The sequence below is a fragment of the Eulemur rufifrons genome, chromosome 9, assembly GCF_041146395.1.
Source record: "Eulemur rufifrons isolate Redbay chromosome 9, OSU_ERuf_1, whole genome shotgun sequence".
NCBI classification, from domain to species: domain Eukaryota; kingdom Metazoa; phylum Chordata; class Mammalia; order Primates; family Lemuridae; genus Eulemur; species Eulemur rufifrons.
The window spans coordinates 18,465,403-18,748,534 of record NC_090991.1 but is presented as its reverse complement, the minus strand read 5'-3'; the positions used below and the strand labels follow the sequence as shown (position 1 = coordinate 18,748,534).

General features: G+C 51.7%; 3 protein-coding genes across 4 annotated transcripts; 2 read left to right on the top strand and 1 right to left on the bottom strand.

The window, feature by feature from the left end:
- Nucleotides 1-42,441: 42,441 nt before the first annotated feature.
- On the top strand, nucleotides 42,442-195,124 carry KSR1 (kinase suppressor of ras 1). Of its 2 annotated transcripts, XM_069482252.1 has the most exons (21): nucleotides 42,442-42,719; nucleotides 122,199-122,339; nucleotides 150,232-150,379; nucleotides 155,145-155,604; nucleotides 157,638-157,642; nucleotides 160,489-160,549; nucleotides 163,931-164,014; nucleotides 165,477-165,538; nucleotides 165,638-165,744; nucleotides 169,252-169,420; nucleotides 172,656-172,697; nucleotides 175,035-175,089; nucleotides 175,926-175,974; nucleotides 176,832-177,211; nucleotides 179,712-179,808; nucleotides 182,628-182,761; nucleotides 183,429-183,560; nucleotides 184,772-184,907; nucleotides 189,725-189,858; nucleotides 192,377-192,457; nucleotides 194,405-195,124. In XM_069482252.1, exons 1-21 carry the CDS (start codon nucleotides 42,495-42,497, stop codon nucleotides 194,478-194,480), a joined length of 2,778 nt encoding a protein of 925 aa, XP_069338353.1. In that variant the 5' UTR covers nucleotides 42,442-42,494; the 3' UTR covers nucleotides 194,481-195,124. The 2 variants fall into 2 exon arrangements, with proteins under 2 accessions (XP_069338353.1, XP_069338355.1); XM_069482254.1 differs by lacking the exon at nucleotides 192,377-192,457.
- Nucleotides 195,125-203,221: 8,097 nt separating this feature from the next.
- On the top strand, nucleotides 203,222-219,728 carry LGALS9 (galectin 9). Its single transcript, XM_069483113.1, has 12 exons — nucleotides 203,222-203,260; nucleotides 209,075-209,166; nucleotides 211,592-211,793; nucleotides 212,626-212,736; nucleotides 213,699-213,794; nucleotides 215,117-215,215; nucleotides 215,736-215,816; nucleotides 216,567-216,608; nucleotides 217,058-217,146; nucleotides 217,300-217,462; nucleotides 218,962-219,108; nucleotides 219,622-219,728. Exons 1-11 carry the CDS (start codon nucleotides 203,222-203,224, stop codon nucleotides 219,106-219,108), a joined length of 1,161 nt encoding a protein of 386 aa, XP_069339214.1. The 3' UTR covers nucleotides 219,622-219,728.
- A 6,395-nt stretch (nucleotides 219,729-226,123) lies between these two features.
- On the bottom strand, nucleotides 226,124-261,289 carry NOS2 (nitric oxide synthase 2). The gene is made up of 26 exons (XM_069480993.1): nucleotides 261,180-261,289; nucleotides 253,349-253,433; nucleotides 252,503-252,625; nucleotides 251,357-251,505; nucleotides 247,907-248,069; nucleotides 246,999-247,090; nucleotides 245,962-246,103; nucleotides 245,698-245,837; nucleotides 244,225-244,399; nucleotides 244,031-244,132; nucleotides 240,933-241,127; nucleotides 239,936-240,018; nucleotides 239,424-239,568; nucleotides 238,142-238,246; nucleotides 237,094-237,143; nucleotides 236,538-236,712; nucleotides 235,598-235,730; nucleotides 234,672-234,750; nucleotides 233,809-233,990; nucleotides 232,572-232,735; nucleotides 231,340-231,547; nucleotides 229,659-229,746; nucleotides 229,117-229,238; nucleotides 228,520-228,668; nucleotides 227,374-227,568; nucleotides 226,124-226,231 (listed from the first exon to the last, which is right to left on the bottom strand). The coding sequence occupies exons 1-26, from the start codon at nucleotides 261,287-261,289 to the stop codon at nucleotides 226,124-226,126; spliced, it is 3,462 nt and encodes a 1,153-aa protein (XP_069337094.1).
- Between the last annotated feature and the right edge of the window lie 21,843 nt (nucleotides 261,290-283,132).

Below are 283,132 nucleotides of genomic sequence, written 5' to 3'. Positions count from 1 at the left end.
TTGGCAGTCAATCAAATGCTTGGTGTTGTATATCTAATGTGCTGTTTTTCTCTGTCTACTTTCAAGATTTTCTCTTTGGTTTTCAGATATCAGTTTGACTTGCCATTCCTTGACATGGTACTTTGGGAAAAACACTCCCCAGATTGTCTTTTCCTCTAATGCCACAACAATCAACAAAAAAGAGGACTTCTGTGACCAAACGTGGGGTTTCCCCACACACACCAAGCAGCAGACACCAGCTGGGTGTCCTTTAATTCAATTCTGACACTATCTCCCCAGAGATAGCATTAGGTCCCACAGGGTGAGGGCTCAGTCCCTAAGACTGATCCCTTCGTCCCACCAGTCACAAGTCCAGGCCTCCAGCACTTCTGACCGACTGGCTTCAAATTGATGTTCCATGACCCCCTCTTTGGGTTTGATTAATTTCTAGAGTGGCTCACAGAATTCAGGGAAACATTTACTTATGCTTACCAATTTATTACAAGGGATATGTATAAGGATACAAGTAAATGGCCAGATGCAGAGATACACAGGGTGAGGTCTGGAAGGGTCCCAACATGGGAGCTTCTGTCTGTGTGTAGCTGGGGCATGCCACCCTCGCAGCACGTGTGTGAGTTCTCGTTCCTGTTCCTGTCCACCTCTGCACGTGCAGCCCTCCACACCCTATCCTTTGGTCCTTTTATGGAGACTTCACCGGTTGGCCATGACTGAAGCATGGACAACCATGTCAAAATGTGATTGGACAAAAGGCGCATGATCTAAACCCAACAAGGCCTGTCTGTTCAGATTCTTTCTGGCCTCTCCCTGCAGCATTCCTTCCTCCAGGGTATGGGGCAGGACCTTCTCTGGAATGAGTCTTTTGACCCACAGTCAGATTAGAGTCTTGCCTTGGGCAGGTGAAAGGAGGACAGGAGAAGGTCAGAGAGAGATTCTGTGTCCTGGGGTCTAAAGCGCCCCAACATTATAACAAGGACTATGGGAGTTATGAGCCAGGAACTGTGGGTGAAACCAATATATATATATATATATATATATATCACATAACACTGTCTGTGGCTTTCTTTAAATTTATCCTGCTTGGGGTTTGGTGAGCTTCCTGAAATTTTAAATTTATATCTATCAAATTTGGGAAATATTTGGCCATTTTTCTTCAAATATTTTATTCCTCTTTCCTCTCCTTCTAGGACTCCAATTACATGTATGAAGTCCTTACAATTACATGTAATTGGCCTACAGGTCTCTAAGGCCCTGTTTTGTTTACTTATTTGGTTTTAATCTTTTTTCTTTGTGTTCCTCAGGTTGGATAATTTCTATTTGTCTATCTTCAAATTCACTGACAGGTTTCTATTCCTCTCCATTCTGTCATTCAACCTGTCCTGTGAATTTTTTCTTCCTGAGATGAATAGACAGTGTATGTTTCTGGTCTTGAATTTCCATTTGTTCCTCCCTACACCTCCCCATTCCTGCAATTTGGTTCCTTAAAAAAATAATTTCCATTTCTTTGCTGAGATTTCCTATCTTTTCATTTATTCACAGATGAGAAGTTTTTAAATTTAATGAAGTTCAATTTGTGGATATTTTTTCATAGATCATACATTTGGTGCTATACATAAAAACTCATCACCAAACCCAAAATTCCTGATATTTTCTCCTGTGTCATTTTCTAGAAGTTTTATAATTTTTGCATTGTGTATTTAGATGTATGATCCATTTTGAGTTAGTTCTTGTAAAAGGAGTAAAATCTTTGTCTAGATTTTTTTTTGCATATGCACACCCAATTTTCCCAGCATCATTTGTTGAACAGACTATTTTCTCCATTGAATTGCTTTTGCTCTTTAAGTGTGGGTCTATTTCTGGGCAAAAACATAGAATATATAGGGTTTGGTACTATCTGCAGTTTTAGGCACCCACTGGGGGTCTTGGAATGTATCCCCTGTGGATAAGGGGGATGACTGTATTAGTAACTTGTGTCTTCCTTAATTTTTTTTTGTGGTTACCCTGGCTGTTGGTTCATCATTTTCATTGATCTTTTCAAGGAACAAGATTTGGGTTCTATTTATTTTCTCTATTTATTTCCCATTTTCAATTTCACTGGTCTCTGCTCTAATTTTTATTATTTCTTTTCTTCTGCTTGCTCTAGGCTTAAGTTGCTCTTCTTTCTCTATCCTAAGGTGGAAACTTAAAATTATTGATTTTAGATCTTTCTTTTTTTTAATAATATACACATTCAATGGTATAAATGTCCCTTTAAGCACTGCTTTCATGGCATTCAACAAATTTTGAATTTAAATTTTCATAGTTCAAAAAATTTTTTAATTTCTCCTGAGACTTATTTGACCTGTGTGTTATTTAGAAGTGCGTTGTTCTAAATAACAACATGGGCGGAGGCTCATGCTTTATAATCCCAGAACGCTGGGCAGCCGAGGAGACAGGAGGATTGCTTGAGGCCAGGAATTCAAGATCAGCCTGGGTAACATAGAGAGACTCCATTTGTAAAAAAAAAAAATTTGAAAAGTTAGCCAGACATGGTGGCACATGCCTGTAGTCCCAGCTACGTGGGAGGCTGAGGTGGGAGGGTTGCTTGAGCCCAGGAGTTCAAGGCTGCAGTGAGCTTGCCACTGTACTCCAGCCTGGGTAACAGAGAGAGAACTTGTCTCAAAAAAACAAAACAAAAACAACAAAAAGTGTGTTGTTTAATCTCTAACTATTTTGGGATTTTCTAGCTATCTTTCTGTTACTGATTTCTAGTTTAATTCCATGTGTTCTGAGAACACACTTGCAGAGCAACAGGACATCGTGCATGTTATGTTGTGGGAGGTCTGGTTTCTGTTACATTCCTCCAATATGTGTTTTTTTTAATTGTTTTATTAGGCAACTAACTTCAAACTCTGCTCTTGGATGGCAGCTCAAATCTCAGTTCAGTTCTTTTTTCTCTGCCGAAGTGTTTTCCACGCATGTGTGGTTGAGGGATCAGCCAGAGGTTTGGACGGAGTTTATACACAGCATCTAGAGCTCCGCGTCTCTGGGTCTCTCCTTTAGGGGACTCCCTCCTTCACTCTCCAGTGGCTGCAGTTGCTCTAAATTTTGTCCTCTGGTTCTTCAGGCCAGAAAGACCACAGGTTTCCTATGAGTGCTGCGCCGACTGGGCTCCCCCCGCCAACCACCTGCCAGTCCCTTCCTCCGAGTGTTGACTCCCAGCCAGAGGTTGCTTTTACTCACTCTCCAGGGCCTTGAGGTGTTTTGTTTTGTTTTGATTTTGTTTTTATATTTTGCCAGGACTTGTTATCTGTGGGAAGGTTAGTTCAATAGGATCTTAGTTACACTGCAAGAGAAACTCCCAAAACCAAGGCATAAAAAGGTAACATCACTGGCTTGTGACCACCCAGCTAGCAAACTGCAGAACTGGAATTCAAACCCAGGCGTAACCAACTTCCAGCCCTTGTAAGTATCTTTTAGTTTGCTGATCTGTCTTCCACCTCTTGTTTGTCAACTGAGAGGCCTAGAACTTCTTATTGCTCAAGGGACAATGGTGGGGTCTTCCAGCACCTCTGACTTTCCCTTTGCATAAAATCCATCCAGATTAAGAAAGGGACTTTATTTATTCCCTTTTGTCATCCTCTGTCCTGTGAAAGGATGGCGATCTCATCGTATCAGCTTTGAAGTTAGAGATATCTGTGTTCAAATTCTGCCTCTGGATATACATGCAACCTTGGGCAAGGCACTTCAGTTTCCTCACCTGTAAAATGGGACAACCAATAGTACTGACCTCAAAGGGTTGTGGTGAAGATGAAATGAGATACTTCATGCGCAGTTCAAAGGACTGATGTATGGTAAGCACTCATTACGTGCCACCTGTAGGGTTTTTTTCCTACTCTGAGGTAGCAGGGTGGTCCCAGTGGGATGCTACATTGGGCATTTTTCCAAGAGGGGGATACACAGGGGCCTGAGCCCAGGACACCTCTTTAGAGGCTGATCCTCCTGGGAGGTCAGCCCTGTTAAGCCGGGCTTCCTCTATTAGTTCAACCGGAGTGGCACGAAGCCTAGAGCAGTGTGAGCAGGTGCTCCTTGGAGGGAGGAAACCCAGGTCCAGAAAGTGTGAGCTCCTGTCTGAGGTCTGTAGCAGAGCGGGGAGGGCAGGCCAGCTTCTCTGAGCTCTGCCTGCTCCATCGATGGTGTTTCCTTTATTTGAAATGCCCATGCCCATCACAGGGGGGGCCCCGGGCCCAGGGGCTGGGCGCAGGGGTGGGGTGGGGGTTCTCAGAGCCCAGGGAGCCCAAAGAGAGGGCTGTGAGCTCTGCCATAACAGAAGCTGGATAAGCATGAAGTTTCTGATTTATTTTTCTCCAGCGGGCTGGAACGCTTTCTAGAAGGAACACAGAGCGGCAGAGAAGCTGCCGAAGAAACACTGAAAGGCAGGGAGGGCCGGAGCAGGGGCAGCGACGCTGCTGGGTCGGGTCTGGGTGCTGCAGGCAGCCCCTCCTGGGGAGCGGGTGTACACGAACGACAGGATGAGAACGCAGGGCGGGCGCTGGGGGGACCCTCTTCCTGCCCATCCCCGCTTTGCCAAGGCAATGCCCCTGCAGTGAGCACTGACCATGTGCTGCCCTTTGCCCACCTCACGTGTTATTTAAGAAAACAAAACAAAACAAAACACCCCAAAACCCTCTGCCTAGACAGCCTTATGGTTGCTTTTTTTTTTTTTTTTTTTTATAAAGATGGAAGTCATGAGGCTCAGAGAGGGTAAATAGAAGCCAGAGGTCACCAGCTTGCAGAAAGCAGAGCTGGGTTGCTCCGCGCCCCATACCAAGCTGCCTCTAGCATCCCAAGCCGTGGTGTGACCTAGTGTAGGAGCCAAGGGGACAGCACACCAAGGTCTTCTCAGCCTTGCTGCTGTCCCTGAAAGCAGTCCTCTTTCATCATTTATTCATCCATTCGTTCATTCCTGAGCATGCCAGGCTGCATGCTGACCCCTGGGGAGACCGTGCCAAACAAGCTAGGTCCCATCCTTCCCTCGCAGAGCTCAAGGCTAGTGGGGCTCATGAGTATCAAGCCTGTGGATTGGGAGCAAATTTTAAATCCAGCCCTCCCCCCCTTACACACACACACACACACACACACACACACACACACACACACTGCCCCAACCACAAGGGGGCGCCGTGGGGACGGGGAGCAGCATCTCTCTGGCTGTGCCCACCACGCCCCTCGGTGATTTCTGGGCTCCCCAGCTGAGCCTCATGCTGGCCTCTTGGGTCACCATTTCTCTCCCCTCGTGCCCCGGCCCTGTGGGGACGGCCGATCTGCCTTTTCACCTTTTCACCTTTGCTGCCACAAAGCCACTGGGACGCCATGTCTCACCACAGCGAGAGGTCCTTGGATCAGGCCTGGGCCTCAGCTCTCGGATCAGGACGGTTCTCTCCTGGGAGCCTAGACAGCCTCTCCCCAATCCCTTCTTCTGACAGGCCAGAGTTTCCGTGGCCTTTGATGCTGGGACCGCAGCTGCCCTTGACTGAGAGACCAGCTCTAAATAAGACAGGTTAGGTGGGAGTCGCCAGTCAGTGGTACTTGAAGCCAAGGGTCTCGTCCTCGAGTTGATCCCCTTTCTAAATGGCAAACGCTGAGGAAAGCATGGGGGCAGTGGATGTAGATCTTTTGACCTTCTGCAGCCGGGGATCAGAGTTTCGGGGGAGGCGAAAGGAAGGCAGACCCAGCAACAGCATGCCAGATGCTGTGCTGCGAGAACTCCTCAAACATTTTCTCAGTCCTGACAATGACCCTGCGCTGGGACTTATTTTCTATTTTTACAGAGGAATAAACAGAGACTCAGAGAGGTTAAGTAACTTGCCCAAGGACACACAGCTAGGAAGTAGCAGATCTGGGACTCCAGCACCAGTGCCTCTGCCCCTTGAGCACACTGCAGTGGCTTCTGGTCTTCCCACTGCCCTCTCCGAACCCTGCAGACAGCACAGTGCCCTCCTCCTCCCCCTCACTCCTTCCGCCTCTCACCTCCCCAAGCTTGGCCATCGCTCCTCATCTTCTCCACCCCCTGCAGACAGTCAGGGCCACATTCCCGGTTAGTACCAGGGAGGGTTTGAAAGAGAAGCACAGCACCTCAAGGCCACAAACAGGCGGGGGCTCTGTGGGACTCCAAAGCAGAGTTACCTGGATAGATGAAATGACGTCTCACCGAACCATATAGCCTGAGCCACAGAGACGCTGGACAGTGACCAGAGACAGCCAGGCACAGAGACAGAGACCCAGAGAGACGGATGGAAGGGGAAATGCGCCGATGGGGGTCAGGGGCCGCTGGGGCTGCCCGTGTGATTGGGAGGCCAGATTTCCCACCGCCCGTTCAGCCCCTGCCTTAAGCCAGGGTTATAAATAGCTGGGAACATAAATGTTGGGCAGGGAGAGCAGAGTCCAGCCTGCTCCTGGGCTGGGAAACATGAAGTGGGGGTGTGGGGATAGTGGCTGGTCTAGAACCAGGCTCAGGGTTTGCCGGAAGATCTGTGACCTCCAGCAGCAGCTGTGAGAGAGATCTGGGTTGTGAGCTATCCCAGGGGTGGGGAGGCCTCAGTGGGACCCTGGGATTCACACCCCCCCTGCTCTGGGTACCCAAGGGTACCTAACTGCATTCTAGATGACACTGGACCCTTTGCCAGGGTCAGGAGGCCCTGAGGTCTCTGCCAAAGGGGAGGAAACTCACCTGGATTGAGCACTTACCAGGTGTTGGGCACTGGGTATATCACAATGCCATCACTGAAATAAAGGCGTTAATAGCAACCACTTCTCCATAGCTGCTACATCAGGAAGCACGTTGAACACTTTACATGTCATGATATCGTTGCGTAAGGATTGTTAATATCAGCAGTAACACAGTGACGGTAGCTAAAATTTCCTGAGCACCTTGAATGCTTCAGGCACTGGCTTGGGCCTTACAGACCATCACCATCACCGTCAGGCTGTCATCTGTGGGCTACTGACAGCTGCTGTGTTTGGCACTTATCAGAGCCTCTTATGCTGTCTAATTAAACTTAATTCTTATATCCACCATGTGAGGGAAAGTGTTCTTACCCCCATTTTGTAGACAAGGAGACTGAGGCGCACAAAGATTAAATGATTTGCCCACAGTCACATGCTAGTAAGTAGCAGATGAGGGTTGGAATCCAGGTCTCTGACTCCCAGGCCTTTCTCCTCCCACCACACATCCCTTCCCAAGGGAGCGGATGCCCAAGGAACGCTTGTTGGACGAATGAATGAACAAGCACAGAAACATGTGTCTGTCCAAGGTGATGGGTGGAATTTCCAAGCGCCAGGAGGTTAAGCGGGTTGTTCAAGGTCACGGGGCCAGACAGCAGTGAGGTGGGGAAGGGGTCCCGGCTCTGGTGTCTCAGTGCAAGCTTCTCTCACGATCCTTCTTGCTCCTTTGAGCAGAAGCAGCCTCTTTTTTGGCAACCGTTTGGCCCTTACTCATGCCTGGGAGAACGGTGGACTCCGTGTGCAGGCAGACTCATTCCCCTCCTTCAGGGAGCCTGGCAGGAGGCCCAGCAGCTGGGCCCTCCCCCCCACTCCAGGCAAGCCATCAAAAGGCAACCGGCGGCCAGGCACGGGAGAGTCGTTTTTGTTTTATTCCTCTCCCTTTTCCTGAGGTCCTTCCAGCTGGAGGGCTCTCAGAGCTCCTGCTGGGCAGGTGGGGGGCCCTTGGACCTCCCTGCCCAAGCCTCTAGGGGCCGACTGCAACAGAGGGTCAGTACCATGGTGTGGGGACAGTTTTGTGGCCTTGGGCAACCAAAGCCCCTTTTCCAGGTCTCAGTTTTTGCTTAGCTCCCAAACTGCGGGGATTGGGGATTGGGTGAGTTGCCCTCCAGGCCTGCACTCAGTGTCCTGGGCTCTTTCCTGATGAGTCTGTCGGCACCACGTGCAACTGCTCCAGCCTCACTCTTGCTTGGATGTGTGGGGGGGCAGGGCCCAGTCAGGGGCTCCTACCAGGCTCCCTGAAGGGCGGGAAATGAGTAGGCATGGAAATTAGAGTTTGCTGTTAATCCAAGTGTGAGTAAGGGTAAAATTGGTGCCAAAAGTTTCTGCTCGAAGCAGCAGGAGGATTTGTGACAGAAACCGTGTGCTCAAAGCCAGGGGAGGCAGAGAATCCAAAACCTTTTCTTAGTCATAATAGCCAAAAGATGGAAATAACTCAAATGCTTCTCAACTGATGAACAGATAATCAAAATGTGGTATACCCATACAACGGAATATTATTTGGTCATCAAAAGGAATGAAGTATGGACACACGCTGCAACATGAACGAACCCTGCAAACATTACCCTAAGGGGAAGAAGTCAGACAAATATCTCATGTGATATGATTCTATTCATATAAAATGAGCAGAATAAGAAACTTACAGAGACAGGAAGTAGAACTGTGGTTGCTTGGGGCTGGTCAGGGGAAGGGGGAAAGAGAAGGTTTGGAGGGTGACAACTATAGGATAATGGGTTCCTTTTGTTTGTAATAAAAGTTTCCAAACTTGATTGTGGCGATGGTTGCATAATTCTGTGGATATACTAAAGACCATCGAAGTGCACACTTTAAATGTGTGAATTGTATGGTACGTGAATTATATCTTAATAAAGCTGTTACCAAAAAACCCCAAAAGCCTTTCCTCAAGGAGTTTTTGGAAGGACTGGTGTTTTAAGGAATTTACTTTGGGAAACAAAGATCTAAGCCACGCCAGCAAGGTCCTCTCTGTGGACCCTGAACACTCCCCCACCCCACTTCTCAGTGAGGTCAAGATGGTTTTCTTTGCCAAGAGAGCCAGAGTTAGGGTAAGTGCCCTGCACAATGACATTCTCTCCTAATGGGTGCAGGGACAGAGCCAGGGCTGGGTGAGTGAGTGTCTAGCTCATTTTTATCCCTATTTATCTGTGCATGTGACGATTAGCTGACAGGCGTGCTGAACTCCTCAAACCTGGGCATCGAGGACAGGGCCTTTGGCGCTTGGGTACCAGCCTCACCTGGGCACCAGCAGATGATGCTGCTGTGCCCGTCTTGTAAGCGCCCTCTGTCCTGGCCAAGGGAGCCAGTCAAAATTAGTGCAGGCTGGGACACCAGTTGGCAAACCAGATGGGAAAGTCTGGAGCTTGGAGAGGAGCAGACGGGTTTGTTCCCAGTTCTGCTGCATTTCTGTGTGACCTTGGGTGCTGTGTTCAGTCGCTCTGGGCCTCGGCTTTCCCACTTTTGAACGAAGCTTCCAGAGGAATCCAGGCTAGAGACTGTCAGGGTTGGAATGGACTTTGATGCTTGAGTCTGTTCTCCTCTCTCCCTCCCAGGTGCTCTGCCCTCCCAGTGCCAGGGGGCTCACTGCCTCCCATCTCATTGGGGGACAGTTGTGGCTGTCAGGACGCCCCTCCTCACACTACACTGATTTCTGAGAGCTCCTCCCATTAGCCTTAGCTCTCCTGTTGGTCCCATGAAATGTGACGAGCCACTCTGCTATGACGCCCAGCAGGGCCCACTTCCTTCGGCCCTCTGACTTCCCTGGGTGCCAACCAGGAAGCCACTGCCCACCCAGAGCAAGCTTGCACATTCCCGCCTTGCTCTGAGCCAGCGTCCTGCCCCATTCCAGCCCCCAGTCTCCCAGCCTGTCCCTCACCTCCCTGGCCTGGGACATCTGCCCAGCCTCCTATCAATTCTCAGACCTGCCGTTGTACGATGCCCTGGGCTGCTCCACTTCCCAGCTATGACCTCTACCTGCTGCCCAGATGAACACTCTTCCTGCGTTCTGTAAGGGACCCTCAGCACCCCTCCAGGACACCCTCCCTATCCCACCGTGGCTGGTGTTCCCGTGGGGTTGTCCCAGCCTCTGCAGAGGGAGTTCAACACACTGGACAGCCCACCGGCTCCTTAGAGATACCGACCACGCCCATTCATCTGTGTCCCCATCTAATGGTGAACCCCATGTCCATTCACACCCTACAGGAGCACACTGCCTCCAGTTGATCACAGGCGCCTGGCACAGCCTGACCAGGACATCCTGACCATAGCAGAGCCAGGCAGGACAGAGGAGCATTACCTGTCTCTCCTTCTATTTGTTTATTTTTTTATTCATTTTTATTTTACTTTTTCTTTTCTTTTTTTTTTTTTTTTTTTTGAGACAGGGTCTTGCCGTGTTGCCCGGGCTAGAGTGCAGTGGTGTCATCATGGCTCACTGCGACCTCAAATTCCTGGGCTCAAGGGATCCACCTGCCTCAGTCTCCGGAGTAGCTGGGACTACAGACATGTGCGACCAGGTGTGGCTAATTTTGTTTTCTTTGTAGTGATAGAGTCTCACTCTGTTGCTCAGGCTGGTCTTGAACTCCTAGGCTCAAGCAGTCCTCCTGCCTCAGCCTCCCGAAGTGCTAGGATTACAGGTACGAGCTACTGCACCCGGCCTGTCTCTCCTACTAAAAGCCACTTTCTATTAACACCCACCCGTCTGAGGTCATGGAAAGAGAAATCACTTGCCATCTAGCAAGGCCATCCTTATTAGGTGGTTGCTGTACCCACATGGCACTGTTGTCTCTCTTGTTCCATGTTCTGAGGGGCATGACCCCATCAGATGAAGTCCCCACGATGGCTCCCTCATTGTGTGAACTCCCCTTGTTCTTCAGCCCCCGATGAGAAGTTGGTTTCTGCCGTGGGTGAACCCGCCTGGCTCTTTGGACTGGCACCCGGGCTGTCCTTCCCCGGCCCTGCATTGGCCGTCCCTGCCGTGTCAAGAGATTCAGCCAACCATGGTCCCCGTCTGGCTTGCTTGAAGCAGCCACATCCCGCACGTGGCTGCTGTCTCCGTGAGTCACTGCACGGCGGCATGTTTATTAGGAGTGCGGGAGCTCATTTTGCCAACTTTGGAACCACGGGAGCTGGCTAAGTTTAGAACAAGCCTTGAGCGTGAGGACGCCGTGTTCCTTCTCCTTCTGGCAAACACGAGACTTGAGCTATTCTTTTTGTCTTCATTCTCCCAGACAAGTCCTAAGCGTCATTTACCACTAGAGCTGCCTCCTCCCAACACAAACTCCTCTATAATTAAGAGGAGAAGCTCCCCCAACCATCCTAAGGTTGAAAAGCATTGGATCATTGGGATGTTTTAAGGAATATAACAAAGGCTCTGAAAAAATGAGTGCTTTGAAGACTTAAAGCAGATGTACTTAACTCTGTTTCTGTGGCTGGGTTTCAGGGGGTGCAGGAATTCTTGAATTCTTGTGTGAATGTGCTCTTCCCTGGGGAAAGGGCTCCATAGCTTTTATCAGATTCCCAAAGGGGTTCTTGACTCCCCCTAAAAATAAATGTCAGATTTAGAAAAAGATGCCCGCCTGTACCTGCATTGCAAAGTCCTCCCGAGCTTTGGGGTTTCCACTGTTAAATATTAAATCCCTCTCAGGGCCTGCACTGGGAGCAAAGCCCCCAGAACCTGGTTCAGGCTGGGAGGAGAGTCCCAGGCACAGTTGGTGGAGGTGGGGAGAGAGGTCTGGAACCTTCGATCTGCCTGGAGGGAAGTGATGTCATCAGTGGAACTTGGAGGGTAGGTCAGATGGGCCAGGGCAAGAGATGCGAGAGGAAGAGGGTAGTAAGAGAAAGTGAGAGGCCGGCTGGGATGTGCCAACAGCTGAATCAGATGCTGGACAGGTCCAATTGCAGCGCTATGTAGTCCACGCAGGGATCTGCTATTTTCCACCCTGGAGAACGTGCTCTTGGACTTTACAGCACGTACTTATTCTCCTGTTGGCTGCCTTCAACCATCTGAGCTCCTCCCTGCTCGCTCATCCCACCACCGTAATCTGTGTCCTGCAAACTGTGGAGCACATGGTCTTGATGTGCAAATTCATGTGAACGTAGCTGAGGTCACATGTAACTTGGGAGGTATGTCTGCTGTCAAAAGAAAACAAGTAAAGTGTTCAGGTGTCAAATGCCTTTAGTTTATCTACAACACCAGCAGGCCTCCTTCCTAACCCACAAGGTTAATAGAGAGTTATATGCATCCTGCCATAAGTCTCCAGGGTATCAAATTGAAGCGGGGAGGGGGAGCTAGTGCCCAACAGTGCTCAACAAATTAGTCCTTGTGCTAACATCTCTGCCCCGCCTTGTGTGGTCTGGTCATTTAACTGATGGCTGCTGTCTGCCTTAAGGGCCATTTGGGATCGAAAGGCCCTGACTCAAATTTGAGACCTGCCATTGGTTGTGTGCCCTTAAGAAGGTCATCAATTAATACCATTCACAACTTTATTTTCCCAAATTAGAAAATGGGGGAGATAATAAATCCTGGCCTACACACCCAGAGAAGAGTTTGGGAGAGAAAAGAACTAACGTTCATTGACTATCTACTGTATGTCAGGCCTTCTGTTTGTCATCATTATCCTTTTTAAACTTTACAATCTCCAAAAATATCCCAGGGTTGCTGCAAAAGCCCACTGAGAACAAATATTTAACAACTGTCTAGGTACTGGGGTCATAGCTGTGAACAAAACAAAGTCCCTGTCTTTGTGGAGTTGACATTCTAGAAGGCGAGACAGACAGTAAGCAAATAAATATGAACATTGTCAGGGTGGGGGGTGGATAACGGGTAATGGAGAAAAGGAGAGGGAAAGAGAGAGACAAGGCAGGATGTGTGTGCTGTTCTGTGACCGGGTGACATCTGAGCAGCACAGCGGGAAGAGGAGGAGGAAGCCAGCCACCGAGAGAAGAGGATTCCAGACAGAGAGACCTGCAAGTACAAGGGCCCTGAGATGGGAACGTGTCCGCCTTATTTGAGGAATGGTGAGCGGTCAGAGGGGCTGGAGCAGAGGGACCCGGGGGTGGAAGGGAACAGTAGGAATTCAGGATAAAGTAAGACCCCAGTAAGGACTTTGGATATGAGGACCGTGGATATAAAATTGTACTGCAAATAGTTGAGCACTATGTATAATAAATGCATCTCTCCATTTGTCTGTCTTTCAGGATTTGGGAGTCTTAATTTTTTAAAAAAGTCTATTCTATTTTTTATAGAGGTATATTTTACGTACAATAAAACACTACAGATTTTTTTTTTGAGACAGAGTCTCGCTCTGTCGCCCAGGCTAGAGTGCCGTGGCATCAGCCTAGCTCACAGCAACCTCAAATCCCTGGGCTCGAGCAGTCCTCCTGCCTCAGCCTCCCGAGTAGCTGGGACTACAGACAGACACACACCACCACGCCAGGCTAATTTTTTCTATTTTTAGTAGAGATGGGGTCTTCACTCTTGCTCAGGCTGGTCTAGAACTCCTGACCTCAAGCGATCCTCCTGCCTTGGCCTCCTAGAGTGCTAGAGTTACAGGCATGAGCCACTGTGCCTGGGCAACACTACAGATTTTTAAAGTGCCATCCAATATAACCGCCACACAAATCAAGATATAGAACATTTCTGTCACCCCAGGAAGTCCCCTGGTGCCATTTTCCAGTCGATAGTTCACTCCCCAGAGGCAACTGTCATTCAGATTTTTATCACTAGAGATAATTTTCCCCATTCTTGAACTTTGTATAAATGGAATCATATAGTGTGTATTCTTGTGTAAGGAAGATTTCTTTCACTCGGCATAAAATGTTTTGGAGATTCATTCATGTTGTCACAGATAGCTGTAATTAATTCCTTTTTATTGCTGCATAGTATCCATCTACCTAACATCTGAAATTGTCAGTGTTTTTACTTGTATTCATGCACAAAGCTTTGAAGTGGCAACTCATTATGGTTTCATTCCTCTGATGACTAAAGATGTTAAGCACTTTTTCATTTGATTATTGGCCATTCATATATCTTTTGAGGAATGTCTGGTTAAGTCCTTTGTCCATTTTTAATGTGGATTGTTTGTCTTTTTTATTGATTTATAGAAGCTCTTTATATGTTACAGATACAAGTCCTTTGTTAGATGTATCTCTTGTGAATATTTTCTCCCAGTCTCCCAGTGAAGAGTGATGTGCCTTTTTACTTCCTAATTGTGTCTTTTAAAGCTTTTATTTTTGATGATGACAAATTTATCCTTTTTAAAAAATGGTTAACACTTTAGCATCCTGCCTACGGAAATCTTTGGCTACTCCAAGGTCAAGAAGATATTCTCCTATGTTTTCTTCTAGAAACCTTATAGTTTTATCTTTTTCACATAGGTCTGTGATTTATCTTGTGTTAGTTTTTGTGTATGGTGTGAGCTCAGGATAATGGTTCATTTTTTTCGCCATATAGACATCTATTAGTAGAACACGGAAATCATTTTGATTGAATCTCACACATAAATTCTTCTTGGTAAGTTATGCTTGTCTTAGCACTCTGTCCCCCAGAACTGATTATCTAGCTGCCACTGATGACCCCTGGTAGGCTCAGAAGATGAAATGGTGATGGTGAAGAAATGAACCCCTCCGTTGAGAAAAGAAACACCAGCAAAAACACCAGCAAAAACCTTTTATTATTGTTCTGTCTTTAGCCTCTCTCACTGTCCAAGCTGCATTTCACTTTCCTGGTCAGAGCAGAGGAGGGCAGAGGTGAGGGAGAAGCAAAGCATGGAGCAGGAGGAGTTAAAAAATAGGAGCAAGAGTTGGAAAAGTCCCCACAGGGCTGAGCCAGGCTGGGTTGGAAACTGGCTGGTTCTTTGGGGCCCTGCTATGGTTTGAGTGTTTGTGTTCCCTCCAAAATTCATTTTAAAAGTTAAATCCCCAATGCAACAGTATTAAGAGGTGGAGCCTTTACGAGGTGATTAGGCCATGCGGGCTCCACCCTCATGGATGGCATTAGTGTCCTGTTGAAGGCTGGAGGGAACTAGCAAGGCCTCATTGTGCCTTCTATCTTCCACCAGGTGAGGACGAAGCAAGAAGGCCCTCACCAGTCACCAGATGCTAGCGCCTTGATCTTGGACTTCCCAGCCTCCAGAACAGTGAGAAAATTCTTCCTTCCTCCCTTCTTCCTTCCTTCCTTCCCTCCCTCCCTCCCTTCCTTCCTTTCTTTTCCTTCCTTTCTTCCTTCCTTCCTTTCTCTCTCTCCCTCTCTCTCTCTTTCTTTCTTTCTCTCTTTTTCTGTCTTCAAAAAATTCCTGTTCTTTATACATGACCCAGTCTCAGGTGTTTTGTCTTAGCAGCACAAACAGACTAAGACAGGCTGTCAGCAGGAATCCTAACTGCTCACTTTCTCTATGTCTCTCCTGTGACTGTGCAGGCTGAGACTATTAAGTCTCAGGGGTGTAAGGCAGATCGGGGGCTTGTGAGCCAACCCCTCCTCCAACAAGGCCAGAATGCCCTCCGCAGCATGGAACCTGCAATCCAGAAGCTTGCTGTGTTATCTTATTTATTCAATTGGCCCTACCACCTTAGGAGAAAGGCATATTTTTACAGATGAGGAAACTGAGGATCCAAGAGGTTGAGCTGCTTCCCAAGAGCAGCGTCGGGGAGCTAGGGTTCTCTTTTCCACGTTCCTCTCCACTGCCACTCCACTGTGATCCAGCCCTTCCAAACCACGTGCTGCGCAAGCCATCAGACCACTGCATGGCCACAAGTTCTACAGAACTTGCACGCAAGCAAAAAATGAGATGCATATGGGACATTACCCATGGCACATTTTTCAAAAATAGCCCCAAATTCCCATGAAACAAAGAGCTTTTCAGGCTCAAGGCAAGAATTTGCTTGTATAAAATAAATTCTAGTACAAACCATTTCAGCAAAGTGAAACCATTTGGACATTCCTTTGGACTTCATTGACCCAACCGTCTAAAGAATGGTGCCGAGTGGTATTAAAGAATCGCCAAGCTTTCTGCACAGTGCCACGCCTCCGCCCACGTGTGCCTCCTCCCGCAAAGCCCTGCTACTCCCAGTACCCGGCAAAGCCAGCTCAACCTCGCTTATGCCTTTCTGGGTCCCAGGGTAGGCTGAGCACCTTCATCTGTTTTCCACAGACCTTTGTCCAAACCTCAACTTCCAGCATCTCCTGGACTGGACTGTTTGTCTTCACGTCCTTATACCCTGCTAGACTGTGAAACCTCGATGTCAGGACCTGTTTTCACTTCTGTACCCCAAGTACCTATTACAATGTCTCTCCAACTTGCCCTCCATAAATGTTTAGTATTGAAAAGATGGGTCAAAGAAGGTGCCGGAAGATTGGAGAGAATAGCTGAGTCAATTCAGAACTTCCCAGGGCAGGAGCTCACAGAGTGGTCTGTATGTGTTTGCAAGATGGTACGTTAGGCTTCTTTTTTTCCAGCTGTGTGATGCCTCAGTTTCCTCATCTGAAAAAGGGAGAGAAAAATAGCAGCTACTTTGTGGAGATAGTGTCAAGATTGAATGAATTAGCACAGGAAAGCCCTTAGAGCTGCACCTGGCATGTTTCACACTCGATGAAGTTTATAATCATCGTCATCGTCATGATTATAATGATAATGTCTTGCTTTCATGTTGTGACCACAGGCACTGGGCTCCAGCCCAAGTGGCTGACTATGGAGGGGCCACACCCCTGGCACCTTGCCCTCTCTCTAGCTTAGAGAGGCAGCCAGCCCTGGACAAGGCAGAAAAGAAGGTGACAGTGGTGTGAGGGGATGGTAGCTAATGCCAGGGGGTGCGGAGTGGCTTGGACAAGTTGGGTGCACTGAAATGATCTCAGCTGAGTGGGGAAAGGCAGAGCCCTGCACTTAGGACACCCAGAGGCCCACGGGCCGTGTGCCAATGGCTGCAGAGCTGGGCAGCCCTCCGGCCACGGGCCAGCGTTCCTCAGCCTGTCTCCCATCCTGGGACTAACAGGTGGCCTTTAGTTTCTCAGTACCCTAGATAACACTGCAACCAACATCTTTGAATGCAGAGCTTCCCTCACTCCATATTGGGATTATTTTTTAAAAATATATTAATAGGGCCGGGCGCGGTGGCTCACGCCTGTAATCCTAGCACTCCGGGAGGCCAAGGCGGGAGGATTGTTTGAGCTCAGGAGTTTGAGACCAGCCTGAGCAAGAGCAAGACCCTGTCTCTACTAAAAATAGAAAGAACTTAGCTGGACAACTAAAAATATATAGAAAAAATTAGCCGGGCATGGTGGCGTATGCCTATAGTCCCAGCTTCCTGGGAGGCTGAGGCAGGAGGATCGCTTGAGCCCAGGAGTTTGAGGTTGCTGTGAGGTAGGCTGACACCACAGCACTCTAGCCCGGGCAACAGAGCGAGACTCTTTCTCAAAAAAAAAAAAAAAAAATGTATATATATATATATCTATATATATCTATAAATAATAGATTACCAAGGCATGGAATTACTGAGTCAAAAGGTTTATGTGCTTTTAAATGACTCTTTTCCCAGTGTTAATGATAACAGTGTACCCTAAGTGGAGTAGACAGATGTTGCTTTTTTGTCTGTCCTGAATCCACTCCGCCAGGAAACTGCTGTTTTTCAATCCATCTCATCCTGATGGGCTGTTGCTCCAGCTGCCTGTCCCCTAACCCAGGTTCCCGTCTCTCTCGGGCGTGGGCACACCATCCAAAGTGGCCACTCAGAAAACCTCAGCCCTTGGGCACAGCAGTTGGTCTAGAGTAGATGTGTGACCTAAGCAGGATCAATCAGAATCCTTTTAGAGGTATATAAAAACAATTTTTTTAAACAACTTTAGATTTATAAAAAATTCCAAGTACTGTACAAAAACCTTTCTTCCCCTGAACCACTTGAGAATACATTTGCTTGCACAATGCCAGTCACTTCCAAATACAAACTTCAGCGTGTATTTCCTACAAAGTCATTCCACTGCACCAGCTGTGAAAACCAGGAGACTCATGCTGGTACGGTATTATTGTCCAATCCTCAGATTTCATCCCGGCTTCACAACTGTCCCGGATGTATTCCCTCCAGCAAAAGGGTCTGTTCGGAATCACACATTCAATCTGGAGCTGTTCCTTGATCTTTTCTTGCCTCTCCTGACCTCAGCCCCGTAAGAATGAGCCACCAGCTATTTTGTAGAATGGCTTTGTCTGGTGTTTCCTTTTGATTCGATTCAGATTCTGGGTCGTTGGCAGGGATATCCCAGAAGCGCAGCTGTGTCCTTTTTGTTGCATCCTGGCAGGGTGTCGTTTTGATTTGCCCCATTCCTGATGCGCTCACTTGGTCGCTGGATGAAGGTGAGGTTGGCCAGGCTTCCCCACGGGGAAGTTACTCTTTCCCCTTTGTGATTAATAAGTATTTTGAGGGGAGTGACTTTGAGACCAGGTGAATATCCTATTTCCCATGAAGATTCAATGTACGTGTTTACTTATTTATATCAGGAAGGACTCACTGATTCCTGTTTTATCCAGCAGGTTATAATCTATTATTTCTATTATTTATTTTGATGCTAAAATTGTCCCAGATTTGGCTAGTGGAGGCTCCTCCAAGCCAGCTTCCATGTCCTTTCAATGTGTCTCTGTCCTTCTTTAAGTGCTTCTGTGTTTTCTAGTTGAATAAGATATTTTGGGTGCATGTTGTACTTTCCCAGGCTCAGCCTTGAAATCAGCCGTTTCTCTACGGACTTCTAGTTCCTTTTGGCAGAGGGTTGCATTTAGAAGCCAAGATCTATGCCCTAGTTCTGTTTATTGTGATTGGGGGACATGCTTTATCCATCTCTCTGTATTAAACACCATGGGTTTACATCCTTTTGAAAGTTTTATCATGGACTCTGGAACAGAGAGTCTCTCTCTTTGTAATTACAACTTCTAGGACCCTGTAAACCTGGAGCTATTAGGAAACCTGTCACTCCGACGGAGTAAGAGCCTGTGGGGGAATGAAGTCAAGCAGAAGCAAGTGGATCTGAGAGGTAGAGAGACACAGAGTCCCACGACACTCCTAGAGCTAGCCATGCCTGAATCCCTCAAATTTCTTGGCTACATGAGCCAATACATTTCTTTTTCATCCAAAGCTAATATAAATTGAGTCCTTTGCAAATGAAGGAGTCCTGATGGATATATGAAACAGCTTGTGAGTGACTAGTCTGTACCGTTGTGTTTGGGATGTAGGCTCCAGCTTTCAGCTTTGTCCCCGCCAGGACTGAGGGCAGAGGGAGTTCATCTCTGTCTAGTTTCCGTCTATCAAGGCTGGGGGCTGTGACCACACTGGGACCTGGCTCCCTAGTGACTCTCTTCCACATGGACCTCTGTCACTTTGCTGCCAGTCTCTCCTGAAATGATGCTGCACCACCGTAGAGGCCTCAGAGAAGGAGGCCTGTGGGGACGGCAGCTAGCGCCTCCGTGGGTCTGCCCCGAGTGTGGACACTGGCTGTCCTTTAACACCCCGCAGCAAAGACTGGGCTGCAATGGTCAACCCAGCGTTGTTCCCGAGGGCCTGGCAGCAGCAGGAGGAACTGCGAGGCTGGAGAAGCAGGCAGCAACGACTGCTCCAGGGCGGCCTTGCCAAGAGTCCCACCCCATCCCCCACTGGCCTCCTTCACCCTCTCCAGTGGCTGCCCTTTTTCCTCCTCCCCAGATGGGGAGGTTGACCTCTAACTCCTCTGCTTTGGAGCTGCATTCTCTACCCTTAGATTTGCCCTTTTCTAGAACGACTGGTCAAAGGACTGGTGGCTGCTCACGTCAAGAAACAAAATTCTACCCCTCCCAGGACAACCTAGAAGAATGCAGGTGTCTGCAACCACACATGAACCAAAAGCTGAGAGCTTTTTTCTGGGGTGACCCCAGGGGGCTCAGTGGGCCCTGCCCAGTCCCGAAGACGTCCATCACCAACAGGAGATGAAGACAGCGCCTGCTCTCCTGGACAGAAAACACCCTCCCACCCCCAGCACACGTCTCGTACATGCCACTGGCGCCACCCACACGCCATATCCACATACTCACGTGCTCACACACATACGCTCTTCTGCCAGGAACAATTTTCAAAGTAGTGCAGTCCATACCTCTATACCAAGGGGGAGAAAAATCTTGTTCCTAAATATAATACCATGTAGCAAAATTCCCATCTGTGCCCATTCAAGGCAGTCTTTACAGCTGGTCCTGGTCCATTCCAGAAAAAGATCTGGCCCAACCCCTGGCCAGCCAAGGTCCCCAGGGGTGTTTCTTCTAAAACAAGAGGGACCTGTGGCACAAAGCCTCATTTAAGACTTTTCCTCTCTCAACATAAAAAACAAGGAAGCTTTGAAGTTAGTATTTTTTTTTTTTTGGTCCTAAGAAAAGTTTTCCAAAGTCTCAGATAAATGTTTTAGACAAGGCTCAGGGCTAAAGTGCCTGGGCTTCCCCTCCCCCTCCCGCTTTCCACTCTAGGGACCTCTGCACGTGGAGAGTTGTCCCCCACCTGTCCCAGCCCTGCTTGAGAGGAAGGTGAGGGAGTGGCAGAGGCCTCGTCCCTCTCCAGGACAAGCCCCAGGCACAAGGTTGGAGCATCTCTGCTGTCATTACACCTGCTGGAGACTGTGCCGGGCTCTGATGGAGAACTGTGCTCGTTCTCAGATGACAGTGGAGGCTCTGAACAAAGTAACCCCGGGTCATACAGTTGGTGACGGGCTGAGCTGGGATTCCAACCCAGGGCTGGGCGACCCCAGAGCCTAGAGCTCCCCGGTTGGGCCCGCAGCCTCTGCAAACTGCTCTCCACACAGAGTCTGCAAGTCTCCCCGTCTCCTGGCCCCCGGCTTCCTTACTCCTGCCCTCGAGGAAGCTTCCCCTTCCTAACTTTCTCCTGCTGTCCATCTCTGTCCTCACACCAGCAAAAATCCCATCCTCAAGGTCAGGAATTTTAGAGAAAAGCCTCCTTCCAACCCTTTCCTGGGTGTCACTTCTGTTTCAACAGTTACGCGTCCTTTGTCATCTAGCTCTTTCCATCTTATTTTTGTAAGTCATGTAACTCAACCTGTTCTTTCCACCTCCCCTGCTGCAGGTTCCCGGAGGCTCCCACTGTGGGCATTTCCCGCGGAGCTGATGGCTTCAGTCAGTCCCGGACTACGGCAAAAATGCACAAGTTCTCGGGCCTGAAAGATGTGCACTGGATTTGCCTTGATTACTTACCAACTATGTGGCTTTGCAGAGTCTCTGGTCCTCCCTGAGCATCAGTTTCCTTGTCTCTGACTCTCTTCTCACCGGACTCTTGTGAGAGTCGATTGGCATAAGTGTTTCTTTCGTTCCAAAAATATTTCCTTTTCGAATGAGTGACATGTGTTGAGCGTCAAGCCTTGGACCCTTACCTTCAGTTTAGTAGCTTGCAGCTAAGCAGGTAACGGGCCTCATGTGCATGCCTGCCACACACACTAGGTGCTCAGTAATGGCGGCCCCTCCTTCCTCTCCAGATTGGGAAAGATCTCTTTATATTTATTTCACTGGAAATTTTCCTATTTCTCTGCAGTTTCCCAGGAACAAGCAGTCTCTGCCTTAGTTTGCAAATTAGTACAACCCTCTGCAGATGGCAGGCCTGAGATCAGAGTACACCATGGGTACAAAGTCACACGGCAGGCTGGTGGGTGGTTGACAAGATGGTCCCAAATCAAGTCGGTAGATTCTGCTTCCCCTCCCCGTCCCCTTCAATGTCACTTGGACGGTTCTAGGTCTTGCTGAGCTCCCACTCGACCCTCTCATCTTCTCCATCCAGGTGTGCTTACTTTTCTCCAGCATACACCTGCTCCAGTATTAATAAAAAAGAGAACTTATTAACTTGTGCACCTGGGAAGTCCAAGGGTAGTTCAGACATGACTGGATCCAGAGCTCAAACAAGGCCTTCAAGGTGGTCTCTGTCCATGTCTCCTTTCTGCTTCCTTTTCTCTCTTGGTTTGTGTCCACAGCTGGTCTTCTTCACGTGGCAAGAAAGATGTCCCATGGCAGTCGCAATTCTGTTTCCAAATCACTTAGCACCTCAGTGGAAAAGACCACCTCTCCCAATAGATTCAGCACAAAAATCCAGGGAAGGGCTCTTATTGGCCCTGCCTGGTCACATGCCTGCTCCCGAACCAATAGCTGTGGATGTGGAGATGGGTGTTCTAACCAGGCCATGTATCTATGTTTGGGAGTTGGGGTGAGAAAAGGGCAGGGTCAGCTCACCGGCACCACACAGAAAGAGGGTCATGCTGCCGGAACAGGGAGGGCTGTGACACAGACAGAAACAGCAGGTGTTGCCTGTCATCACTCTGACTTCCAAAGCCACAGTATGTACCCACAGCTGCCAGCAGGACCTCTGCCTCTTGTTCACAGAAGCTACAGGGAGAAAAGAGCATGGTTGGTGGGGTCAGGTAGGGCTGGGTACAAATGGCAGTTCTGCCCCTTATTGAGCTGTGTGACACTAATCAAATTCCTTAACCTGCTGAAGCTCAGTTTCTTCATCTTTGAAATGGGGACAATAGTAATAATTCCTACTTTACAGACTTACTGTGAGGATTAAATAAGCCAAACACCAAACCCAGTACTTGCACAGAAGGGATAGTTCATCTACATCTGAGCTCCTTGCCTGTGCTTCCTGCCCTCCAGCTTGGCTCCTGGGTCCCAGCTCCGAAAGCCGGACCAGGTGTGTCTCCATGGAGGCCACCCTGCTCCTCCTCACCGCACAGAACTCTCAGGGGGCCTCACCCTGGTGAAGTGGCAGAAGGTGTCACTAGGAGACGGTGCTCGCACAGAAGGGATAGTTCATCTACATCTGAGCTCCTTGCCTGTGCTTCCTGCCCTCCAGCTTGGCTCCTGGGTCCCAGCTCCGAAAGCCGGACCAGGTGTGTCTCCATGGAGGCCACCCTGCTCCTCCTCACCGCACAGAACTCTCAGGGGGCCTCACCCTGGTGAAGTGGCAGAAGGTGTCACTAGGAGACGGTGCACATGTTTTTTTGTTTGTTTGTTTTTTTCCATCTTGATAAAAAATGTGCAGTTTTTACACTGTCACAGAACAAATAGAACCTTGACATATGGGCCACTATTTATGTTCCTGATTTAATTAATCATGTTTCATCATTTTAAGAATGCTGTTTTTCTCAGGGATCTCCTGCCTCCCTCCCTCCCTCCCTTCCTTCCTTCTTTCCTTCCTTCCTCTTTCCTTCCATCCCTCCCTTCCCTCCTTCTTCCTCTCTCTCTCCAAATACTCCCTTAGTGCTCACTCTGTGCCGGGCTCTAGAGGGTTCTGGGGGTCTGGTGGTGAACAAGATGGCCACAGCTCTGCCCCCAACGAGCTTCCAGTCTAGCAGGGGATTCCGATGTTAAATGACAGTCATTAAAGTACAATCGTTGTGGGTGCTATGAAAGAGAAACACACAGGGCTGTGAGAAAGGAGTTCAGCCTGGTCTGGAGTATCCAGAAGGGCTTCCTGGAGGAGGTAGCATTTGAACTGAGCCCCTTAGAGTAGGTGACTCTAAGGTAGCCCCTTAGAGTCCAGTGAAGGGACTGGTTGTGGACTTAAATGAGGTGGGAGTTCCCGCAGCAAAAACAGTGTGATGGAGAAGAGAAGGGACACCGTGTCTTCTAGAAAAAGACAGAAGGCCAGCATGTCTGGAGGAGACAGGGCACTCAGGAGAGCAGCTCCAGACCAGGCTGGGGGGTGGGCAGGGGCCTGGTCACGCAGGGCCTAAAGGCCACACTAAGGCGCTCGGTCTTCATTCTACAGCAGCGAGACTGAAATAGTTCAAGGACGGCACTCTGACTCGGAAGTGGGAGCTCCCACCAGGAGGTGGCACTTAGAAGTTTTTCTTGTAATTTCTGACTAGAGGAAAAACTGTCCATTGCATGAAGTCACAGAGCAGGGAGTGTGGCAGGCTCATGGCCTGGGTGCTGGTGTGCACTCTGCTTTTGTCTACTTTCCCTGGAAGCCACTTCTGGCCAGCTGACTTAAAGTCCCTGCTGGTCCCTTGTTCTACGCAGCTGAACTCCCTGCCAGGCCCCACCTGCCCAGCTCCAGCCACTGCTCTCTGTCCCTGCACCCCACCCCCCAGATCCTCGGACCTCTATAAGGGGTTTCGGGGAACATCCATCTTTGAGTTAGAAGACCCTCAAACTCAAAGTAGTCTAGCTCTTTTCTGGGACCCCTTCAAAGGCATTCCTGACAGGGGGCCATCGCACCTCTGTCTGAATGTCACCACTCCAGGGGGCTTGCTCCCTACTCTGCTGGTGGCTTGGGCTTGGATCCAAAGCTTTTTAAGAAGAGAGGGGACAGTGCCTCTCGCCTGTTTGTCTTGAAGTTCCTTTGGCTGGCTCACCTAAATACCGTCATTGCCATCTAAGCTCACTTTTTGATGTCCTTCCAAGACACGGCAGGGCGAGAGGCAGCTGCTTAGCTTCCCAAAGTCAAACCACTTTCTTCACCTCTGAAAGAGGCCTTGACTTTCACTGTGCAAACATAGGCCGTTCCTCCACCCGGAGAAGGCTGATCCCTTCTCTGCTTTCACGAAGCTCTGTTCCCCGAAAATTGGAAACAGAGGCAGGTGAGTTGGGGGAAGGAGCACCCCAGATGTTGTTGGGGACCCTCCAGTGGCTGCATCAGTAGGAGGAAAAAGACACAGGCAGGGAATCAGCATGGGCCAGAGAGAGCCTGGTGCACTTGGGGAAGTGCAAGGAGTTATGGGAGGCTCCAGGTAACAAAGGCAGCTCTGGAGCCTGGCACCTTTCTCGGCTAGAGGATGCTCCACAGGCCAGAGATGGCAAAGCCTTCCCTATGGAGGTACCAGACCTCGTTTCTGGGCCTTCTCTTTTCCCTGTGACCTCTTCCTGCAGCCCTGGGGTCTACTTGGCCACCCATTCTTCCTGATCATAATATGTCCAGGCTGGAAGTGCTCGGCCATTACTCGCAATTCAGTGCTCAGGCTGGAAGAGAGGGGAAGAGCTATTGATGTTCCACCTGACTCCCAACCCAGGGCTTCCCAAGGAAACTTATAAGTGATGCTTAAAGACTCATTCTACAAAAAGCAAGATACAGGGATGCATAAGAAAGAATCTGAATAATGTTGCACCAAGATATGTCAACAACGGACTTAGCCAGGGAGGAGGGATTGTGGGCCTTCTTCCTTTTCAAATTCGTCTGTACTTTCTAAGTTTGTGTAATTGGCAGGCACTGCTTTTGTAATTAGAAACAGTAAAGGTATAGGAAAATTTGTAGAAAAAAGCAGACAAACAAATCACATTTACAATAAAGTCCTGGCTTTTAAGTGAAATATGCAGAGAAGAAAGATGGAAAAGAAATGCACTAAAATATTAATAGCAGTTGTCTCTGAGGGCTGAGGTTATTAGGATACTTACCTTTTCTGCCTTTCTAGTTTTTTGTATGTTTATATTCAGATTTATTTGTTTATTTATTTATTTATTTTTTGAGACAGAGTCTCATTCTGTTGCCCAGGCTAGAGTGCCATGGTGTCAGCCTAGCTCACAGCAACCTCAAACTCCTGGGCTGAAGTGATCCTCTTGCCTCAGCCTCCCGAGTAGCTGGGACTACAGGCAAGAACTACCACACCTGGCTAATTTTCTCTATTTTTAGTAGACATAGGGTCTCACTTTTGCTCAGGCTAGTCTGGAACTTCTGAGTTCAAGAGATCCTCCCTCCCAGAGGGCCTCCCAGAGTGCTAGGATTATAGGCATGAGCCACCTCCCTGCCCCCCCCCCCCTTTTTTTTTTTGAAGACAGGGTCTCACTCTGTTGCCCTGGCTAGAGTGCAGTGGTGCCCTCATAGCTCACTGCAACCTCAAACTCCTAGACTCAAGCGATCTTCCTGCCTCAGCCTCCTAAGTAGCTGGGACCACAGGCAAGTGCCACCACGCCCAGTTAATTTTTCTATTTTTTGTAGAGACAGCAGTCTCCCCCTTGCTCAGGCTGGTCTCCAACCCCAGACCTCAAGCAATCCTCCCTCCTCAGCCTCCCAAAGTGCAAAGTGCTAGGATTTGAGGCTTGAGTCACTGTGCCCAGCTTATATCCAGATTTCAATGTATTGAACGAATCCATTCCTTTAATAGCCTCCTAATTTGTCTCCCTGCTTCCGTTCCTGCCTGTGCCATACAAAGGGTTCCCATGTCTAGAGAAAGTACGTTGCCCCTAGAAAAAGTTCCTGTTCTCTGTGCCTAGTTAACGCCTGCTCACCCATTGGTACTCAAGATCTCCCCAACTTCTTTTTTTTTTTTTTTTTTTTGAGACAGAGTCTCACTTTGTTGCCCAGGCTAGAGTGAGTGCCGTGGCGTCAGCCTAGCTCACAGCAACCTCAAACTCTTGGGCTCAAGGGATCCTCCTGCCTCAGCCTCCCGAGTAGCTGGGACTACAGGCATGCACCACCATGCCCGGCTAAGGATCTCCCCAACTTCTTTAGAGAAGACTTCTGCAGAGGTGGACGCTCTGTGGTGCCACCCAGACATCCATGTCAGGACCATTCCTCCTTCCCCAGCTGCCAGGATGCCTGGCAGTTGGCGCTCACAGATGAGTCTCACCGTAGGAGCACTCTGGCTGAGCTGCCTGGGACCATCAGCCTAGGCCACTGGGGGAGGGCGCCATGGTGGGTAGTGAAGGCCCAGACCCCTGGCTTCGATTCAGAGCAACTTCCAAGGGTCCTTTCCCTGTCGGGCTGGGCAAGGCTTTTGCTGCAACTGCAAAGCAGTTTTCTCCATCTGCCAGTCCTGCTGCATCACCCTCCCACAGGGGCTGTCCTGAGAGCACTTCCCAAGGAAACTCCCTGACCGGTGATGACCTTCCTTGACATCCCAGGCCAGCGTAGATTCCTTTATTATATGCTCTTCCAGAGCACATGTCTCCTTTGTAATGTTGACATCCATTCATGTTATCTGGGCAACGTCTGCCTCTTCCATCAACTGCCATAGCCACAAGGGTGGGAGCCATATCTGACTGTAGTCACCACTGCATTCTGCCGCTCTGGCCTTTGGGATAGGGATATTTGCTGAGTGAATAATCAACCTTATTAACCATCTGACTTAATGCCTTAGGAGGCCATCAACTTTACTTAGAGCTGCCGAATGTCTCGTTCATTCATTCAATAAATATTTACAAAGAGGAACTGGATTCCTACCTCTCAACACCAAAAGAATTCCAGATGGTTCAAATATGTTTATATGTAAGAAAATAAAAGCAATGAAGTTCTAGAAATAAGAAGAGTAAGTTTTAGAAAACGGTTTTGAAATATTAAAGACCTTCATAAGCAAGACACACAAAATTTGGAGGGGAAAAAAGTTACTATGCATGACCATTTACAATTCTAAACCTTTTGGAAAAATAAAGATAAGTTTAAAAAAAGTCAAACTAAGCCGGGCGCGGTGGCTCATGCCTGTAATCCTAGCACTCTGGGAGGCCGAGGTGGGTGGATCACTCGAGGTCAGAAGTTTGAGACCAGCCTGAGCAAGAGCGAGACCCCGTCTCTACTAAAAATAGACAGAAATTATCTGGCCAACTAAAATACATATAGAAAAAATTAGCTGGGCATGGTGGTGCATGCCTGTAGTCCCAGCTACTCGGGAGGCTGAGGCAGTAGGATCGCTTGAGCCCAGGAGTTTGAGGTTGCTGTGAGCTAGGCTGACGCCATGGCACTCACTCTAGCCCGGGCAACAGAGTGAGACGCTGTCTCAAAAAAAAAAAGTCAAACTAATCAAGAATATTTGCAACACCTATATAAGACATCTAATATACCAAGAACTCTTACAAATCAAAGAGTAAAAATTCCTACAGAAAAATGGGCAAAGAATGTGCAAAACCATTAGAAGCATTATTTATATTCTATGAACTGCAAATTAAATCAATAATACAATATCATTTTTTGCCATCAGAATTCAATGAGTTAAAATGATCGATAATACCCAGTCTTGGCAAGAGTGTGGGTAAACAAGGAATTTCATTCACACTTGGCAAAAAAAAATTTTGTTGGCAAAAATTGTCTTGAGCTCTTTGGAGAGCATTTTGGCAATATCTATTGAATGAAAAGCATTCACCTCTTTTGACTTCACAACCCTACTTCTAGGAATGTGTTTGTCTACAGGCATGAATTTGTATAGAATATACAAAGTAGAGCATTGCTGCATTATAATTGCAAAAAATGAAAAAGGGGGGAATGCTACATCCATGGAGATTGGTTAAATAAGTTGTGATTAATCTGTGCAATGAAACTCTAAACATCTATTTTAAAGAATTAGGCTCCTTGCTATGTACTGAAATGTACCGTTGTACATTTGTACTGAGATGTGGGTATATACTCTCTAGGCATGTGGAAAGAGTCCGTAATGTATTAAGAGGAGAAAGTGTGTGGTAAAGTTGGTATTCCGTTTGTGGGGGTGGGCGGATGGCATGCACGTGTCAGAGAGTGCATTAGTACATGCACAACAAACACACCTGGGAACACACAGCACAAATGCTTATTAACTCGAAGTCAGGGTGATCGGCGGCTTTTGCTTTCTATGTCGTGCATTTCCGTTGGTTTGACCAATTATAATGAGTTTCCATGACTTTTGTACTCCTGGAGAGGGGACGGCGTGTGCAAAGGTCTGCAGCAATAGGATGCACTTGGGGAAACACTGAAACTGGCCGAAGGAGGGTACAGGAGAGACGAGCCTAAAGAGGAAGGTGGCAGGCAGACGGCCCAGGGTGGTCCTTGCCGTGCCTAGGGGTGTGGGGTTCATCCTAGCGCGGCAGGGCATCCTGATCCTCATGACAGCTGCTCTTCATCTCTGATGCTGTCTCCTCGTCCTCTGCACACGTCTGACTGTGGGAGTCTCCGGGGCTCAGTACTGCTCCTGTCTACACTCTCCCCTCTGGGACGCCACCCATGCTCCTGGCTGTGAAAACCATCTTTGTGCGCCCACTCCGTGTCTTCTGCTCCGCTTGCTCTCCTGCCTCCTTGGCGCCTGCATCTGACAGGCGTCTCAAACCAACACGTCAGAAACTCAGCCACCCCGCCAACCTTCCCCTCCTCCAATCTTGATCTCAGTAAGTGGTGCCACCGTCCACCCGGCTGCCCAGGGCCAGACACCTGGACTCTCTTTGGTGCCCTCTTTCCTTCCCTGCAACCCCTCCCCCTTCCAATCCTTTAGCCAGGTGGGCTTGGTTTATCTCCAAAGTAGATCTCAGTGTGTCCCCTTGTCTCCATCACGCTTGCCACCCCTAGTACAAGGTGCAGAAGTAAACAAAGACTACTTAAATGAGAACAAGCAAAGTTATTTATTCACAGCTTGCTATATAGAGAGGCAGCCAGAGCCTCAAAGGCAGGCGGGGGTGGGGAAGCTTTCCAGCGGACAAAAGCGAAGTCTTCTGGGGTGCTCCGACTGCAGGTTCTTGGGGTGGGGAGTGGAGGTGGGCTGAGTAGAAGTGGGGCCTCCCATGTGGTTGGTCTGGGGAGCATATCTGGCTTTCCCTGGGTTGGTCCTAAGTTGGAAGAAAGAATAAGAAGGCAAAAGCGCGGGAAGCCGGCAGTTACTGTCCAAGGCCTGGCAGGTTTGGACTGATTGCCGCAAGTGCTGTGCTTTGGCTTGTTGGCTGGCTGCTGCAGGCTGTGGGGGCAGAGGCTTATTTTTCTACAGGGTCTGGCCATTGTCTGTGAGTATGTTTAGTCTCTAGAAGTGACCGTGTCTCGCACAGTTGATTCCACAGCCTTCTAACCTTCTGCTTCTCTTCTTCCTCGTAGGGCTCTGATTTATCTTTTAAACAACTCTGGCCTGTGTGACAACCCAGCTGTAGGAGAGCTCCTCTTCCCTGCCCCCCTCCCATGGCTGCACACTGTACTCAGAGCAAACTCCAGCCTTCGAGTATGTTCTACCTTCTGACCTCCAAAGACCCCACCCCCGACGCCACCCCTGCCCGGCTTGTTCCTGCCTCAGGGACTGTGCCTGTGGGTTCCCGCTGTCTGCCACTCACTCATCTCCGTGGCTCCATGGGTGGCCCGTCATCAGACACCACCTGCTCAGGCCACCCTACCTGAATTTACTTCCACTAAATCTCTTCAAAGCGCTTCTCACCATCCAAAGTTCTCCTGCTCCTTTATTGTTTCCTTGTTTATTGACTGTCTTCTTCCATCGGAATGTCATCTCCAGGAGGGCAGGGTCCACGAGTGTCATTTTCAACAAAGTGGCCCTGGTCCTTGTGCTGAGCTTGGAATCTACTAAGTACTTACTATATGTAGAATGAATGAGTGAATGAATGGAGAAAATGCAGGCATCCCTGGAGATGCAGTCAATGTTCTTTTGCCCTAATCCTAGGGACAAAGTACATCAAGCTACGGAGTTGGCCACAATTATGCCTAAAGAACTCAGACACCTTCTGGGGAAGTCACTTGCAGAGACAGGAGAGGTCCCTGTTTTGCCAGAGAAGGAGACCTAAAGTCACTTGAGTGGCCTACATTTTTGTTCTTAGGTAATCTCCCCAAGAACCCTTTGGCCCAGCTGTCCTTAACCTTTTTGGCACCAGGGACCAGTTTCATGGAAGACCAGTCAGTCTAATTTTTCCATGGATGTGGGGGTGGAAGGGGACAGGGGTGAAGTGGGAGGCAGGGGTGGAGCTCAGGTGGTGATACATGGCCCGGTCCCTAACAGGCCACAGCCGGGTACTGGCCTGCAGCCCAGGGTTGGAGACTGCAGCTTTAGCCATGAAAAGCTGAAGCAGAGACACTCACACTTGTGTTTTAGCATCTTAAACAGCCCTGACAACAGGCAGATATGTCTTTAGGATTTTTTTTCTGAAGCCCTTTAATATGCAAATTCCAAGGTGCCATCCTCAGAGTTCCAATTGCCCAGTTTAGGTGAAGCCTGAGAATCTGCATTATTAATTTTTAAACCTGTGTTTGCTCACAAAATCAAATTAATAAAAAAGGGTCAACGTCAATGTTAACTGATTATTTGGATTTTTTTCCTCCACATCTTTAAATAACAAACTTGCATGATTATGGTTTCTCAGTTTTAGGATTATTCATTGGCTTTACACTGTGCAAAATGAGGGCTTAGCTTTCTTTCCTCCACGTGTCCCCCACTGTAAAGCCCTCTCTTTCCATCCTCCTAATGCCATTATATTCTAATTTTGCTTAGAGCAACATTCAGTATTCACCCTGTTATGACTACGGAAATGCTAATAATAGCTGAAGGTGGCAAACTATGGTTACTTTTCCTGCATGGTTTTGTTTTCTCTAGAGTTCATTATTGCCTTGGTTTTTGTTTGATTGCTTCTCAGTTTTGCTAAATCCTTTACCACTGGTCCATCAGCTTTCCAGCTTCCAAGGTTATGTAGCTGCTGTCCCATCTCCTGTTGTCTCTATTCCCATGGGGAGAGAAAACATCCTTTTACTGTAGTTCTAATGGATTTGGGGGAAGGAGTGAAATTAAATGCAAAGATTTTCTCCCAGTCTGTGGCTTGTCTTTTCACACTTTCTTAGAGGTATCTTTAGAAGTGCAAAAGTTTTGAATTTTGAAGAAGTCTAAATTTATCAATTTTATTGTGTCCTATTTGATCAATTGATCCATCAACCGATAGATATATGTTAATACATACCATTATATGTATATACACATGGTTCCTGACTTGGGATAGTTTGACTTAACGATTTCTCAACATTGCCATTGTGTAAAAGCGATATGCATTCAGTGGAAACAATGCTTCATGTACCCAAGAACCATTGTTTTTCACTTTCAGTACAGTATTCAATAAATTACATGAGATATTCAACATGTTATTATAAAATAGGCTTTGTGTCAGATGATGTTGCCCAACCGTAGGCTAATTTAAGTATTCAGAGCCCATTTAAGGTAGGCTAAGCTATGATGTTAGGTATGTGAGGTGTATTAAATTCATTTCTGACATATTTTCAACCTACAATGAGTTTATCAGGATGTGACCCCATCCTAACTGGAGGAGCATCTGTATATAATTTTCTGTGTGTGCATATCATTTTGAAGTCTAGCTAACAGGATTTGCTAGTGGATTGGAGGTGGAGGAAAGAGAATTAAAAATGACTCCAGTGTTTTTGGGTGAGCAAGTGTCTGAGATGGGGGAAGACCACAGGATCGGAGCTCTGTTCTGGGCACACTGAGTTTGAGCGTATCTGTTAGAGATCCACGCGGAAATGCGAGGGGTGGTGGCACTTGGAGTTCTGACGTCGGCTTATAGACGAGATGGCTGGGGAGGCTGCAGGAGACCACCAGGGGCGAGAGGGTGGACAGAGAGGAGGCGAGGATGGAGGCCTGCCGCAGGCCTCTGCAGTTAGAGGCTGGATGGTGAGGGAGACTCAGCGAGAAGACGAGAAAGAGTGGCCAGTGAGGTGCAGCTAATCTTCCTAAGCTCAGCTTCTCTGTGATAACCAGGGACTGATAGTTAATAGGCGACGGTGAGGACCCTGCATGTGCCCTGAAAGTGCTTAGAGCACCGCCTTGCACGTAGGAAGCACTCAATACACGTTAGCTCAGAATAAGGACCTGCTCTGTGAACCTTCTAATGAACCGTCACACCTTGCCCCCTGGTCTTGGCTGTGAGGTGACAGCACCTTTGCAGGGGATTGGAGCTCAACTCGACCAGGTGGCCTGGGCAGCACAGGACACCCTGCCTGCTCTGGTGGAGGACTGGGCACCGCGCTGAGCCAGCCGCCCAGAGCCTGGCGCTGTAGGCCTGGCCCAGGCACGTCGCCAAGCCAGCAGGTTTGTGCAACAGGCTTGACTCCCAGAGGGAGGCCCAGACACCCTCAGGGGCAGGCCTGGCTGCAGACTGTGGCTGAGGAGGGTGAGAGTCGCAAGTGCTTGTAATTTTGCTATTAAACAGAAAATGACCTCATTTTACACTCCGGAGCCTTGAAGCCTGGACATAAGGATTAACCTTCCGTGGGAGAGGCTGGGTTCCAGGACTGGCTACACAATTTGCAGGGCCGAGTGCAAAATGAAAATGTGGACCTCTTCATCAAGTGTCATAAGGAATTTTAGGACAGTTATAGCATCGTTAAACCTGGTGTGAGGCCCTTAGTGCGGGGCCTGACCGCACAGGCCCTAGGCCCATGAAGCTGGTGAGGCTGGCCCTGCCTGGTTTGCAAAGGATGGGGGGAGGGGGGTCTGGGGAGTTTGAAGAGGGAGCACTGAGCACTAGACACTTGGGGGTTGGAGAGGCCGCTCTGGCTGCAGGGTGGAGAGTGGTCCAGGTGAGCTTCCTGCTGAGATGCAGGAAGGGAGTGGATGGGACAGGGGCAGGACCCTCTCCCTGGGGAGGTTGCCTTGCAGCTTCCTGCCCCTCCAAGTTCCCTACTCACTAGGCCCTTTCTGCTTTCTCCTGGGGAGTTCTCCTGGGACTGCCATTCTGGGATGTGGGTGTCCTTTTATCCCACCCTTCGGCAGGGTGGGAAGCTTCCCCACTGGTGTGGGGGCTGAGAACAGATTCTCCCCACTGACTGCGACGTAGACGCTGCAACGCCTCCTTGGCGGCACCGTTGACAGACATGCCTCTGGAACTGCAGCTTGGGATGTCCTGTTGAGTCATCTGGTACCCAGACTCTCACGGGCAACCCTGGCACACCGAGTGTGTGACATTCAAAGACAGAAAAGAAGCAATTCAACTAAAAAAAAAAAAAAAAAAAAGATAATGAGAACAATGTCATCAACATTTTGGCACAAGGGGCCTGGGTACTGGGCCACAGAGCATTTGTCTCAGATGCCAGGGCACAGGGAGCAGATGCAGGTCGCTGCATTTCAGTCTCCATAAAATGGGGACAGTGGTTGCAGTATGTACATAATTGTAGGACCTAATGCCACGGGTTTTATTCCAGGAATAAAACCCACGGAGCTAATACTGATTCCCTTCTGGCTACCAGCCACATCTGGAAGATGTGGAGTAACATAGGTAGGAAATAACAGCAAGGTAACATCGGTGAAGGGACTTTGCAGAGTTGAAAGAACAACGGGACAATAGAAACGCAATGGATGGTCGTCATTATTGACATTACAGGTGTAGAAAGTATCTCTCCGCACCCAGATCCTAGGAGTTTTTGAGCCTGGGCTCAGTGCCTGCTGGATCACCTGCAGACAGGCAACAAAACAAGGGTATTGAAAAAAATGAATTTGGCTTCAGTGAATTTATCTAGAATTATGCAATCAGAAAATCTAGAAAGAAGCTGTTTTCATTTCAGCAAACACGCAGATTTGTGTTTTGTGGGTTTCAGTGTTAATTTTTTTGTTTTGACTCATACTTGTAGGAATGGACACCACAATCTCTTCAATGCTTTGACCCTGGAAAGAACATTACATTATCCTTCGTTTCTAGTCACTCGCCTCCCGTTTCCAAACAACCTGCCAGAAACAGCTGTCAGCCCTCAGCTGCATGCCCTCATCCACATTCATGACTCCCTTTTGCAGCCTGTGATCACTGGGAAGCTTCTGGAAGCAGGAAAGCACATAATGATATGGAAATGATTGGTACGATCACAGCGTGCCTGCATGCACCAGGCTCCGAGGCTGAGGGATTTGTGTGCATTAATCCCTGTGACGACCCTGCGCGGGGACTTCACACACGAGAACCTGCTGCTCAGAGAGGTACAGTGACTTGATTAACGTCACACAGTGAATGAGGGCTAGAAATGGAGTTTGAACCCAGGTCTGCCTGGTTCAGGAGCCCCGGCCCTCGGTCCTTCCTCATGCTGCCTCATGGAGGTTGGACCCAGAGTGGCGAAGAGATGATCTCATTCTGAGTCCTCACTTTACGCGGTTATGTGACAATAACTCCGGACCTCATCTACTTCCAAATCCAGATTCTCTGCTTGGGTTACTTTCACATATATGTGTAATACATGTGAGTACAAATTTAATAGGAGAGGAAGTTTGCTTCAAAAGACCCAGCAAGTCCCTATTAGGAAATTCAGTCTTGCAAAAGTAAAAGTGCTCTTAAATTATTAATGTCATCTTGCAATGTGACCTTTGTAAAGACCCTTACTATTCATTCATTCAGCAACTATTAATATTTATTTAGCACCTACTATGTGCCATGCACTATTCTTAGTACTGGGGACAGAGGGATGGGCAAGACTGCCGGATAACAAGTCCCTGCATAAACACGGAAACAAATCCATAAACCCACCAGACTGACAAATGGTGGTAAGGTCAGTGAAGGAAACACGCAGGCCGCACGATACAGTGACAGGGGCCGGTAGGGAGTGACCTGGCTCTAGAGAGCTTGCCCCAGGAAGGTGACATTTGAGCTGAGAGCTGAAGGATGGGAAAGCACCCTGCACCCAGTCGAGGTGGACCAGAGAGAGGGCGCAAAGGAGGCAGGCCACACGGGGAAGAGAAAGCCACCCCAGGCTGAGCTCTGGGGCCAGCAGATCCAGAGGAGGTGCCAGAGAGGAAGACCAAGAAGGTGGTGGCCAGAGGGGCAGGAGGGAAAGCAGAGGCACTTAGGGTCAAGGGAGCCAAGAGGACTGTTTCAAGGGGGATGTGGCAACTGTACCCGAGAGGCTGCCCTTCGGATTTGGAATGTGGAAGTCACTGGTGACCTTGAAAAGAGGAATTTAGGTGGAACGCTGTCAGGCTGTATGACGGAGAGAAAGCTAGACTAGCAGCTTGGAGAAAAGGAAGTGTGAAGCGAAGATGCCGAGTACAGACAACTCTTCCAAGAAGTTTTGCTATAAACGTAAGCGGAGATTCAGGGCAGAAGCTGGAAGGGGATTTGGGGTGAGGGAAGGTGTGCCGGCCAATCTCCCACCCAAGATCCAGTCTCTGCCATTTGTGTCCCACTCTGGGCCCTGCGAGAGTGACCCTTTTCTGTCGCATCACCAGGGCTCTTGTTAGAACACTTCCACATGGATTCAGCAGAGGGGAGGCAAAGGCAGGAGGAAAGAGAGAGCGGGTGTCTGTCCCCTCTCCCTCCCCACTTCCGTGCCTTGTCTCCTGCAGGAGCTGTGCCCCCCACCCACCCCCAGCCTGTAGTTCTTTCCAGGCTGCTCCTCCTCCACGGCTCTTGGACGCTATTTCTTCCCCTGCTCCTTTCTGTGCCAGGAGTTACCACCTGCCCACTGTTGTGCATCTCTGGGTGCCCCAACACCCTTGTTTGTTCCCTTAACTTTGGAAGTAGCCTCTTTGCCATCAGTGGAACCATCTGAGTGAATTCCGATTCCTGCCAGGACCCTAACTGATATAGAGGTCCCTCCCTCCTTCTCTTCCTCCCTCTCTCCGCCCCCCACTTTCTTTCTTTCATGAAGGGAGATCCTAGGACACATGCGTGTGGAATGGAGGCCTTGAGCTGCTGGAGGCCGTGGGATCTAGAGTCCAGGCAGAAGGCCGCTGCCTTACACTGGAGCAGGAATCCTGCGGCTGCGGGAGGAGAGGCAGGAGGCTGGAGGATTTGGTCTGGAGGCTTCCAGTTTCTCAATGAGGTATGAACTGGGACAGTCAGCTGAGCAGTGCGGGGTAGTTTGCCGAGTCAGAAGGAAGGGTGAAATAGCCATCTCGGAGGGCAGGAAAATGAACTTTCTAGGAAAGGTTGGTAGGGTTGCCAGGCATGGGGAGTGCCAATTTGAGGTTTGTGGTCACGAATCTAAAGAGCAACCGTCAGCAGGGCTGTGTGCTCTTCTCCTGCATCACTGGGCTGCTCCCGGGGAGCCTGGAGAAGGTGGGGGGTCAGGTTTTACGAGGGTTGGGCTTTAGCCAGCTCGATAGGATGGACAGAAAGGGGGCAGGTTTACTGAGGGTGTCAGCCAGGGAGTGATAGTCCTGATGGAGCGTGGGGTCTACCCGGGGCTAGGAGGGAAGGAAGGGCACGAGCAAGGTAAGGAAGGTGATCATGAAATTGGGGGCGGAGAGGAAGCCAGAGCCCACGATAAACGAGCTGAAGTGATTGGGAGATTAGTACAAAAACCCACAAGACGAGGGAGCACACAGCGCACCCTGATGGTGTTAGGCAGGCAAGGATTTGGAAAGTGGGGGAGGACAAATGGCTCAGAAGGTCACTAGGAGAAAAGAGGGCACCCACGTCACCTCCTGGCCTTCCCTGCCCAGTTTCTCCCCTGCATGTCCCAGCGTGATTCTCTCTCTTGCCAGGTTGCCTGAAAAAGCCCATGACAACGTGTGTGTCTTCAGTTTTAGGGCTGAGAAGGCCATTTTCCAACCGGGCTTCTTCTTGCAGCCTGACCCAGAGCCCGGTTCTGAACACACTGCACAGGTGGTAGTGATACGTCTTCCAGAACGAGCACCTGTGGGCCCCTCAGGAGTCAGTATCCCAAGGGAGAAGCCCCGGTTTCCATGCCATTATTTGTTTAAATGAGAGTTAAGCGCTGTGTGTCCCAGGCCGACCTGCTTTATTCTCTTTACCCCTCGCAGGACGGAGGGATTATGACACTCATTTTTACAGATGAGGAAATAAAAGCTCAGAGAGGTGAAAAACTTTGCCAAGGTCATACAGGGTCTATCCGAGTTCAAGGCAAAAGCGACAGCCTGAGCAAAGACACCTGGACACAAAACTCTGTGATGGGACCAGGACTGCGGAGCAGAGGCAGAAAGCACAGCAGTGGGCGGGTTCCTGGCTTTGTCTATAGCCCTGGGGTTCATGGACAGCCTCAAGGGGGCCCACAACCCCCCAGAAGTTCCATCACAATTGTGAGTATCTGTATATTATTTTTTTTCTGGAGAGAGGTTTTTTTTTTTTTTTTTTTTTTTTATTTTCATCAGATTCTTAAACTGGGACGTTTACTCCAAACAGCCTTGGGTAGCAGATAAGCTTGGAGAGGTCAGCAGGGCCCAGGAATGCAGGACCTTGTAGCCCTGGTTCAGGAATTCATGCTTCACCCTGAAGTCAACAGGGAACCCATGGGTTTTTTTAGCTGGGGAGTGACATGGGACTGGTCTTAGGAAGACAACACAGGTTTGTTGTGAGCTCAGATAGACGGAAAGTCCTTTTATAGACTATAAGGCGATGTACTATGTCCTGCTGTATCCCCAGCGTCTGGCACAGCGCTGAGTATGTATCGGGGGCTCAGGAAATATTTGTTGAATGAATGAATAAATCAATGAATGAGCACAGGTATATGTAGCAACAATTTCAAAAGTGTATCTCTCCAGGGTAATTCCATGCATTGTTGGAGGATTTAACTGAAGGTGAAATCCAGGAAACCCAAACTCCCCTACACCGGCCCTAGGCTCTAACAGAAACCTGCTGAGTCCTGAGATGATGCTGGGGGTGGAGGTGGGTGTGGGGGAGAGTGGATGTGGCACCTGAGGGTGTGGCCATACCTGGCTGCAGCATAGGGCTCTTCCCACAGGCATCTTTGGAGGGGTGGAGGCCACGCTGCCAGGATGGCCAAAACCCTTTCTTTCCTCCTTCTACATTTAACCCATTGGCATGTCCTGTTGACTCTGTCTCCAAAACGTGCTCTCTATTCCCTCTGTTTCCTCAATCTCCTCCACCCCCACCCAGTTCCTGCTCCCCTGCCTCGCCTGGGCAGCTGCGGTGGTCTCAAAACCAGTGCCACCACTCTGCCCTTGTCTCCCTACCAGCCCTTCTCCATGTGGCAGCCGGAGGGATTGTTTAAAACACTTCTGCAAAGAATGTGGCTTTCTTTCCATGTGCTTCTAAAACTTTAACATATATTAGGGTTGAGTGGGAATTTTGCCAAAATGCAGGCTGTGATTCAGTTGATCTGGAGTTGGGCTTGAGACTGCATTTCTAACAGGCTCCTGGGAGATGCAGTTGCTGCTACTCTCGGACCACATTAGCAGTAACAAAGGCTTAGAGAAAAATCCAAACTTCCTTCCCATGTCCTACTTTAACTGGCTCCCGCCCAGCTCTCCTGCGTCATCTCCAATCCCTGTTCTTCTCTCTCATCTTGCTGTCGCCACACTGGCCTTCATTCTGTTCCTGGAGTGTGCCAAGTTGTTCCTGCCTCAGGGCCTTTGCACATGATGTTCCCACTGCCTGGAATGCCCCTCTCCTGGAGCTTCACGTGGCTTGTTCCTTTTCTTTATTTAGATCTTAGTTCAATGGTCGGTCAGAGAGTACTTCTCTGACCACTTTATTTAATGAAGTACCTCATCCCCCAGGGACTCTCAGCTATTTGCTTTTTTTTTTTTCCCCTTCATAGCACTTATCATTCCCAATTTATTTTGGTAATATATTTGTTGACTTGTTCATTTCCTGTTTCCACCCTTGTGTATGTTGCACTTGGATAATGACTTGGTTTCCTTCACTCTGAGCCTAACCCTGAGCCTTTTCATGTCTGTGGGGCCTGTGAATGAACATGCTCCTGCTGGCGTTTAGATGCATCCGAGCTGGAAAAATTAACGGAGGTGCCCGAGGCAGAGGGGAGGGAGGAGGGAAGGAGCAAACTTTCTCTACCGAGGGTGCCGCAGAAAAAGTCTTAAGAACCCGTAGATGACGATGAATCTAAGGATCAACACATAACAGATGAATTCATCTAACTGGAAGAGACTGGAAAGTGGGGAAGAAAGTAACTAATATTAGTTAAAGGAGTTAATATGGCATTTGAAACAGTGTAAGTAAACAAATAGTGTTTATCAAATAAGTACGTTGAACCCTGATTTTATGACTATCACTTCGCATAATCTGTTCATCCTCACAACACACTATCACCATCTTGCAAATAAGAAGCTGTGCTATAAGATTAGATTTGCTCAAGGTCATACAAGACTTGCCCAAGGTCATACAGCGATCCAGAGACTGAGCTGACAATCCCACTCTCTAAAACAGCTCTATTCCGAGTTGTAAATGCCATACTCCCTGTCCCTGTCCCCTGCCTTATGCGGAGCCGGCCTGTACCACCTGTTACCACTTGATACACCATGCATTCTACTTGGTTGTTTATCTTCTCTCACCAGAATATAAATTCCCTAAGGGTAAGGATCTTTGTTTTGTTCATTCCTGTTTTCCAGAACCCAGAACAGGGTCTGCCACATAAGTAGACACTTAATGAATGCTTATTGAATGTTAAAAGGATGAATGAGGGGTGATCTAAAAATCCTTGCTTTCCCTACCTCTACGTGTGGCTGATGGAACCCTGAGATCCAGGGAAGAAGGCAGGAGGCCCACTGCAATGAACTGAGAAGGAAAGCTGTGGCCCACTGAACACTTTCCACATTCAGAGGGAAGGCTGTGTCCGCAGAGGAGAGACCGCTGCCTTGAGCCTGGTGGGAGAGTAGCCAGGAAGCTGGCATTTGTCCGGTCTCCAGCTCAGACACCACCGCTGTGGTGGGACGGGTGGGCATGGATGCCACAGGCTGGCCGTGGCTCTTCTCAGGATGTGGCTTCCTACATAAAGTGGCCCTGGAGGGAGAATGTGTTGACCAGGTCCCAGTGGCAATTATAAGCTTGATGTAAGTGTATAGATAGGCACAAGAGATCAGATAATCTCTTGTGAATTGAATTAGAGAGTCGCTTGCTCAAACCTGGTAGCTCTGGCTGCTAGCAAATAGAGGTTCTAACCGGACAGGCTGAGCCATGGGTAACCCTTCGAGATAGTTCTCTCTGGCCCACTGATCTTTCTCTGCACCAGGGCTTCTCAGAGTGTGATCTCCAGACCAGCCGCGTCAGCACCACCTGAGAACTTGCTAGAAATGCAAATTCTCTGGCCCCATCCTCTGATTTACAAAATCAGAAGCTATAGGGGTGGGGTCCATTATTCCCAGAATTAACAAGCCCTCCAGGTGATTCTGATGCAAGTTAAAGTTTGAGAGCTATGATTACAGTTTCACTTTCAGGGCAGTAATTACTTTGCTGCAAGGGGTAGGGTGGAGTTAAGGTAACAGTTAGCCACTGGGGAATTTATAGATACAGTGCTTGGGGTCCTGTTACAAATAGAGCGAGGATTGGATCAGTGATTCTTAATGGGAAGGGTCAGGGGTTGGGGAGGAATACCTCTGTATTTCAGAAAATCTCCAGAGGATGAGTTAGTTCGCAAAAGCACATTTTAATGTTATCATAGTTTTGCTTTTTAGACTTCATATTTGATTTATTTTGAAATACCAAATGATATTAAAAGAAAGTATAATGTAAACGGCCACCCAGTACTGATTGCTTTAGTGTCTATAGCTCAAGTGAGAGTACAATGCTTGGATCCCACCTCCCATCTGATCCTTATCCTCAAAAAAAAAAAAAAAATCTGTTTATCTGAGCACGCACACACACACACACACACACACACCCACCCCTTACTAGCTACCTAGGCCTCAGCTGCCTGAGCAACAAGAGAAACATGACTTAGGACCTGCCTAAAAGAGCTGAGACAGGTTGCAAACTTTATGGAACCCAGTGTGCCTTGCACTGTATTAGGCTCTATGAAGAGGTGCAAAGATAAATTAGCCAGTGGCTTCTGCAATCAAGACGTTTACAAGAGAATATTCACAAGAGAGACATTTCTTCCGGTTGGCAGATGTTTGAAGTATGGCGATCGAGACCTTTGATCAAGTGTCTTGGTTTTTCAGTTTCACCTGATAACAGGGCACATGAGGCGAACTGATGGGAGAGGAGGGTGAACAGATGGTGGGTTAGGAGGCGCAGAAAGGCACAGACAACAGAGGCTACCGGTCCCTGGCAGTGACGTTCCCATGCAGCCTGCTTGGGTCCAGGGCCATATTTGCGAGATCTGAGGTTAGACAGTAACAATTGTTAACATTTATCCAGTGACCACACGTGCCAGTAAACAGTCTAGATGCTGTTCTTATCTTTAATATTAACTCATTCTTCACAGGAATCCTACGAGATAGGTCTTTGATGAGGCACTCAGAGGAAAGTGAACTTGCCCAAGATCACACACTAGGCAGCGGTGGAGTCAGAATTCGAACCGGGCTGTCTCCTCTAGCGCGCTGCCGCACGTGTCCGGGCTGCCCTGCTGGGCTGGGGACGGTGGAGGAATGGAACACTTATTTTGATGGGTAAAAAGGGCCCAGAAGACAGCCCTTTCGTTTCTCCATGCCTGAGCATTCCTTTTGGTGGACAATCGAGAGCAAAGTGCTATGTGAACAGATACAGGAAAATTACTTTAAGCCCTTTCCCACTAGATGGCGGCCCCTAAATCCGCATAAAAATTCTGAAACCTCCACTGTCCCCATCTTCCAGGCCTGGCCTGCGCCTGGGGTACAGCCGGACGCAGCCCCTCCCCGCGCCGGGTAGGGCAGCGGCCTCGACCCCGCCCCATCCGGGGGTCGCGGGAAGCTCCTAGGCCCGGGTGGGGGGCGGAGGTGGGCGGGGAGACGAGCCCCCGACCCACCCCCACTCGGCGCCCGAGGGAGGAGCCGGCGAGAAGCAGCCTTGCCGGGGCGCCCAGGCGGGGCCTTCCCGCACCGCCCGCGCCCGCCGGGAAGGGAGGGCCGGGAGCGACGGCGGGGCGCGGCCGGGCCCCGAGGGCGCGGGCCGGACGGCAGGTGCGCGGCGCGGACTACAAGTCCCAGCATGCCCGGCTGCCCTGACCCGGCCCCCGCTGCCTCTTAAAGGCTCCGGGAGCCGCAGCCGTCGGGTCGCCGCGGCTTTCGCTTTGCCGCCGCGGCTGGGCGGGCGGGAGGAGCAGACTGGGCGGCCGGCTCTCCTGGGGTCTCGGCTGGGCAGCACCGCATCTACCCCTCCCGGTTCGAGGATTCCCTGCCGAGGCGCCCGCGCCCCCGGGCTCCCCGCCTCGGCCACCCGCGGCCCCGATGCCGAGGCATGGATAGAGCGGTGCGGCGCGCGGCGGCGATGGGAGAGAAAAAGGAGGGCGGTGGGGACGCGGCGGCCGCGGATGGGGGCGCCGGGGCCGCGGCCAGCCGGGCGCTCCAGCAGTGCGGGCAGCTCCAGAAGCTCATCGACATCTCCATCGGCAGCCTGCGCGGGCTGCGTACCAAGTGCGCCGTGTCCAACGACCTCACTCAGCAGGAGATCCGGACTCTGGAGGTAAGGGGGCCGCGGCGCCCGAGGGTCGGGGACCCGGGCTGGGCCCCAGCCCCTCCCTCCGTGGCCCAGTTCACGCCTCCCCGAGTTGCATCCTTGAGCCCGATCGCACCCTTTTCTTCTCCCTCCTCCACTCGCTGATGCGACAGCTTGAGAACCCAGGACCAGCCCTCACCTTTCGGCAGGTTTTGGGGGGCGGGAGTGCAGTGGGAACTGGGATGGAGGAGCCCGTGGGCCGGGTGGGCGGCGTGCGGACATCCCCTTCTGCCCCTTCTCCGCCCCCACCCCCTTTCCACTTTGCGGGGCCGCAGGACTCATTCTCCCACTGAGTCACACGCTGGACTTTTCCCCGTGTGACTGAGCCGAGCAGCCGTGGGCCGGGGTGACGGGGAGGTCCCCCTGAAGTGTGAGCGCAGGCCTGCCGTCCTCTGCCTTCCCCTCGCGCCCCAGACTCGGGCTCGTCCTTTCCTCTCCTCCAGGTCTTGTCTGCCACTATTCAAAAAGTGTTTGCTGAAACTGCATTTTTTGCTGTTCAGGCGTTTGGTGCTTTCCTTTCGCGTTCCCACAGTTCACTGCTTAAAATGTAATTACCCACTGACTCCCCCCCACATCCCCCCAAAGATTGGATTTTGGCTTAGGGAGGATTATACTGGGGAAGGAAGCCTTTGGTGGGAAGATGACACTATTTAAGGGATTGTGCTGCAGACAGCCTGGAGTGTAAGGAAGAAATAAGACATACGGGCCCTCCTCTCTCAAATTGTAGCTGGGAAGTGCAGTACTAAAAGGATTAGGAAGATCCAGCCAAAAGCGTTGTTGGGTTCTCAGAAGGCTGGGCCCCCCTGAACCCCCAGTACCCACTGGAGGGAAACTCTTGCATTCCCAATTTGCTTTTGTCCAGGGACTGGGCTGTGAAACTTCAGGGGCCAGTTAACAGCTACCCGGTCCTGAAGAAGGGTCCTTTCACCATCTTGCATTGATTGACACATCTGCCTTTCTGCAGGTCTGAGGCTGTTTTGTTTTATTAGAGCCTCAGTTTCTCACCCCGCTCCCGCCCTTGCTAATTGCCTCTGCCAGCTGTCATAGGGCCCAGCAGTGGTTGTGGTAATTATCATATACAAGACCAGTCCTCCCGCCATGCACACCACAAGCCTGAATCCTTCCTTGTTCGATTCAAAATGCTCAGGGGTGACTCTCCCTCTGTTTTATTTTCTTGAAAACTACAAAACCAGGGCCATTGGAAGAATAATCAGTGCTTGCTATTATCATGTTTTATCACAGTTGCTATAGCAGTACTGACCAGGGCTTCGCTTGAAAAACAAACCAACAACCCCCCCTACAACTGGCCCTTCTGCGGGCCTGCTGCTGCTTTCCAAGTGGCGAGAGAAACTGATTTCTTGAACACAGCTGTGAGTGTGTTTGCCCAGCAAAGTTCGGTTTTTAAGCCAACACAATAGGGGGCTTGTGTGGCTCAGTTCCGGGAGGAGGGGTCGTTGTCCAGTAGTGGGTGTCTGGTTGGACTGTCGTGTTGTTGGGCTGAGAGATGAATGTTCTCTGTGTTGGCCTCTGGCGGATTGTCCCCACGTCGCTCTGAAGTGCTCCTGGCTCCCAGAGTGTATATATGAGGGGAACCATTTGCTGTTCATTCTCTGGAAATGGCCCTTTGTCCTCCAGGTACCCTGACTTCCAAAGTCGCTCATTTTGATGAAGGTGGGGCATCATGACACCCCAAAGCATCCAGCTGTTTAAGTCTCCAGTGGCTTCCCTCCTTAGTGTTTGTTTGATCCTCTCTGAAGGCCCAAAGGGGATTTGCAGTATAAATACAACTTGTTCTTTCCACTGTGGTGTGGATTCAGGTTCACCCTACTTCTGAGAAAGGCGGGGCCTGAGTTGTTTGTTGGGATGGGCCTTTAGACCCCTGGAGCTAGTTCCCTGGGGCTGCCACCAGCTAGTTTGTATGAATCCCTTCATCCCAGAGGCCTCAGCCTCCTCACCTGCAAAACAAGGAGGTTGGAGTGGACTCTGAGGGCTCTTGTAGCTCTAAATTCTGTAGTTTAGTGAAAGAGACCCAGTTGGGTTCAATCAAATATTTGTGATCACTTGTATACGTACCGCTCTTTAAAAATATCCCTGTTTAAGAATGGTTCTAAAATTCAGATTTACCAAATTAATAAAGTAGGGGGTAAGTTTATAACTACAAGATTCTTTGCCAGAAGAGCAGCGTGGTGGACAGAAAGCCCGTGGCTTTGAAATTGGGTCTGAGTTCTGTCTGTGTGATCTTGGGCAAGTCCTGTGACTTCTGAAGCTCTAGCTTCCCTGTCTGTAAAGTAGGGATGAGACTGCTTACACCTGCCACGTTCTTGTGTGTCTGTCAGTCTGTGCTGTTATTACTAAAAGATCTGCCTATAAACTTTCCCTAGTGAGAGTCCGGTAGCATTTATGTCACAGGACACCTTTAGGGGAATGCACTTCTACAGCTGGCTCTTATTTCCTAGAGGCGGGTGACACAGGCCAGGAAACAATCCCAGCAAGCTGGGTGGAGGTGGCCCACCCCCAGCAGCATGTGGGGAGGCCAGGCAGGCCAGTGGCCGTCCACTCTGGCTTTCTTTCCTGTTCTTCAGGCTCCTCTCAAACTCTAGGCCAGGGCCCCCTGAGACTGTGCTTGTGACATTGGATTCCTGGCTTCTGAAGAAGGATCTGACCAGAGGCTTGGCTTACGCAACTGTATCAGACTGCTCCCCAGAAGCTTTGGAACCCCAGCCCACGTTAGCCCTCATTAAATAAGCACTCAGTGGGAGAAGCAGCATGTGAAACGTCCCTGACCAGGGACGGGCTGATATTGCCTGAGATCCAGGTTGTGCTGGTGTGCGGGGGTCAGTGTGTCTGGTCGCCATGGTGTGCCCAGTGAGGGCTTTTCTCTTTGCGAAAGGGGTAGAAGGAGCTGAGCTGTAATGTTTGCCTCCTCCTTGCCAGCAGTGTGCCGAACCCTTCTCCACCTCATACGATTGCCTGCAGATCCACCAGTCTTCTTCACACACACACATCTGTCCTCTCTACATGGAAAGGGAGGGAGGCCAGAGTCTTAATCTGTACACAGAAGTTGTGAGGCTACTTCATCCTGGCAGGACCTGGGGCTCTGTCTCCCTTAGACCCTTCTGGGGGTCCAAGAGCTCCATCAAGGCAAGTGGATTGAATGTTCTCGTTCCCCAGATGTGCTCACGCAGGCACACCTGGCCTGTCTCATAGCCGGGCCTGGAGCCCGTGCCAGTTCATTCCTTTCTTCCTTGGTCCCCTGTGGGTTGAATCTCTGCCCAGCACTGCACTGGGCAGACAGGGTATGCAGAAGCAGACACTCATGTTGCTTTGTGGCGATTCACGTTCTGGGGACATTGCAACTTGCCCTTTCCTGCCAGCCCACTAGTACTTCCCAGAGACAGGCTGTGCCGCACCGAGTCTCCCCACCTTGTGCTCTTATAGGTACAGAAAAATCTCCCCAAAGCAAGCTGACCTAGCGAAAGGGGTTCCCCAGAGAACCTTGACCATAGTGCCTTGCTGGGGAGGGGACATTGGGGAACAGTGATAGTCACAGTCTCTGCGCTTTGCCGCTTCTCTGAGCAGTTGCCCTGGAGCCGGGAGGCATCTGGAGGAAGGTCAGAGAGGCCTGACCCTCGCTCAGCTCTGCTGTGGCAGAGGTCAGAGCTTCGCTGTGGGGAGGACCTGAGCTCTCCCCGTGTCTCCCGGAAGCATCTGGATCGTGGAACTGCTGAGAAAGGAGAGGGATGCTATACGTGCTCAGATTGGGTTCTTAGGGCATGCATGGCCATGCATTCACTGGACAGACCTTCTGTTGTTATTGATTTGCTTACTGAGCTCCTAGCCGGCGGCCAACCTGGCAAGGGTTATGAGGGAGGTGGGATACTCTCCCAGTCTTTGGGCTTTAGGGGCGCTTTCAATTTAATGGGGGAGCCAGACAGGTGCGCAGTAGTGACTCTAGTACCACATCTTGCAGGCCGTGCATTGGGAATCCTACTGAACCCTTGCCCAGTCCAACCTCCTGTTTTTATGGGAAATATTCCCAGAGTCTTGGTGACTTCTCCCAAGTCACACATACCTGGCAGAACTGGGACTGAGGCCTGGCTTTCCTTTCCCACTCAGCCACTGTCTGGGGGCGTGACATTTCAGTGCTGCTGCTCTCAGCCACAGCTGTAACCCCTGCCTGAGCGACTCCGCGACTCCTAAAGGGATGTGGACCTGGGGCACTGTGCCTTTTGGTGTCCACTTTCACCTTGGCAGCTTTTTCCTTGGTGAATACTTCCCGAGTGTTCCTCGGAGGCGCCCCGAAGGGCTGGGGGTGCTGGAGACAGGCCTTAGCAGACCTGCAGCCCAGGCTGGTGTGGGTGCCTGCCTGCGGACAGCGATGGGAAGGCCTCCTTCCCTTTCAGGGTTGTGTCCTTTCCCCTGAGTGGTCTGGGTTGGCCCAAAAGCCAGGGAAGTGGCATTCCTCCACACCACAAGCACCCTGGTCCTGCCCGCTGGCTGTGGTCTGCAGGGGGACGTGCAGAGGTGCTGGCCCGTGATGGCAGTGCCTGTGATGCTGGGGAGAAGTAGCAAAGCCTGCGGCAAAGTCCCTCTAAGCTGTGCTTTTTACAAAAGACATCCTTTCAGAATAGGCTGGTTGAGATCTTTTTACCTTCAGTTCAGAGGGAAATCTGCATAGTGCCTTTGGGGTTAGGGGAATGCCTTCGAGTTGAGAGGGCAGGCATGGAATGAGAAGTGTTCTTGGTCACCTGTTCTGTGTTGAGCACGCTGCTAGGCCCTTGGCATATGTTGTACCATTTAACACTCACAGTGACCCTGTGAGGTTTTCTCCCCGTTTTGCAGATGAGGTCACTGCAACTCAGAGGGATTAAGAGACTGTCTGAGTTAGTGGGTGGTTGAACCTGAGTTGACTAGTCTTCAGAACTCATCTTCTGAACTCCACAGCTCTCTCTATCATGGGGGAATTTTGGTCAAGGTCATAGCTGCTGAGGCCAAGAAAATGCCCTCTAATAAAAAGGGCCAGTTTGGGGGCATTTGGTGGCTCAACTCCAGGTTTCTGGGCTGACTAGTAGCCACCCAGGCTGTGCCGCCTCTGAGTTCGGGCGTGGGCCTGCTTCCCTGTCGTCCAGCCGAGCACATCCTCAAAGGCAGGTCTCCGTCTGCAAACTGTGATGCAGCCAGCTTGCCTCATTCTGAGAAACAGGTGGCTGCCTGGAGATCAACTTACTCATAATTTTTTAATGGCTATTTACCTTATTGTTTCTCAACAGTTCTTCTGATAATATATTCTTTTTTTTTTTTTTGATTACAGAGTCTCGCTCTGTTGCCCGGGCTAGAGTGCTGTGGCGTCAGCCTAGCTCACAGCAACGTCAAACTCCTGGGCTTAAGCAATCCTTCTGCCTCAGCCTCCGAAGTAGCTGGAACTACAGGCATGCGCCACCATATCCGGCTAATTTTTTTTTCCTATATACTTTTAGTTGTCCAGATAATTTTTTTCTATTTTTAGTAGAGACAGGGTCTCGCTCTTGCTCAGGCTGGTCTCAAACTCCTGACCTTGAGTGATCCTCCCGCCTTGGCCTCCCAGACTGCTAGGATCACAGGTGTGAGCCACCGTGCCCGGCCTGATAATATATTCTTTAACTTTCTACTTTTAATTAAAATATTTTAAAAATACATAATGGTATATGTTCACTATAAAAAAAAAGAAAGTACAAGATGAACAACATCAAAAATCACCCATAATGCTACCTTTCAGAGTTAATTCCTGTGAACATTTTGCTGTATATTCTTTCAATCTTTTTATTCCCTGCATTTGCATACAAACGTGCGTGTGTGTATTCATGGAACATACCATGCGCATTGCCTTTTAAATGTCTGCTGTTTACATTAGCACATATACATATGCATCATCACCATTAGTGGCTGCATCGTGTGGTCACACCACCCAGTGTTGGCCATTCAGGCTGTTTCCCAGTCTTGCTTTTATAAACCGTGCTGCGGTGAGTGTCTTACTAGAAGTGGAATTTGCTGGGTCAAAGTGTATGAATACATTTAATGTCTGTCTGATTCTTTAAAATCTTTAGGGTATAATGTATCCCTCCTCCTCAGCAGGAACGGCAGCCTTTGCATATTTATCCCTTTGCCATTGTCTCAGTAGCCACGCTGAAGTCCAAGAGTTTAAAAAGGAGAGGGGACGTGGTCCTAGGGCTGAAGTTCTGAGGTATGTGTCAGGAATTACGGGTTCTAGCTTTGCGGATGCTTGTGTCTGAGATTCTGGGTTATGTGTTAGGGACCGTAGTGTCTAGTTCTGTGGTATCTGCAGCAAAGGGAGGGCCCTGGGCTGACCAAGTAGAAGAGGGACCGTTTCTTGCTCCGGGAGAGCAGGAGGGGCTGTGTTTCAGGTGTCTCCGTGTCCAGGGACTGTTTGCCTTTGGGCAGTACACAGCCAAATGGTAAGGTCTCGGTCACTTGAGGCTCATGAAAGGCACTTTAACTGCAGCCTTGGTTTCATCACCAACCACACATGTTGATCAGAGAGCTATTTGGGTGCCTGGCTTTGGGGTTGATTTAGTAGAGTTGTGGGTTCCTGAGGGCTGCAGAGGATCTTGGGATTTCTATCTGGTTCAGCCCTCCCATCTCATAGGTGAGGAAACTGAAGGTCTGGAGGGGAACTGACTTGCCAGGACCCACTGGGAGAACTAACAAAGGGTGGTGGGTAAGGGAGCACTGAGTTGGGAGGCAGACCTGGGTAAGACATTATACCACCTTGAGCCTGGTCTGTTGATTGAACGTGACCCAGCAACCTGCCAGTTCCACCCTCCTATGATGATGGGGTCTCAACCTCAAGGGTTTCCTGCAAGAGAAAAGCAGATGGTTTGCTTTCCTAGTTCTGTCCCAATGCCTTAGGGACCCTGAGGACCGGAGAGATTCTTGGAGGGACATCTGGGGTATCCTGTGGGTGGAAAGTCAGTCTGCCCAATGGGCTGGCTCATCCTGAATGGGCTGTCTTGAGTCTCGGACTGTCTGTGTACCTTCACTGGCTTCTCATCCTTCTACCAAAAGATCCCCTGGAAATGAAGTGGGGAAAATGTAACTCCTGTAAGGGCCTAGTGTTTGTCTTAAAAACTCAAACAGATTTTGCATTCTATACAATCCATTGTTGTTGATTTTAATGTCAAGACAATATTATAAATTCTTTACAATTGCTTCTAGAAGGAGCAGCCTTTTAATCTAGTGTCTTTTGTCCAGTTTGGCTTTCTCCCCATTCCAGAACTCAGTGGAGAGGCAGAGGTACATCCTGGGGACAGCTGTTGAGATTAGAAAGTGCTTTGTCATTTATTTTCAGGCATGACTGTCTCCTCTGCTTTGAAAAAGTCTCAATTCAAACTGCTGCCATGTAATAAAACCTATATATTTATGTACACCTGTATTTCTCTGTTGTCTTGGTCTTGGTGGGCAATAGTGTGTTTTAACTGGGCAAATTGCCTTTCTACATAACAAAGCTGAAGCCATCCCACTTGCTTGCCATTTTTCTCCCCCATTCCATTTTCCTACCCGAGGATAATTGCAAGAATGAATTAAGACTTGTGTTTAAAATTAAAAAAGAAAAAAAAAAGGAAAAGAAAGTATAATTCAGTATGTGGACTTGTACCAGCTCTGCTTGGGAAAAACAACTTTTCATACAGCTTATACTATAGACTTGTACTGGAACATAGTGATCGTAAAGGTTTTGCTTTCTGCAGATCTGATGAGATAAGCTGCTTTAAAAAGTGGTGGGGCTTTCTTCTGCCTGGCTCCTGGAGGTTTTGAGTTCCAATTTAGCCAATTAATTTGGGTTTAGTTTTGATATGGATAAGCAGGACTAGCTTCACTCATGGTGCACACAGTTTTGCTGATAAGAAAAAAAAGTTACAGGTAATTTTTGAAAAGCGACCTGCGTGTTCTTACTCATTACACACTATCTTGAGACCTCCTGCCCCTCCAAGACGAGGACCCTTGAAAGTACTTAATGCAGCCCATTCTGTGCTCCTGTGCAAGAAGGTTTCAGGTAGTTGAGAATGTGCTGCATCAGCCACCTCCCTTTTGGAGATCCCTAAGGATGAGGATTAGTGTTTTAAAGGCTCTGAGAAGTCCTGCAGCAAGGGTTCCCAACCTTTTTTGTTCATTTGAGGTTCTAGGTAGAATTGGGTGCGTTAAAGAGAGTCTGGTATCCCTGCAGACTTACGCAGTCATGAGAGGTTGCCTTTTGTTGAGGGAAGTGCTTTACAAAGGGAAGCAGGGTGTCTTCTGAGAACTACACTAGCACTTAAAGACATTTATCACTTAATCCTTCCTGTAAGAAGAGGAAAACTTGCCTAGAGAGGCCTGCTTGCCTGGAGTCAGCACTTCTTGCCTCCTGCTGGCCCTGGGTGCATTTAACCTAGGGTCAAGGGCATGCTCTACGCAGGGTCTACCTGGAACCTCATGATCCCCTTGGTGGGCAGAAAACAATCCCATCCCAGAGACATGCAGTTGGCTGTGGGTGTGTTTGAGCCTGGGGCTGCCGTGGGGAGGGGAAGGGCTGGGCTGCAGACGAGGAATGCTTTTTAAAACAAAAAAGGAAATGCTGGCTCTGAATGGAGAGGAAAGGAAGCAGCTTCCTGTTTCTGGCGGTGGCTTTTTGAAAGGAGGAGCTCTTTCTGGCCCCTTGGCCTATGGCGGCCTGGGCTAGCTGGGGCCACTCTCGGTGCACTAGAGTGGCAGCTCCCACACCCCTGCCTGAGGTTTCAGACACAGAGCACTAGTTCTGCCCCATTTCATTTTCCCCAGATCACTGAGTCAAATGGATGTGTGGTTTCCAAAACGAATATCTATACCTGTTGCAAAATGGATGTGTCATAATAGCTGACATTTAGTTTTACTTCGAGCTTACTCTGTGCCTGGCCCCCTTGCTAGGGGCTGTGTATGTGGCATTTACTTCTCACAAGAACCGTGTGAGGAAGGTCCTCTTGGCATCCCTATTTTATAGATGAAGAGACTGAGATGTAGGTTAAATGACTTCTCAAGAGTCAACACAGCTAAGAGACCGAGCTGTGACTTGAACCCAGATAGACTTAATTACCTGCCTATCCTACAGTTACCTGCCTGTACCGCCCAACTTGCATTGGCAAACCCCTCTCTCCTCCAGCTGGAAAATCTGTTAGCACAGAGTAATTTTTAAAGACTCTGATGGCCTTTGTCTGGACTCTGGAGGGTATCCTTAAAGCCCCGGCCAGGTCCTGGTGATTGTCAGGTGAAATGCCTGGGTCTGAGTTTGCATTTTTTTGAACTTTATTATGGAAATGTTCAGACGCATAGAAAAGTGGAGATAATGGTATGATGACCCCCCATGTGGTGATTCTCCAGCCTCTGCAATAACCAGACCTGGCCAGCCTTGAGTCATCTAGAGCATTTATGCTCAAAATAAGCCTGGTTTGGGCTCAAGGAAGCAGAGTGACCCTGGGAGGTCTTCCAGTGCAGCCCTCTGCCTCTAGGCAGAGCTGTACCTATCTCAGCAGGCTGGAGGAATCTCCTTACCCTTGGTTTCAATTTTTCCCCCCCACAAGCTGGCTCTGGCTTCTGCAGCCTGTACGTAGCAGGGAGTCCATCTCACTATCTCACTTGAATCTCCTGCTGCACCTGAAACCCGTTCTCAGATGGCAGAGTGCCTTCCCTGTCCCCGCAGCGCTGCCTGAGACTGAGATGAGAGTCTTTAACAAGGCAGGGCCAGCAGCCCCAGCAGAGTCACACTGTGACATGTCCTGATTTCCAGTGCACTCTTCTCCATGGCTCTGGTGTCTCCTCTTCTGCCTTTCCTTGTTGCTTTATCCCCCCTATGAGATAGGTGTATTTCAGCCAGCAATTTTTGAGCACCACTGTGCGTGGCCCCTGGGGAGAAGAGCAGGAGAGTACAGGCAGGCGACCATATTCCCCAGGAGCACCGGGTGAAGCCTCATCTCTGCAGTTCCAGCCTGGAAACCGGATCCAGCACCTGCAAAGGGGCTTCCTTGCCCTTGGAGGTTATTCTCTCATGGTTCTGCTCAGACCTTCCCAAAGCCGGGTTTTGCCAAACACTCTCTGATGTCTTATCACCATGGTCTCTTGACCCCAGCAGAGGTGGTTTTCTTTTGGTTGTTTTTGTTTTGTTTTTTTGCTGCCTCCCCTACAAGTGTGTCTTAGGTGCTGTATCGCTTTTTGTTGGCAGTTTTGGATCTCTGGGTTTGGCCTCCCCAACACAATCATGATGTCATTACGGGAAAAGACCAGCTTGAGCACTTAGTGGGAGGTTGAGGCACACAGTAAGTATGTCTGGGCTCTGGAGAGAGAATGACACTTTCATATCCAGACTTTATTCCTTGGTGGCCCTGTGACCTTGGGCAAATTCTTTAGCTCTCTGGACCTCAGTTTTGTTAAAAGGGGATAAGAATAGGTTTATTTTGGACTCTCGTGAGAAGTTACTGAGATACAGAGATAGGCCGGATGGTTGAATTCTTAGAAAGGATTCAGTATATATATTTTTAACCCTCTCACACTTAGCATTATTCTAAAACACTTTTCCGTGTTTCCCTGTTATCTTCCTTTTGGTCATTTTAATTGCTGCATGATATTCTACCTAGTGGATATGATGTAATTTGCCAGAGCATCGTTGGACATTTCGGTTGTTTCCAGATTTCTGCTATTATAAACAGCGTGACTGGAATCATCTTTATCCAGGCGTCTCTTTACTTTTGTTCCTGTTCCGAATTCATTTCCTTGGGATAACTCCCAGGAGTGGAATCACTGGGTCAAAGAGCTTGGGTCTGTGTGTGTGCACACAAGTGACAGGAGTCGCTCAGCTCTTCTCCGTGTTTTGCCTTTTGAATGATGGTTGTCTTAAAAGTTGTACTCCTGAGTAAATGTCTCATTTTTGTTTTTAAGTCCTTTTGGCCTTTGTGCCTTTCTTTCCCCCTCCCCCATTTTTTGGTTAAATCATTCCCCATCTTGAATTTGCTGTTCATTGCTCTCTTCTGTCCATTCATTCGGTGACAATCATTGAGCATCTGCTGTGTGCCAGGCACTGTTTTAGGCACCAGGGAAGGGGCAGGGAAGAAGACAGAGGGCTTCCTGTAGTGAAAGCAGAAAGAGCTGATAGAAGTGGTTTGAGAAAAAGAAAGCCAGAAGTGGGTTGGAGGGTGGGAGGCTTGGGGCGGAGGTTTTCTCTTTTACATCAGGTGGTCGGGAAAGGTTGTTTGAGCTGAGTCTTGAAAGTCGAGAAGGCCGCTGTAGCTTTGAGGAGTGTTGCAGGCAGAGGGACCACGTGTCCCTTGGGGCAGAAAGGAGCAGTGGTGTGTTCAAGGACCAGGAAGGAGGCTGGTGTGCCTGGAACACAGTGTGGGGGAGGATGATTGGCCACGAGGTCGGGGAGGCCGGCAGAGGTGTGGCTGTTTGGGCCCTGGGGAAGAATTAATGCAGTAATTCAACAAATAGTTGTTTACCCCGTTCCCGTCCAAGTTCTGTGCCAGGCCGTGTTCTGGGATATGGGTGAATGGGAAGTGTATTGTGCTCCAGAAAGTCAGCTGAGCGGGGGAGTCTGTGGATGAGTAAACCAATTGAAGGTGCCAGTGAGGTGTGAATGGAGGCCCGTGAGGCCGCAGGGCTGACTCATCTCTGCACTGAGGTGTGTAGGGACCTGGGAAATGTTTCTTGATCTGCGCGGAGCTGTGCTCTGGGCCGCCAGCTTCACCGTGGTAACCGAAACTCAGTTCTCTGATGTAAGGCCTGACAGTCTCAGCCTGGTCGGGGCACCCTGGACCTCTGCCAGGGAAGGGGGCCTGAGAGCTGGGGTGCCAGCTCAGATGTGGGGCTCTGATACGTGGTATGAGTGTCTAGGTACCCACTTGCGGGAAACAAGCCTGAGAAGGAGCCATGGGAAAACCCCTCCTTACCAGGCTGCTCTGCCCTGACCCATGCTTGCCCGACTGGGGACTCTGGTGTGTGGCTCTTGTGGGGGATGTGGACTTGGGGACGTTGTGCTTTTCATGGCTTTCTTCCCATAGGATGGGGCAGAGAGCGGGTGTGGGGTCTGAGATGATGCTTCAACATGTGTCTGGGACAGCTTAGAATGTATTCCCCTGGTGAGGGGTGGTCTCATGGCAGCCCAGGAAGTGGGCTGGTGCAAGAGGTGGGCGCCATCTTGTTTGGAGGAGGCCGAAGGACTTGTGAGCTCCAGGGGCTCTGATGCCGTTGACTTAGGGGCCAGCTTTGACCAGAGTTAACCAGCAATGTGGGTTCCTTGTGTATGAGCTTGTTGCTAAATGGGAAGGAAAGGGCAGATCCCGGGAATGTGCTAACTGGGGTCTCCGTCTCTTCCCACCCGTAAGTTATGGCTGGTTGGAGCTAGACCTGCTCAGGTGAGAGATAGCCAGCTTTTGACAGGCGTTCTCTCAGTTAACTTCTCCATAATGCCCACTTCATGAGCCCACCTGTGGATGAGGACATAAGGCCCAAAGTCACACAGTAATTGGTGGAGCTGGGGTTCAAATCTAGAATTGTCTGAATTCCATTCGTGTTCATTTCACGGCACCCCTCAGAAATCGGCTTGACCCTGCGCCGTGTCCAGGGCAGGAGGACGTCGGGGAAGGCTTTGGTAATACTTACTTACCATTTTGGAAGAAATAATGCTGGTGGAAAAGCGTTTGAAAAATCTCTCCTTTTTCACAAGTCATGGGAGTACCTCAGAGTTGTGAGCAGGACTGAGTACCAGGGCGTGGGGATCTGGGCAGCAGGTGACCATTTGCAGAAAGAAGGCAAACAAGAGGGGGTCCTGGCTGAGGAGGATGGCGGGAGAGAGGGGCCTTGGGGGGAGCAGCCTGCGGGTGGGGGTGGGCTGGAGCCTCTTATCTGATCATCTCAGAGAATTTTGCTTTGAAGCTCTGGCTAGAAAGGGAGTGAGTACTTGGGCCTGATGGCACCGACTTACAGGCACGGTGGTATTTTAAGTGTTGGTGGCAAAGCTTAGGAGAAGCAAGGTGACACGTCCCTGGGGAGATTCCCCTTAGTGGCCCTGACTCACCCTGGCCGAGGGGACAGAACAGAGCAAGGAAGAATCCATCAGCGAATGGAAACTTGTCTTTTTAGGGGACAGGAAACCTTTTCTGTGTGGTTAGCCTGGTGGTTATGAGGAGAGGTGAGCATTGAGACAAAGCACCAGGCCACTCTTGCAATTGCGTCTTTGACCATTTTGAGAGTTTTAGGAAGTAGTTTTAAAAAAAGGAAAAAAAAAAAAGAAAAAAAAAAAAAGAAATGAAAAGCCAAAGACGTCATTTACTCACAATACCTGTGCACAGACAGCCATGTGGGCTGCGACCTGCCACGTGACTAGCGGAAGCTCCTTCACCTGCACCCCTCCCACCTTGGCCCCTCCACCAGAGGTGGCCTCAAGTGACCAGGCCTTGTCTTGGGCATCTAACAGCTTAAGCTAAACTTCCTCTCTGGCCCTGTTTGGTTTAAGCAGTTTCCTGGTCCGGCAGGATTTGTTATCTTGGCACCCAGCTTGTCAAAGCCCCGTTCCCACTTGTCACAGCCAACTGGCCTTTGTCACTCCATGGCTGCAAACCAGGCGGTGCTTGTGTTCTGAAAGTCAGACCTGCTGTTCCCCTGGGGCTCCTGAGGCCACTGCCTGGGCACACTGTTTCTACCTCCCCTTTGTCACAGGATGGGTGCTTGGCCTTGTTCTGGAAAGCTCTGCTGGTCCATGGGCAGCTTCTGTCTCTAGATGTAAGGCACCCCATAGTGGGCAAGAGCACAAGTTCTGGTGCTTGACAGCCCGGATTCAAACTGCACTCCTTTTTTGGCTTGCTGTGTGTCTTTGAGCAAGTTACTTAACCTGTCTGGGCAGTAGTTTCTGCATCTGCAAAATGGGGATTACAATAGGATTGTTGTTCACATGAGATGAGCCATGTCAAGCACAATGCCTGGCACAGAATAAGAGTATTTTTATATTATAATAGTGTGTTTAGTTTCTCAGCAAGTGTTTAATCAGCACCCACTATGGACTGGGCCCTATTCTAAGCCCTGGGAAAAATAGCAGTGAACAAAATGGACAAAAACACAGCCTTTGTGAAACTTACACTTTTGTGTTGCAAGGAGACATTCAGATGATAAATGAATAAGTAAAATACATCGTCTGTTCAATGGTGAAAGTGCTGTGGAGAAAATGAAAGCAGGGAGGGCGCCAGGGCAGGGAGTGGTATAATTTTAAATGCGGCGTCGGGATGGCTTTGCAGAGAAGGTGATATTCTAGTAAAGACCTCAGAAGGGTGAAGAGGGCTCCCCGGGCTTACAGCTGGGAGAGCTGGAGTCCCAGGAAGAGCAAGTGCAGAAGCCCAAGGGAGGGAGGCTGGGTTGTTGGAAAACCCTGGGGCCAGGGGCGAGGCTGTGAGGGGCTGTGATGGCTCTCAGGCGCCTGCTGCACTCATGTGACTCTGAGCCGAGGCTGGACGGGAGGAAAGAGCAATGAGAACAGAAGGTTGTGAGAGATGCAGGGCCTCACGTGGGCTCTTTAGCAGGCCCTGCTCCGCCCTGTAGAATCCGAAGGGACTTGGAAACTTGGCCCTCATTTCTTATTAGCAAATGGAGTTTGGGGGCCGGTCCACCAACCTGCGGACTTACAGAAAGTGCACTTCCTGACCTCGTGGCAGGTGGCAGATGCCTGGCCTGGGGCAGCCTGTGGCTGTGCTACCCACTAAGGGCACCACATGGCTGAGCCACATTTATTGGTTCCACAAGCATTTGTTGAGCACCCATGGTAGTAGATTGTGCCTGTTCTCTCTTGGTGTCGCTCTTCTTGTCTGTAACATGAGGATAGTAGATACCCTTTGATCGCGTCCATTCTTCCAAGGGTGCCTATTCTAAGACACTAATTCAGTAGAAAAGAAAACTGGAATTTATGAGGCTATTTGCATTATTTGTAATATAGAAAAAAATGAAAACAAGGTCGCTGTCCAGTGGGAAGGGGTTGGTTAAACACACCATGGCATAGCACACGATGGGTGGGTTATGACGCCACAGATGTCAGTGATAAAGGCTGGCTAAGAACATGACTGTATTTATGATATTGCATTGAGGGAAAATATACAGTATGTAAAATTGCATGTATGCAACATTTTTAGGTATGTATTATAAATATGTAAAACTATGCATGCAGATGGAAAAATAGAAGTGATACGGGTTGTGTGTGGTGGGACTGTCTTCCTTTTGGAAACATTCCTTTATTATTGTCATAATTTCATCCCTTGGTTTATTAAAGTGATGACTATCTGGGTGCCTGCTGGCCTCAGGCACTGAGCAGCAGGTGCTCAGATAGGGCAGGGGACCCCGCTGGGTGGCCCCTGTCCCCTGGGAGACACACAGGGTGATTGCTGTCCCCCTTCCCTTCTCAGCGCTCAGGGTTGGAGGCCAGTGATGTGGTGCAAAAGTCAGGCTTTCTAGAATAAAATGGAGACTTGGTCCTGCAGGCTCTCCCCAGGGCGCTCAGGCCTTTGTAGAGCCAGATCGGGATTCTGCTGAGGAGCAGGGAAGTTTCCAGAGCTGCCGCCCCTGCAGAAGGTAGTGAGCTGTTTTTAGCAAGAAGTCCTTGTTGGGGCAGAGCCGGGATGGCCCTCGGAGGGCTCCCTAGGTCTTGGCCACTTCAAATTGTGCAGTGCTGGGGTGCCAGCAGCATGTTGCAATCTGGCCTTCCGAGGGAGCACCCCTACCCTTCCGACCTGGGGCCTCCGAGGGAGAGGCTGTCCCAGGAAGGAGATGGTGGCCATGGGCTCCATGTCCTAGGTGCCCAACACTCAGGGTAAACGTTGCCCATGACTCACCCTGGGAAGCCCATGGTTGGCTCAGAGACACTCATATTGAAATGTTGGATGGCCAGCCCACACTCTAGAAAAGTCCTCTGGTGTCTGGATGATGGTGTTGGTGATGAGGACATTTAAACTACAGCAAATGCTTATTGCTTGCTCTCTGTTCTGGGCTCTGGGTTAGCACTGAGAATATCGCACCCACTGATCCCTCCAGCTGCCCTGGGCACACTGGAGTCCGTGCTCACCTGTCATTGTACAGGAGGAAACTGAGGCCCCGAGAGGGAGTTAGTCACCACTGGTGACAGGCTGAGATTCAAACTGGGTCTGGCTGATTACGAAGTGTCTTTGTCCCAGCACTGGACCATGGAGTGGTACGAGGTTAAAATCAGGCTACACAGGGAAAACTGCAGCTCATGGACCCCTCTCTGCCTCCCGCCCCACTCCCAGCCCGTCACTCCTAGGGTGCCCCTGCAGCCCCTCACTGACGACACCAGATGCTTCAGGGACAGGGACAGCCCCCTGTTCTCTACGAAGGGTGACTAAAGCCCTTTAGCTTTAGAGGAGGGATTTCCTCTCTCTTCAAGGGTGAAGACTATGTCATGACCTTTTTATCCAGAAGTCCCAGGGCCTGGCACAGTGCTTGGGACATGGCGAGTGCAGAGGAATTGAACGAGGGCTCTGGAGTGTGGACTGTAACCAGTGCTCAATTAACCTCATGACATTCCCAGAAGAGGAACGTGAATCAGCACACAGCGAATGGTGTGCAGGGCTTGGAATGTGGCCCCCAGGATCAGATGGCCGGGTCTGACTTGCGCCTAACCCGTCAGCAAGTTATTCTGCTTTTCTGGGTGCCAGTTTCCTCATCTGTAAAGGGGCAGTCGTAGTACCTACTGGTCAGACCTGTCGTGAGGGTTATAATTATTGCTACTTTTGGCATGATGTCACCATATCAATCAGCGATGATGTGAGGATCAATGAGTCAGCGTGTAAAGTACGGGACCAGGGCTTCGTGCCCCGGAAACACTTGATAAACGTGAGGTGTCCTTTATTGCTGTTGCTGTCTTGGGAGAATCCCTGGCTCTCAGGTGTGGGCTCTTACCTGTCCTTGGCTTCAGAGCCCAGACCTCCCAGCCATTCTCTTCCCTGCCGTGGAGCACTGTGGGTGGGTGGGGTGGGGTGAGGGCTCATCACCCCAGGAAGATTAGATGCAGTTCGAGGTAGGAGGTCTTGGGCAGCCTCAGGTCTGAGTCCCAGCTCTGCTGTGTGCTGTGACCCTGGGCAGGTGCCCTCACCTCCTGGGAGCCCATTACCTAATCTGAGAAATGAGAATGACCGACCGTTGCTGGGGTCACAACATCATGGTCAATGCCGAAAACACATGGCACGTCACAGGCCCTCAGGAGATGTTCCTCCTTATCCTAGAGGGCAAGGGCCACTGGGAGACTTGGAGAGTTCCCCAGAATCCTGTCCATAAGGAGAGAATGATGCACAGCCGGTTTCTCTTTCTCGCTGCAGCTCCCCAAGTCCAACCATCCTCCCTCACCTTTCTGTGCTCTTCCTTTTGTTTCTTCCAAGGCAGGTGGGGGGAGGGGTTGCAGATGACAGGGGTGGGCCAGTTTGACCTGCTCTGGCCCCTCCACCTGCTCTCCCTGCTCAGACAGCCGGGCCCCTCTTTCCCCTTCAGGTGCCATCGGACAAGAATGATAGACACGTGGGCTGTTATTCAGGCTTCCCTTGAAAGGTGGGCACCCAGACCTCTGCTGGGGACCTGGTGAGCGCTGGGCGGGTTCTAGTCGGAAGGAGGAAGGGCTTCAGGGGGATGTGAGCTGCAAGCACAGGAGAGAGTCACAACTGCGCGTCTAAGCAGTTGAAAGGAGTCTGTTCCCAAGGCCTCTGCCAGCACAGGGATGGTGGGACCGCAGCTCGGGGTCGGGGGATGAGAATGACTGTGACTAATAGAGGGGCAGCAGCACCACGCAGACATCAGGGGGTGACCTGTGCCACTCAGGACATCCGGGGCAGACATTCTCTGGGGCGTATGCGAATGTGTACGAGCCTGCACGTGGGTATGTCTGAATGTAAATAGGAATTCAGGAAAAGATGTAATGATAAGGGGGTCCTTTAAAATGCAAGTCAGCCCGTGTCAGTCTGTGATGGGAACCAGTGACTCCCTTTCCCCTCTGAAAGCCACAGTTTCTGTCCTCCTCCCGTGGCGTGGCTCGCCCTGCCCCAGCCCGGTTGGCCTCCTTCCTGTTCCCACCCCGGCAGCCTTTGCCTCTCCTGGAATGCTCTCCCCCCACGTGCCTGCAGGGCTGCGCCCCTGCCTCCATCACCAGGGCTTTGCCGAGTCCTCACCCCAGCGGGGTCTTCTCTGACCACCCCACGTGAGGGTGCCCTCCCCTGCCTCTTCCCATCCGCTGCCTGTCCCCTCCCCGCTTCCTCTTCTCTGCAGTCACCGCCGTGGAACACGCTGTGTGATATTCCTGACTTGCTCATTGCCTGCATCCCCTGCCCTAGAGTGAACGTTCGCAACGTCCTTTTATTTTTCTTTTATTCACTGATAGATCCTAAACACCTAAACAGACTAAGTGGATTCCTCAGTAATATTCAAATGAATGAAAAGAAAGATCAAAGCAAGTTACTAAGAAAACTGCCAATGCTCAGTAGGACCCATTGAGTAGATTTTCCAATTTTGGAAAATTGGAGTCATTGCAGCACCAGTCAAGCTGCCGGTGGATCTGGGCGAGAACCTCCTGTTAGTTGCGTGCTTGCGTGTGTGGTGTGCTCTGTGCGTCTGTGTTTTCTTCTTTTGTGTCAGCCAGCATAATGCTGGGTGTGTCCCAGGCCTCTGATTAAGGTTGCAAAAATACTCTGATGTCAATTTACAAAATAAAACTACCTTTGACTGAAACAGTTTATTACGTCTTTAACTATTGTTGTTATTACCATTATTTACATTTCTTCACTTTTTTTTTTGGTCAGATATACCAGAGACGTTAGATCAAATCCTTGATCGAAGTCCTGTAAATTAGATACTCAGTTTTGTTTAAAATCTAGGTAGGGCCAGGCACAGTGGCTCATGTCTGTAATCCTAGCACTCTGGGAGACCGAGGAGGGAGGATCACTTGAGCTCAGGAGTTCAAGACCAGCCTGAGCAAGAGCGAGACCCCGTCTCTACTAAAAATAGAAAAATTAGCTGAGCATTGTGGTGTGCGCCTGTAGTTCCAGCTACTCGGGAGGCTGAGGCAGGAGGATCACTTGAGCCCAGAAGTCTGAGGTTGCTGTGAGCTATGATGACGCCACTGCACTCTACCTGGGGTGACAGAGTGAGACTTTGTCTCAAAAAAAAAAAAAGAAAAAAATAGAAATTAATATTTTGGGGAATTCTTGTGAGTTTTGTGTTTCACATACTGCTATGAGTTACCTCTTGGACCACTAAGTTGGGGGATCTAGACCTGGGTTTGCCGGGAGCTGATTGTGTGACCCAGATTCCTGGAGCCTCAGTTTCCTTATGTGGAAACGAGTTGAGGGAATTGGCTGATTTCCTCTGAGATCCCTTTCAGCTTTGTAATTCTGTCTCTCATGGGCCAAGCTAACAGAGATAGCATTTAAGTTCATGGCACATGTGTGCCCTGTTTTAGCCAATAAGGCGTGCTGCACTTTGTATGTAAGATGCCATTTAGATCCTGGGGCCCCTCAGTCATGGATCAGCCTCATGCCTTCCTGTCGTGTGGTTTGGGGCCTGCGGAGCCACTAGCCTTCCTGCTTGCCTCCCTGGTAACTGGCAGCGTGGTGACCGGGGCCACCAGCATTTGTACAGCTATCCCCATCCCATGGAAACTCGCCCGTATGGGCCTTCACCAGAACTGTAGATTTTATTGCCAACGTTTGAGTTTGGTGACATTGGGCTTTGGCGTTGATTTGGTTTGAATCCTGAGTGCTGTCATGCCAGCTTTGTGCATCAGTCGGATTCCTTATGATGAACCTCAGTTTTCTCATCCATCAAATGGGGTCAGTAATTTCACTCAGAATGATTCTGAGGGTTAAATGTGACAATGCTTGCCGGCTGCTTAGTAAAAATCATAAATGTTGTTGATGGTGATGATGAAGAGCTGCTATGATGTGGGCGTAAAGAATATCTCCAAAAGCTGAAAGGAGATAAGAGAAGCTTGGGAAATCTCTAATCTGTAAGACCAATGTTTGAATTTAAAAGGTCTAGAATTAATTGCATTAATGTCATTTGTCTGTAAAGCAGGTAATAAGTCAGATGAGATTCCAGGGGAACCTGGGGAAGCCAGAGTTCTGTTTTCTAGGCAGGTGCCTCTGAGTGTCTGAGGCTATACAGGCAGAAGACACACCTTGCCTGGGCTGGGGTTTGGCCCATCAGTCCATCTTGGGATGCAGGAGCCCAGATTCGCCTGCTGTAGAACACCAGCGCGAAGAGAAGGCCCCATCTTTTGGAGTTGCTGAAGCCTGTGTGTCCTCTCTCAGCTGGTAACCCCTGCAGGCATGGAGAACCCGATATTTAGGGTTTGTAAGATGCACATTCAACAAAGTTAGATGGGTGTAGGCACTGGGGATTTGTGTTAAGGACCAGCTAGGATTTAAAAAGAATTTGGCCTCAAGGATGTTAATTGCAGCATTACTTATACTGATGAAGAATTACAAAGAATCCAAATATCCATATCCTAAACATACAACCTTGAGATGTTGCATAAATAAACTGGAGCACACTTAGACCTATGGCCTTTAAAAACACCAGAAACTTGCTGTAAAGAATTGCTACTTGATTGTTCACAGTAACGGGAAAAATGGGTTACGGAACAGTATGATTCCAGTTAATTATTAAAAATGAAATTAGTGGAGGAAAAGAGAAGGAAATGCATACAGTTGTTAGTGGTGGTTTATCCACTATTAGTGGATGATGGCGTAATAGTTATTTTCCTCTTGGTGGTTTCTTTCCTTTGCCAGTTTTGCTTCAATAAACCTACATTTCTTATGTATTGGGGGAAAATCATGTTATATTTAAAAAATATTTTGGATGGATTTTCATGTACTTTAAAGTGTGACATTTTTCACATTTTATTTTTGTGCCCACTGTAAAGTTTTAACCATTTTTTTGCCCAGACCTTGTCCCCAGCTTGATGTGAATATCTGCTCATGTGATGTGGCTTGAGTCTGCAGATCAAAAAATAGATTTTTTTTCCCCCCAAGTGTGTGAACTTGGAGCTTGAGAATGATGAGGAGAAAATGGAAAATTCACAGAGCAACTCGTTGACAGGTTTTTTGAAGTGAAATTATGTGATCTTAAAAATAATCTAAAACCAGGAAAGGGAACGTTAGATCCTATCAGCTCAGTTGTGAGTAACATAGAAATAACAAAGTGCTTTTCCTCTGTGACTTCACGTGTCGTTTCTCTCTGAGATCACTGGGCTCATTTTCTGTTCTAGAAGAAGCTCTTGCTGAGGGGGCCATTTGAGAAGGCCTAATGTGCCGCCCGGCCCACTGCAGGGCTGTGAATCATGGCTGCCAGCAGCTCATGGCTGAGTCCTCCCCTGGGACTGCCTTCGCTGAAGGGAGCGCGTGCTCCCAAGGTGACCCCCACCCCATCCAACGTTTAGCGTCCATCATAAATATAATACATCCACCAAAATGGACATTTCAAAGGATGAGATAAGGAAAGCTCGACTTTGAGGGCCTCTGGACGGGAATTCCTAGACTGAGAATCTGTGCGCACGTAGGGAGAGTTGGGGCAGTGCCTCCTGTCCTCAGCGCCAGGTCCAGATGACGCCGACTTTGCTTTATGGTGAGAGGTTAGTCGGGGTGTGAGAATCGTTTCTGGGAAGCAGACAGAGCGGGCAGGTTCCAGTTTGGAGGCCCCTGCAGGGAGCCACTTCCCCAGGAAGGTTCTGTGTCCTTTCACAGGTTTCAGAGGGTGACGATAATAATACTTGTCATTTATTTAGTACACATTTATTGAGCACCTGGTGTATGCCAGACACCCCCAGTACATATCGTGGGTACAGAGGACACCCTCAAGGAGTCCTGTCCCCCTCCAGGAGAAATTAACCAGTAGATGTGCAATTCCTGTCTAGGGTGACAGGGAGGTGCCCTGGGAACAAGAGGCACCTGTGGGTGAGGGGAGGGCTGATGTGCACAGGAGGGCATGGACAGCCTGCCTCGGGGTGGAGGGTCAGGGGGTGCCTCTCAGAGAAACTGGCGTTTGATCCAAACCCTGAACCTTCCCAGTCAGAAGAACATAGAGGATGTTCCAGGTAGAGGGCAGTTATCTGGGGAGCTGCACGTTCTTTGCTATGGCCGTGGTATACAGGGAGTGGTACCTCACATCCGTAAAATATGTCTTGGAACTTTTTTTTTTTTTTTAAGAGACAGGGTCTTGCTCTGTTGCCCACGCTAGAGTGCAGGGGCACGATCATAGCTCACTATAACCTCAAACTCCTGGGCTCAAGTGGCTCACTATAACCTCAAACTCCTGAGCTCAAGTGATCCTCCACATCAGCCTCCCAACTAGCTGGGACTATAGGCGTGTGCCACCATGCCTGGCTAATTTTTTTTTTTTTTAGAGATGGGGTCTTGCTGCATTGCCCAGGCTGATCTCAAACTCCTGGCCTCAAGTGATCCTCCTGCCTTGCCTCTCATAGTGCTGGGATTACAGGCCTGAGCTACTGTGCCTGGCCTCAGAACTCTTTTTAAGAAGTTTATGTTAATAGGTCACTTTAACAAAACTCCCTTCCCTGTGGGATTAGGGATGGAACATTACTTTTATAGGTGAGGAGGAGACATCTCCGAGAGGTTTAGGGAATTTCCCAAAGAGGGTTTGTGGCCTGGATTGAACCCAACTCCCCATAGCCTGCCCCATTCCCCAGCCCTGCAGCACTGGCCCTGCCTGCAGGCTGGTCCGCCAGCCCTTGGGCCATGGCTCTCGGCCAGTGGGGGAGAGTTTGCCCATCCTGGACTGTTCTCCTTGCACGAGTCTTCCTCTCCCAGACTATCAGCCTGGTGTGGGGTCAACGGGACAGGGTCCCCAGGACCCTAGGTCTGAGCTGAGGCAGAGTGGGCAGCCAGCGTCATGGATGGATGCCAGGCTCGGGCTTTGTTTGGAACTCCTGGCGAGGTGCTCCCTCTGACCTGTGGTGTGGCCAGCCTGGCCCCCACACCCGGGAAGCTCCCAGTTCTGGAGTTGAGATGGGTGGACTTGGGAGTCCGGGAGTGGGGAGTGGTGGGCCCGACTGGCCCTTTTCAGGCAGGGTGGATTTAGAGAAAGCCCAGAACCCCGTAGAGGGGGTGCTCCCTGCGCACAGGGCCATGTCTTGCGCAGTGGGTGGGAATGGGCTTTGGAGCCAGACAGACCTCAGTTGGCCATTTGCTGGCTCTGTAACCCTGGACGGGTGACTTAACCCCAAAGCCTTGCTTTCCTCCTCTGTAAAATGGGACTCTCCCGACAGGGCTGCTGGGAGGGCGGAGTGAGGCGCTGCGCGGGGAGCTTAGCTACGAGCCTGTGGTGTATTAAGCCGTATAGTAAGTGTCCTCCACATGTTTGTTCTTGTAATCATTCTCAGTGCCCCCAAAGTGCCCGGCTCACAGTGAGGTAGTGTTTGTTGAAAAGGATGTCTGGACTCAGGTTTGTGAGCATTTGTTAAGTAAGGAAGTATTAAAATTTGGATTGAGTTGTTTCTGGCCGCCAATAAATGAAGCAGGCATGGTGGATTTTGACTTTGGGGAAAACCATCCTGTTTTCTTAACTCCCCCTGGCTCTGAGGTTTTATGATTCCTCGGCACAGCCCTTCAAGGACTTTCTTTAATGTAAACACACCGACAAGGGTGGTATTAACAACCGGAGCTTGGTTTGGCTCTGGGCGCCCACCCGGTTGGCTTGGGTCTGGTATCCAAGGCTGCGTCCAGGGCCTGGTTACTGGCAGGAAGGCATCAGGGTAAGTGCTTTTTCCCCCTAAATGTGGTTGTGACTGCAAAGTGGCCAGCATGTGGAACTCCCCCCGTGGGTTTGCTGGGCAGCAGTTTGCCACGAGGCTCCCCTGAGGAAAGGCCACACAGGCAGACAGTGCCCTGAGTGTCAGGGTGGGAGCTGGGAGCCTGGAGCCTGCCCACCCATCTGGGCGCCCACAAGCTAGAGGCAGCAGCCTGGGGGATGGGGTTGGGGAGCTCCAGAGCTGGCACCTCCGACCTTGACTGTGTCCCTTGGGTCCCCCCGGGGCTTGTGGGGCCCCTCCCCGGGTTCTCCCTGCCCCATCTGAGACTGCAGTGGGGGAAGGGGCTGCAGGAGGGTGTGACCAGGCCAGCCAGGTGGTCCTTGGGTTTGAGCAGTCTGGGAGTCTCTGAGAGAGCAGGATGGAGACAGCGGCTTGCACGCACGCAGGGGACTTGGCCTCTCTTCCCCAGCCCACCGCCCATTTGCTGTGCGACCTTAGACTAGGACACTCAGATCCCCTGGGCTGTGGCTTCTTCAGCTGTCAAATGGGGAAACTGGCCCCTGGGTACTTTCCCGATCTGTGATGCTGAAACACCCTGGAGAATTGCCAGCGGCCGTGTTTTTTTTTTTTTAGATAGGCAATTCATGCATGTGGTAAAAGACATTGAAGAGTTTTAAAATGATATAGGGCCGGGCGCGGTGGCTCACGCCTGTAATCCTAGCACTCTGGGAGGCCGAGGCGGGTGGATCGCTCGAGGTCAGGAGTTCGAGACCAGCCTGAGCAAGAGTGAGACCCCGTCTCTACTAAAAATAGAAAGAAATTATATGGACAACTAAAATATATATATACAAAAAATTAGCCGGGCATGGTGGCGCATGCCTGTAGTCCCAGCTACTCGGGAGGCTGAGGCAGGAGGATCGCTTGAGCCCAGGAGTTTGAGGTTGCTGTGAGCTAGGCTGAAGCCACGGCACTCACTCTAGCCCGGGCAACAGAGTGAGACTCTGTCTCAAAAAAAAAAAAAATAAAAAAAAATAAAAAAATAAAATGATACAGAGTGAATGAGTAAACCTCCCTGGTACCCCATCCCACCGTCTCCCCGTTTCCCTTCCGAGAGGCATTCACAAGGTTTTCTGTGCACATGCACCCATTAATGTGCACATACGTTCCCGCCTTTAAAATTTTTAAATTGTGAAATACCATATATTCAAATGCACATACAAAGCATATGTGCAATTTAAAGAATGATAAACCGAACACGCACATACCCAGTACTCAGGTTAAGGAATAGAATATTCCCGGTCCCTAGAACCTTTCTGTGTCCCTCAGCCCTTTTACTTAAATGGGAATATGCTATTTATGCTTTTCTGTACTTTTTTCTTTTTTACTTATTAAATCTGGAGAGCAGCTTACACGTGTCATGTTCTTTTTAATAGCTGCATAGCATTTCCTCTGTATGGATATGCCATTATTACTATAATAGTTTGTTGTTTATTTATCAATACCTCTTGATGGATATTTAGGGTGTTTCCAGTCTTCTGCTGTTACCAACAATGCTGCAATAATTTTTCTGGCTTCCAGGAACTGACATTTATCAAAATGTACTACGGGAGGTCGTATTGCATCAGCATCTCTGACCCGTCAGTCATCTCCAGAACAACACGGAAACACTCGGGGCAGGGAAGCTCTGTATGGCTGTCCTGTGCCGCTCTCCCTGCACCTTGCTGGTGCCAGCAACGTTCCCGTCTGATGCCACACCTTCCTGGAAGCCCCTCAGGGCTGGGTCTCCAGGACAGCTTGGGACTCCCAGTTGCATCCTCAATTGGGTGTCCGCTGTGGGTGGGTGTGGAGAAGCAGGCCGATGGGAACCTGGCTGCAGGCTTTGCTCCAAGAAGAAGAGTTCCTTTTCTTTTGATTGTGCAACGTCCCCGCGAGGGATCTGTGTCTGCTCTTCTGCTTTTCTTCATCTCTCTGCAGAGGGGAATGAGGCAGGGGGGCTGCTTTAGGGGTTCCAGCCCAGGCCGCTTGTGTTTCTGAGATGAGCCTCCTCATCTTCCTTTTCTAGCTTCATCTGCCTCTTCCTCATTTCCTGTTTCCCTTTTCTCTCTCCCCTTTTGTTCTTTCTTCATCCCGTCTTCAGACTAAACTTCCTGGTAACCTGGCTAATTCTTCGATCCACACATGCGAAAGTTCTAGCTCTTCTTTCCTGTCTCCCCTCTTTCCTCTTTCCTGTCTTCCCACTGAGAAGTTGTCGGGCAGTAGAGCGAAGGTCAGAGGTCAGCAGATCAGGGCGTGGGGACCTTGGCTCCCTGCTGCTTCTGTCTCCTGTCAAGCTGACTTTCCACCATCCTCGTTCAGGTGTGTGGCTGTGAAAGGGGGAGGACAGATCTGCCCTGGGGAGGTCATGAAGGATCGGCAGGGGGGTGCTGGAGGACCAGAGGCAGAGAGGTGGCTGAGAGGTCTCAGGGAGAGGAGGAGGTGCTGCTGTCTCAAAGTGACAGCATTCCCTTGGTTCTCCAATCCGGGCAGAGAGGGACAACCCAGAAGCTCGTCACATAGAGTTGGTTCAAAGAGGCCATTAGGCTGAGATCTGGAAGCCTTTTGTTTGTGTGTGTGTGTGTGTGTGTGTGTGTTGTGTGTGTGTGTGTGCAAGGTGGTAAGGTGCCGGGCAAGTGTGTGGACTCTGGAATCAGACTGCCTAGGTCCGACCTGCTCTACCTCATCAGCACCTGGTGGGGCCTTACAAAAATAACTTCTCTAAGTCTCAGTTTCTGCATTTGTAAAACGGGGCTAAGAGGATCAGATGAGATTATCCTTGCAAAGTGGTAAGCACGTAGTAAATGCTGTGTAAATGCTAGCAATTTATTAATTAATATTTTAGGTGGTTTCATTGATGCTCTCTGTAAAAGATTGCAATAGACTAGCTCCCTGGTCACGGAAAATAAGGTGACTAATTGTGAAATGACTAGAAAGTTTTCTGTAAAAATAACTAGAGTATCCTTCCCCATTGTCTAAGAATGCAGGTGAAAAGAGCCTTAGAGTTCATTCGGTGGTTTTCAAACATTTTAGCCAGAGCAATTGCCCTTTCTTTCCCAAGTGAACTCTTATGTGGAAAGCCTGTGTATAAAGAAGATGAAATGGAAGCTCTACTGGTAGAAAGGATGGGGAGGGGGTCAGAATGTGGGCAGCAGAGGCTCAGGGGTCTTCCTGCTGGCTCCCTGCGCCCATGCATAGTTGAGTTGTGCAAACTGGTGCTACCTTGTTGGATGTAACTTGACAGTACTTACTGAAGCTGAAAATGCACATTCCTCAGGATTCAGCAGTCCGACTTGTAGGAATCTGACACCTATAGAAACGATAGCCTGTGCACACAAGTGTATGTACAAGACTGTGTATTGTGTAAAAGCTTAGAGACACCTGAATGTCCAGTAATAGGGGAAAGGCTGAATCAATTTCAGAATTGATTATACAACCATAAAACGGACAAGGTAGACAGACCTATGGACTGTCTTGGAAAGATTTTCATGATATATTAAGTAAAACAAAAACAGCAACAAGATGCAGAATGATACATATGGTATGATCCTATTTTTTAAGAGCATATGTATGTGTCTATACCTATATGTGTGTGTATATGTGCACACAAATACACAGAGCACGCTAATGCTCACTGCTGTAGGAACCAGCTGGGAAGGTTACAGACCAAACTGCCAGCCATACTTAACTTTGAGGGGATGGAGGGGAAGCTGGCATTTTTTGCTTTATGTAGTTTTCCCCTGCCCAAAAAAGGCTGGCACTTTGTGTAATTTTACTTTCTAAAATTGATGTTTTCCTCCAATTTAAAAGCAAAAAGAGAAATAAAAGTATTGATCATCTTAGAGGTAAGGAAACAGCTCCCAGGCCAGGTGCAGTGGCTCACACCTGTAATCCCAACACTTTGCGAGGCCGAGGTGGGAGAATCACTTGAACTTGCCAAGAGTTCAAGTCCAGCCTGGGCAACATAGTGCAACCTCGTCTCTACCAAAAATAAGAAAATTACCTGGGCATGGTGGTGCGCACCTGTAGTCCCAGCTACTCAGGAGGCTGAGGGAGGAGGATCGCTTGCACTCAGGAGTTGGAAGCTGCAGTGAGCTATGATCAGGCCACTGCACTCCAGCCTGGTGACAGAGTGAGAGAGACCCTGTCTCTAACAAAAACAAAAAGAATACAGCTCCCAAAAGAGTGCTGGATTTGCCCAGGGTTGCACAGGTCTTTGCAGGAAGGGAGCTAAGGGGCTCTGCTATTGTTAAAGTTTGCCTGCTGAATGGACGCCCCATGCTCCTGCCTTGTTTTTGCCCTTGGCAGGCTGGCTCTGTGGGCTGCCGAGTTCCTGCTACATTCTGCTCACCATCTGTTGAGGAAGCAGTTGTTAGGCTGTGAGCAGTGCCTCCCTCCCATGTCTAATTTAACAAGCCACCCTCCTCTCAATAGGCCTCCACTGAGGCTGTTGGATCACCCTTTAATTATTTACAGGGGTCAGCCACCTGATGGAACTCCATTGCTAGACAGACGGTACTGACAAGCAGATTAGTTGCACACTGGGAGGAGGGAGGGAGACAGGAGAGTGCGTGCAACAGCTAAGAGTGGGTCACAATAGAAATTCGTGAAGCATCTAGGAGGGTAATTTTAAACACTGATCATTTAGGGGCTGTGGTTCAGGGGTGAGCCACGCTGAAGGCAGCCCGCCCAGCTGGCCTTGCTTTCCTGCCAGACTTGGGAGGGAGGGGTCTGCTCAGCTCACCTTTGCATTGCTCTAAAACCGGTGTCTGTTCATAACTACACTTGCTTGTTCCTAGTGCTGCACACTCTGCTAGGAACTGTCGGGCATTCATGGGCAAGATCTTCCTCCAGCGTCAGTAGACCTGAGCCCAAATACCAGCCCTGCCTCTGACCTGCCATGTGACCTTGGACAAGCTACTTCCTCTTCCTTGGGCTGAGTTTCTAACACTCCTAAATCAGGGAATCAGAAGCTCTAGAACGTTCTCTGAGTAATATGTCCATGCTTGCTGTTTTCAGGGAAAGAGCCCTGAGCTAGACAGAGCCCCAGAATTCGAGGCAATGTGCCATCAAGCAGACCTGTCGAGTCCTGATCTGTTGCTTATCTGCACTGAGACTTTGGCCTGCAATAGGGAGCAGGTGTGGGACTTGCTTCAAGCCTGGGTTCCCCATGCACAAAGTGGGGCTAACGACTTGCCTTGCAGGGTGATGAGGATTCCTGAAAATATGGTTAAGCTCCTGGCACATGGTAGGTGCTCATTAAATGGTATTATGCATTTAGTACTTGGCATTCCCAACCCTGCTTTTTGTCTTAGTTGAAAAATGTATTCCATGTGGGGAGGAAATGGGAATGATCTTGCTTTATAGATGCCATTTCATAGAAAGCATTGGCACCAGGACTTGCCACCCTTTCCCAAAGCGGTGTGCGTTCCTGCATCATTCTCATTCTAACACTCAGTGAGCCATCGACTGTGTGGGATGCACTTGGTAACCCCAATATTCTTTGATCCTCCTGAAACCCTGTGAAGTAATTGGCACTATTACTGTCTGCACTCTGTGAATGAAGAAAGCTCTGTGAAGTTAAGTGACATGCCCATGGTCACCCAATCAGTACATGGTAAAGCTGGGACCGGAACCACATCTTTAAGATCTTAGGGTCCTCATTCTTGACCTTGAACCTGGGCTTTTCAGGATGAGGAGGGCTTTAGGGGACTAGGAAGAGCTCCAATTATGAAGCAAAGGCTATAAAACACCTGGGCTATAAAACATGCCCTTGAATTCTTTAATCTGGTAGGTTTTCTACGTCAGAGACATCAACTATCAGCCCCAAACAGTGTTTTTGGCTTGTCTGACCCTGTGAGGTGGTGGACACCATGGCCCACATGGGCCAGACGACTCCATTTTCTGTCTTGTTTATTGCAAATGACCTTGAATTACCTAAAACCCAGGGCAATGTGTTCTTAATTTGCCCTTTTAACAATGCTGATTTTCCCCTTCTAACTTGGATTTAAATAACCTTTCCTTCTGTGTTGTCTCACACACACTTAAAAAGCAGCATCATAAAAAAATCCCAACCCTAAACTTTCTGTAATTATGGGGTGTGGCGAGGAGGGAGGGGCACTGAATAGGAAATAATGGGCTCCTCGGAGCACTCAGAGTCGCACTGGTTATATTCAGCAGCCGAGCTGAAGGTTCTTGCCTGCTGCTGGGAAAGTTAAAAAGCAAAACAACCCCTGCCTCAGCCAAGAGGTTTGGCCCTTGAATGTACTCCCTTTAATTTGAGGCACCTGAGGCTCCCGTTTTGTGGTGTGATTGGCTGGGCTCTCACCACCTCTTCCTCTCCCTGGTGGGAGAGAAACTTAGGGATGCTGAGGCAGTTTGGGGCAGTTGCCGTCAGCTTTGGCCTTTGATGGCAGCAGTGGTTTGGAACAGGGGTCTGGAAATGCCCCTGGGTCTCTGATCTCAAGACGGGGCTCCTTCTCCCACTCCTCTGTCTGACAGCAGGGGACAAAAGTACAAGGAGCTTTCAGGAACAAGTAGGAATTATTTTTTTTAAGGCCCTTAAACAAAGACTTGAAATTTGAGGATAAAAATGCTGTGGGGTTTTGTGCATAGAATTATTCCTGGAGAGGGGCGCATGGCCGGGGTTAGAGCTGTGTGAAGTGCAGTTTTGTGTGGCAGGCCAAGCAGGTGAGCTTTCCCGGCTAGTTGGAAGGAAGGAAGGAAGGAAGAGAAGGGAACAGCAGGTGGCAGTAACTGGGAAGCTCGCCTCTGAGTGAGATGAACTAGAATGCATTGGTCCCGGGCATTAAAAGAGTGAGTGAAAGGGACATATTTACCCTGGGTCACGTGCCTGGTCGGTGCCTTCAATGGACCCAGGATGCAGGTCTCTGTTGGTCCCTCTGCCTCGACTCCAGCAGGGTTAACGTTTTGCCAGAGACCAGTTGAGGGACCGATATTGGGGATTTGGAGACATGAATGAACAGGTCTTTTGATTTACATTTGAAATCAGTAATGAACAGGAAGGCGATTTCTGGCATTTGTGCAGTTTCAAAACCAACTAGACAGAAAATCTTGACGGAGCTGTTTCCCAATAGGGCTGGCAGCCCTCTCCGCATTGACGTCCTCATAATCAAGGCTTCTCTGAAAGCACCGTTGGGCGGGGCCCCTTCCAAGTTCTCCAGGAAGCCAGTTTTGGACCCTGGCTGCTGACTCAGTGCGGCCTGCTGGGTGGCTCCCTGCGCCTGGGAGGCGGCCCTGGCAGTGTCCCTGGGCTCAGCCCATAAGCAGGTGCTACAGGTGATCCTGCCCCGACTCGGTGGCTGGAGACGTAGAGGGAAGGGCCTCTGGCGGTGCAGGTCCCAGGCGGGCACAGCTGGTAAGCAGGCGGCCGGGGAGGGAGGGCGGAGGCCTCAGGTGTGCAGAGTAGGCGTGAGTTCTGCACAGGGCCGGAGGCTGGGAGAAGATTTCTGCCATTACCCATTGGGCAAGGAAGGAAGTTTGAGAAGTTGAGCTTGGTTTTGGAGAAGGTGTCTGCTGGAAGCTTGGTTTCAGCAGGGCAGGAGCTTGCAGGCTTTTGAAAAGAACTTGTGCCTCCACGGCAGAGGGGTCTGGGCGGCGTGTTCAGCAGCTGCTCCTCTTCCTTCTCCCTGAGGTCTCCAGTGCTGATCTCTCACTTCCCTGGCCTTGTCCAATGTCTTGGGTGGCAGAAAAGCATAGTTTATATGTGCGTTTGTCTTTGTGTGAGACTGTGTATGTGTGGCTGTGGCTGTGGGTGTTTCTTTAACTCAGAAGTCCAAGGGGCCCCCTCGCATGGGGGGTGGTGACGTGCGGTGCAGTGACAGCCTGGGCCAGGAGTGGGAGGACGGGGGTCCTGTGCCTGCCCGATGATGACTTAGGTCTAGTCCCTTGGTCTCCCGAGGACGCAGCCCCTGATCTGCCCCAAGGGTGGAGATGGGCAACAGGAGGGAGGTGTGGCCATCATTCCTAGTGTTCCTTCCAGCTCTGAAATCCTGCGAACAATGTCGTCCAGTGAGACTGTCTCCACCGAGTAACACATGACTGCCAAGTGGGTATTTTAATCACTGTGTTTTCAGCATAACAGGGCGAGTTCTCACAGAGGGTTCATTGCTTCGTCGATCATGCAATCCCCGTGGAACCTGAGCTGGTGGCGGGGCTACAGTCGGTGCATTTTCCTTGCAGCTGTCTGTCACTGGTCTGGTGCAGACATTCTCTTCAAAGCCTGGAATCATAATTTTTTTTTAAGGTGAGATTATATTTGTCCATTATGGTTAGTAAAGTTTTGTTTCAGAGTTGCCCCTGGGAGCCCAGAGGGAATAGTTTGCAAAGTGCTTCCATTTTGGGATGGGCTGGCAGTGCCCGGAAGCCTCTTTTGTGGTTGGGTCTCACACAGGCAGATAGTAAATGGTTCTGGAACCTTCTGAGCTCTGCCCCCTACCCCATGAGCCACCGCAGACCTCATGGACCAGTGGTCAGGCTCTGCATTTTGAATCCCTTTTGGCCAAACTCCCAGGATAGACCCGTCTTTCCCTTAATAACTGCAGCATGAGCAAGTCTTATTTTGGATAAGAGACTGAGGCCCGGGGAGGGTGGTTAATGTTTGCCCAAGGGGGATGCCTCATCTCCAACCACCCAGATATGATGAGAGACAGCCTTGATGCTTCTTTTGTCTCCAGTTATGTTTAATAAGATGAGGGTGGGGGAGGGGGCAGAAGGGGACATATAATAGATACTTCTAGTCAATGGAACTCAATGTCCCCTCGAATTAAAAACCCTGAAACTCATGAGTTAACTAGAAAAACCTAGATAATTTGCTCTCCTCTTTCTCTGTTTTGTTCAGCCTTGTGGCTGATGCTGCCTGACTTTTTAAGTCTTTGAAATGTGTCGCAGCCAGATTTCTTGGTCCTCTTTCCTCACCCCGCCCCCCCAGGTGTGGCACAGCCTGCCTAGCTGGGCCTCTGGCTGACAGAGCAAGAATCTGGGAACCGGGCTGGCACTCCGGGGATCTTTCAGGTGCCATAAACCAGCCTGGGGGACCTCAGGTTAATGGTTAAGCCCTGAGCTCTTCTTGAGATGGGGCAGTGGCCCTCAGGATTCCTGCCCCCCCAGACAAACAGCCTTTTACTTCTGTTAGCTTTTCAGACGGAGGGAAGGTGAAACCTGTCCTGGAGGGATATGGAGGGGCTGGCAGTGTGCTAGTGAGTTTGCTGGGGTCCTCCTCTAAGGTGGGAATGTGGCCCAGCAGGTTAGAATAACTCCAGATAGGTTCGTGGAGGCGTGGCCGCCCAGGCGTGCCCTGAAGTTCAGCTTTTGTCAATTGCATAGAAGGTTTTAAAAGCTCACATTTGCTGTCATTAAACAGGAAGCATCAGATCCTGCCTGCTCTGGCATTTTCTAGGGGGCAGCAGTCAGTGGGCTTTTCCTTCCACCCTGTTGGGCACGGGGTGTGAAGCTGCTCATTGAAGTCAGCAGAGGAGCGGATAATTGGTCTGCAACTCTTTGAGTTGCACCTTTTTGTGATATGGGACAGTGGACATTTGTCTAGGGCTTGCAGTCTGTGTTATTGGCAATCCCATTCCACCCTGTAACACCTCCAGAGGGTGAAGGACTGTCACCCCCTTGCGTAGTCCCAGGGGCTGAAGCTGGGGGAGACTGAGGAACTGGCTCGGGGATGGGCTTCACCCTCTTGTCATCATGGGACCAGCCACGTCTCTGTACTGTTGTCCTTTCTGGAACACTGAGCCTAGGACAAAGTGAAGGGTGGCACCCCAGACGATTTCAGAGGAGGCATGAATTACCTTAAATCCCATAAAGAAGAAGCCATCTCCTTACAGTCGCCTCCCAGTCCTTGAGTGGCCTCTAGGGAAAGTCTGCATGCACCTTTCTAAAAAGCAAGGCTCAGGACCAGGAGAACACAGGCCTGGGGATCCCAGCCTTCTGCAGGCACTGTTTTGTTTTTTTATGGAAATCATCTCTGTACTGTAAATGGGATGGTATACAGTTTCTTTTTTAAAAAGGAGATTTAAGAAAAAAAAAAATAATAGTACGGTAGCATATGCCAAAAGTGAACAACCAACATTGGAGAAGCCCTGCTTGGCTACAGCAACACGTGTGCGATGAGGAAGGTCCACAGTATTGGTAAGGAAGCTCCGAAAGGGACTGAGCAGGAAAGATGTCTTTCTGGAAAGTCTGGCAGAGTCAATGCAGGAAAACACGAGTGTCGGGTGGCAGTTTCTTTCCGGGATGGGCAGGCAGGTTCCTACAGGCTTTGCTGCAAAGATGGGGAGCGTGTGTGTGTGTGTGTGAGTGTGCATGTGTGTGAGTGTGCGTGTGTGTGCGTGTGTGTGTGTGTGCACGCACGTGTGCAGCTTTTCCCTTCAGTAGTAGTGATGCTTTGCCCATCTAAATGTCTCTTGACCAACTGACTCTACTTACACACAACTGCGAGTGACAATCCTATTTAGGTGACTTTAACCACAGGGAAGCAGCCCAGTTGCTTCCAAGGAAAAATCCTGATTGGCCACATTCTTCATTCAAACTGTCTGATGTCCCATTTTCCAGACAGTCCATGATAGTTCTCAAACTTTCCTCATTGTCAGGATCACCTGGGGAAAGTTTGCTGGTGGGAGACAGAGGCTCAGGACCTGTCCTGCCTCACCCAGCCGGGCCCCGTACACACCAGTGTTTGGAATCGTGGCCTCGGTCCTGGGTCCCAGCTGGTCACCTGGGGAGTTGTTCGAGTCAGGAGGCCTGGACCTCCCCCTAGAGAAGCCCAGCCCCAGTCTGGAGTGGGACCTGGACACTGGGATTTTTTTTCCATCCGTAGGTCTCTGCTTGATGTGCAGTGGGATGTTTAAAATGCTCCCCATGTGATCGGGTTGTGTCGGCACGTGGAGACCCACTGGCCTTGACAGACTTTTAGGCAAACTCAGCAAACGTGGGAATGTTCTTGGTGAAGACACAAAGGGAAGCATGAGGCATCTAAAACCAGAGCGGCTGCAGAGGAATCCCTCGGATCCGAGTTCAGGTTTTAGAGGACGTCTGTGAAGAAATGCAGTTAGAAGGCAGTAGGCCAGGGGGGGCCCGGGAGCAGCCCCGACCTCATTAGGGCAGGGTGGGGAGGTTGGCAGCTTCAAGAAATGCTAAGGGCATCAGGAGGGCTCTTGAAGGTTTGCTCAGAACAAGAGGAACAAGGGCGCGATAAGCAGAAGCCCAGGCAGCACCGCGTTCACTCCGGACCCGAGGGCAGCAGCGCTGTTTTCTGTCGGGCCTTTGGGCAGCAAGTGTAGCCCAAGAAGGAGTAAGGGGGAACTGAGGCAGGGACCACAGGCTGCTTTAAATGAGGCCACGCTGTTTCCTCCCCAGGACTTGAGAATCTGGTCGTTACCGTCACAGGGTTATTAGTCAATTTAAGGAGCTGGGGAGGTACAGGCACTGGCAGAATGGGAGGAGGCAAAATTATCCAGCTATTAAGAAGTTAGGAAAAAATGAATTCCAGAAACCATAATCTGCTGAGGTTGGCCTCCATTTCCAGGAAACTTCCAGAAAGTATTACTAAGCAGCTGCTTTGTGAGCACATGTTGAACCCAGACTGGGTCAAGGTGGTTGGTGGCCACTTCCTTTCTTCAGGACGAGGCATGCCAGGCTCGCCGTTCCTGTTCTGGTGGGTAGTGGACGGCTGGCCCCTCGGCAGAGCATCTGGCAAAGCTCTCGGGATGTCTTCACGGGCTCCCCAGGGTGAGGCTGGGTCTGGCTCAACGCATTTGTGACAATCCTTGTGGAAAGATGGGGAAATGGGGACTGAGTGAGACACAGCTGTGTGTCTTTGGAGTTTTAAATTCATCAACCACCACCAGAGCAGAGGGGCCCCTGAAGTGGGATGTAGAAAGGGCGTGGCGAGGCCTTCTCTCTGGAAGGGAGACAAAGGGCATTGGTCTCAAATTAATGTCTGTGGCGAGCGCGCAGTTCATTTAGAGTACCTGTTACCTGAGAGTGGCCCGGGAGGACTGGTGGAGCTGGCAGGGGCTGAAGCCACTTGCCATGTCTCTGCCAGCACTGCTCTCTTTTGAGTAGATCTGTGTCAGTCTGGAGAAGGCACTTTTGGCCTTTGCCATTCTGTTGTATCATCTTGGAGAAAGGCGTGTTTCCTAAAGACCCAGGTCAGGGAGGGCCGAGCCAGGATGGAAGACCAGTGAGCTTCAGCCCCTGCCAGTCACAAGGGAGATTCCATGCGGGGCAGTGGGTGTAGTGCTTTGCACCTGGTCAAAAGGCCCCTGGACCCTTGGTGAAGGCTTCTCTTTAGCATGAGCATCAGAAGTGGCCCTAGATCTTAGAGATGATGAGAACTGATGCTGGAAGTGACATTCCCATGGCTGCCCAGCCAGTAAGTGTTAGCTGTGCAAGTAACTGGTGGAACAGTCTAGGTTTGATGATAAGAGAAAGACTGAGATTTCAGTTGCGATCGTGTTCCAGATAGCTCCGTGGAGGTGTGGCTGCCAGCAAAGCAAAGGCCATCTTGGGCCATACCAGCAGAGGCTTGGTATGTTCAGATATCATCAGGGCTCTGTCCACCTGGACCAGCCAGACTGCATCTGGATGTTCATGCTCTGTTCTAGGTACCACACTTTATTTTTAACTTATTTGGTTAAATTAGAGGCCATTATTTTGAAAGAATATTTTAAAGTTCTAAAAGTGGCATTACAACAACTAAAAATTTAGGAAAAATTGGGGGGCTACACTTTGGAAGAGACGTTGACAGACTTGTAGGTAGTTGAGATGCAGAAGTGTGAGCAATGGGAGGAGGTTTGTGGAGCGAGGCTGTCGCTCACTCACCGTCAGCAGTCGGGAGGCCGCCTTCTGGGAGGTGGGCGATGGGGCTGCCAGGCCTGGCCCTGACTCTGCCGGGGCTGGCACCAGCTACTTTATGTGTGTTAACTCCAAATCCCTGTCACAGCTTTACCAGGAGGTCAAACTTACATGAAGCTCCAGGACGCAGGATTCAGACCAAAGGCTGCGCACCTCTGTAATAATAATTGCTGATGTTTATCGAGCCCTTCCCTTTGCTTTTGCGCTAAACCACTTTCATACGATGTCTCATTTAATCCTCATTGCAGCCTCGTGAGGCAGCCTTTAGGCTTGTTCTGGTTGCTTTGGAAGCAGAATGCTGACCAAGGCCATAAATTAAGCCATCCTCATCATTGAGAGCTGTCATAATTTTCATCACAATGATTGTTGTGCCAGGCACTGCTGAATACGTTGCATACATTGTCATTAATCTTCGTAATAACTCTGGGGATTTGGGGATTATTATCCCCATTTTGAGGTGGAAGAATTGAAGGTCACGTGGGCCACTGGAGCACAGCACGCAAATTGTATGCAAACCACTAAAAGGTATCAGGGTGGACCATGCCAGGATGCTGAGCTTGGTGAAGATCGTACGGGCTGGCTTCCTGCCGCCATGCCTGCCGCCTTGACTGGTGCCTCAGTGCAGGGCTCAGACTGTACAACTGTAGGTGATAGCCCTGAAGGATGAGTGAGGCTGAGAACTTGGCAAAGCTGTGCAGCTAGGAAATGGCAGAGCTGAATTCCAAGCCGGGTCTGCTGATTCTGGAGCCATTGCTTGCTCCTAAATCAGTCCCAAGGAGAGAGAACCATGTACCCATTAGAACCATCCATTGTGGCCTGGACTGTCCTTGGGAGGGCTTGCTTTGGAAGAGGTCCCTTGGAGACAAGGTGGCTGTCTGTCAGCACTATAGAAGGCATTCCCGCAGTGGGTAGGGGGAGGGTAGACTCAGTGACCCTGAAGTGCCCCTCTGCAGATTCTGAGAGCCTGCGATTCAAGTGAGACATCTGTCAAAACTTAACATCTTAAAATCTGACATTTCTCTTGCACAATCTCTTCCTTTTCCTTTTGCTAATTTAACATCTACTCCATCCTCCCTCTACCCTCCCCTCCCGCTTCCCCCTTTCCCCCTCCCTCCAGCCCTGGGTGAAAAGGCAGGGGTGTGGATGTGGGGAGGGGCGGGGCGCCACGTGCAGCCTCACAAACGGTCATTGTAGGCTTGTGGGTGACCTAGTCTCTTGTCCGGAGCCCTCCTTTGGGCAGACGCTGGTTTATCATCTTTCTGCGCTTGCCCACACTTGAGTGTCAGCACATTCTGGGACCTACCTCCATCAGGGTCAGCATAATCATGACACAAATGTCCTGTGACTTTAGTAGCTGGAGGCTGCAGTGCAAATGGCAAGAATTCTGCAGCAGCATCTAGCCTCAGATTCCCACCCCCAGGGCAAGGATGACCTTGGGCCAAGTGAGTGGCTCTGGTGCCTGGCTTTTCCCATCTCTTCTCAAGGACGGTAATGCTAGCAGTTACACTGATATGACATAACACACAGCCTGAGACTCACAGGCAGTGTCATTGCTGCTCACCCTTACCATGTGCCAGGCCCTGGGCTGAATGCTTTACAGCAGTGGTCCCCTACCTTTTTGGCACCTGGGACTGGGTTCATGGAAGACAATTCAATTTTTCCATGGACTGGGGGGGTGGGGGAGGATGGTTTGGGGATGATTCAAGTGCATCACATTTATTGTACAGTCAAACCTCTCTGCTAATGATGATCTGTATTTGCAGCCGCTCCCTAGCGCTAGCATCACCGCCTCAGCTCCACCTCAGATCATCAGGTGTTAGATTCTCATAAGGAGCCACAACCTAGATCCCTTGTATGCTCAGTTTACAGTACGGTTCATCCTCCTATGAGAATCTAATGCCGCTGCTGATCTGATGGGAGGTGGAGCCCAGGCAGTGATGCCAGCGATGGGGAGTGGCTGTAAATACAGATGAAGCTTAGCTGGCTCACCCCCTGCTCCCCTCCTGCTGTGCAGACCGGTTCCTAATAGGCCATGGACTGGTACTGGTCCGGAGCCCCAGGAGTTGGGGACCCCAGCTTTATAGGCATTTGTTCCTTTAAACCTGAAAGTGACTCTTTCAGGTGGGCACCAGCATTATTCTTATATTGCAGATAAGAACACTATCCCTTAAGATCGTTCAGAGTAAAATATCTTGAGGGAGGAGAAGGATGTCATTATTTTCTTTGCTGTTTAAGAGAGATTATCTTTCTTATAAGTCAAAAGCAGAGGTTCTCAACCAGGGGTGATTTTGTCCCCCGGGGCACATTTGGCAATGTCTGGAGACATTGTTGGTTGTCACAATTTGGAGTGGGAGTTTGCTGCTGGCATCCTGTGGGTCGAGGCCAGGGATGCGTCTAAACATCCTGCAGTGCAGTGTGGGGTGGGGAGCAGCCCCACGCAAGGAAGAATTTTCTGTCCCCCAGTGTTACTAGGTCGAGGTTGAGAAACTCTGATCTAAAGAGAATAAGAAACCTCTCACCCAGTTTGACATCGTTAACTTGTGCACAAACCCTGCTTGTGGTCATTAGTGCAGCTCACCATCTATTTCTGGTTGTCTTTCTACTGAGCGCAGGGTAGGATGGCACTTGCCTATCTTCTTCCATTAGGTGTGGACATGTGACTTTCATTGGCCAATGACCTGTGAGCAGAAGTAACATGAAACCTTTAGGAGCCCATGTGTCATTTGCCACCTTCTTTAGCCTTGTGCTTTGCGATGGTGGAGGTGCCATCAGCCTGGTCCTGGTATGAGCAGATGGGATTAGAGCGCCTAGTCGGTTCACAGTGCATGTGTAGTATGAATGGGGTAGAACCTTTGTTGTTTAAACTGCTGAGATTTGGGGGTTGTTTACCGTGGAATAGCCCATCCAGTCTGACTGATGTGCTCCAAATAGAACACAGACACAGAGAAGCTGGGATTTAGATTAGGCAGGTGGATATCTGGATACTATGGATAAAAGCCCAAGCATCCGGTATTTATGGATTGCTGACTGCAGTGAAGATGCCGTGCTGGAGCCCAGGGAAGTGTAGAGACGCTGGCAGATGGCTTTGTATGAGAAAGGAAGGGAGTTTAAAAGATCAGTCTCTGAGGTCTAGAGAGGTTTAATGACTTACCCAAACATCTGTGAGTCCCCTGCTGGGATCCCGGCTATACCCAGGCTGGCTCTGTGAGGCTGGGCCGAAGTCAGCCAGCCGTACTTACTCAACTTAATAAAGGGGTTTAAATCAGTAGCTGGTCTGTAAATGTTTCTGGGGCAAAGTCCATCTTTACCTCGCTAGGGCCTGGCACAGTAATGCTTGTTGAGTGAGTTGGGGGTCGTGGGGGAGGCTAGACAGTGAGCAGTGCCATGATGGGGTGCAGCTGGGGGGCTTTGAGGGTTCTGGGGGAAGAGATGGCCAGAGGTGGCTGGCAGGGACACCAGAACCTGCTTGAGGGGTGAGTACAGAGTGGGATGGAGCCTGGCCAGGGAGGAGAGAAGGGCTGGGTGTTCCTCACTTTTCCTCTGGATTTCAGATGTGTAGGAAGCACCCCAATCTTCTGGAAGGAGTACTGTGGGGTGGGGTATTCTTCCTGAGAGGGCCCCGGAGAGGTCTGGCTGCCCCATCTTTGCCTGAGCCAGGTGCTGCCTTACCTGAGTAGCACATGCCCTTGGAGGGGTATTACTGTGCAGGAAGTGCTCTGAAGGCTCATTAATTCTGTTTGTCTCCCTCAGAGGCTCGGGGAATGATGATTTCGTGCCAGGTGCAGGCTTACCCTGGCCCAGAGCCAGAGCTCTTCCCAGCAGCACAGAACAAAGTCAGCTTGACTCACACTCCCAGGTGCCTCAGTGTTCCCATCTATAAAAGGGGCATACTCAGGAAAGCTCTCCCTACCTCCTTCCACCCAGGTAGGCGTGTGGGAGGGCTCTGTCCTGTAAAGCCAGGGACACATGCCCTTAGGGGTCGGACAGGGTGGAATGACATATACTAGTTTCCAGCCACTCAGTTCAGTTCTTCAAGAACTCTTGGCTGTAGGGGGGATGGGGCTGGGACCCTTGGGACAGCTCTGATAGTACCTGTGGAATGAGAACATGCCAGCGGTGGCCAGGGACTGTGCTTAGAACACACTTACCATTCGAGTCCTCCGGGAGCTGCCTAGCTGGAAGGGGTCTGTCCTCTCACCTGCCTGTTTTAGGTGTTCCTAGCCTGAGGGGGCAATCTTAACTTGTAGTGGACTCTACAATGCACCGCCTTTGCCCAAGTAAACGGCATTGCCCCCGGTGCCCGCAGGCCTGCGCCTGTGCGTACGTGTCCTTCCCGTGCATCTGCCCCTCCCCCTCCCCTGCACTCGGCAATCCAGGAGGGATTGGGTCTTCATCCAAGAAGGTGCCTGCAGTCTCTACCCCAGCTGGGTAGTTCATCCAGAGGCAGGCAACGAGGTTCACTGTCATTGCTGTTGTGGCAAAAAGGCTCTGCTCTGGAGCCGGACTGCATGGGTTTGAGTCCCCGCCTTGCCACTCCCTGGCTGTGTGATCTGGAGCAAGTTGTTAATCTCCCTGGGAATCAGTTGCCTTATCAGTAAAATGGAGATGATAGTAAGACCTACCTCAATAGGGTTGATGTGCGGTTTAACTGAGTTAGCATGATTAATCTATGCGGAAAGCTCACGCCAGTGCACCAGTAAGTCGTAAACATGTTTGCTGGAATATTTTTGTTGACGTTTCTCCCATTTTGTGCCATGTATTGATGTCACCAAGGGGTTACTGTCAGCCACGCCTCCACCAGTTCTTTGACATAAATAACTGACGTGTTTTCAGTGTTCCTGAAACACCGTGTCAACACAGTGCGAGTCTCAGTCCACTCCCTATGGGGGGGGTGTGTGTGGGGCTCCACACCTCAGGGGTGACCGGGATGGCTCTGTGCATGGTTGACTTTCTTGGTACATCTCTTCTTTTTCCTTTTCCTAGAAAATAGCTGCCTTTAAAAAATGGCTTTTACATAAACAACTTAATAATGTAAAAATGGTTGGCTCAGGGCCCACCACCTAACCAAACTGCCTTCATATATGGCCTTGTCTGTGGGCAGATATGTGTCTGTTCACCTCCCCCCAGGAACATCCCACTGGAAGGCAGTACAGTATCAAGTTTGGGCTTGGGTCCTGGGTTCTGGTGGGCTTTGGCTGGGTGTGGCCTGAGCTGCTGGCTGGCTGGGCCATTTGGTGGTTTACTTTGGGGGGCTGTACTTTCTCATAGTACGGTAATAATACTATTCTAACTTATGACTTTGCTGCAGTAAGTAAAAGAGGTAAAACTTCTAGCTTAGTGTGGTTTAACAGAGCACGGTTTTTACGATTAGTTGTACGTGTTCACTGTAGAATTTTTAATCACTGCGTGATACTCAGTTGTATGGATATAGGTGAATTCATCCAACCTGTGTTTGGGGTTGGCCATTTTGGTTATTTCTACCTCCCCTTTTGATCATCTCTGTGGAGGGAGCAGTCTTGGGGGCTGGGAGTTCTCTGGGGCCCACCTCCCCCTTTGCAGTTGGTAACTTGGTGCTATGAGGGGCTTGTCCAGCTGAGGGTCTGCCCAGAGCCCTACGGAGGGTCAGCCTTTATCTCCCACCCTCCCCTGCCCTACCAGACTGCATTTTTTCCCTTCTGTGGTCTGAGTGTTGGTGCAGCTCTCTGGGGGACACGGTGCTTTGGGCTCTGCAAGTGTATGGAAACCCCCCAGCCCTGCCCAAGCCTGAGGAAGAAGGAGGGGAAAGCTTTTTCATAGCCAGACAAACAGGTATTTCCTGTCAGCCCCTAGCTGTCAGAGAAATCAGTCCCTCTGGTAATTCAGAGAGCCCCACCCATGCCAGCCTCCTGCCTCCAAACTCCGAGGAGAGGCCATCTGCGCTGTCCAATAGAACTTTCTGCAATAATTGAAATGTTCCGTCTGCTTTTTCCAATATGGCAGCCGTCAGCCACATGTAGCTATTGAGCACTAAAAATGTGTCTGGTTTGAATTGGGATGTGCTCTAACTAAAAATGCATGGTGAATTTAGAAGACAATATGAACAAAAGAATGTAAAATAGCATTAATTTTTTATATTGATTTTGTATATTTTATATGTGATTATCTGTTGAAACGATATTTTGGGTATGTTAGGTTAAAATATATTGTTAAAATTAATATCTTTGTTTACTTTTAATATGCCTACTAGAACATATAAAATTCCATAAGGGGCTCACGTTATGCTACTTTTTGGACAGTACTGCTCTGGAGAGTGTAGACTGGCAATGGCTGCCTGCTGCCCATGGAGGGCTAACTTGGCTTGAGAAGGGAGAAGTGAAACCCACCCGGGCACCTCCCCAGTCCCCCACGTGCCCTTAGTCTCTCCTGCTCCTGGACCTGCCTAAATTAAGAAGGAGCGAGTGCCCTGGGCAGTGTTCACTGAGGCAGCCACCTTGGTAATACCGCTGGGGTCTTGGGATCAGGAAGTCAGGTCACTGAGGGAGCTTCTCAGAGTGGAGTGGCTGGTTTAGGGTGGACTTTGGGGGCATGGACATGGGCTTGAGGATGTCACACTGGACAGAAGAAGTCATGAGCCCTGGCTGGAATCCTGGCTCTGGGCGTTAGAATAATGGCTACCATTGATTGTCTGCCTGTGGCCTGCCAAACGCTGCACTGGGCGCTTTATCACCCCACTGAATCTTCCAGCCTGCCTGGGAGGTGTCACCGTGCCCATTTTGCAAATGAGGATCACGGAGGGCCTAAGCTGTAACATACTGTCCTGGAGTCGTGCTATTTAGTGAGTGTCAGGAGCTTGTGGTGAAACCCCCTTCTGACTCAGGGCCATGCTCTTTGCCCCGTGCCACTGCGCTGTGGGCTCAGTGCCTCTTCTCTCCAACCCACAGTTTCCTGATGAAAACAAAGGGGACTGGACACTTGCTCCCAGGGGTGCAGGAAGGGTAGGGACAGACACAGGCTTTAGGTTCAGGGTGCCCGTTTGTCTCCGCTGGGCCGCGCTTTCCTGCGTGAACCAGGGTTTGGCCTGAATTATGAACAGTCAGAGAGGCCAGGTGCAGGGAGGCCGGGTGGCCAGCGCTGACGCCCCGGTGGGTCCTCTGCAGAGCAGCCAGCAGCAGAGCCCAGTTTCCTGCATTCCAGGCATTTCTCCACAACCCGGCTTCCTGGGCCAAGTGGCTGTTAACACGGAATAAATACACATTAAGGAGGCCAGAGGCCTTCATTAGATGTGGTAGGGGAGGGCGGCAAAACCAGTCTTGGCCTTGACTTCCTTATCTAGGGGCCACGGTGGGTCAGCCTTGGCTCATAGGTAGTGGCGGTCATTGCATAATCCCAGTTTTAGGGCCTGAGGAGGACAGTACCCCAAGTGCCGTCACCTTGCCCCACCCCTCCTCTTAGCATTTAGCGGAATTGGGCAATCTCTGTCTCCACATGAATCCTGCCGGGCCACTTCCTCACAGCGAGCTGCACCCTGCCCGCAGATAACCTTTGTGGTTTTCCCTTTTTCCATGGACTTTCTGATCCTGAGGGCTGTGAGTCGTGGCAGAACCAACAATCTGGGGAAACCATCCCTGATTAGCCTGGGAAGGTGACAGGGCTGTCCCTCCACATTGCTCTTCCTGGCTCTGGTTATCTCGGTGATCTTGGACAAGTCACTTTATCTCCCCAAGCCTCAGTTTTCCTCATCTGTAAAAGGGGAGTGTTAGTGGTGACCAAACACACCCTGATGAAGAGTTGTAAGGGATGAGTGAGTCCACGTGAAAGGGCTCGGGGACCAGTAAAGCACACGATACCAGTAGGAGTGGTGGTTTCTTGTAGTTTCATGGACATGTTTCAGACGATGGAATAGGAAAGAACAGGGGAGCTAGAGAAATCCACATCCTAACACTGAATAGCTGAGTGGCCTTAGCTTAAGGTAACTTAGGTAACTTACCCTCCCCAAGCCTCAGTGTCCTTATGTGTGAAATCGGGTTGTTGAGAGGATTTGAACGAGACTGTTTGTGCCTGGGACGGTTCAGGGCAGATGCTCAGTGGCCACATCGTTATTTTGAATGTGCAGGTGACGGTGGTACAATCTGCCTAGCTGGAGGCTATTGGGAATGCTTGTCTAGCATCTTTTAAAAGTGTACAGATACCATTTTCTGGCTTAATTCTCTGCTGTGAATGCATTTTAATCCTCCTCTGAGCATCCTACAGTGCCTCCCGGGCACACTTCTGAGCCAGCCTTATCTCAGTATCAAGGGCTGCTCTACCCCATCAGCAACGAGGCATTGTCCTCATTCCTCGATGCTCACAGCTGTCTCTCAGGCGGATAGGACAGCCATCACCCCCGTCTTGGAAGACGGGGTCTCAGAGGTGGGGACGAGCATACCTGTGCATACACAGCTCTTGGAAAAACATTCTCTGGAAGCTCTAGAAAGGAGCTTCCTTTGCTCTTTATTTCTTTCTTAGGGAAAACAGTGGGGAAGGTGAGGAGGTGTCTCCTGGATAGAGATTTTAGTACATCTTGCTCTTGCAGGTGGTTGGCTGTGCAGAGGGAGACCGGGAAGCAAGGGGACAGCTGGCTGGGGCTGGACAACTTGCCGTCAGTGCCTCCCTTGCCGAGTACGGGAGCTGACGGTACCATCGAGGCATCTCAGAGCTGGAAAGGGTCTCTTATTGCCCTCCTGGTCTGAGTGCTTTGAAAATTCCAGGGAGGTGGCAGGTGAGCACCCGGGCGAAACTTTGCTTGCCGGGAGTGAGTGAAGGGTACAGGCTGGGCACTGAGGGCTGCTCTGCTGGGAAGAAGTTTAACACCCGTCAGTGGGTGGGGGTGTCCATAGACACTTGGGTTCTAGACCTGAGAAAGGCAGGACAGCAGCCTGCCCTCTGGGGCCATCAGACCCCACTCAGGAGGGGCCTGCCGAGAGTTGGGCCATGTTTCCTGCAGGACCTTGGGGTGGGGTGGGGATAGTAGGCTCCTGGGCCTTAGAGAGAATGTGTGATTTAAAGGCAGCCTGGTCAACCGTGGAAGCTTAGGAAAGGGAAGTTCCTGAGGCAAAGCTTGGCAGTGGCCAAGCAAGGTTGCCCAGGGCAGAGGACACCCAGCGTTTGACTCCTGTACATTCCCTTTTGCTCGCCGGCAAGCCCATCGCTGTAGTTAGTTGCAAGGATCCAGATTTGTTTGCTCGATGCCACCAAACGCGGCAGTTCTTGAAACTAGCTTTTGGTGTCAGGTAAGGATAAGCTCACCCGACAAACATCTGCTTAAGTGTAAACCTGCTCACCAGGGAGAATACACTGACTTATGTGGACTTCTAGGATAGCAGAACCCAAGGTGGCAATTTCTCACCATAAAATGACAAAATGGCTTTGTGCAATTGATAGCAGTCACATGTGCTTTAAATTAGCTTGAGTGCACTTTGAGGGCTGGGAGTGGGCCAGAGCCTTGGACCCCTTGCCCCCTCATGGAGGTCCTGACCCCTGACTTGGCTCCAGCTTTTGCTTAGATGACTGCAACAAAACTGCCACCTCTTTCTCCCCGTGGTGGCTTTTATTGTGCTCTGGGAGCTGCTGCTATCTTAGGTATCTATCCATCGCTGATCTACGGAGGAAATGTGTGTGACTCAAACCGTTTCCTTCCTCAAAGGAGCTCTTAATTCTGGTTTTGGGAGTTAGAGATTAATATACTTGAAGCATCCAGGGAAGGACGAATTGCTGTACTCTTGCTAGTTTCTGGCTGAACACAAATGTGAGCACCCCGTCTCCGAAGAGAAGGGCGCCAGGCACCCCAGGGGGGTAATAAGGTAGCATGAGATTCAGGTGGTTAAGATGGATTGGGTACCCACAGTACGCTAGGTTTGTATCAAGACATTCCTTTTCATTTTTATTTCTTAACTGTTTATGTTGTAAAAGATGACCCAGATTCAGAAAAGTACACAAAACATAAATGTACAGCTTGATGAATTATCACAAAGTGGACACCTTTGTAACCACCGTCCAAATCAAGAAATGGAACCTTGCCGGTACCCCAGAAGTCTCTCTGCATAGCCCCTTCCCTTACTGCCAAAGTAACATTAGCTTGACTTTTATAGAGTCACTTCCTTGCTGATTTAAACAATTATCACCAATGTTTACCCCTAAACACTGTAATTTAGTTTTGCCTGTTTTTTGAACTTTCTGTAAGGAGACCCATACTGTATATATTCTTTAGCATCTGGCTTTTTTTGCTCAACATTATGTTTGTGAAATCCGTGCATTTTTATTGCATATAGCTGCCATTCATTTTCATTGCTATGTAGTATTCAATTGAACGATTAACACAAATTTGGTATTCATTCTCCTATTGATGAACATTTGGAGGATGTTACTAAAAAACACTGCTGTGATCACCGTTGGACATGACTCTCGGTAAGCCTGTGTGCGCACATGCGTGCACACACTTCCTGTTGGGTGTACCTAGTGGTGGAATCACTGTATCTCATTCCATCTTCATTCACATCAGCCTCGTAAGCAAACAGGGAGGGGTGGCTCAGTTTAGCAAGGGTGTGTCTGCTGAGATCCCAGGGCGGCTTTGTTTACTGTCTTGTCTTTGTACCCCTTGGGATGTGTCTGGGCTCCTCTCGAGGACACAGGTGTTGCGGGGAATTAGAATACTAAAACCGCACGCTGCTTAAGTTTAACCCCTGCAGGTAGAACACGTGAGTGGTGCATAGCCAACGTGAGAGGCTGATGAGCAGGGTCTACAGGCTGTGTTGGGGTCACAGCTTATTCCCCACAGTCCTCCAGAGTGGACCGAACGCCCAAGCCCATTAAGCCTTCGCGTCTGCCTGCCATGTTTCCTCCCGAGCGGGTTGGCGCCCTGCCAGCATATTGAGTGGAGGATGGTTAGGAAGGCCGAGGCCTCGGCCGCTGCTTGCGGTGCAGCTAAGCCCTTAATGTGTTTTCATAATCATAGCAGAAAGGCCCCATTGTGGCACTAACGCCTTTGCCATAAAGCACTTTTTGTTTTCTAACAAAATTCCAAGTTGCAAAAGCAAGTCAGCTTAGCAGAGACACAATACCAATTAATGGCCGCTTGCCACTTGCAGCAGCTAGGCAAGCTCCCAGTAAATAACGGTTGGCTAGCCCGTGTTTTACTGGGGCACCCCAAAGACACAAAAATACTTTTCAGACTACTTGGAGGAGAACAGTAAGATACTAGGAGTCATGTTTACCACCCTGGTATTATAATCCTATATTAATGTGCCAGTTAGAGTTTATTTGGCTCTGGATTTCAGAAAATGCAAGTAACACTGGGTTTAAACAAGTAAGGGGTTATTTTTCTCATGCAACAAGAAGTTGAGAGGCAGGCAGTCCTAGGGCTGCATGTGCCGCCTCCTGTCTTTCTGCTTTGTCAACCTCGGCACACGGCCTCATGCTCTCAAGATGGCTGCTGTATCTCTAGGCGTCCCGTCTGCATTCCACGTAGGAAGTTGGCTTTTGCCAACTGCCTCTTGTCCATTTTGATGCGAAGTAATTTCCTGGAAGTACCAAGCAATAGGCTTCCCCTTATATTTCATTGGCTAGAACTGGATCACATGGCAACCATGGTTACAAGGGAGCTGGGAGCCAGCGCATTGTTGTCTGAACAAAATCAGGGATCCCCAAAGTTAAGGAAGAAGAGGAGGATGGACATAGGAAGGCAGCTAATGGCAGATGCCACAATTCACTGGACCAATAATAGGAAAAAAGTTGTTTTACGTAAAGTGAATTTCCTCGGTAACTGAAAGTTATTCCTATAAGCACCCAAATGTATTTTAATAATTTAAAATACAGTCATATGCCACACAATGTTGTTTTGGTCAACTACGGGCCATATATATGACAGTGGTCCCATAAGCTTATAATAGTATATTTTTACTGTACGTAGACATATGTATAGGTATGTTTAGCTACATAAATACTTACTGTTGTGTTACAGTTGCCTACAGTATTCAGTAAAACGCCCTGCAGGTTTGTAGCCTAGGAGCAACAGGCTACTGTATGGCCTCGGTGGGTGGCAGGCGACACCATCCAGGTGTGTGTGAGTGCACTCTGCGATGTTCGCACAATGACAGCATCTCCTAATGATGTATTTCTCAGAACGGTTCCCCGTTGTTAAGTGACTCATGGTTGAAGTTCAAGAAGGCTCACACATTTAAAATCTAAACAATTTAATGACCATTTTCCCCCCACTATGAGTGGGAGCCTCTGTAGGCTCTATTGAAGTGTGGTTTGAATGGCCACTTATCTCTCATTTAATGGTCCCAGAAAATTATGCTTTTTGAATCTTGGGTTTGCTTTGTAGTTTTCCCACTTCTTCCATTATTGCTGTTTTGTGGCCTCTGCACTTACCACTAGATACATGCTTCTTTTCATCTTCAAATGTTCCGCTTTCTATAATGTACAGATGGGAGAGGAGACCGGGTCACCAAATGTGATAGAAATGCCCGCAGATTGAGGAACAAGGCTCTGGGTAGAAATGCGAAGGACCCTGCTCTAGGTTAGGCGGGGCCTCATCTCTTTTGGCAGATAAGAGAATTAATCATCATACTTTTTTTTTTAAATGAGGGGAGGGAGTTTCTAATCATACCTTCCAGTCAAGGTGGAATTGGGCATTTGGCTTTACATGGCTGACTTATTGCTAATTTCCCATCCCCACTGAGCACAACTCCCTCCTTACTTAACCTGTCTCTGGAACATAAAGCCCCATTTTATTAGCACAATGTCTGGAAAACCTGGTTTTATCTATTATAAGTAAGAGACCCATCACGTCCAGGCGGGAGCCAAAGGAGAAATCATGGAAAGGTAGCTGTGTGACTGTGGGCTAGTTACCTGATCTTTCTGTGTCTGTTTCCTCATCTGTGAAAGGGGAATAATAATAATCGCCTTGTGGTCATTGTAAAACATAAATGAGAATGAGTTAAATGAAATAGTACCTAGCACGTAGTAAATGCTCAATAAAAGCTGTTATTATAGCTGTTATAAATAGCATCATTATCATAGATGGGGTGTGTTTGGTGTGGGGTTGGGCCACCCTGGGACGATGTTTGGAAAGAGGCCAGACTGAGCCACAGTTACCTGATGACAGAGGTAAATCGGTTGTTGGGACAACACCAGGGAACGAAGAACAGATGTCTTAATGTGTCTTGGCTCTTGTTCCCTTTCTGTGGTAGTGCAGAGTGGACGATGTCTCTCTCTCCCCTGTCCTTCCTCCCTCCCTTCCTTCTGTAATTTTTATATCTGATTCTAAAACTAATATATGTTCACTGGAGAAAATTTGAAAAACATAAGAGAAAATTTAAAAATAACTCTTAAATACATGTAAATATAGAGAGAATTTTTAAAAGATGGAGTCATCCTGTACTGTCTGCTCTGTAACCTACTTCCATTTCATTGAACAATAAATTGCACATGTTTTTGAATATGGCTGTGTAGCATCCCATTGGATGGGTTTTTACCTAGAGTTGGAAGAGACCCCTAAGACTTGGAGACTGATTAGTTTTCTTGGGTGATCATAGGGAATCCTCCCTTGGCCCACTTCTATATTGTAAACCTGCTTTTGTCTAACTAAGAGACTGAACCGGCTGGGCACTGTGGCTCACACCTGTAATCCTAGCACTCTGAGAGGCCGAGACAGGAGGATCGCTCGAGGTCAGGAGTTCGAGACCAGCCTGAGCAAGAGCGAGACCCCTGTCTCTACTAAAAATAGAAAGAAATGATTGGACAGCTAAAAATATATATAGAAAAAAATTAGCCGGGCATGGTGGTGCATGCCTGTAGTCCCAGCTTCTTGGGAGGCTAAGGCAGAAGGATTGCTTGAGCCCAGGAGTTTGAGGTTGCTGTGAGCTAGGCTGACGCCATGGCACTCTAGCCTGGGCAACAGAGTGAGACTCTGTCTCAGGAAAAAAAAAAAAAAAAAGACTGAGCGAATTGTAGTTGGGGCATTATATTCAATAATTGTGGATGTTGTAAGTAGAAGATTTGGGGGCCTGGAATGATTTCAGATATGGGCAGGAGCATATTTAAGGAAGAGGAACCATTGTAAGCTAAAGCAGTCACACAATTCGAGCTATTCATTCATTCAGTCAGTCATTATTAAGGCCCTGCTATGTGCTCCCACGTCAGGCCAGATGTTCTTGATACAGAAATAAGTAGGACAGGGACTGGGCCCTCAGGGAGCGTCTCGTCTCAGATGGCCTCTCCGTCTCAGTGGGTGAAGACTTCAAAAATCAGTTAGTGCAATGAGTCGTTCGGGATGCTGTGACTGAAATCCATCCTGGCCCCAAAGGGAGCCCCAAGGATGGGGTGATTGGGGCTGGCAGGGGCTTTGTAAGGGGACGGTGTTCCAGGCAGAGGGAGCCTGGGAACAAGGCTTTGGAGGTGTGAGCAGCTTGGATGGATTAGTCTGGCAGCAAGATGAAGCAAGAGCTACACCTTTTCATTTCTCAAATGATTTAATACTGGGCGTGGTAGCTGAACTTGTGAAATTTGGCATGAACTTTAATATTCTTAAAGTGAAAAGAAAAGGCAGAAGGCACGTATTTCGAAAGCACCCTACGGTTTTCTTTCTGTCCTTTCTCTGGGTGGTGTGGATTTCCCTAGAACAGCCGAGAAGTGTTTGTTAACTCCGGTGCTTGCAGTCTGCCTGCCCACTCCGTCACCCATCCACCTTCTGAGTGCCAGGTGCAGTGCTGGGGACCCGGGGCCATGCCAGGCCGCACAGTCTGTCTGGGGAGGTGGACCTCTACGTTAATAACAGACGCTCTGTGCTGACAGGTTCTGTGGGAAGGTGGAGGCGGGAGCAGGCGTGGGGAAAGCTTAAGGCCATGGTGCTCAAAGGGGAGGAAGGGTGTATGCGGATGCCCCTGTCTCCTACTCCCCAGTAAAAAAGGTGTATCTCCATGGTGCTGGGAAAGTTCCATATCCCTCAGTTGTGCTGCGGTGGAGAAATGACAGGGAAAGAGCCCTTCGAGGACACTGCCATTTGCTGGGGCTCGCGCCACCGCCCACTGCTGAGGCAGGATGCGTGTATCGTTAACTCTGCATAGCGTGTTAGGGTGAAGAAGTTATGGCGCAGATGTTGGGTGATGCGTCCAGGCTCATGTTGCCCAGCAGCAGGGTTGGCACTTTCTCCAGGCTGGCTTGACCCTGAAGCGCTGGCTCTTTGGCCCATACCCTGGGCAGTCGAGGTCACTTCTGGGCCTTGTAAGGCTGCTGGTGGTAGTGGCGGGGGTGGGCCGTACCCCCTGGCCGGAGGCGCTCCCTGAATACTGGTTTGTGGTGGTCAGCGAGTGGAAACTCTGGATGTGGTCTCCCTGCAGAGAGGAGTCCTGGGGGCTTGGAAGGAGGTTTTTGTTTTATTAAAATTGTTTGGAAATTACTTGGTTGGCCCTCAGCTCTTAACAATTCCAAATAGCTCCCAGCCCCTCAGATGGCGGAATCTGGGAACCGCTGCCCTGCTCTGGGCCTTGGGTTCCCGCTCTCCAGATGCAGGTGCAGGCCTGCCCTATGGCTCAAGCGTGGGGCAATGTTAGGTTGCATCAACTACTCCCTCGGGGCTCCCAGAGGTAGGAGGACAGGAAATCCCTTCAAGATTGTTTAGTTTAGCAACGCTCCTTCCCACACCCATTTTACAGCTGAAGAAACTGAGGCTCCTTCATCCCCAAGCATTTGGTGGTTCCATGGTGTTGGCATGACTTCCTCTCTGACCAGGCTGCAGCAGGTTTCATGCCAAGAACAAACAGCCTGGATGGTGATGGTCAGTCTGTGCCACACTGTAAGTCACCTGACTCCAGCTATCCCCCCAAATGGGACCCCACCAACCCCGCTCTTTTCTTCACAACCTTGCCTTGGATGCTGACCTGTGGGGCCTGCAATGTGAGCATTTATCGCTGCTGGGTTTGGGGAGGACTTTTGCCAGGTTAAAACCAAACCAAAAAAAGCAAGGAGCTCTACCGAGCTGTATGGTTGTTTAAACGCCAAACCTGGGTGGGAACCAGGGCGTGAGGACCGGAGTCCATGGCACAGGCTTTGACTCTGGGCTCCACCACCTAAGAGCTGTGAGCCTTTGGAGAAGCTCTTTATCTAGCCGAGCCTCAGTTTCCCTATCTGGGAGCGGGGGTGCTAACACTGAACCTGGCAGGGCTCCTGCAGGTAATAGGTACAAGCCACAGCAGAGTCTCGGTAAGGGGCAGCAGTGGGACTTTGCAGATGGGAGAAGGGAACAAACCCACAGCTGAGGCCAGGCCCTTTGCTGAGCTCTTTATATCCAATTATTTCGTTTCACACCGTAACACCTCTGAGACAGGCTACGCTGTTCCCATTTTATAGACACCGAGACCAGTTTCTGAAATTTGTCCAAGTTCATGTAGCAAGTGGAGTTTAACTTCCAAATTTTTCCCACTACGCCATGAGAAAATTTCCATTCTTATGGAAGATGGCCTTCTGTAAATTGCCGGGAAGGGATTTAAGTCGCACCCTGGGACACATTCCTAGATCCAAGTGGTGTCTGTATCTTGTTACAGGCCAGACAGTAACAGAACAGAATGCAGTAGGTAACAAGCATCCTTAGATGGTTTATGTGCCGGTGGAGGGGGGAGAATTAATGTTTTTCCCCCTCCGTGGACATTAACTCTGGAAAGCTTAAACGTCTGAATTTGTGGCTAACAGGACGATCAGAAATTAAATGAGTTAATATTAGAACTTCTGCTTGACACATAGTAAGTGCTGTGTCCACTAAAGGTTTATTAGATATGAAATAAAAATAAATAAATAAATAAAATGCTAATGGCACCTCTGGCCCTAAAGTCTCCTTGTCTCTGCTGGCTGTTCCGTGCAGAGCATGCACAATGGAGCTTTGTTCTTCTGCCCCTGTGTCCGAAGGAGGCCTCTCGGGCTGACTCACAGGCAGGGAGGCCGGGCTGTGCCTGCCCAGGTTTCCCAGGCCCTGCTGCCTCCTGCTCCTGCTGGCCTCCTTTCCCAAGGGGCGGCTGCCCCCTGTCCAGTGGGTGGGAGGGTGCGCAGCCTTCACCCTCACCTGATCCTCCTCACGGACAAAAGGAGAGAGCAAGACTGGGAGGGAGCTGAGATCAGGTGGAGTGAGGGTGTAATCCCCCATTTGCTTGTCTGCCACACTGGACTCTTCCTCAAACCCCTACACCCCATCCGTGCAGGGTGGCCTGTCCTCACGCAGCAGCCAGGCAGCATTTGGGGGAGAGGATCTGTGGGGGGATCCTGTGTTTCTGCTGTAGCTAGTTCAGAGTATGAAAGTGATTGTAAGAAGAGAGCAGGCACTTACGGGCTGTTTGGCCTTGGGTCTGCTTCCTGCTCTAGTCTCCCATCCTAGTGCTAACCAGGCCCGACCCTGCTTAACTTCCGAGATCAGACAAGATCCGGCTTGTTCAGGGTGATATGGCCGTAGACTGCTTCCTGCTTTGGGCAAGTTCTCAGTTAAGGTTGTCAGATGGGATACCCCGCCCCCAGGTGTTGGTGGCTGCCACCGCTGGGAACGTGGTTTAGAGCAGTGGTTCTTAACCCTGTTTGCATGTTTGAATCGCTGGGGGTGCTTGTAAAACATGCCCATATCAGGAGCACAGCCTAAGACCAACTGACTTAGTATCTCTGGGGTGGGACCTGGCCTGGGTGTCTGTTTTTATCCTCCCTCCGAGTGATTGTGACACGCAGGGAGGGTTGAGAACCTTGGGTTAGAATGCCTGAACTGAAAGGACAGTTCTCAAAGTTGTTTGTCTCCACCCTGGTTTACCCACAAGAAGGACAATGAGTTGGCAAAGGCCACTCCGATGGAGGCAGATTGGGTTAGAGCCAGGATTTTCCAAAGCACCAACCGCTGCCTTGTTACTCATGTTCATGGTTATGGGAAAGGAAGGTGATTTGGATTGTGATATTGATGATAAAAGTGCCTTCTCATCACCCATGCTGGCAGGGAGACCAGCCTAGTTAGCTTTAATTTCCCTGTCGTGTGCTCTCCTTTATCTTGCACATTCTTTTTTTTTTTTTTTTTTGAGACAGAGTCTCACTCTGTTGCCCAGGCTAGAGTGAGTGCCGTGGCGTCAGCCTAGCTCACAGCAACCTCAAACTCCTGAGCTCAAGGGATCCTCCTATCTCAGCCTCCCGAGTAGCTGGGACTACAGGCATGCACCACCATGCCCGGCTAATTTTTTCTATATATATTTTTAGCTGTCCATATAATTTCTTTCTATTTTTAGTAGAGATGGGGTCTCGCTCTTGCTCAGGCTGGTCTCGAACTCCTGAGCTCAAACGATCCGCCCACCTCGGCCTCCCAGAGTGCTAGGATTACAGGCGTGAGCCACCGCGCCCGGCCTATCTTGCACATTCTTTACCATCACATCTTTCCGCACAATATCGCAAGTGTTTATTTTCTAGGCTGTGAGCTCCCTGAGGGCAGGTTCCAGGGTAGGGCCTGGTTACGGCCATTGTCGCGTCCCAGTGCTTGGACAGAGCAGGTGCCAGCAAATGTGGGGCACAGAACAAGCAGGAGCGTCTCTCTTCTGAGCCCCTGGGTTAAGTGGGTCAAGGCAACTAACTCCATTCTTGCATTTGAGGCAAGTTCAGAGGAAAAGTGCGTGGCCAGGCAGAGTCGGGAACAACAGGACTGGGAAGGGGCAGTGGGCCCGATCCTGGGAGTACTGGCTTCCCCAAACACAGCCGCCTGAGCCTGACCCTCCGGCCCTGACCCGGCTTGCCTTTCCAGTGAGCAGATCCCGTGTTCCTGTCTCAGCTGGAATCTGGCTTGTGTTTGGAAATAAACAAGTTGGCCCCTCTCTCTGCCTGGGACTTTTCCTTTGTCAGGAGACACTCACAAGCCACTACCCAAGACAAGCTGTTTCTTTCCTGCAGCTGGAGGACTCCGGGGAGAAGAGGGAGGGCTTTGTGGTGGGCCGTACACCTTTGAATTGTCCTCTCCTGACTTCACGTTGGCATTTGGAGAGGGACTGAGGGAGTGGGCACTCTATGAAATAATTGGAGGGGTTGCGGGTGCAGAGGACTAATCCTCCCCAGTGTTACAAGGGGGAAGAGTCTGTATCCCTCTTACAGGGGTGCCTTACATGGAGAGGGGTGGGTGTCTCTGCTCTGGGTGGTGGCTGCCCAGCGAGGATGCTTTTTGCAGGGTGGCCCATCCTCCTGCAGCGGCCGGGCAGCATTTGGGGCAGAGGATCTCAGGGGATTCCTGCGTTTCTGCTGTAGCTAGCTCAGAATAGTAAAGAGAATCCTGCTACCATGATGTGAGGGAAGAACTGATGGTGCAGAAATAAATACAGCGTGGCTGGGGAAATGCCCCTTTCTCATACAGGGCCCGGGGGAGTGTGAGTTGGTGCAACTCCTCTCAGGGAACTTGATGGTATCTGCTGAAGTTAGGGAGACATATACCCCACAGCCGGAAATTTCACCTCTAGTGTTTGTACCAGAAAAACCACCACATGGGCGCTCGAGGAGAAATAGATAGGGATGTGCGCTGCAGCATTTTTGGTAATTATGAAAAGCTAGAAGCAACCTAAATGCCTATCAGCAGGGAGAAATATCAATAAATGCTGGTGTGTTTATACAACGTAGTGCTATTCAACAGTTACAACTGATACACGAATTAGCCCGGCTACACTTAGAAAAAGGTTGGTAGAAAGTCAAGTTGCAGAATATAAACAGTAATGATGCTATTTCTGTAAGGTAAAAAAAAATCAAGGCCGGGAGCACTCTGGAGGGCCAAGGCGGGAGGATCGCTCGAGGTCAGGAGTTCGAGACCAGCCTGAGCAAGAGCGAGACCCTGTGTCTACTAAAAATAGAAAGAAATTAGTTGGACAACTAAAAATATATAGAAAAAATTAGCCGGGCATGGTGGCGCATGCATGTAGTCCCAGGCACTCAGGAGGCTGAGGCAGAAGGATTGCTTGAGCCCAGGAGTTTGAGATTGCTGTGAGCTAGGCTGACGCCACAGCACTCTAGCCCGGGCAACAGAGCAAGGCTCTGTCTCAAAAAACCAAAACCAAAAACAAACAAAACAGTGCAGCCAAAGCATAAAATCCTAGATAGGAAAGATACCATTGTTGTAGGTCTGAATTATCTCATTTAGAAAATGAGAGACATCTTCCTGCCATTAAGTTACTTACAATCTAATGGGGAAAATTGGCAAATACATAGCCAGTGGCTTCCACATAGTGAACGTCAAGGTTATTGACCAAGACAAGGAATGCAAGAGGGGATAGTTTGGATGGAATATGAGTTAAAATGAGGTTCAAATACCAATACCTAAGGTCTGGGCCATCCGGGCGGGTCATCTGTTTGGCAGTGGGTAGATGGATCTGGAGCTCAAGAGAGGGCTTGGGGCTCAGAGTTCTTTTTTTTTTTTTGGCGGTTTTTTTTTTTTTTTTTTGAGACAGAGTCTTGCTCTGTCACCCTGACTAGAGTGCAGTGGCGTCATCATAGGTCACTGCAACTTCCAACTCTTGGGCTCAAGTGATCCTCCCACCACAGCCTCCTCAGTAGCTGGGACTTCAGGCACACGCTACCACACTGGGCTATTTTTTTCTATTTTTGGTAGAGATGGGCTCTCGCTCTTGCTCAGGCTGGTCTCGAACTCTTGAGCTCAAGCAATCCTCCTGCCTCGGCCTCCCAGAGGGGTAGGATTATAGATGTGAGCCACCGAGCCCGGCCGAGTTTTCGAAATAGGAGGCATAAGCACGTATGCTGGGTCCTGGGAAGGAGGTTGCTGAGCAGGCAGAGAGGTAGGGGGAGAACTGGGAAGCTAGAGGCGGGCATGACTGGGAGCGGGAGAGACCACCTGTGCCAGATGCCCCAGTGAGGTAAGCGGGATGAGGGTAGCAGTGAGTACGCTGACTCTGGGGGCTTCTGCAAGAGCAGTTTTGGTGGAGTGGAGAGACCAAGACCAATGAAGAAGTAACATTGACAGCTGAGAATGTTTCAAGACCTTTGGGCTTAAAGAGAAAAACGGGGCGGAGCTGGAGAGAAAGTGTTTCTTCAGACCAGAAAGACCTGAATGTGGGTTTAGGGGCTGAAGGACATCTAGACTAGACCCCACTCTTCCCACCCCTTCAGAGGGAGGAGGATGGGTGGGGAGGAGGATGGGTGGGGAGGAGGATGGGCGGGGAGGAGGATGGGAGGGGAGGAGGAAAGACAGGTCGAGAGAGTTCGGGCCGGTGGCCTCCACTGTCTCTGCAGAGGGGCTTGTAGAGCATGGGGCTGGTGAGACTGCCACCCCGGGAGTTGGGGACGAGCAAGGAATTACGTAGGAGCAAGTCAAAGAGCCACTGAGCCCGAGGAAGATTAAAACCCAGAACTTTGAATGGCCCCAGCCCACCTGCACGTTTGGTTTTCTCCAGTAGCAATTAAAGGAGAGAAAAAGAAGTTACCCAGGATTGGGAGGCCACAGGCTGGGTGTCAGGAAGAGGCAAGGGGGCTGCAGGCCATCGGGGCCAGGGCAGTGGTGTGGAGTTCAACAAGGTTAAATTATATTTGGTGTACTCTGTCCTAAATGGCAGAGAAGGGTGGGGCACATTTTAGAAATATTCCTGTTAGAAATGGTAAAAAAGAAAAAATCCTTTGGTCCATGAAGTTGTAAATGTCAGAGCATTTTTCCCACATTGCTGAAAATGTGATCATTGTAGAAACACAAAACTGGTACTCTCAGTCACCCAAATCAGCGCTTCTGTGTACCTTGTCTTGTAGTAATTAATCTGCAGACCACTTACTCAATATGAAAATATGAAACTGTACCTGCTTGTTCCTGGGGAGCAGACTTGGCAGCCAGGTGGGCTGGGTTCAAATCGCAGCCCTGCCTTCTACTAGCTGTGTGATCTTGGGCCGTGCTGTGTACAGTCAAGCAGGTTGTGCACTGTTTAAGGGGGTAAAGGGTTGCTGAGATCTAGACTGCCCCTATTGCCAGGAATGTGCCCTGTGTGGGGCTGTGCTATGTCTGTGCAGAGTAAGGGATACACTCTTCGAATTTGCACAAAGGCGCTGTATGGGCTAGTTCTGGCTCTGCCTTTGGGCAAGTCATTTCTCTGGGCATCAGTTTCTTCTTTGGGGAGGATAAATGAGTTACCACATGTAAGTGCTTGGAACAGTGCCTGGCTCATGGTAAGAAACATGGTAAGGAATAGCTGCTGACTCCATGTAGTGGGGAAGTGAGCTGAGCCTCCTGGGTGCCCTTCTCTGAAGGCTTGTCTTGATGAGTTTCATGTTGAATAAGTGCGTGCCGCTCTTAAGTGCTTATGGTTTGGTCACTGAGTTTGCATTTCTTTCCAAAGGGTTCCTTCTAAACCTTAAGCTTTTCCAGGGTGCAGCTACTTGCTCTTAAGACAGCCAGCCTTGGTATTCCTGGGGCTCTCTTCATCTGAAAAAGGATGGGGTGGCAGGGGTCAAGGACACCCCCAGGTAGGCTAGCAAGGTTTGCCATGTGGGCATTTGCCTAAATCTTCTTTCTAAATGTCAGACTGGAGAAATGTAGGTGGGCTCCAGGGAGAATGACAGCAGCATTCTCCAATCCAGAACTGCTTCCATGGGAGGCGGGGCCTTACCCCTGTGGCATACAGGTCTGCTCAGGACCTGCAACCCAACTTCTTGTCCATTTCTTTGTTGGGGCACAAGTCAGACTATATAAGAAGCATGAGGACAACATTAATGTCTTGAGCTTTGACCAAATGCTTCATCCTAGTCATCACTGTCTTTAGAAGAGATAAATTTCCATAGTTCCTTGATTTTAGGATAGATGTAGTTTATAGTTTAATATTTCTGAAATTGGGATGCATGTACAATGTCTTTAATGTAGGACTTTTTTGTTTTCCCAAAATGCTATTATTACATCAATGGTGTATCTTGCAAATGAATGTTCCTAGATCACCTGGGTGCATTCAGGATGGATTTTCTTTTACTGGTCAGTAGAAAGGGCTCTGACTTTATTAACTCCTGAGAGAGCTGATGGGGGTCCTTGGCCAGTGTGTCAAGTAGGCTCTTTGTATAAGTTAATGTGTTGAGTCTTTGGAGGAAACTGAAGCTCAGGAGTGGTGCAGTTGTTAAAAGTCACACAGCTGGGAAATAATGGGTCCAGGACTCGAGCCCAGCTTTGTCTAACAGTGACGTTCAGCCCTTTCCCTCCCTGGGACAGACCTTTGCTTCTTCACTTCTGGCTTCTGCTATTTTTTAAGCCTAGGATGCCCTCCCCTCCTCCTCCTGAACTCCTTCTCTTTCAGTCTGAATAACCCTTTAGGATTATAAAAATGACACACATACTTAGTAGAATATACAAAAAAGTAAAAGCATCACATAAGAATTCTCTTTCCAGTGTTTACATTTTGATATATTTATTTTGTTATAAAATAGAAATTGACCTCCAAGTTGAGAAAAGAAAAATAATGTTTTAAAAAATCAAAACAAAAAGATAAATGGGGATTGTACCTTAAACATGGTTTTCTTATCTTGAGTTGTTAACTTGTTCGAATATCATGGGCTTTGCCCCACGTCATTAAATATTCTTTTAAAACAGGATTATTATTATTTTTTTTAGTTGCCTCAGAGTTTTTGCTCATTGACACACCAGAATGTAGTTACCTACTTCCCCATGATTGGCTATTTTAGTTTACACTTCCGTGAATGGCCTTATGCTTACACTTAATTGTGTCTTTAGGATAAATTCCTAGAAGTGAGTCTGGCTCTGTGAGGCTCCTGCCACAGTGTCGTGTTTCCTGGCTACCCTCCAGGGAGGCGGTACCACTCCACGCTCCCACCGCCGCCTGCGTGGGGACCATGTGGAGTCCCTTTGCCAGTGTCACCAAAAACCTTTGTCCATTTGTTTCCATTTTGTATTTCTTTCCTTACTGTTAGGGAGAGAGGTTTTCTTGGCCTGGTTGACCTCTTTATGGACTCCTGCTCGTTCTCCAAGGCCCAGTTCCAAGCCCACCATTTTTATGAACCCTTTTTTGATACCCATCTTTGCTCTGAAGCTGAAAGTTGTAACTTTCACTTCTGAATTCTCACTGCAGCGTATGTCTTAAAACCCTTTGGCCCCTACTAGAATCTAAGGTCTTTAGCACGGGAAATGGGTCTTTTTCGTATCTGCAGGGGTAACTAGTAGGTACTTGACACTCTTTTTTTTTTTTTTTTTGCCCAGGCTATAGTGCCATGGCATCAGCCTAGCTCACAGCAACCTCCAACTCCTGGGCTTAAGGAATCCTTCTGCCTCAGCCTCCCAAGTAGCTGGGACTACAGACATGTGCCACCATGCCTGGCTAATTTTTTCTATATATATTTTTAGTTGTCCAGCTAATTTCTTTCTATTTTTAGTAGAGACGGGGTCTTGCTCTTGCTCAGGCTGGTCTCGAACTCCTGACCTCGAGCGATCCTCCCATCTCGGCCTCCCAGAGTGCTAGGATTACAGGCGTGAGCCACCGCGCCCGGCCTGACACTCTTGAATGGATGGATACATGGACACACATAATTCTTAAAAAAGCAAACAAACAAAACCCACGCATTTGAGCAATGTGAGTCTCATGCCATCTTATGAAATCGCTCTCATCCTTTCCTCCTCTTTCCCTTTTGTATCACTGAGGTTCTGCTCCACCTAAAGCCCCACCAGGGCAGGTGGCGTGGCCGGCACAGCCAGCCTCCAATGGGACGGGCATGGCCGGCTCCTGGACTCCTCTCCCCTTGCCGGACGAGAAGCACCAGCACCCTCCCTTTTCTTCATTTGACAGCTTAAAATATTATTACCATTAAAAGACTAAGAAAGCCAGTACATGGTAGTTACAGAACATTCGGCAAACACAGAAGAGTGGAAGGAAGAAAATGGTTACCTATAGCCTTCCCACTCGGATCAGCTCGCTCGCAGTTGACATTTCTGCTATTTTCTTTCAGTTGCATTTTCTAGGCAGAAATCTGAGTTTTTTTCCTACGTAGCTGTAGCCATCCATCATGCAGGTTTTTTTTTGTTTGTTTGTTTTTGTTCTGCCTGTCAAGAGAATAACACAAAAAACTTCCCATGATCTTGTAAACTTGCTCAGTGGCTTTGTAATAACTTATTAAGCGGTTTCACTGTAACCCACTTAGTGGAGTGTCTATTGTTGGGTCTTAGGGTTGTTTCCACTGTTGTCCCTGTTGTAAACAGTGCCGGGTGGACGAGTGTGTGCGTGGTGTGTCCTTGTTTCCTTGGCGGTACCCTAGGCACACCGGCCCACACCAGCCCTGCCCCCCTCGTCTTGCTCCCTTTGGGGCCGGTGCCCCATGTGCCTCTCGGTTTGTGTTTCTCAGTATTCATGTGTAGCAACACGTTGAGAAATGGCTTCCTTTTTCAGGAAGAAAACTCAAATTCTCGAGCCTCGAGGAGGCCACACACAGGACTGCAGCATTGTGTCCTGAGGGGTCCAGGGACTTGGTACTGCAGGCCAGCCGCCCCCTCTTACCCTCGCAGGCCTGGGGCTGCAGGGGGTGCAGGTGGGCGGTGGGGGGGGGCATGCCTTGGAGGGGCCACAGACCTCATGCCTCGCAAACGTCTCCCCCGACCGTAAGCAGAGGGTGGGGTGGCTCAGTCATATGTTCCAGGTCTCTGGAGGGGCTGATAGTGAACACGTGGGTCCGTTTTCTGCCTGAATCTGGTTCCTGTGTTCTATGGGTGAGTGTCAGGGGGAAAATCCCTCCTATGGGGGCTGCTGAGACAAGAGCCACCCTGGAGGTGTCTTCAGCCCTGCTCCCCTGAGGAGCTGCTCAGGGCACGCGATTGTCAGGCATAGCCGCAGCTCCCCAGAAGGGCTGCGGTGACAAAAGCCGCATCAAGGCTCAGGCTTGGACTGTGGAGTAACACTGCCTGGGTCCACCTCCCACCGCCGACAGTTACTTTATCTGTGTCTAACTTTCCTCCCCACGTGGGCATAGTCAGAACACCTACCTCCCCAGACGAAATGAGTTAGCATTTATGTACTTCTTAAAATAGTCCCTGTTTGCTAAATAAAAACAGGGAACCGGTGGACCAGCTAAGCCACTTGCTCACACAGCAGGCTGAAGCCAGGCCTTCTGCCATCCAGTGTGGTGGAGAGAGCACTGGTGCATGGGAGCCAGGAGACTGGGGGTCTGTCCCCACACTGCCTTCTAACTTTCTGTGTGGCTGTGACTAAGTCATTGTCCTTCCCCGGGCCTCACTTTCCTCAACATTGGTTATTCTGTTTGTGTGAAATGATCTTGAAGGCCGTTTACACCTTAGAACATTCTAGGATTTTGTAATTGAAAGATATTTGAGATATCTCAAGATGGACCCAGTCCTGCCAATAGCCCTGCTGCTTTCTGGGGTCCTTGGTTGGGGCCGACTGCAAAGGCCAGAGGACAGCAGTTGCAGAGCCCTTTAGGGTTCACCTAGTTTTTCTCAGCGCAGGTGAGCTGTGCTCCACCTGGAGGGTGAATTAGAGTAGCTGGGTCACCTGGGAGCAGGCCGTGAGAGAACCGGTCTCCCTGGGAATGCGCTGTTGTGCGTGGCAGAGCACAGCCTGAGGGACGGGCCGCTCCACTGGACCACGCTGTCTGCTGTGCCCCGGCCGGCAGAGCTTGCTTGCTGGCCTTGAGGTCTGCGTGTGAGTGAAATCGGGTCTTATGCAAGAGTGTGTGTGCATATCTCCCTGCTTCGAGCTGTTACATCAGAAGGCTAAATACACAGAGCTCTTGCGATTGGAGAACCAGCAATAGGCCCTTGCTCTGGTTCTTTCTGCTAACAGGTAGGAAGGAGGAGGTTATGGCTTACAGACTCTGAGGAGGAGAGGACTGTGTGCTGGGGAAGGGCATTGAGGCTGGTGGATTCTCTCCCAGGTTCTGCTGGTCCTACAGACCTTCTGGAAGGTTCTGGCATCCTGGTCAGGTGGCAGAGGAGCCCTTGGCTCAGGTTTGTGTGCTCTGGGTCAGTGATGTGTCCGTCTGCATGGGTGCTGGTGGGCACAGTGGGAAAGGCCTACCTCCAGACCATCCATGGCCATGGGGCAGGGTGGCTTCCTGTAAGGTCAAACCCAGCGCCTGGAACCTGGAGGGGTCACACGCGGCACCAGCCTCTCCTGAGTATAAGTCGGCTCTGGCGTGTACCAGCTGGGGGATGTTGGGGATGGCCCCCTGACCCTCTGGGTCCTCATTTATAATTGAGGATGCTCTTAACAAGATGCCCAGCACTGGCCTGACGCACAGTAGGTTCCAGACATCTCAGTCGTTCAGGGAGCTCATGCAGCCTGGTTAGGAGTCGGACTCAGCAGCCGAACTGCCCGGGTTCACACCCTCACTCTGCCGCTTCCTATCCACATGACTCGAGATGCTCCTTGACCTCAGTTTACTCTTCTGTGAAATGGGGATGGTCATGTTAGGGTCTCACTCACAGTTGTATTGTGAGGACTGAGTGAGTTAGCACAGTCATTCCTTGGTGTCCATCGGGGGTCGGTTCCAGGGTCCCCCTCGGGCCCCAAGATCCACGATGCTCAAGTCCCTTATATAAAATGGTGTATTTGCATATAACCTATGCCCATCCTCCTGTATACTTTAAATTATCTCTAATTACCTATAATACCTAATGCAATGTAAATGCTATGTAATAGTTATCATTCCCTAAACAATATAGTGTAATAAGGAAAAAAAGTCTGTGCATGTTTAGTACAGGTGCAACCATACATTTTTTTTTTTTCAAGTATTTTTGATCTGCATTTGGTTGAATTCACAGATGCAGAACCCACAGATAAGGGGGGCCAACTGTATACGCAAAGCACTTAAAGCAATGCCTGGTGCATGATAATAAGCACCTTGTTAGTGTTAGCTGTTACCGTCTGATTTCTTCAAAAAGTCTGGTCAGTTGATTTCTTGGGAGGTTGGCAGCCCACGGCCTCTCTGTATTTTGAAATGGGTCCTGTCTATGTTTAGCTGGAGCTTGTGCAGGGTGGCAGGCGTGTGCATGTACACTTCTGTGTGTGTATGTGCACACGTGTGCACGTCAGTCTGTCTTTTTGGGCTGTGTCACCCTTGCTCCAGGCCTGGGAAATGGCCCCTGTCGTGGCTCCCCGTTTTGCCTCCCAGGCTGCGCGCCTCTCAGTGGCCGTCCTGCTTTCCCTCTCTCCCTCGCTCAGTCCCCGCTCAGGGGTTCCTGTTGCACAGTTGCGCAGTCTGGCTTGGGCGTGACCCATTCTTGACCTCCTGGGAATAAAGCGAGGACCAGGAAATCTGTCCTTCAGGGTGAGCGTGTTCCAGCTGTGCCTGGCCTCGTCCACATTTGCTCCTTTCCAAGGACACACAAGAGTAGCTTGGGACGTCACGTAAATGGATTCATTCAGGAACGTGCTTGAGAGTCTTAACGCAATGAACAAGTCAGAATCCAACTGCTTTCAAAGATAACGGGAGACTGGAATTTTCATGATAGCATGGCTGACAATGAGGTCTAGCGGGCCTTGTACTAAGCACTTGACGTGTCCCCCTTCTCCCATTTTACAGATAAGGAAACTGAGGCAGAGAGAGGTTGAGTAACTTAATCTAAGTTAAGATTTGAACCTGGGTCTGCTGGACTGTAGGACCCAGCCCCCGGCCATCCCTCCCTAGACCACCCTGGCTGGCCTTCCTGGGCTGTCCTGCCATCCGAGCCCTCTCGCATTCCCCGGCAGTGGCGGTGCAGGTGATGTGAGCCCAGCTACAGCTGTGGCCACCAAGGGGCACAGGGCCTGTTGTCTCTTGGCCATTGCTTGTTAGAGAGGGTGGTCTCACTCTCTTTCTGTCTCCCAGAGCTGAGGTCACCTCAGCCCTGCTGCAGTTTCATTCTTGGGTTTTAGGTCTTTTTAGTTTTTAATGTGTCCCCTAAACCCCATATTCCCTTACCTTCCTCTGCCCAGACAAAATGGCCCCTAGGAAGAGGCTTTGACGATTGTCCAGTGGAGAAGGCTATGGCTGATTGAATGGCCTTTGTAGATCCTTTATGACAAGTCGTGGATATGCTTGTCAAGCTGTCTCCCTGCCTGCCTTCCCTAGGAAGTGTCTGAGGGGTGTCTAGGAGTGACCTTGGGTAGGACTCAGTGTTTCAGGAGTGCTTGGTTTGAATCTGTTAGCCTAAAATCGTGCTGTCCTTTGTGGGAGGCGAACAGTGCACGCGAAGCTGTCGGCACAACGTAGTACTGGCGCGGGGACCTGGCCACGTCACCGCGCTCTGAGCCTTGGTTCCTCCTCTCTCTAAACCGGGGATGGAGAGAGTCCTAACAAGTTCACGGGGAGGATCAACTGAGATGCTGCCTTCCCAAAGTCCTTCCCAGCAAGAATGGACGGTCACGTCACTCGTGGCTCATTCCGGTCTTGTGGGCATCTCAGCTTGGTGGCTGGGCGTCAGAGTGCAGTGCAAGGGGGTGTGGGTGCCAGTCTGCCCTCGCCGCAGCTGTTTGTGTCCATAGCTGGTGGCTCTCTCTGTTCTGCACGGAGCCTGCAGACACAGGGGCAGATCGATTGAGATCCTTCATGTGGACGCTTGCCTTTTGAGGTCTGCCCTAGTCACCCACCCTGGTTTCCCTGTCAGCTGGCAAAGGAACGGCCTTCCCACGATGAAGGCCGCAGAGAAGGAAGACAGGAAGGAATATTTGCTGGGTACCCACAGCAGGCAGGCTGCTAGATGTATCATTTTGTCTTCACAGTGATCTTTTGAGGCTGATCCTTCCCCCCCTCATTTACAGAAGAGAAAATAAAGGCTCAGACATTCCGTCAGTTGCCTGCAGTGCCTTAGCTTGGTAGGAGTTAGGGGTGAGATCTGAACTTGGGTCTGACTAATGCCCATGATCTCTCCCATTGAGATGGGGAGATTGCTCCCTCCCCCTCTTGCCAGGGACGCACAGGCCCACTCTCCTTTATGGGGTGCAATGCTTCCTGAACTGGGTATGGGTCGGAGCGGGTAGACAGCGCCAGCGTCCCAGACTGGCAGGAGAAGGCCCTGTGGAGTCTGGTCTCTCTGGCAAACACTGCCTCTCCCCAGTTGCTTTCTGTCCGACCTGGCTCTAGGGCTGCGGGGATGAGCTGGAGATGGAGCGGTTGGAGCGGCAGCTTTTGCTGTTGGCAGGTGCAGGGTTCCCTTCTGCCTGGGCGGCTGGCAGGTGCAGTGCTCCGAGTGGAGGGATGGCAGGGCTGAGAGCTGCCTGCAGGTACCACTGCCAGGTGGGATGTTCAGCCAAAGGCCTCCAACAGGTAGGAGGCCTCCCTTCTCCAAGGAGTACCAAGCTCTAATAAATCAGAAAACCAGCAGGGCTCTGCTCGGTCAGCCCATTTGCTTAGAGGAACGCGGCTTCAGCCTTCTGCCGAAGGTATGCTGGAATGCCAGCAATGCCCCGGACAAGCCAGAAGGGAAGTCTTGTCCCTATAGTAAAAACACTAATAAAGCATCTCTAGAATCTGCTCCTTCCTTTCCACCCACAATGCCACTAACTAAATTTCCTTTTGTTCTCGTCATTTGCTGAATTGCAGAGGCTTCTTAATTGATTTTCCTGTCTCTGTTTCTCCACACCCACCTCAATCTGTCCTCCACATGGTTTCCAGAATGATGACCATACAGAAATGCAAATCTATCATGTTTCTTCCTTCGCTTCTCTCCCTACGCCTGCAAGATTGAGGGCAGATGCCTGAGTGGCCTTCTGGGACGTTCTGGATCTTTCTGGAACCTGCCTGAGCTGTTCCTGGGCTCTGGCTGACTTTGCTCTCCCACCCCTCTCCATCCCCTCTAGTCCCTAGCTACTTGCTGTCCCCTTTAAAAACAAAAAAGTTATTTTATGATTCTGGGCTTTGGTCGTGCTATGCCTGGACTGCCCTCCCTGCCCCTTACCCTGCCTGTGTGCCATGCCCTGCACCCCAGCCCAGCCTGTTGAACTCATTCAAGGGATTACCTCCTCTCTGATGCCTTCTCAGGACCCCAGCCACTCCACCCTGCAGCGTTGGGCCCAGCCTCCTTGAGATCCCACAATATGTGTGTATGCCTCTGTCATGGCGCCTGGTTGCGTGCTCCACGTGGCACCAGTGTCCTGATCTGGGGGGGCCTGAGGAGGTGCTGCTCATACATCTGGCCCTGGGTAGGGACAGCTGGGGGGCTTGGCCCAGCTGGCCCTCCCTCCCCATCGGGGCAGGCTCAGGGCCACTCCACACGGTCTCTCATCAGAGTAGTCAGGGCTCTGTTGGACCCAGCCACAGACAACCCAGAGTCAGGGGGAGAGGAAATAGACCTAGAGATTGGAGGAGTGCGGAATACTCTGTGGCCATCTTCAATCCACTGTGGGGGTCCATCGTCGGGTCACAGACTCCGACGATGCTGCCGCTGCCCAGGGGGGAAGAACAGCTCCCACCGCCCGCTGCCAAGAGCAAGGGCTGTGCCAGCCGTTCTTTTTCTCCAGCAAATGCAAGACCCTGTGTATCCTGCTTCACCCCCACTGCGTGTGCTCCTGGAAATTGGGTCATCCTGTATCTTCCTAGGAGCAAGAGTGCAGCTGGGGGTTGTGTTCCCAAGCATCAAATACCTCAGGGTAAAACAGCAAGGATTCCACATCTCTCTACCTGTTCAGTCGGGGTAAATGTCCCGTTGTGCTCCAGGTCCTATATGATGGACGTGAAGGTGCTCTAAGGTACTACATGTGGGCTATAGTACACTAGGGTCCTTTTTCAAGTATATGTATGTCTCTAAGCCTCAGTTTCCTCATCTGTAAAATGAAATTAATAATAGTGCCTGTCAGAGGATTAACGTGGGTATTAGAGGAGATATTAATAATATACACCGAATGCATAGCACAGTGCCTGGTACACAGGAATGCCCAATAAAACAATACACAGTTGTGGTTAAAACTGTCCTGGAATACAGTAACTCAAAGTGGAGTTAAACAAAAAAGACCTAAACAAGAAAGATAAAATTATAAAACTTCTAGAACCTAGGAGAACATCTTTGTGACTGTGGGCTTGGCAGGGATTTCTTGGATTGAAAGTAAAAAGCACAAGCCAAAAAAAAAAGATTGATAAATTGAACTTCATAAAAAATTAGCTGCTCTTTGAAATTGAAGAACTTTTGGAGGAATGCTTTTGGTTGGCACGTGGTCCCAAGAAGAATGAAAGGGTATGGTGTTTTTCTCGTAGATTTTCTGGAAGCCAACAGGAAACCTTAGCCTTAGAAACATTAGCCTTAGAAGGAAGTTTGAAATAGTGTGAGCTTATTAAATGCTAGAAAGGACTACTTTTGGTTGCAAGTAACAGAAAATGTGACTTAGTAGGCCATGATGTTTCTCCTACGATAACTTTGGAGTTAGGGGACACTCGCGTGCTGGTTTGGCAGCTGAACAGGGTGGTCTCTGTGGTTCTCTGGGCAACTCTTGGCCATTCTAACGGTTACAGGATGGCTGTGCAGCTTGTCATCTTCAAAGCAGACAGCAGTGGTGGCCAGGCCCAGGGTCTGTCCCATGCTTTCCCAGCAGTTCCCCAGCGGACACGTCCTGGTGCCTCATTGGCCCGAACTGTCACAGTAGCCAGCCTCAAGGGAAGCCGAAGTGGGGACTGGGTCATGATGATAGCCATGCTGGGACCCCGTTCCAGCTCAGTTACGTCGGAATCGCTGAGGCTGGGGCCCGTGGACTGTAGAACCACTGACTCAGACCAGTTCATCGCCAGACACAGTGCTACCCCCAACAAAAGTGGGTTCTGTGAGTGAGGAAGACCTCAGGAGTGGGTATCGGGGAGAGCTGAGCAGCCCCTAGTGCGCTGCCCCACAGGAAGTGGGGGCTCTGGCACCGGTGGTCCTTCGAGGGGAGTTTGTGTTGCATGGGTCGACCCCTGGTACCCAGGGACTCATCTGCCCTCCCCTTCATGCTTTTCTGTGATGGCCTGAGTCACGTCCCTGGAAAGGAAGCCCTTTTATTTCTCCAGCATGGGGTACAATCTCCTACTCGTAGCAGGTGCTTATACACCAGAGGTTTTTTGTTTGTTTGTTTTTTGTTTTGAGACAGGGTCTTGCTCTGTCGCCCAGACTGGAGTGCAGTAGTGTCACATTCTCACTGTAACTTTGAACTCCTGGGCTCAAGTGATCTTCCCACCTCAGCCTGCCAAGTAGCTGGGACTATAGGCACACACCATGACACCCGGCTAATTTTTCTATTTTTAGTAGAGATGGGTCTCACTCTTGCTCAGGCTGGTCTTAAACTCCTGGGCTCAAGCAGTCCTCTCACCTGTGTCTCCCACAGTGCTAGGATTACAGGTGTGAGCGTAATCTGCCATATATATCTGTGTTTTAAGTGCCTCACCTTCCCCGTCCGTCCCTTCCAGTGGCTTCCAGGTGAACAGGTCTCAAGGACAGGTAAGGGGGTGGGCCCATTGGCAGAAATCCACCGTTGCCGTCAGGCACGACTTCTGTCTTTTTTTCCTAGGTCTCCGCTTGGTAATTCACACCGAGGTCCCTTCCGGTGGTGCAGTGTCAGGAATCTGCAGGGTTCTGTGTTGCAATTGAGGGGTTGAGGGGTAAACCAGCTCCATGGCTGTGCCCTGTGGGCCTGGTAACTTCAGTCAGGCACGTGGAGTAAACGTTTGCACCGGGACACAGGCTGTATCGACGAAGGACCTGGTGTGTGGGCAACACCACACCTGTGGTTCCTGACACCTGGGCCAGCTCTCCCCTGGGCCTCCCAGGAGATCCCGAGCGCTGGGGCTGCGGTGTCGTGGACGCTGGGAGGTGGGGGCAGCCTGCTGTCTGCTTCTGTGCCTTCCTCAGTCAGGTGCAGCTTTGGACACATCTGTTGCCCCCACTTGTGTGAGTTCCTTAAGCTTGTCGGCTGTGCTGCCTATGACCCGTCCTCAGTGCCTAGCACAGTGCCTGGCATTGGAAGGGCGTTTCTTGGCTGTTTGTTGAATGACTGGATGGTGGATAGAAGTCCTTCTCTCCTTTAGGCCCAGGGGAGTTAGGGGTTAACATAGGCATCTGTCTTTCTCATGATTGAGTCCAATTTGTCCCCACAGCCTCCAAGGACTAAGAACACATGAGGTATTGGGGGTTTGTATAACAGTATTGAACTGAGGCAGGAAGCAGAACTCAAAAGGCACTTGCCGACATTTCGACAAGATAGAGCTTGCTTTCCGAAGAGCCCAGTTTTTCACTGGATGCACCCCGGCTTCTCGGGTGGGGGCTGTCGTGGGCTATTTGGATCCGGAAATGCCTTCCTCTTCAGTCCCGAGTCTCCTGACCTCAGGTGTTGCTGGGAAAACTCGTGTCCTTGGCCGTCCTCCCTGGCTCGGCTCCAGCTCCGCGTTTCCCAGGAACCTTCGTGGTTAAACCCGCATTGAACCACATTGCCTCTGCCTTCTCCGACTGCTCATGCTTGGTGTCAGGGTGATCAGAACAGGTGATGTTATCTAGGCGGGTGCTGATTGCACAGAGGAGCTGACTCAGTGCTTCTGGGCAGGGTCTCCTGCACCCACCGCCGCGCCAGCCCCCGGCGTCACTCATACCCACGGACAAAGCCCAAGAGTGATCTCGTTTCGTGTCAGCCCGGGGTTGAACCTCCCGGGAGTTCGCAGCCCCAGCGGAGCTGAGGGAAGGGCGGGAAGCCCTGAGTTCCCAGCTGCGGCTGCTCTCACCCCCGGCCTCCTTGGGAACGTCTCCACTTGTGGTCTGGGGCAGATTTGTTTGTTTGTGTTTGAAGTTCCCCGACTCTGAGTTTGACGTCAAGGCAGGATTGCTGGGGGGAGGATTGGCGGGGAGGTTGTCTCTGCACAAATGCACAAGTCTGGCAGCTTCCCCAGGAGAATGCGGGCACGGGACAAGCCGGGCAAGGATTGCTGTTGTGAAACGCCTAGCTCAAGGATTCGGGTCACTTGTACTTTCTCCTCTCCTCTCCCCACTTTCCCTGGTGGACTTTCTCACTCTGCCCCTTGCCTGAGAATGTCCCGCCCCTCCTTGAGGTCTGGGCAGTGTTTGCTGGAGCCAAGGCTGCCTCTGGCACCCCTGGAGCCTGGTGCTGTGGTCAGCCCGCGCCTGTGAGTGAAGCGGTCGGCTGCGTCAAGACCTCCTTACATTCTCAGAAATCATTTTGCAACACGTTGGCCATGGTAGCCGGGCCAGACTGCTTAGCTGGCCGGGTTGGCAGGAAGTCCCTAGAAGCACACTCCAGCTTTGGGAGGAGGTAGATGTATGGGGACCATCCCTGAGGTCTGGGCAGCGCAGGCCCATACTTGTTGGGAAGGAGACCACTGGGGGGAAGGCCGGAGTAAGTCATGAGGGCTTTGGTGACTTCCTGAAGTTAGGGATGGCGTAGACAGGGACTCGGCCCAAGCAAGGACTGCTGTAGGCATCCATGCAAGAGGACGGTGCTGCCTGGAGGAGGAAGGAGTCAGGGTCCTAGGGGTGCTGGTGAGCTGGAAGCTGGTCCACAAACTGCACCTGCTGCAGGAGTTCTAAACAGGCCAAGAGGAAAGGGGCGGATGAGTGGAGGGGCTGGCTACTTTGCAAAGCTTGCTGGGATCTTCCTGAAAGGGGTGGCCAGGTGGTGGTTAATTTCAGTGCTGATTTTGGAACCAGGGATGGGGCGTAGTTTACTGTGGTAACCCCGGAGGCTAGGTTACTGCAAATCAGGATTGTGCTGGCCCATTGGCCAGCTGGGTACATTTAGAGGGTGTGGGCAAGCCTACAGCTTCCATTCACATTACTGGATTTGGGACTTTGGGTCCCAAGAGAGGTAGACCCTGCTCCTTGCCATCCTGCTTGCACCAGTCAGGACCACTTAGATGGGCTGAGGGCGTGGGTTGCAGGGGTCATTATTTTGGGACATAGTGTGGCACCTAGAGACAGAGTGTTGGATCAAGGTCAGAATCCCTTCTTTAACCACAGGATTCGAGAAAGTTGTTAATATAAAGCTCGGTGCCTTGGTTTCCTCATTTGTAAAATGGGACTAATAAAATACACCTTTTAGTCTCATGGGTTTAGCACACGTGGTTTCACTATTTGTGAGTGACGCTAAAGGATGAGCACTAACCTGTCATCGTGCTGAAGCCAGACTCAGAATTGCAAGCCTTGCTGCTGGCAAGGTGGCGGGCAGGCAGCCCCTAGCCGGTGGCTGAGCCCAGCGGGCCGCTCAGCACCCACATGTAGGCATCGCTTTGTTTTTCTCTACTCAATGTTGAGTCCATGGTACCTCCCATGCGAAGTCTGGACGCATCTGTAATGTTTTCAGTTACACATGACTGTATTTGGTAGGGGGAGTGATATGTTTCAGGGACATTGCCAGCCTCGGAGTTGTGTGAAGATTGGGACATTGTCTTTGTGCTGTCAGGGATCTAGTATAATTCCTGTCTCCTGGAATTGTCATTGGCAATCCAGGGAGAGAAGGTGATGAGGTCCTGTACGAATAGAAGAGATTATTAATGCTACTGGGTTGACAGTTGCGTATTGACATGATTTCTGTAACTGAGGGAGCCTGTGAGGGCACCTGCTATTCTACATGAGGGTCTGGTGTCCCTCTCCTTCTGTGCCTGGGATTCATTTGTTCATTTACGTGTTAGCATCTGTCACCTCTGTCCCCATAGGCTTCACCTCCTGTCTTGCTTTTGAGACATGAAGACCTGGGCCACTGCAAGGGTCCCGTGGCAGCAAACATGTGAATCAGGGTTAGGGTGACAAACATCTTGGCATCTGGCCTCTTACGTAGCCCCGATCACAGGCCTGGGAGTTGCCCACAGCAGGGACCTCCCCATCTCAGGCCCTGCAGTTTTAGGGTGGAGCTGACTTTGTTTGCAAAGTCAGTAGTCTGGAAAGAGGTGTTTTCTGTTCTACCTTTTCTATAGTTAAAAAAATATATATATGTTTTCTGCAAAGGTGTAAAAAAACCTGGCTGAGGTATAATCCAAATGGTACCCCCCAAAAGTCTTCCTGCTCCTCCTCACCAAGGCTGTTCTTGCAGGCTGAGCAGGAGCAATACCAACAGGGTCCTATTTAGCAAGTATTTCATGCCTTCTGGACTTGGATAAACGCTGCCTACGTGAGTCCGCAGTGAGTTCTCAGCGGAGCTATGGGGCATGCATTATTTTCTCCCCTTTACAGATGAGGAAACTAAGATGAAGTGACCTAGTTCCTGCCACACAGCTGGTGTGTGATGGTGCCCAGGGTGGAGCTGCCTGTGTGCCAAACCCAGCTACCCACTGGGGGATGGGACAGTTAACAAATGGCAGGCATGGCCCGCGAGCAGTCAGAACAGGTGCTGGTGGAAAACAGAAGGTGTGGGCAGTTTCACACAATGGCTGGCCGCTGTCCAGCGCCCCGTGGAAGCCCGGGGGAGGTTTCTGCTCAGACTGCCATTTCAGCCAGTGTTGTCCTCTCGCTTTTGGAGGCAGGGCGGCTACTGCTCTAGCTCCACTGTGGCAGCCTCCAGGGGATGGTTGGTTCTGTGGCCACAGAGGAGCCCGGTCTCCCAGGTCAGCCTGGCCTGTGGGCGGGTCGCTTGTGACAGTCGTGACGGACCCTGGAGGGTGGACCCAGGATCCCTGGGTCTCAGCTGTGGGGAGGCAGGTTGGGGCCCAGCGTAGAGGAGAAATGATGAGGATGGGACCTGCCGAGCGGATGTGTGAGGCCTCCCTGTTCCCAGGGATTCCTGTAGTTCTAGGAGCTGTGTCCATTTCCTGTGGAAGTTTCTCTCTTTCAGTGGCATGTGCGTCTGCTCGGCCAGGCTCACGCTCCCCAGAGATGTCTGCCAAGCCTTGCCACCACGCAAGGGATGCTTGTGGCAGCCTGCATTCAGGAGGTCTGTGTCAGTCACTCCTGGAGCGGCTGGGGTGGCAGGTGACAGGCTGCTCAGGATGCCAGGTTAGGGGTGCAGGCGGCACTCCCCGAGTCCGGCCACTCTAATCCTGTTGTCCTCTCCTGAGGGTGGAGGCCAGAGCACTCCAAGGAGAGGAAGGGGTTGGGATCCCGGAGTCAACCGGGTGAGTGCAGGACTTGGCCCTCTTGCCTTTAAAAGAAACGTACCTGATCCAGGGGTTCCACCAGCATTGTGCTAAAGGCCAGCACTGATTTCAGGGTCCTTTCTTGTCCCATCCCTCACACGGACATGATCCCACCCACATCTTCCCTACTGCCAGGGAGGTAATGGGCGAGAACCTGAGGACTTTGCTGGATGGGGACACCACCCACTCCGGCCCCCCTCCACCGAATGAGGGTTTGCCCTGTTCCAGGCATTTTGCTGAACACCTTTTGAGGTAGATCGACCCCATTTTACAGGTGGGGAAACTGAGGCTTACAGCTTAAATTCCATGGCTGTGTTCACCCATGGAGGGAGTGTGGTGTTGAGGGACCTTAGGGCCTGGTCTGCCTGTCTGGAGAGCTGGGGTCTTCCTCTGGAGCTCTCCTGCCTCTGTTTACGGTTGGAGCAGCCAACTGTAGTGTCGGAGGACCCGTATCGCTCTTTTCCAGGCACTTTTTTGTATATAGCAACTCACTTGGCCCCAACCTCTGTAAAGTGATGCTCTCACCTATAGGTGGTGGGACTGAAGCTGAGCTGAGGATGATTTTTCCAAGACTTCTGATCCTAAATGTCAGACCTGGGACCAGAGCCGAGGTCTTTCAGCCCAGGACACTTAGTGAGTGCCTGCTGTATACGGTGCATCTGGTAGCACCCACCAACTGTTTATGGGCCGACTTGATGCTCTTCTGCTCTTTCTGTGAACCAGGCTCTGTGTCAGGGTGGGGCCCGCACTCATGGAGCAAAAGAATATTGGGGGCTGGGGGGACGTGAGTCTGGCTGGGGCCTCTCCTGTGGCCACAGTAGTGAGACTCTCTCCCTCTTGCTGCTGGACCCATCCCTAGGACCCCAGGTGCTTTTCTATCCCGGAAAATTTATACCTTGTAGTTTTGTGGTTAGGAGAAAATGACACTACCAGCGAAAGGTCCCTTGTAAGCCCCCAGGGCTGGGCTGGCAGGGCCACCCCTTGGTGCTTCTGTCACTGCGACCAACTTTCCAAAAAGCGAGAGCAGCTCTATGTGACTGACGAGCTGCCACATGCCGGGCTCCTCTGTCCCCTGTGAATGAGAGAGCCCAAATCTGCAGGTGTCATTTCTTCATGAGCTCCGGGAGACAGCAGCTGCCAGGACACCAGACCCCTGGAAGATGGGTCACAATGTGCCATGTGTCAGGCTCAGCCGGCCGGGCGTGTGGGTTGTTACCGGGGTGCAGTGAGGAATCACTTCAGGTTCTGCCCAGTCCTCCCCGGGGACCCGCTCTGTCTGGGCCGTCTAGTGGGCGCCTCTGACACCCTTTAAAAAGAAACTGCTCGCTCCTCTTCTGGGGAACTTGCCCTGGTTTTTGAGATGTTCAGGCTCCTGCCTCATCACTTGCCTAGTTGGCATTTGTTTTCCGCTACCATTTGATAAACGTCATGTGCTTGTCGGGCACAACCTATCGTGTGTTCGTGTGTCCATCCATTCAACAAAAGCTTTAAGATAGACAAGTAAAAAATCAGGGCTGTGATATGTGATCTGGGCAGGGGCCAGAGAGCTTGGGGAAGGCTTCCTGGAGGAAGGGGTGTCTGGGCTGATCTGTGCAGGCAGAGTAGTCTCAGAGAAGAGCCCACCTGGCAGAGGAACAGGGGCCTCAGGCTGAAAAGGGCAGCAGGTGGCGGGGAGGGGGCCGAACTGGAGAAGCCCCAAATGCTGGCTTGTCTCCATGTTGGCCTGTGATGGCCAACGCCTTGTGCAGAGCGGATGTGTTATTAATCACTCCTGGAGCGCGGCCCCTGAAGGCCTGTGCCAGTGGCGGACAGTCTTTATTGCTGCTGCTGTTGGTGCCAGCAGCCCGGCCTCTTGAGTTAATGTGGAAAAGAGCGGTTTTGAGTTTGCACAGCTGCCTGATTTATAGTCCTGTCTCTGGTCAGCCCATCAAAGCAGTGGTCTGAGAGCTATTTGGGACGGAGGGAGGAACTGGCTGTGAGAAACATGGGGAGAAGGCCCCCGCGTTTCCTTCCTTCCTCGGGCATTTCTCAGCACTTGTTAAGTGGCAGGTGCGGAAATAGGCATGTGGGGACCATAGTGAATGAGGCGGGCACGGCCACTGCCTTGATGTATGATCATAGGGGCACTGACCTCGTCCCGAGGGGCTGCATACTGTAGTTCAGTGTGAGCTTGGTGTCACCATTCCTGTTTCACAGACAAGTGAACCGAGACTCAGAAAAATTAATTGAACTTCCTCAAGGCCACACAACTAGTGAATGGGGGGTTTGAACCCAGATCTGTGCAACTCGGAAGCCTGTGTTGCGCCTGTGCCCTGGGAGCTCAGGTCTATTGGGGGAGATGGAGGCAGAAGCAGTTAACTTTGGTACGAGGCCCCCTGGGGTCGGGCGTGATAGAGTCACACGTGGTCCACACGCAGGGGGAGGTGGGGACTCTGGCTTGGCCTGGGCGGGAAGGATTTTAGGAACAGCTGGTGGGCAGGTGTGTGCCTGGAGGGCAGGGTGGGGCCAGGGGCTGCGGAATGGAGATGGGTGGGGGGGAGACTGAGGTCCTTACTTGGGAATTAGCCTCTGATCTCACCAGGAGGGAGGGTCACAGTGGGGTGAGCCAGGACAGGGCACTGAGTGCCTACTTACACCTGTAAGGCAAGTTGATAACTGTATTTAAGTAACAACTGATTTCCATTGTAATCCTGAGTGTTTTATTTTATGCATTTAAAAGCATTGTTCTTAGAAAGCGATCATGAGCCTCCCCAGACTGCCAGAGGAGTCCATACTCCGAAAATGATTATAATCTCCTGTTCTAATTGGAAATTCAGAGCCTTTCTAGATATTTGAAATTTAAAATTATTATTTTTTTAATATTGTGACTCTGTTGACAAAAGAATCCTTGGCCTTTAGAAAAATATACTGAGATTTAGTAAGGGTTGAGTATCCCTTATCAAAATACTTGGGACCCGAAGTGTTTTAGATCACAGATTTTTTTGGATTTTGGAATATTTGCATTTTACTTCATGGGTGAGCATCCAAACTCCAAAAATCTGAACTCTAAAATGCTCCAGTGAGCATTTCCTTTCAGCATCATATTGGTGCTCAAAAAGTTTTGGGTTTTGGAGCATTTCAGATTTTGGATTTTTGGGTTAGGGATGCTCAACCTCTTTTTTATTTATTTATTTATTTATTTATTTTTTGAGACAGAGTCTCACTTTGTTCCCCGGGCTAGAGTGCCGTGGCATCAGCCTAGCTCACAGCAACCTCAAACTCCTGGGCTCAAGCGATCCTTCTGCCTCAGCCTCCCAAGTAGCTGGGACTACAGGCATGTGCCACCATGCCTGGCTAATTTTTTCTATGTATTTTTAATTGTCCAGCTAATTTCTTTCTATTTTTAGTAGAGACGGGGTCTTGGTCTTGCTCTTGTTCAGGGTGGTCTCGAACTCCTGAGCTCAAACGATCCACCCGCCTCGGTCTCCCAGAGTGCTAGGATTACAGGCGTGAGCCACTGCGCCCGGCTTGGGATGCTCAACCTCTATGTACAGATAGAAGGAAAAGGAATGAATTATCAACAGTAACTGCAAAACCTGTGAGGGGCAGCACGACCTGGGAAGTGTCTCTAAATGGCAGGGTCTTGTAGGAGACTTGAAGGTGGTGCTTGCCTTTTGCGGGAATCTTGGAAGTCACCAACAGGAGGACACTAGAGTCGTCAACATTTTGGAAGCTCGCGCTGGGTCCCTGGGTCACTTGGTCTCAGCCGAGCCAGGCACCTCCCCAGCTCTGTGCGGTGGTGTGCTCGGTGGCGTGCTCATTCCCCTCTGTCCAGCCTGCTCGGCCTGGCCTCCAGATGGGACGCGTCTCCCTTGTTTGTTAATCACTCCTGACTGCGCCCTCCTTGTACCCCTCCTCCCCCATTTCTTCAGTCCACTGCTGGGCGCCAGGTCGGAGCCCAGTGTTTGTCACAGAGAGTGCCAGGCTCATCTAGGTCTGCCTGTCCTCGTTTAAACTGACCTTATTCGAAGCTTTAGCCTTTCAAGAGTCTTTTGAAAGCTTTGGACACCCTTCCCTTGGAAAATGCACAGACTCATGTGTCTGAAATTTGCATGCATTTCAGGGCATGGATCCCTGAAAGCTTATTTGGGGACCCAAGTCACGGACCCTGACCAGTACTGCTGCAGCCCAGCAGGCACGGCAACACTTTGTGTGCTCGCTGTGTGCCGGGCACGTGCCAAGGGCGTCATTTCTTCTCACCTTCCCTGAGAGGCGGATTCTATTATTATCCTCATTTTCTGGAGGAGGAAATGGAGGTTTTTCTGTGGGGGGAGGTGTGTGGAATTAAGCAAGTCGTCCAAGGTCACAGAGTTGGATGTGACTGAGCCACTGGACCCCAACCTAGGCAGTCTGCTTCTAGGCGGGAAGCATCCTTGGTAGGTCACCCATCCTCCCCAAACCCCAAAGTCCATAGTCTTCTACATTATCCATTACCGACTCTCCCACCCACCCCAGCAGGAAGGCCTTTTTATGTTTAACCCAGTTCTCTGTTCTGACCCCATGGTCTTGAGGGTGGAGCAGCGTTGGCCCGGCCGTTTCACGCAAACAGCCAAGAGCAGGGCCGGCAGGCTGCTGTCCTCCTCACATTGCTTGTGTCTGCCTGAGCTCCCCTGTAGCTTGCTTGGGGCTGCCACGTGCTTGGGCCACAAATGAATGTGGCCTTTTCTTTCCTGGACTTCCCGCAGGCGAAGCTGGTCCGGTACATTTGTAAGCAGCGGCAGTGTAAGCTGAGCGTGGCTCCCAGCGAGAGGACCTCGGAGCTCAACAGCTACCCCCGCTTCAGCGACTGGCTGTACACCTTCAACGTGAGGCCGGAGGTGGTGCAGGTACGTGGGCTGGGGCTTGGGCAGGGGTGCAGTGTGAGGGGTCACGCAGAGGGACCACACAAACCCGTGGGCCAGCTCCACCGTGGCTGAGAGTAAGGGGTGATGCTCTCTGCTCTTGAGAAGGGATGTGAGGGACAGCAGCTGCCAGGAGGGACCCAGGGCCAATGTGGCCCCAGCAAGTGCCCTGGCACTTTAAGTCAGTACCTTATAAACTAGGGCAGCCTGACCATCACGCTGGGCATTCATTTGTGCATCACAACGACAGCAGCCAACACTTCCGGAAGCATTGGCTGGGTGGCAGACACCGTGTTAAACACTTTGTACGGATAGTCTCACTTCTCACAGAATCCTCTAAGGGAGTTACTATCCTTGTTGCCATTTTATGCTGGGGGAAATTAAAGCACAGAATGCTTAAGTCACTTGTTTAAAATTACACTGTCGGTAAGTGATAGCCTTAGGATTTGGAAAAGAGAGTTTGACTTCAGTTTACTCTTCTGACTGTTTTCCTTCCTTTTTCCCTCTTCCTATCCATACAAACTACCCACCCACCAACCAACCAACCAACCATTGCACGTGGGGCCTGTACCGTGCTAGGCGCCATGGGTGCAGATATATCTGTGCTTGGCAGGCACGTTTCACCCAGTTGGGTCTTTAAATCCCCGACTTCTATTCTAAAATTAACAAGATTGGCTGTTGCTATTGTGTAAAAAGTAACATGAATTCATTATATTTAGACACTTTGGAAAACAGAAAGAGAAGGAAAAAAAATCACATAACATATTCCCACTACTCAAAGAAAATCTGATCATTACGATCTAGTCTTCCCCACCCCATCACCAATACAGAAAAAGTCTTTTAAAAATTTCTGGGTGAGAAATGGGCAAGACCCGGGCTGTCTTGTAAGGTAGTCACTAGCCTCGTGTGGCTACTATTAAGCACTTAAAGCATGGCTAGTCCAAATTCCGATGTGCTGTATCAAAGATATAAATTGGAAGATGGGCTGAATTCTGAAGACTTGGTACAGAAAAAAGAACGTGAAATCTCATTCAGAACTTTTTTATGTCTAGTATAAATCACACTCCTTTGGATATATAGAGCTAAATAAAATATTAAAATTAATTTTCTACATATGTTTTTCTCTTTACTTTTTAAAACGTGGCCACTTGAAAGTTAAAATCTAAGTAAGTGGCTTGCATTATGTTTCTGTTGGCCAGCACTAGTTTAAACCATCCTGAATAAGTAATGTTATGTTTTGTTCTTATCATTTGACATGCTTGCCAACACGTTTTCTCCATGCTTTCATGCTTTGATGTTGTATTTATTATTTATTTATGTTCTGTCAAGTGCCTGTGGTGTGGTCAGTTACCAGGCACAGGTTAACTCCAGCCATGGGCTATTAGACATAGCACAGCGGCTAATATTATTTATGAAGCTGTTTGTATACTTAGGAATTTTCCCTAGGAGAGATTCCTGGACAGAAAGTGTCACCAACATAAAAGGTTCCTGTCGTGGGATGGGGGATGGGGAGATGGGGGTGAATGGGGGGGACCCACAGGGGAGCTCAGCAAGAGAGTTCTCGACACCTCAGATGCCCCTGGAGCTGTCCCAGGCCCCAGCGACCCTCATGTCTGTGGGGTACGCCAGCTCTTAAGCTGGCAGAAAGGGGTGGGTTGGTGAGAAGTTTGAAGGCAACTGCTTTGCAAGATGGAGTTTTCTTGCGTATTCACAAATAGTTGCACGTGTGTGCACACACACGTGCGCAGATAATATGCATGATGGGCTATGGTGTCCATCCGCCTCCCCACCCGCCTGCCTGCCTAACAGTTTTCTACCTACAGGAGGGAGGCCTGAACACGTAACGATGAGTCCCCTGGTTACAGGTTTAAGATCATGAACTTGGAGGCTATGGAAATTTGAGGGGCCCCTCAGCCCCCTGCCCCATCCCACCTTGCCTCCTTCCTACCCACAACCCCTCCCCAGCTAAGAGCTCAGAGACAGCAGATTCCCTCACACTCACGTCTGCAGCTTACAGCTGAGGACACTGGGGCCCTACGCCAGCCAGAGAGCTAGTAGCAGGGACAGACTTCAGGTTCAGACCCAGGCATGCTGGACTCCAAAGTGCCTTTTCACTTCCCTTCCTGGGCCTAAGGCATCTTTGGCAGGAGCTCCCCAAAGCATTTCCCTGCAGAGATCTGAAATGTGCAGGCACCCACCTCCATCCTTGTCCGTCTTTGAGACAGGGGCTGGGTGTTCCCAGGGCAGAAGCCAGTACCATGGCGGCCAACTGCGGGGGCTGCCTTGTCACGTGGTCAGCTCTGTGATAGCTGGGGAAGGGGTGTTCTAGCCAGGCCCAGAGACAGAGGGGATACTGAGTCAGGTAATGTTTGAAGCATGAAGCTAGGTGGTCAGTGAGGGGTAAGCTCATTCGTATCCAGACATCAGGCAGGCAGCAGAGCCCAAAAGCCAGGAGGAGGTTGGGAACCAGGATGTCACTGGGTGTGGAGGACTGGAGCGGAAGTCTGGGCAGAGAGCTGTGGGGATGGGGGGTCAGGGTGCGGCAGCAGAAGCATCCCTGCTGCCCGGTGACCTCTCCAGCTGGAGATCATGAGGCAGCTCAGAAAGTGACATGTTTGGAGCAGGCTCTTCTTCCCCGGCCATATACACATCCGTGCTTTCTTTCCCACCCCAGCGTCCCATCTCAGTAAGTGGTAGCATTGTCCACCGGTTACCTAAGCCACACACCAGGAGTCAACCCTGATCCCTTCCTTGCTCTTACCCAGGTGTGCAAGCCCTGGGGGCTCTCCTCCAAGATGCGCTGCAGACCTGTCCACCTCCTCCGTCCCCACCTCCAGCACTGTCATCTCTTGCTGAACCCCTGCATCAGTCCCTTGACTAGTCTTGACTAGTACTGACTAGTCTTCCTGCTTTATCCTTCACCCTCTTCACCCCGTATCTACCCAGCAACTGGAGTGCCCACTTAGAGACGTGAATTAGATCATGTGCTTGTCCAGTGCTTCCCATTTCCTTTAAACGCCAGATGCCTCCTGCGATTGGGCCTCTGCCTACCCCTTTCTGCCCTCCTCTCGCTCACCCTCTCTGTTGCTCACTTTGGTCTGAGCTTGCACGGGCTCCTCCGCTCCCTGGAGTACTCTGTGACTCATCCGCTGAACATCATCCTAGTGTCGGCCCATGGTCACCTCCTCCACGCTGTCTTCCCTGATGATCTGATCTAAAGATCACCCCACCCTCCATTCTCTACCAGTGCACTTTGGTGCAGTGACCACTCTCGGGAGTCACCCAACTCATTGGTTGTATGTGGTGTGTCCGCTCTCCCACAGGGACCTAGCTGCTCTGGTTTGTTTGCCACAAAATCCCCATTGATTATTGAGCTCAATATGGCAGTCATTTGATTGAGCTAGATATAAAAATAAATACTTATTTATTTATTGGATGAGTGAATTTCATCATGACACGGTAGATGGCCCCAGGAGCCAAGGCTGTGGTCCTGAGTGGCGCTGACACAGGTGGCTCTCAGCTCTGCCTTTCAGTGTGGAGAGCTCTGCCTTTCAGTGTAAGTCTTGCAAGACAGGCCACTGTAGGGGTCATAGTCCCAAAGAGCCACCTTTGCAGCTGTGCCCAGCTGCCCAAGAGTCACCTCCGGAAAGAATCCTGGGAGAGTTGGTGCCCCCAGGGGAGATGGCTTTCTCCAGGAAGGCTGGGGCAGGGAAGGTGGGGAGCCAGCACCCCAGAGAGTTCTTGGGCTGCTGCAGCACGCCCTGTGACCATGCTGGCACCCCCTTCATTCCCTAGGGGGTCCTGCTTCCAGGCGCCTGAGCAGTCCTTCGCTGGGAGGCCTCTGCTGTCTGGATATTGAGCTGCACCTGTGGCCACGTGGGATCCTGGGATCCCTGGGAGCCTGTGGCCTGTTTGCCTCAGAGCTGACACAGAGCACACTTGATGTGTAGTGCTGAATGCTCTAATGCATCGTCTCATTTGATTGTCCCAGCACCCCGACAGCAGGGACCATTTCCACCATTTCACAGTTATGGAAGTGGGGGTGCAGTGGGGTGCAGTAACTCATCCAGGATCCCACAGCCAGTGAGGAGCAGAGCTGGGTGTCCCTCCACACCTTAGTCTCTGAATCCTGGCTCCCAGCCACCCTCTCTTCCTCCTTTCAGAATGGCTGGGTTTGGGATCCCGGCTAACTATTTCGCCACCCTGAGCCTCAGTCTCCTGCTCTGTAAAATGGGGGAGTAACTCATGCACCACTTGCCGGCCCAGGCAGTTGTGAGGGTCAGGTGCTTAGAGGCATGTTGGTGTTCACAGGAGTGGAGGAGGGAAAATTAAGGCAATTTTCCAATTTTTACCCTCCGCTGCTGTTAATCCCGGGTTAGAGCCAGACCCAACAGAGACTGCAGGAGAAGCTTGCACTTGGGGTGGCTGTAAATAGCTTCCTGGGAGTGAATGGAAGGCTGGGAACAGGGGCTGACCAGAGGCTGGTTTCTGAGTCGAGAGGCAGCAGGAGTTGTTCCAGGGTTTAGGACAGAGAGGGTGGCACATTGGGCCGAGTAGCCAACTCCTGTCCCCCAGCTGGGTACCAAGGGCATCCTCACCAGCAGGGCCAGGAGGGATGGGGCCGGAGTGGGTGGGGAACAGGAGGGTGGGCTGGGCTGCAGGAGCCTGCCCGAGGAGCCGGGGGAGTGGGCCCAGCAGCCTTCTGCCTGGGCTTTGAGAACCACAGGGGACCATTGGCTGGGTGTCTTCCCCAAACTCTCTGGACCCTCTTTCTCAAGATTTCTCTTTTTCTTCCTCCCAAGTCTCATGTCAGTTCCTGGGTTCTGGCCAGAGTGTTCTAAAGGCCGGAAAGAAAATGCTATTTCCTGTAGTAAACCCAGCTCCAACCCCTTAAGACTGGGGAGAGGGCTGCCTTGGTTTAGCTCTGTTCCTAGGAGTTTCTCCTCGTGTGTGTGTGTGTGTGTGTGTGTGTCCCCAGCGATGGGGGTGCCCTGAGCTAGAGCAGTCCTCTCGGGGTGTGGGCCTCAGGGCTGGCCCTGGGTGTGGGTCTGTTTTATTCTGTTGCTGGGACTCCGGCCTGTCCCCTGCGCCCCCCAGCCCAGGCCCTGAAGGATTCTGTGTGCCTTCAGTGGGAATCGGTTCTGGAAGTTCTGCCTATCAAAGATAGGTTCAATAAGTAGAAGAAAAAGTTCCAAACTGTAAAAACCTCTGCCTTTCCAAAGTTGATCTCATAGATAGAATCTTTGGACTTCTTAATGTCATGTAAACCATTGTTTATTTTCTTAAATAACTTTTTATTTTGGAATAATTTTAGATTTACAGAAAAGTTGTAGAGATGTACAGAGGGCTCTCGTACGCACCCCTCACCCGTTTCCCCATTGTTAATATCACACCTTACCAGCGTGCATTTGTCAAAACTGAGGAAGCAGCACTGGGATGTCGCTATTAGCTAAGTTCCAGACTCGTTGGATTTCACCAGTTTTTCCTTTAATGTCCTCTTCGTGTTCTAGGATCTAGTCCAGGGCGTCACATTGTTTTTATTTGTCCTGTCTCCCTGGTTTCCTCTGCTCTGTGACAGTTTCTCTGTCTTCCCTTATTTTTCGTGACCTTGACAGCCTTGAGGCCAGGTTTCGGGGTTTGTCTGTTGTTTGTTGGGATTACGGGTGTTTGGAAAGAACGAAACGCAGGTGAAGTGCCCTTCCTGTCCCATCACATTGGGGAACACAGTGTCCACGGGTTTGCCCGGTGATGGGACCTCGTCACTTGGCTAATGTCACGCCTGCAGTTTTCTCCATTGTAAAGTTACTATTTTTCCCTTTCCCTGCCTTACTTTTTGGAAGTGAGTGGCCATGTCTAGCCCACCCTTAGGACTGCAGGAAGGTGGGTGATGCTCCACCTCCTCTAGAAGGTGTATCTACGTGTATTATTTGGAACTTTTCTATAGGAAAGAGTCTCCTCCCCCATTTATTTAGTCATTTATTTATGTCCGTGTGGACTCCTGCCTGTTTCTTTTACACTTTGGGTTATAATCCAACACTAACTACCATATTTATTTTATTGCTCATGTTGTTCCAGCTTTGGCCACTGGGAGCTCTTGCAGGATGGTCCCTGTGTCCTTTGACATGTCCCCCTCCTTCCATTTTGTTTTTTTGGTTGGATTTCGAGCACTTCTTTACTTTCTGACACCACAAGATGCTCCAGCCACCTCCTTTCTTTTCCAGCCCCAGCCCTAGAACCAGCCATTTATCCAGGGAGCCCGAGAGCCAGAGCTTTGCTTGGCTTTGCTTTTATTATTATGCTTATTTTTTTAAATTGTGGTAAAATGCATATAACATAATTTACTGTTTTAATAATTTCTGAGCTTACAATCCAGTGGTGTTAAGTACCCACCCATTCCCGTTGTTTTGCAAACATCACCACCACCACTTTTTCGTCTTCCCAGATGAACCATTGCTTTTTTTTTTTTTTGAGACAGTCTGGCTCTGTTGCCTGGGCTAGAGTGCCGTGGCGTCAGCCTAGCTCACAGCAACCTCAAATTCCTGGGCTTAAGCAATCCCACTGCCTCAGCCTCCCGAGTAGCTGGGACTACAGGTATGTGCCACCATGCCCAGCTAATTTTTTCTATATAGATTTTTAGTTGGGCTGCTAATTTCTTTCTATTTTTAGTAGAGACAGGGTCTCGCTCTTGCTCGGGCTGGTCTCGAACCCCTGACCTCAAGCGATCCTCCCGCCTCAGCCTCCCAGAGTGCTAGGATTACAGGCGTGAGCCACCGCGCCCGGCCAACTATTGCTTTTTAAAACATTGGTTTTATTAGAAGATATGTTTATTGTATGTATATGTGGGGAGGGTGGAATAAAACAAGGAGATAATGTGAAAGAAGTCCCTGCTCCCCATGTCCCTGGAGCCTGCCTATCCTCCTGGTCACTGTCTAGCCCTCACCTTCCTCTGTCTCTTCTGGACATGTGAGATTAGATCAGACCTGCTGCTTTGCTTAGTGATTACAAGCACGGCTACCAAGAACATCTGTATGCACCTGTGTGTGTGTTTCTGTAGGAAAAAAATCCTGGAAGTGAACTCGCTGGGCTGAATTTGTTTTTGTTTTTAATGCTGGGTACTTCTTAAACACTGGGCTGAATTTTAATGTTGCGAAAGTGTCCTTCAAATACAGTAAAACAATCAAAGTAGTCTTTTGCTCAGCTTTTTATAGCAGGCAGTGGGGAGAGAGAGAGAGAGAGACTCTCATTCCAGATGCGCGTGGGGCAGACAGTAAGCTGCACGTATACCTTTTCCAAACTTGTACTTGGTTAGGTGGCAGTTAGGACTCCCTATCCCTGTCCTTGCACACTCCCCAAGAAATTGTGTAGGGCCACGCCCTCAGGATAATCAGAGGGGCAGAGGAGAGACAAGGGTCCCTGGGTAGGTTGAATGATCGCTGTGGTGCAGGGCCTGATTCCAGCCCGCCCTGGCCCTGCCTCGGGAATCCTCCAGGAAGCCCAGGCCTTTAGGGGATCATGTGTCCTCTGCTGTATTTGGACCGGCCCGGCACCTTGGAGGCTGGAAGCTAAGTGGCATTTTCTTCATGGCCTGCCTGCCCTGGTGCCTTGGCCCACCCGCTGTTTAGGAAGCTATAGATCCTGCAAGGGGCTGATAGGACAGGACAGCTTGGCTCACACCAAGGAGAAGGGGTGCCAAGGTCTTGCCAATGCCCTCATGGGACAGCCCTGACTCTGGAGTCCAGACCTGTGAGGGAGAGGGGCTTCCTTTTGTCAAGCTTCAGAAAGGACCTAGAACCCCCCAGGATCTCCAGAAACCTGGCCTGGGAGGTGGAGAGAGGTGTCCTCAGGGTCTCTATGGGGCAGCTGGTCTGGCTTGGAGGGTCCTTCTAGACCTGGCCCTCTTTCTGTCTGACCCTAAAGTTTGGCCTAGAGAGAGTCTCCTCCAAGGCAGCTCAGCACCCTGAAGAAATAGCACCCAGTGTGTGTGAGAGAGGGGTTTGGACCGAAAAGTACCTCCAGGATCAGGAGGGACTTGTCAGGGGTAGAGGAGGCCAGGAAGTCCTGGTGTCTGCCCCTCTCTTCGCGGGCAGGGATCACACACACACCACGCTTACCTCCTGGCATGCACCGTGGCCCCTGTAAGCCAGCCCCTGTGGTGGGCACTGCAGGTGGACCACAGGGACCCGTTACCTCCCTGCCATCCAGTGGGAGCGGGATGGACCTGCGTTCCTGTGGCCATGGTTGGCCAGGCGTGGGAGCCAGGCAGCACCTGAGATTCTCTGGGTATTTAGAGTGGGCCCACTGCCTTTCACACTCTGAGATCCCGAGCAAGTAACTTATCTCTCTGGGCCTCAGTTTACCCATGAGCATTGACAGATTAGACTGTCTTTTAAATCCTTGCCTCAGACGGTTGCTTCTTTTGGAGAGTAAAGGAGCCCAGAGTAGAAGTTATGTCCTTCCGCTTCCCCAAACCTGCCAGTGGGTGGCTGGGCCTTGCCTCGCGGGTGTGTCCGCTCTCCCACACAAGTTGCAGTCAGGAAGCAAGCAGATGCCAACACTGAGAAAGGGGGATTTTAAACTGTGGTCAATGCCAGAGAGTACAGAAGTGTTATAAAGTTCTATAAAGTAAGCAGGCAAAGGCCCTCCCTCCTCTTCCACGTCTCAGGGTCACAGCTTGTCAACAAGTTGATAGGTCCCCTGCCAGACCCCCTCATGCACTTTTCAGTCATTTAAATTGACATATGAATTTGTTCCCTTCCCTTTTCCGCTTTGCAAAGATGGGATCCTACGATGTATACCATTCTGCAGGTTTTTAGTCTTAATCTCATCTTAGTTTGTTAAGAATCCACGTAGTCTTAGAATAGTGAGATATATGATTTCTTCAGGGTATCTTATGAATGCGTCTGAGGGGTGGCCCCCGCTCACGTAGCCGTGCACCATGACATGCAGCATCTTGGTAGTCCAGGTGGCTCAGGACCTGAAAGAGACCGAGTGCCCAGAGGAGGGCAGGCGCCCAGCTGCACAGCGCCTGGCACGCGTGTGGGAGGCCCTTGGCACTTACCTGCGGGGTGAGGGAACGAACAGAAGTCACTGTGGGGTGGAGGGTAGGGATGCCAGACTTGAAAATGGGGCCTCTCTCAATATCTATCTTTCTGTATGTTGTGGGTTTTTTTTTTTTTTTTTTTTAAAGGGATCCACATCCACGAAGTCTGGCCGTTTCCGTTTGCCGAGCTGTCAGTGCTGCAGCACCCAGAGCCAGCCAGCACCCAGAGATGACCTGCCCCAGGGATGCTCCCTGAGGCCCCTGGGGATGGCCTCTGTGTGGTGGGATTTGTCCCTTTAGCCTCTTCGAGTTCTCTGCTGGCCTTGACTCTTCATAGCTTCATAATGGGGCCCTGATTTTTGCCTTAGGAAAACACACGAACAGATCTTACGTGCATGAAGCCATGTGTGTGTGTATAATCTCCTCTTTCTTTTTCAATATTGCTTTCCTAGGGGCCGTCCCTGGAGGGCTAGCTCAGTCTCATTTCAGCTTTTGTCGTCAGGTTGGACAGTGTTTGTGGTCATGAAGTTTCCAGGAAATCCCTTTCTGCTGGGTGGAGAGAAAGGGCATAGATGTGGATGTGGTCACAGGGTGGCAGCTGCACCTCCAGGTTCCTGGTGTGGCTGAGGTGACTCTGGATGTTGCCTTCTGTTCCTGCCTGAGTCAGACCTCAGCCCTCTGCAGCTTGGAGCCTGCTGTGGCACTTCTGGCATGCCTGACCTTTGCTTCCTCCTCTCTTTCCTATCTGTGGATGCTGGGGACAAAGAGCTTGGGTGCCACCACCCTATGTTTGTCCAACCGTCAGACCACCTTCTAGAGTGCCACTGTCCAATAGCACTTTTTGCAATGATAGAAGTGCTCTCTACCGCCCCATCCAACATGGTAGCCGCTAGCCACATGTGGCTGAGGGGCACTTGAAATGTGCATAGTGCCACTGAGAAACTGAGGTTACATTTTATTTTATTGTCATGCATTTTAATTTAAATAGATCATCTGACTGTGGCTGCACTGGCCGTGCAGGTCTAGAGCCCGCCTTAGGCAGGGCCCTGTGCTGAGAGCTGGACGCCAAAGACACTCCCTGGCCCCAGGAGCGCACAGGGTGGGCTGAGGTGGGGATTGAGAGCTGGGCGCCAGGTGCCCTGGTGGAAGTCAGCCTGGGGTCTGTCAGAACTCGGGGGCAGGCTGACTGTGGACAGTCGGGGAAAGACCGATGCCAGGGAACACTGTCCTGAGAGCCCAGGGGGGAAGGGGAAGAAACAACACACGCTGCAGAGGCCCTGAGCACGAGGAAGCTGGGGTCGTCTGTGGGACGGGTGAGGAGACAGGTCGGCTCACGGAACTCTTCTTGTGTGCAGCATAGGGGGTGGGGTTTACCTGGGGGAATGGAAGTGTGTGTGAGAAAGAGGGGGAGGAAGAATGAATATTAGAATTGCTTTGAGGGAAATGAGACTCCTCCTCGAGAGAAGGCTGGATGTGCTGGGAGAGTGGGAATGAGTGCGCCCCCCCACCCTGCCCCCCACATGGAGGCAGGGCCAGGGACCCAAGGGGCAGGGCCGGGGCAGGAAATGAGCAGAGCCCTGGACATCTGCAGTCACACACTGTGGCCATCTGCAGCACCCCTGTTCCACAGGTTAGATCTGAAACTCGCAGCCCCGTGTTCTGGCTGCAGCTGGGGAAGTGATTTCAGAGCCTGCTGGCGTGGAGCCATTTTTTTTTTCCTTCAGCAATTTCCCCATTGGAAGTTGTTGAAGGAAGTGGCGAGCGCTGGCCGGGGTCGGTGCTGGCAGGGAGCGCCGGGTGCCGTGGAGTCGGGGATTCCAGGGCGACAGCTACGGGCTCCCCCGAACAAGCTTGTGCTGCGGGTGGTTCTTGAACTGCAGATGCAGGCAGGTCCGGTAAGGGGTTTTCGCTGTGGCCCTGACTGGGCAAGTTTCTCTTTCCCCTCTCCTCTGTCCTTGCATATTCCCAGGTTTCAAATGCGGCCGGCCGTCTCTTGGGGAAGGGGACGAAAGCTACCTGCCTTCTGCCACCATCTTGGTTTCCCACTGGCTGGTGGTGGCCGTGGCTCTGAGTGGGCTCTGGGAACCCAGGCTGTGCGAGGTGGGAGGATGTGTGAGGGCTGAACGAGAATAGTGAGCTTTAATCAGCGTGCATCCTGTGCCCACGGCCCCTTCCCCCAGCCTCTCCCTCCTACCCCTCTTGCCATGGGCCCCCACGCTCTTCCTTTGGGAGCCAGAGGCCCGGCCGTCCTTACAGCCTGGCTCTTTGGCAACTGGGAGCCTCCCCAGGAAGCGCCACACGTCCTCACCCGGCCTCGTGGAGGCATCTGTGCCGGCGTGTCGGCCCCAGCAGCACAGGGCTGCCTGGGGACTGAGGAGCTGAGATCCCAGCACTGGGTGTGGGATCTCAGTACCAGACCAGAGGGGCCTGGGCCACAGAGCTCCCCACTTACGATGGGGAAATGGAGGCCACAATGGCAAACTGGCATGCCTGTGTCACCCAGCCTGCCAGGAGAGGAGCTGAAGTTGGAACGTGGAAGGAAGGGGGCAAGCCACAAGGCCAGCCTTTTATTTATGTCATCCTGTCAATCCTTACACCCGGGGCAGGGGGAGAGGGAGAGCCGATGATCCTCATTTTGTAGCTGAGCAAACTGAGGCTCAGAGAAGTTGAGTGATTTGTCAGTGTCACACAGCAAGCTGATGGCACAGTCAGGATTCAAACTCAGGTCCTGGTGACTCCACGGCCAAGCTTCCTTTGCCCACACAGTTTTGTCATCTAATCTCTTAGCCAGAATAGCCCAGTCTGGGGCTACTGTGTGTAGTTGTGTAATTGAATTAACTGACTGACTTCTTCCCATCCTCCTTCCCTCCCTCCCTTTCTTCCTCTCTCTTTCTCCCTCCCGTCTCTCCCTGCCCCCTCCTCCCTCCCCCTCCCCCACCCCCTCCCCCTCCCCCTCCCCCACCCCCTCCCCCTCCCCCCCATCTCCCTCTCTCTCTCTCTGTCCTTACTCCTTTCATTTCTTCTTTCCTTTACATCCACTCATTATACACCCACTGATCACTTACCTCGTGCCAGGCACCCAGGTTAATTATCACAGAGGATTAATTGATGGACAAAATAGTCTGTCCTGGAGGCTTACAGCTAGTGGGACACACATGTGTGCAGGTCACCAGGCTGCAAAGCTGGCTGATGGACCCAAGGGAGGCAGGGACGCACTGTGGGCGGGGCAGAGCTGGGGCTACTTCCAGGTGTTCTCACTCAGGAGTGTGTACTTAGCACCTCTTGTGTGCCAGGTACGGTTCTAGGCACTGAACCCAAGTTCCTGGCCTCAGAGAACTGGCATCAGTCTCTCCAACAGATGAAGTAACTAATTTTTCTGATCTTGAGCCAAAGGTATCCTCTCTTCAGCTTTCAGGCTGGGGGAACCCCTGGTTTCTAGAAATCTGAACAATCATGGGCGTGAGTGTCCTGCTTAGGCCCGTACTACTTGGCATTTTTGATCAGTCCTTGGGATTTCTGGGCTGCCAGCTGCAGTGAAAACTGACTAGACTAGACGCACCATGTGGGCAGAGACTTGGCTGTTTCATTCATGGCCCTGTCCCCAGTGCCTGGCAGAGAGTGTGTGTTCTTGTTGAATAACTAGATTCAAATAAGATGATGCACAGAGTCCTGGTGTCTCGGGAGCTCTCCCGTCTGGGCCAGTGCAGGTTGCGCTGCAGGGATCTCTGGGGAGAGGGAAGATGGGGTGGCTGCTGGTGGCCTGTTGAGGCCTGGGGTTCCTAAGCTGCCTCCGGTCTCCACTGGCGACAGGCTGGACTTGAGCAAGAGTGCGTGCCTGTGGCCTTGCCACGAGATGTCTTTGGCATAGTGTGTGCCGAGCCTCTTCTGGGGACCACCTGGCTCCTGGACCGTCAGCTTGTGTTTGCCCCCTCCTCCTCTGGGGACACCTCAAAGGCAAGATTGCTCTAGAAGAGATCTGACTAGCTAGATGCCATTGGGAAATTTTGCATCAATGCTGCACTGCTTTTATTATTGTAAAGCAAGAGTCTCTTCTCTCATTATCCTTCTTTTTAAAAAACAGTAGCACATAAATTTCAGTGGCCCCTGCTCCCAGCTATATGTATGTGCCTTGGGGCTGGTGCAGGATTGGAAAGCAAGATTGCTTCAGAGTGTGACCCCTGGAAATAGATGGCCCAGGTCCTGGCACTAGGAGACAAAATCCCAACTTTGCCACTTGCCAGCATTGTGACCTTGGACAAGTCCCTTGACCTCTCTGAGCCTGTTTCCTCCTGTGTCAGTTGCTCTAGCTAGAAACTTAGGAGTCATTTCAGATTCCTTCTGCTTCCTCGACCGTCACATTCAATCACCCAGCAAATCCCGTTGGCTCTGTTTCCAAATATGTCTCAAACCCATCTATGTCTTTTTCATCGATGCCACCTCCCTGGTCCTGGCTGCTGCTGGGACCTCTGCCTTGCCCCCACATCGCTTTCTGTATCCACTCTTGCCCCCTCCTTCATTTTATTCTTCATGAGCCAAGAGTGGTTTTTCCTAAAGCCCAAATCTGATCATCTCACATTTCTGAGTTAAATCCTTCCTCAGTGTCTTGCTGTAATCAGTGCAGAATCCAAACCCTTTACCATTACTGTCGAGGCCCTGAAGTGTTCAGCGTCTTCCTCCTCCTTCCATGTCATCGCCTGTTGCTCTGCCACTGGCTGTAGAACACGTCAGATGGTTTCCTGTCTTAGCCCAGGGCCTTTGTATGCTCTGTTTCCTCTGCCTGGAAATTCCTCTGCCCTCGTGGCTAGCGCCTTCTCATCCTCTGACCAGGGCTTGGAGGTCAGCTCTTTAGAGAGGCCACCCTGTCTGAACTGAGATGCCCCCCATACCCGTGACTTCATCTCAACATGTTCTTTCCTTTGTAGCAAATTCCGTTTACAGATTTCAATCACATATTTTAGCTATTTTTGATTTGCTTTTTATTGGGTGGTTCTTATCAGAATGTAAGCGCCCTAGGGAAAAGACCATATATTTTGTTCACTGTTGTATTTCCAGTGTTGAGTAAGATGCCTGGGACACAGCTGGTGGTCAGTAGCTATTTGTTGATTGGATGGACGGACGGATGGATGGATGGATGGAGAAATGGAAGAATGACATGGCACCAAGGCACATGGGAAGCACTACTTAATTAAAGCTATTATCATCTCCTCCTAGTTAGAACTTTTCCATAGCAAGTTCAGATGCCAGTTGGCTTAAAACAGAGACTTGTCAGTTCAGGTCATACGAGTCCAGGGAAGTCTGGGTGCAGGGGCTCAGGTGGTGCCATTGGTACGTCTCAGGCTTGCTCCGCCTGGCAGGCGTGAAGGGCACAGGCAGCTGAGCCCCACTCCCTTCCACCGTCATCGTGCTTGTCGGTGAAGAGCTGCTTCCCTCAGGACTGCAGCCCAACTTCAGTCTCAGGGAGGCTCTGGTTGGCCTGGCTTTGGTCACACGCTCATCCTGTAACCCACCGCCCGGCTACAGGGGTGGGGAACTCCGGTTGGCTCCAAAGGCTCAGCCTTGGTGGAGGAGCCTGAGGGGCCAGGGCCACCTGCTCTCAGGAAGTGGGTCCTGGAGGAAAGACAGCCCTGCACACGGGAGGCCAGGGCGTGTCAAACTCTCCCTCAGGTCGCAGTGACAGTGGCTACTGCAGCTACTGTGGCACCTGCCCCTACACCTCCACAGGGTGGGTCGCCTGGGGGTCTCAGGTGACTCTTGGGCCTCCATTTCCCATCAAGGAATAGAACTCCTGTATCTGGGGGAGGTGGGGTGAAGGGCCTGTGGCCCAGAGACGGCTTGCCGGAGGCTCTGCAGCTCCCCAGGAGGGCTCTGCAGAGATCATGTTTCTAGAATGCAGTGGGTGAGCCCATCTCTCAGGTTTTTGATAATATTTCTCATTTTTCTCACTATGAAAATAATAAATGTTCATTTTATTTTTTATTTATTTTTTTTATTTTTTGAGACAGAGTCTCACTTTGTTGCCTGAGCTAGAGTGAGTGCCATGGCGTCAGCCTAGCTCACAGCAACCTCAAACTCCTGGACTTAAGTGATCCTACTGCCTCAGCCTCCCGAGTAGCTGGGACTACAGGCATGTGCCACCATGCCCGGCTAATTTTTTGTATATATATTTTTTAGTTGGCCAGATAATTTCTTTCTATTTTTAGTAGAGACGGGGTCTCCCTCTTGCTCAGGCTGGTCTCGAACTCCTGACCTCGAGAGATCCACCTGCCTCGGCCTCCCAGAGTGCTAGGATTACAGGCGTGAGCCACCGCGCCCGGCCTTAAATGTTCATTTTAGAAAATACAAGAAAGCAAAGAAAATAAAAATCACCCATAATCCTATTCAGAGACAATTGTTGGTTCTTGGCTTTTTAGGTTTTTTTCTTAATATCCAATAATTTATACATATGTTCCTCTTTCTTCCTTCCTTCCTTCCTGACAGTGTCTCACTCTGTCACCAGGGTTAGAGTGCAGTGGCGTCATCGTAGCTCACTGCAACCTAAAACTCCTGGGCTCAAGTAATCTTCCAGCCTCAGCCTCCCGGAGTGTTGGGATTACAGGTGTGAGCCACCACACCCAGCCCATATGTTCATTTTCAAAATGTGAAAAGTTTAGACATTACAGAAAACAATAATAGCTACCATTTATTCATGGCTTACACCATAATCTTACTACCCAAAGGAAACAGTGCAAACATTTTGGTATATTTTCTTCCAGTCAGCCATCTTTGTGTGTTGGGCTTTTCTTCTTCTTCTTTTTTTTTTAAATGTAGTTTATTCACGAATTTATGCTACAGTTATTTAGTGAGCACTCCCAGGGTGCCTGGAACTGAGCTGTGAGCTGTACATGGAGTGGTTATGAGGACCCAATGCTTTCATCCTCGGTATATAATATAGATAGAGAAACTAAGTGACTTTGTCACTTACCTGAAGTCACCTAGATCTGCCACACAGCAGGAGGTGAGCAGCGGCCAGCAGGCAAGTGAAGCGTCATCTGTGTTTATAGCCACTCCCCATGACTCACGCCACTGCCTGAGCTCTGTCTCTCCCCCGCCCCCCCACCCTGGTCTGCAGAAAAATTGTCTTCCATAGTGGTCCCTGGTGCCCAAAAGGTTGGGGACTGCTGACCTAGATGGTATGTGGTGGAGTCCGGATTCATATCCAGGAAGTCTGGCTCCAAAGCTGGCTCATGCAATTCTCTCATTCATTCATTCTCTCTGTTTCTTGTTTTCCTAGATAGGACAATGTTGTGCATCTCTGGCCATCTTTCCTTTTTTATTTTATTATTTTTATTTATTATTATTTTAAAGCAACATTTTCTAAATCTAATTACAAATGTCCATTGTAGGAAAATTAAAAAATACAGAAAAACTTGAAAAAGAAAATAGAATCCCTGCAGAACCCTGCCAGCCCGATAGTCAGCACTTAACCTTTTTTGCATTTATTTTTCCTTTCACGTATACTCACGTTCACGGTTTCTGGAGTTTACTTCTAGGAGTTTTGACAGCCGAGCATCCTTCTGAACTGCTGTCTTGTGTGCCGTCCAGGGCACGTGCTGCGGCGTGGGGGCTCTCCCTGTGGGTTCGAGAGTGTGAGAGGCTGCAGGGGGCTGGGGGCAGGCGGAGTTCGTGGCGAGGGTTCTCCCAGATGATGCACTGGGAGGAGGGAGACGACCGTGCTCCTGATTGACTCAGATCTTGCTTTTTGGAGGGAGGTGCTAAGGCAGGGGAAACCTCTCTGTGGCCTGGTGTCCTGGGCGCCAGGTCCCCAGCCCCCCGCTGCGAGGCCTGCCAGAACCTGTGTGTGTCATACCCGGCACCTGCTCCGGGAGGTATGTGCTGACTCCCCAGCTCCCAGGCACAAACTATTTTTGGCTGCAGTGGCTGCTCACTACAGTCATGAAAACAAACCCCTCTGCCCGGGACACTGCACTGGGGGCTGGGGCTGCCGGGGACCCTGGGCTCGGGCCCCCTCACCATGCATTGCCTGTGGAGCTGGGTGACGGCTAAGGCACCCAGGGGCACGGAGGCCCCACCACCTGTGATGCTGCGAGAAGCCCCAGGCCTGAGCCAGCCTGGGCCGGAGGGTTGCGAGGTAGGCCCGGGCCCAGGAGGCCTTTCCACGACCCCCTAGAGTGGCTGCGTGTGGCTGGGCTCCGGGTCCTTGCTTTGCTAACTGGCTGTAGAGCACGCGTGGAAAAGTCTGCATGTTGGGGTAGAGATGCCTCCGTTTCCTGATTCCATTCCTGTCTTTCTTGTGATAAAGTGGCTGGGGACAGACCCTCCCTGAAATGGATCCTCCCCACCCTGCTAGGGAATGGTGTTCGGTCCTTTCATACTTACGGTTTGAACAGGACACACACTGCTTTTGAGCTTGCAGCTTTGGCAGGGAGCTCAGAACCCCAAGATGTGTGGGCTGCCCCAGCCTTGCCTCTCCGTACTTGTAGCCAGCAAGGCCGGGGAGGCCTGTCCGTGTAGAGACACTAACTTTGGAGTGGTGTAGAGATGCTAACTTTGGAGTGCCGCGGGACCAGGGTCCATCCAGGTCCCGTTACTTACTTGCTGTGTCTTAACGTGAGTACCTTAGTGTCTCCGAGCCTCAGCTCCTTAGTCACCAAGCAGTTGTGCCCAGGCCACTTACCGAGCGGCGGTGGTACCAGTGCTTGTTATTTTTATGATGAGACTGGTTGTGAAAAGAGGAAGTATGGCGAGAAGCTGAGTAAGAATCAACATGCCACAACCCCAAGTGGCTCTTAGGCCCTGTCTGAGAACCTGGATGTTTGGGTGTAGCTGGTGATGTGGGTGTTCTTCTTCCTTTCAGAAAGAAGAAAAGTGGGCACTGTCACCAAAGTGGGGGTGGGTAGGGGCAGACAAGAACACAGACTTGAGTTTTATGTGCCGCCATCTTCTAATCCAAGACGTTAGGGATTTGCCAGGCTCCAGGTGAGGCCATGAGCCCGGAACCCCAATCCTTGGCGCGTAGGGCTCTGGGTGCAGGAGGCGAGCACGTGGTTTGGCGTCCCTCGGGCAGAGGGAGGCTATTCTCAGCGCAGACCTTGGGGAATCCTCCCCTTGGCTCCCTCCGTGGACCAGCTCAGAAAACCTAGAAGGAATGACACCTTTACATCAGGGCAGGGAATGTCCACCGTGGAGACTGGTGAGCTCTTCCAGAGGCACGTATATCCTGGTGGTGGTTACTGGCAGGGGTGTCTGGACACCTGGTCCTGGCACTATTGCTTTGGGTGACCCAGGCGGGTCCCCTCCTTTCTCTGGGCCTTGGTTTCCTCTTCTCTAAAATGAATGTTGGACTAGATTGTCCCTAAGGTCCCTCTAAAGTCTGCCTTTGACCTTGGCAGAGAAATGGTTTCTCCCTGACTTCTTGAGTGTCTGCTGGCCCCTTTCGTGCCCTCGGAACCTGCTGGCTGTGGTGATGGTCCCCCAGCTTGGGTCCTGGCCATCTGCTCAGGGGCTCTGTCGAGGCCCCTTGCTGAAGTGTGGCAGGAGCTGTTTTCTGGGTTTCTGGAAAACTACCGAGAGGGGCTGCCTCCTGCCAGCATCTCCTGAGAGATCTCTGTCTCCTGGCTGCACTCCCGAGGGGTGACTGAAACAATGCAGCCCTTGTCCGCAGGCAGAGGAGCCTGGTGCTCAGGTCTCCAGCTCCGGGCTCGCTCCCTGCAGCCCGGCTCATCCCCCACCTGGACAGACAAGCAGACTACCCACGTGCTGGACACTGGGATGTGTCCCTCTGGTTGGGGGCGGAGGGTCTGTGATTTGGCTCCTGGCCCTCCTGGGGACCCACCAGGCACCGAGGCTGGTGTGCAGAGGCCTGGTTGACACCCTGGGCGTGCTCTGGTGCAGTGGTCTCACCCCATGCACGTAGAGGAGACGGAAGCAGGAGGAGGGAACTTGTCTGACATTTCTCTTCTTCATGGTGCACCTGAGCAGGGGAGAACTGAAAGCCGGAGACGCTGGGGACCAACAGGCAGGGAAGATGCTGGAGATGTGGCCACACCCAAGAGCCCCGTTTATGTCTGTCTGTGCCTTGGCCCCTGGGAGGGCCAGGGTCCCACACATGGAGATATAATTCAAGCCAGATCTGGTTCCCTGCACCCTCTGCATAGGATTACCAGCATTGCAGCTTGCCAGGGACTGTCCCAGTTTAGGTCTGTTGTCACAGCTCTGCCGTTCCTTAAAGGAGAAGTGTCCCTGTTGGGATGGCACATCGTGTGCTCATCCTCCTCTGCAGCCCCCTCACCTAGCTGCGGCCCTGGGGAATGGGGGAAAGGCCCTTCCACATGGCTCTGTTTTGTTTGGGGGGTGGCTTTCCCATTTGCTGGTTCCCCAGAAGCCAGGTGTCACCCAAGGGTTAATGCAGCTCTTTGGCTGCTGGCAAAGCTTCCCTTTTCCCTTGTCCTACCCTGACCCCAGTCTTCCTTTTGAATGTTCTTTTAAAAATTTAATATATTCCCCCCCCCCCTTTTTTTTTGAGACAGGGTCTTGCTCTTTTGCCTGGGCTGGAGTATAGTGGCGTGATCATACCTCTCTGCACTCTCAAATTCCTGGGCTCAAGTGATCCTGGCTCAGCCTCCCGAGTAGCTGGAGACATACACTATCACACCTGGCTAATTTTTTAAATTTTTTGTGGAGATGAGGTCTTGCTCTTCAGGCTGGTCTCAAACTCCTGGCCTCAAGCAGTCCTCCCGTCTCAGCCTCCCAAAGTGCTAGGATTACAGGCGTGAGCCACGGCGCCTGGACTATTTTAGCGTATTCCATTTTTGGCTCAAGTTTTAGTGTGGGGTCTTATGGATAATAGTGTTTATTTAAATTTTTTTTTTTAAATTTCACAGTCAGCAAACATCCTGGGTGTAGGGAAACCTACTCTGTAGACGCCTACCCATCTCCTCTCTCCATTTTGGGAGTAGCATGTGTTTCGGGAAACGCAAGTTGCTGAAGCTGGGGTACATGTGTGTTCCCTTAGTGCAGGACATGTCAGGCCATTTTCAGACAGCAGCCGGGAGCAGCGATTTTAGAAATGTGTGTTGATGACACAGAGAAAAATGACAAAATGCAGGCTGCCTCCATGGCAGATGTGGGCCTGCTCGAAAGCCTCTCCTCGGTGTCCCTGCCGCCTGTGTGCTGGGAGTTGGATGGGAGAGGACGCAGCAGCAGAAGCAGTGAGGCCCAGGGCCAGCAGGAGGTAGAGCCCTACTTAGCTGGTGTGTGTTTGTTGAGTGGCTGAATGACCCACCAGATTGGGGGTTCTGAACTATGATCCCACTACCAGAGCTCACCCTGACTGGATTGGGGGGGTGGAGGAAGGTAGGGTCAAGAAAGTCAGATGTGACCTGTGATGCCGGTGGCTGCAAATAAACTCTGCCCTGGGAAAAGGCGCTCACTTCATAGAGCAAGGCAGTGGGCACCAGAGCGGGCAGGGCTGGCTGGCTGGCAGTGGGTAGAGACAGCCATGCCCCAGTCTCGCCCATCATGCTGTGTGGCCTTGAGCAAGTTCCCCACCCTCTCTGAGCCTTATTACCCATTGCAGGATGTTACGGGGCTCGCATGTGCCATCCTCTGTAGTTCATTCCAGCAGGGTGCCTGGTGCCTAGGTTGTGCATAGTAGGTGCTCATCACTTACCCTTTCTCGATCCCCTCCCATCTCCTCCCCACCTTTGACCTGTATCCCTCCTCCTCCACCCCTGCACCTTGCCATGCCAGTGCCTGGGCCAGAGGCAGGCGGTCCCTGAATGTTTTCAGCCCAGCTCCCCACTGTGAGCTCCCACCTACCTTGTGGGGAGGGAGGCAGGCACTGGTGCACAGGAGGGGACATCTCCTGGGACATCTGTGAGCATGGGCTAGGCTGGTCACACTGAAGGAATGTGGCCTCCTGAGAGGACAGGGAGAGGAAGACAATCCCCAGAGCACAGCTCCACCGTGGCCACATCTGCCTCCTGAACCAGGCGTCCTCAGTCCCTTGCTGCCCCGGGCTACTTTGGCCAGACTTCAGGTGCCAAGCCTTTGTGCCCTCGAGGTCCCCACCCCATGTAATTCTGATTCTGCTGGTCTGAGGTGGGGTCTGGGCATCTCGATTCTTTTTTAAAATCCCCCGGGTAATTCCAGGGCACAGCCAGGGTTGAGAGCTACTGATCTGATCTAGCCAAAGCCACTTACTTTATAAATGAGAAAACCGAAGCTCGGAGAAAGGCAGGGCCTTGTCCAGGGTCAAGGGGGTTGCAAGGACCAAGTCTGGCTGTTTCCTTCGCTGTGCTGGCCGCCTGGGAAGTGGTGTCTAGAAGCTGAGGTTTGCCCTCGAGGAAGCAGCTGACTTCTCTCAGGAGGGGGCTTTGCTGTCCTTGTTTCCCAGGGTGTGACAGTGAAGAGGCTGGGCCCAGAACTGGCCCCCAGACAAGACCATTATCCCCAAACTTTCTGCTGCTCTCGTGGAGACCCCTGGAGGCTGCTGCCTGGCCCAGGCCCTTGCTGCTTCAGCGCCCCCTTTGCCTCCCAGAATATCTGACTATTATGATAGTCTCACTCCTCCCTCTCCCGCAGCCCAGCGGCGGGGGGCCGGCAGGAGGAACATCTGTCAGGTGCTCCCCTGCCAATGCGAGGCACATGGCTCCCATCCTGGGCTGCCATAGAAACCCTCCCCCACTTACTCCTCCCCCTCTCCTCCCACCCCCCACCGCTGCAGAGGGATGTGTAGGGGCCTGCACCACCCCCACAGGGCTCTAGGAGTCCCCCTGGCCTCTCCCGAGTAACCAGTTCCCAGAGAAGTGTCTGTGGCTAAGCATCCTGGCCCTTTTGTTGCTCCACAGCCCGGGAGGCTGGGGGACACACCACCTCCTGCACGCACCGGGGGTCCAGGCTCTACAGGTGACTGAGGCAGCAGCCCTCCTTTACTGTCATATGCTCTAGGACTAAAACACTAAACAGAAACACAAAGCGTCAGTTTGCTTCTTGGTCTTCCGTCAACCTGACATTCACCCCAAATTCTGGCTTGAACTGCACCATGTTTGTGTATGTGGCCCACACACAGGCGGTGACGCCCCTGGCATTCCTCCGTCCACCTGACTGGCCCCCAATGAGTGTGGCGGCTCAGTGTCCGCCAGCACAGGTTTCTAAGTATATCCCCCGGCAGCCCCGTGGCTGCTGGTAAGTCCCAGGACGCCATCTGATACCCAGCTGGCCTGAGCTGCCGGCTTACCCAGCGTGGCCTGTGACGCCAGCTGCCGAGGGGAGGGGGCAGCCGCGTGTGACCAAACCCTTCCCCACCTTCCACTGTAGAGAATGGAGACCAGCAGCTTCCTGCTAATGACATGGCTGAATTGTCACAGACTGGCGTGACCTCAGTGCTCAACCGGTCGTGCTCTCTAATCATTATCAGAAAGAATAACTTAGTGTCATCTACTGGAAAACGTATTAATACAGAGGCAGGGAGCCAGTGTGCTCTGGCAGGACCCGCTCATGTGCTCCCTGGCTAACCCCGAGGCTTGTCCGAGGCAGGCCCGGCCATCTCCCAGGATGGTCTGGGTGTCCGCGTTTTCCCTTGGTTTCTGGTTCTGCATTTTCTTCTTTAGACAGCAGCTGGGGTGGGCAGTAATTTTCCTGAAGGCAGTACGGACTCCCAGCCTTCATCTCTTCTCCAGAACCTCAGGGGATGGCAGAGAGAGGGACTTTGGCTTTGGGACAACTTAACATCTTCCGTGTGGCACCAGGCACGTGGGATGCCCTCCTGGGCCATTGGAGCCTCCCAGGCCTGAGAAGGTTTCAGAGCGGCTTTACCTGTGAGTTCACCTTCATCCGGTGGCAAAAATGATTCCCTAATTTGTTGCAACTGATTTCCTCTGGTTTGAATAATGGGCTATGCCCGTCCCTGTGGGTGGGTGAGCCATATCCGTGTGCGAGGTCTGGGGGTGCCAATTTGCTTTGGGGTGTTGTTGAGTCACGATAGCAGGAGATACCAGGGCCACTGCCAAGGGCCTGCACAGCCACAAGGCCTGCTGGGCAGACTTGTTGAGTTGGAGGCCCAGTCAAGAGCATGCCTGCCTCCTGCACTTCCCTTCTTGATTTAATTCACTTTGGGTCCCAAAGTCGTTTGTAGGAGTCTGAGCCAGGCACTCTGTTTCCAGGCCTCGCTGAGAAGGCCTGGCCATCTGGAGTACTTGCTGCTGGGCCACCAGCCCTCCCCATTTCCCTGCAGAAATGAAGCTTTGGAAGTTATTGATCTGATCCACCTTTAATAGACATCCGATTCTTCCTATAAGGTCGCCATGCTTGGTCCTGGGGGCTCTATGTTACCCATGGACATGATTTGTTTTGTCTGCACAGACTTGAATTTGTTGCCACCTTGTAAAAACCAGTCATTTAAAAATAAAAATTCAGATTTCTTTAAAACCAGAATGTCTGGGCCGGGTGCGGTGGCTCACACCTGTAATCCTAGCACTCTGGGAGGCCGAGGCAGGAGGATCGCTCGAGGTCAGGAGTTTGAGACCAGCCTGAGCAAGAGCGAGACCCCGTCTCTACTAAAAAAAAAAAAAATAATAGAAAATGATTTGGACGGCTAAAAATATATATAGAAAAAATTAGCTGGGCACGGTGGCGCATGCCTATAGTCCCAGCTATTCAGGAGGCGGAGGCAGGAGGATTGCTTGAGCCCAGGAGTTTGAGGCTGCTGTGAGCTAGACTGACGCCACGGCACTCTAGCCCGGGCAACAGAGTGAGACTCTGTCTCAAAAAAAAAAAAAAAAAAAACCAGAACGTCTGGCGTCCCTCCATAGCCTACCCCGCCACCCTCATCCCCCAACACTGAACAAGGGCAGAGGGTGGGTTTCTGATTAGCATCGCCATTGCTGCTGTTGAGTTTCTTGTCCAGTAAAAAGACAAGCGAAGTGTTTCTAGCACCTGTAGCTCCCTCAAAAGATAGATCGAGGGGGCCTGTCCCTGCTGATCTTGTCTCCTCCCAGGGCTTGGGCCTGAGGCTTTGTGTTTGAGACCCTCTTACCAGGTAGCCTGCCTGCGGACTGACTAGTGGATGGCTGCACTGACCGCAGCTTCTAAGTAGACCGCAGTGGTCCCTGCCCCAGTTCAGTAATCCAGCCCTGCAGGGAGGAGGGATTAGACGGTGGGAGGGACAGTTGCTCAGAAATAATGGTCATAATCTTTGGTGCTGGATGGTGTGCTAAGCACTCTAATTTCATTGCTGTGGAAATGCATGGTTCACAGCCTGGAAAGCAAAGGCTGGAAGGTTAAGTTGCTTGTCCGGGGAGAGGCAGGGCAACTCTAGTTTAAGGGACCCTAGACCGACTCCCTTGTCCCAGCACCCCAGCCTGCACCCCAGTTTGGTCTTGCCAACCCCTTAGTGCTGGTTTGAATTGGAGCATGAAGGGGAGGCAAGGAGGGAAAGGAAAGATGGCCCCCTACCTTATTGGAGTAGGGTGGATGGATCCCCGAAGCCTCGGAAGCGAGGGATGCTTTCCAGCTAATTTGAAGCTATGGCGGAATATCTTTTCTCTTTTTGTCATTTTTTTAAGGGAATGGATTTGAACATATTCTGTCTCTTTTTAAGGGTATTACTTCACTTGCTTAAAGAACAAAGAACATTCTCTTTTATAGATTTTTCAGAAAATAGGTAGAAATTCATTTACTTTGGAAAAATAATCTCCCCTAAAAGGTAGCTGCTGCGTCCCAAGGCTTTGCCACTGGAGCGATTGAAGGAGCTTCCAATCAGCACATCTGGGCTTCGGTTCTGGCCCAGCCACTTATTAGGCCCTGTCGAGTGAGGTCCCTGAACCTCAGAAAAATGGGCTTAACGCATCGACTTGCTGAATGTTTAGCGTGGAGATATGTATAGCACTGGGCATATTACACTGGCAAATATTAATAGTTTGTAATAATGGTGTAGTTATGATGTTTTACTTGGTGTAGGTGAAGGGAGAAGAAAGAAAAGAAAGACAGACAACGATCCCTATCTGCATGATAGTTGGGTTGGGAGTTGGGTTTCCGAGGCCTGGCTCCCTTCTGGCCACCATCAAACAGATCTCATGTCTTCAGGGAAAACCACTGAGTCATCACAGCCTTGGGGGGGGGGGGGAAATGTGGGGAAACTGCTGAGTCATCACAGCCTGGGGGAAAATTGGGAAAACTGCTGAGTCATGACAGCCTTGGGAAAATGTGCAGGACCCTGTGTGTGTGCAGGGTGGGGAGTGACAAACTGAAGAGCCCTAGCCAGAGAAAAGGTGGAGGCTTGCTTTGTGCAATTGTGTTAAGGTGAAGGTCACTTTTGTTCTTGCCCTGACAATATTGGCAAGTTGCTTTTCTTAGTAAAATGAGAGAAAAGATGTCAGAACTGTTTTTCGATGAAGATACATTGACTGCATAAAAGCTTCTGCGTGGGACCATGTATCTAATCAGCCTCTCCGGTACTGTTCTAATCAGTGGTTTCCTGTGATGCTTTAGTTTATCATCTGGAAGGATTCCTGACGACCGACGGTCTGGCCAACCAGTGATGAGCTTCTTGGTACTGTTACACGTCTGTTTTTATTTTTTTATGAATCCTTCTAAACAGTGAGGGGATTCTTGCCCTTGGCCCTGGAGGTTGAAGAACATGCTGACATGGTGGTGTGAGAGGGGCGTGGGCTGGCCCCCTGCCCCAGGACGCACGGCCAGTGTCTTCACCAGGCCCAGGTTTTACACTTGAGTCAGAGATTTGCAGCGTGTGAATGTTGGACACAACTCGCTAAAAATCGTTGAAAATCCGCTTAGATTCTCAAGAACTGTGAGGTTTGTAGGACTCACAAAGGTGTGGGATGTCTGGCCTTCCCTGTTATAGAAAATCTGGGAAATATAAAAAGGAGTAAAAAAGGAAAAAAAAAAAAAAGGCCTGATTTGGTCCAGTGGCTCTCTGAATCCTCTCTCTTCTAGCCCATATTATTGCATTGTAATCACTTGTTTTCATATTGTCACCTCCCACTGGGCTGCAAGCCACCTAAGGCCAGGGACATGTCCCGTTGGTCTTCGTATCTGTTCCAGGCTTGGTGTCACATGTGGCTCAAAGTAGTCAGCGCTGGAGGGGTTCCCTCCCTCCTTGACGAGAGGGAAGGGCACGAGCTTTGAAGCCAGCTAGGCCTTGATTCAAATGTTTGCTCTTGTGTTAGTTTCTATTGTGCCACAAATTTAGCAGTTTAGAACACCCCCCATTTATGAGCTCACAGCTCTGTAGGTGGAAGACGGAGCAGAGGAATGCAGGTGGACTCTGCTAGCATCGCCACCTAGGATCTCACAAGGCTGTGGCCAGCGTGGGCCAGGGCAGCCTCTTACCTGGACACTTTGGGGAAGAATCCACTTCCAAGTTCATTCAGGTTTTTGGAGGATCCAGTTCTTTGTGGCTGTAGGTCTTAGGTCCCTACTTCCTGTCGGCTGGGGGCCACTCTCTCTCCTAGAGGCTACCTGGATTCCTTCTTGTGTGGCCCCCTCCGTCTTCAAAGTCTGCAGAGTCCTTGTCATGCTACCAGCCTCCAAAGACTTCTCTGCTGCCAGCCAGAGAAAACCCTTTGCGTTTAAAGGGCTCGTGATTCGATCGAGCCTACACGGACAATTTCCCTTTTGCCATATGCAGCGGTCACCCCTTGTCCTCAGGGGGTATGTTCCAAGACCCACAATGAACGCCTGAAACCACAAATAGTACCAAACCCTATATACGCTATGTTTTTTCCTATACGTACCTCTGGTAGAGTTTATAAATTAGGCACAGTAAGAGATTAATAACAACCAATAATAAAATAACAATTATGATATACTGTAATAAGAGTCAGGTGAATATGGTCTCTCTCTCTCAAAATACCGTACCATACTGTGCTCACCTTTCTTCTTGTGATGATGTGAGATGATAAATGCCCAGGTGATGAGATACCGCGATAGTCGATCTGATAACCAGCATGGCTAAGTGACTAACAGGCGGGGAGCGGATACCCTGGACAAAGGGATGATTCATGTCCTGGGTAGGACAGTGTGAGATTTCATCACGCTACTCAAAACGGCATGTAATTTAAAACTTATGAATTGTTTATTTCTGGAATCTTTCTGGAATTTTCCACGTAATATTTTTGGACCACAGTTGACCACAGGTAACTGAAGTTGCAGAAAGCAAAGCCATCGATGGGGTGGGGGGACTACTGTCCTGTAACATGATCAGGAGTGACACCAGGGGACTTGGGTCAGAGGCCACCTTAAAATGCTGCCTGCTACCCTCTTGCCCTGAGGACCCAATGAGTGACCTTGTCCAAGTGACACAAGCTCTCTGTGCCTCTTCCTTCAGCTGTCCAGTGGGCCCAGCGAGAGGTTTTGACAGTTAAACAATGCGGTAGTAAGTATCTCTGCAGTGCTTGGCAAGGGTTTTTTAATCCTTCCCTTGTTGAGCCAATTTTATTTGAAATCTCTCTTGTCTGATTCTAATACAACAAAATTGTTAAGGGCCGTCTTTGTCTGAAGTACTTGTCACTCTAAAAAAATTGCCGTGGTTCATAATTTTTCTTTGCAGAAGAATAAAAAGAAGCAAGAGGGACAACATGCTGTCATCAAAACCTTTCAGGCTTTTTCTTCTTCCCCACCCGGAGTCCCTTCAGCTGCTGTCCCTGGGAGCACCGAGGGTGGGGGTGAGGGCTCTCTGCCTGTGTCCTCAGGCACGTGGTGGCTCTGGTGGCAGCAGCTGGCCCCTGCCACTCAGCGGGAGGCCGGGCTGAGGGGGAAGGGGGCGCCTGGTCTGCCGACTGCTCACCGCCTCTCCCCCGTCCCTCCCGCGCCCCTCAGGAGATCCCCTGCGAGCTGACGCTGGATGCCCTGCTGGAGATGAACGAGGCCAAGGTGAAGGAGACGCTGCAGCGCTGCGGGGCCAGCGCCGAGGAGTGCGGCCGCCTGCAGTACGCCCTCACCTGCCTGCGAAAGGTGCCGGGCCTGGGTAGGTGGGGCCTCCCTCTCCCCGCAGCCCAACCTGGCCTGGTTCCCTGGGGGCCGGGGCCTCTCCCGCAGCGGGCGATGGGGTGGGGTATGTGTGGCCCGGGGTTTCTGGGGCAGCCCGCACAGGCCAGCGTGGATGTTCAAAAAGCATGGGATGGGCCTGCCCAAGAGGGAGCCTCCCCGACAGTCCTGGAGCCCTGGATCCGGGTCGGTCTGGCCAGTCTGAACCCGCTGAGGCTTTAGTGATTGCTGGAAATCCCAGGCCAGTCTGCTGGGCCGGCCCTGTGTGATTTTCCCTCTGTGGAGGGCTCTGTGTACCCTCCACCAGCTTCCTGCATTCCAGCCCCCAGCCCTCGCACACCTTCTCCTGTCCCTCTGGCCGGCGGGACTCTGTGCTCCAGAGGCACGTGCTGACGTGGCTTAGCCTGAGCCACGCATGCTGAGAGACACTGTGTGGTTTTTCAGCTGGGAGTGTGTGCATGGCTGTCCCAGGCAAAGTATGTATCCCTGGCGTTGTGATGAGGTCCCTGGAATTACTTGCAGGCGGTCTAAATCCTGCCTTGGAAATAGCTTCAAGTGCCCGACTTAATGCTCCTGCTCCTACACAGATAAGGCATTAAAATGAGCCTAATGAATGAAATTAGGTCCATTTTTTAATTATCTGAACCTCTTATGTCCAGCTGCCTGAGGCTTAAAAGGAGGGCACTGAGGTTTATATTCTACTTGACTGTTTTCTTCCCAGAGAGGATTGGGCTTAATTTCTTCCCTGGCCCCATTGTATCAAGTTCTCTCAACGCGGAGCAGTGTAGAGAGTTTCGCTCAATTCAGAAAATCTCGACACACCAGGCCTCCCAGCAGGTGCTAAAGATAAATGTGACAGAGGCGTGGCCAGCATTCTCATGGCCACATTTCACAGAGGAGGAGACTCAGCCCGGAGAGGGGACGGGGCTTGGTCAAGGGACACGCAGTAGCAGCTGGGATTTGAGCCTCGAGCTGTGATGGAGGTGGGGTCGTTCCCACACTGCCACCCAAGCTGGGATCTTTGGGGTGGCTCGTCAGCCCTGTCTCCCTCCCGTCTTATGCCTGGGTCTTAAAGAATTGTGAAGGAACCAGCTGTCGAGTGGTAGTGACCCATCTGTGTCCTGAAGGCTGCTCTCTGCCCGTCCCAGAGGCTGAGATAGAGAGATCACTAATTTATTAAGCACCTACTGTGTGCCAGGCATGTGCCATACACACTGTAGCCACACCTTATTAAGAGGTGGTGCTAAGCTCATTTTGTAGCTAAGGCACCTGACCGTTAGAGGCGTTGGGTGAGTCATCTGGGATGTCACACCTGCCGCAGGGCGGAGCTGGGCTTTGAACCCAGAGGGTGCTTTTTCCACTATGCCCAGGAGGAGGCCCCTCGGGAAGGGACCTTTTCCAGGTTTCTTCTCTCCCATCCAGTCTCAGCTTGTGGTGTCCCTGCATCCCCAGGAGAGTCCTGGCCACAATGCAGTCCAAGGCAAAGGTCTTTCGTCTGCCCAGCAGTGGTCGCACTTCATGGGTACCTGCTGCGGACTAGTAGGCAGCAATGATCCCCCCGTCTGTCGGATCACGTGGTCAGAGCATCTTTGTTGCACACAGCGTGGCCAGGTGAGGGCTATGCAGTCAGACTGCCGGGGCCCAGCCCTCTGCCCAGCCACTTAAACCTACGGCACCTTGGCTGCTTCCTTCATCTCACTGTGCCTCAGTTTCCTCATCTGCAAAATGGAGGTAATGATACCACCTCTCTCTTAGGCTTATTGTGAAGATGATATGTGTTAAGGTAAAGTGCTTAGACCAGAACCTTGCACATATTAGATGCTCTTTTCAATATTAGGCCTGTGGGGTGATGGAAAATGTTGACGTCACTTCCCTGTGGTCTCTGGTCTTAAGGAAGGTGAGTGAAGGAGGGTTCCCTGTGCCGCTGAATAGGGGCTGATCATTCCTGCCGACTCCCCGTCTTTCATTGTAGCAGACATCGCTAGTCAATCTACGAACGCTTCTGCTGAGCGACTCCAGAGTTATTCGCAAGCTCCCCCTGCCAGTCAATTGGGTATCGGCACCCACATCAAGACCCATTTGCCATCCCCGTCCTGGCCCAAAGTGGTGGTGATTAAATTGGCAATTTGAAGACTTTGGGGGTCGTTGTGTGTCCTTGTGTGACAGACTTGCTTATAGATTGGTGGAATTCATTCTTTCATCCACTCACTAAGGAGCATGTTCAGGGCCTCCAATAGGCCAGCATGTAAGCTACAGCGTAAGTCGCGGCTGCAGTTCCAAAGGAGCAGGTGGTACGGGAGCACAGAGACTGCGCACCTTGCACCTCGTCCTGCCCCGTTGATTCGTGGATAGAAAGTCACTATCAGTGACAGGGAAGGGCGTTGGAAAAGGGGGCGGATGTACAGAGAAACCTTATGAATTGTGAAGGCCAAACCCTCCCCACCACCTCTGAGGACAGAGAGCTTGTTACTCCCAGTGCTGTTGCATTGTAGGTTATTCAAAGTCGATGGCATTGTGGGAGGGGACATGGCACTGAAATCGAGGTCTTCAATTCCCATCCCACCACTTTCTCAGTGCCCACGGCCTCTCTGAGTCTCAGCGACCTCCCCTGAACACCGGGGAGAAGAAGCATGACCAGGAGGGTGGAGGGAGGTGGAGTATGTGCGGCACGTAGGAAAGGATTCCAGCGTGGAGGCTCATTTTGTCTTTTTTTTTTTGAGACAGAGTCTCACTCTGTTGCCCGGGCTAGAGTGCTGTGGCGTCAGCCTTGCTCACAGCAACCTCAAACTCCTGGGCTCAAGCGATCCTCCTGCCTCAGCCTCCCAAGTAGCTGGGACTACAGGCATGCGCCACCATGCCCGGCTAATTTTTTTTTCTATATATATTTTTAGTTGTCCATATAATTTCTTTCTATTTTTGGTAGAGACGGGGTCTCACTCTTGCTCAGGCTGGTCTCGAACTCCTGAGCTCAAATGATCCACCTGCCTCGGTCATTTTGTCTTGAGTCAAAATCTACCTTCCTGCACGGTCCGCTGGGTGATAAATAGGAGAAGAGGCAGGTGTCTTCTCCTTCCCCACGACAGCCTGTTGGGTCTCTGTGGATGGAGTCCCTTCTCCCTGCCCTCAGCTTTTCTGTATCTCCCTGTATCCTATAGGGTCAAACCTGAAGTCCCTGGTGAGACATTCCAGGCCCTTCCTGAGCGGCCCCAGCTGGGATGACCCCTTCGACTTCATCTCTTGCCTCCCCTTGGCTTGTCCTGACTCAAAAGGCCCACAGCACTCTTTGTCATTACCAGCAGGTGTCATGTGCTCTCCTGCTGTGCATGTGCTGTCCCCTCTGCCTGGTATACCTTCTGCACCTGCTTCCTGAGCTGGTCAGCCCAGGTGCCACCTCCTCGGGGAAGCCTTCCCTGACCAACCCCCACTCCTCTACAGAGTCCCCAAGTGTCTCTGTCCTGGCACACAGCATACTCTGTGTGTCTGTCGCTCCCATCGGACTCTTCAAGTACAGGGCATGTGTCTTTTTTTTTTTTTTTTTTTTTTTTTTTGTTGAGACAGAGTCTCACTTTGTTGCCCAGGCTAGAGTGAGTGCCGTGGCGTCAGCTTAGCTCACAGCAACCTCAAACTCCTGGGCTTAAGCGATCCTACTGCCTCAGCCTCCCGAGTAGCTGGGACTACAGGCATGCGCCACTATGCCCGGCTAATTTTTTCTATATAGATTTTTAGGTGTCCATTTAATGTCTTTCTATTTTTAGTAGAGACGGGGTCTCGCTCAGGCTGGTCTCGAACTCCTGACCTTGAGCAATCCACCCGCCTCGGCCTCCCAGAGTGCTAGGATTACAGGCGTGAGCCACCGCGCCCGGCCCATGTGTCTTTTTTATGCCTTTTGTCCCAGCATCCAGCATATGCTTGAGTGAACAGCCGGCCTGTGCAATTGCGTTTGAGCCCACAGGTCTCCAGGTCTCGGGGGCCTGGGGCAGGGGTCGTGGTAGGGGCAGCCGAAAGTCACTTGGGGGCCGCTCTCAGAAGGAAGTGGCTGTTGCTCCCTTTCTATCTGATGTTTTTTCACAAGCCCCAGGGCGATTTGCTATGGAAGGTCAGGGCAGCCCCTTGTCCTGACGTTTGAATTTTCCTGAAGTGGCGTTTTCCCTCCCTTTGCACGCTCAGCTTGCCCTTCCTTCGGGACCGGTCACCATTCGCTCTCTGAGTCTCCCACTTCTGAGGTGGGTTTCCCAGCTGGTCCCCCGAGACCTGCCGGGAAGAGCCCCGCACGGGCCATGCCCCTCTGGGCCTTGTTTCCTCCGTCTGTAACACAGATGCAGGTTGCGTGTGCCTTCTCTGCGGTGCTTGAGATCAGAAGGTTTTGGGCTTTCTCCGGTTCCGGGGTGTTTGCCTTTATCAGCATCTGTAATCCAGACATCCACAGTGCTCCAGTGCACGTTCACTGGGAGCGTCATGTTGGTGCTGAAATAGTAATAGTTCCCGATTTTGGAGCAATTGGATTTCAGATTAGGGATATGCACCCTGTAGTAATATCTGCCCTGGTGGCCTTATGGTCAGCGAAATAACGCAAATACGTGTGCAGGAGAGAACTTTCTGAGCCAGGTACAGGCTGGTAGTCAAAGCCTTCCATTAAGGAAAGGTGCCTCCTCGCCCACGGTGTTTAACCTCTCTGTCCCCTTGTCACCTCACCTGGAAATGCCTTTTCGCCCCAACCGCCTGTGACTCGACTTCTTGGCCCACAGGAGGGGAGCACAAAGAGGACTCGGGCTGGAGTATGTCAGATGCTCGGCGGGAAAGTGGCTCGGGGCCTTCCACGGACACCCTCTCGCCAGCCAGCCTGCCCTGGCCCCCGGGGAGCTCCCAGCTGGGCAGAGTGGGCAACAGCGCCCAGGGCCCGCGCTCTGTCTCCGTGTCGGCTCTGCCCGCCTCGGACTTCCCAGCCCCTGGCCTCAGTGAGGGCCTCTCGGACACCTGTGTGCCCCTGCACGCCAGCGGCCGGCTGACCCCCCGCGCCCTGCACAGCTTCCTCACCCCACCCACCACGCCGCAGCTGCGCCGGCACGCCAAGCTGAGGCCACCGCGGACGCCCCCGCCACCCAGCCGCAAGGTCTTTCAGCTGCTGCCCAGCTTCCCCACGCTCACCCGGAGCAAGTCCCACGAGTCCCAGCTGGGGAACCGCATCGATGACGTCTCCCCGATGAGGTGAGTGTTCCTGCCGGGCAGCTACCGAGAGCTTTGGTGGCCGTTTCCTCATCATAAAGGTACATAAAAAGGACGCACAAAATCAACCACTATAGAAGTGTGTGAAGTAAAAAGCCAACGGTGCCCCCATCTCTCAGTCCAGTCCCCAGGCTCCCTTAGCAGTTTGGGCTGCATCAGCCTAGATTTTGTTCTGTACTTACACACACACAAAATAATGCCATGTATCAGTCAGGGTAGGCTGGGTTACGCCACAGTAACAAACAACCCCTGAGTCTCCAGGTCTTAAAATGACAAAGATCTATTTCTGACTCATGCTACCTGCCCATCGTGGGTCAGCCTCCTGCCAGGCCCCAGGCTGACACAACAGCCACCGTCCTGAGTGTGGCTGGGTGGCAGAAAGGGGAGGACTGTAATATTGGGCAGAAACCACTAGTGACTGTCAAATACCATGTACTCTGTCTTGTGACCTGTCCTTTCGACTTACCTTGGTATCTCTGAGAGTGTCATGTCAGTACATCTTGAAATACCTTACTCTTTTGTTTATTTTTTGACTTAAAAGTTTTTCTATCTATGTATTTTGAATAAGTGAGATAGTCACAGCATCCAAAGTGCAACAGTTTTGTGCCTCATATCTTTCCATCTCTGCAGGGGTGCACAGTAAACAGTCTGTCCCTCTCCATTTCTACTCAGTCACCTGGTTCCCCTTTCAGAAGCCACCAAATTATCAGTTTTGTATCGTATCTGTAATTATTCAGGCAACCTCATTTTTTTTTAACTTGTCCATATCATTCCATTGTGTAGTTTAACTTGTGCCCTCTTGATGGGCACCTAGATCATTGTCTTTTTTTGCTATTACAAACATCATCCTTGTCAATATACCCTTGTGGGCAGAATAGAAGACAAGGGGGGGGGTGTTTTCTTTGGGTGCCCCTTACTTTCTTGTACCTTTGTGGGCTGGGGCACCTGCCTTCTCTCCTTGACATGGACACACTTTTGTGGGGGGTTCCTTGGGCCCTGCCTGGTCTGTCTTGGCCCTTGGAGTCACCTTTGGTGGAATGGGCCTGTTGTCTCTGTCCCAGTGCAGGCTGTCTCGGGTCCTTCACGGCATGGACTCTGGACAGCTCTGATGGCTTTGAGTGTGCCACCCCAGGAGGAGAAATCCAGGTGCGACCCGCCGTGGTCACTGATCAGGCTGTCCCGCCAGGGCCTGGGTCCCACCCAGAAGGAGCAGTGGTAGCTACCACGTATACGTGGGGCAGTCAGAGAAGGCCTCACAGTGGGCTAAACCCAGTGCCTGTGTCTCATTTTCTCCTGAAAAAAGCATTAGGAGGGCTCTGGTCCCCTTCCTATGTTCCAGGCAGAGAACAGAGCCTGGGCAGATGGCACCACTAGCCTCAGATCCCACAGCTGGTGACTGAGCCTCAGACCCTGGGATTCTGAGCCCAGTCCCTGCACAGCCACCAGAACCAGCACTGACAGGCACGCTCAGGCCACCTCTTTGCCCCGTGTGAGCCCTGAGGGCAGACTGAGTGTCCTGGCTCCTCCCAGCTCCCTGCACCTCTAGGGGCAGTGGCAGCCCCAGGGGAGGCATTGCTCAGGGTGTGTCCCCACCTGACCCTTCTCGTGGGGGCCACCTCTCTGCTCAGCAGACTGTCCTCCCTGCCCTCCTGCCCAGCCACACCCTCTCCAGTGTGCCAACCCCTTTTCCTGCCTGTACCCTGGCAGAGCTCTCCCATCTGTGAGCCTCAGTTTCCTCAGCTGAGAAGTGGGGTGAGCTCTAATTGCCATGCTTGGTGGCTGGCGAGGCTCAGATAAGCTAGTGTCCCAGGGAACGCCTTCTAGCCCCTCCCACTGAGGAAGCATCCCCCCGGGATGGCAGGGGTTCCCACAGCCACTCGGCCAGCCTGGCCCCAAGCCAGGCCTCAGAGTCCCACGTTCCATCCCCTTGCCTGTCTCTCCCAAGGGTAACGTTCTAGGAACACGCTGAGCCAGCATGGTGACATAATCCCCTCTCTCCTTTTTGTCTCCTCCAGGTTTGGTAAGAGTGATTCATTTCCGTCCCCTCTGCCACCCAAGAGTCGTGTTGTGTTGCTGTCCCCATCGGGGGTGGATTTTTTTGACCCTCTGTTTCCATAGTATGGAAGCAGAGGTGCTGGTAACCGCCTCGGGAAATAGCCCTAAGACAGGTGGCCTTAAAGTGACGAGCTGGCTTCAGCCCAGCGGCAGCTGCTCTCTGAGAAGCAGGGACCTTGAGAGTGTCATGGTTCGTGAGCAGCCCCGTCTCTACCTTGCCAGCCCGCAGTGACCTACGGTGACCTCTCTGGCAGGGACACTTGCCCGCGGGGCTGCCACCTAAAGCAGTGCTTCTGGGAGGGAGATGCCACCTGTCTGGTTTGGGTGGACTTCAGCCATCCTGGAACCCCACCTGATGTCTCAGGACCCTTCTGTCCAGGAGGGGCACTCCTGGAGGCAGGGGTGCGGCTCAGCCCTGAACGAAGCCCGGATGGATGGGAGGATGCAGATGCCCCTTAGGGTGGGGAGGGGGATGCCAGGACCCCCTGAACCCCTCTTCCACCCTCCAGCTCAGGCTGGGAACAGGTGCCTGCATGCCACCAGGCTGTGGGGCTTCACTGATGAGTCGAAGCAGAGGGAGACAGCCCTGCCTCTGGAGCCTGCTTTTAATTGAGTGGAGATGCAGAGACGTCTGGTCTTTGCCTGAGCAAAACAGCAGCGTGTTTTCATACTATCCTGAGCTGACAGAGCAGAGTAACACAGCTGTGGGTGGGGTCGTGGGGACGGGGAGGGGCGCGGTGGGCAGTGACTATGCTGAAGTGGCCACAGGCACCCAAGGAGGCACAGGGTGAGGAGCAGCTATGCTTTCTTCTCCAGGACACAGGCAGAAGCTCCCAGGGCCCTTAACAGAGCCCTGGAGGAAAATCCAGAACCTCTATCCCTAGGACAGCCCGTCCCTCCAGTTGCCATAGTAACATAGGGACCCAGCAGCGAGGCTGTAAGGCCTTCAGGGCCAGTATTTCCATCCAGATCCGGGAGAGGTGGCGCCTGGCACCCGCACCACCTCGCTGCCCTGGCCGGTGCCTGTGGCAGACATCACACATCGCAGCTCGCTTTCAGAGCTGGGTGGCTGAAGTCTCATAGTCTGTGTTTCTCAGACTGGCAGCTAACCCCTTAAAGCCCCATGTGTTTGGAGGCTTTGGCTGCCGACTGGGTTGGGGTGGGCCCGGGGGGAACTGGGGATAATTCAGCCCCGTGCACATGTGCCAGATCTTCGGGTGGGACCAAGGTGGGTTCCTGATCAAGGAGGGGGCAGAGGGCCTTTGTGTGCTGATCACACTCCCCGTGGTGTGGGAGGAGGCAGTAGTACCTGCAGCACACCCTTCCCCTTCAGGTGGGGTGTGTGGTCCTTGGCCTTAAGTGAACCAGCACTTAATGAGCACCAGCTGTGTGCTGGGCCAGCCGTCAGGGTCAAGGGGGCAGTGGCCACCCTCAGGGGACCTTCTGCTGCAGAGGACACAGCATGCCCACAGGTCACTCCAGCACAGGAGAGTCTAGACTGTCTTTCCAGGGAAAAGCCCACAGTGTTCTGCTGACCAATGCAGAGGGGTCCCAGGTCCCTGATGCCCATCCGTGAGTTCTGGGAGGAGACAGCGCTGAGTTTGGGGTGTGAGTTGGACATGTAGGCTCCTCGCTGCCGAGCCTGTAATGCCATAAACGCTGGAGATGCCTGTTCGCGTGGGGAAGCCCAGGTTAGGAGAGGGGCCGTCCAGGAAGGCAAGCAGCAGGGGCACCTCAAAGCTTGTGGCTCTTCTTGCAACAGAGAAAGAAGATTCCTGAGACTTTCCCAAAGGCTCAGACTGTAGCTCCCGGGTCGGGCTGGCCCGTGTGGGAGTGTGGTGAACCTTCCCCTTGTCCTTGCTCTACCTGCCAAGATCTGGCAGTGGTGGCTTCAGAGGAATGTTCTCGAGGTGTTTCAGGCTGGAAAGGTACTAGCCACAGATTCCCCATCAACGATCAAGCATCTCCCACCCACTTAACACGAACAGTTGACTTTTGAACAACATGGAGGTTAGGGGCACTGACCCCCGCCCCCACACACTGTGCAGTCAAAAATCCAAGTATAACTTTTGACTCCCCCAAAACTTAACTACTAAGAGCCTACTGTTGACTGGAAGGCTTACGGATAACATAAACATTCGATGAACACACATTTTATGTTACGTGTATTACGTATTATATTCTTACGGTAAAGTAAGCTAGAGAAGAGAAAATATTGTTGAGAAAAAGCATAAGGAAGAGAAAATTATACTATTCATTAAGTGGCAATAGAGCATCATAAAGGTCTTCGTCCTCATGGTCTTCATGTTTTGTAGGCTGAGGAAGAGGAGGGTTGGTCCTTTGTCTCAGGGGTGACAGAGGCAGAAGCAAATCCACAAACCAGTGGACACGTGCAAATCAGATTCGTGTCACTCCAGGGTCAGCTGTACCCAAGATCAAGCCCTTGCAAGCCGGTGGCCTGTGCGTGTGTTGGTGAGAGAGTGCAAGAGACGGGGGTGCGTGGAAACTTCTCCCCTCACCTTTGCTCTGTCTTCTGCCTCTCAAGCCTGCCTTCCACCTGCGCCAGAAACCGCACGGGGACGGCAAACCGAGCCGTCTGCAGAGGCCAGGCGGTAACAGTCCCTAGAGAGCAAGCCGTGCCACTCCACAGGTGTTGCTTGGCCTGCCCGTTTTGATAGACGTATGTTTTTTCTAGCGGGTGATAAATTGCTGTGCCCCGTGGAGCCTGTGATCTCTGACATTGGAGGTCACAGGCACAAACTGTCCCACGCGGGCTTCGCAGCCTGCCCAACCTGGCTTCTTTCCTCGCAGATCTCCCGCATGGATCTCCACAGATGGTACGAAGGGACATCGGGCTCTCAGTGACACACAGGTAGGCCCAGCTGGCCTGGTGGGGAGGGGCACGATGGAGCTGGGCTGGGACCCACGCAGGGCCTGGTGGAGGTGGAGGATCTGTCCTGGTAGCTGTTTCTCTGGGCTCTTTGCCTCTGGTCTGCCTGTCTGTCTCCATAGTGGGACTCGGCCCTGCACCCACCTGGAGCCCCTGCATTGTCACTGGCGGCCATGTGGGCTTGCTGGTCCCTCGCCTGCCCCTCCTTGGGTCTCCTCCTCACTCTGCTGGGGGACATCACTCTCCTCCTTTCCCAGGAAAAACAAGGAGGAGCCAAGAGCTTCCTCCGCGCCCAGCGTGATGTCGTGCAGGTCCTACAGCACCACACATCAGAGTCCCCGGTAGAGCTTGCTGAAAATCCAGATTCCCAGGCCCTGTCTCTGAGGCTCTCAGCCTGGCAATCTGGATTTTAACAAGCTCTGCAGGGTCTTTGATGCTCATACATATTGGGCGGGGTGGATATGGGCCTGTGACTGGGACTGTCGGGGGTCTTGGCTCCTGAGGCCAGTGTGTGCTGGCAACAGCAGGTCTGGGTGGCATCTCCTCACCCTGGACAGCCAGGGGGACAGTGCCTCGGGATGCCTGTGCTCTGGCTGTCCCTGTTAAAGGCTGTTGTAAATGCAACAGGGAGCGCCGCAGCGTTGCAACGCGCCTTTCATTTCCCGCAGGGAGCGTGAGCTGCTCTCCATCGGGAGACAGGCCTGGAATTCTCACCCCAGAGGGTGAGACCCGGGCTCGCAAGGGTTGAGTAACTGGTCTGAGGTCACACTGCCAATAAGACAGTGCGTGAGCCCAAGGGTACCCAGGGACCTGTTTGGTGCCTTGTCAGGGCTGGGATGCCTGTACCCCAAAGCCTCGGGAGGAGGGTTCAGGTCACTGGCAGACAACCTGGGAGCGAAGGTCACAGTGTGTCCCTCGGCCACACCTGAGGTGTTGGGTGCCATCTTCCAAGGGCTGCAGGAGAACTGCCAAGAATAGGATCTTTGACGTTGGGAGCCCAGTCTTCCCTCTATAAGCTACACACCTGTGGGCAGTAACTGCTCCAAGCCTCAGTTTCCCCCTCTGCAAATGGAATACTGGTATCTTCCAGTCCCATCTTGAGAATAAGATGGGGTGATGTGCACGTGAGCTTCATGTGTCCAGCAGTGGCGAGTGCTTGGTGTTTAACCTCGGGTTCTGGCACCCAGAAGGGCTGACATTGAGGGGCACCAGGACTAGCAGGTTGCCCCATTTCACAGGGGATCTGGGGCTGAGCTAGCTTGTCCCCGGATGTCTCCCAGAGTGCTGCCGCCTCCCACCTGTGGCAGCCGGTTTCAGCCTCCAAGTGTAGCCACCCTGGCCTTGCCGGGCTGCCCCACGCCTCCCCTTGCTGGGTTCTGGGCTTGAGAGGGTGAGGTCACACCCTCTTGGTTTTTACCATGTATGTATTTATGTGTGTATGTATGTATGTGTGTATTTATTTGTTTGCTTAGAGATGGGGGTTCGCTGTGTTGCCCAGGGACCTGCCTGCTTAGTCCCAGATCCGACTGTCATTTAGACTTATTTTCAAGATCTCCCAATGGAGATCATCTCAGACACCCCTCTTGTCCCCCTCACCCCCGATGTTGACAGGAAAGGCAGTTAATACCCAAAGAGAGAACGAGAGAAAGCGAAAGCGTGCTTACACAAACCCGGGTTCCGGGGAGATTGGATTGGGCACTCCAGGCAGTCGGGCGACCTTTGCCACCAGAAGCTCCAATTTTTATTGAGTGGGGACAGTGACGTTCATGGGTCTTTCTACCTTCCAGGCACTACACATGTGCACAGCATGTGTGTGACCCTCCCCAGATCCCTATGTGGGTGTTAGCTGTGTTACAGAGGCTCTGAGGCATCCTGCAGCCTGTAGTATTCAGCCTCGGGATTCAGACTCGGCTTGGTATGAGCCCAAAGCCAGGGCACTTTCCTCCTGCTCAAGGCTTCCTTTGGCCTCTGCAGCCCCGGTGGCCTCTGATGCAGAGAAGCTCTGTAACTCCGAGTTCACAGACCTGGGCACCAGCCCTGCTGCAGTGTCCCACCCGTGTGACCTCAGGAACGTCACCTAAGCTCTCAGAGCTGCTTGCCTTGCCTGTGTGCCAAGAGCCTGGACCTGCCAAACTCCTTGGGGTGGTTGCAGGAATCAGATGAGCTAGTGTTTGCGGATGCATTACCAATGACTCCCCCGATGTTGGTATTCATTCTGCTGTTCCTATGATATACTGTACTTTAAACAAATCTATTCCTCGAAAGATGTGGGTTCTTTCTGCTCTTAGGCCTGCCAACACTGTGGGCACACTCAACCCCCGTTGTTCCTTCCGCTCTATCTTTTGTGATTTTTTACTTTTTAAATTTTGAATTGAAAATCCATGTGTATATTCAAAATTCAAGAGGTATCAAAGGATGTGTACAGAGAAAAGGCCCCTCTCGTTCCTGTCCCCAGCTCCCGGGCTCCCCCTGTAGGCAGGTCTTAGCAATTTCTCGTGTATTTTTCTAGAGCTGTTTTATACAAATAATGTGTATGTCTTCGTTCTCCTTTTTTTCCACACGAATGCTACATATATTATACACACTGTTCTATACTTAGCTTTTTAAAAAACTGAGCTATCTGTATAGAGCAAAATGCACAAATGAATTTATATATACATATAGACATATCACACACACATCCAGAAGATTTAGAACATTCTGGCACCCCAGAAAGTTAACTACCTTTGGCTCTTCCTAGTTGATAGTGCTACCATCAAGTGGTTAGTATTCACTCTTGTCATCATAGATTAGTTTCTCCTGTGTATAAATGGGATCATATCATACTGTACCTTTCCTTACTAGATGTTGTGATTTGGAGATTACTCCACACTCGCACAAAGAGAGTGTCCTTGTTTGCTGGCTGTGTAGTGTTCCATTGTACGGATGAACCATGCTTTAGTCCGTGCCCTACTGATGATCATGTAGGTTATTTCCCGGCTTTTACGGCTACAAACCTGCTGCAGATGTACCTTGTCCATATGTCTTTGGACACTTGTTAGAGGGTCTGTTGGATAAATTCCCGAGACTGGCATTGCTGGGTCAAGGGTATGCACACTTGTAATTTTGATTGCTGTTGCCACGTTTGGTATCAGTGACCACATGAACTTTAGGATATGGATAGTGATGGCTTCGTGGCTGGGAAATCTACATGCCTGGGGGGAAGCAGCAGCCCCTAGCTATCCTGCCCTTCCTGGGAGAGGGCCCCTGGGGCTCTGGGATGGAGCAGGACTCCCGGTTTCCCCGGAGCTGTGTGGGAACCCGTCCGTGGCCAGGCCTGGGTTCCCGGCCTGCGTGAGCATGTGTATGTGTCCACCCCTGCAGGTTCTCCACGAAGTCCTGGCTGTCACAAGTCTGCCACGTGTGCCAGAAAAGCATGATGTTCGGAGTGAAGTGCAAGCATTGCAGGTGATGGCGGAAGGTGGGGTGGGGGAGCAAACACTTTTGGTTTAGCAAGTCCGAGTTCAAAGGAATTCTCCTAAACCTGCTATTCATAATCCCATTCGGCATTAGGGAGTGCCCAGGCCTCTCCAGGGAGATTAACCAAGGCACTCCTGGAAGAAGGGAATGTTTGAGGTGGGTTTGGAAGGATGAATAGAAGTTTATAAGGTAGACCAAAGGTAAAAGAGAATTCCAGGCCAAGGGAGCATCTCGTACAAAGGCAGGGAGGAGTGTGAGGACCGGTGTGGGAACCCTAAGGAGTTCTGAAGTTTACCCTTACATTTTAGCTGGGAAATGGAGATAGACCATGATAAAAACACAGCGCTGGCTTACAGAAGGGGAGAGCGAGAGAGTGTGAATTTTATACAAATCCAACTTATTTTCTCATACCATTGTGGTTTTGGGGGGGAAAGAAGGGCAAGGACAGGGAACAGTGTGGGCTGAGCAGAGTCTATCCTCTGCTGTCTGGCTGCCCTCCCCCTTACGAACGGTGGCCCTGGAGTCTTGGTTCCTGGGCCACTTTGCTGCTGCATTACTGTGTGACCTGGGGCGAGGTGCTTGCCCTTTCTGGGCCTCATGTTTTATTTATACACCTGAGCAGATGATTCCATTGAGACTGCTCTGAGAGTCTGAGCTAGAACGTGTTCATGCATTTGGGCTCCCGGCAGACTCCAGGTGCTGGGTCTCATGCGTATCACTTGGATCGATCTTGTTTTCCTGACAACTCTGCTGACCTCCAGGGAGATGCTGGAGTTTTCTCTCCAGTGTAACTCCCCTGTGGTTCTAGGCCACTTGGCTTTAAATTAGGGACCTCCAGCTCCCATTCAACTCTACCTTTCTCATGGAGAACACAGGATGCCCACGCTGGCCTGTGGGGCATGTGAGGTGGGCAGGGCACCAACTGTCAGCCTGTTGTATCGATGAGAAAACTGAGATTCAGCGCCGTAGACAGGGTCAAAACGACAGCCCGGCTCTGTCCACTCCTGACCCTCAGACAGAGCAGCCCAGTGCTTGACTGTGGCGGGAGGGGCTGCCCTTCGGACCCCTGGGAGCCTTTGGGATGCCAGCATTCGCCTTCCAGTTTTTCCTTTCTGTGAGTTCAGCTTTGTCTCGGGCTTTCTGAATGTAGGTAGAGGGTCTGTTTTTCTTAGAAAGGGAAAATAGATATGTGACCTGTGACAAGTTAAATGGACATGATAAAACCTGCTCTGCTGGGAGGACTGGGTAGGCGACAGCGGCACTTGATCAGTGCTCAGTAGGTAGTAGCTGCCATCACTCTCGATGGCAGAGTCCCCCACGCTTCTGCGCTAAGGCTTGTTGAGAAGTTTGTGGACGCTGAGGCCGTGATGGGTGGGTGCCGCACACCTGCCGGGCGATGCCCCGGGAGCCCGCGTGGCCCCCGCACGCTGACCTTGCCCTCCTCCTCCAGGTTGAAGTGTCACAACAAGTGCACAAAAGAAGCCCCCGCCTGCAGAATATCCTTCCTTCCACGTGAGTTCCCTGCGCCACCCCCCTTCCTCCTGGATCTGGGGTGAGTCTGTCTTTAGCTCCGTCTGTTCCCTGCTCACGTGTTCCCCCCTTTTCAAACAGTAACTAGGCTTCGGAGGACGGAATCCGTCCCGTCGGACATCAACAACCCGGTGGACCGGGCGGCTGAGCCCCATTTCGGAACCCTCCCCAAAGCACTGACAAAGAAGGTACGCCGGGCAGGGCCGGGAGCACCGCCGCCGCCACCCCCAGGATTCCTTTCTGTAAAGCACCCCTGGCGGGGAGGCTCGGTGGGGAAGTATGACATGGCACCACAAGCCAGGAGGGTGGCCCCGGGAGCGTATCTTTGCCATCTAGGAGACTTCACGCTTCTACCCAAATTGTTGTGATGTAGCTGTGATGCCCACCCCCTTCCACCTGCAAATTCTGTGCCAGGAGCTTTCTCCGTTGCCGTTTCATTTGACCCCCATGGTAGTTCCAAAGGGCACAGACTGATCTATTTTACAGTGACACACTGAGCCCAGGCTCCCCCAAGAGCAAGAAGCAAACCCAGAGTCGGCAGTTGCCTGACCCCAAAACCTGGGCCCTTAGTCACAGTGTGGCACGTACGCCTTCAGTTCATTAAAACAATTGTCGTGGCCTCCGCTGACCAAGGCTCTGCTGCCCTTACAGGGACGTATCAAAAAGTGCGTTTCTTTACTCCTGGAGTCGTGCTCCTCTGCTGATGCAGACAGGCGTCCTCTGCACTAGACAGGCGTCCTCTGCACTAGACAGGCGTCCTCTGCACTAGACAGACTCTGGAAGGCCTTTGTCCCCCAGGACGGTCTGCAGATCTGTGTTGGGCCCCAGGTGCACTTGGTGTCTGCGGGGTGCCAGTGCTGATGGCTTCTGACAGCAGCCTCCATCCTGGCGACCACGCAGTAGGCAGCTTCCTCCCAGGCTATAGGCTGCGGCTGTGTATTTTTAAGTGTGTCGCGTCTCAGCCCCAAACCAGGATGTAGCATGTGCCTCCCCGATGAGGAGTGTGTGACCACTACTGCTTGGCTGTGGCTGGCCTTCAGTGGCCCAGGCCAGCCTCAGTGGAGGTGTGAGCTGAGAGAAGAGAGAGGCAGGTGGACGATGTGGCCCATTAACTCAGGGGCTGCTCGGGGAACGTCCAGGGCCACCTCTTACTGTCAGACAGGGCCAGCTGCTCCAGACCTGACCTCTCTTATAAGCCTGCTCCTGTCTTCTCTCCTGCCTCTGCCTGTCTTGTGTCTTCCCTCTGATGGTGGCTTCCTAGCAGGAATGGTGGGACCGTGTGGATAGATGTTAGGTTCCCGTCTTGGTCCATTCGGGCTGCTATGACCAAATGCCACAGCCTGGGCTCCGGAAGCTGGGAAGTCAAGATCAAGGCACTGGCAGACCTGGTGTCTGGGGAGAGCCCACGTCCTCATAGACGGTCCCCTCTTCCTGTGTCCTTACACCGCGGAAGGGTCCGAGCTCCTCCAGGCCTCTTTCATTAAGGCACCACTCCTGTTCACGAGGGCTCCACCCTCACGACCTGGGCACCTCCCAAAGGCCCCACCTCCTGATACCACCGTCACCTTGGGGGTTAGGATTTCAGCATAGGAACTTTGGGGGACACAGTTATTCAGACCACAGCGGATCACAGCCCTGGGTTTGAGTCCGACTAGTCCCCTTTCTTGCTTCTGTGACCTTAAGTGAACTACTTGACCTCTCTGAGCCTCGATAATAAATGCGTCATTCACAGGGTGTCGTAAGGGCAACGAGAGAAAGTTCGTGAACTTACGTGCAGGGTGAGGTACCATCCCATCCGGCCTGTCACAGGCAGGAGTAATTCCCCAGCGGGGACGCTGGCACACACCCCACCCCGTTACCGACATCGTCACCACCCCTGCCGTCTCCTCTCCAGCTCTGCCGCGCACACCCGCGGCCTCACAGGGTCCTGCACGCCCACGCTCACCTCACGTCCCTTCGTGCCCTGGCACGTCCGCCCCTGCACCCCACCCAGCCGGGCGCCACTCCTCCGCCCTCCTCTCGGCGCGGGACCCTCTCAGTCCCGCCTCCTGCACGCACCTGCTCAGCCCCTACGCGACGGAGCCCTGCGGTGTGAGCCAGAAGAGCACGGGCTCAGTGGGCCCAGCCCCCTTCTTAGCTTGGCACCACGTCCTGTCAGCTGTCCCTGGAGCTCACTGTTTGACCCAGAGCCCTCAGGGCCTGCAGAAGAGATACCTGCGGAATTAGCATTTAACCCAACTTGGCCCCAACTCTTTTGACCAAGAAATTCCTCTTGGCTGGGCGCGGTGGCCTACGCCTGTAATCCTAGCACTCTGGGAGGCCGAGGTGGGAGGATCGCTCAAGGTCAGGAGTTCGAGACCAGCCTGAGCAAGAGCGAGACCCCGTCTCTACTAAAAATAGAAAGAAATGATCTGGCCAACTAAAATATATATAGAAAAAAATTAGCCGGGCATGGTGGTGCATGCCTGTAGGCCCAGCTACTCGGAAGGCTGGGGTAGAAGGATTGCTTGAGCCCAGGAGTTTGAGGTTGTTGTGAACTAGGCTGACGCCACGGCACTCTAGCCTGGGCAACAGAGTGAGACTCTGTCTCAAAAAACAAAACAAAGCAAAACAAAACCCAAAAAACCCAAAAGTTACTAAATCCCATCTAGGTATCATGCCTGCTTACGGCTCGGAGCTCGACGCCCTCACTCTTTGTTAAAGAGCCTGGCGATGTGGGGAGGCCTCCAGGACACAGCGGCAGGGACTGAAGCCTTCGTGCAGGACAAGGGAGAAAAGAGCACTCTTCCTCTGAGGCTCACTGTCCCCCGTGGCGTGTCCAAGGGCTTCCTAAAGTCACCTCATGGGCCACCAAACATGCTTGTATCCTCTGGCAGGCACTGGCCGGTGTGATCTATTAGTAGGGGGACTGTGCTTACATTTGGGTGCGAAAGAGGTGACATTAACATTTAAGTTGGGACAGCAGGAGCGAACAGTCCTGTCCCAACAAACCAACTCTTGTGGTTTTCTTCTGGAAAGTTCATTCCAGCTCTGGAATTTTTCACCCCTCCATGATGGCCGACAGCACCGGCCCACACTGGCTTCGCAGTTTAATGTGGGCTCCTAGAGTTCCCAGTGCCTTTGAGATAACAGATCTGCAAAGACAGGACCATTAGCATCTCGCTCGCTGGTTGTAGTGTCCTTACTTCCAGCAGGGTGCCTGGCGAGAGCGGACGTTATGTAAACATGTGTTAGAGGCTGAATTTACTTCATCGTAAAACTCCATTAATTGCCTTGCTCATAGGCAGGCACCGGGTGTGTGACGGGCACACTGGCCTCATAGCACATGCAATGTGGTGGGAATGACGTTCATCAGGAAAAAGTGCTCTGATGAAAAACCGCTAGGAGCTATGGGAGGCTAAAGAGGAGGAGCATGGTCCCGGCTGGGGTTCAGGGAAGGCTTCTGGGGAAAGTATACTTGGGCTGAAAAAAGATGAGTGGGAGTCCTCTAGAGGATGGGCATTGAGATGAGGGTCTCTGTGTGTCCCCCTTCCTTAAATACTGGACCTATAAAACATCAGCTGGAGGGCAAGACCCTAAGGATCCCCTGGGCTGACCTCTTCCTTTTCAGTGGGGAAGGGAAGGTGTGACACGGGGCAGGCAGACTGGGTCAGGTGGTGACAGCCCTGCCCACTCCAGCGTCTCTGGTCCTGCAGGAGCATCCTCCAGCCATGAACCACCTGGACTCCAGCAGCAACCCATCCTCCACCACCTCCTCCACGCCTTCCTCGCCAGCGCCCTTCCCGACATCCTCCAACCCGTCCAGTGCCACCACGCCGCCCAACCCCTCGCCTGGCCAGCGGGACAGCAGGTTCAACTTCCCAGGTACCACGTCTCGGGCTTTTCTGGGTTCTCAGGGGAGCAGTCAGATCCCCCTTCTCAGGAGACCCTGAGAGGTTCAAGGTCAAACACTACTAAGAGCTGATGTTTATGGAGCACTTGCTGAGCACCTCAAGCACAATAGCTAAGGTTGATGCTATTGTTGTGCCCATTTTGCAGACAGGAACACTGAGGTTCAGAGAGTGGGAGTGGCTTGTCCTGACTTGTATTGCTCAGAAGTAGCACAGCGAGGACTGACCCCGAGACCCTATGACGTAACATAACCCCCACGCTGCCCTCCCATGCGCAGGTGGCTCCTCCGAGCATGGCTCGCTCACTCAGGGCGGGCATCTGAGCTCCCAGGAGGCCTAGCAGAGGGGACCCGGGGCCCTGCTGCCCACCTGCTCTGTGATCTGGGTAAGCGACTTCAAGGAGACCTTTCGTTCATTTCCCATAAAGCAAGGAGACCATGCGAAGTTGGGGTTAGGTCGTCCCCGTGGTGTGGATGAGGACACTGCGTCCCACAGAAGAGCAGAGTGAGAGGCCTGAGCTGGAGCTGACTCCAGCTCCACCCGCAGCCCCGCTGCCCGGGGCTCTGTGGGGAGAGGTCAGGGCCCCAGCCCCTCCCACCCTCCTCCTGGCCAGGCCCGGGGCGGGGTGGGGGCTGCCTCCCTAAGGAACAGAGCGAAGCCCACTTGCCCCTTTTGGGGCTCAGCTACCGCCGTGGCCTCCCCAGCAGCTCCTCGAGGCTGGACTCAGGCCTCAGCCTCCTGCAGTTTGCAGGTCTGGAGGGAGGAGGACAGCTGGGACGCTCAGCTCTGGGCTGCCACAGGCTGTCCCCAGCCCATGGAGTCCAGGTCAGGCCCCTGTCACTGGCCCCTGGGGCTCCAGGCCCTGGAGGACAAAGGTGTGGCTCTTCCCGTGCCAGGGGAGCCCCAGCTGGGGCCACACAGAGCCAGCAGGCAGCCGGGTCTCGGGGCCCATCTCACCAGGGTTCTGAGGCCTGCTTTTGTGGGTGGCGAGACACCAAGGTTTTGTAGGAATCTTTTTTTCTCTTGTGCCTGTCCCTTCACCTCAATATGCACGTGGCTGGGTCTCCTCTGACATTAACGCCTGTCCTGAGCACAGCCCTCCCCTCCCCGCAGGTGAGCGATGACCCATTTGATTAACCTGCTCTCCCATTCTGCTCTGTCTTTATTACGCTCTGCAACTGCCTTTGTTAAACCTCCTACTTTGGGTTTTTCTACAAGGAAGGGCCTGTTTGAAAAACAGCAGCCGCAGAAAAGGTCCTTTTTGTGATATCAGCCAGACCCTCTCTGCTTTCCCTGATGTCCCTGGACTGGGCCCTCATTGTCCCCTACACAGAGGCCTCCCTGTCTCCCAGATCGTATCTCTCCGGCCGTGGCAGTGCCAACTGGGCCAAGCCCTCAGGGCTGGGCTGCCCGGTGGCCAGTCTGGGGAAGGACTCCTCCTGTCCACTGCTCTGTGCCTTGCGGGAGCACTGCTCTTGGTCTTCAGGGGTGAACCTGGGAAAAGGTTACGGTCACGCAGCACTTCCTGAGGGGGGGACACCTTTGGAGAAATGCACTGTGAGGCAGTTTCTTCATGTGGGACATGTATACTTACATGAACATAGAGATGGCCGAGCCTACTCCACACCTAGGCTCATGGTACAGCCTATTGCTACAAACCTGCACGGCATGTGACTGTCCTGAATATTGCAGGCAAGTGTAACACACTGGCGTTTGTGTGTCTAAACATAGAAGAGGTACAGTAAAAATACTGTATAAAAGATTAAAAATGGTACAACTATCCAGGGAGCTTACCACGCAGCTTACAGGCCCGGAACCTGCTCCGAGTCAGTGAGTGGTGGGGAGTGTGAAGGCCTGGAGCATTACTGTGCACTGCTGTAGACTCCACAAACACTGTACGCCTAGCACTAAATTTATTTTTAGAAATTTTTTTCTTCAATAATAAATTAACCTTAGCTTTTTGTAACCTTTTTACTTGATAAATTTTTTAATTTTTTTTTAACTTTGAGTCTTTTGTCATAACAGCATAAAACAAACACATTTTACAGCTGTACAAAAATATTTTTTCTTTATATCCTTTTTCTATAAGTTTTTTTTATTTTTAAAATTTTTAATCTTTTTTGTTAAAAATTAAGATACAGATGCACACATTAGACTAGGGTCAGGGTCGTCAATATCACTGTCTTCCACCCCCACATCTTGTCCCACTGGAAGGTCTTCAGGGGCAATAACATGCATGGAGCTGTCATCCCCTGTGACAACAGTGCCTCCTTCTGGAACACCTCCTGGAGGACCTGCCTGAGGCTGTTTTACAGTTAACTTTTAATTATTATAAATGGAAGGAGAGGACTCTAATGCTAAAAAGTATAGTAAATACATAAACCACTAACATAGTCATCTATTATCGCTAGGTGTTATGTTCTGCACATAATTGTATGTGCTGTACTTTATATGACTGGCTATGTAGTAGGATCGTTTACACTGGCATCATCACAAGGACATGGGTAATACTGCATGGCAATGGTTACAGTGTCACTAGGTGATAGGAATTTTTCTGGTCCATTATAATCTTACGGGACCACCATCATACATGTGGCCTGTCATTGACTGAAACGTCATTGTGTGGCGCACGGCTGTGTGTGTAGCTGTGTTTTACAGTGGGACAACCAGAGAGGTGACTAACTTGCCAAGGTCCCAGAGCCTAGTAAGTGGTAGAATTGAGGTTAGAACATGCTGTGTCAGATTCCAGAAGCCCAGTGTGTTCCTTTCAGTTCCTCTTAAGAGAGGAAAAAAAAAAATTGTGTTGGGGGTGACACTCTGGGGGTGAAGGTGGGGGGGGCGGTCTTCTGCACACAACACTGTTAAACTTTGTCACAATCACTGTTTTCTCCCACACTGTATTTTGCCCTCCTGGGCTCAAGTGCATGTCACAGAGCACAGCACTGGCCTGGCCACTGAGACTGGGTCTCGGAACCCCCAGGCCTCCAGTCCAAGCCTCTTTACTCCCGGTGGTTCCTGCCGGGGCCCATTTCCTCCCAGCTCTTTCGTCCTTCCTGCATGGCTCAGCCTGCCCCTGCCAGGCCCACCTGGGGCAGGGCTGTCCCAGCCCAATAACAAGTCTGTGTCTCCCGAGCTGATGCCTGCCTTCCCTCCTCCCTGGCTGAGTTTGCCGTTCTGTGTGTGTGACTCACCTCCTCTTCTGTTTAAAGCTGCCTCCTTCATTCATCATAGACAGCAGTTTATCTTTCCAGGTGAGTCCTTTGCATGGTTCCACTAACTGCCCCTTGCTGCAACCCCTTCTGTCCAGCCCACCTGGCTGCCCTCTCCCTGGGCATCTTTGGAGGTATTTGAGTCTCCCTCCACTGTTTTGAGAGCTGACTGTCCATTGAGGATCAGAAGGGGACAGGGCAAGTGTCCTGGAGGTGGGCTCCTTACATGAGCAGTCCTTGCTGAGAGGGACCCTGGAATCCATCCTGTCCAGCCTTTTGCACAGAGACCTCAGGCAACTTTTTCAAGGTCACACAGCCCGGAGGTGGCAGAAGCAGGACTAGAACCTGGTTTTGCAGAATGGAGGAGAGGAATTTTTGCAGGTGCCTTATGATCATCTGTCACCATATCCTCCCCTGCACAATGACAGTAAACTACTACCTTGTTTTACTTCTGAGTGGAAACCAATTTGGGAAGGTCAGCAGGCTTCATTTGTCCAATGCTTTACAACACAGTGCCATCTGCTGGCCATCACTGGAAGTGCCTCCTACTGAAGAAAGTTGAAAGGAAAAAACTTTCAATTCGATAATACAGTCCAGTCCATTGATTCTCTTTCAGAAAAATTGTTTTGCACACCTACTATGTGCCAGCCTTTGCCTTTGACCATATTTCTGCCCCTAAGGAGTTTACAAGATCAGTGCTTTTTTTCTCTGGATGAAGGTGTCAAGCATGGTGGTGTTTCAACAAAGACACTAGCTGCTTGGTTTTTTCTTGGATTAAACAGGACTGTCTTGAAGTCACAGTATTTTGGTTATTCCAGGATTTTCTGTTCCCCCAGCCCAGCTGCACTAGGAGATTGACTGGGAGCACGTGTGGGTCCTTACAGCACCTGTGTGTGGCGCTGCTCGGGCAGTCAGGGGCCAGGGCCGCCCCACGGGGGCTTCCTGCGAACAGCTGAGCTGCCTCTGCGCTTTCACACCCGGTTTTGCTGCGGTTCCCCTCCAACTGCCTCCCTGGTTACTAGCTCTAGGATGCATTCAGCGGAGCACCCCCAAACATTGGGAAAACATGGCTCTTCTTCCAGAAGGGTCCATTTTACCCTGAAGATATGTTGAGGGGAAGGAAAGGAAATCTATTTCTATTAAAACAAACAAAGACATTTTGGGGGAGAATGCACAATACATTCTTTTAAACAAAAGTGTGAGGCTTTGGAGACATTTTGCCTTCCTACCTTGGGGTACTGTTTCTCCCCAGACCTCCAACTCCCTCCAATCCCCCCACGCCCCAGGCCTGTGTTTCTCTTGAACACACGAGCAGCATGGCTGAGCAAAAGCACCAGGCCGCCCCTGGCCGTCTGTGGACACAGCGGTGTCTGGGGGAGGCCCTAGCAGAGGCTTCTGACGTCCCGGGTCCCCCAGAAATGGCACGCAGGGTATTGGGCACATGTGCACGTTTCCCTGATAAGAAGGATGGGCCTGTGTCAGGTTCTCCCTGTGAGGTCCCAGAGGGGTTAACACCTGTGGTTCAGGTGACCTTTGGGAGCAGCCTAGAGGCCTGATGGCTGAGCGGGAGTCTGTGTCCACAGAGGCAGGAGAGAGGCTACCGAGAGGGAGGCCACCGCCACTTCAATCTCTCTGTGCAGAAAAGGCGGGGAGTGAGGGGCCCACGCCAGCCCTGAGGCCCCCAGTTTCTCTGTGGCACTTTGGTTCCACGCTGCGGTGCCCTCTGTTCTGGTGTCCCTGGACAGGGGACTTTCAGTGTTAAACCTGGGAAAGTCCCTGGCTCAGGGGTCAGCCCAGCTGCCCATTCCTGGGCCCCCGATGTGTGGACCGTGAACGTCTTCCTCTGCCCTGAGAGCTGCTCCACCAGTGACCACGTCCGGAAGCCGGGTTGGGGGCGGGGTGCTCTGCTCTGGAAATGCCTGGCAGCTGCACCAGGTGTCGCTAACAAGCCACCTGCCAGTCCTGCCCTTGGCCTCTGCTGGCCTCAGTGAAGGAGTCTCATTACTTGCACGGGTGTTGCCCCCAGCCCCTGCCTCCAAGCAGAAGGCGCTCTGGCTGCCCGTCCAGTTAGTGATAGCCCGGTTTGCTTGTGCCACTTGCTAGTGTGGGGCAGTTTGGCCTCGGGAATGAGAAGTCCCCCCTCCTCTCCCACCCGGAGCCCCTTCCCGGGCCAGAGCTGGGGGGCGAGAGCAAGCCCTGTGGAGGCTGAGTCCGGTGAGCTTCCGGGGGGAGCGCAGTTGGTCCTCGAGGAAGTGTCTGGAGACCACGTGGCAGCCCCCCCGGGGAGGGCCGACTGCCGGGGATGCCGGGGTTCAAGCACGGCGTCCGTGGGGACTGGAAGGGTGGTCTCAGGCTTTGTGTTTGTTCTGTTTCCCGCAGACATCTCGGCCTTTGCGCAGGCAGCCCCGCTCCCTGATGCCGCCGACAGCACCCGGTAGGCGTCCCTGTGCTGCGCCCCCTTCTCTCCCATGGGACTTGTTACGGCTGGACCCACATTCCTGACCACCCCCCCACCTTTAACCCTCTGACCTTCCTGCGCTGGGCTTTGCCACGTGCCTGGACCGGCCGGACGGAGAACTCCTTGGGCTGATTCACCCACTGGGCCCGTGAACCGGCCGGAGGGTTTTATTCACCTCCTGCCAGCGCGGCCAGCATTGCGTGGGCTGCGTGTGAAGCCAGACCAGTCTTGTGACTGGGAGGGGGGACCCACGCAGAGTTGGAGAAACCTACTAGAAATAGCTCCCGTTTGTTGAGTCCTTTCTCCGTGTCAGGCCGTGCTGAGCACTTGACTCACGTTCCCTCACTTAGTCCTCAGCCTGGTGAGGTGGGTATTAAAGTAGGTGTCATCCTTAGTGGACAGCTGGCCCAGAGAGGTTAAGAAATTACATAAGGTCACACAGCTAGGAAGCGACAGAGCCAGCTCTCAAACGCAGACTGTTGGGTTCCAAGTCCTATGCGTGTGCCCTGAACCCCTGTACTGCAGTGTCAAATCTGAAAGGGGCCTTGGTGGCTCCTGACCACCCCTGATCCCCCCCCTCCCCCGCCCCCACAATTATCTTGGAGAAGGCTGAGCCAGGGCAGGGGTGGGCCTGGTCCTCGCCTTCTGCCTGTTTCCTCAGCATCCACGTAGCCTTTCCCAGCCAGGTGTGGGTCAGAGTAAGGATCCAGCCTGGTGGCCTTTTGTCTCAGCCCTCACTCGAGTCCCCTGCCCGCTGCGAGCAGAATAGCCTGCCCGAGGGGTCTCCTTGACAAACCCTGTTTCACTCTTAGGCTCGACGACCAGCCAAAAACAGACGTGTTAGAGGTTCGTGAAGTGGAGGTAAGTGAGAGTCCGACACATGAGTCCATAGACAGCCCTGCTCTGTCCTCTTGTCCCCCCGTCTCAGAGCACATAGGCCTCTGGGCCGTGAGTGGGTGCCGGGCCCCGGCCAGGGCTGTCCCAGGTGCCCACTGCACCAGGGAAGAACGATAAGGCTGCAACAAAACGAGCTTCCTTCTCCTTCTGTTTTTGAGGCTGAAGTTCCTACTTCTCGTGGTCCTCACTCCCAGCCCCGATGCCTGGGCCCTGGCCTGGGACACTGTCCAGCCAGGCCGGGATGCAGTCGGGCGTCTGTGTGTTGTCAGGACTCCCCAGGTGATTCTGACTGTAGCCGGACTTAGGAACCACTGTCTTGACCTTTGAACAAAAGTGTCGACTGAGCCTGGATCCCTGCAGTGCAGGGTGGCTTAGAGAATGTTCCCAGACTGATTTATTCCGGCCCACGGGAGAGTCAGAAACTCTGTGTTTAAACGAAAAAGTACCCGAAAGATGAATGTAGTTAAATTCTTCCTTGCCAGGGATGTTAATGCTCTTCCCTGAATAATCAGATGTTGCTCACAGACAGATCTCGGAGTGTTAGCAGGATGAGGGACCTCAGGGATGCCCTGGGCCGACTGCCACATGTTGTGGATGAGGACATTGAGGTCCAGTGATGCTAATAAATGATCCGCCCACTGTGCCCCGCAAGCTGAGCAGAACTGCGACTAAACCCGGGTCTCCCGACCCCATGCGTCTTTCCTCCCTTACTCTGTGTGCTCTGAACCCCTGTACTATGTGGGGGGCTCCACAGAGGGCAAGAGAAGCCGGCTGAGCCCAGATCTGCTGCCCTTCCCTGTTCTTTCCTGCCTGCCCTTCAGGCCGAGGAGCCGGAGGCCAGCAAGTCCGAGGCGGAAGACGACGAGGACGAGGTGGACGACCTGCCGAGCTCCCGCCGGCCCTGGCGGGGCCCCATCTCCCGCAAGGCCAGCCAGACCAGCGTGTACCTGCAGGAGTGGGACATCCCCTTCGAGCAGGTGGAGCTGGGCGAGCCCATCGGGCAGGGCCGCTGGGGCCGGGTGCACCGCGGCCGCTGGCACGGCGAGGTGGCCATCCGCCTGCTGGAGATGGACGGCCACAACCAGGACCACCTGAAGCTGTTCAAGAAGGAGGTGATGAACTACCGGCAGACGCGGCACGAGAACGTGGTGCTCTTCATGGGCGCCTGCATGAACCCTCCCCACCTGGCCATCATCACCAGGTAACCCCGCCCCCTCCCCGGGAGCCCTCTCGTCTGGGTGGGTGTCTTGGAGGGTGCGGAAGTTTCATACAGAGAGGCACAAAGAGGAGAACCAAGGCCGGGCGCGGTGGCTCACGCCTGTAATCCTAGCACTCTGGGAGGCCGAGGTGGGCGGATCGTTTGAGCTCAGAAGTTCGAGACCAGCCTGAGCAAGAGCGAGACCCCATCTCTACTAAAAAAATAGAAAGAAATTATATGGACAGCTAAAAATATATATAGAAAAAAAATTAGCCGGGCATGGTGGTGCATGCCTGTAGTCCCAGCTACTCGGGAGGCTGAGACAGGAGGATCGCTTGAGCTCAGGAGTCTGAGGTTGCAGTGAGCTAGGCTGACGCCACGGCACTCACTCTAGCCCGGGCAACAGAGTGAGACTCTGTCTCAAAAAAAAAAAAAAAAAAAAAAAGAGGAGAACCAAGAATGGGTGTAACTTCCCCACTCACATAGCCCCACTGACATTGGAAAATAAATATGATATCTTTCTACAGTTAGAGAAAATTCAAATGTCCCATAAAAGGTACAAAGCAAAATCCAGTCCCCTCCCTCCCTGCCAGCTGGGGTTCCTTCCCAAAGCTGGGGACTGTAAGCTGTTCCTTAACCTTCCTTCCATTGATATGAAGAAGTTTGCATGTGCTCACGTGTTTTTAAACTACTTATATATTCTTTTGTAAAAATACACAGGAGAGATTATGCTGGTTTATGCGTTGCTTTCTCCACTTGATTGTAGATCTGGGGTCCGCTTTATTCTCAGCACCTGCAGGTATTCCCATCACAGGTGAACCCAGTGGTGTGCTGGTAACGTTTAACAGCCAGCTCTGGGGCAGGGAGGAGGGAAGCCCTAATTTGTAGCATCTGTCAATTCCGTGGTCAGTTTCAAGATAACAACATGATGTCACTGAGAGTCAAGCAGAACTGGGAAGAGTCACACACGTGGGCCCTTGGTTCTGCCACTGGTCATCTCGTAATTTAAGCAGCCCTGTTGTGCTGGACACTGTCATAATGAGCATCCTCATTGGTTCGTCTTGATGGGCTTCAGCGAGTATATTTGTGGGGCTAGGTCAGAGCCTGCATATGTAACATTTGCATTTCTATTGCCCGTTTCTACTCCAGAAATGCTCACCAGTTTACTTTCTCCATCCACATATAGGAATGTCCATTTCCCCAGAGCACCTGGGGGTTGTGGAACTAAAACATTTTTGCCCAGGGCACTTAAGAAATTGTTGTTTGCTTTTAAAATCAGGAAAAGCAATATGAGGTCATTAGAGAAATGTTGGAATATACATAGAAGTTTCAAGAAGAAACTAAAAATCGCATTAATGCCATCAGCCAAAAGAACTCACATTAGTATTCTGATGATGTTCTTGTAGCTGAACTCTGTGCTTTAAAAAAAAACAGAACAAAACAAAACTTTTTTCTGTTCAAACTGTGCCAACCAAGTAAAAATTAATTTCCATTTTCCTTATGTATCTGAGACATGAGTAACCACCCACCAGAACTCCTGAGCAGTGTGACGTCACCAGGGTCACCACACCAAGGGGACACGATTCCAGCCCAAAGCACAGCACCGCGATGCCTTAGGGAGCCTTGTGTGGTTGCTCCGCTCAGCCGTCCCCGGCGTCACCTGCCCGTCCAGCCACCTTCCCATCTCTCTCTAACTCATCCACTCAGTTCCGTGAGAGATTTGAGTCTGTCAAAGACGATAAAAACAGCAAAATATTCATTAATTTTAAAAAATCTTAATGTGTTTTTAGAATATGCTGAGGAGCAATGGAACCCAGATGAGGAAGCCATCACCAACATTCCATACCCCTCGCCTGGTTCTCTGAGTCTCTGAGGCTCCAGGAATCTTTTTCTTAAAAATAGTCCCTTCCTAGGGTGGAGTAAGGCAGCCTGTCCGCGGAGCAGGGGATTGAGCCACACAGCTGAGTCCTTCCTCACTGGGTTTTAGGAGTCGATGCAGGCAGAGACCCCAGAACGCAAGCTCCTTTCCCAGTAATCACTCCGACACCCCTGACGTCCGTCTCCCTCCCTCCCCCCTTGAACACTCATTTATCATAGTAGAAGCCCTCGACGGTGTCTGGGCTCAGCCCTGAAAGGCCAAGTTCTTCCCCGTCGGGATCTTAGTGGTGGCGATTGTGCCTTGAACCCATCGAGGACGGCTGCTCCGAATTGCTGGAGCTCTGATGAGCTGGGTCTCCGGTTGCAGGGCAGGGCGGGCACTGGGCCTCAGGGAACAGGGTGTGTGTGTAGGTGCCTGTCATTGTGGGCGTTTGTGCACACGGCAGGCGACGCCCCGGCGGAAGTGGGCGTCAGGCTTGGTCAAGAGAGAGGATTCTTTGGCTCGCAGTCTAGGGGGGCGCAGAGAGTCCTCGGGGGTGGGCAGTCACGGTTCTCCCCACGGGCTCCACGAGGGGTGGGGGCAGCTGCACTGGCCCTAGACCTCTGACCCTGCCACCCTCGACAGCTTCTGCAAGGGGCGGACGTTGCACTCGTTTGTGAGGGACCCCAAGACGTCTCTGGACATCAACAAGACGCGACAGATCGCTCAGGAGATTATCAAGGTAAGGGAGTGTCCGGCTGCGGGAGGGTGGGTTTCTGCTGGTGCCAGAGCCTTGGTCGTTCCCCCGCTCTGTGGCCAAGTCAGAGGCCACTTTGTCTCTTCCTCTTGCTTGGGCTTCTCAAGGGTGGGAGCCCTCCCCCTTCCCTCTGTCCCTGTCTCGTCCACTTGGAGCCAGGAGCTGTCCACTCCATTAGCCCTGATGGAACGGAATTGGTTGGGGAGGAATTCAGCAGGCTTTAAAGGCAGTTTGAATCCTGGTCCACCAGCTCTGTGACCTTGGGCAGGTTGTTTAGCCTCTCTGAGCTTCAGCTTCCTCCTCTATAAAATGGGGGTAACCTCCCTCATTGGATCGGCACAGGGATAAATGGAGTAATCCACGGAGAGGGTTTGGCACAGGGCCGGGCACTCGGCGAGGGCCTGCTAGGACTGAGGATGAGAGGGCAGAGGGGCTCAATTTTCCTCCCAGGGCACAGAAGGACCTACGGGTTCTGCCTTGAAGTTTTTTTCCATGTGGCTAAACTAAGGAATTAAACTTTTAAAGACCAAAGCCAAATCCAAGTTTCAAGAGGACAGGCCCTCGGGCTCAACTAGGGCAGCTTTTTTTGTTCTTTTATCATGTTTCAAAGTAAGTAAATAAGAGTGAAAGAAAAGTTCATTTGTTGCTTTATTTAGCAACAAACAGGCCAAGGGAAAACCAGAATGCTGGTGGTAGCGGTTCCTTTTTCTTTTTTTATTAATTGAATTGAAAAGCTTCCACTTAGCAGCCCCCACCAAGCTTCCCCCCTTTTTTCTTCTCTCTTTTGTTTCCTCCCGCCTGTCTGCTCTCTCTCCCTCCCTCCCTTCCTCATTCTGTCCATTGTGTGTGTGTGTCTGTCTTTCGAAAGGAAAGAATAAAAATCACAATGATGTCTTTAGATAAACCAAGATTTCTGCGTGACATTTCCACGTGGCTAAATTGATGAATTAAACTAATGAAGACCAAAACCAAAATGTCACATTTTTGCCTTCACCTGTAGTCTGTGTGATTTCAGAGAGATTGGCGGGGCTGCAGAGTGTCACACCAACTTCGTCTCCCCCCAAACCCTCTGGCTCTGCTCCCCACTGTCTCGCCCACTCTGCCGCCCTCCCGCCTGCTCTTCCCTCTCCTTACCGTCAGCACTCGGGGACTCTGTGTCTGGCTGCCGACCGGCTGAGTTAGGGTGCAGGAGACTTCTGGAAGCTACCAGGGCAGAGGACAAAAGTTACTAAAAGGTTTTGGAGCCGCAGAGCTGGGAACTGCCTCTCTGCTGGCCTGTTTGGTTCTTGTCCTACTGAAAAACCATCCCTTTCCCCTTTCTGCTGGGAACTTCTGAGCCACTTCCTTCGTGTTCTTAGCTCTGATGCTTTCAGAGTCAAAATAAACAGAGGCGGCCTGACCTTTGGTTAGAGGATCAGCAGCTCTGGGGCTGCTGGGGAAACACTGTGAAATTCTGGGAAGGGAGGAGAATTTGTGTTCCAGACCCAGCACTTTACGTCTTGTCTATTTCAACAGGCCTTTTGAGGCTGCGACACTTACCTTACAGGTAAGACTCAGAGAGGTCCAGTGACTTGTCCTCTTGGAGTCTTTGGCTTTGGCTACTGGGGAAGGCATGTGCCTTGGTTTGGTTTGGGAGATGGGCAGATATTTTTAAAAGGGTCGTCTTGCATTCAGGCTGGAGTTTTGGGAAGGAGCAAGTTGCCCTTTCCTGAGCTCCGTGTCCCCGTCGCAGAATGGCAGCTCTCAGCGGACCCTGCGCCCTCCCTCTTCTGAAAGAGCATCTACTTCAAGTTCTTCTCTGATGCTTTCTGGCTGGGGCTGAGTTCTGTCTGGTTCCGCCTCACAGCTCAATCTATTTCCTAAATGTAGCTGGTTTTCCCTAGATGTCACCTTCCCACCCCTCGCCCCAAGATACCTTTGTAGCGGGGAGGTGTCTCTGTGACGCGTGAAGCACCCCGCAGTGTGGGGATTGGAAGGTGGATTGACGTTTGCTTCTTCCTGAGCTGGCGGGACGGCCATTCCAGCTGTGGCATCTTGCTCCTGGTCCCAAGGGCATCAGGGCCCACGGGAGGCCTGGGCTTGGTGTTTGAAGACAGCTTTGACCTTGGATGGACCATGCCTGTGTCAGGTCACCCACGTTCCATGCACCTGACCAGTTGGTGTTCGGCCCAAATAGAGTGTTGGTTAGAAATCACCCACCGCTGCCCTTTTCCCTTGACAGGTGAGGAAACTGAGGCTCAGCCGTTGAGTGATGTGTCCAAGGCCACACTGACTTAGAATCTGAGCTGAGATGGAGCTCAAACCCCAGATTTCTGTCTTAGTCCAGGGCTCCTTCTGCCACAGTGCAGATACTGGGACTTCCCAAACTTGGAGACCTTTCTGGGACTGGCTCTGTGTCCCCTGGGAGAGCCCTTTCCCTGCCTGAGGGCAGAGACCCGCTGTGCAAATCCTGATAGAGACCCCAGCTCTTTTGGGCCCTTAGTGACTTAACTCAGGCGGTATCACTGCTGTTTATATCCACCTCTCCCTTGCCGCGTCCACACCGCACACCGTATCCAAGTTCTATGTAGACGGGCCTGGGGTCAGATCTCAGCTGCAGATCTTAACTGCTCTGTGGCTTGAGGCAAGTGACTTTCCCTCTCTGAGCCTTAGTTTTTTCATCTGTCAAATGGGGACAATATATTGCATAGAATTGTGAAGATCAAATGAGGGGCTTTGGGTAAAGCGTCCAGCCCAGTTCCTGGCCCAGGGTGGAAGCTCAGTCACTTTAACTCCCCGCTGACGTGAGGCTCACTCTCTTCCAGGGCATGGGCTATCTTCACGCCAAGGGCATTGTGCACAAAGATCTCAAATCTAAGAACGTCTTCTATGACAATGGCAAAGTGGTCATCACAGACTTCGGGCTGTTTGGGATCTCGGGCGTGGTCCGAGAAGGACGGTGAGTCGGCGTTGGTGTCTAGTGGGATGGGGGAGCTGGGGAGTGATGGGTGGGCTTGCGGTCTGGGCACTCCGGCTGTCAGTCGCTGGGTTGCTTTGGTCCTGCCATTGTTGTTCTGGGCCAGAATCAGGTTTGGGTCACATTTAGATTCTCAGGCTGACCCCCGTGGAGGCTGGGTCCCCTCACTCACATTTGCCCTGGCTGTTCACGGACTTGGGCAAGGAACCAGGATTCACATCCCCATGATGAGGAAGAGGGTCAAGTTTTAGTTCCCCAAATCTGGAAGGCTCCTCCCCAGGCCTCCAGGGGAACCGTGGAAAGGAGAATGTCCCCCAGGCTGCAGAGCCCGCGCCAGGCAGGTTTGCAAGCCACAGGTGGGTGTGGATTTCTGGTTGGCGATGTTCCCCCTCCTAGCATAGAGATTCCGCTCCTTCCAGTGCAGCTCCCTGTCCTTGGCCTGCTTCCCTAGAAAAACCTGGTCATGACTCTTTTGTAACATTCTCCAAGAACACCGGTGCCTTTGCAAGTACAGGATCACCGTGCTGGGTCCAGGTCCTTTCTCCGAGTTGTGCGTGCGCTGCTGGCCCTGGGGCAGACGTGTGCCAGGAAGGCCTCTTTGCTGCCTGCTGAAAGGCCCGTGTCCTTGTCCTGGCTTCTTGGCCCCCAGGCGGGAGAACCAGCTGAAGCTGTCGCACGACTGGCTGTGCTACCTGGCCCCGGAGATCGTGCGCGAGATGACCCCCGGGAAGGACGAGGATCAGCTGCCGTTCTCCAAAGCCGCCGACGTCTACGCCTTCGGGTGAGCAGGCCCCTCATGCTCCGAGGCCAGGTGTGGCAAAGAGAGGGCCCTGGTGGCCATCGGGGTCGGGGCGGGTGTGCTCTGAGGTATCCAAAGCCAGGCTTCGGAGGGAAAACAAACCAGCTTTCAAGTCTTGGCTCTGCTGCCTGTGGGATGCGTGACCTTGGCCTTCAGCGTCTCCACCTGTGAGATGGGGGGGGGGGCACCTCCCGGCAGGGCTGTTTCACGAGAACTGTTAATAAATTAGGTGATTGTGTTAAATGCATAACAGTGGCTGGCCGGGAACTGTCCCGCCCACTCCGGGGGAGCTGGGTGTCCTGCCCACCAGGCTCTGGTACCCCACGAAGAGCTGGGTGCCGACCAGTAGGAATAAAATGTGAGTCAGATACAGAATTTACAGTTTTCTAGTAGCCATCTAAAAGAAAAACAGGTGAAATTAGTTTCAACAATATATTTTAGTTAATTCAATATATCTAAAATATCACTTCAGCATGTAATCGATATAAAAAATGAATGAGATATTCTATGTTCTTTTCTCTTACTAAGTCTTCAAAAGCTGGTGTGTGTTTCCCACCTAGAGCACACCTCAGTTCAACTGTCCCCGTCTCAGTTGCTCAGTAGCCACCTGTGGCGAGTGGTCCCCATGTTGGACAGCACAGGGCTGACGGAGAAAGTCCCGTCCTAATGAGTCGGGAAGGCCGAGGGGACTTGGAGAGGCTGAGGAAGGCTCCCCACCCGGCCACCCTGTGCTCTCTCCAGGTGTCCTTCCCACGGGGGTGGCCTCCCTCATCTTTAACTATGTCACTTCCTGAGCACCGATGTGTGCCAGGCACTGGGCTTGGCATTTTTGTTACTCTGGAGGCGTCAGCCCCACTGAGGTTAGGCAGTTGTACCGGGATCTCACAGGTACAAAGTGGCAGGACTGGGTCCATGCTTGGGTCGGAATGACCACCGACTCCCTGCTGCAGCCTGTGCTGCCTCGGACTTCCCCCACCACGGCAGCAGGGCCCAGATCCCCCAGGATGGGGAGAAGCCTCCAGATGCCATCAGAGCATCCCTGAAGCCCGGCGGGTGAGGAGCAAGGCCGGAGTAGGACCCTGGTCCTCTGGCTTGGCTCCTGGCTTTGGGAAGCCGGTTCTCCGGTCGCAGAGTCCCTGGGCATGAGCTGGGCAGAGCCATCAGAAGCTCACGCTGTGCACGGGTCTCCGCAGGACTATCTGGTATGAGCTACAAGCAAGAGACTGGCCCTTTAAGAACCAGGCTGCAGAGGCCTTGATCTGGCAGATTGGCAGCGGGGAAGGAATGAAGCGAGTCCTGGCGTCCGTCAGCCTGGGGAAGGAAGTCAGCGTGAGTCGCCACCTGCTCTGGGGGAGGGAAGCAGGGCCGAGGGTGGGGCTGGGCGCATGACACCGCTGCCCTTCACTGACCCACCTGGCCAGCGGGACCAGTGAGGGGCTCTGCGGCCTGGAGGTGCCATAATTAGTGATTAGCGACTGGCACAGTGCGCACGACTGAAGACGGGGCGAGAACAGGGACCATAGAGGAGAAAATAAAGCCATCCATTCTCACCCCACTGGCCACTTCTCTCAGTTCCTTCCAGTCTTCTTATCTATCTATCTTAAACAAGATAATGATTTTCAGTGGTTTATAAGATGAAAAGAAAGTAAAGCCCTGTATGTTATTTACATGAAAGAAGATAATAAAAAAATAATCACTGCTCAAAACACAAATAGTAGGGTTACGCTGTGGTATCAGGTCTTTCTCCATAATGTTTTTATTGACTGTTCGAGAACAGACTGAAGTTTCCGTGGCAGACTCGTTTTCAGAACGCTGAATTTTAGTTACAGTCGCTGGCTTCCCGTTTCTGAATGGCTTCTGTGCATTTGTGAGTTTCCTTGCCGTGGCGCAGTGATATGTGAAGAAACCCCAGGGCTTGACATTGTCAGTGCGATCAGTGATAACCACGTGTTCATGAATCACGTAGGATTCAGGCAGAATAGCTTTATGTTAATAGGAAACTCCAGTGGGTGTCTGGCCAGCGTCACAGGGACCACCTAGCACTCATCCAGGTTAAGATCTCAGTGGACCGTGAGCTGCTTGTGAAAGTCGTGAACAGTGTTGGCAGCGTCACTGTCCTTGAACTCTGGACAGGCACAGTGATGTATTCAACCTCGTCTTCCTCCCAGATCTTAGTAGGTCTTAATGTTTTCCTCAGGTGATGGGTAGCAGCTGTTAGAGCATCTTGAGAAGCCTCCTTTAAGATGACATTATGTTTGATTCTACTTTATTCCACTGTGGTATGTGTCATCTTGTTGAAGTGCAAAACATCTGTGGAGGTGTGCTCCTCTAAGAGTGACACCAAAATGCTAGTTTATAGCACTAATAGCAGGCCCTTCTTTGGCCAGTTGATACCATTTCATCTGGGGTGTTGGGCTGGGACGTGGGTGATGAGCACCTTGCTCTCGGGCTCCTCCTTCTGGGCCGGAGCTGGTTGAATGCCACCTTCACTGCGGCGCATCCTTGGGCACCTTAGGAGAGTGTGGTGGGCTCAAGATAGGGGTTTGGGGCTCCTGGCTGTCACTGTGGCCCTTGGCTGGGCCCTGGGACAGCTCAGATGGCAGCTAAAGTAGCCAATGCCTTCCAATCTTTAAAAAAAAAAAATTTAAAAATACATTTTTTTTTTTTTTTTTTTTTTTTTAATTTTGAGACAGAGTCTCACTCTGTTGCCCAGGCTAGAGTGCCGTGGCATCAGCCTAGCTCACAGCAACCTCCTACTCCTGGGCTCAAGCAATCCTACAGGCATGCGCCACCATGCCCGGCTAATTTTTTTTCTGTATATATTTTTAGCTGTCCAGATAATTTCTTTCTATTTTTAGTAGAGACAGGGTCTCGCTCTTGCTCAGGCTGGTCTCGAACTCCTGACCTCAAGTGATCCTCCCGCCTCGGCCTCTCAGTGCTAGGATTACAGGTGTGAGCCACTGCACCTGGCCAAAAAATACATATCTTTAACAAAATCAAGGTCATAATATACAACTGACTTTTTTAATTGTGACTTTTTCCACATAGCATTCTATTATGCTCATTATCTAGAGTCATTGACAAGCCTTTATCGTTAAGCCTGTCTACCCCTCTGTCCTATGGCTGCACCACAACCCAATTACTCCTGTCCCTGGACATTTAGGAGATTTCCAGTTTTCACCTGTACAATAAAAGCTAGTGAGGCTATGTCTGTATAAGCAAGAGTGTGTGTATATGTCTCCTATATCTGAGAGAAAAAATGCTGCTAGTGAGTTGCCCCCTGGCAGCCATCTCCGTCCCCTTTCTGCACACTGGGCACCTTGGAGCAGAGTGTGAAGTGCTGTCTCCAGCGAGGAGGTGGCCCGGAGCAGAGCTGATCCGAGAGGGCTGGGGTCCGGGCTCAGCACCAGCTGCAGGTCAGCATCATCTGGGAGCTTTATGAAAACGCCAGGGTCAGGGCCTTCCCCACAGAGATACCCAATTGGCCTGGGGTGGGGCTAACGTCCTAATTTTTTACTTTTAAATAAAGCTCTTGGATAATTCTAGAGCATAGCCAGAGTTCTGAACTAATTGGAAGGATTTCTTTTAGTTTGGGGTGATGGGTGCTTTGAAGCCTTTTAAGAACAGGTTGGGGTCAGGGAGTAGGGGAGTGGGGACGCAGAATGTTCCGGCAGCCTGCTCTGGCTTGGGAGGGCTGTCTCTCCTGTCGGGTCCTGTCTTTTCTCATTTTAGCACATTGCTGTGGGAGTGGGGCTGGGGGTGTCGATGGCAATAAAAAATGATTTTAAATCATTGCCGAACGCAGGGGGCGCCCTCTGGGCGGCACCTTTCTCCGTCCCTCCAGCCGCACTGCTGTCTGGCTCACCATGGCTCTGCGGCACGTGCCGAGGCAGCCGGTGAGTTTTTGTCCGGGGATGGGCACACGTGGGGAGACATCAAATGACCAGAACGGGTCTTCATGAGAACCCGCAGCCCCTCGCCCCCCTCAGCCTCCAAAAGCACCAGCGTCTTGTTCCGTGAGCTCGTCACTCCCTGTCACTCTGTCCCTTCCGCAGCGCAACTTCGGTCAGCTTCCCCCTCACTCACGTGTCGTTGAGGTCGGTGTCACGTTGCCGTGGGTAAATCTTCCACGCTGTGTCTGCAGACTGAGGCCAAGCGGGAGGACGATAGGCAGCGTGTGCGCCGTTACCTTGGACTGTAGGAGCGCTGGCCGCTGGCCAGGCCGGTCACCCGGGTGACATTTTCTTCTCTGTGGGTCCGTCTCTTCCACTTCGCCCATTGCTCAAAGGCCCGCGATTTTGTTGGCTTCGTAGTTGGACCGTGGCTTTCTTGTGCAGTGTTAGTTTTTCCTGTAGTTTTAATTGCCTTTTTTTTCCTGTTGAGAGAAGAAACAAACACCTTTATCATATTCCTGAGGTCTTTTAGCGCCTTCCTCGTTCTGCTTATTGAGTGGAACCTGTTCCATTCTTTTCAGAGCCCACTGGTTTCTTATCGTTGGAGTCTGTGGGATTTCAGGTCTGCTGCTCAGCTGTTACCTTCCGTTTTCTGTTCAGTCATTCCTGGGGCGGTTGCACTGTTGCTTGTGTCTCGTGTCTGCCCCTGTCTTTACACTCAGCAAAATGAGGGAGAAACCTAAAGAAACTGTCTCCCACTGGATGAATGGGAGATGATCCTTGCATGCCTAAAAAAGTTCTTATTTTGTCCATATAGCAGTAGAATTTTAAGTTCATATAATTTTCCCTCAGAACACAAAGATTTTGCTCTGCTGTCTAAGTGTCCAGTGCATTGTTGAAAAAACCGGTGTTGTTCTGATTCATAACCTTTTGTAGATGCTTATCTTATTCCTTCTGGAAACATCTAGGATTTTCTCTTTATCTTTGCTGTAGTGAAATTTCATATGTCTGAGTTGAGGGTTTCTTGTTTGTTTGTTTTTAGTGAAGTCCCTTTATTGGGCCTTTTCAGCTGAAGACTCCTGTCTCCTTTGGAAGTTTCTGGGAAATTTTCCTTTATTATGTCTGATAATTTTCTGCTGAGTGGTTTGTTTTCTTTTGTGGAAATTCATGTTTAACAGAATCTGGTTCTTCTTAGTGAGCCTCCGTGTCTTTTACTGTCTTTTATATTTTCCATCCCTGTCTAAAATTGGGTCCACAATCTGAGGAATTTCCTCAGTTTTATCTTCTTTCACTTCTGATGTTGGTTCAGAAATTATATTTTCAATTTCAGGCACTTCCTTATTTGTTAGTTTCTTCTTTATTGTACTCTGGTCTTATTTTATGGATAGAATAGCTTTTCTTTCTCTGTCTCTCACACGCACACGCACACACACACACACACACACACACGCACACACCCGTATCCTCCAGAGACGGTATTTTGATCCGTATGTCTTTGGTCTCTGGTTTTCCTGATACAGCAGGCAGCCCCATGGGGTCGAGCTGTATTTAAGAAAAAAGGCCTGAGTTGCTGGGTCTGGGTGTTGTGTGCGTTCTGCCCACGTGTCCTGTCGTGCACGCAGGCCTGTTTCCTCACAGGCGGTTCCCCTGGATCGGAAGGCTCGGGCTGTGCTGTGTGCACTTGCAGATCCTGGAGCAGGCGGCAAAATGCCGCAGTGTGAAGGGCTTTCCCTGGGGGACAAGGGGCGATCTGGACAGCTGTCCTGCCGACTCTCAGCTGCTGCCCCTGTACTGAGTCGTCCTTGTCACTTCTGGCCTCCGTTCTGGTGATGCTGAGGCTCCCACCTCTGCAGCAGCCCCACCTCACACATCTTCCGAGCATCTTGCTTTTTACTTTTACTTGTGGACATTGTGCCTCCACTTTGCATCGTCTAAAAACCAACAACCCCATTTCTGACCTCTGTCCCCCTACCCGCCTGTCAGCATGGTTACTCTTATTTGCGGGTAGGGGCTGATCTAAGGAGGAAGGAATGGAGGCAAACTCATGCACTTTGTTTTGAACTAGAAGCGTGAGAGCTCTTCTGAAACAGTTATTTCTCAGCTCTGCACGTAGGCAGGGTGTTCAGAGGGCCGCCAGTAGGGGGAGCTCAAGAGCACCAGAAGGGCCCTTTGTGGAGCACCCTGCTGTGCCGCCTGCTGTTTCCTTCTCCTCCCAGCCATCCTACACACCACTAATGGCGGCTCCGTTTGCAGGAGATCCTGTCTGCCTGCTGGGCTTTTGAGCTGCAGGAGAGACCCAGCTTCAGCCTGCTGATGGACATGCTGGAGAAGCTGCCCAAGCTGAACCGACGGCTCTCCCACCCCGGGCACTTCTGGAAGTCGGCTGAGTAAGTTCCCTTCCGTGAGCCAGAACCTGCCCGCCAGGCCCTCGCAGCCTCACCTGGGGTCGTAGAGGTACCTTCTGCTCTGTCTGCCCAAGACTTTGGGGAATGCACAAAGCTGATCAGCCAGAGTTGACTCATCCCTTTGCCCAAGTGATGCCAAGAATTTCCATTTACTGAGTTTATTTTGGAGACTCCTTTTGACAGGCAAGCACCTCCAGTTCACATCTGTGAAAAACGGCACATCACTGTTATCAGGCAGACCAGCCTGATGCCAGGCCGGGACTAGGAGGTTCTGCCTAGGAAGGGGCAAGATGGGCCAGCTGGAAGTCAGAGTGACGTGGTGCTCAGCGTCACCAAAATAAGCAGAGTCCGTATTGCTTACGGTGACAGCGACTCAAACACAGAGCTCTTTAGCACAAAAGTCCAGCCACCTGTTATGGGACCACACATTGCGTGGGTTCATATGGCGCTTTGGTGCTAGAAGCTCTCTCTCTCCTCTGTTTAATCGCACAGCCCTTTGCACCCCTTGGTGCTGCTGCTCTGGGCAGCGGAGGCCACTGTCATCTCTCCTACATTGTGACTCGTTCCCTTTTTCCCTTTGTTCCTTTGGCTGTCTCAGCCAGAACACTCAAAAGAGACTTTTACCTGCCTTGAATGCTTTGTGAGAACCCGGGGAAGTTCTTCCTTGTGCTGGGCCTCACTTTCTGCAGCTTTAAAGAGCCGAGGCTGGGCAAGATGCAGGGTGGCCACGTGGTGAATACTTCTCGCAGACCAGATGGGCAGTTCGAGTCCTCGCCCCTGGGACGAGCACTGCCTCTGTTGCGAAGATTCGGCCCTGCCGTCCCTAGCACAGGAGCAGCCACAGCGAGCTGGCTACATCCCAGTAACTCTTGACTCTGGAAATCAGAGTTTCGTGGAACTTTTCTATGTCATAAAATAGTCTTCCTTGGATGTTTTCCTCCCCAACCATTTAGAAAGGTAAAAACTATTCTTAGTCTGTGGGTTGTACAGAAACAGGTGGTGGGCCACACTGGACCCACCGGCTGGGCTCCTGGCTGAGATGAACAGTTTTAAACTGTTTTAAGGTGAAGGACGTTTTCTAAAAGTGAAATCACTCCCAGAGCCCCAATGTGTAAAACGGATGAAGTGGCGGAGCTGTTCTTGATGGAAATGGGGGCAGGAGCCTGTCTGCCACCCCCTGCCCAGGTAGCCTTGGAGGCCCCCAGTCCCTGCACACGGGTCCCGACCCCGAGGAGCTGCATACCCAGCTGTCGCACCTGGTGCCCAGGTGTGTGGTGGCGGCAGCGTTCGTTGTCCTAGAGGGTCAGGTAGGAAATAGCTTAGGCTTGCAGGTGGTACAGTCTGTTATGTGTCTTCCCCCCCCCACCCCCCCAAATACCTTTTAAAATGGTCAAAAACCTTTCTTAGCTTGTGGCCAGGTTTGGTTTGCACGTACCTTGCCAGCCCCGGGGAGAGGCCCAGCGTGAGGCTCTCAAACAGAGGATGCGAGTCGGAGAAACCGCTGAGGAAACACATCGCGCTCTGCAGATTTGGGCCAGAGGCAGGGACGGTTGGGAGGAACACCAATTTGGGGTCAGGGGATACTGTATCTTCTAATGCAATACCGGATTCAGTATTTTGCTGTTAGGACAGGTCAGAGCCCAAGTTACCCCATAGTTAGAGCTGTGAGTTTTGCTCCGCCATTGCTGAGCACACCAGCACACCTGAGCTAGTCTGCTACACGCCTGGGGGTACACACACGGCCAAGACCAGGCCTCTGCCAGCAAGGAGGTCACAGTCTAGTCGGGAGTAAAGACAGACACGCTGCAGTGACAGCTCCACGTGGCAGGATTCTGTCTTGTCGCCTTTGTATTCCCAGCTCCTAGCACAGTCCCAGGGACATAAGAGTTGGTCAGTAAGTAATTACTGGGCACGGGAATGCATAAGCAAATGATGACTGCGTGCCGAATGCTGTGGGAAAGCACAGTGGCCTGTCCCCCCACGCCAGGGGCTTGAGAAACGGCCTGCAGAGGAAGGGTCGTCAGAGCCAGGTTTTGAGCTGGAACTGTCCCCCCAGAGAGCAGTTCAAGGAAGGTGACGTGAAGCGCCGGGCTGAGCTCTGGGCTGGTCCTATCAGACCTCGGGCAACTCTAAATGACCGGGGCCCTGGGTTTCTCATCCATGAAAGAGAAGGCTGCACGGGGTGGGCTCTGGCATGATTCTGTATCCCCCAAAACCAGAGGGCCCCACCTTCTCATTTCATGGGTGGGAAACTGAGTCACAAATGGGGGAAAGGAAGGCATGCCAGCATACCTGAACTAGTCTGTGTGGAAGCTTCCTGGTCACAGTGTTTATTCTCTCTTTTCTTTCCCATTGTCTTGTTCCTTTTTTTATTTCCGGGGGGTGGCGGATGCACTGTCCTGTCCTGTCATCTCCACCCTCTCCCACCACGCTGATTCCTTCACCTGTCCGCCGGGGCGACACGACCACCTGCTGGGGCTGGACTGCTCTTTTCCTCCAGTCGCTGGAGGAGCCGCTACTACGGGAAAGGACGCTACGGCCACCCCGACTTTAAGAACTCCTGTCCGGTTCTGGAGGAATAGTGTGTCTCCCGTCACTTCCCTCACTCTCGGCCTGTTTGTGGTTGTCCCCTTGCACACCCGCTCCCCGTGTGTCTGCGTCCCAACTTCCTCATCTTGCGTGATTTATTCCCTTAAACCAAGTGGCATTCTTGCAGCTCACACGGCCACCAGCAAGGGCCACCCAGGCTTGTGTCTCCCTCCACGGGCGAGAGAAGGCCCACAGCACGTGGCAGGGCCTCTGTCCACACCAAGACTGGACGGATGGCTTGTCCCAGGGTGGGCGAGAACTCAGATCATTGATTTGAGTCCCAGGGTCGCCGCTGGCCAGAGCTCAAAAGAGGAGAATCCAATGAGCAAAAGTACTCCTGGAAGTAAACTCTGATAGCTGAGGGCTGAGGACCCGTGGGCCTGTTAGCCAACCTCTCTCTCAGCGTCCTGTGATGGGGCCCTGCGAGAGCTTGGAGAAGCTTCTTTGTGCCTGGATCTCTTCCAAGCTCGCTGTGCTGCCAAGCCTGGGGAATGGAGGTGGGGAATGTCCCGTCTCTGCAGGGACAGCAGGCCCCTGCCCAGCCGCTCTGGCCAAGGCTCCAGCCCCGCCGGGCGCAGCCCTGGGCTGTGGCTCTGACGCCGCTCTCCCTTCTCTCCCCCTGTAGGTTGTAGGCTGGGCCGCTTTGCACCCACCGGGGGCTTCCTCCCTCCTAATCGGCAGCTCCGCACCGTGACTCCTGCTAAAACGCAAACTGAGATGCGGGCACTAACCCAGGGGATGCCACCTCTGCTGCTCCAGTCTTCTCACCCGAGACTTCGTTTGCTTTGTCTGTTTTTACAACCGGCCCTGTCCCCTCTCTGCGTGACCTGCGTGTGCCTGAGTGACTGTCTTCAGAGGATCCCACTAACTGAGCTCCCTCCAAGGCGGTCTGAGCAGCTTCTAACTACCTTCCTGGATGTGACTTTTACTTCTGTCTTGTTCTTCATCTGAGGGCTGGTCTTGTTTGCGTCTGGGTGGCTCCGTCTCACTGCTAACACCTCCGTGAGATCTATCCCTGCCGCCCGCGCACACCGCCTCCCGCTGAGTGTGTGCGTGGCACATGGGAGGGTTCTGCTTGGCTTCTAACCCATGGGGCTCTTGCTGAGCAAGGAGTGGGGTGGTTTCAGAGCTGCCCAGAGGCCAGCACCCTGGTCACAGACCCTCTTCCAAGTTCCTCTCAGTCCCCTCCGTAGAGTTGGGACAGGAAACATGGAAAGTTCAGTTGCTATGATGACATCAGCTTGGAAGGGTCGTGTCCTCAGCGGCACACTCAGAAAAGCTGTCCTAAAGCAGCGGGATGCCAGTCTCCAGACAAGTTCACTGGCGAAAACAAAGCTGCTGCCCCCTCGCCCCACCCTGGCACAGTTACCCCCTTTGCACGTGCCCAGTGCTCCACAGACCAGACCCCAGGCCAGCGTTCATCAGGAGCGTGGCTGACGGGCCACCTGCGACAGAGCCACCGCACTGTTTACTAAATGCAGATTCCCGCCCGCCCTCCCCAGCGCCACCTGCTGGATCCGGATCCTGGACTCGGGCTCTGGGAATCTGCATCTCACCCCACTTCCCGGGTGGCCCCAGTGCACCCCAGCACTTGAGTCCATGTCTAAAAGGAGCCTGGGCTGTCACTCCTGGTCCTGGGAGTCAGGTTTTACTTCTCTCCCAGTTCCACTTGGGGCAAGAGCTTCCCTGGGCTGCAAATGAGAAAACGATTCAGACAAGCCCACACCAAGTACGGGGAGCTCGGGATTCAGAGACGAGCTACTGTCGCTGGCCGGGGCACCTCTGCCGAGGCTGTTGCCAAACAGTCATTTTCACTTGTTGGTATGCGGGCGGGGGCCTCTGCTGAGCTTCTGGAACTAGCCCATTTCGTAGCTAGTATGACCCTAATTCTGATCAGGACCAGCAGAGCTGTGACCCTTGTTTTTGTTCCTCTTCACAGCATTGACAGCAAAGTCGTACCCCGGTTTGAAAGGTTTGGCTTGGGCGTCCTGGAGTCCAGTAATCCAAAGATGTAGCCCGCCGTGCAGTTTTTCTGCTGCCTATTTATTTCTTTTTGAAATGTGTTTCCGAAACACCCAAACGACCACCACGACAGAAGACACGCTCTGCCCGCCCAGCGCTGCAAACAGGAGCACGGAGACGGAGCTGCACCTGCCGTGTCTTAAAACGACACCACCAACAGCCAAACCTGTCCCGACCGACAGCAGATGTTTACATGTATGTTTCTGCTAAGCGAACTTGATGTTTTACAATAGTAATAATAAAAACAGTCCGTGCGTAGGCGCACTGGCACCAATGGCCAGGACGGCGGGAGTGGCCATCCCCTCTGGAGGACCCTGTAGGCAGTGAGGGGCCCACGCTGGGCCAGGAGGAAGAAGAGCATCGTGACTGTGGCTGTTCTCGGGTAGGGCAAGGGGCCCACAAGGTCGGGGCCAGCCTCTGCCTTGGCCCAAAACCCCGTCAGTAGGGAAGCTCCCTCTGTAGGGTTCTCTCCTCGTCCCATCACAGGGACACTGTCCCCTCCTCATCTTGCAGAGGAAACCCTGGCTAGGAAGCAAGCTGAATTACAGGGCTTGGGAGCTCCCAGAGAGCTTGGACTCACCTTATCACCCCTGTACTCCAGGCTGTTCCTGCTGGAAAAGTAGAGACAGAATTCAAATGACATCTGGACTCATCCAGCGGTTCCCAGCCAGGGCTTCTGCCGCAAGGCGAGGAAACATCCACGTGCCTGTACAGGTGTTTCTTTTTCGAAGGCCCCAGGCAGGCACCAAGGGGATGGGACTGAGGTCCTCGGCTTTTAGACACATCCCGGTCCCTGACTGACCTTTGACCCCAGGGCCAAGGGCCAGCCCGGCAGCTGTGCGGACCATGAGGGCTTGGTGGGTGGGAACTAGGAAGGTGAGGGAGGGAGGGAAAAGTAGACGGCAGCAGGTACCCATCCCTCCTTCCCGGCTGCAGGGTGACCCTGGCACTTTAGAAACCCATCGTCAGTCATGCCAGAAGTTCCACTCTGGCATGACCACCCACCTCTTCCACGTCGCCAGTCCTGTCGAAACCCCTTAGCCCATTCCTGACTCCTCTGTCCGTGCTTTGAGCTCAGACGGGGGCACGTGGCCTGTGTCCACGCCTTTTGCTTGGACCCACCCAGCAAGGCCCCGTCTGCAGAGCCTTCCCCAGCACCACCAGGCATCTGCTCGGGTCCCTCTGAACCACAAGGAGGGGCTGGATTTGGGAAAGTCTTTGACGTGAGAGGACCACACCTGTCTTCGTTAGAAACTGTCACCTACGGAAAAAAGCTCCAAATGGCCAAGAAGCCCTTAAGTGGAGGTTAGGTTACCCTGGGCTCCAAGACCAGAAAGGAAGAGTGAAGGGTGGAGATGTGATTGGATTCAGGCCCAGAACCTGTGGCCATGCTCTGAGCTCAGAGTGGGAGCAGGGAGGCCTGCGGCTCCCCGCTTTCAATTAGGCCCACCTAGCAGAGCCCCCGATCTTCAGAGCCTTCCCTAGCCTCGGAGTCTGGTCCAAACGTCCCGTGACACAAGCCTCTCTGCCTCCCTCTCTCCGGGCTGAGCACTCCTTGGGCAGCCCCTCCTCGGGCAGCCCCTCTACGCAGTGGCACAGCAGCGCAGCCGTGCCCTGGGACACGAGCATCCTGGCCACGGTGTGGGGAGGAAGGAGGAATTGTAAGCCACTTGGGTTCAGCTCTGTTTGGGGCTCTGCTGTGCTGTGGTAGGACTGTTCACTGCACCCCATCATCCCTGTGGCCTCCCTCCCGGCTGCACCTTCCCAGAGATCGCAGCGTGTGTGTCTCCAGCCTGTCACCTTCCCACTGTGACGCTGGCCTTTGCCCAGGTGAGAGCAGACCCAGTGGACACGCTGGTGAGCCCTTGGGTTGGACGGCAGCTGAATGAGTCAGGCTCAACTCCTCCCTGACCCCAGGCCACAGCGGGCACCACAGCCCACAAAAGTCTGGGTTTTGCTTTCTCTTGTGAGTGTCACCGTTCGAGAAGCTCTCATTGAGCACCTACAATGCACTTGGTCTTGTGTGAGTGCTGGGGACCTAGAGGTAGGAGCAGTCACCGTCCCCACCCTTAAGGAACTGCCTGTTATCTGCCAGGAACCCAGAAGCCACTTGGCCGCAAGGGTGGAGCTGAGGACCTGGGGGACACCCTCTTCCCTCCTCTCCGAGGCCCTGGGCAGACTCTCGGGCTGCTGCCTCTGCACTGCCTGTCATTTAAGAAATCCCCCCACGATGGTCCCCTTCTCCCTTTTTTATTTAAGTGACTGTGAATTGCGGTTAGGAAGACGCGCGTGCCCTTCTGTGTGCCCTCTCCGTCTGCCTTGGAAACACACGAAGGACGACAGATACTGTGAATTCAGCCCTCACGGCGACTGTGAAGGGGACGGAGAAGGGTGGGAGGGCTTGGCGAGAGCTCTCGGGGGCCGTGGAAGTCCCCGCTGGGGTCTGAGAGGGGAGCCCAAGCTTTGGCCCTTCGCGGCACCCCCGGTGCCCAGCCTCACCTCCGAGCCCTGCTGCCTTCGACCACCAGAGCCGCAGCGCCCTGGGTTTCTAGCTCGACGTTGTGAAGCACAGCTAGTTCTGGGTCAGCTGTGAGCGCGTGCAGCAAAGTTGATCTCCCCACAGCACCAAATCAAAACACCCTCTGCCATCTCCTGGCATTTCTTCTTGTCGCAGAGGGGAGTGGCAAGCCCTGGAACCCTGTGTTATTCTGTATTGATTTGGAGTGGGGAGAGGCGGAGACGAATGTGAAGCCAGTCGGGAGTCTGTGCTGTGCTGCAGCGTCAGCCAGGATTTCATCCGTGTGTGCAGACCCAGTGTCTTCTGTGGCCACAGGGCACACACTTGCTCTTTTTGAATGTGATGTAAAATTTGTACAGTAAAAGTTTTTATATTTTCTATCAACTGCGTTTGTCTTCCAGAAATGCTATTAATTTAAATTAAAATGGTTAGTATTAACAAATGTGCTGTATCGGGTTTTTTTTGCCACTGGCAAGCATAATGGCGTCTGTGCTGAGCCGGGCCGGGTGTCTGGAGTTTGTGAATAAAGTTATGCCGAGGTGTCCCGGGGCTTGTGTTTGCTCTGGTCAGTTGCAGGTGTCGGGGACCACTTGGATGGATGACGTAGGAGGGCAGGAATGGATGGGTCAGGGGGTGTTTGAACCCCCTGTAGGGGTTAAGGAGCGCCTTCCAAAGGAAGAGGGAACGTTATGCTTGGACGTCAGAAGCAGGTATTTCTCAGCAGGTGGAGGAGTCTGGAAGGAGCAGTGTCAAAAGCCCGTGGTGCACAGAGGAAGATCAGCCCCCAGCAGTAACAAAGCCCATGAGCAGACCCAGACCCGGTCAGTATCTCTCTTGGCTGGAGGTGCCTTTGCCTTATAGGAGCCTTGGGGGATGGGGTGGGGCAGCGTCCATCTAAATCTAATTTCTAGAAGCCTCTTGTGGCCAGTTATCTATACAGAGAGGCGCTTAGGAGGTTGGAGTAAGCAGAATAGGTGGAGGAAGAGGAGATTTGTGGGACGCCTACTGGGAGCCAGGGGGTGCTCTCTATACATTATCTTAACTCTCACAACGGCGCTATCAGGTAGGAATCGTGATGTTCCAGCTGAGAAAACAGGTTCTGAGAGTTTAAGGTATTCATCCAGCGGGTGGCTAGTCCAGGACTCAGGCCACAGCTTGGACTCCAGAACTTTCTTCTCATCAGAAGTTGGGAAACTTAACTGGTCAGACGTTTGTTGAGCACTTGCTGTGTTCAAAAGATAGTGCTAAGTCATGGAACATTTTCCAGCATAGATCATGTAGTAGGCCACAAATTTAAGTCTCAATAGATTTATAAAGATAGATAACATACAAAGTATCTTTTCACACCACAATGGGATGAAGCTAAATATCAATAACAGAAGTAAGTCAAGGATGCCCATTTTTGCCATTTGTATTTAGAACTGGAAGCTCTAGCCTGAGCAATTAGGCAAGAAAAAAGAGATATCAAAATTGAAAAATTTATCTGTTCTCAAATGACAGGATCTTATGTGTGGAAAACCCTAAGGAATCAAAAAAAAGTTAGAATCAATAAATTCAGCAAAGTAGCAGGATACAAACAAAAATCAGTTGCATTTCTACATATGAACAGGAAATGACCTGAAAGGGAAATTACAAGAACAATTCTACTTACAGTAGCATCAAAAAATATAAAATACTTAGGGGTTAATGAAGAAGATGAAAAACTTGAATAATGAAAACTTCTAGAAAACATTGCTGAAAAATTAAAGAAGATGTAAATAAATGGAAACACATCCCATGTTCGTGAATTGGAAGACTTAATAATTGTTAAGATGTTAATACTTCCCACAGATTCAGTGCAATTCCTATCAAAATCCCAATGATGTGTTTTGCAGAAATAGAAAAACCTATCCTAAAATTCATATGGAATCTCAAGGGACTCGAAAAAGCCAAAATAATCTTGCAACAGAACAAAGCTGGAAGACTCATACTTCCTGACTTCAAAACTTACTAAAAAGCTGCAGTAATCAAAACAGTGTGGTACTAGCACACAGGTATATGGACCAATGGGATAGAATAGAGAGCCCACAAATAAACCCTCACATATATGGTCAAATGATTTTTGACAGGGGTACCAAGATCACGCAATGGAGAAAGGACGTTCTATTCAACAAATAATCTTGAAAAAAATATACACTTGCAAAAGAATGAATTTGGACCCTTGCATTCCATTATATGTAAAAATTAACTCAAAATGGATTGAAGACCTAAATGTAAGAACTAAAACTATAAAACTCTTAGAAGAAAACATAGCAAAAGTTTTGTGACATTGGGCTTGGCGATGATTTCTTAGATATGACACCAAAGGCATGGGTAACAAAAAAAAAATGGACAACTGGACTTCATGAAAATTTTTAAATTTTGTGCATGAAGGACAATACACACAGTAAAAAGGCAACCTACAGAATGGGAGAAAATATCTGCCTATCATATATCTGATAAGGAACTGATATCCAAAATATATGGAAAACTAAAATTCAACAATAAACTTGATTCAGAAATGAGCAAAGGACTTAAATAGACATTTCTTCAAAGAATATATGCAAATGGCCAATAGGCATGTGAAAAATGCTCAACATCACTCATCGTCAGGGAAATACAAATTAAAACTATGAGATTCCCTTCACATTTTTACCCTCTTCACCCTGGTATTGCCTTCCACCCTCCTCCCAGAATCTTCCACGAGTGTGTTTCTTTTCTTTCAAGTCCTCCACTCTCCCTTAGAAACCTTAATCTTCTTGTCTTAGTCCATTTTCTGCTTCTATAACAGAATGGCTAAGACTGGGTAATTTACAAAGAGAAGAGGTTTATTTTGGTTCACAGTTCTAGAGGCTGGGAATCCAAGATGGGGCAGCCTCACCTGGTCCACTTCCACTGAGAGCCTTGTCCTAACATGATGAAGGGAAGTGAGTATGTGCAAAAGAGAGGGGACAGAGGAGTCTGACCCACTTTATAACAACCCACTTTCATCAGAACCAGTCCATTCCCTCAAGAACTAACCTAGTCTGGAGAGAAAGACATTAATCCATCTTAATGAGCTAGTCACTTTTTACAGGCCCCATCTCCCAACACAAATTGCCAATTTATATTGGCCATTAAATTTCAACATGAGCTTTGGAAGGCACAAGCCACATCTAAATAATAGCACCTCTCAATCCAAGAGACCTGCTTGTCCTTAACACCCTGACACAAAGTACCCTGGGTAAGGAAGGCCCTGTGGGGAAAACCAGACCAAGAACTGGGCAGTGGTAGATTCTCAGTGTGATTTGTAGAAATCATCAGGCTCACATTTCAATGAACTTTAATTGTCGTAAAATACATGTAACATAAAATTTACCATCTTAATCAGTTTTAAGTATACAGTTGAGTGGTATGAAGCACATTCATATTGTCATGCAACCATCATCACCATCCTGCCACAGAACTCCTTCCATCTTGCAAAACTGAAACTCTATACCACTGAATAATAACTCCTCATTCCCCCATCCTCCCGGCGCCTGGCAATCGCCATTCTACTTTCTTCTGTTTGATTTTCATGACTCTAGGTATCTCATACAAGTGGAGTCATGCAGTGTTTGTCCTTTTGTGACTGGCTTATTGCACTTAGTGTAATGTCCTCAAGGTTCATCCATGGTGTAGCATGTGTCAAAATCTCTTTCCTTTTTAAGGCTGAATTATATAGATAGACCACATTTTGTTGATCCATTCATTCATTGACACTTGGGTTGCTTTCACCTCTAGGCTTTTGTGAATAAAGCTGCTCTGAACATGGTTGTACAAATATCTCTTTGAGTTCCTGCTTTCAATTATTTGGGGTATATATCCAGAAGTGGACTTGCTGAAGACTCTGGCAACTTTATGTTTAGTTTCTGGAGGAGCAGCCTATACTGTTTCCCACGGCAGCTGCACCATTTTACATTCCCACCAACAGTCTACAGTGCACAGAGCAGAGAGCTTCAGACAAGGGTCCGGGTCTTTGAATAACAGAGCCCTGAGAACAAACTTTCCTGAGGTCTGCCTCTTGCCTCCGGGAGACCTCAGCTAACCCCTGGGAAGGGATCGTGGTGCCTGCCTGAGCAGTGCTAGCCACCCTGCCAAGGTCAGGATTCTGGGTGGCCTGGCAGCGTGCCTTGACAATTCCTCCCTACTGCGCTGAACAGTCTAACAACACATTGACCTGTTTTGTTTGCCTGTGTCCCCTCCCTGCAAGGCAAAGCGTGCAGCAGGGTGCCCTCCTTTTGGGCTGGACTCCTTAGAGACACTGATTACCTATGACTCACCTCCAAGGCACAAGGTAACGCTAAGGGGCTTGTTTGCTGGAACTCTTAGGTGTGCCTGTGTCTCCCTAGGAGCTCAGAAACTTTTTCTTTTGACAGTATTTATGGAGATATTGTTAATGTAAACTGCACAGATCCTAGTCTGCTCCGTGCATGTGTACGTATGTAAAACCCGTGTGACCACTACCCAGATCAAGATGGAGAACGGTTCCAGCCCCCAGAAGGCTCCATCATGCCTCTCCCATCGGTGACCCCCAAGGGTAACCTCTATTCTGACCTGTGGTTGGTCTTGAGAGGAAAGGGACTATCACAGCCTGTTGTGAGGCTCATCAATGTTTCCCGTGTTCTAGCTCCTTTTCATCGCTGAGGGCTGTTCTGTTCAATTAACCTCTCCTTTCTCCTGTCGGTGAACACTTGTATTGTTTCCAGTTTGGGGCTATGACAAGTAAAGCTGTTACAAACACATGACTATGTCTTTCTTTTTCTTGGGTAACTCTTAGGAGTGCAATAGCCAGGAGATAGCAGAAGTAGATATTTGACCATATTACAATTCAACAAGCAGTTGTGCTAAGTTGTATTTTACCCCGCAACGTGCAATGAAATGAGAGTTCCAGTTGTTCCATATGCCAATGAACTGGCAAATTCCTGTGAATGACGTGCCATGACAAAATTGTCCACGGTGTCAGAAAGGATTGGGAAGAATTTCCCTTCGTTTCCCTCTTTTCTGCTCCAACTGTCGCTGGTTTATCCAGGAACATGACGGGGGTGGGGAGGGTGCAAAGGGGACACAGGACCTCAGTCTGTCGGAGCATCTCAAAGACGTTAGTCTGCAAATCCTGGTGCATCTGGGCAGAGGGCCGGCAGGAAGAAACGTGCAAACATATGTACGGCTCTGGGGTGCCCACTCACGCCATGTGACCCTCCCCTGCTCATCCCAAGGGTGATCACTGGGCCTTCTCCCTGGCACATTGCAGGGACCTGGTTGACGTCGGGCAAGTCTGTTGCGTGGCTCCCCTCCCCTCTCTCCACCTGTCCTGCTGTTCTCTGATTCGGCCAATTATTTCCCTTAAATGGGTTGTGAGGCTGATTAAACACAGTTTATGTCATATGTTCCCTCCCACTCCCTTGTCACCTGGAATGTTCTATCAGGTCCAAGACGTCTCCTCTCCTCATACTAAAGCCCAGGAAAAAGGGACAGAGTAGACGGGGAGAAGAGAGGACAGAGATCAATTCACAGAAAGGGGGATCAGAAGCGTCTGGGCACCACCATACTCTGGAATAAAAATCTCCATTACGGCCTGTCTCTTGCAAAATATTCCTCTCTACAGAATTATATTTTGACATAAGGAATAGAAATTTAAAGGGGAGAAATACTTTGGGAGAGCCTAAGTATCTTCATCCAGCTCAGGCTGCCACTAATTAGCTGTGTGACCTTGGGCATGTCCCTTGGACTGTGAGCCTCAGTTTCTCTGTGTGTAAAATGGGTTGAAGAAGGCCTTGCCCACCACCCACCTGTGCATAGGCAATGCCCAGCCCCGTTGTTTTCTGGACACTGTGACACAGCATGGCCACTTGCTTCTGGATACTGTCACCTAGAAACTTGCTGCCGTGTATCTGGAACCCACATGAGCCACATATGACTCCATCTCAAGGGTGGAGCACAGGAGGAGAGACGTGGGAAAGGTCACTGGGACTGGGAGTGCCCACCTTCCGCCTGCCCAGTTCCACCCTCAGCCCCGCGCCCCAGCACCCTGCCTTTCTGTCTCTCCACAACCACTTCCTCATGCTCCTGGCACCTGTCCATTTGAATCATTGCCAGCTGGTTTGGTTTATATATCCTCGGAAAGCCGGGCCCTGTGCAGAGGACTGCCTGGCTGGTGAGAAAGGCGGCGGAGGACAGATGGCCACCAGCGGGGCCCAAGCCCCTTACCTGAGCCCGGTGAGTTCCAGGAATGGGCGTGTGGGGCTGAGCTGGCTGCCACAGCCGGGGGGAAGCAGCTCTGGGTCTCTGAGGAAACACCTGGTGGGTGGCAGGGGTGTGGTGGGGGGCATCCCAAAGAGATCACAAGAAGGGAAGAAATGCCACACGGGGTAATCCTGATGCACCTTCTGTGCCACGCTGAGCTCGATGTTGGTCGCCATCATTCGTGGGTTTGGCAAATGTTTATTGAGCTGTCCTGTCCTGCTCTCGGTGGGGGCTCGAGGGGAGAGGCATCAGCACTGTCTAGAGGGTGAGGGCTCGTGTACAGAGGAAGCTTCTGGGGTGCCAACGACCCAGCACGGTAGCTGAGGGCATGCACTAGAGAGGGCTCTGGGAGTTCCACCATTTACTAGCTGGGTGACATCAGGCAAGGTACTTTCACCTCTCTGGGCCTCAGTGTCCACATCGGTAAAAGGGGAATATTACCTGAACCCACCTCCCAGAGTTGGGGTAAGGGCTAAGCGAGGAGCGTATCTAGCCTGTCTGAGCAGTGTCTAGCGCACTTAGGTGCCTTCAGCGTGTTTAGTGCTAATGATCTGGGCGCAGCAGGGAAGGAGTCCGCGGAGGTGTCTGTGCCCTGAGGGGTCAGAGTTAACAAGGCAAGGGCACATCCAGGGCGTCTGCGGAGGGTCACAGAAGGGAGAGGGGAGCGGAGAGCCCACTCTGCAGCGTGGGATGCACAGGGCTGCCTTCTGTACCTTTCACCCATGTGTATAGGCCCTGTGTGCAGGTGGCCTTGTTAAGCGCTGTGAGGTTTGCGATTCCCGCTTCCTGCATGGGAAACTGAGGCTCAGAGAGGTAGGAGACAGGATCAGTGCAGCCGCCACAGGTGTCGAGAGCATCCGTCCTTCCCCGGGGGACTCCCCCAGGCTGAGCAAGTTAAGCCTCACGTGGGTGACCCGATGACCTCTGGCAGTCGGAGCCACACTTCCTCCAAATGCTCTCTGTAGAGGAAGGTCACACAGTCCCCTGTTCTGCTGAGGAGTGGCACATGCCAGGAGGGCCTGTCCAGCCTCCTCTAGCTCAGCCTCCCCGGAGGCCCAGGAGGGAAGCCGGTATCACCGACAGGGAGGGACCCGCTGTGTGGCCCGGGGAAACACTGGGGAGCCGGGAGCAAGGATGTTCTGGGCCTGTCTGTGAAGGCAGCCTGTGTGGGGCTTAAAACGTGGCTTCTGGGGTTCAAACCCCAGCTCTGCTGCTGGCCGGCTGTGTGGCTGTGGGCAAGCTACTGAAGTTTTCTGGGCCTCGGTTCCCTCATCTGTAAAAGTGGCACTAAAGATGGCCAGGGTGGTTGGGAGGCTAAACGAGGTAACAGAGGCACGGAAGGGGGGCTGCCAGCAGGGCCTCGGAGCCGCCTCCTGCTGGTGGGCAGCTCCGGCCAGCCCCGGCCAGCCAGGCTGAGCTCCCCCCTGCCGAGCCCGGACGGGTGCCCTCTGGTGACACCGAGTCCAGAAGGAGGCTGCCCACCCTGTGGCTGCAGGGCTCGGCTCTGCCTTCTAGACTTCCAGGCAGGAAGAGGAGGGGCAAGTCCTCAGCCTCTGGGCACGACCAGTGGCAGACAGCAGGTTCTCACCCAGTGGAGGGATAGCCACGTCCCATGCAAACAGCCTCGTTGCCAAGGCCGCCATGGCCCAGGCCCTTTCCACGTGGCATCTCAGGGAATCCTCTCCAGAACACTGCCAGGTTGGCACCATTCTCCCGCTGTTCTGAGGAGGGAACCAGGGCACAGACAGGTCAAGTGACGTGACCAACACCAGGACTGCTAGCACGTGGAGCTGGGAGGCGAGCCCAGGCCTGTGGGACCATAAATCCAGAGCGAAAATCCATCCTCTTGCGCCGCATGGAGCAAAAGCAAGTCCAGTTTTTTTCCTGTGTCTTCTGCTAAGATCCCTGAGTAACACACAGGGACCCACATTCCACAGCAGCCTTGGCTGGCCAACCTTTGCCAACGGAAAAGAACCCGAACTCTGTAAGATAATCTCAAGAAGTTTACCTAAGTGAATGATGACCCGCAGGTGTGGTTTCACCCTTGTCTTGCATGGCCTTAGGCTTCTTAATGATTTGATATCTTACTGCTGCAAAGATTAACTCCAAAAGGGACAGGGCGTTAACTAGGGGTGTCTGATCTCCCTTCGCTTCACAGCCGGCAGCTCAGCTTTAAGGACTTTCTCCGTGTAGGGGAGTCCCCTTGGCTGAGAAGGCGTCCACTCAGTCGGCTAGGGGGCTTGAGATTTTATTTTAGTTCACATCTTTAAACAACAAATTTGTTCTCCAGTTCTGGAGATCAGAAATCTAAAATCGAAGTGTCAGCAAGGCTGTTTCCTTCTGGAAGATTCTGTTCCCCTGCCTTTTGCAGCTTCTAGGGGCTCCTGCACGCCTTGGCTCTGGGCCCCTCCTGCCGTCCTAAAGCCGGCAGCTCCCTGCTTCAGTTGTCACAACTCCTGCTTCTGACCCTTGTCCTCCTGCCTCCCTGGTATAAGGACGCTTGTGGTTACGTGGGGCCACCCGACCAATCCAGGACAATCTCCCCATCTCACGTCCTTCACTCAGTCACCTCTGCAAAATCCCTTTGCCATGAAAGGCGACATAGTCACAGAGATTAGAATGTGGACCTTTCTGGGGGTTGGGGAGTATTATTCAGCCCAACACACCCTCCTTGGAGTGACCCAGTGTTAGTTTCTTGCGAATCAGTCCAGAGATATTGTATCTATACATAAGTAAACGCCAGTGGACAGCCTTCTGCCGCCCATTTCTTATACAAATGACATCATTCCATATCAGTGCTTAAGGAATTCTCTGCTTCCTTTCTCTTTCCTTTTTAAGGCTACATAGAATCTGTGGTGTGGAAATAACATAATTTCTTTCACCTTTTTCCTATTGGTGAGCTTTAGGCTCTTTGCAATCCTTTGCTATGATAATGCTGCAATAAATAAACGTATTTGTAGCATTGTACTTAATTTAGTTACCATTTCAGACACAGTGAAATCTCAGATAACTTTTTGGGGTAATTGCTGCCTTAGAGAGAACCTGTATTGTCCCGCCCCGTGACGCCTACCTGTTCTCCCTCCATCGTGGGTCCCTTAGCGCCGCTGTGCACTTGTGCTCCCGAGCTCGTCCCCTCCGCCTTCAGGCCTTAGCGTGGATGTGCCTAAGCAGAGGCTGCGCGTGCGTCCTAGGACCACGCGCGTTTTCAGCACTGTCTCTCGGGATGGTCTGAAAGGCTCAGAGGAGAATTTCAGGCTCCCACAAGCAGGCAAGGGGACACGTTGCACAAACGTTTTCAGGGAAGACAGGCTTCCCGATACTATGCTGTGCTGGTCCATACCCGCGTCAGGCCGACTCATTTCTCCCCAGCCACTGGCACGGGCAGGGACGACAGAGAGGACTCGGAGACACAGAGAGGCTGGGATTGGCTCGAAGTCTCTGAAGTATTTAATGGCAGAGTCAGACCTGCCCTGAGCTGTAACAAAAGACACCTCTCTCAAGTCCAAGGGTAGCAGAGACTGTCTGAATGAGACGGGCATTTCTGCGGCTTGCACGGGGTCAGTCGTGTACACTGAGCTCGGATGGGTTCCGTAGGCTCTGTGTGGTCACACAACTCAAGGACACAGGCCAGAAAGCAGTGGCCGTGCCCTGAATTAGGCTGGTGGGTGCTTCTTGTTTGGTCTGCACGGTGTTTGTTTCAACGTGTTTTTGTAGGAAATTCAGACACGCAGAGAGAATAGTATCAGACAACACACGGCCACCACCCACCCAGCTTCAACAGTCATCAACGCTTGGCCTGTCTGGCTTCATCCATACCCTCACCTATTTCCCTTTCCACCCTCAGATACGTTGAAGCAGATCCAGATATATCATTCCATTGCAAATATTCCATTATGTATCTCTATAACGTAGAAATTTTACACCCTCCATTTTGAGGGATTTTTTTTCCCCCAGAAATTAGAAGGTTTTACACACACACAAAAAAAGCCAAATTTCCATTCTTTTTCCTAAAAGTTTGGAAGCTCTGCCAATGCTGGGCCTGGATGGCAATCATTGGTTAGGGCTGAGGGGTTGCTGCCCCTTTAGGTGAGGGGGGTAGTGATGTCTACTTTGCCACAGTCCCCACCACTTCCTATTGTCCTACCTGGCAATCTCACTCATACACATCCCTGCCTCACTCCTGTAAGCATTTAATTTTTTACAAATTGACCTAAAGGAGATGTTAGAAAACACAATAACAACTTGAGAAATATAAAATCAGCTAGGAGATAGAACTGTGCTTTAAGGCATTTTGCAGAATCACATTGGACAAAAGATATTTCAAAAGTACGCTTTGAAAGTGCAGAAGTACCAATTTGGGCCTTTTGCTCAGAGAGACCAAGGTCGGGGCTGCTGGAGAGGCACCTACTATGAGCCAGTGTCTTCCACTGTAGACATTTTCTCACTAAATCATTAAACAATCCAACGCAGTAGTGGGTGGTTATGCCTATTTTGCAGATGAGGAAACCGAGGCAAAGAGAGGTCAAACAAGGTTCACGAGGACTCAGGTAATGAGCAGCAGAGCTAGGCAGCCAAGCTGGAGGCGGCCCAGACTCTGAAACAAAGCGGATCCTCTCCGTGACCCATTGCTCCTCTAACGAGGCAGGGAATGGAGGATGTGACAGAGAGGTTGCCTAGGAAGGGTGGAGACTCTCAGCCAGGGCTTCGGAGGCTGCCGAGGGCCTGAGGGAAGGAAAGGGGAGCCCAGGGACAGGAGCAGATGAGGGGGCTCCCCTGGGGCTGCCGAGAGCATTGGGAAGAGGCTCCCATGGAAGTGGCCAGGAGGGCAGAAGTCACGGTGGTCATTGTTATATGGCGGTGGTTGCAGGGGGACGCCTTCTTCCTGGCCCTTTCAGGTGAGTCCAAGGTTGAGCTTCCACACCTTTGGTGGGTCCATTTTGCCCCTTGGGCTTCTGAATGCTCAGCTTGGGTTCTGGGCCTTTGCTGGGAGCGTGGCTTGGGGTGCAGCCCCCCGGCACCCCAGTTCCTTACCCTTCCCGGCCCGAGGCCTTCCTCCTGGTGCGTTCCCCGCGCGGCTTTCACTTCCTCTCCACTCTCAGGTGAGGTCAGCTCCCTGTCACGTCCTCTCAGCGCCAGCCTGTCCCCTTATCACAAGCTTAGAATGTCTGAGTGTCTGATTGGATCGGTGTCTGCCTCCAAACAGGACCCTAAGGCCTGTGAGGCTGGGACTCCATCTGTCCTGGTCACAGCCGCACCCAGCCCCTAGCACAGTGCTGTTGCTATGGAATCAGCAAGGGAGTTTCAGCCTAGGTCCGGTGGCTCCTGTACAGAGAGAAGGAGGATTGCCAAGGGAGGCTTTGGTCAGGAGATCGGGAAAAGCCACCTCAAACCCTATCCCCGACCAAAGGCAAGTATGGCCTTTTAAGGATGGGAAATGAACAAGAGGCTACCTGCATTTTTACAGGTGGTCTTGAAACTAACAAGGGGCTACATGCATAGGAGCATGCTAGAGAGAGATGGTCAGTTTGGGCTTCAGGAAGTCTGCCCAGGGGCCTTCAGAATCTCACCCCCAACTCTTCCAGAAACTCCGCCATTTCTGGGAAACAACTCAGAAATGTCAAGTAGTTGTTGAGGGAGAGGATTATAAGAAAACATAGAGGGGTCATTGAAACTTGTTCATACAGCTGTTTACCTTGTCACACCCAGGCAGCCACTGGCAAGTGCTGGAGGGGAACAAACAGGAGGAGGGCGGCCACCGACTGACGGCCTCACACCTTCTCCCTGTAGGTCGTCCCTTTTTCTGGGGCAATCCAAGGGGGCCTCCAGGATGGACTTCAGATCACCGTCAATGGCTCCGTTCTTAACTCCAGGGAAAACAGGTGTGTACCTGGGAGGCCCTGCTGTTTCTCTGCAGCCTCTTCCCCGAGCAACCCGGTGCCTGTGAGCCCAGGTGAGATCCACCAACAACCTACAAGCTGGCCCGCCTGGCTCAGCGGAGCCTGAATGCGTCCCTGTCCCGGCACAGGGCACCACTCCACACCCGCATCCAGGGCCACCGTTAACATAGACTCTGGGGCTAATGGGGCCCCCGGGGCTCCCTGCCTCCAAGGAGCTCACTGTCCAAGGAGGGAAGTGGGAGAGCCCAGAGGCAGATAATTATGTTACAGGGTTGAATTTTGTACACTGTGACTCAGAATTGCAAGAAGAGAACTTCCTTTATTTCCTATAAAGTGCTTCCATCTACTTGGAACTGCTCATTCTTCTATAGTGGAAGTACTTAAAGTTGCCATCCAGAGTAATTGGGTCTGTTGCACTTTCAAGGCGTTTTCTGGAAAATACTAAGTCAATTAAAAATACCAACGTGTTATGAGGGCTGCTTCCCACGCCCTGCCTCCTTCCAGGGTGGGCTGTCTGGGAACAGGGAGGGGCTCATCTGTGCCATTTTTATGGGGAAAAGAAAGGAAAAAGAAACAGTGATTGCTGTCGGCTGATAAGAGAAGCGGCTGTGGAGTGATTAGCAGGAGGCAGCTGTAAGATGTCAGCTTGTCCATCCCTCCCGTCTTTCTTTTCCTGCAGACTCGGTTATCACTAGAATGTGGTTCAGTTGGTCTAGTGAGGCAGGTTTATCGCTGGGGATGTGATCTTGTCAGTGATCTTGCCTTTGAGGATCTGGTTTGGGGCAGGAACCCAGGCCTGAAGCTTACACCCGCCCTGTCTGCCCCGGAGCTCTTCAAGGCTGTAAAGCAAACTCTCCAAGCAGTTTGGTCTGTAGGTCTGGAAAATGTGAAAGAGAAAGATTCACATTTCCTCTCTGTCTGCTGAGCTCTTTTCAGATGTTGTGAAAACAGAACCCTGTGGGGTGCCAGTTAGCGAGAGCTCGTGTGATTGATCTTAGCTGTTACAGAGAGACTGTGGGTCACATAATTTTTTTTGTGTTATTTCGTTAGCAAGGCCACGCTCTCAATACGGACAGTGTTTTCTGATTCCAGAGTCATCTGGAGCCTCCTTCCTCCCAGTAGTCCCAGAACAGCACTTTTCCTGTGGGCCCCGTGACTGAGGGTTCACGGACTGACTTGGCGCTGGGGACAGCAGCAGGGCTCTGATGGCCAGAGTGTTCCAGAATGTGCCATCCTCCAACAGAGAAATCAAATGGGCTCTACAGGAATTTGGGAGAAAGTCTATCAAGGGCTGCCTCTGTGCTGGGCGCAGCGCTGTGCCCTGTGGGGTGTGCAGACGACAGACAGCGAGGGCCTGCCCTGACGCTCTGTGTGTTGGTGGGGGAGGTGAATGCCCCCATGGAGCAAGCTGAGAGCCACACTCACACTGAGTTCTGGGAAGCCTGGACTAGACAGATGCCTCGGAGGAGAATCTCAGCCTCACTCGGCTTTAGGGTGCAAGTGACGTATGTCGAGGAGAAAGCAGAGCAAACATTTATTGAGCACCCATTGTGACCCAGGCTCCTTGGAAGTTTCCTTTGTTTAAATGCCCCACCTGAGAGCCCCAGCGACACCCAAATGAAGTTTAGAGGGTGAGGGGCTCCCCCTGAGGAGAGAGAGAGGGGGAGAAAGAGAGAGAGGACATGCACTTACCTACACTGGAGGTGTAGGCCTCATTTACTCATCCCCAAAGGATGGCGCCCCTGTCCTGGGTGTGGCAACTGGAGGGAGGCGAGGTTCAGGGGTCATCCCAGAATGATGGGCAGTGCAGAGCCTGGGTCTGAGTCCAGGCCGGCCTGGCCTCGGGGCCACCTCTCCCACCCCTCCCGTGCTCCCCCAAACACACGCCAGCACCTGAGAGGGAGAAACTCTTGCGGTGCAAGTCTTCATGCCTGGAGAGCTCATGTGTTCTACGCCTCCCGTATAGACGCTGTCTTTCTAGGTCAATTCCCATCAATGTCACATGTTCTTTCAATCTGTTCTCTTCTTTCCCAGTTACTCAGGCGTGTGCTGGCCTCCACCGAGTGTCCTCTGGCGCTAAAGGTTCTCTCTCTTCCGGGCCCGCTTGACAACTTCCCTCTTCGGTACCAATCTGTAATTGGTTTCCCAGACCTTGCATCTCGTCGCTAGTGCCAGCACTATTCTTTACCCATTTTCTACTTCTTTTTAGAAAATCAAGCTGTAAAGGCAAAATGCAATAATTACACAAAAGCTCGTTAGCTCCACATTAGCTGAGCAAAGTAGTCTCACCATGCAGGTTACACACCAGCTCCCAGAGAAACACACGTCAGAGGTGCTCAGGCCCTCCTGTTCCTATAATTGGCAACGAGCCACGCAACAGAAGACTATTTGCTTTCCCCGGGTCTAGGTTTGCTGTGAACTTGCAGATTGGCTTCAGTGACAATGACATTGCCTTCCACTTCAACCCTCGCTTTGAAAACGGGGGATATGTGGTCTGCAACACGAGGCAGAAAGGACGCTGGGGGCCAGAGGAGAGGAAGATGCAAATGCCCTTCCAGAAGGGGAGGCCCTTTGTGCTCTGCTTCCTGGTGCAGAGCTCGGATTTCAAGGTGAGCAGGAATCCCTTCCCCACCTCCAGCTTCCTGTCCCCACAGCTCTGTGGGGCTTGGTGAAAAGCCTTCAAATTACCACCTTCACGGAGATCCAGCCACTGTTACACCAGTGTGCAGGTCACGTGACCATTTCCCTGTCAGGTGTCACCGATGGCGGCAGAGTCTTTTTACAGACCTTCACTTGGATCTACAGGTGCATATGTTGATTCTGTTCCTCTGAAAATGAGAATTAGAAAAGTGACCATGTTGCTTGTTGGCATAGTGTGTCTTGAAAGTCCGAGTTAATTCCCATCCTCTGCTCTAGCCATTCTTCCACTCCAGGGCCATGGTAACATGTGTTTTCAGCAACGTTGTTCCAGCCTTTACCCAGGTTCTATTAATGCTCTAGCTGTGTAAGCCCATGCACATCGCGTAGCAAGCAGAGTAGTGTCTCTGTGTTCACATCTTTGCTTGTCCAGGACATGAATGTTCCCATCCACTCAGTGTGCAGCCTGAGGTCGCCTCTCCTCTGGTCCTCGTGAGCATTTTTATGCATATATAAATGCTACCCCCGGTGAGCTATGAGTAGGAAGACAAACCTACTGCAAGACACAAGCGTAAGAACTAAAAGCCAACAACCGGAGCCAGGCAGAGATTCGGGCTGATGCATTTGGATCCCAGGCATGTTCCGGTATCCGGCACAGCACTGACGGCCGATGGCCCTGGGTCAGGGGTGGGTGTGAGGACCAGACTCAGATCCTCATTTCCAGAAGCAGGGGTCCAGGAGCTCAGGAGCGCTCCCCTGCCCTGCCTGGGACTCCTCCCTGGAACACGCACTCCCCTTTGGCAGGTGATGGTGAACGGCAGCTTCTTTGTGCAGTACTCACACCGCGTGCCCTTCCACCGCGTGGACACCATCTCTGTCGCCGGCTCCGTGCAGCTGTCCTACATCACCTTCCAGGTCAGCTCGTCCACCTGGCACCTGCCCCAGGGGCTGGGGTGCAGGGCCCAGCCTAGCTGTGTCTAGGCCCTGTTGGGTGGGCCCGAAGTTACCAGCCAGTCTCCTGTGCGGGTGACTTTGGGGACACACCTCCAGCTCCCTGGCCCAGTGTCTGCCTGCCCCTTATCTCCTGTCACTCTGCATTCCTTCTGTGTCTGCCTCTCTGTCCAGAACACCTGCCTCGGGCTCCCAGACCCCTCGGCCACTCCTTCCTCTGTCCCTCTCGATTTCCACCCCGGTCAGGAGGCCACATAGTCCCAGAAAGAGGCCTAGGCTCAGGATCCAAAACGAATACAGTTCCAATGCCCAGCTCTGCCACTCCCGTCGTCTATGGGATCTTCGATGAGTGATTTCTTCTCCCCGCCTCGGTTTCCTCATCCGTGGGATGAGCATCATCATGGCCACCCCACTATGATGTGTGTGGCTCAATGAGATGACAGACGTCAGAGGTCACAAAGCAACCCCCCTAGGTCCCCCCTAGGGTTTGTCTGTCACTATCTTTGTTTTATAATTTCGATTGCATTGCCAACATCTAAAAGGTCAGGAGATACCAGGTAAAAACCGGGAAGTTTAGGGTGAGCTGGGCCCACATTCCCACAGGGCACCAGGCTGTACCACATATTGGCACTTGAGTGAGCTCCTTGAGAGGAGTGAAGCACACAGTAGGTCCTCAAGAAATGAGCTTCTCTACCCGGGGGCCTCATCCCTCCCACTCCTCCCCTTCCTGACTCTCCCCTGGGGGTTGGAGAAGTGGGGAGAGGAGGGACACTGCCCACCTGCTGTTCCCCATGGCTGGCCCTTTCCCCAGCTGGCCCCTCGCCCCAGCCTGCCAGCTCTCTCCCTCCCCCCCAGCCCTGCCTCACAGCTCCTCCTCAGCTCCACAAATGCTTCTCTTCACCCACTGCTGCCTTTTGTTTCAACAGAACACCCGCACAGGCCCCGCCCAGCATGCCTGCGCCATGCCGCTGTTCGCCCAGCCTGTCCGCTTCTCCCACAGGCCCAGGGGCCGCAAACCAAAAGTGAGTTTAACACAGAGGCCCTGGGTGGCTGAGCGCTTAGCAGGAAGGACAGAGGGTCCCGAGGCCCATCTTGCTCACCCAAGAGTTCCCTGTCTCCATCCACCAGGTACCCAGACCCGGGGACTTAGGAGTCCTTCTGGATCCTTCCCTCCCCCTTCCTATGTCTCTCCCCTGCACCAGCATGTCTCTCCCACCCCAAAGCCACAGCCTTGGTCCAGGCCACCAAGAGTGCTCACTATGACGACAGCTGTCTCCTTCTCCTAACTCCCACCCCTGCCACAGTGACCTTATAAGCAAATGTGATCATGTCCTCTCCTTGCTTAAAAATCGTGAAAGCCCCAAGCCCTTCTAAACACAGCCAAATTCTCCAGCAGGACATACAGCCCCAGTCCACCTCCCAGCCTCACCCCCCCATGAAGCTCACGCAGCCTCCGCTGCCTCCTCGAGGCCCCCTCGGCCCACCCCACTTTGCACGTGCTGACCTTGGTGCCGAAAGCCTCCTTGGCCAGCCTCGCCCCAGCAAATCCCTAATTGCCCTTCACTGTTCTGCTTAAATGTTGCTCCCCTGGGGAGATTGTTGGCTGCTCCCCTGTGTGTCCCCATGGGCTTTCCACAGTCTGTGCTGTGCCAGTCACCACATCCCGCTGTAACTGCATTTGCGTGTCTGTCCTCATGCCTACGAGCCCCTGGAGGGCTGGGATTGTGTCTGCTTCACGTGCCCAGTGCCTGGCACTCGGCAGGGACTCAGTGCAGCGTTGTGGGGTGTGCTTTGCCCAGCCAGCTAGAATGGGACACAGCCAGGCAGGGGCAGTCTACCGACTGGGGGCAGCGTCCAGGACAAGCAGGCACACAGCTCTTTCCTCAGCCACTCAACAGTGGGGGCTGGGGGGGCTCCATCTACGCATCCTTCCTATGGCTCATCAGGGGACTCACAGGGCGCCTACCTCCTGCCACACTGACTCAGGGCAGGTCACATTCCAGGGAACCTTTGCAGGGCAGCCCAACTTCGCCCCTGGGCCTGGCCCTGGGGAGGACAGAGGGCTGGTGGGTACAAGCAGACAGAACTGGGTACCCTTTTGGATTCTATCCCTTCTGCCCGGGGAGCTCGGGCAAGTTGCTTAACCTTTCTGAGCCCCGTTGCCTCCCCAGGGAAACAGGAGCTAAGGATGCTTCCCTCGCTGGAAAGCACTGGAGCCAGAGCTTGGCCCACACTGGGCCTTCAGCAAAGGCTGGTTTTCATTTGATGGAGGAGACGTGGCTCTGGGAGCTGCGGGAAGCAATGTGGTCTCCATCAGACCCCACAGCCTCTCTCTCAGGGGGAGCCAGTGGGGATATTTCCCCCCAACCCCGAGCCCCTGTGCCCCTGGGGTAACAATCTGGGTGCCACAGGCTCAGGAAGGCTTGCTGGGGAGGCGGAGCGGGTGAGCCTTGTGGGAGGCATTTCTCAGCACAAGACCCACCCTGGAGCTCTGCCATCGTCTCCCTGCTGAGATGCCAACCGTAACCACCATTCTCACTCTTCTCACCCCTTCCAGCCGCCGGGCATGCGTCCTGCCTACCAAGCCCCCTTTGTAAGTCTCTTGCTCTCTTTTTTGTGCCCTCTTCATCTTGGTTCTTCCTGTGGGTTAGAAGGAGGAGGCCCCGGTGGTGTTGGAGGAAGATGGCGGGTGTGGTGGGTGGCCCCGATGAAAGGGAAACAACCTGAATCGACACTTGTTTGCTCAAGTTCCTGCCGCTCTGTGGGCCCCATGTTCCCTGTCCCTGCTGCCAAGTGAGGCTACGTGAGAGAAAGTTCCCTGAGAAGAAAGATGGGCCAGAGGCCACAAGTGCAGCCATCTTTCTTCACCATCCAACCCCTGCCCCTCCCTGGGCCCGTTGAGAGAAGAAACACCCCTACCCACCCTTTGTAGGGGTCTGGTCACGGCCTTTGGGTGGTTACAGCTCAAGGTTAACTCACTGCAGAGGGTGCGCGTGACGTGGCGCCCTCTGGTGGCACATGGTGGTCTTGGCGCTGAGCGCCGGGTAAGACCTGCTTTCCTCCTTCCAGCCTCAGAGTCATCCACACCAGGGAGACAACCCCTGGAAGCATGTGCCCTATGAGTCTAAAAATCCCGGTCAGCTAACAGCCTCACGTCGTCCTTCACCCAAAGCTGAATTCCCTAGAGTCCTACAGTTAGGAAGAAAGTGGGTTAGCAAGGAGGATGGGGGCATTTGGGGCTGGGCCCCCAGCTCAGGAGACATGTGGCTAAAACTCTCCTTGGGACAGCGATAATTCCATAGCAGGCTGGATTTATCCAGTGGCCCAAGAGGCAGGTCCTCTAGAGACCAGAAGGGAAACTGGTCCTTCTGTTACTGAGAGGGGACTGCAGTGGCTCCAGAGCTTGGAGCTGAGATTCCTGGGCCCGCACCTGGGGACCAACTCCCAGGACATCACTGCTGCTCATGGCCTAAGCTCTTCTTCTCCCTCTGATGGCACAAATGAGGCAGGGGACCTGGAGCGAGTGCTGCTGCCTGTGGAGGGGGCAGGGACAGGGGACCTGGGTGGGGTCCAGGAACACAGCAGGAAGGTCCAGAAAGGCTAAGGTGAGAAGGAAGGTGACCAGGAGAATCCAAGGGCCGAAGCCTCATGACCTGCCTCCCATTGGAGCCTCCCCCCCAGACTGTGTGGGTGCCCGTGTGTGCACGTGTGTGTGTGTGTGTGCGTGTGTGTGTTTGTGCTTGTGCGCACGTGTGTGTGCTGCCACACTGAATATCCTCCTCTCTTTTCAACAGATTCCTACCATCCCACCTATGGTGTACCCCAACGCGACCTATGTGAGTGGCTCCTCGGGGAGGGGTGGCGGTTTGTTTGTGCCGGGCAGGTGGGGGGTGACGGGCAGCTGGGGGTGGTCCTCTGGCCTCGCCACAGTACGAGCAGTGCTCTGGGGAGCTGAAGTCCTAAAAACATTCAAGTAAATTGGAAGCGTGTTGAAAGGAGTTTTCACCCTTGAAATTGCCCCTTGAACCTGAGCACAATTCTAGGGCCTGCCCCTTTCACCCACAATCCTTTTGTGCTTGGCCAAAGTTCCTTTCAAGACGGTTTAGGCCGAGTGACCTGAGGATCACTGGAAGCTTTTCCTGTGGCATTTACTGAACCAAGTAAAGATACGGTGGGGCTTTTTCACGGGTGACCGTCCAAATGCACGGAGACTGGTACAAAGTCCCCTTCTGCAGCGGCAGCCGCTCCTGCTGCCACAGGCTGACCTGGCCCCTCCCCCCAACAGCCGATGCCTTTCTTCACGTCCATCCCAGGCGGGCTGCACCCATCCAAGTGCATCGTCCTGTCGGGCACTGTCCTGCCCAGCGCGCAGAAGTAAGCCACGCACTCGGGGCTCTCTGGGAGGGGAGAGACCTTCAGGGTCATCCCGGCCACCCGCCTGGCTCTGGGCAGCTTGGGGATGAGGGGGAGGGGCTGGGGCTCAGAGTCCAGTGGGCAGAGAGGGTCCATGGGAGCTGCCCACCCCAGGTTCCACATCAACCTGCGCTCGGGGAGTGACATCGCCTTCCACCTGAACCCCCGTTTCGATGAGAACGCTGTGGTCCGGAACACCCAGGTCGATAGCTCTTGGGGGCCTGAGGAGCGAAGCCTGCCCCGAAAAATGCCCTTCACCCGAGGCCAGAGCTTCTTGGTAAGGTGCCACAGCCCGGGGCTCAGAGGGGCTCACTGGGGTGCATGAGGAGCGGGCAGAGGAGGTCTGGGGGTACCTTGAGCAGGACAGGAGATGATCCCTCTGGGTGAGGGCCTGGAAGAAGAGAACGTGGTCACCAAGTTATTATTACTGTCACTGTCCCGCATGAAGGAGGTGTGGAATCTGCTCTGACACACGAGGAAACAAACTCACAGGTGCAGGTACTTGCCTGTGGTCACGCAGCCAGTTAAGTGCCAGATCAGACCCAAGAATGAAGCAGCATCCGTTTCTTCACTTATTCATTCAACAACCATTTAGCAACATTTCACTGAGGTCCACCTTGTGCAGGAAGCACCCCACATGCTGGGGGTGCGGTCGTGGAGCCGACAGACCAGGTCCTGACCCCAGGGCGTTCACAGTTCAGCTGGGGAAGGCCGAGGAAACGGAAACATGAACAGAGCATTGCAGATAAGGACAGGTGCCAGGCAGAAAGCAAACAGAAAAATGGTGTCCTTGTGCACAGGTGTGGCCTGTGCACAGACAGCCAGGCCAGGGCCTACAGGGTGAAGTGTGAGTCCCAGAGAGGGTGGGGCGCAGCTGTAGACCCAGACTACACAGAGCCGGCATTCTCCACCCAGAGAGCTGACAAAAGAGAGATCAGGGCCCCATTCCTGGCCAATGAGGCCGTGAGCCTGGATGTCTGTATTTTTAAGTTGTGCGTTAAGTGATTATGCTCTGCAATCCGGGTTGACAATGACTGGAGTAGGGCTTTGTAGGCCATGAAAAGGAGCTTGATTTTAACACAATGCAAAGCCACTGGAGTGTTTCAAGCCGGGAAACAATATACTCTGATTTATAGATAGCTGTGTGACCTCGGGCAAGTGACTTAACCACTCTGTGCTTTGGTGTCCTCATCTACAAAATGGAGCTAATAATAATATGGACGTCACAGAGTTGTAAGAATGGACTGAGATAGTATCTGTACCATGCTTAGGACAGCGCCCAGCACGCAGTGTGCTGTGTCAGCTGTTGCCATGGGGATGATGGTGTCTTCCCATGTGTCCCGGGCTGCCTCGTGGGAATGCACCGGGGTGGGAAAGACAGGTTAGGAGGCTGCTGCAGGAGTCCAGGCGGGGAGCCCTCCCGTGCGCTGGGTACTGGGCATACACATGGCACCCGCCAGCATGTCTGGCAGCTCAGGGGCCAGTTGCAGAGTGGGGCTGAAGGTGGGAACGTGGCCTGAGGGGGCAGCTGACTTGACTAGGAGGGGTCAGGAGGTAGGGAAGGTGTGCAGCTGGGATGCATGCGGGGAACAGCATTCTAGGCAGGGGAACAGCATATGTTAATGTTCAGGGGAAGGAGTGCACAGGGCATGTTGACTGAGGAGCACATCACTCCCTGGGGCTTCTTCATGCTTGAGGAAGGAGCGGGGACACGAGGCTGCGTTTTGGGTTGAGGATTTTCTAGTGGAGTGCAAATGACGTGGCCTCTCTGCCCAGGTGTGTATCATGTGTGAAAGCTACTGCCTCAAGGTGGCGGTGGATGGTCAGCACCTGTTTGAGTACTACCACCGCCTGAAGAACCTGCCGGCCATCAACAGCCTGGAAGTGGGGGGCGACGTGCAGCTGACGCACGTGCAGACATAGGTGGGCTCCCTGGGCCTGGGGCCGAGGGCTGGGGCCAGTTGCCTCCTGGGTCTCCCCAGCACGTCCCCTTCCCAGCCCCAGCCCCACCCTCTGCACCGTGCCCGGGCCCGGGGCTGCCCTGCAGAGGCAGGTCCTTGTCTGCCCCGCTCCTGGCTGCAGCCAGCCTGCAGGGGAGAAGGCGGCTGGCTGGGACGGCCTCGCTTAGCCGGGGCAGAAGCTGGGGCTCCGGCTGTCCTGATCCTGCCATCCAAGGACAGGGGTGTACGGGAAAGTGGGGTGCAGCCCCGTGTTCAGTCCCCTGGGCAGGGTCAGGTCCTGAGCCTTCCCAAGCCCCCAGCCTGGGCCTACACCCCATCTGGCTCTCAACCACCTGCCTGTCCCCCGTGCAACTCCACCCCAGTCCCAAGCCACCAGCTGTCCACTCCTGGTGGGAAGTGACCTCCTCTGCCCCTTCCCTTCCTCTGACCTTTGACCTCACTCTCCTACCTTGTATCAACCCTTCTCCCCCTCCAGGAAAGCTACCCTGATGGCATCCCACCGGCCCCCACCAACTACCAGCACTTCTCATCGGGGGGGCTCTCTTCTGCCTCAGTGTCTTTCAAATAAAGAAATAAGAATGCTTGTTGTTACACACAAGTGGGATGTCTCTGGCTTATTAAATTCATTTGGAGACATTTTGGATTCTATGGGATCGGGGGGCTGCCGAGCGGCGTGGGAGGAGTGGGCTCCCTTTGCGCAGGGGGTCCTGACATCACACCTAGTCCCCGTGGGTCCCACACAAATCCCACAAGGGGGAGGGAGAAAGCGGGTTGGGGCTGGGCCCAGTGGGCAGGAGTGTCTGACTGTAACAGAGGCCATGGCCTGGGGGGAAAGGGGAACAACGTTTCCTGTCTTTTTAAAACCTCTACACTCTTTTTGGGAATTGAAGCCTCCATCCCTGCCTCAGGCCAGTGGTCAGGAGGGGTAGGGGAGTGTCCTTTGTTCTTTGTACCATAGGTGACATTCAAGGGAATTGTCCAGGCAGAGGTGTGGAGGTCTGGGTGGGTGGAGGTCATGAGATTGTCTTCGCCCAAGATTGGACACATCAGAATCATGGACTATAGTTCAGCCATAGCCTGAATCTGAAATCCCTCCCTTTAAAAGCTCTGTGTTTCAGCTTTTTATTTTATTTTATTTTTTGAGACAGAGTCTCACTCTGTTGCCCGGGCTAGAGTGCCGTGGGTCAGCCTAGTTCACAGCAACCTCAAACTCCTGGGCTCAAGCAATCCTTCGGCCTCAGCCTCCCAAATAGCTGGGACTACAGGCATGCGCCACCATGCCTGGCTAGTTTTTTATATATATTTTTTTAGTTGTCCAAATAATTTCTTTCTATTTTTAGTAGAGACAGGGTCTCGCTCTTGTTCAGGCTGGTCTCAAACTCCTGAGCTCAAACAATCCACTCGCCTCGGCCTCCCAGAATGCTCGGATTATAGGCGTGAGCCACCGTGCCCGGCCTGTATTTCAGTTTAAGATTAGAACGATGGCATTTTAAGTTAGGAGTCTCCATACTCCTCATTTCCAGCAAGTTAATAAACTCCTCTTTCCTTTTCCTCAACCACTTGTCCTCATTCTTCTGACGTGGCCTCGGGGACAAGTGCTGAGCTTTCAGTAGCAGATTTGGCGTCCCTGGGTGGGCCCATCGGCTCCCCGGTGGAAGGGCACCCTGCCACTGCTGGAAGAGACAGCGAGCCGCCCTGGGTCAAGCCAGGGGCAGGAGCACCACCTTGTCGAGTGCGAAAGTAAGGAATTGCCCAGCAGCTGCGGGGCCTGTTTAGCTCTGGGGAAGTCTCGTATGTTTCTCCCGGAATGGACGCAGCTCCAACCAACCTGAACTGAGTTGAGGAGAAGGAGATGGATTTGGAAAGTGTCTGGACAGCCCCGGCCGGTTGAGTAAGTTCCGGAGCATGCACGCGGAGACCCTGATTCCACCCATTTGGTAGGATTTCAGACCTTCCTGTTGGATTTGTTTGGAGGTGCCACTGGGGTGCAAGTCACACGTCTGAGTGGAACTAGGGAAGACGGTTTGGACGCGGACCACACTTGTGGTTCCCAGGGAACCTGGGGTGGGTGGGAGATGTTGGTTCTCACTTCAGAGGATTCGGTTCTCCTTTATCCCCTTTTAGGAGATGTCGGTTCTCAGTTGAGGACTCAATTTTCATTTCATGGTTCCCATCTGATAGGCTTTGGCATTTTTGTGTTGAGAATTCTCGGTAGTTTCTGTGTTTGTCATTTGTGAATTTTGTTTTAACACGGGTGGCTCCGTTTCTGAGTCCTTTCAGAGAAATCTTGGGTGAATGGCCAAATTTATAGCCATAAGTCTGTGTTTAAAAGAGAATGGTGTTATTGTAATCCAGTGTGCGTGCTGGAGTGTGAGAAGTAGCTGTTGAATTACTATGGTGTCTTACAGCTGGAATTACTTTGTCAAAGGTGAGGTAAATGGGACAAGATCCCATATGTAGAATGTTAAAGGCCTGGGATGAAGTTAACGGTACAAGACACACCTGTGCTGGTGGAGGGATAGTCGCGATGCTTTGTTTTAAACAGTAGGGTCCCCTGGTCTGCACCAGTTCTGGCCCAGCCACTGTGCATGAGAACCGCGGCCCGGAGGGTGGGCTTGGTGGAGAGGGTGTGCCCCACACCCGCCACAGTTGCGGTGACCCATGGCAACGCACAGGCCTCAAGCTGGCACTGGTGAGGCCCCGGCCGGAGCCCCACTCAGGAAAGCGATGCCTTCCCCCTGCCACGCAGTTCCCAGCCTGGGGCAATCACCGCCAGTGCCATCTTGGTGCCCTGAGAGGGGTGGGGCAGAGGGCACGACTGGAAATAGTTCTCCAGTCCTGCGCCCACTAGGTTATGGCTCGGGGGTGGAACAGTCCCTCTTTCTAAACAATTTGGCCAGAGGGCACCCATAGCCGGAACAGGGCAATTTGTGTGCAGTGTGATTTTTGTGAAAAAGAAGGACATTGGAAAGAGCATTGCCCCCAAGGTGCAAAGGACCCCGGGTAGCAAGAAAGCCCCAGGATGGAGAGCAAAAATTTTGTTTCAGTACAGGACTCAGATGAGGAAAGAGGGGGCCCAATTCCCCTGCCTCATTGGCGGTTCCAATCCACATACCCCCAGCAGCACAGCCGAGCTGCAGAAGGCCAGGGCCAAGAAGGAACAGAGCTGGAAGCTAACGGAGGTGGGCGAGGCTCAGACAGGTCGTCACCCTGGCTTCTCATTCTTGGCTCAGTCTCTGGGCCGACATTGTCAACAGGACCCAGGAGCACACTAAAGCCTGTCCGAGTGTCCATGGAGGCCTGGGCATTCCACAAGAGTGACAATGGACTCTCCTTTGTAGTGGAGGTGACCCAGCCAGTAAGCAAAGCTCTACACCTAGAACGGAAAGTGCACGCATCCCGGAAATGATGCAGGAAACCCAACTCGAGTGGGATAGCGTGTTGCCTCCCGTCCTACTCCGGAGAGGGCACCCCTAGAAGCAGGCTTCAGTTAAGCCCCTAAGAAATAGTTTATGAGAGACCCTTTCCAGCACCCTGGGGAAGTATAATAATATATAATAATAAGCACGACTAAGTAAAACAGAGTAAAGCAATATGTCACACGAGTGGGTCAGATACTAACCATTGTGCAAGAGTTGGCCTCTTTCAGGCCCCCACCCGAGTTGGAAGCAGAGAAGCGGAAGGGACCCTTTCTGAAGTGCCTCTAACAACTCACGCCTTGTAGAAATCATCAGGAGTAAAAACCTTGGTCCATCATGCCAGAGTAAAGAGGTGTCCCTTGGAAGAAGAGGACCCAAGCCCCAGGTGGAGGGGCCAGACTTTAGGCGATCTAAAGTATCTGTTTAAGGAAAAGGGGAAAATGAAAATGTTGATATTTTTGCTAATCTTTCTTTGGTCATTGGCTTTGTCTATAGTGAGGACTTCCCTGGGCTATCGCCTCTTCTGTTGCTCTGTCTTGCTGCTGGGTTTGCCCTTTTAACCCTCGTTCAGTGCAGAAGCCAGTCTCTTGGATCACCTACCGTGTCCAACTAATAGCTCCACACTCAGAGGCCCCCACGTTTCTTTCTTACGCGGCCCTGCCGCAGACGTTATGTGCAAGGAGACAGGAAGGACCCACAGTCCTACCGGTGCCTTAGATACCGAGTGGGGCGGAAGCTCTGTTACCAGGTATGCTCCACGTCATCTTGTCACTCTTCACGGTTGTGGTTGTTGCTCATGCCCTTGCTTGTCTGGTAACCAGTGTTGCCAACTTTGTAATGACATAAGTAAGTACAGGCCTTCCGTCCAAAACGTCACCCCCATTCAGCAGCAAATAGCTCAGTGGCTACGTGGCCCCTCCCCCCGAAGATATGGAAGGGTCAAACTGACAGCGGGGAACATGTAACACAGGAAATGGCCTGAAATAGAAAAGGTAAAAATGTTTTATGTCTTTTTAAAACCTCCCCCACTCTTTATGGGAATTGAACCCTTCATCCCTGCTTCAGGCCGGTGGTCGGGAGGGGCAGTGGAGTGTCCTTTGATCTTCGTGCCATAGGAGATGGAGCAACAGAATTTTCTGGGTGAGGTATGGGAGGGCGGAGGTCATGAGATTGTCTTTGCCCGGAGATGGAAGGGATCAGAATCATCCACTGTAGTTCAGTAATGGCCTAAAGCTGAAAACCCTCCCTTTAAGAGCTCTGTATTTCTGCTTATGATTGGGACAATGGCACTTTAAGAAAGGAGTCTCCATCCTCTTCATTTGCCAGCAAATCAAAAAACCTCCTGTTTCCTTTTCCTATCCACTTGTCCTCGTTCTTCTGACGTGGCCTTGGGGACAAGTGCCGAGATTTTGGTAACATGATGTAGGGAACTTGGTATCCGGGTGAACCCAGGAAAGATCCCACTGCTTCTGAGATGGGAGAAGGGTGGGCCAGAGCCTGTGAGGCTGCGGCAGGGCCAGGAAGCCAGGCGCAGGTTTGTTGCGCCTAAGAAGTATTGGTTTATGGAAATGCCCCCTATAATATTAGAGACAGAAATGATTTCAGTTTTGAAAGGCTTTGCCCTGAAGGAATATGTGAACGTGTTAGTTTGCATATCAAAAGCTGCCTCGCCTCAGGAGGGCGTCTGAAAGGTCGTTGCAGCTGTTTTCCAAGGTGACGCTGCAGTCTCAAGCCTGTGGCTTTCGCCTGCTTTGTATGACAAAGCAGGTTTGCATGGAGCCAGGGGATGGGAGCAGATCAAAGACAGTGCACGCCGGAGAGACAGACACCTGTGGCTAAAAGCAGTTAGCCCAAGGGACAGCTCTTGCTTGACTTCTGACCACCTGTCTCAATCCACGGTAACTAGATAAAGAAATATGGAGCCACTATGTCTCTGTTTAACTTTTCTGCTAAAGTGATAGCTTTATCTTAGAAGTTTGTCCTAGAAAGATTTTGTAACCGTCTGTTCACATAGATAGAGTTAATTAAGGGTTTGTTTGTTCACATAGATAATTAAGGGTTCGATAGAAGCCTTTTCTGAGACTTTGAACCTAAACCGAACTCCCTGTTATTATGTAAATCTGTTACCCCCAGCAACCGATCACTGTACCCATAAATACTGATGTGAAACTTCATTGGGGCGGCAGAAATTATGAGGATTTTGTGGGGTCTCCTGAACCCCCCGCTTTTTTATAAATCTATTCTTTATAAGCTGTTCCTTCCTCTCTGTGTATTCTTTTATTCCTATATTCTATTATTTTCTCATCCTTTGCGACGACCCGTGCCTGAGGGACCTGAATCTTTGCTGGGAGTGTAGCTAACTCCTCGCACAGGTTCATCAGAACCCTGCGTCCCGGTAGGGGGAGGTGGCAGGTGGGGCCGGGAGCAGCTGACCGGAAGCTGGGTCTGATTGTGCTGTTCTGCCCTGGGTCTCCCCAGCATTAGGGGTTAGGGGTGGCATAGGAAAATTGGATCAGTGGGTGGGGTCTGCCAGCCACTGGGCCTGTGCAGGGGAGCCCAGCTCCGTGCCCACGTGACCCCAACACATCCTGCTGACTCCATCAAGAATCTGGTCCCTTGAGAACCAGGGTGGGGCTCAAAGTGCAGTCTTCAGCCCAGCCATGTCAGTGTCACCTGGGACCTTGTTAGAAATGCAGATTCTCCTGCCCCAGACCTGTTATATCAGAGTCTGCATTTCAATAAGATCCAGGGTGACTCGGGGGCACATTGGAGTGTGAGAAGCCCTGGTTTGGGTGAGCGGATTGTTGGCCACATTGTTCAGATGCATCAGTGCCTGGCGCGCAGGGCTCGGAGCCTGAGCCCCTGGTCCCCGGGGCAGGTCTTAGGACAAGCATAAAACTCCATCTGCTGCCGGAGTACCTGGCAGGCACTTCACAGAAGCAGCCATCACCTGGAGGGGACGTCCCTTTGTGGGGACCTCTGTCCAGCCTGTGGCACCACCTGTCCCCCAGTATGAGTAACTGAGGGTCGCTTTCCCTATAAAACACACACACACACACACACACACACACATAGAGTGTGATTAAAATAAAATGTATTTCTTATAAATATCACCATCAAGGAATCATACAGGGAAGGCCCGAGTGGCCCTTGGGAGTGGACTCGGGTGTGTTCATTTAAATACAGAGGCATAAATAACTGTACAAGGGCGGTTAAATACAGAGTGGCTGCCAGCGCCTCCTGGTGGTCACTCAGAGTGGTGCAATCAGCAGAAGGTCCCATCTTTCTCTCCTCCACTTGCCAGGCCTGGCACTGCGGATTTAGTCTCCAAGGGACCGGGGAGGCCCCAGCTCGGGAGAGGAGGCTCCAATCCATCCAGGGTGCTACTTGGTAGCAGGTCAAGTAAAGGGCTTGGTGGGGAAGGAGGTGAAGAAATAAAATGTGAGCCTTGGGGGTATCACTGCTTTCCGTCTCCCCGGGCCCTGTGACCTCAGATAATCCAGACTTGACTCCATCGTTACATTCTGCGTCAGCAGCTGTAACCTGTCCCGCGGGCCGTCAGAGCATCGAGATCTCCAGGTGGCCTGGCTGCTCCGCTGTCCTGTCCTTTTTCATCTCATAGGGAAATACAGCACCGAAGATATCTTCATGATAGCGCTTCTGGTTCTTTAAGGGGAAACAGAGAACAATGTTGTCAGCTCTGCCGGTCCAGCGCCTCCGACACCAAGCCCAGGCTGGGACGAGCCCCAGCTTCCTTATCACACACGACATTCATGAGCCAACTGTCGTGCTTAGATGATGCTGGAATTTGGTTTAGACTCTAACCCCATCGACACCTGCTCTGCTGTGGACCATCTAACACCTCCCGAAGCTGTAGGGATGGCTGGCGTTCCCGTTTCCTGCCCAGCGCTCATCCACAACCTGCTCCAGGAAATGTGCGCTCTGAGATCCACACGTTTGGGAAATGCCACGTACTTTCTTTTCCCCCAGTCTTGAAGCGTCAGGATGCACAGTAGCACGTTAAGGACTCTGAGAACTCTTGTAGAAAAGCAATGCGTTTGCCTTTGTCTAACTGAGCATGTCCCAAGCTATTTGTCCTCGGAACCCTTTCGATGCCAAATATCTATGGACACGATGAATGTATTTTGGGAAATGCCTGTGATCTCCTTGTTCTTCAAACTCGCCAGACTAACTCCCACCCCAGGGCCGTTGAACATGCTACTCCTTCCAGAACAGCCCAGAAGTCTGTTTTCTTCAATATCCACAGGGCTCCCTCCTCACCTCCCACGGGTCTTTTCTCAAATGTCACCTTCCAGTGACACCTTCCCTGGCCACCCTATTTTTTTTTTTTCTTTTTACTTTTTTCAGCCATCAGGAACCCTTGCCACTGGCCACCCTATTTAAAATTACACTCCCAACTCTCCCTGGCTGCTTCCCTGCCTCGTTTTCCTCCAAAGCACTACACGTTTTCCTCATGTGGTTTTGTCGGCCCCAGTGCAATGGACTGGGCAGGACTTTTCACCTGTTTTGTTTGCTGCTCTATCCTCAGCTGAACAGAGACCAGGAGACTCTCCTGCTTCCACTCCACAGACAGAAAACCAGACAGGTCCACTCACTTGTGAAAGCCAGCTGCCACCCAGACCGGAATGTGCGGATAGGCCTTCTAGCAGCCTATCCGGCTCAGACCTCAGCCACTTCTGGGGTTCTGCTGTGGTCCAGGACTGCCCTGGGCCTGACTCCCCCTGGGCTCTGCCCCCCCTCCTGGCTCCCATGGCCTGTGCCCTTGGCCCACACACCAGGTACCTCACCTTGAGTTGGAAGAAATAGTCCTCCACCTGCTCCTCGCTCAGGCTCAGCTTGGAGGCCACCAGCTGCCTCAGGGTACAGGCCACGTCCCGGGCCATGCGCACGTCCCCACAGACATAGAGGTGGCCTTGCTCCTCGTGCAGCACGCGGAGTACCTCGCCGGCCAGCTGCTGCTGCAGGATGTCTTGAACATACACCTGAAAGCAGAAGAAATGGCAGCTCCAGTCCCGGCTGCTGGGAGACAGGCTGGCATGCAGGCCCCGAGGGGGGAGGGGCCACTGAGGCTGCAGAGTGGGCCCCTCCCAGCCAGGACTTTGCACTGGGCACAGGATTTTTGCATCTAGCTCAGGGTCAGGACAACCACAGATGCCCTGGGGGCTGAGCTGAGACGAGAGAGATGAATGGCGGACACAGTCCTGCCCTCGAGGGGCTGACTGTCCGGTGGGGCTCCCAGATTGTCGTCCAATCCACCATGCTTCCACAGCGCCAGTTCCCCACAATCAGGGCTCTGCCCACACCCCAGAAAAGGGAGCCTCCCAGTGCAGACTGACCCTCAGGTCTCTGCTGTAATTCAGGGCAGGAGCACAGACCTCGGGCTCCGCAGTTAGGCAGAAGGTCCTGAAGTCTATCAAGGCCTCTGTGATCTTGCTCAGGGGCCTCAGCACTGGCACACAGCACAGGGTCCGAGAGGAGCCCTGATGGCACAAGTTTGTGAGGGCCAGAGTCTATACTGACACCTCAGGCTCACGGGGCAAAGTCTCCTGGGGCAGCAGAGCCCATCTGAGGACCGTGGTGGGAGCAGCGGCCGCCTGCCAGCCTCGCTGGGCCTGAGCGCAGACCAGCCGGCACCACCTCTCCTGGGGCAGTCCTGTGTCGCAGGGGCCTGCCGGGCACCTTCAGCAGGCTGGGCGCCGGGGATTAACCCGCGGTGGGAGCCTGGGTTAGTCCCGAACCTCTCCTCTGCTGGCAGAGAGGACGTGTGAGCTTCACAGCGTCACTCTGATGGTTGTATAGTGGTCCCCATTTTAGAGCTGAGAAGCTGAAGCTGGGAGAGGCGAGGGCTGGGGGTGGGGGGTGGGGCCCGGAATCCAGGGCACAAACCGCGGCCTGTGTGTTTAACACGCCACCTGCCCCGAGGCCTCGTTTACCTTGGGCCTGCCAGGCAGGCGGGAATAGGCGGTGTGCACCTCATGCAGCACGCCCTTCCGGGCCATCTCCATCATCTCCTCCTGATACAGGTGGTCCTCGTCTGGGCGGCGGCACCCGAACACCAGGGTCATGCGGCCGCCCCGGAGCCCTGCAAGACGCAGCAGGCTGCAGTTACCACGCTGGCCACCAGAGGGCGGCCACGCCCCAAGGCCCAATTGCAATTCTCATTTTGTTCCCACAAGTATCCTTTCTAGCGTTATCCCCACTTCACAGATAAGAAAACTGAGGCCCGGGGCCTTTGGATCACTCGTCCATAGCCACACACCTAGCAGTGCAGATACAGGATCCCCTCAGTGGACTAGAGGTCTAAAGCAGTGACTTTTCCATTACCCCACCACCCAAATCTGGAGCCCTGGCTCCAATGTGAGAGATAAGGGTAGACAGCAATTCCACCCCCAGGGAGGCCCGCACAGGCCGAGGCCAGCTTGGGAGGCCTTCCCTGGAGAGGTCCAGGCAACGTCTGTGGGTCTGTAGTTCTCCTAGGCAGGCACTGGCCACCCGGTGCCCCCTCCCCCCTGGGACCCCGCCAGCCGTACCTTTGTGCTCAGAGTCATGGAGCCGCTGGTGCCAGAAACTGCGGAAGGGGGCGATGCCTGTGCCGGGCCCGATGAGGATGCAAGGTCGGGAGGGGTCCTCGGGGAGATGGAAGCCGCTGGCACTGAAGGGGACAGAGGAGAGAGGCTCAGTCCTCAAACACCCTGGGCTAGACACAGGCATAGGACAGGGGCTGGGCGTGTAGTGGGGCTGGGGGACAGAACAGCTCGTATTTCATCTCCCAAGTCCCAAGGCTGCTTCATTTCTTCTGTCCAGGCACACCGTCCCCTCCCCCTGGGGTCCTTTTGGAAAAGGGCTGAGCTCACTGTACTCTGGACCCCACAGGCACTGCTGTCACCGCTACCCCTGCTAGCGGCTCAGCCACACTCTGCAGCCAGGGCATGGCATGGAGAGGGAATGGGCCCATGCTACCCCAAGGCCTTCTTTATAGACCAAGGGTCACCTAAACCCCAGATCCCTCCCTTCCATCCAGAACACCCGGGGTCGGCGGTCCCACAGGGGACAGAGTGGAGGGGGTGTTTACCTTCGCACAAAGCACGGCACTGGGTCTTGGGGCTTCAAGTTGCTGAGCCATGTGCTGCAGACACCATGGTGCAGGGGACCCTGGCCATCTGCAATGACAGCACAGACCTGACCAACGTTCCCCCCACTGCCCACGCGCCACCTGTACGAGCTGCTCCACCCACACCGATGCCCCTCCTTGGACTGCCCGGCTCAGGCCCTCTCAGGGCTGAATGAGGGGCTGTCTGGCCTCCCGTTTCTGAGATGCAGGCTCTGTAAGCCCAGAGACCAGGGAGACTGAAAGGGGCTGGGAAGCTGCAAGTCGCTCCTTTGGCCAATGCAGAAACTGAGTGCCGGAGAGGGAAAGTGACTTGCAGGAGGTCACTAGGGAGGTGGTGGGATCAGTGGCTAGCTCATGTTCCCTGACTCCTACTCCAGTGCTCCTTCCAGTAGCATTTCTCCAGGGACCCTTGCAGGCCAACACTTGGCCCTACAGACAGCAGCACAGAGTGACCCCTCAGAGGTGGCTACTGCACGTCCTCCTGAGCGTAGCTCTTGCTGGTAGGAACCCTGGGCGGAGGACGAACTCCAAACACTCCGGCCTGCTCTGACACCTCACTTCCTTCCCCAGTGGCCCCTCCTGGGCCTGGAGAAACCCCAGATTTCTCGGGGTGGCACTCCCTTCAGAATGGCCCAGCATTTGAAGGAGGTCTCCAACCAGCTGGAGAAGTCCCCTTGGTTTTCCTCTGGATTGAATCTCGCTCTCAGGACACCCCGCGTCTCCTCTCCCGGGCCGCGAGGGTGTTCTCTAGCAGGGCAAACAGGCTCTGCCTAGTTGTTAGAACCCATGTGATTGTGCTTCGCAGGGGACGGAGGGCTCGGAGGTGTGGGCAGCTCCCAGCTTTGCCAACCCAGGCAACGCTCAGTGACGCAGGGCAGTGCGGGGACAGAGTTGGTCCAGCAGAGGAGCCGAGACCACCTGGATGAGTTCTTGGCCCCCCCAGTCAATGGCAGCCCCACCCTCCTTTCTCTGCTCTCAGTGATCCTGCACTTCCTCTCTTGGCACCTACGCAGTGAGAATCACCTAATTATTTCTCCCCCTGTCTCCTCATTGCCCTTGTAGATGCCCCGTGAGGGCGGGGGCTATGTCTGCTGTATTTCCACAGCCATCACGGTGCCAAACGTGGAGAGGTGTGAAGTAGCCCATCAGTGAATGAGCTGCCAACGTGAGATCGTCCCGGAATCCAGGCTGCCCTTGAGCAAGATTCAGAATCACTGGGGTCCCCCCTACAGGGTGGCTGCTCTCCATGTGTGATCGCGTTAAATTGTCCCAACACAAGTAGGACAGCAGAGGGGTGGAGAATGTGGACTCAGCACTTAGACTACCTGGGTTTGAATCCCAGCTCCCCATTCACTAACAGCATGACCTTGAACAAGTGGCTTAACCTCTCCATGCCTCGGTTTCCTCACCTGTAAAATGCGCACAGAACCTACCCCCCATGGTGACCGACCACACGCATACAAAGGGGTTCGCTTGATGCCTGGTTCGTAGGAATCTCTCCCACACACCTCCCGTGACTGTTGACAACTCTGGGCGGTGGGTGTCCCCACTTTGGTTAACCGGTGAGGGGACGGAAGCTCAGGGACGCTGAGCAGCTGCCCAGCGAGGAGCAGAGTTGGGCCGCGCCAGAGCCCCTGCTCACCTCGGGTGCGGTACGTGACCACGGCCACGGTGAGGTGCACCTCCGTGGGGGTGTGGTCCCGGGAGGAGCTGATGGAGTAGTACCGGGGCTTCAGAGTGGGGAGCTGGGACAGCAGGAAGGCAGCCGACACCCGCAGGGACGGGAACTCCTCCAGCACCTCCAGGAACGTGGGGCTGTTGGCGAACTTCCACTTGCTGTACTCTGAGGGCTGGAAGCCAAGGGCAGTGTGAGAGGCTGAGGGTGCCCGCCCCACTTCGGGTGAAGATGCTGTCGCAACCCAGTATCCATTCGTTCATTTGCTCACTGAACATGGTGCTACCCCGGCGCTGTCCAGGGTGCTGAGATACCAAGCAGCGAGGAAATAGTTCCCGTTCTGGAGGAACTCAGTCCAGTGGGTGGCATTTATCTAACTTGCATGCCTAGACCTCCACCCTCACTAGCTCACGAGTGGGGGCCACATCTTTACTATAATCTTATTTGGGCCAAGACTTCGGAACCAATCAGACCTGTGTTCAAATCTTGTGGCCAGATGCTCTTACTGGCTGTGGAATCTTCTGCCAATTAATGAAACTTTGTAACATGAGGGTAATGTAACCTACCTTCTGGGGACGTTGTCAGAATTAAATGGGAAAATGTGTGCCAAATTAGTAGAGTGTGGAGAGAGAATAAGGGTAGTGGAGGTGGTTGGAATCAAGATGATTAGTGATAATGATGATGGTGATAATGACATTCACTGCCTTTTGCTGAGACGTGAGCCCAGAAAGTTGCAGGTGAGTTAATGCATTCTCTCATTAACTTACTGATTCTTCTACCCATCTGTCACTACAGCCATTTGTCCACTCATCCACACCGTCCACCCTCTGATACTTCTAAAGTGCCAAGCTCGTTCCAGCTTTGGGGGATACAAAGGCAGACTAGACACTGTGGCTCCCCTTTCTAGCTAATTGCCAAGGCAGTGCACTTTGGCTGCGTCCTGCAGACACTCAGAGAATTTCAGTTCACTCAACACAACTGTGGACTCAGCACTTAGACTACCTGGGTTTGAATCCCAGCTCCCCATTCACTAACATGGGACATGGGACAGTAGAGGATGCCTGACTTCCCAGCAGCCTTTGACAAGTCTCACTCTGGGAACCTGGATTGGATGCCCTTTTGCTAAGGACTAGCTCTGGGCTCTGGCTCCCCCCATGCTGGGACCTCCCCCTGCGTCACCCACCATCCCTGACCCTCACCTGGCACAGGGTCTCCAGCCTCTGTCTCTCGGCCTCTTCCGTGGCCAGCTGGGCCAGCTTCTGGAGCAGCAGCTGGGTTGGGGGAGTGGTGATGTCCAGGAAGTAGGTGAGGGCCTGGCTGAGTGAGCAGGACGGCAGCCTCTTGTCACTGACCCAGTAGCCGCCTGGATAGGGAAGGAAGGTGTCAGGATGGAAAGGGGGCCCCCTTTGGGCTTCTCAGAGGGTGACGAGGCCTCTGGGGTGACACGCTCTGTCCTCCAGCTGCAGGGAGAGAAGACACTGCAGATCTGGCTCCAGGAAGAGCAAAAGGCAGGAAGAAGGTCGTGCCCAGGGACAGGGCTAGCAGGGAAGGCTGATCAACTGCCCTCCAGTGGGCACTCAGTGACATGAACCTGACAAACTAACCATGTCCCTTTCTGGTCCAGACCTGAACTTCAGCAAGACATCCACCGGTGAACTACAGACTCACAATGACTAAATCCACCAAAGACTGATGTACCCCTCAGAGGCCAGAGACAAGCCATGACTGCAGTGCCCTGGGGTGCTAGACCTAGAGGTGCTGGGTGAGTAGACCATCAGCCCAAAGTGAAGTGGGAGTCTCAAGGAGTCCCAAAGGGCAGCACACAAGGCTGTCGCAGCACGGACCCTGGAGCCAGCACACAGGGGTCCAAACTACTAGCTGGGTGACAGCGCTCTGGGCCTTGGGTTTCCTCCTTGTGAAATGCATATAGCAAAACCCACCTTGCTGGGTTCCCATGAGCACTGATGAAATCATGCACCTAAAATGGTTGGTGTTGTGCCTGGTACACAATGTTAGGTGAAAGTATTACCATCATGTTATTTTTTCTGGATCAGAGACCCAGTGAGCCGCATCTGTCTCCCTCCGGTCACAAGGACATTGTCCCTCATCCCCATGTTTCAGGCTCTTTCACTTTCTCCTGGACAGTGGAGACATTGCCAGACTTTGTTTTCCCTGACTCCCATTTTCTGATCTGGCCGCTGTATTTAGGGGGACACATTCTTTGGTGGTGTCACTATCACTGGGGACACGCAGCCCAGGGAGCGAACCTGTGGGCTGGGGCTGTCCTCAGGCTGCTTTAACATGGGCTTCGTCGCCCACCCACCCACTCAGCAGGGAGGACAGGGGTAGCTGTCGGGGGCAGGCCCAGTGCGGCCCCTCAGCGGGGAGGGTGGGGGAGCATGCTGGGCCCCCTCGGCCCCCAGGCACAGGGCTCACCGCTCTCGTTCAGGGTCTCCAGGCGCACCGTCTGGTGGGGCGCAGGGCCGTCCACCACTCGCTGCAAGATTCCTTGGACCAGGGCCGGCTGGTTGCCTGGGAACACCCCGAGGTGCTCCCCGGGCAGGTAGTTCAGGCCGCCGCTGTCCTCCCCGGAGAGCTCCACCAGGAGCGTCGTGCGGCTGGGGAAGGGCAAGAGAAGCCTTGGATGGCGTCACGGGATTCCCTCCAGAGCCGCCTGCTACGTGCCCAGCTTCCCCAGCATATGCGCCTTCCTCCCATTTTCCTGCCCAGTGCCACGAGCCTGGGGCACCCGCCTAAGCTTGGGACAAGGCATCCCCTCAGGCCGGGGTGCTCAAGAGGGCCCCTGTAGCTTCCTCCCGGGGAGAAGCTGGGACCGCCCCCCAGAAGCCCTCTGAGCTTGCCCACAGACTCTGCCCAGGGCGATGTGTGGGCATCAGAAGAAACGCTGTTCTTATTAGAACAAAGCCCAGTTTCCATGATGAATGGGGGAGGACGGCTCCGACAGACGCTTGGTCACCCTGGCTGGGAAATTTCCTTCCCTGCCAACACTTTTCCTGAAAGTTCTTAAAAAAGATTCAAATGGCTCGAGCCTCTCTTGCCCTCCCTTTTAGTGAAGGAGTTCAGTGAGGAAGGAGAGGAAGTGACGCAGGTCCCCGGTTCCCAGCTGGAAAAGTGGATTAGCGGGTGGATTAGCAGAGGAGCTGGTCCTACCGAGGGCGTGGCTGCTGACGCCATCAGACACTCCTGGCTTCCCCCTCCAAAGACTGACGTTTGCTGGTCTTTCACTCACTAAGACGGAGGCTACAGGGAACCCTGAGAAGCCCTGCCCTGTCCCTCACCTGGATTTCGGACTCTGTAGATTCTGCTGAGATTTGAGCCTCATGGTGAACACGTTCTTGGCGTGCATGCTGCCGAGGGCTGCGGGGGACACACACAGTGAAGTGGACACATGGCTCTTGAGCTTTGGTGGGGGAAGCCCCCACATCTCTGCGTCAATTACACCTGGACATCAGCCTTGGCGTGTCCAACTGGGGTGGCTATTGGGGTTTTCTTTCCCTCCTTTTCCCCACTGTTTCTAAATCACAAATAAAGATCCTTGGTCTGACAGAGGGTGGTTGTCTTGCTTCTAGGTGTTGGGAAATTCAATTTAGGTACCAAAATATGGAAAGTTCCCGGACATCCCATGGCCTGGGGTCCACAGGAGAGCACTGCAAAGCTTAGAACTGCAGGGACCTGCAGGACGGCTGCAGTCATGGTACACGGCACAGCACCCAGAGGGTGCAGAGTCCGCAGCTGCCAACTGCAGCCTGGAAATGCCTGTGACACCTTCACAGCACTCGGCTGCCTTCGCTGCTGCAAGGCAGGGGCCCAGATCCCAGCCTGGCCACAGGCTAGCAACTCCCTTCACGCCCTTGAGCTTCAATTTCTCCGTCTGTGCCTTTCTCCCCGTCAGTGTCAGAGCTCACTTAGCACATGTGGGCAAAGAGCCCAGCACAGTGCCTGGCACACAGCAGGCCCTCAGTCAATACTGGCTCCCTCCTCTCTGCACCAGCCTCCCAGGGCTTCCTCCTGAAACAGCCTCCCTGAGAGCCTCAGTTTCCCCTGCAGGCCCATGGATGCAGCGAGAGAGGGGCCTGGCAGCCCCGGCCAGCTGTCTGTGTGCAGGGGGACCTGGTGGTCTCCTTGACCCCAGGCTCAGGACTCAGAGACCCCAACCCAGGCAGGAGGGGCAAACAAGCCCTGGCTGGTGCAGAGCAGCAGGTACCTTTGTTGAGGTCCAAAGGCTGTGAGTCCTGCACGAGCCTGTAGTGGTGCGGGTCCCAGGTCACATTGGAGGTGTAGAGCTTGGGGATCTGAATGTGGTGCTTGCCTCGGACATCAAACGTCTCACAGGCTACCTGGAAGGAGATGGAACAGACTGGGGTTAAGGGTCAGCGTCAGAACCATCATTGTCACTGGGCTACCTTACCATGGGCCCAGCCCTGAGCCGAGTGCTTCGTGTACCTTCTAGGCACACTTATCTGATAGGGCTGGCGAGAGGATGCAAAGAGGTACCGGGCTGGGTGCATCGGAGCTAATGCTGTTATTATGAGAATTAATGTTGGCATGAACTTATTTATCCTCTTGCCCGTGCTGTGAGAGGTCTGATCGCTGCGGTTCCTGATGCAGAATCAAGGCCTGGGCTTTGGGAACACGTCTACCCTGAGTCAGGCCCGTGCTCCTAAGCACCCCTGCTGGGTGACACTCTGCCTCAGTGCTGAGCTCTCTAATCAGTGTGGACAAGCCACAGGGAGCGAAGACCTACGGAGACACTGGGACGGATCAAAGTGCTCCACCCTGTGGTGCCTGTCCCCAGGCTCACTGTGGCTCAGAGACTGAAACAAGACAAGGTCGTAAGAGGCGACCTAGACAGTCAGTGGGGGAAAGACTTTAAAGCAGAAGCTCCCGAGGGAAGGGGGGTATCTGAGCCCCCTTCTCTGCCCGGCCCCCCGGAGGTGCACACAGGGGGTGCAGCTCTTCTGGGGCGTTGAGGGAGCACAGCAGTGACCTGAGCCCTCAGGCCCGTAGCCCCAGCCCATGCCTGGGACCACACCCACAGGACCAGGCAGAGGTCATGCCACCCAGGATGCCCGGCACAGATGTCCTGGGCATGAACATACCACGTCATGTCTACACTGGGGGGGCAGCTCTGGCTGGGAACTGACCTTGAAAGTTTGCACGGCCCAGCTGCGGAAGGCGTCCTCCTGCCCGCTGAGCTCGTCCCCTTCCCCGGTGGGGGCGAGCTGAGAGGCCCCCAGTTGGGACAGCTTCTGGTCGATGTCATGAGCAAAGGCGCAGAACTGAGGGTACATGCTGGAGCCGAGGCCAAACACGGCATACCTGCCCGAGGAGGACACACACATGGAGACAAGTGTCCCACGCTGGGCGCAGCAGCCAGCACCCAGCACCAACAGCCTGCAAGGCCGGCCGCAGACTCTCCCACCGCAGCTGGGGCAGAACCCCTTCTGGTCCTCCCTGGGCCCGGTTCTCATCACCAGCTCCCATGACCAACCCCACGCTTGGCCAGCAGCCTGTGAGAGGGACCTCGTTTCTCTGGCTTGACCCTCAACACACTCGGAGGACACAGCTCAAGCCAGGCCCTCTCTGTGCCTGGACGGCTCTGAGAAGACCCCACCTATGCACCCTGGTTCCACCCCATGAACCCAGACCCTGGGCCCACAAGGCAGGGCTTGGACGCATGCGAGTGGGGAGAAGCCTTACCTGAATTTGTTGGTGAGCTCTTTCAGCAGGAAGAGGGACTTCTTCAGTTTCTAGAAAGAAAGGGAACCACAGAGCTCTCAGGCCAGGGTTAATAGAAGCAGTGCTTTCTCTTTGCTTCTGCTGGCCCGTTGTAAAACTGGCCACACCTGGTAGGAGAAGGCTCTGGATCCACAGTGGAAGTTGGATTATGCATGGGGCCACCCGGGCAGGGCTCTGGCTGTCAACTGACAAGTTCAGCTTGTCTCTCACCCTGGCTGACCCTTAGCAACTCATGTGGACCCTGCCCCTCAGCGGAGGACCAGAACAGCCTGGCCCCAACCCTTGCGGCCCTGGTGGAGGGGGCTGCCTCACAGGAGGGCAACTCCAGGGGGTCTCCTGACCGGGCACGAGCCTCTCTTCTTGTTCGCAGCCTGGTAGAAGCAACAGCAATTGGTCCCGCATTTTCTAAAATCACCCCGATTTTCCGGGAACTCAAGATAATTTGTAGGTGACCGAGCAGAAACAGCATCCAATCACATTGTGAATAGTTACTCCCTCTTTCATAATCTATTTTTCAGTTATTCCCTTTTTAATTCCCTTCTCATCCTTTTGAGCACCAGAGAGACCGTCTCAAATTGGTGCTAATCCAGCCTTAGCACCTCTCTGATACTTGCCCATTACTTCTCTTCCAAAACAAAGGTGAAGCAGGCTTCGTTAGGCAACAGTAGCTAGCTAAACTTGAGTAACTTCACTTTGTTTTCATTGAATTTCCTTTTTGCTGGCTTTCCATTTGTCAGAGTGATACAAGTTTCCTTTATATATGAATTTTTAAATAAAAAAGAGTAGGTCATTCACGGAGCTATATTCCTATGTCATACGAAAGGTGGCACGCACATGTGGCAGTGATTACGAAGGAGGCAGACAAATGACATATACCAGGACCACCCGTAGTGACCCAAGCACTACTCCCAAACGTCCTCTTTGGGACATGCTGAATCCCCCGAGACCCTTTCCTGGGCCATCCCGGGCCCTGCCACCCCCCAGACCTTTGGGACCTCGGGCCACCCACCTCGCCATTGCCGGGGCAGTCTCCATTCCCAAACGTGCTGGTCACCACCAGCAGCAGCTGCTCCTCCTCCAGGCTGCTCAGCCTGTAGTCGTCCATGCAGAGAACCTGGATGGAACCCAGGTGACATCAGCCCTCGGCTCCCAGGTGGGCCCTCCACGCCCTGCCCAGACACCCTGGGCTTCCCCCTGCCCCACCCCCACTCTCAGGCTGGGGCCTCCATCAATTCTCCTTCTGCCATCAAGCCCCAGAGCTAACCCTGGTAAGTGCTGGAGGCTCTATCTCCAAAATACTGCATATCAAAGCTCTTCTCACTGCTTCCACTGCTATTTGAAATTCTGTGTGTGTGGACATATTTTCCACCAAAGTGGAATGAGCAGGTAATGCCTGGAGGGAACATCAGATGAAATGTCTCCTCACCTCAATGTTCTACCTGCGCCTACCTGACCAGGGATGTGGGACTGGCCACCAGTCTCCTGGCAGTTCCAGACCCCTGGGGGCCAGCAGGTGCGGCTTGGCACCAGGAAGCCTTCTCAGTGACCTGTCTAACCTGGTCATTAGTCATCCCCCACCTGGCCTATGCCTCCATGCAGCAGAGATCAAGATTGATCCCATCACTGGTGTTACGCTGGGCTTGTCCCCATCTGTCTCCCAGAAGCCGTGTGACCCTGGAGAAACCACTTAACCTGTCCAACACTCAAGGGCTTCCTCTGTGCATTAGCAATGGCTTTGGCCAACACCTGCTCTGCAGGGCCAGAGTGAGGCATGCACTGCAGGACTCCCCCAGGGCGAGGCCTGGCTCTGTCACTCACTGTCGCATCCGCAGAGCCCAGTGCTGGCCCAGCACGTGGCGATCACTTCCTAAGTGCTGGATTTTATCCTTCATCACTAAAGGTAAGGGATGTGGCTTAGACACCCTTTGAGGTTTTGTTTATCTGTGTCCTATTCATCCCTTGCCCCTTTCACATTTAGCACCACACCCTGAAAGGGAGGCATTCAGTAAATGCGAATAAAATTCATCTAGAACAGCTCATGTGTATTGAAGCTTGGATCCATTAGGAAAATGTTTCTCAAACCGTGTTCCCTAGAACACCAGGAAAACCTTATTTACTGTGTAAGTTTGGGAATCCCTGCACACAAATCTACCCTCCCACTGCAGATTGACGATGCACGTCGGCACATCCAAAGCTCTGAGACATTCAGGAGCAGAGAAACCGTTTCAGCTCTTCCCAGGCTTCTCTGCACACAGGCAGACAAAGTGACACCCACGCAGCTGAGCCGGTACCTTAGGGTTGAAGGCACAGCTGAACAAGGCCCCCAGGTCCGAGGCCAGCGCTTCTGATTTTCCTGTCTCTGTCGCAAAGAGGATTGTGGCTCTGACTCGGGTGGCCATCGTCTTGCGCATCAGCATACAGGCAAAGAGCACAGCTCTGCGGGGACAGAGACAGACAGACACCGTGCTGAGTCAGCCTTCCAGAACAAAACGGGGGACTGGGAGAGTGGGGTGGGGGAAGCATTTCCAGTGGGGGGGGGTGGAGGGAAAAGGAAGCTGCATCCCTCACCGGTCGTCCACCCCGACCACACGCCCTTTCCTGCCCTCGCCCACTGCTCAGCCCTTTGGGAAAGTGAGGACAGAGAAGGTTGGGACAGGAGCAGCCAGTGACCCTCAGAGTTCGTGGGAGCCAAACTCCACAAAGAATATCTTTTCTCTGTGTCCCCCGCCCTTCAAGGCCTGGAGGCGGAGGCTGACGAGAAGGAAGAGACAGTTCAGACATCAACACCGCCGCTCCTACTTACTTAACCAAGACTTTGAACTGAATCTCCCTTCTCCTGGGTCTCCGCTTCTCGTCCTGCCAGACGTGGGTTCTCCAGGCCTCCACCTTCAGGAAAGAAAGGAGAGGTGAGGGCAGGGCTTTGGGGTGCTGGAGTGGTGGAGGACCCTCCACGCCATGCCTGAGTGGGGGAAGGTGGCCGGGCCCGCGCCCCACCCCCACCGCACTGAAACCCCGCGGGGAGGGCTGCCTGTGTCCCTCAGCGCTGCGTCCCCAACACTGGCGGGGCCTGCACACTTATTCTCACTAGTGTCCTCCTGGAAGGAGGAGCCCCCGCTTCTCTTTTGCAGTTAGTGTCTCAACTCGAGGCAAACTACGTAATGTACGGTCCGAGCCAAGACACCTTTGCCAGGAAGAGGACACGCTACACAACAGGCAGATGTTTTCCTGGGCAAACCAGGGTACACAGGCACCCTATCTCCACCTCCAGAGTGAGGAAGCTCTTCCCCAATTCCAAACCAAATCCTTTTTGACAAAAAATGAGCCCGTCTCGATAGCGAGTGGTTACTGAGTGCATCTGGGTTGGGCACTGCACATACGCCACCATGGCGTTAATGCCCATTGCTCCCAGGGATGAGAAAATCAGGGCTCAGAAAGGTGAAAGGACTCGCCCAGGATCAGTACAGCCAGGGAGTTGCAGGATCAATTGACAGTGACTGACTCTGACCCGCTGACGGAGGTGTGACAATCACCCTTAGGGGCTCAAACCCGTCAGAGCAACAGGCCACTAAAGGTACAATAAAAGGCATTTCCTTCAGTCCCACCCTCCGTGGAAATGGACAACAGCTGCTCAGCATCCTTGAGTGGGGCCTGAGAGGCTTTAAAAATATACCACTGTGTCCCCGACCCTCCCATGTGCCTGCATGAGTTAGCGCGCGCACACACACACACACACACACACACACACGGTGCCCACACCTGAGCCCACCACCCCCGGGGGTGAGAAGAGGAAGGCCCCTCACCTGGTAGTAGTAGAAAGGGGATAGGACATAGTTGAGCATCTCCTGGTGAAACACGGGGGTGATGCTCCCAGACATGGGAGGGACCAGCCAGATCCAGTCGGCCGGGCAGCCCCCACGGGACCGGTACTCGTTCTGCATGTACTTCATGAAGGACTCCGCAGCTGAGTGGTGGTCCATGATGGTCACGTTTTGCTTCTAAATCAGAGGACGGCAAGAACGGGAGTTGAGATAAGGGGTGGGGGAATCGAGAGAGTGGCCAGTTGGCTGCAGGGCTCCCAGATGGAGCACGGGGAGGCCTGGGGATCTGTAAGGTGGAAGAGCAACTCCGCCTGGTCCTCTCCTCACCTGTGAAAATAAATACCCAACAGAAGGCTGAAGGAGCTCAAGAAAGCACCATGGCCATGGTCACCCACAGGTCCCATGGGGGCTCCCCTTGGCCCTCTGGGGGCAGTGTTCAGCTTCTCCTACCCACAAATCCCCCCAAACTCGCAGCAAAGGCTCTCTCTGGATGTGGATAACTCAAACCATAGCACCTTTTTGCACATAAAGAAAATACCATCCCAGCCGTTTGTTGGTGGACAGTTCCAAGGGTCACTTCCCTGGGGTTGTAGCTTTCTCAGCCAAGAATTTAGAACTAGAGACCTCTGTGGAGAGGTCTGAAGCACTGGGAAAACTGTAGTGTATGGAAGACAAATCGCCTATGGCCCGAAATTAGAAGCTGCGGGGTCTGAGCCCACCTGGAACGACCCAGCAGGGGCAGCCACAACCCTCAATGTCCAGGGCAACCCGCTCAGTCAGGAGACACCTGTTTAACATAGTGTTTCAAACTCTGGCTTCTTATTAGCCATGTGACCTTGAGCTCTTAGTTCTTTAATCTCCCTAAGCCTCAGTTTCCTCATCTGTAAAATGGGGATGATAATAGTTCCTACTTCATCATGAGGTTGTTGAAAGGATGCAATGAGTTGGTACAAGTTAAATGCAGTAAGAGCTTAAGAAAGGTCAGCTGCTGTTATGATGTCCATGTGCCAGGCAGTGGGTAAGGCACTGGCATTACAGAGGGGGAGACACGGCCCCTCTGGGTTAGACTAGCGTCTAACCAGCGGAAGCAGAGGAAAGCCGGTCATTTTCACAAGAGGAGCCAGCGGACATTAGACCCCGGAGGTCCAGCTATGCCTTGTAAAATTGTATATATACATATAGAGCAACTCCTCGGGGGGCCAGGCCAATTTTCATCAGGAGCTATGATGACAGTCACCAAAACAGATAAAGCAGCAAAACTAATGCTTAGTTTTGCCATGGTCCAGGCAGTGCAGCTAAACATTTTGCGTGAATTTTTACTTAACTCTTACAATAACCTGGTGAGGGAGGTACTATCATTATCCCTATTTTAGGAAACAAGGCCGAGTCTTTTGAAGTTTATCCTGAAGGAGGATGACAAGGAAGTCCTGGAGACTCTCAGCAGTGCAGGGACACGGTCAGCAATGGTCAGGAGACGGCTGAGGCGCACAGATTTTCTGGGACATAGCCACATCCTGCCAGTGTCAGGGCTGGTGCTGGGAGTCCCCAGGAGTCAGGATGTGTGGTCCACGACCAGCCCTTCCGAGCCTCTGGCTGGGGGGTGGGGGTGGGGGCTTCCTGTTCCTTCCTAGCTCGGCCTCAGAACCCTTCCCCCATGGAGCACAGGCTCACCCTGCCTGGGTGATGATCCAGCTGTGGGCAACAGCGTGTGATCATATGTATTTTATTTGCCACTCACACACTTCACCCAGCCTTGTGCCTGGCACACAGCAAATACTCAGTAAAACTTTGCTGAATGAATGAATGATTGCCCAGTGGTCTGGTCTCCGGGGTGATCTGGGAGCTTTGTGGAGACAGTCCCAGCTTCTAAAGTAGTATCTTCACACCCCTCAGACCTCCTTCCCAAAGGGAAGGGAAGGGCTTATAGAAGTAAGAGCAGTGCATGAACTCGAGGGCTCCGTCCCGCACAGGAGCCCACCCGCGGTGTGTGGGCCCAAGAGGTAGATGCACAGGGAAGCAAGGCCAAGCACTGCTCTTTTGCACGTGGGCTCTCAGCCATTCATTCTTCTGAGACGTGTTTTTGATTTGCATTTACCCTATGCTAGACACTCTTCCAGGCCAGAGGTACAGCAGTGAACAAGACAGTCAAAATCTATGCCCCGTGGAGCTTACATGCTAGTGGGAGAAACAAAACAACAAAGAAAGATGTGGATGCACTATGTAATTCCAGGAACTGTGCGATGAAATAGTATGAAGAAAAATGAAGTGGAGTCAAAGAAATGGCAGAGTGAGACAGGATGGCATGGAGTGTGTGTGTTGTTTTACATGATGTGGTCAGGAAGGGCTTCTTCACGGAGACAGCAGTGGGGATCTGCATGAAAGGAGGGAGCTGGCCATGGGATGATGTGTAGGAAGAAGGTTGTGGGCAGAGGGAAAAGTAAGTGCAAAGGCCCTGTGGTGGGGATCCTCTTGAAGAGTTTGAAAAACAACAAAAATTCTAACGCTACCAATCTGAGATTGTGGTGGGGGGTAAAAGCCCCGACTGGAGCAGCTGGGGCATGAGGATGTGCAGTGAGACCTTTCAACAGCTCCGATATAGAAAGGAGCAGAAAAATGAAACAGTAGCCGCAGGGAGCCTGAGGCTTGAGAGGAGTGACTTGGTTAGCCATTTGCTTATTTCTTTGAGATGGGAGCTGGGACAGCCTGTTTGTGTACATTGTTGGGAAGGATCCAGCAGAGAGGGAGACATGGCTGATATAGAGAGAGGGGACCAACATTTTCAGGAGTCCTTGTGCAATTAAGAGAGGACAGGATTCAGTGCTCAAGTGCAGGGATTGACCAGTCTTGGGAGGTGAGGGGTTGCCTGTTGTGTATTGTCAGCATGTGCAAGAGGGCGTATTTATCTCTTATCCTAGCACCTAGCGCAGTGCCTGGCACAAACTGCGTGTTCAATGCCTGTTTGATGCCCGCGTGCATGCATACATGAATGATGATATAAGGGGAAAACCAAGTGCCAGAAGAATAGCTGACCTAACCCAAAACTCCTCAGACCCACAAAACACCAGACACACCAGACATACCTGGAAACTATAGAGCACAGCAATGTTGATCTCGACAACAGCCTGGTCCTTCCAGAGCGAGGCCAGCTTGTGCGTTTCCAGGCCCATTCTTCTGCCCACTTCCTACAGAGGCAGAGTCACGGGGGTGAGTCAGTCCTGGGGACACACCCACAGGCCCACACCTCCAGCCGGCCCAGCTGGGCAGGCCTGGTTACCTCCAGGATGTTGTAGCGCTGGACGTCACAGAAGTCCCGGACCCCGATCTCCGTGCCCATGTACCAGCCATTGAAGGGGCACCCCGGGAACTCAAGGCCACCCACTTCGAGCAGCATATTGGACACTGCGGGCAGGGCGTACCACTTCAGCTCCAGCTCCCGGAACCACTCGTACCTGGCAGGGAGGCAGAGCCAGTTGCCAAGGGGGGACCTTCATTTGTGCACCCCCCCAACACAGAGAAAGAGAAAGAGTCAACCAAGAAAACTCTTTTCTGAGAGTTGATCTCTAAGTTCATTCCACCAAAAGAGGTGCATCAGGCGCACGAGGTGTCCTTCATTCACGCAAACACGTATTGAGCATCAAGCATGTGCCAGGCCCTGTGCCAAATGCTGAGAGTGCAACGTAACGGAGCGGTTAAGAACTCTAACATCAGAAAGCTGGGGTTAAGTTCTGCCTCACCACAGGCCAGCGGTGTGACCTCGGGATGTATTTTAGCCTCTCTGAGCCTCAGCATCCCCACCAGCAAAACAGAGCCTGCAGCATCAAACTCGTGGGATTATTATGAGGCTAATAATATTCATTTGCATATTCATTTATTCCACAACTATTTATAACTGTGCACCTACTATGTGCCGGGCACCCTGCTAGGTGTTGGGGATCTACTGGTGAACGAGAAAGGAAAGATCTCCACTCTCAGGGAATTTACAGTCTTAGTGTCTAGACTCTAGACTATGAACAGGTAAACAAATAAATAAATAAAAACAAGATGATGCATTAGACTGAGGGTGAGAGCACTTACTCTCGATCGGGTGGTCAGGAGAGCCTTCTCAGAGGAGATGACATTATAGGAAATACTTTTGGACAAGAAGAAATGAGCCTTGAAAAATTCAGAGGAAAGGGCATGTCAAGCAGCGGGAATAGCAAGTGCAAAGGCACTGAGGTTGGCCTGAGTTCAGTAGGTTCACAGGACAACGAAGAAGAGCCCAGCCCAACACCTGCTAGACAGTGAGTCTCAATACGTGGAGTGTTTTTGCAAATATGAGAACTGCCTAGCACAGGGGCTAAACCAGTTGGGCTCTTGAAGTCCCTACAGCCCTGTAGTCCCACCACAGTCAGGAGAGGGACAGCTGAGACAGAAGGCAGGAGGGTGAAAGAAGCCTGGGCTGTGCAGCTGGAGAATCTCGAAGTGTTCCTCTCCTGAAGTCACTGCTTCTCAAACTCCCATGGATGGCCCCATCCATCTAAGCCTCTGCTTCCCCCTCGCCGTCAACATATTCTCCTAAGTCTGACACCTGAGACACAAGTGCAGGATTGCTGCATTATGCACAGGTGACAAAGGGGTCCTTGAAAGCCAGCCCTCTGTGTCACTTGCTGCTGGCTGAGCTTGTGGGGAGGTCTGGGAGCTGGAGGCTCAGGAAAGAGGGGAGGCATGCATGCTGACTCACACCCCCCAGCACCCTCAGCCCACTTACTTGGGATGTTCCATGGGCACCTCAAGCACAAGGTCAGGCGGGATTTCGAAGAGCTCAGGGTCGCGGCCGTCAGCCTGCAGGACCAGGGGCACCACGTCGAAGCGGCCGTACTTGGGCTTCCAGCCCAGGTCAATGCACAGCTGGGGGACAAGACAGGTCCAGTGAGTCTGCAGGCCCGGGCGCCTTGTCTCCTGTGGGTTCCACCCTGTCACCCACCACTGGGCTCTCTGCCCGGAGGGCCAGGGGTGAGGCTGGGCCGGGTACCTGGGTGAACTCCACGTTGGCAGGGTCCCCTCTGACGGAGCCATCGGGCATCTGGTAGCCGGCATATCGGATGAACTGAGCGTTCCAGATCCGGAAGTCGTGCTTCCCATCGCTCCGCTGGGGGAACACGGTGATGGCCGACCTTCCCGGGACAGGGACAGTGCTGTTTACCACCTGGCTGGCCCTGGTGGGGGCCCAGCCATCCCCCGCTGGCCCTACCTCCCCCTCCACTCTGCCTGCTCTGCAGCCCCCCGTGCCCTCGCTGCCTGAACCAGCCCCTGCCATCCCTCTCCTCCTGCCCTTCCTTCCCAGCCAGCCCAGGCCCTGCCCCCTCCAGGGAGCCCTCCCAGCCTCTCCCTTACTGCCCTATATTCCGCTCCTTGCAGTTGAGTCAGCCAGATCCTTGCCTAGTGCAGGTTCAGAGTGGCCAGAGCAGCACCCCAGGGGCTTAGTCCCTTCTGCCTCCTGCCCCCTCCCCCAGCTTCCCCTGCTCCCCCGGCCTAGTCCTACGTTGGGTCCCATTAGGTGGCATTGAGTTTTTGCTGAACAAAAAAACACGAATGAATGACCGAATGAGCTGTTCGGTCCCATCAGCTGTGACCTCTTTGGTTGGGGGAGGACGGTAAGGCGGGGGTAGGGGGTGGGGTGGGCAGACACAGCAATGAGCAGTGGCTGTCCCACCTCTAAGGAAAGCACTGTGCCAGAGCCATCTGCTGGAAAACCAACATCGCATCTCCCCTAAAGTGGGGAGCCCTAACCCTGAACAGCGAAGAAGTTACTTCTTTATGATCCTCCATCCCCTCCGAATGGTTCCAAGTCAGAAGGAAACCACAGCGCTGGGCGCCCGCCAGGAGCTGGGCTCACAGAGGCTGGGCTCGCTGCCAGAGGTGCCTGAGGAAGCCTGAGCCTTGCTCCTTTTCCTTTCTCTCTGGCTTCTCCTGGAGCTGGAGACGCCTGCCCTAGACCCACCTGCATCTTTTGGCCAAGATTCTGGGGCAGGATGGGCCCCGCTGCAGCCCTGGGAAAGGCCCACCCACCTGATGTTGCCGTTGTTGGTGGAATAACGCAGGTGTCTGCAGATGTGTTCAAACATTTCCCGGGCGGTGGAACAGTTCCGGGCATCGAAGACCTGCACACAGCCCACCCAGACCATGCCCGTTAGGGACTGAGTGGACAGAGGCTTTGGGGTTGATCAGAAGTCACGGGGGTCTGACGGAGCCGCCAAAACACCCAACACCGAAACCCCCAACACCACACGCTCCAACGCCACGGGGAGGAGCGCATCTTCCTCTCTGCACCCGCTGTGCCCACCCCTCGGCTGCCCCGTCCATCCTTCTCCTGCCCCCCGGGGGAACACAGGCAATCCCACTCGGAAGACCCCAGCAAGACCAAACTTTCAAGAAAACCTGAGTTGAAGGCACCACAAACCAGGATTCCCACGGCCCCGGCCTAGTTCCTTTGCCAGGGGAACACATTTTACACAGCCAGCGTTGGTTTCACTGGCATTTCTGATCGATTTCTCTGTCCACGCGCTTTCAGTATTACCCAAGAACAAATGATCCCCCAACAAAAAGATGGCCTAGGAGACTAGGATAAATAAAATATTCTCTCGGAGCCAAGAATTCAAACATTCAAGGTAAACAAACCTCTCTTACAGCATCAGGGCCTCAAAAATACTAAAAACAAGGTCATCCTTTGGTTTCATGATGGCCTTTAGTCTCCCAAGTTTAACACAAGAGAGGACAGTCAGCTCGAAACCGTGGTGCTGAAATAGGATGCCAGACTTGTAGAAGGGGACCCTAGGAGCCCCCGTCTCACGTTCAGGGATCTGAGGGAACCCTGGGGAGGCCTGGGCACAGCTCTGCTCGGCCGTTCCAGAGCCATCTGCCTGGAGCCTGCCCACCTCCTCCGTCTCCGTCTCCCGCTCGGGTCTGAGAAAGTTCACCTGCAGGTTGGACCACTGGATCCTCCCGATGCAGCGGGGGGCGTTGCGCCAGGCCTGCTTGGTGGCAAAGATGAGCTCATCTCCCGTCAGTTGGTAGGTTCCTGTTGTTTCTATCTCCTTTGTCACCGCTTCCACCCTGGCCAGATGTTCCTCTATTTTTGCCCTGGGGGACAGGAAGACATCAGGAAGATCAACAATGAGATGGCCTTAAATGGGATTGATTCAATCCACAGGAGCAGGAACTGCAATAGGACGCCCAAAGGGCAAGATGTCTCTCACTGGAGACTGTCCCCTCCAGGGCCGGCCTCACGGACCCCACACTTGGCTAAGAAGGGCCCTGTGCTTAATGCTCTGCTGTCCCCAGCTTGAAATTCTTAATCATGTTTGGCCAAGGAGCTCGTATTTTCATTCTTACAATGGGTCTTGCAAATTATGTAGCCAGTCCTGAGCCTGTGGGTGCCTGTTTACTTCCAGGTGCTTTTTCTTTAACCACATTCGTCTCGGGAAGGGGTGCAATCCTTCTCAGACACTGGCAAGGCTCAGAGGAGTGTCCCACCAAGCCACGGCACCGTCCTGCCTCTGTATCGGTCAGGGCAGGGCCTGGCCACCTCGTCATGGCTAAGAGAAGAGGCGCCAGCCCCTCCTGCAGCCGCGCCTGTGGACCGAGTGCTCGCTATGAGCCAGGCGCTGGGTGAAGCCGCTCACGGAGAGGGTCTCCCCGAGCCTATGCGGGAGGTGGTTTTGTGCCTGTCTTATAGTCAAGGGTCTCAAGGCTCTAGGAGTTACGCACCAGGCCCAGGGACATATGTATGGGAAAGAGCAAAATCAGTACTCACACCCATGCCTCCCTGCTGCCAGGATCTTAACCGCCTGCAGTGTGGCCTTCTGCATCCACCCTAGGGGGACTGCAGGCCCAGGGATGGGCAGTGCCTGTCCACCCTTCCTCAGGAGCCTGCTCAGGCTGGGACCTGCTGGGTCCCAGAGCCTGCCCTGGGAGAGCTGCACACAGTGTGGTCCAGCATCCGAGCCTCTCTAAATGGTGCTGTTTCTCAGCCTGGGAACTGCTCATCCAGCAATTCCAGGTGCAATTTCTCAACCTGCCTCTCTCCTCCCCTGCCAGACTTCAAAAATACCCAAAGGGAGGGGCCCAGTCGGAAAGGCTTAGACACACACACCCACACACATACACACACGCACACACATACACACACACACACACACACGCAGAGCAACCTTGAGATTTCCAATCAGCACCAAAGGCTTTTGAAATGGCAACAAACAAAACTATTTAAGGAATGAACTCTTGATTAAGGAGAGTGGACAACTCGGAACAAAATGGCCTTTCTGTGGATGAAAAGTGTCTCGACAACTCTTCCTTGATTATAGAAAAAAGCACAAAGACAAAACACTTGGTGATATTCATCTTCAAGGACACCTCTGCCATGGGAGCTGCTGGGTGAGGCTGGAGCTGCCCTACCGCCAGAAGACCTCCCTCCCCAAACAAAGCCTCCAGCAAAGCTCTCCACTCTGTCCCCAAGTACGAAAACAGTAGCCATCACCATAACATCGAGGCCTCGAACACACATGATAGTGCCAACATGTGAATGCGTAAGAAAAGATTGTTTTCTGTGTTTGCACCCAATGCCTTTAGAGTTTTAGGTTTTACCACTGTTTTCATAAAGTCACATTTCCGAAGCACTAAAAATGCTACGAAGCCTATTAGCTCCGAAAGAAAGGAGTGATTTCCATCATCCGTGAGCAGATTTGAATGTAACATTCAGCAAGTCACAATCTCTAAATATACTATAATGCTTCAGATACAAAAAAGTGACCGAACCCACTCAGCTGGCCAGACCTCAGGCTGCTAGGGTAATGCCAGGGCTGCCGTTCCTCACCCCCACCCCCAGGACCTCTTGCGGATTCCAGGGTATGTAGTCGTGACTGTGAAAAATGGAACTTGCCCTCCCTGGGCTCTCAAACACCCACCCGATTGCCTTCTAAACACCAGCAAGTCAGGAACCTGCAGGGCCAAAGAGCTGGGTGCTAGAGCATTGCGGGTAAAAGCAGCTGCCTTGGTTCAGATCCCAGCTCTGGGGCTTTGGAAGATGTGACTCGGAGCAAGTTACATCTCTACGGACTTCAGTTGCCTTGTCCGTATAATGGGGACAATAATAGCACCAATCATATAAAGACGCGGGGAGCATTAAATATGAGTGATTTATACAGGGCCTGCACATGCTGAGTGCTGTGGCCTAGTGAAGCCCACCCAGCAAAATCCCTGGACCCCGAAAGGCTCATCAGTTAACAGCTGTGCTAAAAGACCACGGATGGTGAATTCTGGAGTCACAAAGCACTTCTGTCGAAGCTCTAGTTACACAGCACACACAGCAGGCAGCCTCCTAGTAGGGTTGTTCCTAGTCCGGGCTGTACGTTTGGAGAATTTCTGAAGAACACAGATGTCTGCTCCTTCCCCACTTCCCGAGACTCTGCCGCCCTTGGCCCAGGGAACCCGGCATCAGTATTTTGCAAGCTCCCAGGCAGTTCTATTGCGTAGCCAGAACCGCTGTCCCTGCAAGTTGAGGGCCTCTCTCGAACCCTGCAGTTCCCTCCCAGCTCAGACATTCTAGGGTTGTATTAAAGGGGAGATGGGACCCCCCCAGAAACCACCTTTTCCACAATGGAGAATTAAAAATCTTTGTATTCCAGTGCCTGACACCAGGCTGGAACATACTAGGTGTCTGATCTGTGTTTGCCGAATGAATGACTGATTGACTATAGAAATGAAGGATGCCCAACACCATACTCATTGAAGCCTCACTGAGGTAGGAAAAAAAAGAGACCCCCAGGAACATGGAGCCCCACCAGGTTCAGTGCAAAGAGTACTGGCCTGCTCTCCCCAAGTCATGTGACCTGGCTTCTAACTGGGGTTCGGTGACCTCAGGTATGTCACTGGGCTTCTATGTTCACACCTGTAGGAGCAGGAGGTTGACTAGGTAGTCTCTGAGCTCCCTTCTACCTCAAACATTTCATAATAGGAGGGTCCACATTAATTCATAATCAAGGTTTCTATGTGCCATGGAACTGTTCTAAACTTACTTAACCCTCACAGCAATCTCATGAGCCAGGTTCCATTATTATCCCACTTGACAGATGAGGACGTTGAGGCACAGAGAGGGTGAATAGATTCCCCAAGGATTCGGCAGTAGTTGATGGTGGGGCCAAGATTCAAACTTGGTTACACCCCAACCCACACTTTTAACCACTATTGCTATACCTAACTTTATCCCACGATTACAAGAACCTACTCCAGGGTCTTTTCCCTTGGAAAACTATGATTGAGCCCTGGAACCACTGCAAATCTGGGAAGGAAAGGGGTCAGAGGGCAATGGGTGGAGACAAGAGAGCCCGGGGAAGAGGGCAGGCAGAGACCCTGCAGGAAGTAAGCCTTACTCTTTGAAGGAGCCGTAATACTGGTTCACAAATTCAATAGCTTGAGGTAGAAGCTCGTCTGGAGGAGTAGGCTTGTTCCTTGGTCCTCTGGTCAAACTTTTGGGGGTCATGATGGATCCCAGGCAAGATTTGGCCTTGCAAGTGAAAGCCTAGAAAGAGAGAGGCAGGTGGTGAGGATGGGCCATTTGGCCTCTTGGCCAACCTCCTCCAGGGCCAACTCTCCTGGCCACCTCTGTCCTCTGGCTACTCCAGCTCCCTATACCTCCTCTCCACCCTATGGCACCTCCTCCTTGGAGTCCACCAGGCTTTCTCCCACCCAGATGTCCTCTCCTCTACTGGTTGAACCCCAGTGGGTTTGTGTTGGGTTTGTCCCTCAGCCCTGGGCTCAGCCTCTGGCCCTGCTCCCCAGCCAGCCCCAGATCCAGAGCAAAGTCACTGTGATGTGGTTCCTATGGGAACACAATATTGCTATCCAAAACAAATTGAAATGGGAAGGTGCAAATCCCAAAGTCATAGGGTGGCACATACAAAAAACTACTGGAAGGAAGCACACTCAAATGTTAACTGTGGTGACTTTGGGGTTGAGGGTAGGAAATCGTCTTGTTTTCACAGTCTTGAAATGGTCAATTCTTTCCTACTTTACAACCATAGAATGTATTCTAAAGTTAAAATAAGAAACTTAGATGATAGGAAGGAGGCTTAAAAGACATTCAGTCCAACCACTCACTGGATGCTTGAACACCTCTGCAATCGCCCTATCAAATTACCCTTGAATCCTTCTGGTGACAGGGAGCTCACTACCTCTTGATGTAATTCCATTGAGCTTTGAGCAGTTCTGCTAGAAAATTCTCCCTGATACGATGTTGAAATCTGTCTCTCTAAGAAAGATATTAATTTTTTTCCTGTAACTACCTGACCTTCTAGATTATCCATTATCCATTAGGTGCTTAACAGGTAGTTGGCATCATTTACTACCTACTGTAATTTGTGAGGCATGTGAGTCTCAGGTTCCTAGAACCCTTTGCCCAAACAGATAATTGTCTGGTTTGCCCAGGGGAACATCCGTTTGATCCCCAAAGCCCTAATCCACAAAGCTCCACCAGTTTGGGACGTTGGTGGCTCTCCCCGAAGGCCCGGACTCCTCACCCCTTTGGCCTTGTGGTGGAGCGTGTCTTGGAAAGTCGTCCCATTGCCCCAGTTTTTGATCCTCACGTGCTGTGGGCAGGCCAATGGGGGCACAACCGGCTTGACCAGGGATTCTGGAGACTTCTGAAATAGGGAAGAAAAACAGGGTTTTCCAAATGCCTCCGACCCCAGGACCCTATGGGTCTCTCCCAAGCTTTGGCTCTGGTGGGAGGAGGAGCTGTGGGTGGGCGCACAGGGCAGGTATCGGTCGTGCCCATCCCCCGTCCCAGCAGCCGGGCCGCCTGGGCCAGTGCCTGCGCAGGGCTCCAGGTGCCTGGGCTGCTGGCCAGGCTTCTCTCCTCACCCAAGGCCCTGCCAAATGCTTCCTCTGCGAAACTGCAATGGGAGGGCCTAAGGTTAGATGTGAGGGAGACGAAGGTCACAGCCAATATAGCCGAGAACAGAAGTCGGGACAAGGAAGGGTGTACCTCTGCCTTCCCTGCCCAGAAGATTTAAGGATATAAAACCCACCTTCTCTCCCCCTCCCACCCATTTCTCTGGCCACCTCCCTGGAATGCTGAGGGGGACAGCGCTTCAGGAAGATGGAACCCCCAGGACAGAAGCCAGTGTCAGTGCACCGGGGGAGCCACCACTCCGGACCACCATGGCTTGTTGCGCTCTCCCAAAGCCCTCCCTGTCTCCCACCTGCCCTCCCCCACTCCCCTGGCTCCAGGTCCGGGACTCTCCACTCACTGCCCGGACCCCGGCTTCCCACACCCTCCAGCCCAGCCTCCAGCGGGGCTGCTCCGTCTGCACCTGCCTGGGCGAGGGGGGAAGGGGCTTCCCACACCCGTGTGACTCACTGACCTTGACCGTCCCTGTGAGGGGCTGGAGGGACTCATTCTGGTGCTTGCTGAGGCCGTGACACTTGGGGTCATCCTGTGTCACCGGACTGTGAAAGGAAACAGCCACTGTGAGGTGGTGTATCTGAGGGTGGAGAGGGATCTTGGTGTCCCCTCTGCCAGCCCCTTCATTTGACAAATAGGGGAACCGAAGCCCGGATGGGGGGGGACTGAATTGCTCATGGCTTCCAGGCAAGGAGGTTGGGGGGTGCTATGGGTGAGACCGAATCTCCCCCCATTCCTATCTCCCCTATTTCAACTTCTCTTCTTCCCCCAACAAAGTAGCCTCCAGAGCCAAAGCTACTGGCCCACAGTGGCCAGCAGAAGCTCTGGGAAAATGCACCCCCACCCAAAAGCCAAGTACAAACATGGCACAGGGGCCAGGTGGGCAGAGAGCGGCTCTGTCAACCTTGCCGTCCCAGGCCAGCAGCACTGCCCAGCAACCACTCACTCTTAGCCACTTGAGCTTTTTAATTTAAAACACTTGATTTATCTTGGTTTATTTACTTATTCTACATTTTTATTATGGAAAATGTTGAGCACAAAAGTAGAGAGAATAATCTCATAACCTTCCCTGGGCCCTTCACCCAGATTCAACCCAACTCAACAATGATCAACCCATGGCCAATCTTGCGTCAACTATAGCTTCCCCGCCTCCACCATTATTGTAAAGCAAATCTAAGACAGCAGGTCATCTTTACTAAGTAGCTTCTCAAAATACTGTTGAAAGGACTCTTTTCAAAAACATATTTGTTTTATTTATTTGAAAACAGCAAGTTGCATTTAAAGAATTTAGCCTGTCCTTTGTAAAGAAAAAGCCCTAACAGTCTGAAGTCATTCAGAAACTGTTGATTCTGGTTTGAGATATCAGGGTCACTCTCCCGACAAATGTCACAGGGAGAAGACATGTGAGCCCCCCCGCCCCACACCTGTGAGCGCCCCTCTAATAGTCACCGCTCACACCCGCCTGCCCCCCAAGAAGAATCATCCTATCAGGGCATCTTGGTTGGAAAACTTATTGGGCTTCATGTTTTTGGCAGTATGTCCTGGGCCGCTCGTGCGTGCCCATCGGAGGGAGAGGGGGTTAGAGACCTTTACGAGGGTCTCTCATTTCCTACTTCGTACATGTCTATGATGTTGAAATGTGATGAATGACCATGTATTGCATTTGTTATTGGAAAAAAATGACCGTATATTTCCATTAGCATTATATAATTAACTATATACATTATATAGTAGCATCAGGTGATTTGTAACTATAATGAGATAATGTCTCTTTAAGAGGATACAAGTATGCATCAGACAGCAACTTATACCTGAATCAAGTGATTCAGCAGCCCTGTAAAGGGCCCTCCATGTGACCAACTATTGCCACCTGACAAAGATTCTTGGCCAAAGTTTAGTCAGACCCCTGAATCTTTTACTAGGTCCATCTGCGCACTTTCTCCTAAAATCTAGTTCTAGCAAAAGAATCCTGTTAAGTCAGTTTAGCAAGAACCCCCCTCCTCGATATCTGATCATCCCCCACGTCCCGCAGGTGATGTCTGATCACCTGGCCTGTCCTCAGCAAGAATCCTGTTAGGTTGGTTTAGCCAGAATCCCCCCTACCTCTGATATTTCCTCTTAGGAATTTTCCGTCCACCGACCCCACCCTGCTCCTTGGCTATAAACTCCCACTTGCCGGTGCGGTGTTCACAGCTGAGCCCAATCTTTCTCCCCCACCGCAAGACTCCATTGCAGTGGTCCCTGCACCTATCGAGATGGTCCTATGGGATAAAGTCTTCCTCACTGTGCTTTAACAAGTATCACTGAATAATTCTTTTCGTTAACACACCTCTCTGGTCTGGACTGATGTGTTCCACCGGAAAAAAAGCCAATTTAGGGTAATCTGGACATGCAAAATAGGTAAGCCATGGCGGAGCGGTCATCATGCCTAACTGGGAAGATGCTTTGGCGTTCCCAGGGAGACAACACCCTACTGCACCTCTTGCTCTTTTGCCGTTACCCCTCACCCCAACCCTCACCCTGCACCCGTTCTTTCTCCCGCTCATCTGGAAATGGACTTGGGCAATTTCAGAAGCTTCAGATCAGAAACAGTAACGGGTCTACAGCAATGTTCAGATTGAGAAACAATGTCTTTGTACACTTAACACAAGCATTTACCCCAAATATTATAAAGCATCATCTTAAAAAGCTGCCTGAGAATCCACTATACAGATGAATCATAATTAGCCTGACCCCATCACCTATGGCTGGACCTTAGGTTGTGTCTAGTTTTCTACTAATGGAAATAATGCCTCAAACTGTAAATGAGGTCTGATGGTGGTGCTGTGTGCGCGCGTGTATACAAGCACAGAAAAACACCTGGGGGGATGTCAATTAATGTTAACAGTGCTATTAAGCAATGAAATCAGGGGCAATTTTAAGTTCCTTTCATAATTGGGATTTTCTTTTAAATTCAGAAAATTAATAAACGAAGCTTTGCCCAGGCCCCAGCTACCCAGTTAGCAAATTTCTTTTGGGTAGGGGCTGGGAGAGGACGGTGACCAGATGCCAGGTGAGCACTTTAAGGATCTGGACACTTGTTTCCAAATTATTGCCTCGTTTATCCCGACCCTGCAGACACTCGTGCAAGTTGACTAAACCCACAGCTGTGTCGGCCGCAAGGACCTGATGGTCCCTGCCGTCACAGGGGGATCTGGTCGTGTGGTGGCTTGCCTGGCTGTCCACCAGTCCCTGGGGGGCTGAGGCCGCCTGCGGTCAGCGCTGCAGACCGTGGCTAGTCTGGGGCTGACCTGGGGGCGCGATTCCCCTGCGGTTTCCACTCCTGCCCCAAGGGGTGACGGACGGCACCCTGGGAAATGGACCTATTTGTGAAACAAGAACCTCTTTGCTCTCTTAACCATATCTGATCTGAAGAGCGCAGCAGCCCCAGCGCTGGAAAATCAGAGCAGCTCCAAGTGCTGAAACGCCCGCAGCTCAGCCCGCACGGTCGCCTGGCGCGCGAGGGCGGGCTGCGCCCCCGGACCGCGACCTCTGATGCGTTCTTAACGACAGTCGCCGCGAGTGCGAAACTTTGAGCACACCCTCGGGAAGCCTGCGGGCGCGTACTCCGGCCCTCCTGCTGTCTCTCAGCGGGGCAGCGCCGCGCCGGCTCCGAGCGGGTCCCGCCTCCCTCCCAGGGCGCGCCCGGCCCGCCGGGGTACCTGGCTCGGCGCGGGCGGCAGGCGGGCTTCGGCCGGAGGATCCTGCGGAGGAGCCGGCAGAGCCGGGGCCCGGCGGCCTCGCACGCCGCGCCCAGCCCCTCGCGCATGGCCCCGGCCCGGCGCAGCTCCGAGGGCTCCCGCGCCCCGCCGCGCCCGCGCCTTTATCGCCCGGGACCCCGCAGCCCCCGCCCCGGGGCGGGGCGAGCCGGAGGAGCGGCCGGACTCGCTGCACCCCGCGCGCGGGTCCCCACCCGGCGGCCGCCCCGTGCCTCGCCTTCCTCGGGGCGGTCCCGAGCCCCCCACGTCCGGGTCCGCAGCGAAGTTTGGATGCCACTAGACTGCCTCTGGGCTAAGAGCCCAGGGGGTGTTGGGCCTCGGGTTTGTTTACTCCTCGTAAAATAACGGTAAAGATCATCGCAGTTACTCCTACTGTACGGCCTTTGTAGTTTACAGAGCAAAGTTCCTGTCTGCTGTTTCATCTCCTCACCAAAGCCGGTCAAGTAGGCAGTTCTACGTTGTTATCTCCACTTTATTGAGGCAGAAGGGTCCCAGAGAGGTCTAGGATCTTGCCCAAGGCCACACAGCAGCCCTAGGGCCACAGCACAGGCCAAGCTCTCTCCACCTCAGGGTGTTATTTCTTTTCTGCAGGTTCTGTGTGATTCTAGGAAGCAAGCTAAAGAAAATGCAAGACCTGGGGTGATTTGTAGTGGGAAATATAGGGGGAGGAGTAGACCAGAAGTCCCCTCAGGTCCCTTGCAGGCCCCTCGTCCTTAGTCCCTGGAAGGGGCAGGGCCTCTTGACTTTGCTCCACCTGCAAGTTGCTGCTTCCGTTCCTGGCAGGATAACTGGTAGGGTCCACACCCGGACAGGGTAGCAGCCCTCGACCTCAGAGTGCGGGTTTCTCTCCTGGACGTATTCCAGCACATTAAATCCCAAACTCAGATTAAAGAGAAATGAAATAGGGTGCATGTTTATTCTGAGCCTTCTGCAACCCAGCTAGCAACACTTAGCTCGACTTTGTTCTGAACTCCATAAAACTTCACCTCGATGTTCCCAAGTTTGCCTTTGTCTCTAAAACACACCCCCCCATGCTCATTTCTTAACTGTTTATATAAAATCATCAGATAGAATAGATTTTTGGTCTTATTACACCTGAAAAGATTTAAAAATTACTTTTTAAGATCAAAATATATTAATCGGCTATCATTGCTTTCAGTATAAAATCCCCTGTGCACGGCTGCTTCCTCTTCCAGTAACATCCTCCCTGCCCCCTGCCCTGGACGGATGATTGCAGTCCAGCCGGGCCCACCCCCTCCCAAAAGCCGCCCCCAACCCTCCTCCCCACACTACAGCCCGGCCAGGCACCCCACACACACACACAACTCGAGGTGCCAGTGCACACACACACCCTGCCACCTCCTGCCCACCTCACTGTCCCACGCCACGCCTTACACGTCAACAAACTTTAACATCGAGTCCTTCATGTACTCCCCAAACCAGTGAGGAAAGCATCGTTTCCCCCATTTCCTTCCTGACAGCAGGAACTGGGTCCCTTTTCTCTGTCCCTTTTATAGCCCAGCACACAATTGGCCCTCAGGGAGAGTCCATATAGTTTAGACGTTATGAGTTTGGACTGGAATCAAACCTCAGCTCCACCGCTTTCTAAATATTGACCTTGAGTAAGTCATTCAACCTTGTAAGACAAGAATAATAGCAGCTCCTGCCTCATTATTGACACAGTAATAAGGACTTTATAAATGGTATCTATTATTTTTAGCAGTGGTGTGTGCAGTTAATAAATGGCTCAGACAATTCATTGATAAACAGAAGGGCTTCCCTGATATCGTAACTCCCAGCATAGTGCCAGAGTAGGCACCAGCCTATAATCATTAATGGAATGGGACACGCCCAGGACCAAAGATGTGGCAGCCCGGTGGAGTAGTTACAAGCCAGACTGTCCAGATTTGAATCCTGGCTCTGACATTTGCTAACTGTGAGATCTTAAAAATCACTTACAACTTTCTGGGCTTCAGTGTCTTCATCTCTAAAACAGGAGGATAACTAAGGTCCCTTCCTCATGGATTGCTGGGAGAGTTAAATGAAATAATGCCTGATATTTTCTCCCCGTCACCTCCACCATCTGATTGGTGCCTTTCCACCAGCCCATCCCAGCATGAAGAGGAGAAGGGTGGGGGGGAGTTCAAGTTAGGGGGTTTGCCTCAGGTCACATTGAGCTCAGGTCTCCCGAATAGTCCAAAGTCACAAGTCAGTCCTCAGGAATAACTGGCAGGGCTATTAGAGGGTGTGGGACTAAGGGTTAAAGGTTGCAGGTGACACTGTAAGGGATCGGGAAGGAGAGGGAAGGAGAGGGATTCAGGACAGAGGTCTCTAAGGACAGGGAACAGATTGGGTCTGGAAGAGTCAAGGGAGGAAAGTGTGTGCACAGTACCGGGAAGCCGAGGAAGGCTGGGCTGGGCGGGAGGCACGGGCCTTCTGTTTGGGTCGGGTGACTGTGCAGAACGCCACAGTCAAGACTTAGTGTAGTGACAGGCAGTGGGAAGCCACTGCAGACTCTAGAGCAGGAGCATGACTTGCTAGAAGTCTAGTTGGAGGGAGAGAGGTCAGAGCCAGTGTGAGGGGCTGAAGTTGGGAGGCCAGCTGGCAGGGCTGCTACGGTGAGATGGAGGGACGGAAGGGAGGAAGCCGCCGTCAGTCTGTAGCCTTTTGAGTCTGAAGTGCCAGCAGGACATCTAGAGGCCGTCTAACCCTGCATTCTCCCCTCTTTGTCCCTTGGCGCCTCGGCCACCATAGCCAGACTGCTTGGTGTCAAACGTTCTCTCTTCCAGTTCACCCCCACATCACACCTGGACTGTCTTGCTCAGGAATCTACAATGGCTCCCTACTGCCAAGCAGAGTGAGTCTAAATCCCCTCCCCTGCATTCCAACCCTCAGTGCCCTGACCTGGCCTGTCCCAGCCCCCAGCCCACCCCTGGTCCCAGCACAGTCAGGCTCACTTTTGCCCCTGGGCCTTTCTTTGCTCGCCTTGCCCCGCTCCTGAGTGTGCTCACTGCTTCTCTTGCCTCTCCACATCCTACCCCCTCTCCAAATCCACAGGATCCACCTCCCTGCTGTGAATCCCCCAGAGGGGTCTCTGTTTACCATTGCTCAGTCGCATCCTAGCTGCCAACAACGATGACAATGACAACTATAGCAGATGCCATTTGTCGAGCACCTACTCTGTGCCAGGCACTGTATAAGTTGTAGCTCGTTTAATCCTTGCCACAACCCCGCCTCTTACAGATGAGGGGAGTGAGGCTCAGAGGGTCGGGGACTTGCCACAGGTCACAGGGCTATTCAGTGGCAAAGACACTTGCTCATCCCCAAGCCCATGTTCTTAACCACAGGCTTTTGGGCCACCTCGGACAGGTGCGCTAAGGGCCGTCACGCAGCACACCTCTAGGGGGCACCCTGGCCTGTGTAGTCCCTGGGAAAGGCTCCCCCGGGGCGTGTGATAGCCCTGTGTAGAGAAGGGTTTAGTTTCATTGGCACTGTTGTGTTATTGCAGATTGACTCGTCTTTCCATATGAGCAAGCCTCAACCTCCAGTGCAAGGCTGTGAACTGCTCTCGCATTCCCTGGAAGCCTGGCGAACTGACTAGTCCGCCAAGGACTAATTCTCTCTGTTCTGCCATGCGTCGGGCTTGCTTCTATAGGCCAGAGGATGAGGGATATGAAGAGTCCACACTTTGGGTTCAAATTCCGACTCTGTATTACCAGTTACGTAACCTGGGGGAAGTCATTCCCCCCTCACAGCTCCCATTTCCTCATCTGTAAAGTGAGACAACAATGTGCACTTCACACAGAGCCGCCACGGAGATCAGTTGAGATGCAGAGTCTGTAAGTGCCCTGGGTGGCCGTGGCACAGAGCAGGTGCTCACTCAGCAAGTGGCAATAAACCCTGGCGTTTCCGGAGTGCCTGCTACGTGTGGGCACACCGCTGCGTGCTGCACACCTACGCTCCCACCTCCTCCTCCACCCGCCGTGCGGTGAGTCCCTTTGGGAGCCTCACACTCCAAGTGAGCACATCTGAGGCTCAGAGAGGTTAACTCGCCCTGGGCCACACAGAGGCGAGGGCAGCACCGGGCCAGCCCGTGCGGCACAGCACAGGGCTTGGATGTAGTTTGTCTGGCGTCCTGGTACCCTTCCCAGGGTGTTATTCAAAAAGTCTAACCCCTGGTGAGGCGCACGCACGGGTGAGTCACAGCAGACACAGGCCAGCACGCCGCCCGGTCCCACCTCTGGGCTCTCGGCCTCCCCTTCCCACGTCAGCTCCCTTCCCATGCTCTTCCCACAGAGATTCCTTCGCGGCCATCATGGTGCCCTGTCCCTTCCTTCTCCACACAGCATCAGGCACAGCGAGGTGCCCGGTAATCAGTGGCTGCATCGAATTCCAACAGGGACATCCAAGAAGCAACTTCAAGATCTAACCTCACGTGAGACGCCAGGAGCAGAGAGAAATTCTGAGTCATCGGCGCAGCAGGGGATGGATGGTGAAGGGGACCGGCGGGACGTGGCTCCAAGGGAAGCTTACCCGGGTATGATGTAGGGGGCTTTCCCCAGGTTGTTGTTGATGTCCTTTTCCTTGTTCAAGTCATACTGGTTGGGCTTGGTCTTGAACAGAAACTTCCAGGGACAGTCCATCTCTGTGGCTTTGCAAAGCAGGTCACGTCAGCGGATTTAGACTCAGGTGTGCTTCACGGTGGGGCTGAGGAAGGGGGAAGCAGACAGAGAGGGAAGGTTGAGAAGAGGTTACAGAACTGCGCCTTCTCAATACGGTTAGCTTATGGAAGAATCAACGTGAGTGCCAGCGTGAGTCACCAACAGCCACTTCTGACAATGCTTTGCGACCTCTGTTCCTACTTTGGGGTTGGATTTGGCAGCCCTAAGGACATAGGCTGCAAGTCTACAAAGCCACATAACAATCTAAAGGAAAAACTCTGGACCATCAGCCACCTAACAAGGACAAGCCACGTGCCCCCATGAGCCTCCACAGTGGGACCTGTTGGCTCACCTGCCCCAGGTGAGCTTCATCACTGGCCCAAGGCAAAGTGAGGAAGAGGCAGGTGATCACTGAAACATGGGTGCCTTTGCCTGACCCTGCAAGACAGATTCCAGGAGCTCTAATTAGCAACTGTCACCTCAAGTCTGTGATTGGGGAAAGCATCCTAGTTGTAGCTGCCTTTCTTTTCAGATTTTGCGATTGTTCATCCTAAGTCAACGATATCACCTGCTCCTTTTTTTATTATTCAGGGAGAAAATAATTATGTGTGAAAAAACTGCACCCAACTCTCAATATTTGAGATCATCTCCTTTAAAAAAAGACCAGAGCGGAAGACCTAGGAGGAGGCCCCGTTCCAATCTGGGCTTGCCCACAGCAAACCTCCTCACTGGGAAACTGTCGCTGGAAGGCAGCGTAGTGATGTGGCCCCTGTAAGAGTTTTAGAGCCCCACAGACCTCGTTTCAAATCCTAGCTCTATTAGTTCTGTGACTGGGTGAAGGTATCTAACTGAAACTCATTTCTTCATCCATAAAATGGGTTTAGTAATATCCATCTTACCAGGATTTATTGCATGTTACAGGACTGGACAAGATAGATAATCCGTGTAAAAAAAATTCTTAGCACATATGCCCCCCCCTCCCCCCGCCATTCTGAACTTTCCAGAAAGTTTTTCCTAGAGATACGGCATCCACGGCAAACATTCGCAGAAAAGAAATCTGAACAAGATGCCCTGTTCTGAATGACTGAACTTCATAATGGCATCTCTTTACCTAGATTTTCAATCCGCTTATCTCTGGAGGCAGAAAATTCCCACAGTTTTTGGAGCCTTCCCAAACAGGAAGAAGCAAAACCTTCTCCAAACAGCAGCTTTCCCTGAAATAAAGGCCACTCACCTCACAGCGGCTGCTCTGCCTCTGCAGAGTAAGGACAAGCAAATTAGAAGGACAACTGTGCCTTGAGAACTTCAGGACAATCTATGACTGCCCAGTCCCCTCACCAAGGGTAGCCGAGAGATTTCAAACCAGTGATGCTGAGTGCTCTGGGGCCGGAACCTCAGTCTTCAACTCACTGCAAAGTTATGATCACACTGGCTGCAAAGAAGTATTTATAGCCACCCAGTGCCATCCAGGGAGCTGTTTTTGCATAAAGGTCTCTTTTTTTGTTTCCAAAGGGAGTGTCCCCGGCTGGGTGTACAGTTAGCTAATTTATGACTGGCACTCTTGGCCTGTGGGTGGCTTCATCCCCTGTTACGTCACTCTGCGTGGTGCATCTTCAGTAAAGTCACCTTTTCCTGGTCCCAGGTCCAAGCGGCAGGTCATCAGCAGGGTGGTCACTAAGATGAAGGAGTCACCGTAGAGCCAGGCTTTATTTGGCCCGGCCACATTGCCTCACTTGCAGCATCTGGGGGATTTTTTCCCTGAGCAGATTAATTCCTGTCCACCCTCTCACTTCTTTTCCAGTTTGCAGCAGGAGTCCAGGAAGCTGGGGAATACTGGCAGTATGGAAGGCACTGGAAAATGCCCAGGTTACAGAAGGCCAGTGATGCCAGATGATGCCATTATTCCAAACAGGCCCCTGAAATAGTCAGCTTGAGGTTTTGGAAACGGAAGGGAAGGAAGGAAGGCCGTTGGCACAGAGAGGCTTCTTAGATGTTAGTCTCGATGACATCTCACCCTTCAGTGCTTAGTAAGCTTCGGCAGAATGGCAGGTAGAATTATGTTCTACAGGGGAAAGACATTTATTTCCTTTTTTATAATGGAAATGATAACTTCTTACATGAAAAAATTATAATTTGTTACAATTTCATTGCTTATAATGCCTCAGAGCATTCCTATAGGGTACGAATTTTCCCGTTATAAAAGTAAAATAACAACTACATTAGGGAGGCGTTGGGAAATAGAAGGAAAAAATCACCCTTGATTTCACCATCCCAACACGTGGCTGCCACCATCCATTCTTTCCTTCCTGGCTTTCCCAAGTTAAATTCAGCACTACCATGTATTAAAGTTGTAGAGACATGCAATAGTGGCTCAAAGATCTTTGTTGAGGGAATGAATGAATAAATGAAAAATAGGAGTAAACTGGAATGAGTTTTTTTCAGGTTTCAACCAGTTCAGTTCAGAGAAACAACACTGATTGCGGAAAGACTCAGGAGTCCCTGGCCTTGGGGAGTGCAAAGCCCAGCAAAAGGAACGGACAGTATAGTACAGAGTGACACCTGTCGTGACGGAGGGATGGCATGGCACAGAAGTCGCTGGATCTGCATTGCTCAGGGAAGGTTTACAGACGAGAGGACACCAGGACAGGGTTTTGAGGGATGATTAGGAGTTTGCCACACTCTAACCCTATTCCCTGTAACTGCTTCCCTGTATTCTGGCTATACTGGCAACAAATACATGTATTAACCGACCGAAAACCTTATGAGATGGATACTATTGCTTGACATTCATGGAATCCTCTAGAATCCCATCTACTTGGCATTAGAACACTTGGTTGATTTTGCTTCAGAAAATGCAGTTATTCAGTTATGTGATCTGTCGAGCATGTGACCACACATGGGCCTTGGATGCAGGGGCAGTGAAACCCCGGCGTGTGTGAGTGGCTCTTCCGGGAGGCTGGTGCCCTGGCTCACCCTCTCGGATGCTCCCGTCCTGGATAAAGAGCATCAGTCCCAAATGCAGTCCCAGGGGAGCATCCTCCACATCCCCTTTATGTTGTCAACTTGACAGGGAGGTGACAGGGAGGTGTCCTCACCCCACCCGCGTGTGTGAGGCTTGTGACTGCCTGGCAGCTTGTGTGGCCATTGCCTTCCGTGATGCTTCACCCCCTGGGCAGGTGTGGCGACCAAGGCACCTGGAGTTGCAGGTGAGTCTGTGGCACTAACTGAATATATGGACGGTGAAAGTGGCGTCCACCAGAGGACCTCTGAAGTGCCTGGCACAGGGCAGCAGCTCGGTAGATATATGTCCTTTCCCCGTTCCTCCTCCTCTGCATTCTGCCCATGTCACCAGCCTGGGCTCCAAGGCCACCCCATCACCTCGGGCACTGCTCTAACCCAGCGTCTGCTAACTGCGGTGTTCTTGGCCTGTGCCAGGGCTTGCATCAGGGGTGGGGAACCTGCAGCCTTAAAATGGCATGTGGCCTTCTAGGTCCTTAACTGTGACCTTTTGACTGAATCCAAATTTTGCAGAACAAACCCTCTGATTACAGGGGTGCAGCAGAGAAAGATGAAGCTTTTCTTGCCGCCTTTGGTGCTTAAAAAAGAACAATCTTGAAATCAGAAGGCCGCAGGCCGGTTCCCCACTGCCGGCAGGCTTTGATGACATGATTGGAATTAGCCTGTCGGGGAGGAAATATAATTGCTCCTCAACCCTCATAAATTCATAGTTGCAACAGACCCCTGTAACGAAAGGCAGATAGAGTCACAAGAAAAAAAAGCAAGTTTATTAACACATGCGGTACACATCACACGGAAGAAACGTCACTAAAAGGGGACTCGAAGCAGTGGCTTAGGACTCTGGTTTATAGATCATCTTCAATAAAGAACAATACATGTTAGAAAAGGAAAGAAGTTTCAGGCTTCCAGAGGTGGGAAACTGTGGGGAAGCCGATACATGGGGGAGGCTAATGGAGGGAGGTTGTTTTTGTGGCTCCCACCGGAGTCTTTGAGCTGATGAAAGATATCTTCTCGTCTTGATGCAGGAAAGACATCCTTCTCCAAGGAATTTTTACAGCTGGCCACAGGTAGGGGAGGGCAGTCGGACAGCCCTTTCTCCAGCTGCTGTTTCTCACGTGCCTCCCGCAGCAGTAATCAGGACGCCACATCAGCATAGTGTGCGGTAGCATGTTCTGGCTTCTTTCAGCATGAAAGGTCCCGGGTTCTAGTGACAGCTCTACCGCTGACCTGCTGTGTGACCTCAGAAAAGCCACCTTTGCTTTCTGGGCCGGGCTTTTCATGTGACAAACAGCAATGAAGATAAAAGCGAGTAAATGAGATACAAGAAAATGCTCTGAGCTGTTGAGCCAAAAGGCAACCGAGCCAGCGTTGTTGATCCCTGTCGTGGGTCAGAGAGTAACGATTTTCCTTTAGACAAAGCGAGCGGGTGGTATGACATGGCTTCGGGAGAATCCTCCCTCGGATGGGTCTGCAGTCCGCCACCAACACGTGCTTCTGGAGTCCCGATTCTCTCTCTCTCATTCTTTGCAACATTAAATTCATTTATTTCTTTTTGATTTTTAGTTGGAATAAAATTCACCTAACATAAAATCACCAAGTAACTATTTTAAAGGGCACGATTCAACGGTTTTTAGAATATTCACAATGTCGTGTGACGGTCACCACTATCCCAGTACTCTCTTAATCGGTGCATAGGAAAAGGAAGGGAGAAGAAATAGCCATGAGAGTTGTGACGGCACAGAGAGGTTAAGCGATTCACCACAGTCACACAGTAGACAGCCTCTGAGCTGGGACAAACAGTGGGCTTCTAATGCCCACGCCAGGTTGCTAGCCCGCAGGGCTCAGGGCTGGCCCCCAGACGGCGTGGTGCATTCCCCTCTGCCAGTCTCCTGCAGCTTCTTCCCCTTGGCCCTGCCACATTCCTGGGCCTCTTCCGATGACAGATGCAGCAGGTGAGTTCTGCCAGGAAGAAATCAAAGGGCACCCTGCAGGGCGGGCAGGGACAGGTGGGCCCCTCTTCGGAGGCTGCTGTGGAGAAATGGCTCCTCCCTTCCCCACCAGGGTGTCCCGGGCACCACGCCCATAGCAGCCAGCACAGGGGTTTCTCAGCCTCATGGCCCTGGCACTGATTTTCCATCAGAAAATCTGCTCTGTCCCCATGTCAGGCTGTGACTATGGTTCAGCTCCAGTTGGCCCTCAGGCGTGAGCAACTTTGAAGCCCTTTCTACAATAACAGTGAAGGGAACTAACACTTACTGAGCAAGGCACTTAAATGTGTCAACTATTTAACCCATACAACAGTCCCGTGAGAGCTGAAAAACAAACAAACAAACAAACAAAAAAAAAAAAACAGTCCCATGAGGTAGGAATCACTAATGGTCCCATTTAGTAGATGGGGAAATTGAGGCACAGCAAAGTGAAATGATTGTGCGAGATCACACAGTCAGGTGGTGGCAGGAGTCCCAATTTGCACCTGCTCTGGCACTCGCTCCGTAAACACAGCCAGGCCCTGGGCCTCCCCAGAGAACCCACCAACAACGTCATGCAGCAAGTGCCTTAGCTATCCCCATTTCACAGGTAAGGAAACTGAGACACAGAAAGGCTGAGCAACCATCCCAATGTCACTTAGCTTGGCCCAAGTCTGAGACCTTAATGGACCCCAGATGACCCCCCGCCACGTGCTTCCTCTGTCCATGTGCCCATTTTGCTGCCTGTGAGCGCACCCAGGGGTAAGGAGGAGAAGGGACAGGAAGGGAGTGGGAAACTGGGGCCAAGGTGAGAGCTGACGATGACCTGGTTGAATGTTCTTCTCTCGCGCCCAGCATCTGCCACCTGCTCTGTGCACAGCCATGGAAGGACGAGAGGCCTGTGGCCAGACTGACACATGCCCCCGCGTCCCAGAAGTCCGCATGGACTCCCTCAGCAGCTTGTTGCGCGAGCTACTGTTATCCCTGATTTTCAGAGAAGGCCACAGCTCAGAGAAGCGAAGTGACTTGCCTGGGTCACTCAGGGAGTAAGAGGCAGAGCCAGAATTTGAACCCAGAACTGTCAGACTCCAAAGGCCTGGTTCTTCCTACACCGTGCGTATATTATGGGTGCTTGTGAGGCAGGACTCAACATGATGGTGAGCAAAGGGGTGCCCCCAAAGACACAGCCCTCGTCCTCACCCCCAGGATATGCCTTATGATAACGGGAAGGAAGACACCCTTCACTGTACCCTAAGCTCCGTGAGGACAGGAGATCGCACCTGTCACACTTATCTCTGTATCCCTGTGGTACACAGTAGGCACTCAAACATTGATTGCATAGAGGATTTGTGCACTTACTATGAGTACAGCACTTTATCCAACCTCATGACAATGTGCAAGATAAGTGTCATTGTCCTCCTTTTGCAGCAGGGCCCTGAGAGGTGGCCCACTGGCTCCAGGACCCACAGATCAAAACCAGACCCCATCCTCCCAGCTCCAAAGTGGGGCGCTGTGTGGAATCCAGGAGTCCATGCTGCTCAGATGCTGAGGGCGTAAGGCCTTCAGGGGCAGGGGGTGCCCGAGGAGGCTGAAATCCTTCAGGCCAGAGGGGCACTTAAAGGACGGAAGGATTGGGACAGGATGAGGGGATAGAAGAGGGTGTCTCAGGCCAGGGGAAACGCCTCAGCCTGCATTGCTGCTAAACGAGATTGCTGGTATCTGTTCTCCGAAGTGGAGATTCCTTACCTCTTGGGCCTGGGGATTTTCCCACCCGGGTCCAGGAAGCTCCAGCTTATTACCCCTGGTACCTGGTAGGGACTAAAGAAAGTAGCAGAGTGGTGGCATGTGGTTGTCATGGAGCAACAGGGCTTGCAGGAAGGTCATGCCACATGCCTTCAGGGTGGCCGGGAGGATTTCAAAGCAATCCCCCAGCTTAAGCAAGCTCTGCAATGGCTTGGCGGAAAGAGTGGTGTTTCTGCCACACCTGCAACAGCTGGGCTCATCTTCACCGCCTGTACAGGTGGGGCTGAGAGGACAGACTGGACTGTGTTCCAATTCCAGCCCGGCCGGGTGAACTCGGCCAAATTCCTTAACCCCATCCCCAATCTCAGTTTCTTTAATTGCACAATGGAATCAGTAGGAGCTTCTTCACAGGGTTTTCCTGAGGATAAAATGAGGTCTTGTCTGCAAAATGCCAGGCACTCAATGAATACTAGTTCTCTTCCTAGCAAATGGGGAAACTGAGGCCCAAGAGTATCTCCTCCCCAGGTCTCCCAGCAATTCATGCTGGATCACTGACTGCTGTCTTGGCTCACACTTTCTTCTACTCCAGAAGGCCCCCAGGTCCTCTGTCCCCATCTAAGCCCTCCCCCTCCTTCCCAAGGCTTTCTATGGCCACCACTTCAGCCCTCTGGTGCCCTTATCACCTGCACTGCAGTGGTGACCCTTTTGGATGGTAAAGTGGCTGATCATATATCTACTCTCCCCCTTGAGCATCGTATAACCTCAGCACTCTGCATATAGTAGGCACTCAGTTGATGTCCTCACTGGTGATGCCAAATGCAAGGTCTATATCTGGGTGACCATGGGTCTCTTTTTGGTCAAATGACAGGTTTCCCAAAGTGTGGTCAATGTACCTTCAGGAATCCAAAGGGACTCCGGGGTGGTGGAATATATTTTTTGTACAGTTGAAATATTTCTTGATGTGATTACTGTCTGTGGCAATTGGGTTTCCATTTGTGAAAAATGATAAAAAAATTTATTTTAGAAATATATTTACTTAGGTTAAACAAGAGTCAATTTAAGGTAAAGTATGTAAGCAAATAATAGTAGAGGCATGTGAAAGTGTGACAAAAATTATAAAGGTGGGACATAAAGGAAAGAATTCTGAAGGACAGGTGGGTTTGGCTCTTTCTCTACATTTGTGTGTGTGTGTGGGGGGGGGGGCCCGTGGCAAGTCCCATGTCCTGGTCAGGCTTCACTCCACTCAACTATCACAAGGCGTTCGGAAGAGGCTTTCCCAGGGCCCTCCCGGCTCTGACACTCTGATGCATTCATGTCCCCAGACAGCCCCAGCTCCAAGCCCTGAGTCATTCATTCATTGACCACTGGAGGGCATGATTCACACAAATTCCAGCAGCCGGAGAGTCAAGGTCTTCCCAGGTTTGTACCACCTTGAATGACTAGGAAACGACTGAAGCCAAGGAATTTTTGCTAGAAATACCCAGGTGGTCACTCCAGGCTGGAAAGGCCAGGGTGAACCAGGAGATGGACAAGCTCTGCTTGCTGAGTCCCTGGAATGTGACTCATGCACGCTGCTGTAGGCCTGGCACTTCACCGGCACACCCAGCAGAGTGGCTGAGACCCGCTTGGTGGGCAGCCGCCAACTAGCGGTGACGTTCCGGCCAGGAATTCAGAGCCCTATTTCTTGTCAAGGCACCTTAAACATCCTCCCTTCCCTGCCTTTTCACGTTGCTTCCTGGGTGCCTGCCCTTCAAAGTTAAGGAATAATAAATAGAATGGCGCCTGGGCCAGTCTCAGGGTGTGACGGCTCAAGGGGCAAGGATCAGGTACAGGTGGTGTGTCTGGCAGGGACAGGGCTCATCAGCAGGAGGATGGGGAAGTGAGATAGGGAAGGGCAGGCAGCCATTAAGGGTGTGCTAAAAGCCAGCATCCACAGTACACAACTGGGGTTCAACCCATGCTCGGGATTGGAAGAATCAATATTGTTAAAATGACCATACTGCCCAAAGCAATCTACAGATTCAATTTAATTCTTATCAAAATACCAACACCATTTTTCACAGAATTAGAAAAAATAATTCTAAAATCTATGTGAAACCAAGAAAGAGCCAGAATAGCCAAAGCAATCCTAAGCAAAAAGCACAAAACTAGAGGCATCACATTATCTGACTTCAAATTATAATACAAAGCTGTAGTAGCCAAAACAGCATGCTAATGGCATAAAAGTAGACACATAGATCAATGGAACAGAATAGAGAACCCAGAAATAAAACCATATACCTACAACGAACTGATCTTTGACAAAGCAGTCAAAAACATACACTGGGGAAAGGACACACTGTTCAATAAATGGTTCTGGGAAAACAGGATAGCCATATGCAAAAGAATGGAACTGGATTCCTCTCACCACACACAAAAATGAATTCAAGATGGATTAAAGACTTAAATGTAAGACCTGAAACCATAAAAATCCTAGGAAAAAACCTAGGAAAAACTTTTCTAGACATTAGCCTAGACAAAGAATTTATGACTAAGCTCCCAAAAGCAAATGCAACAAAACAAATATAGACAAATGAGACTTAACTAAAAAGCTTCTGCAAAGCAAAAGAAATAATCAAAAGAGTAAATAGAGAATCTACAGAATGGGAGAAAATATTCACAAACTATGTATCTAACAGAGGACTAATATCCAGAATCTACAAGGAACACAAACAACTCAACAAGAAAAAAAACAAACAACTCCATTAAAAAGTGGGCAAATGACATAAACAGGCATTTTTCAAAAGAAGATATATAAATGGCCAAAAAACGTGAAAAAATGCTCAACATCACTAATCATCAGAGAAATGCAAATTAAAACCACAATGAGATGCCATCCTACTCCAATTAGACTGGCCATTAATAAAAAGCCAAAAAAAATAATAGATGTTGGCATGGATGTGATGAGAAAAGGGAATATTTTTATATACTTTTGGTGGGAATGTAAATTAGTATAACTTCTGTGGAGATCAGTGTGGAGATTTCTCAAAGAAGTAAAAGTAGATCTACCATTTGATCTTGCAATCCCACTACTGGGCATCTATCCAAAGGAAAAGAAATCATTATATCAAAAAGATACCTGCACTCATATATGTATCACAACACAATTCACAATCACAAAGGCATGGAATCAAAGGGGTTGATTGCACCTAAACCAATGAGTGGATAAAGAAAATGTGGTGTGTGTGTGTGTGTGTGTGTGTGTATGTGTATACACTAGAGGCCATTATCCTAAGTGAAGTTAACTCAAGAGCAGAAAAATAAATGCCAAATGCTCTTGCTTATAAGTGGGAGCTAAACTATGGCTACACAAGGGCACACAGAGTGGTCTAATGGACACTGGAGACTCACAAGAAGGGAGGGTGGGAGGGTGGGGGATGAAAAGTTACCCACGGGGTACAATGGACACTACTTGGGTGATGGGTGCACCAAAAGCCCAGACTCTACCACTACACAATATATACATGTAACAGAATTCAACTTGTATCCCCTAAACCTATTAGAATTTTTTAAAAGGAGAAAAAAGAATTTTTATGATATGCTTATGAGATCAATAGAAAAATATTAGATTATAACACGAAATGATCCCCATTATGTAAAATAAAAGCATAGGAAAAAATTGTGAGAGGCTGGGTGCAGTGGCTCATGCCTGTAATCCTAGCACTTTGGGAGGCTGAGGCAGGAGGATTGCTTGAGCCCAGGAGTCTGAGGTTGCTGTGAGCTCTGATGATGCCACTGCACTCTAGCCTGGGTGACAGAGTGAGACCCTGTCTCAAAAGAAAAAAGAAAGAAAGAAATTGTGAGAAAAAATACTAAAACATTAAAGAGTGGTAGAATTATGGACAATAGTTATTTTCCTCTTTACCCTTCCCTGTATTTTCCATGTGGGCATACCTTAGTTTTATAATCAGGGGGAAAAAAGGTAAATATTTACTTTTTGAAAATACAATCTCAGATGTGACTGTGCCGGTGGATCACCTTTCCCTGAGAGGCCAGTGCACACTTTAATTATGGGAGGCAGAGGGAGGGCAGCTGCCCAGGGGTCCTGCCTGTCCTGTGTTCCTTCTGCACCCGTTTGCTGAGCACTATCAGTGAGTGCACCAAGCTGGGCCCTGGGGACCACGTAGGGAACAATGGCAGACAAGCTGGCTCTCTCTACCTATCTCCACCGTCACCAGCCAAGATGGCAAGGTGAGTCCCAGAGCCTGTTTGGGATGGTGCATTTGGGGGACAGAGGCTGCTTCCTTGGAGACCAGGAGGATGGTTACAGATGAGAAAGCTGAAACCAAGAGTAACCTCTTCAACGTCCACAGATGATTTTAGGTGGCAGGCCTAAGACTTCGTCCCCAGGTTTGCCTGCTGGTGGCCCCTTCTCCTACTGAGTGACCCCCATGGCCTCCCACCCAGATTGCTGGAGGAGCTCCCCTCCCTCCCTTCCATTCTTCCTTCACCCTCCTTGGGCCAGACCCCACCTCTGGTTCAAGAGTGAGCAGCTCTGCTCCTGCTCTTGCCAACTCTCCTGGCATTTTGACGTTCTCAGCCCATCCTCCTGGTCTGTCTCCAGGGAAGCAGCCTCTGTCCCCCAAATGCACCACTTCAAACAGCTTCTGGGATTCAATCTGGGGTTGATAAAAATTATCAATCATTCATTTATTGACCTCCCAGCACCATCCAACATCTCTTCATGCCATCTCAGCTGGTGACAGTGGGGATAGGTAGAGAGAGCTGGCTTGTCTGCCTGTGCTTGCCACGGGGTCCCCAGGGTCCAGCTTGGTGCACTCACTGATGGTGCTCAGCCAACGGGTGCAGAAGGAGCACAGGACAGGCAGGACCCTTGCCAGCTGCCTTCCCTCTGCCTCCCATAATTAAAGTGTGCACTGGCCTCTCAGGGAAAGGTGATCCACTGGCACAGCCGCAACTGAGATTGTATTTTCAAAAAGTAAATATTTACTTTTTTCCCCCCTGATTATAAAACTAACGTATGCCCACATGGAAAACACACCCTTGTGCTTTGGTGAGGATCAAAGGAAGTGACGCGATGTGGTGCCTCCCCTTGCACACGCTCCTGTTTGCCAGAGCGTAGCTCTCCCCGAGCAGGGAGCCCACCTGCCGTGCCTACTGCTGTTCTCCCGGTGCCGGCACGTGCTGGAGCGCACCATGCGATGCCCACGTGACTGCCAGGCACTTTTTACCTGTTATCTCATTTGGTCCCCACCACCACCTGGGAGGTAAGTTGTGTCAACCCCATTTTACAGGTGACAACAGAGAGGTGAAAGAACATTCCCAAGGTCACACAGCCAGTGAAGCTGCAGAACCACAATTCAGGCCCCTTTGATTCCAAAAGCATCTGCAAGGAGCTTCATGGGGACACAGGTGAGGGTCAAGCCAGCCCTCTCGCACCCAAGCCCGAGCTCCTGCAGAAGACCATTTTAGGGGCAGAGACCACTTCTGGGAAAGAGGCAGGAAACTAAGAGAAATGATCTATGACCCTGGCAAGGGTCAGGAGGAAGGACGGCCAATGCAAGGGTTCCCAGGAGCTGCTAGGAGGCCCCAGGAGGCCGGGTGGGAGTGGGACAGGGGAGAAGGCTGCTCGCTGTGTTTATAAATCAGAACCTGGAGGAGTGCTCTCAGAGGAGGTGACAGTCCCCAACAAGAAGGGGTGCTTGGTGTCCTCCTGCTGTCCTCAGCTTACAAGGAAGGTGCCCACACAGTAGGGGGAAACTTGCACTTCAGCATCTGACAATTGTGTCTCCCCCGTCTCACCCTGGCCCCCACTTCAGGGCTCCCCACCCTCTCTAGGAGCTCCCCAGCAAGACATGTCTTTGCACATGCTGTTCCCTCTACTTGGAATGCTCTTCCCAACAGCTCCCTGCCCCATCCTTCCTCCCCCCAACCCCTGACTAACTCTAATCCTCTTCACACTCTGCTCACTTCATGGTGTTGTCATCTCTGGTGGCTCCCCTGACTCTCCATCCCCAAGTTCCCTGGGGTTCCCTTGGGCTCCACACAACCCCGTGTGTTAATTGGGGCTCACTCATCCGTCGCAAGCTTCCCATAACCAAGGCCATGGCACACACCTCCACAGCACCAGCACCATGCCTGGCGCAGAGTAGGTGCTCAGTGGATTTTGTATTGTTAAGATAAAATTTACATATCATAAAATTCTCCCTTTTAAAGAATACAATTCAGTGGGTTTTAGTGTATACACAAGGTTGTACAGCCATCGCCACAACCTGATTCCAGAACATTTTATCACCCGAAATAGAAACTGCACACGCATTTGCAGTCACCCTCCATTTCTTCCTCCCTCCAGTTTCTGGAAACCACTTTTTGTCCCTATGGATTTGTCTATTCTGGAGGTTTTATGTAAATGGAAGCATATAATATGTGTTTGTTTGTATCCAGCTTATTTCACTTAGTATAAAGTTTTCAAGGTTCATCCATGTTTAAGTACTTCATTCTTTTTTATGGCTCGTTAACATTCTATTGTATGGATATGCTACATTTTATTTATCCATTCATTTATTGAACAACCATTTGAGTGTTTTTTAATTTTGTGCCTAGAATGGATAATGCTGCTATGAACATTTGAGCGCAGGTTTTCTATGTGAACATCTATTTTCAACTGTCTCGGGTATATGCTAGGAGTAGAGTTGCTGGGTCCTGGGGAAACTTCGCGTTCCAGTTTTTTGAGGAATGGCCAGACTATTTTCCAAGGTGGCTGCACCATTTCACATCCCTACCAGCAGAGTATAGGGTTCCAATTACTCCACATCCTCGACAACACTTGTTACAGGTTGTCTTTTTTATTACAGCTTTATGGAGGGTGTGAAGTGGTCAATGGACCATTGACAAATGAATGAGTGGCAAGCCAATGGATGGATGGACGGATGGACGGACAGACATGTGGAAGTGGATGCCGGTGCCTGGGCTCTGAGCTCTGATTTTGGTGTAAGAGCCTGCTCCCCCGGGGGGCTCTGCGTTGAGTGGAGACGCAGCAACGTGCAGACAGCCCCTAACTGTGGTCCCGGATGCCCAATCTGCCTTAGTCCTGGGTGGTTCCAAAGCATGCAAGTGGCCTGGACAGCCCTAGGCCCATGGTAGGCTTAGGAGGGGCCCTTTTCTAGATGGAACAAGTTCTGTAACACCCCAGTTTCAGTTTCTATGAAGTAGAAATAAGAAACCCCAGCTGTGGGATGACTGTAAGACAGTGAACATACACAGGGTGGGGCACGTAGCAGCTGCTCAATAAACAGGAGTCTCGTTTTTCCAGTCTGTGTATAAATGTCACTCCACTAACTAGTTACTGGAAAGGAGCTTAGAGACAGAGGGTGAGGGGAAGGGTGGGGAAGGAGAAAGAGTTCTACATGGCGGGAAACTGCAGCAGGTCATTGAGGGGGCAGGAGCCACAGAGCAAGCTGGAAGGACTGTCACAGGCCTCGGAAGGGCACTTCCTCCCAGCCATCTGCCTCCCCGAGCAGGTAGTGCTGTTGGGAAGACCTGAGCCTCCTATCCAGGCTCTGGGGCGGGAGTGGGGAGGTGGGGGCATCTGAGCAGTGCTAGTGCTGGTTCGAGCCCAAGTGCAAGTCCCTGGGCAAACCCCACAGAAAGGTGATCCACAATCCAAGACAAGGGATGGCAAATGACTTTTTTTTTTTTTTTTTTTTTTTTGGAGACAGAGTCTCACTCTGTTGCCTGGGCTAGAGTGAGTGCCATGGCGTCAGCCTAGCTCACAGCAACCTCAAACTCCTGGGCTCAAGCGATCCACCCGCCTCGGCCTCCCAGAGTGCTAGGATTACAGGCGTGAGCCACCGCGCCCAGCCGGCAAATGACTTTTATCTGCAGTATCAACCTTCATAGACAAGGGCTGGCTAGCTGCCCAGAGCCTTGCAGCGAGAAGGACTTTAAGGTTCTGCATTTTATGGCTCAGTAGGGAACAGTAGCCGCATCTGCCCTGGGCAGATGACCAAGGACCCGCATTTACTGCTCCTGTTCGATACCAGGGTAAGGTTAGCTCTCTATTGGGTAGTTTCCATGTCACCTGAAGAGTTTGTTACTCGGCAGTTTAGAGGTCAGGAGGGAAAGAGGAAGCGATTAAAATAAATAGTTGAAACCCCTGGGGTGGGCGTGTCTCCCTCGCACGTCCTCCAGGCTGCGCTGAGCACTGCGCACCTGGTTCGTGGGGACCGGCCAAGGTGATCACTAACCGCTGGGAGACGCCAGACGTGCCTTGAGCCAGGCCTGCGCTGGCCTGGTGTGACTGTGCTTCCTCTTAGGTAACACGGGGACAGTGGGGACATGCCTCGCAGGGCCGCTGTTTAAGTGGCCAGATGACATCAAGGACCCGGATGAAGAGGGGAGTGAGGAAGACACGCTAACCATTTCCCCAGCGGGGAGAGCAGAGGCGCGCGCCCGGCTGGGAGAGACGGGGAAATGCGCAGAAGCACAGGCAGCGTTGTGATTGCAACTTTGTTCCGGGCCCTCATTTCGTCTCTATTAATAAATTAATATTTAAAAATTAACATGAATTCTATATGAGTTGGTTTGTCTTTAATACTTAACTCTTATCTGGAAGGACTGCTTCTAGGAGCGTCTGCGCATCTGCCCTGGCCCAGCCCACTTCTGAGGGGTTTCTTGGGCCTCAGTCTCCCTGCTGTGTGTCACGTGACGCCTCCGGTTGATTGGACAAGAGTGGACACATCACCTGGGGGCAGCCAGTGGCCTCAGAGGTGGGCTGGTGGACCTTCGGCTTCTGGGGGTTTGAACTGGAGACAGACGGGGGAGCAGCAGTTGACGGCAGGGTCAATGTCCAAAAGACCCCCAGAGAGATGGTGGAGGGCAGGAGCCACGGGGCAGAGGAGCCTGCGTGCGGCGGGGGGTGGAGGGCAGGTTGCTGCAGGAGGAGCAGGGGCCAAGGGGTCCAGCCCAGGACCAGGCTGCCACAGCCAGGTGGGATGGAGGAAAACCCAGGCCCTGGACCAAACAAACTCCTCCCCTGGCTGCGTGACTCCCGGCCACAAGGTCCAGCTTCCCAGCTTCTTGCCCCGAGTAATCTGTAATAATCTCTTAATCCCTGCAGGAATCCGTGTGAGAGAGTTGCATTTTTGCTGCTCCCTACAGAGCCTAACACAGGCATTGTTGCTTTATTGAGGAAGTCTCCCATTTCACAGTAAAAATAAAAGCAAACAGTTTGCAGGGATTGAGGAAGGGGAGGAGTGCTGTAAACGTGCGACACTGCAAAGTGCCCCGATGTCAAATGTGCTGGGGATCTGCGGAAGCAGAGAGCTTTGCCCAAATTGCCGTTGGAGAGACAATGAACCTTTCACGGTTTAGCAAACGGCCGGTTTTATGATCTCTTTGTGCACCCTTATGTCATCCGTGGAATATGGAGACCTTGGGTTTCTCACCATGAAGTGAGAGCGGTCAACTCCCTCGCATGAAGCCACACAGCATTTACCGCCTAGCTGGCCAAAAGCTTTGGCGACAGTCTCTGCTCCTGTTCTAATTCCCACGAACCAGATCTGCCGTCTGTCTGAATTGTTTTTCCTGGTGTAACTCAGTGAGGGATCTGAGTGTCAGGAGGTTGGGGGAGGATTCCCAGGGGAAGTAACACCTGAACGGGGATTTGGTTTTATTTGTTAATTAGCACTGACTCTTCTCTTTTTATTCCCGAATACTACAGGGGTACAAATATTCAGGTTACAGATATTTCCTTTGCCCCACCCAAGTCAGAGCTACAAGCATGCCCATCCCCCAGACGGTGCACACTGTACCCATTAGGTGTGAATGTACCCATCCCCTCCTCCCCACTCCCACCTGCCTGACACCGGATGAATGTTACTATTAAATACCATATGTGCACTTAAGTGTTGATCAATTAGTGCCAATCTGATGGTGAGTACGTAGCACTGACTCTTTCTTTTCTTTTGGAGTACAGTTCTATGAGTTTTAAGTAACCAGCACCAGACTCAGGATACAGACAGTTCCATCATCCCCCAAAACTCTTGCACTGCCCTTTGGAGTCACACCCTATCCCCAACTCTAAGCCCTGACAACCACTGGTATATTCTCTGTCGTTATAGTTTTGCCTTTTCTAGACTGTCCTAGAAGTGGAATCACGTAGTGTGTAACATTTTGAGACTATCTTTTCACCTGGCATAATGCCTTTGAGAGTTGCCCATGCTGTTGGATACTGGGAGTTCACCCTGTTGTATTGCTGAGGGGTACTCCACTATAAGGATGAATCACAGTTAATTACTCATCCACCAAAGGACGGTCAAGTGGTTTCTCGTTTTTGACAATTATGGGGAGAGCTGCTATAAACATTTGCATATAGTTTTTTATTTGAGCATAAGTTTTATTTCTCCAGGTTAAATACCTAGGGTTGGGGTTGCTGGGTCTTGTGCTAAGTGTATGGGAAACTGACAGACTGTTTTCCAGAATGGGTGTACCATCTCATGTTTCTGCCAACCATGCATGAGCGTTCCAGTTGCTCCACATACCAGTCAGCACTTGACATTGTCAGGTTTTTGTTTGTTTGTTTAGCCATTCTAACAGGTGTATAGTGGTATCTCATTGTGATTTTGCATTTCCCTAATGACTAATGATGCTGAGAATCTTTCTATGTGCTTATTTTTCATCTGTATATCTTCTTTGGTGAAGTGTTCAAGTCTTTTGTTCATTCTTTAAATTTATTTATTTTCTTACTGTTAAGTTTTGTGGCTTCTTTATACAGTCTGAGTACAAATCCTTTGTCAGGTATGTGGTTGGCAAATATTTTCTCCCAGTCTTTTTAATTTCTTAAAGTGTCTGTAGCAAAACAAAAGTGCTAAATTTTGATAAAGGACAACTTGTCAATTAGGTTTTGTGTGGCTCGTTGAGTAGGGTTTTGAAGAACATAATCACCGGACTGACACAGGAAGGAAGGGAGTTCTGGCAAAGGGAACAGCACATGCAAAGGCATGGAGGCCTGAAAAAGCAGGCTGGGTTTGCGGAATTCTAAGTAAAGCTGACCCTTGAGCAATGCAGGGGTTAGGGGCACTGACCCCCATCCCTGCATAGTCTAAAATGTACACATAACTTTTAACTCTCCCAAAACGTAACTACTAATAGCCTACGGTTGACCAGCAGCCTTACTGATAACATAAACTGTTGATTAACATATATTTTATATATTATATGCATTGTATGCTATATTCTTACAATAAAGTAAGTTAGATAAAAGAAAATATAAGAAAATCATAAGGAGGAGCAAATATATTTACGATTCATTAAGTGGATGTGGATCATTATAAAGGTCTTTATTCTTGATGTCTCAAGGGTGGCAAAGGCAGAAGAAAAGCCATGGATAAGTGGACCTGTGCGGGTCAAGCCCCTGTTATTCCAGGGTCAACTGTAGTTCAATCTTGCTGAATAGGAGTGTGTGTGCACACATACTCGTGTGTATCTGTGCATGCGTATGGCTGGGGAGGGGAAGGAGGAGTGACTAGATCATAGAAGGGACCAGATCACAGGGCTCTTGGAGGGTGTGCCAAGCAGTGTGGGCCCCTCATCCTGTACGTGAGGGAAATACCAAAGGGTTTGGCAATTGCTTATTTTTATTTTGGTTAACTTTTTAAAATTATAACAGTTACATATAATGTATTGTAGAAAATGTAGATCAGCAAAGAGATGATTAAAATCCTATATAATCCTACCACTTAGTGGGTAGTTACACTGTTAACACTTTGGCTGGTTCTTTTATTCATATACACACATATGTAATTTTTTTTATATAGGATCTTGCTATGTTGCCCAGGCTAGTCTCAAACTCCTAGGCTCAAGCGATCCTCCCACCTCAGCCTCCTGAGTAGCTGGGATTACAGGCAGGCCCCACTATGCCCGGCTAACATGTAATTTTTTTTTTTTTTTACAAAATTGAGACCACTCCATATACACTGTTTTGTAACGTGCCTTTTGGTTTTGCTTAATAAATATGTGAACACTCTTCCACATCATTATTTTTTTAATGCGTCATTTTTTGTTAAGATTTTATTACTTTATTATATTTTAATGTAATATTTCATGCATTCAAATTAAAACATTATGTTAAAAAACTCAGTAATATTTTCAATTACCATGACCTTCTATCTGGCTAAAGGGTGAGAATACAACCAATACTGTCATCTGTCTTGGCTAATAGGTATTTAGTTCTTACTATGTGCTAGGTACTGTTCTTTATAGGTATCCACTCGAAATAATTCTCTAGCTAGTGATAGTATTATCTCCATGTGACTGTAGGGAAAGGCACAGAGAGGTTAATCAGTTTACCCAAGACCACACAGCAGTGAGCAGGAGAGGTAGAACTGAAACTTGCAGACGTGGAACCAAAAGGACTTGCTGATAGATGGGCATGGAGGAGGACAAGGGAGCAGAGGTGTCAAGGTGCCTCCCAGGTTTCTGGCTGCTGCGACTGAGAGGCAGGGATGCCCCTTACTGAGATGGGGAAGGCAGGATGAGGAGCTAATTCAGGAGTGGGATTAGATCACAAACTTGACATGGGATGTGTTAAGGTTAAAAGGCCTGTGAGACGTGAAAATGGAAATGAATGGATCAATGACCAACCCAAGGCCAGGACATTCACAGCACAGCAACACACAGCTCTGGCTCATCATGTCATTGAGACCATACAACCGAAGTGTGACGTTGGCAATGTTCACAGCTGCTTACAACAGGCCAGAGCAGAGAGCACACATAGACACACAAGACTGGGGGCCAGATTGTTTTCAACAACGTTTATCAAGTACCTGGGGTCTAGCAACTGCTCCATCCGTGAGTAGCTGCCGCTCTCTCTACAGGGAAGTTTCCTTCTCAACCTGGGAGTGGGATTTGGGGTGAAAGCGATGCCCAAAGCTAGGTCCTGCCGCCCCCCCACCCCCCTGCTGAGAACAAGGCACATTCTTCAGCAGTCCGGGTAGGAGAGAGGAGAAGCATGGGGAGGCGTCAGTCCCCCTTCTCGGGAGACAAAGAGCTCTTCATGATTTAATTAAAATGCCCATCAAAGACCTCAGAAGATAGGAGTTAGTTAGGATGAAATAAAAATAGTTTGAGTGAACACATTACAATTTAATTTCATTCCAGGGGCATCTATGAGGTTCTAATATTAGAGAGACTTAATCCATCACTAAATTCCTATCTGTCCTCTCACATTGGGGGCATTTCTGAAGATGTCCAAATCCTGTTCTGAGAGGCCTGGAGAGCTCTCTGTCCTTTGTTTCTCCATGAGGGGAGAACTATATGGGGCAAGAGTGTCTGGTCTATGGCAAGCATGCAATTAATGTGTGCAGAAGGAAAGAAGGAAAGAGGGAGGGAAGGAGGGAAGGGAGTGAGGGAAGGGAGCGAGGGAAGGAGGGAGGAAGGAGCTCCTTCTCCATTCCTCTAAGCTTTGGATTGAGAATTTGCCTGATCTTGGAGTGAGCCAAGGCCTTGAGACCACTGCACAGCTGTCCCTCTACATGGACAACTTTTCCTCCAGAGAGCCCATGGCTCACTTCCCCCTCCTCCCAGTCTGGTTCACATGTCACCTCCTTACTGAGGCCTGCCCTGCCACCCCTATTTAAAATAACAGCCCCCTCCCCTAACCCTCCTGATCCCTTTATCCTGCTCTGTGCCTCTCCCTCAGAGCTCAACTTCACATCCTACATAATTTACTTCTTCATTTGTTCATTGTCTGTTTCTCCTCCCTAGAGCGAAGGCCCCAGGAGAGCAGGAATTTTTGTCTGTTTTGCTCATGGATGTCCGCCCGGTTCCCAGCATAGTGCCTGCCTCGATACCTATTTGTTGGCTGAATGCATTGATTAACATGGCAGCGAAGACATTACGTGTTCATTGCAATCACTATTGCCTTCCAAGGAGAGTGGACCCCGAGGGTCATTGAGCCAGATGGAAGGCCCTGGGGGCCCACAGATCTGAGGGTGGCTTATCCCCAGCTGCAGCTGCCTGCAGACTTCAGGTGCTCAGGAACTCACCCGAGGGTCCGGGAATGAAGTTCTCTTCCAGCATCAACTCGACGGCCGAGGCCCTCACCCCCACCCACGTCCACTCTCCACCAGCCAAGTGCAAACCCCACACACATCACTCCCACCCAGGAAATGGTGGGGAATAGCAAACGCCCTCTGTGTCATCCTCAGAGGATCAGTGTGATGTATACAAAAGTGAGACTTTCCTGCCCCTTGCGAGCAGAGTGGCTGCTGGGGCTCACGTAGCCCGAGAGAAGGCCCTAGAGTGTGGTCTAGGAAAGCCCAGGACAGCAGTCATCTGTCTGGAAAATATTACCCGCAGTCTGATGTCTGCAGAACCTGAGCCCGGACACTTTCTCTTTCATTGACAGAAATAAACAGTTTTTGCTCTCAAAATATACACAGGACTTTCCGCAATTACCGCTGCTGCTAGCACTGACTTACTTAATCTCTTACTATTTAGAGTCCTTTTCCTCCAGAAGCAAAAATTTGGCCCGGGCAACATGAAGAGCTATAAAAACATTTTAAAATGCAAAGCTGGGTTCTTTTTTCCAAGGGTAGTTTCTTGGAAACCTCCAGTTTTCTCAGCAACAGCTGAAAAATCTTGGCCTGGCAGCGTGATACTCCGTAAGTGTTATGGAGGCAGAGAATTTCACAGATGGAAAGAATCAACCTCCTTTCCACCTTAGAGCTGATGACTCCAACCTATTCCAGCCCAGAGCAGCTAGAGCCACTCCCCTCCTCTTCTGCCTCCTGAGGCGTGCAGAACACTACAGGCATCAGATTGCATTTAAATAACAGAGCTAAACAGCAAATGCAGATCGCCTGGCACAACAATTCAAAGGAAAAAGGGTGGCCTTTTCACTAAGTGGTACTGAAACAAATGGATTTTCATATGGGCTATAATGCACTTTGACTCCTATCCCACATCAAACACAACAATTAATTCAAGGCGGGGGGGGGGGGGGGGGGGAGGGAGGGGAATGCCCAGTGGCTCAAGCCTGTAATCCTAGCACTCTGGGAGGCCAAGGTGGGAGTATTGCTTGCGGTCAGCAGTTCAA

Bases quoted from the DNA above. Each gene is read 5' to 3' on its own strand.
- NOS2 (XM_069480993.1), bottom strand. From the start codon at position 261,289: ATGGACTGTCCCTGGAAGTTTCTGTTCAAGACCAAGCCCAACCAGTAT. The intron at 234,751-235,597 runs GTACCTGCTGCT...TGTCCCCCGCAG, and splicing joins GCCTTTGGACCTCAACAAAG to CCCTCGGCAGCATGCACGCC. The intron at 232,736-233,808 runs GTGAGCCCTGTG...TTCCCTATCCAG, and splicing joins GGAGACCCTGAACGAGAGCG to GCGGCTACTGGGTCAGTGAC.
- KSR1 (XM_069482252.1), top strand. From the start codon at position 42,495: ATGGATAGAGCGGTGCGGCGCGCGGCGGCGATGGGAGAGAAAAAGGAG. The intron at 42,720-122,198 runs GTAAGGGGGCCG...GACTTCCCGCAG, and splicing joins AGGAGATCCGGACTCTGGAG to GCGAAGCTGGTCCGGTACAT. The intron at 192,458-194,404 runs GTGTGTCTCCCG...TCCTCTTCACAG, and splicing joins TGTCCGGTTCTGGAGGAATA to CATTGACAGCAAAGTCGTAC.
- LGALS9 (XM_069483113.1), top strand. From the start codon at position 203,222: ATGGCCACCAGCGGGGCCCAAGCCCCTTACCTGAGCCCG. The intron at 212,737-213,698 runs GTCAGCTCGTCC...TTGTTTCAACAG, and splicing joins TGTCCTACATCACCTTCCAG to AACACCCGCACAGGCCCCGC. The intron at 217,463-218,961 runs GTAAGGTGCCAC...CTCTCTGCCCAG, and splicing joins CCCGAGGCCAGAGCTTCTTG to GTGTGTATCATGTGTGAAAG.